We start from the raw sequence: 243,793 nt of genomic DNA, 5'->3' as shown, positions 1-243,793 counted from the left end.
AAGTGACCCATATACAACAACAACCACTAAAAGGAGCAAAATGATTAAAAGCAACTGCAAAACAAACACAGACTCCAACATCCACTGATCAAATCTGCATGGTTGTAGCTGTGTCTGGTTCTGTCTGGATGGTCCGCCACTGGACGGGTGGGGGCCCTTTTACACATTCGCACTGAATGTTTCTCAATCCCCTCTGTGGGTCACTGTGTCTTTTAAGTCCACTTGACAGCTACAGCAACAATAAAAAGTCAATCCAAATATAGTTTTAGGTGGATCGTTTCCAGTCAGTTCGAAAGTGTATAATTCTTGATTTTTTTTCCCCCCGGTGGCTCTCTTGGAGGAAGTCGTCGAAGCTGGCCCCAACGTGGCTCTGTGGCCCCCGGTTTGACCCCTCCCTGAGCTGTGTCTGGCGCGTGAGCGCTGGATCCAAACAGGGTGTCTTTAAGACCCAGCGGAGTTCGGCAGGGAAACCCCGCGGCTTTAGTTGTTTCTACTCTCCAGAGTGTCAGCTAGTTATTTGTGGGGAGGCGCTGTAGCCATTTCGCCACATGAAAGCCCGATGAGCTGAGCGACCAACATCCGAGTTGTTGGTGGAGAAGAGAAATCAGCTTTGAGGAGCTCCGCGCGCGCGCACACACACACACACGAACTCGCGCGCGACTACGCGCGGCTCACGGACACGCACACTTCCTTCTCGTCCTCCGTGGAAAAAAAAGAGGGAGAGAGGAGCAGAGAGAGGGCACACGAACTTCTAACTCTCCCATGTGGAAAGCAGAGGTTTGGAGATAAGGTGTATTTTTCCTCTTCGGGGCTTTATTCCTCACCTCTCTGTCCCTCTCGCCCCCCCTCCTCTCCCAGGGTTTTTTCTTTTCTTTTCTTTTCTTTTCTATTTTTCATTTTTTTTTCATTTTTTTCATTTTTTTTTTTTTTGGTTGCCCGGATATTTGTGTTTCTATGAGAGTCGTGCTCGGCGAGAAGAGAAGTTTGGTTGTTTGCCTGGTCGGCTGAGGAGGAGGAGAAGAAGAAGAGTCTGGTTAAAAGTGGGGGAAGATGGTCCACAACGCCGCTTGGAGGAGAAGCTTCCTCTGCGTCCTGGCGCTCAGTCTCGGCTTTGCGTCCCCGCCGTGCGAAGCTCGGATTTACACCAACCACTGGGCAGTCAGGATAGCCGGGGGACCCGAGGTGGCCGACCGGATAGCGGAAAAATATGGCTATAGGAACATGGGACAGGTAGGTCGCCTATTTCTCCAGTTAAAGTTGCTTCTATTACCTGTGCCTGTGTGCTATCGTGTTTTCATCAACTCTTGACGAGCGGGGGCATTGCACTGTGATTTGTTATCTTTCACCGGTCGACAAACCGTTGACCTCGCAGGTCTGAGCCGCCGAGCCCGAGCCACGAACCTTCTCGTAACTCCTTGAGCGGCTCTCTGACCCTCGGACGAGCAGAGAAAGAGCTGCAGGGAACAAAGCCGGAGGAGCAGGATGGCACAACAGGTGCCTTCCTCCCTGCATTTGCACAGATCTGTTTGACACACGGTGGACTCCGTTTGTTGAGCCTCACGGCCACAGCTGTCTGCTTTCCGTGGCCGCCTTGACCACAGAAGTGAGAGCAGCCAGTGCTGTTTGGTTTGGGATGTTGGAAGTGACATCTAAAGGTCTACAATATAACAGATTCTGCTTATATAACACGTGCCATTCTTCTGGTGTGTGAGAAGAGCGACGAGGAATGTTGTTCCCTCTTCAGTTCTGCAAATCTGCCATTAGTGGGACCATCTGATTCAGAAATACTCCCAGATAAGTCATGTTTTGCCTCGCAGTTTAGCACTTAACTGGAAACCAAGGCGACATATGTATGTTTTAATATTATAGGGACTAGACAATGTGTTGCACTTCTTCCTTTCATAGTAAGCAATATTTGTGTACATATGTTGTTTCTGTGCCTCAGTAGTCTCTACCATGCTCATTAGGCTTGACTCTCAGCCATGTTAAGCAGCCCAAACCATTTGTTTTTAAAAAAGAATCTGATGTAAAAAGGGGTAAAAGTATAAGATTTTTTTTTTTTTAAGTTTTTTTTCATCATCATCAGATTTTATGAATGAGTAGGAACCTGCACAGGTCAGCGAGGAGTAGTTTCCGGTTACTTGGACATTCGTTTTTTTTTTTTACAAAGTCTAAAAGCAACGTGTTCCGCGTGGACAAAAGAAACAGGCCACAGAAATATGGACCGCACACATACTCCAATACAACCGATACACACGGGCAGTTCGTGCCTGCACTTGCCAGCATTCGACGTGCAGACAGCAGGGAACAGAGGGGGGCATTCTGACAGGTTGTTGTGGGGTAGCCTAGTCAACAGCTATTGAACCCCCCACCCTGCCCCTCCTCTCCACCTTATCCAGCCTGCCCACCCACCATCCTCCCAAGAGAGCAGGCCTTAATGGCCTCGTTTATCCCCCCTCTTTGACAGCAACTAATGTGTGGAGTAACCCCCTTTCCATACTACACCCCCATAGGAATTCCCCAGTGGAGTGGAGTGTCGTCTCCAACCCCCACCATTCGCCCTAATTTCCATCTCAATATGGAGCGTTCATTGGACTTTGACACCTCCTGGACAAGAGTTTTACTTCACTTCCTGGTTGTGGGGTCAGCTGAAAGCCTCTCCCATGGGAGTGATAACAGCACACTCTGGTTTCCTAATGTGAACTCTGACATCCTCGTCATTAACCCCCCTCCCTCTTTATCATTGGAACCCTAATGTGTATGAAGAATGAAACTGAACTATCCAAGCAAGGCCACTTCGTGTTGTTGTTGTTGTCTTTTTTTTTTTTTTTTTTACACCTCGATGTATAAGTGTTAAACTTGTCTTGAGTGTTAAAGATTTGACTGATCGTGATAAATGATAAGTAAAAAAAAAAAAAAAAATGATATGAATGCCGAGCGTGGTTTTAATTCTTAAGGGAAAGCAAAGCAGTTAAAGAAGGAAAAAAGGGGGGGATGGGAAGGGAAAGAATGTGGCCGAGGGACAATATAGTCTTCTTGACAGTGTTGGGGAAAGGAAATCGGACAAAGATAAGCACACACTGAGAGATGGTAGAATGAAGGAGTGAAAGAAAGGATGGATGGACGGATGGATGAAAAGAGTTGGCATGGAGTAAGAGAGCACCTCGTTGGGGAATTCTGGGTAATCCTCTTAACCATAGAGCCCCCTTCCCAGACTAAGACAGTGGCCCAAATTGAGTCTGAATCAGCTGACAAGGCTCCAGATATCTGAGCAAATTGGTGAGATGGAGGAGGATGTGGGCCCACTGAAAGCTATGGAGGGAGGGGGGGGCCCGAGCGACAGGAGGCGCTTGGATCAATAACATTTCAAAAGATTATTTGTACTGTTTGTACTGTTGCTGCATCATTTGTTGAAGGCATCGACCCTGCTGGGTATTGTTATTGGAGAGTTTTCAAGGCGCGAGCACCAAGGAGTCCCGTTTTCCCCAAACGTCTCACTCATACTAATCATTTTCATCCCGTGTTTGAAAAGTTCTGCAAAACCTCCGTTTCACTTCATGCTTTTTGGTTTGGAGCTGAAACTTTTTATTTAGATTCTTTGCTTGTTGGGTTATTATGAGGTCCTGGAGGCAGAAGACAGAATCTGAAAAATGAACAGCTCTCAGTGATGTAACGAAGCGGAACAAAACCGTTTCTGTAGCTTTTTGGAGTTTTCTGAAATGTTGCGTTCTTTTTTTTTTTTTTTCTTTGCTGTGGGATGAAGTGATGTGGGCCAATACGTGAGAATGATACGTGAGAATGGATGATATTTTTGATGCTACAGAGATAGAGAAGTACACTTTCCAATAAATAAATGAAGGAACGGTTTAAAGGTATTCCAATCTGTCGTCATGCTGTATTTGAAGGAGCACAATTGAATTCCTACAGATGCATCAAAAGCCCTTCATCATATGATTTCGTAAGATAAGATTTGTCCTCTTTCAAATAGTACACCTTTAGCCTGTAAAACCGTAACAGACTCGTTGCTTTTTAGCGCTCACGTGGCTCAACGCATTTTTTGTGCCCAACAAAATCCAATATATATCAGGTCAGTTTCACGGGGAAGTCGATGCGACACAACGAGGGTGCATGATATAGATATCAGCCATCGGCATTGGTTTATGTTATCCTATTAGCTGATGTCCAAGCTGAATGTTGTCCGACACCGATGAGAGGCTGATATATCCGTGCGTCCTTTGTCTTGCTTCTGTGTTGCTGTTTTGTGAAATGTCACATTTTGCGATTAGATGTGCTTTGTTGTTGTGTTTTGCGCTTCCTTCATGTCATTTTAACCCAACAGCTGTTGCAGGGCTGTGGCATTTGGGCAGTATGACAAGATGTTGGAAAACATATTTTGCAATCCATTCACATTTCTGTTGACACATGGGATTTTTTTGCGTTGCATAGGCAGAATCCTGCAGGGTTTGTGTGTGTGTGTGTGTGTGTGTGTGTTTGATCACTCATCCTCTTGTGACATGTTTGTCTCTGTCCTGTTTTTTTTTTTTTTCATATGGGCAGAACTCAATAATCGGATTCCAACCTGAACCTGTAGTTTGTGTTCAGTTCTTCACATGATTGCGACACTGAAATCTAATTAATTCAGTGGAAAAGTCTATGAGACGACATGAATCGCTCATGTGAAAGTGGTGTTTTGTCGCAGTCAGTCACCACGTCATTCAGTCCAATCCAAAAAGCAAAGTTCATGCAGTAGTTGTGATTCAGTTTGGGGTTTATTGCATTAGGCTCACATACTGTTGCCTGTGATCGCATAGTGTCGTCAATGCAATTACAACTCAAGCTCCATTGGTCCTGTTGTCGAGGACAAAAATGAGGAGGTGAGAACATGCTGAACTGTGCTAAAGGTTGTAAATGTGAATTTATTAGCCCTTACTTGTTTCCCGTCATATCAGTCTGTCAGGAGCAGAATGTTTGTATGTACATGAGCTGAAAGCTGATCTAATGGGCCCTGTGGCGGTGGATTTCAGCCCCGGCTCAGTGACACGCCACAGGACCCTTGGCAGCCATGATAGTTTGATCATCAGAGGGCCCCTTATCAATTATTAAAAGTAATCAGCATCCAGCAGCTTACCGTCTGTCTATCATTGTCTGCCTGTGTATCTTTTGTCCTCATTCTGTGTCATTCAGCCTTTTTCTGATTGTGGGTCAATACATTTGTCTGAAAGCATTTTCAAGGTACTAGTCAAGTAGTTAACTTGTGGAGTTCACTCGCAAGAATTTCTTCATCTAGGAAACTCCAGGACCCCATGTTTGCTTATACAGGACTAAGAAAAGCTGCAGTAAAAGTTTCAGCACGGTGTTGCAGAAAAAGGTTTAAGTGATGATGGTGACATAAATAATTAAGTCTGCATGTGTGTTTTTCAGATTGGGGATCTCAAAGACCACTATCACTTCTTCCACAGTCGGACTATCAAGAGATCAACGTTGTCCAGCCGTGGTCGCCATAGTTTCATCTCCATGGAGCCCAAGGTGAGCCTGTTGCACCGCTTTGCGGAGATACGGTCCATTTATGTTTCATGGTATTCACGTGTAGATAGAGTGGCTCAGTTGTTGTGGAGATGACTCAGTGGCTATCACATGACCTCCATGTGATAATATCATGTCGCCAAGCTGCCATTCATTTAGACAATGAGCAAACTCTTATCTCTGTAAAGTAGCAGGTGGACCTTGAGTTAAGATGGTTTCATCAAACCAGAGATATGTGAAGATTCCTTTCAGAAACCATGTTTTTGGCAGACTGCAGGGCTTTTCTTACTAGAGCAATTTTTTTATGTCTCCATTGTGTATGCTTTCTGTTTTGTTAAGATAATTGGCTGCAAGTAGTTCTGTATACACAGAGGAGGATATTTCTGACAGTGTGCTGATAAGAAGCTGCCTGTTGATTATTTAATCAGGCACTCCTTGTAAATACAATCTAAACCTAGATATTCTGTGTATTGGCTACAGGCTTGGATATTGACTGGAATCGTGACGCACAGCAATATTCTGATATTAACCCAACTGAGGCTTCACCCTGATTAAAACAATGCCATGTAAACGGATTCTTCTGATTATATTAACCTGATTGTCATATTCAGCATAAACAATCATTGAATTAAGCAGTGTGGAATAGGCTGATCTTAGTAGCAATATATAGACATAAATACATGTAATTTGCATTATATATAACACACATTGGTTCTTTACAATGTATGGCCTAAGCTCCAGAGCCGCCAAGTCTGCTAATCATGAGCCACCCTAAGCTTGTTTTTTTCTAGGAACACTATCATTTCTGTTGGCCTTGATTTTATAGGTCGGGCTGCTTTTTTCTGTCCTAAGACCTGACGTCTCCTGCTCCAACTGAGCTCAGTGCAGAACAGTAAGGCTGCTGTAAAAAGAAGACACTTTTTGGGCAAGAGAGAGGCCCGAGTGCTCTAGACGCCTCGTTTCTTATGTTTGTATGCAAGTCAACCAAGAGTTAATTCATTCCTATGGAGCCATCATAATCTTTGATAGATGTGCAGATGTTGAAATATTTTAATTTTGTGGTGGATTTTTGAGGAGATGCCACACAATGTGCCAGGAAGTTTAGCAATAAGTTTAACAAAATACAAGCTTTACAGTCAAACTGAGCACAGTGTCAGCGTCCTTTAGCCAACATTGGTATTTAGATAACAGGAGCCTGTGTAACATATGCATGTATAATGGGCTCAGAGAACTTTTACCAATGATTTTTGTTGCTAAAAATGACTGCTGAGCCTCTTTCAACTTACCTCTCCCCTTGAATTATAACTGTCATTCTGTCATGGTAATTACATGCGCATATTCCAGAAAAATGAATGGGATGGGCCTCTCCATTGCTGAAGTAAAGATGGTCCATATACAGTATTATGTAAATACCAACGTTGGCTGAATAGGACGCTGAAGTTCTCAGAAAAAAGGAGGGCATTTCCTAATGTTGAACACTAAGGACATAATCCGTTTATTATGGACCGAACACACACATAAGTGGAAGCAGGGCGCTTGAGCTGTGTTGTACCTTCAGGGATGTAGCTGTCTGCGTTGCTCTCAGCCATCGCAAATGGCCCTTTTCTAATGCAGACGAACAGATGGGCAGTCAACCAAAAAGCCAACAATGCATAAAATCCCTCAATGAAGGTACACATTTTTTTGATTGGGTATTAGTTGAAAATCACCGTGATCCGGGAGGGGCTGAACACAGAAACACAGATGGAAAACAATGACATCAGCTGCATTAGAAAATCTTTATCTTAACAGTTGGTTTTGCTCAGTCACAAAGCAGGTCTTTCTCTGCTTTGAATTCTGTCCTTTTCACAGTAGAACAAAGCTAAAGGATCAACAACAATGCCAACAGAACTAAGAGACGCTCAGATTGCTCATTGTATTTATGAGACTGACACGAGTGGCAACACAACGCCCTGACTTGTAGACCTGTGCTTGTAATTCACCAACGCAGAGCATGTGGACATCTATGTTCAGACCTTAATGCTCTGTGTTTTTGATGGATATGAATATAACTGAGACTTTGGATGGATGCAAACATTACAAATGCAAAGGGAGACACAATGTTAACGTGAGTTATTCATCAGAGTATGCTAACAACAGGTAATAAGAGGGGGTAAATGATCAAAAGCTCTTTTTGCAGGATTAATTTTCAACTGTTAATGTATTGTTTTAGGTTTTCATGACCGGCCATTGGGTGTAATCAAAAACAGAATTTATCGATGTATACATATAGCTATTTAAAATGTTCCTTTGTAACTCCACATGTGCATGGTAGGGCAGGTACAATAGTGCTGTATTGTTCCAGAAAGAAACCGTTAAATAGACCTTTAAGATGACAATTCAGGAAAATCTTATATTGTTCTTTTCAAAGCCAGACATGGGATATGTAACATTAATAGCTTCATCTGTATGTTAAAACAACAAGTCATTGAGACATTAGTCGCTTCATTTAGAGCCATAAAAAATGTCAAAGTCCTCACCAAAGTGAACTTTCTTCCAAAAACAGACCACATTGCCATAACAATTCATAGTAGCCTGCTAAGTGCACTGTGGTCATCAAAAATATATCAGCGGTGGATGGGAGCAGTTGAAAATACAGCCCATATATATATGTTTGGACGGGCAAAGTTTTAAAGGATTCTCTATTGTGTTCTTTTTCACTAGTACTTTGTTACACTTACGGTAACCAGCGTAACCAAAAACAATACTTTTCACTTCATTGGACTTCTCTGCCTCCACCACCACTGTTTTGCTGTCAACTGTGTGTGTGTGTGTGTGTGTGTGTGTGTGCAGCCGGTAACATTCATCAAAGTTTATTCCTGTTCACAAAATGTATCTCACCCCACAGACTGCACAACATATCTGCATGTTGACAGACAGCGTGTATCTTAGTGATGCGTGGCTTAGGGTTTTATTCAATATCCATACCTTATACGCTCCACCCAACCTGCAAAAAGAAGATTAAACAACCACCCAAACCTGACTCAAATCAGAAGTACTGTTGCAGGACTCATTCAACATAACTGATATTTCTCATTTAACAATTTTAGTTCACAAGTGGGGCCATTTTTAAGTTGGGCTGTGTGACCTTGTATTTTCTAATTGAGGCAGATGAGCACAGCGGAGGCAGATTTAGGTGGAAGTCTCCACAGCCTATCACATGCAGTGGTTCTGTAAGGTATAAGGTTGTCAGAACTGCATTGTTAGTTTTTGACTTGACACGTCTGAACCTGCGATATTTTCTACAAGCCTTCACTAAACCAGCCAAACCCGCCAAGCCCCTGGGTTATGAATCAACCTCTGCATTATTACTGTTTGCGAGAAACTAATCTGCTATATGGCAAGTCAACATGAATCAGTCAGATCAGGCTGTTTTTCAGACTTGAGCCTCCTACTAATGAAGAGAATGGTTGCCACATTGTATTGAATTGTAACCTGTGCACCCTCTCCAATCCTCCCGGGGTCTTTTCTGTGTGATTATGCCTCAAATTCGAGTTTGACAAACAACTGTGTTTGGACATGGCCTCGAGAAGGCATAAAAAAATCGAGGACGGAAAAAAGAAGAGACAGTGAGACGGTGCTTGTGCATCGTTTGCAGGTAAGCCCACGTTTGAAATGTCAGTTGTTAAATAAGAGGAACTTTGTAACAGTTAGCCCTTCTATGCATGCCTATGCTCACTTAACCAGGTAACATTAGCTACCGTTAGCAAACTACAGAGTTTGTAATGTTAGCTCCTAGCCAAGTTAAGACTTGAGTATACTGTTATTAGTAAGTCATTAATGCTAGCTAGCTAGTTATTTTACTTTGTGTAGGTGTCGGGAATAGATAAATGAATGCAGTTCATCATGGTCACTGCGCTATTTTTCCGTATTAGTTAGCAATCGACGCATAAGACTGGTAATCCTTCCTACCTCAGACTACTAGCTGCTACTTCTGACAAAGCATAGTGTGCGGTTTGCCATTGATTCTAGCCATCAGAAGTCATCGGCAAAGCATTAATCAACTTTACTTAGCTTATAGTATTTCAGAGTGTTTATGTGGCGTTTGTGACATATATGATTATGTAGTGAGGAAACGCTAAAATATATATGCAAGGTGGAACTCAAGGCCAGGAGGAAGATTCAGATGAGCAACCATCAACCAGCAGGTCTATAGACTCAGTGTATCCAGCCCTAACCAACAATCATCAACCAGCAGGTCTATAGACTCAGTGTATCCAGCCCTGACCAACAACCATCAACCATTAGGTCTATAGACTGAGTGTATCCAGCCCTGACCAACAACCATCAACCAGCAGGTCTATAGACTCAGTGTATCCAGCCCTGACCAACAACCATCAACCATTAGGTCTATAGACTGAGTGTATCCAGCCCTGACCAACAACCATCAACCATTAGGTCTATAGACTGAGTGTATCCAGCCCTGACCAACAACCATCAACCAGCAGATATATAGACTGAGTGTATCCAGCCCTGACCAACAACCATCAACCAGCAGGTCTATAGACTCAGTGTATCCAGCCCTGACCAACAACCATCAACCAGCAGATATATAGACTGAGTGTATCCAGCCCTGACCAACAACCATCAACCAGCAGGTCTATAGACTCAGTGTATCCAGCCCTGACCAACAACCATCAACCAGCAGGTCTATAGACTCAGTGTATCCAGCCCTGACCAACAACCATCAACCAGCAGGTCTATAGACTCAGTGTATCCAGCCCTGACCAACAACCATCAACCAGCAGGTCTATAGACTCAGTGTATCCAGCCCTGACCAACAACCATCAACCATTAGGTCTATAGACTGAGTGTATCCAGCCCTGACCAACAACCATCAACCAGCAGGTCTATAGACTCAGTGTATCCAGCCCTGACCAACAACCATCAACCAGCAGGTCTATAGACTCAGTGTATCCAGCCCTGACCAACAACCATCAACCATTAGGTCTATAGACTCAGTGTATCCAGCCCTGACCAACAACCATCAACCATCAGGTCTATAGACTCAGTGTATCCAGCCCTGACCAACAACCATCAACCAGCAGGTCTATAGACTCAGTGTATCCAGCCCTGACCAACAACCATCAACCAGCAGGTCTATAGACTCAGTGTATCCAGCCCTGACCAACAACCATCAACCATTAGGTCTATAGACTCAGTGTATCCAGCCCTGACCAACAACCATCAACCATCAGGTCTATAGACTCAGTGTATCCAGCCCTGACCAACAACCATCAACCAGCAGGTCTATAGACTCAGTGTATCCAGCCCTGACCAACAACCATCAACCATTAGGTCTATAGACTCAGTGTATCCAGCCCAGACCAACAATCATCAACCAGCAGGTCTATAGACTCAGTGTATCCAGCCCTGACCAACAACCATCAACCAGCAGATATATAGACTCAGTGTATCCAGCCCTGACCAACAACCATCAACCAGCAGGTCTATAGACTCAGTGTATCCAGCCCTGACCAACAACCATCAACCAGCAGATATATAGACTCAGTGTATCCAGCCCTGACCAACAACCATCAACCAGCAGATATATAGACTCAGTGTATCCAGCCCTGACCAACAACCATCAACCATTAGGTCTATAGACTCAGTGTATCCAGCCCTGACCAACAACCATCAACCATCAGATCTATAGACTCAGTGTATCCAGCCCCGACCAACAACCATCAACCATCAGGTCTATAGACTCAGTGTATCCAGCCCAGACCAACAATCATCAACCAGCAGGTCTATAGACTCAGTGTATCCAGCCCTGACCAACAACCATCAACCAGCAGGTCTATAGACTCAGTGTATCCAGCCCTGACCAACAACCATCAGGTCAGGTACAGAAGCTCCTCAGCACACAACCACAACCTTTGATGGCACAGTGAGTCCCGTCAGTGAGAGGCCATCAGCAAGTGACACTGTGGAGACCTTCCAGCTGATCCTGCTCCATAGTAGCGCACAGTTTAGATGCTGCTTGTGCGAAAATTTGAGTGAATTCTATAGTTCTGTTTTTCTTATTCGTACTCATTTATGGCGATCTGCTGGAGAAGTTTGCACTTTGAAATACATGTATTACTTGAATAGACTGTTTATAAAGTTATTTATATAGGAGTCATTGTACAGTGTTTTTATTTATCAATTTAATCTATTGATTTAGTGTTTGGCGGCATTGTTAATGTGAAATCAGCTATTTTGGAAATAAAGACGGTTGCTCTTGGAAATATTGAATTCATCTACTTTTGGTTGGGTGGTCTACAAAGCAGTTGTGCTTTGGCCATTGAAATGGCTAGCAGTGGCCCTGGTTTATACTAACATGTGTTGTCTGTGCTTTTCTCATCACTCCACCAGGAATTATAATTAAATGAAGTCTGACTCACCAAAACCCAGTAGAGGTCTTGCTTTATCAAACTTCGTGGATGTTCAATGGAAACACATTTTGTATCCATTTTCAAAACACTTCTTCAGTCATGTCAGGGTTAAAGTTCTAAAGTAGATGGCTTCATATTCTTGATGTATGAAAACCTTTACCGTATTTTTCCGTCTTTGTTTTTGTCTTTCTTTTAAGAACCAATTTACGTCATCAAAAAAGACCTTGAGGGACACTTTGCAGGTGTAGGGTTTTCTTCAGGGTGCAGTGGCCTTGCCTGTGTGCTTTAAACTGTGGATGCAAGTTTGTATCTGTGCATGCACATGAATGAATGAATGAATGAATTAATGAAGGGTGAAGAATGGTAATGATGCACTGGTATGATTCTAAAGAAGGAGAGGATGAAACTGGTAGAAATTAGTTTGAAAAGAAAAAGATGGCACCTGCCACCTTGTGTTATCAACTTATTTTGATCTACACAAACTAATTGTTAATTTTTCTCTGATCCACTCGTGTTTTTTTTTTTTTTTTCACCTGTTGTCCCGAGCGGTCGTCTCCTCTCTTGTTTTCACCTCCTCTGATTTTCTTGCCCACTTTGTTCTCTGTCTTGCTTTCAGTACACTCATCTCCCTCCCTGTTTCTCTGGTTCTCTTACCGTCTTGGGCCTAACACTGTGCCGTGGTGGCGGAAGGTTTGTGTCCTGATGCCAGCTGGCGGAGAGGCTGAGAGATTTTAGAAGACTGGATCAGAGAGAGGAGGTTAAATGAGAGAAAACAGAAAATGAGCTGTTACGACAGAAGGAGGGTGAAGGAAGGGAGGAGATAGATTAGGGAAACCAAATCATATAAGAGTAAAACAGAGAAAAATTGAGCCGTCAGTTGCTATCGTTTCAGCATAATCTGCGGGTCAGTCTGTGGATTTGGACTCAACATGACCGTTAGTTTTGCATCGATACAGTTTGGCATAATGCTGATGATGTTTTGCAGTAAGGTTTTGTAATGACAGCCATGTATGTCTTGTGTGTGAGTGAGTCAGAGGGGTGTAGCGATGGCATGAAAGGCGCACCCTGCCATCCGCAGTGATTATTGGAACGGATGTTACCATGGTGATGCAGCATAGCACAGATTACCACTTTATGGCACCCGCCAAATTGCACTGTCACCTCCCCGTTGGGTCAAAGACCGCTTCTTTTTCCAGTCTGGGTTAAAGGTCACTCACCTGGAAAGAGTCTGTCTTCACTTTAACTCGTCTTTTTTTCAAGGAGAATTAGATTAACCTAAGAGAAACACATGCAAACTATGTCTATTTGGGCAAGTGTCAACACTTTATTAAACACTTTGTGCCTCACAAGTATAAGGAGAACACTTGTTAGGATGTAGACAGTAGTCGGTATAGCATTGAAAAGTTCCTAGTATAGAGCCTTCAGTTATGAGTATTTTTACTGCAATACTGTCGAGATGAGATATTTTATGGTCTCCGCACCAGCAAAGTTATTGTGTTTTTGTGTTTTAGCTTTTGATAGATCAGGAGCACCCACAGGGAATTCATTATGTCTTTGATTTAAAGACAAACTATTGGAATATGTTGGTAATCGATCAATGTAATTTAGACATCTTAAGACATCTTTTTTTTTACCTTCATTTGAAGAGTTGCAACACTACTGAGCTTCTGGGGTAGAAACATGATCTGGATCTCAGTCCTCCCCACAGATTTAGCTGAATTCATGTTATCACAAGCTTAGTTTTCCATACAGCATCAATGACACAAAGCCCACCACTTCAAATCATAGTGAAAGCAATGAATAAAATTAGATTCTGAATTTAAAACGACGAGAATTGTCTCCTTTCTGGAACTTTTTGATTAATAAAGATAAATTAAACTACTTTGAACTGTCTCGTACAGTCCTTTTAAACAAGGTCTTTTGTAGTGCCCAAAATAGTGACTAAAGACTGAATAAAACCAGACCTGGACCTTGCCTTTAACCTTTCTTTCTTCCCTCTTCCCTGTATAACAGCTTCTAAATTAATAGTACAACATTTTAAGGATCCTGATGATAATAATAAAAAGAAATAAGTAAAGTGCAATGCGCTGTAATAACTTCCAACAGATGGATGAGATTTAAGCTTTTCTTAATGTTTTTTTTGTTTTAAAGGAAAATATTAGCAAAATGAAAACGATGAGAAAAGTTGTGACACTTTGTTCTCCTCGCTCTTTCTCCCGGGGAACTGCTAGCTATACCCCGAGCTGGATTTGTGTCGGGTTTGGGGAGGCGAACGTATCTGCACACACCATCTCGCAGCTTCACCTTTAAGTCGGTTGTGTGGTCCTTTTTCGTCACAGTGGCTGGGCATGTTTGGCAGGGTTGGGGTTAGTTGTGTCTTTCCAAAAATCCATCTCTCTTGCGAGATAATGTAGCCAAACATTTGGTTTGAAAGAATTTGGAATGTGTAACTCTTCTGTGATGATGATCTTTGACCAACCCAGGCAGGAAAAACACATTGACCTCTGCTGCAGCCTGAATCACTAGACTTAACCAAAAGACCGGTTGAGGAATGGCTACTGACAGCAGTGATGAGAAACACGTTTAAAGAGGAAAAGTCAAACTAATTGCCAACTGTATAGCCGTAAATCTAAAGGATAAAGGTCTATGGTCACTGTTGATATGGCATTATTTCTCCCAAATTTGTCCTAAATTACATCCATTTCACTGAAACTAAAAACTTTTTACAAATCTATCTGTGTATCTAAATGGTCAGTCAACTGGATTCACATATTCTGAGTGGTGTGCGATTTGTCCTTTTGAAAGCTATGTAATTGCTTTCCAGATTTCAAATGCCACAGAATCCTATTTCTCTTCAGTATCACTCTGTGCTGCCACCATCTTGTCCAAATATAGTCACTTCTGGATTCAAAAAGAGCAAGATGGTGACAGCAAAATAGCCATAAAACGGGGCTGACCTATTGATGCATGCAGCCATCATTTATTTATGGTCTTTGATTTAAAATTAAAAAAAAAAATTAAAATCCAAAAACACATCAGATGTAGCATTAATGGCTCGTCACAGTTGTTACATAATCATATTATTACGAATATTTGAAATAATTATGATACTTGCCTTGGCTTATGCCTTATTTCTATGTAGTTTCCCACTGGTAGGATTGACTTGTGCCCTTTTGTGGCCATTTCTTCTCCTATTATTCAGTGGCTCGTAATGACACCAACGGGTTATCTTGAAGGGTTTTCGCTTCTTGTATTTGACTTGGATTTAACATCTATTGACATGAACATTGTGGATTTAGTTGCAAAGCCCAACTCCACAGCAGTACTGGGAATTTAGCTTTTAAGTCAAATGAAAAAGGAGAATCTGAAGGTGATTTTTGTTCGATTGACAGGGAAAAGTGGATGGTCAAAGATATGAGCTCCATAAATCATGACTGGTGTGTTACATTTTATATTAGTCTTAGTCCAAAATAACTTGACAATGGGAAAAGATTTCAGGACTTGGCTAAGCCTCCAATCTTTCAAAATCCTAACAATGCCTTTGAAATGAGCGGAGAAATCCAGGATCATCAATCACAATAATATGAACCTGTTCCTGTGTCCCAGGCAGCACTCAGCCTGCACCCTGCACATCTGTACTAATGTCTGACTGTAAGTGTTTGAACAGCCACAGTTTATTTTTATTTTTTTGGTGTTCTTACTTTGCTTTGTCTGAAATCTTTTTCCAACAGTTTTAAGTTGACTGTAAACGGTGATTACAGCACTGCAGTGGTTGTTTCTCCTTTTATGATGTCCTTTTGAAGTCGGTGCAGAGATTAGCAGAGGGATGCAACTGTTGAGCGCCTTTGCAGCTGTCTGTCTCTGATGCTCTGTTGTTTTGCCGCAGGAGCATGTTAATTCCAGTCTATTTCACATAGCTAGATACTAGTTTACTTGAACTTATTTATCTAGATGCGAAAAGGAAAACTGGCAGCCAAGTGTGCAGGGATGCGCTCATAAGTTTGCAGACATCACATTTGTGGCATCAAGAACAGCACACAGACGGAGCCATTGTACCTTTAAGGACATTTTAGATCATTTACATACATCGGGTTCCAGTGAGACTCCACACACAGTTCCAGGTATAGATTTCCATTAAGCCTGAATGCTTATGTAATATTATATGTTATTCCAATGACTTCAGGGTCTGTTTTTGCCATGAATTTGACTTTAAATAGTACAACCACCTACGTCTGATCAGCACAGCTCTACCGCTCACACAATCTTGGAAGATCGCATGCAGTTCTGTGCAGAGTTTCTCAAATGTACCTCAGAAAGCGCTAAAAGTGGCTTCCTCTGTCAGGCCAAAGGTTCATGTGAGTACTCAGCTCCCTGGTCTTTGGACCGTCTTTCAAACTGCCACATTACATTTTGTGCCTGCAGCTCAAACATCGTCACACAAACAGCAGTGAGAGTGGATCAATTTGTTCCCATTTGTTCTGATGAAGTGAACTCTTCCCCAGTTTTCCCTGGTTACTGACCCAGCCAGCAAGAGCCACCTGCAAACCCTTACACAGAGAGCGAATGTGAGAGAGAGGGGGGGGTGGAGGTCCAGGGTCGGAGTGGGATTGGGAGAGAAAGACAGGCCGTCCGAGAGAGAAATTGGCATCTGCAGATTACAATGTGCAAAAATGAGATGAAGGCGAGACGGTGTGAAAGTAGTAAATGAGGGAGAGAGATGAGAAAGGTTTGTGTTGAACTTGTAAGATAACAGAGGGAATTGTGCTGGGAGAAGAGAAGAAAAACAGAGGGCTGAAGAAGTACAGGTGCTTAACAGAGCATCGTTCTTCTCCACCAAGTTGGAGTTGAATTAATTGAATAGATCGTGATGCCTCAGAGCCCGGCTGAAACAATGGCAGTGATATATGGGCAAGTCTTACGGGCAATAATGAAAGGCAATATTGTCTTTGTTTGGATTGGCTCTGGCATATGTGATACAATTGGTGTGGATAACTACAGGCTGTTATCAGCGAGGGATTCTTAGCAGCAACAACAAAGGATCACACTGTCCCCGATGGCTATAGAAAAACGATTGAATACTATTGTCTTTGTCTGGTTGTCCTGCAAAGAGAGGATAAATGTGTGTGTGTGTGTGTTTTTAATTCCATTTAATCCAAGTAAAGAAATGCAGGACCAAGTGTGTAACCACAGGAGCGAAGGCGAAAAGCAGAGAATCGCTAAAAATGTGAGAATAATGTATACTTTGTGGTATTAACTCAGTAAACATTTTCCATAACTAAGAACAAGGTCGAATTAAACACATGGACATTTATTCAGTTCACTCTTACTTACAACCAAGAAAACATTTTCTTTGAAACGACCAACATTTCTGTGGAGCTTACTCTTGAATTCTGGTCTCCGCTTCATCGTAGTCACAAAGAGTTGTACTTTTCAGACCTGCTGAAAACTGTTATCGAACAAACCGACTAATCATTTACATTATAGGCTGGAAAATGTAAGTAAACATCTGTTTTAATGACTTCAAAAGCTGTTCGGAGACAGGCGTTTGAAATGATGAGCGGAGAGGCAAAGTGTGGGTTGCAGAGCTTAAACCTAGTTGTGGACCAGGTCGGAGAAATGATCATGGTTCGGGAGAACTTTGCTGTGTCAGTCATACAGGGAGCAACATGTGATGGTTAATAAGACCGAAGAGAGCCATGGCAGCCGTCCACAAAATGAAGCCTCGCAGAGGTGGGAAGATGCAACAAGATGATAAACCAAAGCACATAAAATCAGCTGCAGAGGGCTTGAAAATGAAGAAAATGAATGTTTTGGAACGGCCAAGTCGTCTGAACCCTAACTGAGAGATGGTGTGGTGCACGATACGAAGAGGACTGTTTAAGAAAGACATTCCAGAAACGCTAATGGACAAACAGTTTGGTTGGAAAGCCACGGTCCTGTATTCGTCTTCATCACGGTGTGTGTTTGCTTAAGTCCGTTGAGCAGTTACTGGAAGCAAATGTCATGTTATGATGCTCTTGAGTTTCTAAGAATAAACAAGTTAAGAGAACTATTTTTGATAGATTAGTTTAGAGTGTGTTTGTACGTGTTCCACAGTCACAGTAATTGGCACAGTTTTTTTTAATTGGCAGAATCTTTTCTTTGGATTAACTAGACTTTGGTGGACCTTGTCTCTTTGAAAAGGCCTCTGCTGCTGGGAAAATCAATACAAGTAAATCATCAGCTCCTCTTACTGTAAATTTGAAGTAGCTTTCTGTGTAAATGCCAGGAGAGAGTTACTATCGAAATAATGACGGTAACACCACCAATAGTCACCCAAATTTCCACCGAAACCCCTGGGCCTTTTTCCACCTTTTGCTCGAGTCATTTTCTTTTGGCCTCAGAACTCGATCAGCACATTGATGATCGCTGCTGACGTTGTTTCGGTTTGAAAATAAATCTTCAGGATTTCGGATGGTTTTTGTTTAATTTTTGGGTAACTCGCACTGCAAATCTTCCTCATCTGGACTAAACTGATGGTCACTTTGATGAGTTTGATCCCCCTCTTGTCTTCAACCACTAAAGCAAAAAATCTTATGAAATTCTTTACATTTGCTGCCATTTGTGAAGTCAGTCTGCTGGAAAATGAGTGGCAGTAGGAGAGGATTTGTGCCGATGGGAGAGCAGTACGTAATTTTCCATCGGACCACTTTGGAAGTGCCAAGTTGCGAAGAGGAGCAGATAAGTTACATTGCTTATCAGAGATTGTGGTTGTTGCTATGCTAATTTATGCAAATTGTAATGCCACACCAGTATTTTTGAGCAGATACATTCCTGATGACAGTGTTATTTTGAAGCTAATGGCGTGTGTAAACGGTCGCTTTGAAGCTGATAGTTGGAGTGAAATGAGCTGAGACCTTGGCAGACGAGAGGAGCATCAGGCTTTTACTGGCTTTCCATCTTTACATTTCTCCCTGCCCTGGATTTAGTTTTTCTCCCCTTCTTCTTTCAGTCTTACATGGGAGCTCCCAACAGTTACTAAATTACACCACCTATACAAGTGTTTTTTCTCTCTCTCTTTTCCTCCTTCATAATCAATATGAGTCCCCTTATCTATGTTATGAAGTGAATTCTATTTCTAAAATGAATTATCCTGCCTTCTCTTGCTGTCTTTTAGTTTCTCTCGCTGTTTGTTTTCACGTGCCTCCTCTTCCAGCTCAGCCTTCTTTTATCGACTCTCCTGGGACCCGTTCTCTTTAGCTCTTTATCGCCTCCCCTCCTCTCATCTTATCTTGTCTTGTTGCCTCGCGCTCCAACTCTCCGGAGATCTTGGCAGATTGTTTCAGTGCATGAGACCAGATAATCACTCCTCAGACATCATGTCAGCTATTCTCTTTTCCTCCACCCCCCTCTTCTCCTCTCAGTCCCGCTGAAGCTTTATTGATGTGGAAAAAAATGCTTTGTCTTTATCGAGGGACTTGGTTCAATAAGGTCTAGGCTTTTCTGGAGCTGGCAAACAAAAAGCACCACGCAGTGTGAAAATGATTTTATCGATTTTTCTTTTGAGTTTAGTCTCTTTGTCAGTACTTCATGTGTACGCTGGGGACTTTTAGTTCACACTAGATGATGCAGTGAGCATCTCAAAGGGATTTCACTCTTTCGAGGATACTGTATAAATAATCTGTAGCTACCAGAACATTACAGCTGAACTTGTGCTGCGCCTATAATAAAAGGATAAAATCCCATTAAAATTTGCACAAGCTGTTTCAACAGCAAAGTCCTGTTTTTGGTGCTCACTTAAATACTTTTTTACAGGAATGTGTGCGTCCCAAGCTGCTTCTCTCCTACTCGGGGTTGTGTGTCTGGTAATATTTCAGTTGCAGTGTGGTCATCATTTGTGCATGTGAGCTCATAATGGAGTCTTTTAAGACAGACGAAGTCTGCGAGACTAAACACACAGAAAGAGGCTTGAAAAAGAGTCGACCAGGGCCAAGCAAGTGGGTCCAGCTGTCTTGTTCAGATCCAGCGTTGCTGATTTTGAAATCGGAAAATTCCATCTAAAACTGGAGTGGGGTTCCTGCCAAGGAATGCATCGCACCTCGAAGCGAGACCATAACATCTGAGAGATTGATGTTACCTGGGAGACATTTAGGTCTTTGGTGCATGTATGCATGTGTGTGTTTGTCTGTCTGGAGATGGGGAGAAATGTGCTGATGAGTCCACAGCAAACCTTTGTTGGCTGAATGCATCAGGGGTCATTTTAACAGATTTTTAAAAAATAATAATAAAAAAAAGAAGATACATCTGTGAACATATTAGTTTAAGACGATAGGAAGGCTTCCACAACAGAACTTTGCGTTTCAGTTCCTCTTTAGTGTCAATAAAAGCCAGCTCTTTTCAGCCTTTCGGTCTTTTGCTTTTTTTAATTCTGTGTTGTTGCGTTTTCCCAGTTTCTGATGCATCCCGTCTACGTGTGTTTGTTTCAGGTGGAGTGGATACAACAGCAGGTGGTGAAGAGGAGGATCAAGAGAGATTACAAACCAGCACCACCTCTTTCCCTGACAAGCCCCGCCCTTAGCCAAAACAACATATTCTATAATGATGCCAAGTGGAGCAGTATGTGGTACATTGTGAGTATGCCATCAACTCTGGCTGTCCCTCCTCTCAGAGGATCGCATGCTGCCAACATTTATCCACCGTGTGGATCAAAGGTCTGCTGAGGTCATGACATGGTCCTGATTACTGCTCTGTCGGTGGAGCTGAAGGATTTGTTTGTGTTTTCTCTGAGTAAAAGAGCCAAGTTACCATAGTGATGAAACTTTTGCTGTCCGCTGCTTTGAAAGGCGTTAAGTTAAGGTCATTATTAGACGTTTTGTGTTTATTTGCAAGTCTTTGTGACTGAAAAGTCCACACAAGCGTGCATGTTCTTGCATTTTAGAAACCGCTCGCACACATAAAATCAGTGCTGGCATTTTAGAGCTTATCACAACTGTTTGCATACACCATCGGATCACTGCTCATTTAGTTTACGCTTTTCTGTGTGTGTGGTTGAGTGTCCTCAGCTCTGTCAATTGTTAACTTAATACAGATAACTCCTGATACTTTGGACTTTTTTTTTTCTAATCTAATCTAGAATTAGAGACTTATTTAAGAGCACGGATTTAATCTCTTTGCATTGATTGACGGACACGGTGATTACACACGAGTGAGTTTTAAAACGAATCACACTGACGTTTCATGGAAAATGTCAGAACTGACTGAGTGAAATGATTCTAGTTTAGGAAATAAAGCAGGTGAAGAAGTTCATCTTCAGCTGACAATTATGGAACTTAATATCACTTTGAAGTAGATACAAAACTTGTGGGACATACAATGCCTTTGAGTAACATTTGGAGAGAAAGATATTGAATTGCCAGCTCAGACTAAAGGTGCCGGTAAATTGTGCGACATCTGTTTTTTTTTTTTTGGATGATGTGTGCAACAACATAGCCAATGCTCTCTGCAGATTCACTCCATGACAAAACAGATCTTTGTCCTCTTTGACTTCTGTCTGTTTTTTAAATCAGAGCAAAGCTAAAGCACCAACAAGAGCAGCCAACACCTCAGATTGATCCACATATTTCCGAGGCTGCTCCCATTTTTTTGCGACGCCCCATTCAAAGAGGTAGAAGACGTATGTTGAGAGCATAAAGGTGGCATTTAATAACCCAACCGGATAAGCCGTGGGGCAACAAAAGTAACGTATCGTGAGTTAGAGATTATGACGAAGTGATAATGGATTTAAGGAGGTCACAGGGTAAAAAAGGAAAGTGTGTTAAACCTTTCGCCACTTGTTTTTCTCCCACTATGCTCCATAACTTGATGTATTTAGGATCACTCTTTTCTTTAAATCATGAAATGAAAAAAAAAAATAATCCACTTCTATGTTGACAAGAAAACAGCCTGACCTTACGGACAAGATCAGAAGAAACGATTTGAAAACAGTAGGATCCTCCACTCACGTCACAGGTGAGGTGAGAGATCCTTCGATGGACTGACGGCCCGTATTTCCCTCACTTATTTTTTCCTTTTCCAAAGTCAGCTGCGATTTTGTGAAAAAGGAAATTCAAATAGGCCTGACATGAACATGTTTGGGCTTGTTTATGTCAGATTGCCCAATGAAAGCTGTCAGCTAATGTGGGTACTGTGAGAAACTGTGCATCTGCAAAGCCCCTTTCCTCAAATGTTGTCCCCTCTCTTCTCTGCTTCTGCCTCTGCAGCACTGTAACGATGATGTCAATAACTGCCAGTCGGACATGAACATCATGGGGGCTTGGAAGAGAGGCTACACGGGTAAAGATGTGGTGGTGACCATACTCGATGACGGCATTGAGAGGAACCACCCAGACCTTTTTCAGAACTACGTGAGTGTGTATGTATGCGTGTGTCGGGCGGCTGTGTGTGTCAGTGAAATGCAAGTGGTAATCTTTGTCGGTACGGGTGTCTGTGTGTGAGATTTGGCTTGGAATATTAGTTCAAATAAAATCTCTGTATATGTTTGTTTGGGAGTGTCAGCAGAGGTGAGTAGCATTGATTCTGTATTCGCGGCATAAGGTCATATGTTTTCCACAATCACAGTCCGTCTAGAAATAAGTGGACACGTCATGCTTTATTTATTTATTTGTTTAGTCAAAAAAGGCGCCAAAATAATTGTTGAATTCCTGGATTAATAATGTTGAAAGTCTTGTCCACAAGAAATAAATTAAAGTCTTTATTTTATACATAGCTCAGTCATATTGGAGAAAGTCAGAGAGATATGTTACAGAAGTCCGTTAGTGAAGTCCATGATGACTGGTGGTTGTTTAGATCTGATAATCTTGCATCATGGATTTGATTTCTGTGGGAGGCTTCCTCAAACCTGTGTGAGTCCAGTGCGTACATGTTTGTGTGCATTCTGAGGGATTGCTACCTCTCAGGACAAGGTTAGATAGACAAAGTAACATTTTTGCCCTTTGGCAGCGGATAAAACGATTCACACCCTGTTTGTCAGCGCCTTTCTGCGGTTATCAGCAACTCCAAATGCCTCTAAAATTAAAAAATTTGTTTATGCCGAAGGCTGTGTGGAACGGCTGTGTGAAACCGTTGTGAGCAATGCTAATGCTTTTTGTTGGTCTCACAACAATCGGCCACAAAATTAAAATAACCTGCCTTGTATCGTGTAGGTCTTCTTCGTGCCACCAAAACAACTCTGACCCAGCAGCTCATTAGAATAAAACCACAGGAAGTTTCTAGCGGTCTCCCTCTGGGATGTTGGCAGCAGATTCCTTTGGTCCTCTTGGTTAGTGTGTGGGCCCGTGGATCCGGCTCATCCGGTTGGGGTGTAGAGAGTTTGGAGGCAGGATTAATGCCTCTGCCTCCTTGTTGTGCTCTTTGGACCATTTTTATTTATTTTTTAGCAGTTTTTGTAGTGTGATCGCACTGCTGGACGAGGACGGTGACATTACATGGGGGCCTGCTTGGTCTGAACCAGTGTTCAGGTGGATACTAGAACGTTAGTGTGTGAGTAACATCTGCATGAATGCCAGAACCCAAGCTTTCTCAGTGTCCAGTTGTAATCAGCCGATCCATGTCATTACCGTCACCTTTTAGTATTTTTAATTTGTAGCTGTTTGGTGTGTACACACAAGGAACATGTTAGACCTACTGTTCTTATGAATTTATCCGTTAACCTGCCATTTTCTCTCTCTGATCATTATTACGAGCTCTTTTGGATGCATTTGATTTAATCTCTATATCTCCTCTAGGACGCTCAAGCAAGCTATGATGTCAACAGCAACGACCCAGATCCCATGCCTCGATATGACGCAACCAATGAAAACAAGTAAGGGAAAAAACAAAAAAAGAAAGAAGGAAAATCTGTATAATTTTAACTGTTACGATGGGGTTTTCGGAAAATGTAATCTTTAAAATGTAAAGAATGTAGCTACTGCTTTTGTTGCATTCACCAAGAGATTCATGACAGTGTTTCTCGGATTGATTTTTGCCAGAAGCTCTGTGCCTCATGTTTCTGCTTGCTTCATGCTTGTATGTTTGTCCTGACTTTGTTGTGGGTGTGATGAGTTACATTAGTGAATTTGATTGTGACATTTGTGGCTAGGCTGTGGTTTTTCTGTTTGGAAGATCATGTATGCGTTTGCAAGAGAGAGGGGGGGGGGCAGAGCTTGTCCATGCACTTGTCTTGTGCCAGTATAGCTTTGGCTCAGTAAATGATTTTTGAGTGTGTGTTTGGCTGCAGCAACCCAAGTGCCGTGGCAGTGGCTCAGTCCCTGCTGGTAATGCATTGTCTTAAAGAGACATGAGGCACAGATGCAGCTTCATGAGCTAGTTGCCTTTTTAGGGTTGAATGCATAGTTTACTATGAGGTTATAGGCGTGGACACACATCTGGTGTACTTTTTAACTTCTTGGATTTCCATAACAAACACCAGATTTTTTTTCAGCGTAAGCCATCTTCTTCTGTGGTCACATCTTTAGTAGGAGCTAAATGATTGTGAAAAGTTTATGTGAGGTGACTGGCAAGTCAATACCTGCCATAATGCCTGAGAGGATGACGACAAGCACATAGTCACACAGATTTCTGAGGACTAAGCTGACTTCATCTGGCTAATTGCCAGTTTGTGTTGTATAGCAGCAGCGTAACTCTTCTGGGTGTAAATATGTTGACTGTCTATACGAGAGCTGTGATTTGAAAGGGAGCAGGAGGAAACTATCACTATTTCGATCTCCAATACAGCTCTCTGAAGGAAGACTTTTCGATGCACCATCTGTCTTTAATCTGTCTTCCTGTATCTTTTAACTTTAAAATAGTCTCAACAGATTGTCTGGCCTTCCCCAAAAAAAATTAACAAAAGCCTGTTTTGTGTGTCTGTGTACGTGCGTGTGTGTGTGTGTGTGTGTTTGTGTCCTATAGAGTTAGAAGGTAACAAAATCTTTTTATGTTCAAAGAGATCAATTTCCACTGTGACCTCTGTTGCGTTGAGGGACTCTTGGACTATGATTTTGAGTAGTGGACCTCAGATAGATCTAGGTGGCCATAGGTATTACTCAGTGCCTCGGCCAGTGAGTGCATGTCGGAGAAATCCAGACTTTTCTCTCCCAAAATTCATTCCACTACATATATTACAAACCATAATTTTTTAAAGTTCTGTAAAACCACTTTCACACATGAACACTGCAGATTTTCAGGACAAATTGCAGGCAATTTGTTGTTGGTGTGAGTACCAGGGGTGCCCATTTATGTTTATGCTTTATGTTTCTCACCGTGCTTGCATGAGTCGTTGCGGTTCTGACGCACATTCGTCTCACAGCATAAAACACATTAGATCAGCTAACTGCAGCGGTCGCAATGAACACACGTATGCTCTTTGCTACGCGCGTGCGCCCATGCTCTCTTTCACAAACACACAGTCTACACAGGTCATGCATACGGGGAGTTAATGCCAATGTAACCTAACGCAAAAGGCTGAAGATAAAGGAAAATCAAAATCCACAATCCAACAGTGCGAAACTCACAAAATACTTTGTTTGTCGCAGCATCGTAGTCTATCCATGGGTATTTACCTTTCCAGCTAGCTTTTCTGCAGAGTGGAGTGGTCATTAGCAAATCAATGACAAGTGTAGGCTGCCTGGAACACATGGGTACTCAGGAATATCTGTGGATGCTCTGGCCCCAAAGCACCCACAGAATCGGCACCTATGGTGAGTACTAAGTGTCTGTGTGTATCAACAATAGAGGCGAGCAAGCGGAAAACAGCTTACAGGTCAGCAAGAAAGACGAACCATAGCCAGGACACATGCGCTCACTCGCATGGTGTGAGCAAATGCTCCAGAATATTTGCTGACATGTTCACACATTTTCGAACCCACTGATGTTCGGAAGACTTTACTCAGGGGGCTGGGTGGAAACTCCTCGAGAAGTCCTGAGTGAATCTTTCCGACATTTGTGTTCTCACATGCCAAACGCTCCAGGAACATCTCTTGTACGTTTCAGGTGGTGTTCAGTGCACGTGTGAATGCAACTCAAGTCTTGCCAAAACATCCATCTGTCTATGTGGCAATGCCCAATAAGGCGAGAAAGAGTTGAAGTTTTAGCTTTGCTGCATTTGTGTGCGCAGAATTATAGATGCTGGAGCATCCAAAGTCCTCCCTGAGACGAGCTTTCTGTGTCATGATCTGATGATGTTCATTCATTTGAGATGTAGAAATCTATAGGAATGTAACATTTATAACAAATACCACAACAAAATGAATGAGTTCATGTGTATGTCGCCATTTCAAATTAAGTCAAATGAGGATTAATGGATAAATTAAAACTGAGATGGCTACGAAAAATACGAAGTTCGACAAAGGTGGGTTTCAGAAAAAAATTATAAAGGAGATAAAAAAAGACCAGGCACAGCGAGGGTCCACCAGCTGAACCTGAAGAATTGCACAGCAGAAAGCCTCGGGAGAAAACCTGTAATTTAAGTTGATCGGACAGCTGATCATTCACTCCTCACCTGCCGCTTAGAAGGATTTCAGTTGCTGTTGTGCTCCCACGCCAGATTTGGTTACACTTTGCATTGCAGCTTTGTTTTCTTAGGTCATTTCTTTAAGGCAACTGATGTGTGGAGCATTTTGCCGCAGCTGGTTGAAGCTGCATCTTCCTCACCCACTGCTGAAACTACCGACGTTAGCGTGTTGTTGTAAGCGTTTGTGCCTTGGCTTCTGTTGGCTAATATGCTTTAACTGATGTGTGCAGATGTTGAGATGCAGCTGGTTGGACAAAAGGCAAGAGGAAAACAGGCTGCAAACTACTAATAAAATGAATAAATTCAGAGATGAGCTTTGTCTTCCACAAGAATCCTCTCAGAATCCTCTTCAACTTCAACAACTACATATTAACAGCTGGGATTAAAAGGAAGGTTGATGTCACACAATGGCAAACGTAGTGTTCCCCTAACTTTTTTTAAAGATTCAATTAAAATTGGTCAGTTAATACACTGAAGTTAATTTCTTTTGTATTTGTAATGCAAATCAACATATTTAAGTTCTTGTTGCATTTAAGAAAACTTAAAAAAAAAAAAAGTTTTTATTTATTGTTCAAATCCATCCATTTTCTATACCCGCTTAATCCGTCGGTCGGTCGGGTCGCGGGGGGGCTGGAGCCTATCCCAGCGGCCATCGGGTGAGAGGCGGGGTTCATCATGGACATGTCGCCAGTCCATCACAGGGCCACACAGAGACAAACAACACACACGCCCACACTCACTCCTGAGGACAATTTTAGAGACACCAATTAACCTAAAATGCCTGTTTTTGGACGGTGGGAGAAAGCCGGAGTACCCGGAGAGAACCCACGCATACACAGGGAGAACATGCAAATTCCACACAGAAAGGGATATTATTCAAATCCATTTTGTTAAAAGAAATAAACATCTGAGACTACATCAAACCAGCTTGACAAAGAACCAACAAATAAATCTGACGCATGCCACAGAGTTAAACGGCAGTTTTATCTGACTGGATCTGTTGAATTTTTAGAAAGCTGAACTCTTCTCGCTGTTATCCAGCAGACAGATGCTATGTGGTTCTGGTTGTTCAGAGAGCTCCATGAGAGACTGTAACACAGATGTAAAGAAAATGGAAAATACAGGCAAATGCAAGACTGGAAAGATTGGCAAGACAGACGATTTTATGGATTACTGAAGTCAAGTGAATGGAGAGGTGGCTGTTGAAGCATTTTCAAAGAGGCAGCCAGCGGTTTGGCTCATTAACTTTGATAAAGGGGCCTATCACTGACTCTCAACATTTTAATGTTTTACTTCAACCTTCAAAGCTTCAGTTGTTTGATGGTATTTTTGGTTCAGGGTAAAGGAAGGTTTCTATATTTTTGCAAATAGATAGAAGTATTGCATTTGAAAGGATCAAATCTTCATTTTTTTGTTTTTTATAACAGAAAACTTGCATGATGGTGAAATAGAAATGACACTTTGGACATGATTATAGGGACCCCTCGCTTGTATTCAGCTACAGAACCTTTGGCAGCAATGATGGCCTCTGAATCGTTTTAATGCCGTCTAGAAGCTTGTTGCACATCTCCTCAACATCTAGGTGTTCAGGAACCTAAAAGATCACTGAATTCTCTTTGAAACGACAGGTTTCAAAGTTTTTCAGCAAGATTTGGGTCAGAACTCATTGCTGACCACAGGGAATTCTTTTCCTTAGGGGCTTCGTCTGGTGCCCTACAAACGAATCGATGCTCTACATTCTCAGTGAACTTCACTTTAGCCCCCGCTGTCCATTGAAAATGGAACTTGTCTATATGCAGCATGTGGTAGCTGAAACCACCCCTCCAAATGTCTCTAATTTGGCTTGAAGCTCTTTAGAGTCCTTTACACGGTGTTTCTTTTTTTTCTTCTCTTAACATGAGGCGGAAAAAAAAAAAAAGCATTGTGTAGTCGGATCAAAACCAGACTTTTAAAATGTTTGTTAGTCTGACCGCAAACATACAAAATAAGGTTTCTTTAAGCTGGACTAGTGCACTAGTAGGAGCGGTACAGCTGGGTTTGAACAGGTCTGCATGTATGCACACGACTAGAGTCAAATGGGTTAAGAGTCACAACCGAATTCCCAGTAAAGCTGCTCTTATTCATGTAATTTTCTGTTTCTTTTGTCAGACAACTAAGCGCATCAGTATTAGCGGTACTTTAGTCAATCACTCAGTTTCACTCCTGTGCATATATACAGAGACGAGGACGGTGGTCCTATCAAATGATCAAGTCAAACCCTAAACGTGTCCAGACTTTTATGACTTTTTTTTTCTCACACAAATGTCACAAACTGCTAAAACAAAGATTTCTAGATATTTGATCATTCTCTGACAGCTCTGTTGTCTTTACCTTTTGTGAAAAAGGCAATAATCAGCCTCTTTTCGATCCTTTATTGGTTAACTCGGGTCAAAGTGTCACAGTAAGCCCTGAAAGTAAAGCTGAGGCTCATTGGTTAGAAATAGTTCAGGGTCATCCAAAGGGTGGATTATTGTGGTGTATTAATGTTTACAGCATACATCTAATGCAGTCCCATTTTATTTGAAATGTTCTCATACCCTATATGTGTCAAAAATACTGTAAATTTGTCTATATATTAGCGTTAATTTCTGTAGAATATCTAAATAGATCATAATTCAGCTGCTACCTTTCCTGCATCCACATCTAAACCTGGACTACTCTGTATCTGAATTTGAAATCAATTTAAAGTGAGGGGAAAGAAAAATCTGGTTCAAATCTGGTGGTGCCTGTTTTTGTGCTTTCACTTCAGTGGACTGCTATGCTTGCTGTTTGAAGTGATTTGTTACAACATGTTGCTATGTGAAGTGTGTTTATTTTTTTTACCTTTTTATTGAAGCTGTTAAAATAATGTTATCTTCAGATAATCGGGTCACTGTGACACAGACTTTCTTTGGTCTCAGTGCTTCCCTGGACCGGGGGTTTCTATAGCTAGATGCTGGGTTTCCATGGCAGTGGTTATAGATGTTTCCGAGAAGGGGGGGGTTTGATACAGATGTTCTCTGCTGGAGGCGCATGTGTGTTTGAGGGTGTTTGTGCAGATCCAGAAGGTTGTGTTCTTGAGCAGGCGGCGGACACAAACATGCTATGTTTGTTTGCGCTGGTCGCTGACCTGGGCCGATTGTCACCACTGGTGGAATGTTACCCTGTCGCGTGTGTGTCTGTGTGTATTTTTAATTGTTTAGGAAATACTGGGCGTCTGACTCATTCCTTTTAGACACAGTATATTTTCTTGTTGTTGTTTTTTTGTTTTTTTTTGTGGCGGCACTTTGAACTTGTACAGTTTGCTTCACCCGTTACTCCTCGGCCATTTTGTTTACAACGGCTTTAACAGTAATGTACACATCTGTCGGAAAAATGTATTTATGTACGTGTGTCCAGAAACTGTATTTTACACGTAGCACGTTTATGTTTTGATTTGTCCGTGCACCTCTGCTTGTGTAACCTTATTTGTTACATTCTCCAACATACAGCCTGAGTGTGTTTAGATTTGTGTATTAAGCCCCTTCATTCCGGCTCTTTCCTCAGACACGGTACACGATGTGCGGGTGAAGTTGCTGCAGCTGCAAACAACTCCCACTGCATTGTGGGAATTGCCTATAATGCCAGAATAGGAGGTGAGTGATGATTTTATTTGTATTTGTTAACTATTTTTGACATATTGGTTCAGCTGAGGCTTGTTTACGTTAGCATGGTTAAACCTTTATAATATGGATGGATGGTAAAATGACTGTGACCTACAATTATTGAGCATAAAAGGGACTCCTGAACACCTGGCTCAAAAGCGGCTTCAGTGTGTCTCAACACTATTTCATTAAGTCTCTCAAACTGTCTAAAGTTGCTCCAAATTCTCTCTCAGATGTTCCTACTCAGCAAATTATTCCCCTATATCGCCTTGAATGCCCGCATTGTTATCCAAGTGGACATCACTGGCAGAGTAAAGCTGATCACTCAGGACAACTTATGATATAATGCCGCTTTCGCAGCCCGACAGAACCACACCGACAGAATGCCCTCACTGCAGGAGTTACTAGTTCAGTCGATTCCTTTAATTAGTCGGTCAGAAATGAGATTGAGAAGATTATCTGATTAGATTTGTTACACAAACATACATCTTTACAGAGAAATAACACATCTGTATACGTATATCTTCCGATTTTGTGTTTCTTGCATTGATATTGATGTTTTTCAGGGTAAGATTACTGACATGGAAATATCTGACAAGCCTGTCCATTTTGAATTTATTGTAGTAATTATGGTGAAGTTCCAGTGGCTGCATACTTTAGTGACAATACCTGGAAGATTTATTAAACTGGAGTTTGTGCGTGCCTTATTTCTGCGTTCAGGTGTGCGAATGCTGGATGGAGATGTAACAGACATGGTGGAGGCCAGGTCTCTGAGCCTCCACCCGCAGCACATCGACATCTACAGCGCCAGCTGGGGACCTGATGACGATGGAAAGACTGTTGATGGACCGGCATCTCTGGCCAGGCAGGCCTTTGAAAACGGCATCCGCACGGTGGGCACATTCACATGTACATGCAGAGATATGTGCAAATAAACTTGTGCTTCATTTCACAGCCAAGAACAGATATAAACACACACTCCAAGCAAATGTGTTTTGTGCCAGTGCTCTCACGGCAGATTCTTTTCTGGCTATTTCTACCTTTGAAGCTCATCCCAACATTAGAGAGCAGCCCTGCTGTATTAGCATATATTCATTTACATATTCATCACCTATTTCGCATAGCGATGAGCTGGTGTTGGGATGTTGGCTGAGTGGAGCGGAAAAGCCATAGCAAAGGTGGTGAAGGGGTGAAGTCATTTGCTGACTGCATCTCATAAACCTTGATCTACACATTCACAAAGTTTGCTACAGCTGGTTTCCCTTTGGTGAAACAAATGTAGAACTTTGGAGCAGTGAGACGCGGCAATCAAGGGTGGCGGTCAGGGCTAACACGGACCTCCAAATTGTCTGGCTTAAGAATGCAAGACAAAAAAAAGAAAAGGCACGATACGAAATGGAGAAAAGAGGAAAACAAAAACTGACACGGTCCTCATGTGTCCCTGTTTCCTCCTGATAGGCTGTTTTATTTAACTACGACATAGTTTAGGGAGACATCTGTCCAACTGAGTTGGGCAGCAGTATGTGCTCACGCCCCCCCCCACACTGCTGTGTCTGTGACGTTGAGTGGAGATGGCGTTCCTGGTAATGTGATGTGTGACACCATGAAGAGAGCTGAGGTGTTTGCGGTAAGGCTGTGGATTGAGCTGCTGCATGTTTTTTTTTTTTTTTTAAACAAGTTTACCTTGTTTGTGTGATAGCTTTCACACGTTTTCTTGCTATATGTGTTTAAAGACGGGTGTCTCAGTCTTTTGCATTTGGGCAAACCACCTCTATTCATGCAGCTTTAATCATAAGAGAAGAAAGGAAGAAGCATTAAGTCTAAATGTTGACTCGGCACAGTTTTTATTTTATTTTAAGAACTTAGGTTTGTTTTAATCATTGATTAATCAAACATTTTATTTTGTTCTTGAATCCTGAATATTGTTATGGAGTCTCTGAAAAAACAGTCGAGCAGTTGGTATTGTCGTGCATTTTTGTTTGCCGTCCTTTCAGTTTCATGTTGCGTTTCGTCTCTCTCCTTTTCTTTATTCTTCCTCCTCCAGTCTTTGTCCCCCTCTTTCTTTTCATAATTGCTCTTATAAGCACTCTTCCTCACTCCCGTTTGTCAGCATTTGCTCCTGTCTGATCCTCCTCTCACTCAGAGGGGCTCATGCGCCTATCACATCCTGACAGACGCCTTTCTTTTGAAAAGCTCAATCCTACCTTTCATTGCCCTGTACTTGCCTGTGTGCGTTGGGTCTGTGTGTCTTGACAAGCAGTGTGAATCAGTGTCAGTCGGCTTGTCAGGTGTCTTTTCCGCTGACTTCTGGTTAAATTTTACCTTCATGAGTCAGTAGGTCCTCACTAGAGCTGTGACACACACTGTTTTCCTCCTCTAGGTCCGGTGTTTAGATCATATTAAGTTTAGCCAGATCTGGTGGCACTGTTTCTACTTGAGCAAGTCCGTTAGAAATGGTGTTGAACGTCCAAAAATAATGGCGGCTGCATTTTATTTTATTCTGAGATCTTCTGAAAACCTACTGGATACTACACAATATCTGCACAATTCTTCTGTCTTTCTAGCAAACAAAGACTTTATTTGTCATTTTCAACTTTTAGATTTACAACAAATATAACAGAAAGGGTTTTTTGGGAAAGTTCAAGCTGAAGTCATATTAGGAAAGTATTTTAAACGGAAAGTATCCTTATCTTTAAGACTGAATGACTGAAATTCACCTCCCTTAACCCAACATGTAACAACAACAACAAAAAAAAAACACCTTGCTAACATCTCTTAGGAGTCTGTCACACTTTTTATGGATCTGTCAGCAAATGAACGCACAGAAATAATTTTAACATAAAATTTACATCGTTTTTTTTTTTTACATCGTGAGATTTACAGAGCTTTTTATCGGTCCGTAAAGGCAGCATGCGCTGCGTTCTCTGACACTTATATCACAGACTCCTAAGGGTTAAACGTGATTACTGAACCTGGATATTAGCGTAGCTGAAATCTTAACCTCTTTGCTTCTTTTCCTGTCAGGGGAGAAAGGGCCGTGGCTCTATCTTTGTATGGGCTTCAGGAAACGGCGGGCGCAGCAGAGATCACTGCTCCTGTGACGGCTACACCAATTCCATCTACACCATCTCCATCTCCAGCACAGCTGAGAGTGGACGCAAGCCCTGGTACCTGGAAGAATGCTCGTCCACACTGACCACTACGTACAGCAGCGGGGAGAACTACGACCGAAAGATTGTAAGAAGTGAATTGTCTTTGTGTGTGTGTGTGTGTGTGTGTGTGAGAACTGGCTCTTAATACACATGCATTGGACTTCTTCCACCAAGGTATTTTCAAAGTTGGTTTGGAGCCAGTGCCTAATTTAGAACCAATTCTTTCTGTTTTGACTTGCAAAGCTCTGGCTCCAGCACACAAACACACACAAAAAAAACCTGGGGCCACAAATGCAGCAAGTCGTTGCTGACCCAGAACAATGATCAGGGGTTGCGGGGTTAAGGGATTTCAGGGTTATGAACACCAATCAGATGAACACCATGTTTAAAGTTCAGCCTGCAGAGTGTCTTGTCTGCTTAACTCCATAAGAGAATTGAGTTTAAAGATGTATGTGAGGCCGAAGCAGCAGTGTAAGCACATGAACTCAGTGTTCCACTTATTTTCCTTTGCAGCAGCATAAAAAAACAGTGGTTTTCAATTTATAACCCATGTTTGCAGCCCTTTTTTAGATTTTAAATTTTAAATTTTTTGGGGGTGTAAATTGTAGGTGCTTTTTTTTTTGTCTTAAATATTACCAGCTAGTGTTTCTTGATCTTGCTTTAAACCGTGTGTGGAAATCTTGTTTACAGTGTGATCACGAATGCGGTTCAGCATTTGGAAAAGCTCGCCGGCTCTGCAAAGAACATTCACAGACACAAACATCATCTGTTGTTCATAAACTTAACTGATGAAGATAAGATATCGGTCTGTAAGAAAAATGAGACGGACACTTTGATCAGTGGAGATGAACTGTCCCCCTGTGCTGCAGTGCACCAGTGCAGTACAGAAGTTCACAATACACCAGAGGGAGGTTCAGACGTGTATTGGAAGAGACATTTAAAGTGACATAATGATGTAGCTCAGAATGGCTCTCTTTCTGTGGTAAGTGAACCGCTTCCTAGATCTAAAGTTGAACTGGCTCTAAACTGGCTCTTTTACCAGCCCGGCACCAGTACGTTGCGGAAGAGTAATAATTCAAAAGTATTCATTGCAGGTATGCAGCCGAGACGTGATTTCATTTAGATTGTAGCACAAAACACAACAGATACAGCTTTTCCAGTAACAAATGTGTGAGAAACGTGCTTGCAAACATGTGTCTTTGCACACACAGTGTGTAATTTTAGCTTAGAGTGCAGCGTGATACAACATGGCGTTAACTTGGCCTTTTGCGTGTTTGTTCTTGCTTGGGGGTCCAGCGGGGTGACCGTGTTTGACTCAAGTTGACCACATCTCTCCCATGACCTACTGGGATGAACAGGGATGGTTGATCACTTTGAGCTAGCTTGTCTGCCAATGTCTTGCTACATTCCTCATATTGATGCCACAGACTGACACACACACACACACACACACACACACACACTTTCTTTACAATTCACCCACAACTTAGCACAGTTGACAATAGAATGTCATATATCAGAATTTCAGGCTGTCTTCTGCAGCACATACTGGCCTGTTTACTTTGATTCTTTTGGACCAATTTAATTTCTTACAAAATCATTACAGATCCTCTGTGTGTGTGTGTGTGTGTGTGTCTTTAGATAATCCTTCAAACTTTTCTGTGCAGAAAAGGTCCTTTGATGAGGGTTCAGACTGGAAGTTGGCCAAGCTTTTCTTGGCAGACCGATTGTCAAGCTGTCCGACTCGTTGGGTGATTAAAGTCTGTACAATCAAAGCGAACATACACCTCTTTAATAACTTATTTTATTGCCCCTTATTGCCTAATACACTGTGCTCTTTGTTTCTCTTTTGGAATAAACTTGGAAATGCCTTGGAAAGAGCATTGTGCATTTTGTGTGTGTGGACATAACTGTGTGTTATCTCGTGCACAGCAGCATACCAAAGCTGGAATGTGTGTTTCAGGAGCTTCAGGTGTGTCTAAATCTTCCTGATCCTCATGACTTCAGTCTCTCTCCTCAGGTCCTGTAGTCACTACTGGCTCCCTGCACTTCTGATGTTATTGGACTTCTTCTTTTTCTCCTGTATCTGTGCGGCCTCCCCATCATTCCTGTGTTTCCTGTGCATCTCTCTGACCCTGTCCTTCCTCTCTGTTGACAGATAACAACAGATCTCAGACACCGGTGTACAGACAGTCACACGGGGACATCAGCCTCGGCTCCCATGGCTGCTGCCATCGTTGCTCTGGCCTTGGAGGCAAAGTAAGATCCACTTAACCCCATCCCGTCACTCATCCCTTTGCAACTCGCTTAACCTCTAATGCTCTTTTGGACTCTGCCCATGGGGGGGACACGTGAGAGTTTTTTTTTTTTCTTTTTTTTTTCTCATTGTCATAATTGACAGTTGCAGGAATGCCTTTATCTGTTTGGAGGAGTTGCAAAGTTTGTGCAGAGACGTACGAAGGATGCACAAGGTCTCAGAATGTGCAACTATTCAGCTTTAATACACAAGGGTTGAGTAGCACAAATACTGTTTGAATCTATATCTGCGTACAAGTGATGAAGGCAGAAAGTTAGCAGCTGTTAATATTTACCTTTTATTCTCACCCAGACCGACGCAGGCAGTGGGAATCTTTGGCTTTTAAACAGGTCTTTGGGTATGTTTTGAAGTAGAGGCAGATTATGCAGAGACCTTCCTGCAGTAAACAATGGCTGCTTCCCGGGTTCTGGGTTGTCATCACACCTGTTCAGTGGCAAAAACTCAATTTTGTTTCGATTCTGCTCTCTATTGTGTAGAGACAACCATGTTTAGCTGCTGTGTGTATGTATTGTAAGCAGAGTTAACTTGGACTGTGACGGACTGTCTGCTGTGGTATTATCCAGAGGCAGGTGTAAAATACATTTACATTTCTGTTGTTTACTGCACACACTTGATTGATGTGGTGTTCTGCCGTGTGGCCTTTATTTGGCACAAGGTTTCAGCTTTGAGAAACGCCTCGACTTCAATAAAACTAAAGGTAATCGATTGATTAGGAATATGAATAAATACTCATGAAACAAAAATTTCCAAGAGTAGTTTCATATTCAGGAACGCCCAGACTGTGATAAAATGCAGATGGTTGTCATTTTTATGCTCCATTGTTTCTGTGGGAAAGTAATGGAATATCATGAACATCATTTTTGCACTCTTTTGGACATAGCAGTTATCTTTTAAAGATGAAAAAAAAAAAAATTAAAACCTTGATTGATTTAGAAAGGGTGCTTTTGGGCGGGGAAGAAGTTCACTCTGGAAATGAGAGAAAAATGTATGAAATGTCTTGAAATGTTATTTTTCCACTTGCTTTTAGTGTCCTCATCCCTTCGAGATGCTGTTGTTGCCTCTTTTTTTTTTTATGGGGTGTGACAGTTGCTGGCTAGCTTTTCTGTGAAATCTGTAAAGTGTCTCGATTTTTTTCTTTTTTTTTTTTTTTAACAAAATCCAGGATTTCACTGCAGGTACAAAGACTGAATTAGGCCCATCACATGTTGAGCAGCTCAGATAGCTGAGGTCAGATCGATTAGCCTGGATAATCAAATCCAAATCCTCCCTACAGAAAATATTCTCGGTTTCCAGGCAGTACTGGGCACATAAGCCTGTTTCCTCAACAAGATTATCACACAAGCTTGCCTGCCTGCTTTCTAGTCATCTGCTGGCTCTCACTTCCGCTCACTCTGTCATTCTTGCTGTGCCTCCACCACTGTCACAGTGCTCCTTGCTTACTCCTCCAAGGCAAACTCTCCTCTTTCTTCTAGCTATTTCACTCAGTTTCTTGCATGCGTGCACGCACAGTCAAAGAGGACAGGATGAAAGAGGAAACAGGGTAACAGTTTAGACAAGCGGGCACGGTACTGATAACATCTGCTCTTATCAGGTGAATGAGGGTGAGCAAACTTTCTGTGATAAACATGTCACGATACCAGGAACTCTGGTGTACCGTGTTATTTATTTGCCAAGTTTAAGATTATGTCTTGTGTGTCCTTGTGTCTGTTGAAATGAAGAAATGGAAAAGTGAGAAATTTTGTAGAAATAAACAAGAAAGTGAGAGGAGTAAGCTGTCATATGAACTTTTCCTACTTATGAAGGCAAAACGGGCACAAATAAAAGCGATTTTCTTCTTTGTTTGTCTGCTTTCAAATTCAAACTGCACAGATTTTAGAGTAAAAATGTATACTCACAAATGACAGGTTAGAGGATAATCTGCTGTTACTGGATTGAAATTATGGGAAGTGGAGATGAAATCTCATTTTCTCCTCTCTGCTCTCTGCCTTCTCCCTCCAGATTACTCCTGGGTGTTTTCATCCATAATTACACTCGAGAGAGCGCCGAGAAACTTATATTAGCTTCTTATTTGCTTCTGGTTTTTCCCCTTTCTGTGAGCTTCTCCATTAATTAGTATTGGTTTGTTTATGGGAAGGCGGTCATGGCCTACATAACGATGCCAAAGTCACTTTTAATTAATGACCATAAAACTTTAATGGAGCCATAATTACACAGTGGCAGCTAAGCCTATTAATATTGATGTGAACATTAATTATTCTGACTTCTCAAAGGACTGATCTGCACTACTATGTTGATTTTTTTTAAATTTTTTTATTTTTATTTAAAAAAAATTTTTTTAAAGCTGTTTATGTTTGAAATGTTGCAGATAATAAGTGTGGGCTCACTGAGAGCTTTAGTGAATTTTGGACTGAGAAACAGCCTGTTCAGCTACTGGTGCATTCAGACCATTGTAGTGATACGATACATTGGGTTTTCTTTAAGTAACAGTCTTTGTTCATTTATTAGATTTCCCTTGTTTTGCACTACAGCTTTGAGCAGGAGCAAATCTCTGCATCAGAACAGTTGTGAAGTCTCTCTCATGACAAACATCTTTGCATCATGAGAGACTCATGGATGGCCTTTAACATATCAAATAAATTATGTCCAAGAAATAACCAGAAGTGCTGAACAACATCAAATAAAACTGACACATTTTCAGAACCACGGAGACCTTGCATCGATCTTTAACACATAGGACAGGTTAACAGCAGTTAACTCTAATCATGATTTGTGAACTGTACCACAAATGTCTTGTGGACTAATCAGAATGTGATCATGCAGCTTGACTGGGTAATGACTAAAACCCCACACTCTAAATATTGCTGGCCTCAAATATCCATATAATCAAGTGATTCTCAGCATCCAAACTTAAATCTCTCCCATACTGAACAAATCTTGAGTTGACATTACGAAGTATTTTTTCCACTGCTGCACATAAACCTGTCTGAATGTTACAGAATAGAGAGCATGCACAAAAGCTGCTTTTGACTACAATCTGTGAAAGTCTGCACACCACTCGTCCAGATGTTCACGATTTTAAACATACCTGCCCCCTTTGCACCCAACCCAAAAGTCAATGGCCTGTTGCTCCCTGTCTCCCCCTCATATTATACCTGTGTCATTTCTCCGGTTGTAAAACCCAGTTGTTGGATTACAAACCTAGAAAATAACTTTTTGTTCAAACGCTTTAGAGTATTGCTAATTCTAGAGGCAGTGGCACAAGGGGAGGGAACGGAGCATCTGGCCAACATATGAGATGGAAGGGAATCCCAGGAAACTTGGTGACCCACTTCTTCCTGGTTTTTCCTTTTAATGTAATGTTGGGACATCAAAAGACACATGGCTACCATCTTGAAATGGAACTCACGTGAGATCTGAGAAGCTAAGAGTGGATGAAGAAGCATCCATACTCTCTATCTTTGTCTTCTGTAATTTTCCTCTGAGTGATTTTCTACATTATTTTACATTTCATCCTTTGTCTCTGCCTTTGCTGTGTTTTCAATCCCCTGCCCCCTTTTATTTTGAACCCTCTGTTTTTCTCTTACCTGTCTAAATTTACCCCCATTAACAAAGCTACATCTACTAGTTAATGTCCCTACTGTCCTTATTACACTTTAGGTTTACATCTTCATGTTATTTGGCAAATGGACTGTATTTTTAGTCTCGTTTACCACTCAATGTGCTTTTACCCTACAAGCCACATTCACACACACACTCGTAAAGCTCATCTTAGAGAAAAAGCATAGCCTAAAATACTGTGTTGCCTATCGCACTCATCCACACACCGTGCTCTGCTCATTCTTTCACAACACAATGAATTATACATAACCTTCTCATCTGCATCATCCCCCTGCGCTACATTGTGCTGTATGAATGTGGATTTGTGCACAGTGTCAATCACCTGCCGAGTTCATACAACATTATTCATTCCTACACTTGCTAGATATTATAAATAAGATTATGATGTATGGTTGAGTAAACTTCTGTGTCTGTTTCCTCTTTTAGTTCTCTTCTAACTTGGAGAGATGTCCAACACATTATTGTAAAGACCTCTAGAGCTGGACACCTTAGTGCTCCTGACTGGAAGACCAATGCTGCTGGTTACAACGGTACACACACACACACACACACACACACACACACACACACACACACACACACACACACACACTACATGACACACCACAACACTCAACGATCTATTGTCAGTGGACGCAAATGTTCCTGCAAAGGCTGCAGGTGACGTAAACCTGGAAACAAAAGCAGAAAAATTCATGATGATGCATCCAAGTGTGTATATGCTCATGCCATAATTCCAGTGCTACACAACAGGACTAATCAGTTGGACGTGAAAAGTCATCACTTTTACTTCGTTTATGTGGACGGCATCACAAAAATGAACGTGTCGGTATTTAGTTATGTGTAGGACATGCCTGGGTAGAACGGCTTCAGATAAGTTTGGTTGCATCATTTTCTCTATGGAATCATAGGGTTGTCAGAAAAAAAAGGAACGAAGAAATCTATACAGAAATAAATGAGGAAATAAAAGACAAAGGAATAAATGGATGTGGAAATATGAAGAAAATTTAAAAGCATTTTCATGTATTTTCAGTTATTTGTTCATTTATTGGTGCATGTATTTGGTTTTCATTTTTAGATAAGAAATCTATTTCTTGTATGCGAGTTGCTCTAGTTTTTCCACGTTGTTTTTGGTTTTTAATTGTGTTTTCATTTATTTTTATTCCTTTAGTTTCCCTTTTCATTTCCATTTGGATTGTTTTTATTTGCTCATTGCTTCATTTCGAGTTAGTTTGAACTTTTTCCATCAAGCTTTCACTTTGAGCCAATCGGGTTTGAGCCGCAGTCGGCCTCCGCCTCATGTTGTGAGCCAATCGGGTTTGATCGAGAGCTAAACTCCTTTTCTTTATTTTAGGAGTTTTTGCATGAGAAGACTACTTAATCTCTCCTTTATTTATAGAACAAAATTTGTTTTTGGTGAATGTTTGAGGTGAGAAATAAACGTTAACTTTCACAGTAGAATTGACTGTTTTTGTCAAATAATCTGATGGCCGAATAATGTGGTAACTGTACTGTTGATTTCTCACTTCAAACGTGGTCATTAGTGGATTTTGATATACTGTCAAGGTGAAATGGTGACAGATTAATTAGTCCGATTCAACATGACTGAGCTCGTGCTCAAACCCTATTGGCTCAGTGGACGAGGCAACTGTGGCTCGAACCTGATTGGCCCAGAGCAAAAACCCTGATGGGGAAAAGGAAAGACTAACTGGAATTATTTAACGAAAAAGCAATGAGAAGTGTATATAAAGAAAAGAAAGAAAAACAAAGCAAAATGAAAAATAATGAGGAAATATAAAGGAATAGGTAAATGACATGTTTGAAAGTAAAGGGAAAAAAGGAAAATAGAGCAACTTTCATATGAGGGATAGAAATATTTATCTAAATAAAGTTGAAAAATTTGAATGTTAAAAAAAAAAAAGAACAAATAAATGTGAAAATGAAAATACTTTAGTTCATTCTTTTAAAATATATTTCCAAATTTATTCTTTTAGGGATTTGTCTTTATCTTTCCACATTTATTAATATATTTCTGTATATATTTCCTCATTTATTTTCTTATTCTTTTACAGATTTATTCTTTTTTGTGGCACTCCTATCATTCCATACAGAGGAGGGGTGATGAGCTGTTTCCAAAAATGTTTAGTTCTTGCTTGCTAACTACTGCGCCGCCAGCTGCCATCTGTCAGGGTCCATGTGGTGGGTGCTATTTTGTAACTTTGAGTGTGTTATAAATGCGTACCTGCATGTGTGTGTGTTGTGAGTGTGTGTTGGAGAGAAACCAAGAGAGTGAAAACTAAGGGTCAGCCAGGCTGCAGGCTCAGTGTACCTGGAGATCTTCCAAGTGACAAAGCAGAGAAAGGGGGTGGCGAAGTATGAAAAGAATCCATAGTTTATTAGCTGTACCCATAAGATAAGTTGTGTGGTTTCCAAACTACATTTTTCATTTTACGGAGTAATTTCATTGTACGCATCATAAAGAATCTGTTTAAGAAGAACGACTCAATCTGGAGTTTTCCTCATAAAGAAACCTTTCGAGCCTGGAATTGTGCTGGAATCGCTCGGATGCTTAACCTGACTTTTTCATTCACATGATCGATCGACGTGGGTTTAGTCAGCAAATTACACAATCTGTCCTAGAGCTCTAACAACGGTAAATCCTCATTGGTCTGCAAAACAGTTGAGTCAGCAAAGGAGTGGTCTGACCAGTTGTGACTTTCCACTGTTTGACCGTTTCTGCAGTCAGCCACCTGTACGGCTTTGGCTTGATGGATGCTGAGGCGATGGTGAAGGAGGCAGAGGGATGGAAGCAGGTCCCAGCTCAGCACATCTGCGTGGAGAGCGCTGACCGACAAATCAGGTACAACACGGGCACGAGCTCAAACAAGCGATCCAACTTTCTGACACTCGTTTTAGGATAGATCTGCTGACATCATGCCTCCATGTGAATGCTGCACATCTCAATACAAAAACGTTTGGCACTCATCTGCTACTGCACACTTCAAGGAAGACTTTGTTGGAGACTTTAGGATTTTTGCTCCCATTTAGGCACAAGACAAGTCTTGCAGTCTCTGTTCCCATCCATCCCAGAGATGACCAATAAAGCTGAGGTCAGGGCTCTGTTAGGGCCAGTTAAGTTCTTCCACACTAAATTTGGAGAATCATTGAGTTGGCCTCACTTTGCACACAGATAAATTGCCTTCTTTGAACTACTATTACATAGCTGGAAACAATTTCTTGCCTGAAAAAAATACAAACTGGTATGTCCTCATAGAATAATTGTGTCTAACTGTCGTATATGTTCTCTGATTCGCACAAATCTGCTGTATAAGTTGAACCAGTAAGTGTGGTTGCATTTTGAATGAGAAATGTCTGTTTCACGGGTCCTTGCTGCGAACCCATACCCATGTTTCTTTGTTTCAATCTGTTCCCCTGTCTTTCTTTTTTTTTTTTTTCTTTCTTTTTTCTGTCCCTGATGTTTTGCACTGGCATGTGTTTTAGAGTACGGTTGTGCAAGCTGTACCTTGATAGGGGCCAAGCATTAGTTCTGGCAGGGTGGCTCTCGTTCTCACATAAGACTTTTACTTTGCACGTACACACACACACACACACACACACACACACACACACACTCTTACACAGAGAGCCAGGGCTTCACAGCTTGTTGTTCTTGATGCAGCTGGAAGCCTTAGCGCTACTCTGTATTAGGCTGGCTGAACTTGGGCCCTGAACTGGTTTGCTTTCAGTCGAAGGCTCAGTGGCCAGCAACTGCAGCATTATCAGTGTCATTCTGTCTGTTCTGCTCCAGTGCACAAGTCAGTCCATATGAGGCTTATGTAAAGTCTGGCTTGTGTCAGAGGCAGCTGTCCTTAGGCCTCTGTGCTCGTGTAATGTATGATATGAATAAGACAACACTGACATTTTTCATTCTCGTTGTTTCTTTCCTAAGTACATTGTTTTTAAGTAGAATAAGACTTCTATCCATTTAAATAGAAGGCTCCAGGAAAAAAAAGGCTAAATTTTATTTAGGATGAGGACAAAATCGTCATGAAATGTAGAACAGTTTAAAATCAGTCTGCCCCAAAAAGTCTTAAACAATCTTTTACTGTCAACCAAACCTTAGTAGACCGTTCATTTGTGTATGTGATGTGCATCTGTGTTTTTACATTGAGCAGTTTTGGAGATAAGTGTGCATTTTTGCTGGCACATATCCTGGAAGCATGCACTGTAAACAAAGTACTCCGTGCTTCTGGAGTAACTTTTCACACACAGTTAATCTAGACATCACCTCACGGCTGTGTTCCTTCACCCCCTCTAGCTGGCCCTTCGAACTATGTTTGGTAATGCCTCTCTGCAGCTGATCTCTGCAGTCCACTTGGAGTATGAACCAGGAACAGTACATGAGCCGTGTGCAGTCAGGCTGGTGGAAATCAGCTGTGCATCTGCTCTGCTCGATCTCCTGCATATGGTTCAGTTATCTGACCTGTGTGACCGAGGCCAAAGCTGTTCTATTAACTTTAGTCTCCCAAGACAGTCATCCAGCAAGACTCCTTCCATCATGTCTCCTTGTGTTAACGTTTTCCCTTTTTCAGCTTTGATCCTAAATTACTTACTTTAACCCATTGTCCCTCAATTGGTTGGTCAGGTTTTAAATTGAAAGATGATCTGAGATGAAAGGCAGATGGATAAATTAGCATGGATTGTTTTAGTGTGGGCGCTCATGAAAAGAACAGGTCACTATGTGCTGCTTTGAATAATAAATCACTGTTGCTCCTTTCATACTAAATGGCTGACCTCGTAATTATGAGACCGACTTGATGATTTAAGCAACATTTGTAAGTGGACATTATTAGTTTCACTATAATAGCCTTTCACTAAACACATTCAGGTCATTACTTGTAATTGATCAACAGTGGACCTCTGGTACATGGTCAGAGTAACAAAAGAGAACATTTGTTGGGATTAAATAAGCCACCGTGTTGCTCTTTTGTTTCTAGTAATCTATGAAGCAAGTGTGAATACATATTGTCTTTATCCAGCTGAAGATGACAACTATTTCTCGTTACCGCAGCATAATTACTGCCTGAAAGATAAACATCTGTGTGGTGTCACTTTGTCACTAAAACATCATCACTGTGATTGTCACCTTGACAACAGGGAATTTCAGAGATTGTCTCTAATACATGATGAAATAGCACATCAGTGGCATAAATGATAATAGTAAGCATTTAAAAGTCAATTTGCCAGCTTGTGTAATACACCCACTCTGTTGTAGTTTCCACTGGGTAAACTTGGCATTCAATCCAGTTAATGCAGTGGGTTTGTGTGCAGTTGCTGTGCAGCAGCACCATGTGACTCGTTTTGCTGGCTAGATGATTTTCATTGTTTCCTTTTCTGGAACGGTCCCTGTTTTTTTGTGTTGTGTTGCTATTGTATTAGATCATTCCACAGATGTTATTCAAGGGGCCATTAGATGTTTGTGTTGGCCGTTCAGAGGTCTTTCTGCTGCTGAGCTGTGCATAGCAGACAGAGCAAATAATGATCTTTGTCTTTCTTATCAGCGTCTTTAGCAAGAAGTGGATAAGTTTTACCATGAACTTTTTTTTTTCTCTCTCCATGTCCTGTGGTTGAAAAGAAGTGCATGGGATTGCTTTAAGATGCATTGAGGATTGATGTCGAGTTGTATGTCAGTCACTAACAGCGTTTTTTTTCAAGAGGAGGGAGAGCTGACTGTCTCAGTGGAGTGAGACAGCCACAGCCCTCAGATCTCAGGTACAGGTCAGGTATATTCAATTCAATTCAATTCAGTTTTATTTATATCGCGCCAGATTACAACAATTGTCATCTCAAGGCACTTAAATAATATAGTTCAATTCAAGCCAATTGGAATTCAATTCATTGTAATCATAATCCAATTAATTCATATAGAGCCAATTCAAAAAATATTGTCCTAGCTAAGGAAACCAACAGATTGCACGAAACCTGTCTTCAGTCCAATCTCCCGTCCTGAGCGTGCCTGTGGCGACTGTGGAAAGGAACAAGTCCTTTTTAACAGGAAGAAACCTCTGGCAGAACCAGGAAGGGTGAGGTGAGATTAACCAGCTGAACCCTAATGATGGCCTAATTAAGTATCTTCAATAAATACCACAATGTCTGTACGTCTGGTCTTTCAACTCTTTGTAAGTGGAGTTGGTTGTGAGTGAACCTGAGTGAACAGTCGACGCTTTGAGTGGAGTCTCATAATAAACTGTCAGTCTTAAGGGAATTTCACTTCGAGAAAATGTGCTCCATCTTACGCATCGACTCATCGAGCTCTCTTGAATAAGAAACTGCGGCGAGATTTAGCTTTAGCATGTCTTTTCTCACAATCCTTAACCGCTTATTTTACCACTGTCCTGTTATGCAGAACCATCCGTCCGGAGCATGTGGTTCGGTCTGTGTACAAGGCAACCGGATGCACCGACAATTCCAACAACCATGTGATCTATCTGGAGCACGTGGTCGTGCGTATTACAATTACACACCCTCGGCGTGGAGACCTGTCAATCAACCTGACTTCACCCTCAGGGACCAAGTCTCAGCTGCTCGCCAACAGGTACAGAACTATAATTCTGTAATAAAACTCAGTTTCTACACTTAAGGTCAAAACATGTTAACAGAATGAAATAGATATTTTTTTTTCCTTTTTAAAGCTAATTGTTGTTTTATATATAACGACCGTATATTGCCACAGTCCAATCTGTGGAGTGTTATCAGTTGAGAGCAGAGGTCCTTACTGATTGAGAGATTACTGAGTAGTTAAATATTAAGCAAGAATGGTAAGAACATATATATTCTTATTAAAGCAACAACCCTTCAAAATTTCAAAAGCATGTGAAGACTGGATAGTGTATAATGTCAACTTAAATATGACATGTAACTGAGCCAAAATATTTACTAATTCTACTAATTCTGACCTATCTCTCCTGTCATAGACATTGAATATATCCATGTTCATAATATGAAGTGAGTCTGAGTTAAATCAGCGCTACCATGAAGGCATGAGCAAACACTAAATTGAAAATCGAATGAGTAATATTCCCTCTACATATTAATATATCTTAGTTTGACTAATTATTCTCCCTCTTGGTTTCTCATGCCCTGCGTACTCTGGCGCTGTGACCAGCCAGAGAGAACGACAAATCTAATGTGTAATCAAAGTGTGAAGGGCCTCCAAGGCGGGACCAGCTGTTTTAAACACTTGGAGAGAAATTTACACTGATAATTGTCGGCTTGAGGACAGCTTTTTCTTGGCAATTTTATGCCTTTTTCTGGTTTTCTGGCGCTTGGTGTTATTAAAATGATCTGTCCAGCAAAGACGACTTCAAAAGCGCTCTGTGGGCCACATCTCTCCTCTCCTCTCCGTCTCGCACACACCGACTCCATCATAGTGACCTGTGACCCTTGATTTTGCTATGATGCATGTTCAGAGTTGCCATCTACAATGGAGAGCCTATTTAATCTGGTCTTTGGTGGCTCAGTTTTTACGATCCTCATCGTCATTCCTGATAAATGAATGTAGTATTCTAAAAACCTACGTTGTTTATGTCCAGTAAAATTTTCTAACAATTAAATTTGCTCTTTCCGGTCTTTTATTTTCCCAAATAAAACTTCAAGTAAGTCCTGTACAGTCTACTATTCATTATAGACTGTAACGGTCTTTTACAGAGTGGCAATGATTAATTGTTCTGGTATTTACAGTACTAAAGTTTATCCCTAATCGGATATCAATCCGTGTGATTTGTGTGCGCGTGTGTGCATGTGTTTTTGTACATGGGTGTGTATTTGATGCACAGGTTGTTTGATCACTCCATGGAGGGCTTTAAGAACTGGGAGTTTATGACCACCCACTGCTGGGGGGAGAAGGCGACAGGCGACTGGGTCCTAGAGATCTACGACTCACCTTCTCAACTTCGCAGTCAAAAAGTGCCAGGTAATAATTCAGTAATTCTTCAGTGAAGAGTATCTATTAGACACCATACCCACTGGTATTTGATATACATGTTTTTTTTTTGGATGAAGATTTATTTGAATTAACAAAGAGCAGTTGAAAAGACTAAAGATTTTGGCAGACTGCAGTGTACTGCCAGCACAGGCAACACATGTGGCTCTGGAGGCAATCAACTTAACGACTAAAATAACCCACTAATTTAAAGTCTCAAATCAAGAGTAGCAGTTACATCAGTCACTTTAATTCCATGCAACTTGCTTAGTTTTCTGTTGGGTATCATTAAACCTGTCACATGATATAATCTGCTTTTAAATAGCAAATTCAGCTGTGATGGTCAGTTTGAAGAACTGTGCCTGAGTAAATATATGCCTGATAAAACTCGAGTGTCAGAGTAGCTCAACATGCAAATCAAATGGAAATGAACTGAAATATGTCTGCGTATGGGAGGATTTCTAAAAGGAGTCTGCTTTCTTAGGCAAACTGAAGGAGTGGTCCCTGGTTCTGTACGGCACCTCTGTCCACCCGTACTTGCCTCAGCACATTGATAAGCCCCGCTTCGTAGACATGCCCATTGATGAGGAGTTCACGGAGGAGTACAACGGTAAGTGTGCACAGTAGCAGCTTTCCAGACTATCGGCCCTACTGTGGCAGATAGGAGCATTGAAACTTGTGGTTTTGAGCTGCTTTTACTGTTGAGGCCACATTATAAAGTCCAGCTGTAATTTAGAGTTTTACCACTGAGGTGTTTCTTTCCGTGCGTCTCTCCAGGCCCCTGTGACTCTGAATGCAATGAGAACGGGTGTGAGGGCCCCGGACCCCACCACTGCATAAACTGCCTCCACTACTTCCTCAAGTTCAAAAACAACACTAGGTCAGATTTCCTTATGATATAATCGGTGACATTGTTTACTTTCTTTTCTAAGTAATTTTTACAAGGATTTTCACCTGCCATCTTTTACATATCTACAAGTTCTTTGAATGGAAATGGTGGAACAATAAAGAGTCACAGCTAAAACAAATAATGCATACGTAGACAGATGACTCAATATCAAGTGAATGTTTTAATCTATTTAACAACATTGTAACTGAAATTAAATGGACATTTCTGGATTTTGGGCGATTGTTTATAGATTAGTAAAGTACACGATGATGAATCTTTTAATCTTGAGTAGTAATGTTGTTCTGTTGACCTGTTTTTTTTCTTTTTTCTAATAACTGAATTTCACGTGTGATGTTCTTCTTCTTCTGAAAAAAAAAAAAAAAAACTGAGAAACTGTTCCCAAATCTTAATCAAAGAGAGTTCTTTTGTCAGCAGACTTGGAATTGCATCGGATGTCGTGTTTGCTTGCACAAATTGGAAGTGTTTGATTGAATCCACTTTTCCTTTTACCGTATCATTACCTGAGTCAGTGAAACGTTCTTTGCCCCATTGGCTGCACACAAGCCCAAAGCATGACTCATCCGCTCCCATGTTTAACGGCTGGAGAGGTTTTCTCGTGTTCTCTTGAAACATTCCTTCTCTCACTGGGGCCGGTGGATTTTTAACAAGATCCGATGGCAGGACTGATTGTATAGATACGTATTAGCAAACCTGTTGCAGAAGTTTGTGCTCGGGATAAAGGATATTGTAGGTCTGTTAAATCTTCCTGGAGGTGCCTTGTTGCTAAGGAGTAGTTTTCTTCGTTGAGAAGTTCTTTCAAAGTGTTTTCTTGGTTTTCTGGGCCTCGGCTTGATAGGAATGCCTGTTTCGTAATTACACTTAAAATCTAAAGAAACACGACTCTAAAGGACTTTGCATTCTTCTCCAAGCTTTGTCTGCTCTGTAGACTTTGATGTAATTCTCAACGTTTTACAAGAATTTTGAATTCCTACACCGATGTCAAAGAAAACACTCATTACGCCGTACTGTCTTCAACATGGTGGAGGGAAAAATAACAGAGGTATAGAATCTTTTTAATAAACGGTGCTCTCTGACTACCTTGAAAAAGTTGTAAACTTTTCCTGTACCAGTGAATATAATCAACCCTTTTCAGCGGCTTCATTGCAACACTTTGAATCTTGACTGCATTATTGATTAATTATAAGGTCTTGGACGATGTAAAAAAAAAAAAAAAAAGGACTGTTTTTTTGTTTTTGTTTTTTTAAAGGGAAAATTAGTTTTAGGCTACAACAGCAGCCAGATGTTAGCTGTGAACTCGGCAGCGTTCAGCTGCCTGTGAGGGGAGCTGCGTGCTGCGGGACTCTGAAGTTACGCTTGGGTTGTACGTGCATTCAGTCATCGCTGGACAAACATCCTGGTGGTTATATGGGGTTTAATTTATTCTTTAGATTTATCTTTGACCTGTCTACTGGCTGACTTACTTGCCAAATCAAACTTCTAAATGATTTCTTTTCACTATTGTTTTCAGCATCCTACTGAAAAATAACACATATTGGTTATTTCATATTTGCCCAGTGCCTGTTGTCGCTGCAGAGGTCCTACACACACACACACACACACACACACACACGTAGAAAAATGAACATTTCATAATGACAACGCCTAAATACCAATCTTTACAAAATTTTTTGTTTAGATGCATTTATTCTTACAGGTGTGAGACATGTTCCAAAACCTGAGCCCATCGTTTACCTGTCATTGTTTTTCACTGTGAAAAAAGTATTACAAACAAATCTTAATTTGTCATCTCATCAGTCTTGCATAATCCAGAGTTATCCAGCATTTTAAACACACTTTTTCTGTTTGGTTGGCTAGAATGCCGAGCGGATCACTTCCACCATGACTTTTGACAGAGATGATGTTTCCTCTCAGTCATATTGAATTCGTCTCTTTTCACTCTTTACTATAGAAGTCCCAGTTTGTGAGTGTGTGAATGGAAATGTGCATCTGCGCACACTTGTGTGCGCCCTTAGGATCCCATTAGGATCAAAGTCTGCAGTAATTGCCTTTGTGTCGGCTTGTCTCTGTGCTCATAAAAGGCAGACTGATGCAGGTGCATGAGAACGTGCAAGCTTAGCTGCAGCTTATCATTAGTCCACTTTAGAGGTGTGCTGCCCTTTTCTGCCTCCACAGGGAGCGATTGATGGATGAAGATTGTGGGAGTGGTGGGAGGAAGGGGGAGGGGTGGCGGTGGTGCGTAATGTTCAGATAATTACAACACTATGAGTTGTTTGATGGTCTGCACTCACCAAAAGGTGTGTGGGTCTTTGGAACTTCAAAGGTGTTTTTGTCATGGACTGTCAGTGTCTGTACAGTTGGAAACAAGACTGAAAACTCCCAACTCAATAGTTTTAACTTCCCATGTTTAAATAGTGTCTAATTCTGTGCATGGGTGGCGAATTTGCTTCCATGTGCATTTGAATAAGTTGGTTTCATGTGTGTACAAAACAAGTCAAGATCTTTTCCATTCCTGTCAGTGTCCAGTATGGCATGCAAGGAGGAGGTTTACATTTTCCAACCGTTTCCTTTTTGGGTACCCAGATTTTATTTCTGGAATCCTTTTTTCCCTCCTGTTTTTGTCTGACTGTGTTGCCCCTTCAAAGCTTGGTGATAATTTCAGTGACAAAGATCTGATGATGGCCAAAAAAAAATTTTGATTTGATTTAACCAACTTTGGTCATAAGAAATAGTGTCATGTTCCCATTTAGATATATTACCATACTGATGAATGAATCAATTCAGCATAGCAGAGAAAAGCAGGTGTTTAAGTTTCATGACAAACGCATGGTAATGTGTTCTTTCACACATGGATTATGTGTCTCACAAGTGCCATATGTGTTTCTTGGCAGAATCTCCTGTAGTGTGCGAATGAAGCTTAAAGAGTGTGTGTGTTTTGTGCTCTTGAGGATTTTGGAGGTCTTTTTTACCTTAGGAAGGGAGCCTCGGGGTGAAATGTGGAAGTGACGAGGGGTTGTGAAGTTATCGAGCAGATGTTTGCCTGCACGCAAACAGCTCAGGCCCGTCTACCTCTGCATCTGTGTATCTCAACTCATTAAGAGATATTGTTGTCACAACTATGGTTGTTTCTGCTTCCATTTAATGAGGCTAGGGCTTATGTGTACAACAGTATTCCATCCATAATACATACGGCTCAGTGTGAAACTTTAAACATGACATTAACTCGTGTGATGTCCGCAGTGAGGGGAAAAAAGCAATGGAAAACGCAATAATCAAGATTTCTTTTTTTGTTTTACTGTTTTTTTTTTTAAATAATTTTTTAACATATCAGTTTATGGTAAAAGTTTCTGGTACATGCCTTAACTAAGTAGAGGCAGACTTGCACATGTTTTTAATAAGATGCAGTTAATTCAGTGACAAACGTGCTCTATCAGTCAGTAGATCAGTGCATTAAAGGGTTCAAAATCATTAGAGGCCAGAACCCAACCAGAAAATACCTCTATGTATACTGTGTTTACACTTTTGTCTTTTCGATACGCTTTCTTACGCGCTCTTCCTCCTTTCCTTATCATCACCTCTCACTCCAGGATGTGTGTGTCTGAGTGCCCCAGCGGCTTTTTCCGTGACGATAAGAAGCGCTGTAAGAAGTGCTCCTCCTTGTGTGAGACCTGTGTTGGTAGTCGTAGCGATCAGTGCACCACGTGCAGGACCGGTTTTCACCTGAACGAGGGCTCCAACACATGCGTTGCCAACTGTGCTGATGGCTTCTACCTCGATCATGGTAAGTTTTCCTTCTGCCCGCGGTGCTCTGCGCTCTGCGCAGGCTTGACTGGCACATGATGCAGCCAAGAACTTCCAGACACTTGGTTTTCTTTCACTGCTTCTTGGGTCCCAGCTTTGGTTATTTTCTGACTCTTTGTTTGTTTGCTTCTTAAATTGCAGCAAACACCACTTCTCATCAAGCACAATTAAACTTAACATTTGTGGGGATGCTGCAGCAAATTGCTCCCATCGACCAACCCCATCAAAGAGATAATGGATAATGGCTGTGTCTCTGTCTTGATTGTCCCAGCAGGTCTTTTGTTACTTTGCTGTTCATCGATCAAATTATCAAGGCTTAGGTCCCTAAGATAAGAGTCTAGTGAAATCAACTCAAGGTGGAGAAGGTTATCCACAAATTGAGAGGCAGACTGAACTTTTGCGAACATCTGTCTGCCACCTGCTCTACAAAAAAAAAAGAAGAAGAAGAAGGGGAAAAAATCAGCAAAAGTGCTCTCACTCGCTGCCCCAGAATGATGCCATTGTATCCTTGATGTAATGTCTAGCCACTTGTTTATTTTCGTGCACTTGCTGAATTGAGTCCGTGCTGCTAAGCTGTTTTTTTTTTTTTTCCCCCTCCCTAAATTAAAGTGAAATGAAACCTGAGATAAAACAGCAAGAAGACTGTCTTTGGATTACGTTAAAGATAATTTGTCATATTTTCCCTTTGTTATCCACTGGGGCTTATAATAAACTGAGCTGTGCGGTGGTATCCACACACCATATACACTTGATGTGTGGACTTTTGTGTTTGACTTGTGTTCAACATATACTGCATGCAAGTCAGGGTGAAAGCAGATCGGGAATGAGAACTATAATAGGAACTATAATAACCAATTTAACTTGTGATATTTCAACTGGCCAAGATGTAGTGGATATTTATCCCCTTTGAAATGTCCACATGTGCACAGCTGAGCTGTGGGTGGTTTTTAAAATGAGCAAACTACTTTATTTTCTTTTTATCAGCAAAACAAGACAAATTTCAAGAGGATGAAACTGAGTCAACTTGACTGAATCAAGTGTTACGTTTGACCTTAAAGTAAAAAAAGAATGTAAACAGAGTTGATATTTCCTGAAATTCCCACAAAGATATTCTCCACTTGGATTCAGTTGATAGTTTTGGCATTTATTGGTTGATCTTTTTATTATTTCATGCTTGGTTTCCATCAGTTTCCCAGAGTCGAAGGTTTTCTTTTCATAATGGTTCTTTTCTGAAACTGATTGTCTGAAGTCCAAAAATGTTGATCATAGAATAGATAAAAGTAGAAACTTTGATTATAAATATCAGCTGATTTAAAATGGTTGCTGATTTTGACTTCCACTTGTCACTCACAAAGTACCTTTTCTGATCATGGATGTCGGTTCTTGGCCGGTCCATATTCTATACTCTACCTTCCATCTCCTCCTCTTTGTTCAGATTGTACCACCACTACCAAACAAAACCTCTAAGGTAGTTTTAATACAAAAGTAGTCCTTTTTGGAAATGTAGAAACAACATTATTCATTTCTAATCACCATCAACCCTTTGGCTTCCGAGGAACAATGCAAAAACAACGTGTAAATCCCATATTTTTGGCAGTCATTGTTGCTGCTCAGGGCAACGGTGTCCAAGCGCATCGTATAAAAGTGTGTCATTGCCTTTCGTCTGCCTTCTGAAATATTCATCTATAACCCAGTTTCCAAATGAAGTCGGGTCGCTGTGATGAATGTGATTTAAAAATACAACAATGTACAAATCATCGAAACCTTTTTATTAAACCGAAAACAAGCCAAAATATCGAATGTCGGAGGAACGAAATGTAATTTTTATTTATTTTTTAAAATCCTTCTCAGAATGCATGTTAACACTTTCTGTGCAGCATTACTCCATTCTCTCAGCCTTAATCACATTTGTTCATCTTTTTCTTTTTCTCTCCCTTTTCTCCACATATCTCTCCTGTCTTCCTCGCCCATCTTTCTTCTTCTCAGACATACTTGATCAACGCCTCTCGCCACCTTTCTTTCTGCTTCTGGTTCCCGTTAGCCGCCGTGTGTGACGAACTCTCTGTGTGTCTTTCAGATTCCAACATTTGCAGGAGATGTCAAGAGAACTGTAAGAAGTGTACAACCTCCAACATCTGCATAGAATGTAAACCTGGGATGAGGTAAGCTCGGAGCCATGTTGAGCAAACCAGAGTTTGAGTTTAAAGTATTGATGATTTTATTGTTTTGGTAGCAGCTGAGTTCAGTTTTGATGTACCTGCATATGGTTGACTGGCAGCACAATCCTGTTCACTTTTCTGACTGAAATCATCACATTTACGCCCACTCCATGCATTGTGGAGGTGAGATGGGTTAAAACTTTTCCTTCAGTCGTGGTTATTCCCCTTTTTGTGTGTACAAAGCCACTACAACAAGAAAGATTTCTAGATGACGGGATCATTGTGACGGCAGCCTTTTGGTTCCATTTCTAAATGTAATTATTTAGAACAGCCAGTTCAGACGTGAAAATCCTCAGACTGTTTTGTCCATGCATATACTCACATGTGCTCATGTTAAATGGATCTGTTGTTGGTTGTAATCCTTCCTTCCAGGAATCTCTGATCTATACCCTGAAATTTTGGCCACTACACTTTACCTGAGAAAGAATAGGGTGTTTTAAAAATGTGGAGATTCCTGATAGTTCTTGAAGGAAAATAGTTCTTTAAACACACAGCAGTCTTGAACTCAACTGTAAGCGTTCAGTTTAGCCAGAGGTGGAGGTGGGGACATTTGAAGGCCATAATTTCCTCTCAACGCCTTCAAGATCACAGTAAGACACATTTTCACTCACTAGTACACACAGACACTCACGCTCAGCCTTCCCTCTCACATTTAGTCTAGCATTAATGCTCAGTTAGGAGCCAGGGAGGAAGAGGGGACCAGATCGTTTCTGGGAAACTTAAGCTAACGCATACCAGCTGTTTTTCAGCTCAGCGCAGCATGCTCACCAACCTGTCCTCACTGTGACTTCATAGAACTGACTTTATAACCTTAAAACCAGCTTCCTAATTAACTTCTGTCCCCTACATCTGGCACCTCCAAAATCACTTGTACTGTTTCAAAACAACAGTAGGTTTTGCAGACTCTATTTCCTGCATATTAGTCAAAATATGAACCAAAAGGCAGTCTCTGTTATATACACCACCCGGGGGACAATATTACTAGTTCTGCAGGTGTTTTTGTTCTTTTCTTTTGTCGAAACCGTTGTTCAAAAACTGAAAAGCTTACTAGAATTCTGAAGGGAGAAGTATGGATGTGAATTTTGTCTCTCGCCACTTTCCAGTCTTCAAGGGAACAAGTGTCAGATGACCTGTGACCCAGGGACTTATTACAATGGCCACAGAAGGACTTGTGAGGCTTGTCATCGGGCCTGTGCCACCTGCGCAGGTATGATTTAACAACAAACTCCCACTCCCCAGGCATGACTAGATGTATTCAGTGCTCTGAGAACACTTTTTCTGATGATATTAAGCGCTCTCACAGAAGTATATTTTCATGTGTTTTTCAGGCACAGGCATAGAGGCGTGCAATAAGTGCGCAGAGAGCTACTTACTTGAGGACTGGCGATGTGTGTTAACATGCAGCCCTGGCTACTACCTGTCAGAGCAGACCTTCGACAGTGGGCAGGTCCAGAGGTCCTGTAAGAAGTGAGTCAGCATGCCTCCACACACCTCTGTACAACGCACTCAAAAGGGAAAACTACTTTGCCCAAGAGACTGAGGTTCAAGCAAAAAGCCCTGTTCAAACAAAACAGCTGGAGTTTGAAAGTGTGTAATCGCTATTCGGTCCCACGTTAAATGACTCCACAGTAGTAAAGGGTCTTTGTTGGCTCTGGCTCAATGGGAACACAACACCTGGATGTTCAGGCTACTTGTCACTGAGGATGCCGAGGCCCGGCCACAAGAATGGACACAGCTCACCTTTTCTTTACAGAAGCACATTTACTTACCGTAATGCTTCACACGGAGGCTCTGAAACTGACAGCAACAGCTTGTGGTGAAAAAGAAGAGATTGCTAGATTTATATCTGTCTGGAAGACAGCTGGCAGCTCACTCTCTGTCCCGCTGTGTAGGGCTGACGTCCGTCAAAAATAATAAACTGGCCTAATTATCTCAGAGAGTTGTGATTATCGGAAAGTATGATGCAGCACAGCCTGCATGATAAAGTGCCATAACTTCATGTTATCATAGTTGCAGGCTTGTTCCCTTGGAACGTAGTGGTATTAAGGAATGGTAAGTTATCGCTCTCAGAGCACCGAGGGTAAGCACACTTCTGCTGGAAGTAGGAAAGGATTTAACTGGTTTCTTTTAACAGGAATACCCATGTTTAAGAATAAAAAAACTGATTAAACACGCTACGTTTGGTGCAAAAAGGACACGATTGCACATCGCATCTCCCATCAAATCAAAAGTTTGTTGCGTGACGCTTGAATTTAGATTTTGGGGCTGAAACAGGAATAATTCAGCATTGTATAAGAATTAGTCACTTAGGACTGCACACACACAGAATATTACCTTGTCTGCCCTTATTCTGATAAAAGCAATATTTCTTTTGAGCTGTATACATGGCCAGTGAAAGCTAATACTCCTCTAGTACACCTGTTTGCATGCAGCCATGCATACTCGGATTAACTTCAAAGCCTCTCATGATGAGCACTTACCGGCAACACCCTTAAAGTAATTATAACAACTATCCTAGAACCAGATGATATCAAAGTCTTTTATAATGTTTGGAAGTAATTGTGTGTCTCCCTCCAAACAGAAATGTGGCCTTTTCTTACGAGTTCCCATCTCCTCCCCAGGTTTTCACAGAGAGCTGACTGAAAACAGACAATAGACTGTGTGTTGTAAATGAATGTAAAATCCCCCTAATGAGACGGATATTCTGAACTCCCTGTATTTCTATGTAAATATTTATTGTAGAACTCGGATAATGACCAAAATATACCTCATGTCTTCAACTGAAAATGCCACATTTGGAATGAGAAGAGAGACTATCCAAGCGATATATGCTGTTCTCCATAATCAGGGTCAGACTCTGATGGTCATTTCCAGAATATTCGTTGATTATTGGCGTGCATATAAAATGAGTCACTTTTGACTATCAGCCCAAAACCTACAACGTGCGTTTTCTGTGTCAGTTGAAGCTTTCATTGAATGCATGAAAGTTGAACACTGAACAACAACTGCTCTCATTGCTGTTGTTCTTGAGCTTTTCCCACAAACAGTTCTGTTGCCTCACTAATGCTAACCTGGATAAGAGGAAAAAGTGAAGAAAATGACATGTAAACATGTTAATTATACCAGTGCTCGATGATGGTTTGATGACTGGTTTGTCTTCCATCACAGTCGAACTCCTCCACAGAGTCGGACATCTTGTCTGTCTGTTTATTGCTCACTTGACCCTTTACTCTTCTCGATTCCTTCATTCGGGGTCAACTCCCAACCGGTCTCTGATATTAGATCAGTTTTTATGAAAACTTTTCCTTATTTTCCCACTGGCAGGAAGATGGATGCGATGCGTTACCCAGATATATTTTCTAATCTAGTTTTTGTTGAAAAAAAAAAGAAGAAAAGACTGGGTTCAAACATTCCCCTTTCTTCTTAACTTAAGAGTCTTTGTTGGTGATCAGTGTTTTACATATGACTGAGAGTCTAAGAAATTAACTATAATTTGAATAGAGTCTTTGCGAAATGCAAAACTTTGTTTCATGTAGATTTTTACTCATTTCTAACTGTGGTCTGAGTTATATTTACACACTTTCAGAGTTTCTGTGGTGCACACTACGGAGTAAAATAATCGATACACATATGCAGGTTCTATTAGTAAGAATGAAAAGATGATGATACCGTTGTTCTTGAATAGAAAGAGATATTACTGTAACGTATTGAAATCTGCTTTTTAACCCACAGACTAAATGTTGCAGTAGTTATAAAGTGTTTGTTACGCCCAAATACTATTTTCTTTGTTCATCTGTTTGTAGTTCTGTAGTTTGAGTGTATGTTGAGACTAAATGATGTCAGGCATCCACATGTGATCAGATGGTTGCTGCAGATAATTCTCCATACAACCTTTTGACAGGTGTGACGCGAGCTGCTCCGAGTGCTCGGGGCCCGGAGAAAGAAACTGCAGCAACTGTGTCAGTGGCTACAATCTGGAGGCAGGAGCCTGCGTGGTGAGCACCATCTGCAAAGATGGTGAGTTGTCAGCTTTCTTACATTTCTTTGATTGTTGTGATGATTAGCATCAGTGCAGGGAAGCGTGTTTTAGGATAAGAGGCTAAAAGGTTAGATGCTGGATGGTGCTGAGTGAAATCAGACTGCAGAGAACAATAAATGCAAAGGTACTTTTTTCAGTAAAGCAAAGAGTTACCTTGTGGCCTTTTTTTAAATTTTATTTTTATGAATTATTTCTAGCTTTGCACTAACACTCTGAATTAAACTGATCACTGTTGCTTTTAACCAGGATGGCAGTCGACCCTTGCTTTTGTGCTCCCTATCTACAGTGTAACACTTATTTGTGTTCTGCATATTACTAAAATACTAAATCTTTCTGGGAATACACACTAACGCATTCCTTGTGTGGAATTCTAACATGAAACCACTATTTCCCTGGTTTGTTTTCTCTCTTCTTTGCCACTCCACACAGGCCACATATCTCCTTTCTCTCGTTGCATTTATATTCTCTTAAAGCTATTTTCTGGTTTGTCCTTTGTCTTCAGTCACACGCTTCGTTTTTCTTTTGTCTGTGCTTCGTGTTCTGGTCTTTGTTTTTTTTTTTCTTCTCCAAAATTGTGCTTGTTTGCTGCTTTAGCTAAGACCTTGTAGTTTATATAAACCCATGGCCATGTGACAAGATAAAGCTGTGAGAAGATAACGTCTTTGCTGTGTGACCTTTCTGTTGATAATGACTTTGGTTAAAGTGCACCATCAGTCTGTCTCCTGTCTTTGCTGATGGTTATGTTGGCAATTCAAGTGAACTGCTGTTTTAAGTGCAAATGATAAATATAATAATTGGCTTATAGATTGTACAGACTGGTGGTCCACTATAATCTTTTTTTTATGTTACAAAATGATACCAAGTTAAGAATTGATTAAAAAAAGAAATCATACATTTACTAATTGTGTGACATTTGTTTTTTTCCTCTCTCTCTCTCTCTCTGTTTTTTCCTCCTGTTTTCCCCTTTTTCCTGACATGGATACAATCACTTCGCTGGACTACAATTACTTTCCACCACGATGAACATCACCTGTGATTGGATCAAAAAAACTCTCCCTGTTACCTGAACCTTCTCGTGACCAATCACGTGGCTCTACCTGTCATTCAAACATTGCTATTGGTTCCTCCTTGTATATGTGTATGCGTTTGTGTGCGGGTGTTTCCCTCCATCCCTTCTTTCAAACTCTCTTCTTCCTGGTCTGTGGAAAGCAAATGAAGAATCTTGGGCAGAAGGCAGTTTCTGCGTGCTTGTTAAAAAGAACAATCTTTGCCAGAGGAGAGTGCTGCAGCAACTGTGCTGCAGAACGTGCTCACAAAAAGGGTGACGGCATGCAGTCACTGGGCAAAAAGGGAGTGCGGGGGGAGACGTGGGGGGCACAGGGGGCACCCCTCCTTCTCCAACCCCCTGCCCGCGTATTCACAGTCACATAATTTATAAGAGAATCTGTGCCTCTTAAAAGGACTGCATCGGAGGTGCGATGACAGGACTACAACAAACCTACCTTTTTTCTGTACTGGGACACACACACGTGGTCAGGGTGTAAAATGACTGGGACTTACTTCAAGAACAAATGAGCAAATGAAAACAAACAAAAGAATAAAAGTGTCGATATTTTGTGACCAAAGCATTGATGCCAAAACAATTGAACCTTCTTTTTTGTTGCCAGTGTATGAAGCATAGCTAAAAACAGAAGCCACTCCGCCTGTGAATCTCTGAATAACGTCTGTGTGCATTTTTGTTTTGGCTCCTCTTCCTCCTCTCTTTCCAGTGTTAATCATAAACAGATGGAAAGTGAACATACAGTAGGAAAGGCCATGGATTTCCTCCTGTAAATATACGTCAAAGTAGGAAAAAAAAAAAAGAAGCTCACTCAGTAATGTGAAATTAATGCGTGTCTGGGCTGACTTTGGCGTGAGAGAGGACAAATTCACACTTTTATGTATACCACACATGCAGCACACAGATGCATATATATATATATATATATATACACACCACACACATGCACTTATAAAAATGAACGCACACACATAAATCAGGCACCATTTGAAGTTACAGATGCTACAATGTCACCATCTGCCAAGACTGATGCACGTTACTGACCAGAATCACCTCATTTCATTTCCTTAAAACATGAACCGGCCCTCTGAATAGTGTGTGTTTATCTTTATTCGTGTGTCTAGCAGAATGCCATTAATTCTTGATGTAAGCCCAGACAGCATTGATTCATTCAAGAGGTACTACAAGACAAGTCGATAGTCATTCCTCCCAGAGCTTTCTCCAGTGAGGGAAACTTTGCAGTAAGAGTGCAAATGAATTTGTGGTACTGGGGATGTGCCGATGTCAACATTTCACACATGATGAAGACTCTTGATATGAAACTTTGGCCCAAACCCGAGCATTGACTCGCTCTATTACAGTGACTCAACAGTTTAAAGCCTCTTTTTTTTAAAATTTTGTTGGATAAAGAAACTGAAGTATAACTCAGACTTGTTACAGGGATCAGAAATTCTTTTATTTGTTGGTTTGATTTTTCCACATGCCATGTATAACCTTGCAGAAGGGAACTTTGTCCAGTAATGGTATTTTATCTGTATCGGTGCATCCCTACATGTTACTGTGCTCAAATAAAATAGTTTTAGAAAGTTCTGCTCTTGTCATTCCATTGTAATGACAGCGCACATCAGCTAAGGTGCTCCTCTACATCTCGGACACAGAATGTCAACAGCTGGCACAGAAAATATTCTGTTGCGTTTCATCTGCCGGTAAAGATCGCTGACAAGCAGGCAGGCAGCAAACTGATGTCAGAGCTGTAACGATTAGATTTTATTTTGTTTTTATTATTATTTCAATAAGGGGGACTACGGTCAAAATTTAGATTTAGAAACACTCAAGCTAAATTGGAAAACGTACACGAGGTGATTGATTTCTATTTTATTTTTTTTCTTCTCATATTTACATTCTAGTCGTTAAAGCTGCAGGTGAACCGACAGCCTCGCTGTGGAAACAGGGGCTGCGTCAGAAAAAATTCAAATGGCGTTGAGCCAGAAAACAGTTTTGCGCAAACGGGCCAAGAGACTTGAGATGCATGCGTTCGCCTCCTGCACGTCTCTGAACTTTACCTGATGCGGCTCACACGTTACCCTCGAGGTGCTGGCTTCTGATAAAGAGCAGGGAAAAGGAAAGAAAAAAAGAAAATGTTTTAAACATATATTTTGTGGTGGGTTTTCATGCCTGCAGCTTAAGCATTTACAGTATTAGATACATTGTTGTACTGTCAACTGTTTATGGTTCATGATGATGATGATTTGTAATAAAGATGGATAAATCCCCTGTTTTGGTTAACAAAAACTTAATCTTGGTCATTGTTTAAGATGACTTGCATCTGTGTGCTGTAGTAGACACACGCACGCACGCACCCCCTCATATAAAAAGTGTTTTTTATTGTGTACTTGTGACATATCTGTGACAATACATCATTAATGTTACTCAAAGTCCTAGTTTTGAAAATCTTTTTTTTTTTTTTTTTTTTTTTTTTTTTTTTTACTTAAATGTTCTTATTAAAATGTTTAATCTGTTCATGTTTTTGTTGCATCTTTGGTTCTAATTGATCACATTCACGCTGTGTTAATTAGAACTGATTTAACCAATATCACTTTCTCACTTTCCATCATCAGGTTGGCTGTTTTCACCCTCAGTTCAGTTTTTTTGTTTGTTTTTTTTACGAATTCAGTTTTCAGCTCTTGGTCACATTTATTAAATGAAAGTCCCCTAAGGCAGAGCACTTTAAGGGGGTTACAGAGTGTGCACTCAGTGACAAGTAGGTAGCAGATAAAAGCAGATCAGTCATGCTAGTTGTTGCCGCCTCATTACAGCAGAACTTCTGTAACTTCTTTTATCCTAGTTCACATTCATGATGGGGAGTGGATGAAGGTGAATTTATAATTTATTACCTTCCTTAAGTTTTTTTATAGTTTACAAGTTTCATTGCCATAAGAAGCAGAAATAATGTAAATGGTATCAACAAATGTTGCTACAACATCATGCCTGAGGTGGGAACAGATGATATCATTTAAAGGTTTAAGCATTTTTTTAAATTTACTAAACGTTCAAGAAACTTTGGTAGAAATATTGAAAAATAACTATCCAGTGGGCAGTCCTCCTTTTTACCCTGTGCAATGATTTATTTTTTTGGGTTTGGTTCCGTTTGTGTTCTTTCTAACTTTGAAAGATGTGTAAAATCAGGACTTGGCATTGTGTTGCCAGTACAGGTCTGACCCGGGAGGGACATGGACACGCGACCCCAGAGATTGTGCTGCGGTAGATTCCAGAGAGTGAGCGGCACTTCCCATAAATTTGATCTTCATCCTCATTTTTGGGGAGTTTGAAGCCCAGGTCAGCGTTTTTGGTATTATGGCCACTGAGCTGTTCTTAAGTAGTTTTAGCATGAGGGCGAGCCACAACAATGTTTAGGGAGGGTGGATCATAAGAGAGCAGCATCCACATGAATGCAAAGAGCCAAAGTTTCTCAGCGGAACATTGCTTCAAAAGAAGATGATCAATATTCTTCATGTCACCTGTCGATTGTTTTAATGTGAAAAGATTTACACATTTATTTAGAAAGGCGTGGGGTGCAGTGTAGAAGCAAGGCCAAGGTAATGTATTAAGAAACCTTTAGTTTCGAACTGATCAACTTTTTTTCAAATTTATCAAGCAAGTTTTTTTTCAATGTTGAATCTAATCTTCCCTGTGCACACAAATGTTGATTTCAGTCCTCTTTACGTTCCATTAGGATGTTTCTTTTGTTGCTTGATCTGTCTCAGATGACATTTCCAGCTGTAATCAACCTCCACTTTTTTAGATCTACTTTCATTCAAATTGAGGGCAGCCAATGAGGAAACTCTCTGCACCTCCTGCACAGCGAGTACAGTAAAGCCGATGTATATCTGATGTCACTGAAGAGGTGCACAATAGTAGATAAACCAGGTGGATGATGTTATCCAGATGACCTGCAGGGCTGAATAAAGTTATTCTTTTTCTGCTTGGACCAGGGATGAGCAGGGTTCAGGAGGAGGAGGGTTCAGGAAACTGGGATTCGGAACTAAGAGTGGGTGGTGTCAGTGGGATACCTGGCAACACAATTATCTTCCTTGACAGAGACCGTCATATTGTCACAAGGTCAGGGAAGTCTATAACAGAAGAAAAGTTTTACTGCCCTGAGTGATAGCCTCTCTTTCTTTGCTCCACTCCTTTCCTGTCTGGCGGTGCGAGTCCAAAGTGTCTATTTCTGCTGAGTGAAGTTGTGTGGCTTTCCGTCCCCCTGAGAACTCGCCGTTTGTTTGTTAGCGTGAGAGGAGGGGAGACAATCTGTGTGTGTGAGGAAGAGTGACGACGTTTATTCGGGGGCTGTTTGTATGGTTTCAGCAGAGCTCGGCTGAATGGGAAGCCACTGCCTGTTGTGTTTGTACACAAAGAAGCTCTTTTGTTTTTCAAAAAAAACAATTGAGCTTTTCACAGAAAGCCAGAGAGCACAGACAACCTCGCCGCTGCCTTGAAGGATGCTCTCCCACACACACATCCTTAGACTTGAACCAGTGTCTGTCACCTTTGTCTAATACCAAAGTGGGATTGGAGACAATGTTTATGCCTCTTTTGTTATGGCTGTTTCAATGCAGCCAAGTGTGAAGCTGAAGGTTGAAGAGACTTTTGGAAACTTAATTCTCTATCCGCAATGGATAAGATGGGTCACATTTATTTTCTGTGGGAGCAGAGTTTACCCACTCCTGAAAGAGAAAACAAAACGATTTTGGCGTAACAGTATTGTTTATGATACACGAGCAATGAGTACATTTCACTGCTACATAGTGTGGAATGAAAAATTACAAATGCACCTGGAGTGTGATAATGTTTTCAATCAGCGCAGAGACTCAACAATTACTCCGCCAGGTGTGGAGATTTCTGGCATCCAAAAAAAAAAAAAAAAAACTCAATTTCCAGACTGCCTACGCACATTTTCAGCATTTTCAGCAGTGGAGGATGTGACCATGGAGCTAGGGGAAAGGTGGTGGATGATCCTGCCGATTTCTGCTCCAATTTGCTTCTCCTTCAGAGGCCTGCTGATGCCGCCATTATTTGTGTGTGTGTGTGGGGGGGGTGTTCTTAACCATTTGTCCTCTACCTGTCCTAAAACGACTCCAATGCCCTCGAGAAACAGCAAACCAAACATACATTTATGAGTAGCATAAAGTTTTTATCAACTGCATTTCTTTGTACAACGAAGGGAAACCACAGAAAGGTAAAGTGAAATGGCAAAAAACACAAAAGACCATGAATAACAAAAACTTTCAGCAGTGAGTTACCAAATTATAATCAATTTAAGTCTTTATTTTTTATTATTATTATTATTATTATTATTATTATTATTTTTTACTTTGTGCTTGTCAAAGATCATTTTTGGTCACAAAATGAAGATGATCTATTTCATCAACCTTTATCTTAGAACTCTATCTTAGAAAAAAAACCTCAGTAAGTACGTCTGAGTGATGGTTTCAAAAAGGTTTTTTTGATCTGTGAAATTGATTTGCACCTAACATGAAAACAAGACGGATGGAAGAAAAGATTTAGTTTTTATTTTGCAGGAGGTGTCAGAAACCAGAGGACAATGAGGTGAGCCTGTTAATAAAGTGAACATGGTAACTGTGTTGGCCGTTTGGTTCAACTGAGGAACATCATAGCATCCAATCAGATCACTCAAGTGGATGAAAAAAAATGAGCACAAAGAAAGTCAAGCGTGTAAACGAATTAAAAAGGCATGAAGCAACCAAAATGCTATCGCACAATAAGTATGCAGCAGGCATCATGCAGTGTTAATCAGTGTGGCTCTCTGTCGCCAGGAGAGTACCTGAGTCAACATGGAAAGTGCCACCTGTGTGATGCTACCTGTCAGCAGTGCACAGGTCCAGAGAGTGAGGACTGCACCAGCTGCCCTGCAACAAGGTGACGACCTCTGACATGCAAGCATCTACTGTGCAGATTGAACATTTTCCACATCAAATTGATTTTAATCATTTTTTTTTTGTACCCTGTCGATCTGGACACAGTACTCAGAGACAAAACAAGAGTCCATCAGTACTTAATTGAATTTGGTTTGATATGATCTGTTAATGTAAAAGTTGATGTTGTATTTCTGAGTGAAAACCAAACCATGAGATTGATAGATTTTGTCGACCAGATAAGTCAAGGCGACTTTTCTGGGAAGGATAAAGGGCAATTTCTTCAGTGTTTTAAGGAGCATTGAAGCACAGTGACCTAAATCGCCCTAAAACAGATTTCTTATGTCTGGGTTCCTAGCCAAGTTTTATCTGGTCAGACAGAAAACAAGCTAATGGTCACTACAAATGTGAGTTCTTTTGTGGAAACGGAGGAAGTCTTTATGGTGTGGTAGACAGAAGCTATTATTCACTGAAGGCTCATAAAAACCTGCTGGGAATTTGCCAAAAGACTTCTAAACGATTCTCAGGCGATGAGAAGCATTGCCCTGATGAAACAAAGATTGAACTACTTGGCCATAATTCTCAGACGAGAACAAGGAACTAGACACCTCCGTGACACCGTCCCTACACTCTACAACCAGGTCTGGAAGATTAGTGAGAAAAGAGAGCAATTCGAGCATCCCACCACGAAAACGCAGGAGAAGCTTCAGAAAAACTCTGTGAAAGTCCCTGAGTGACAGAGCCAGATTTTAAACCCAGCACAGCATTGTTGGGGAGACTTGAAGATGGTTGAGAACTAATGCTCCCCGTAGAACCTGATTGACCTTTAATGATTCTGCTAAGAGAAAGGTTTATCAAGCTTGTAGAATCATTTCCAAGAAGACTGTAAATAGCCCCTGCTGCCAAAGGGGCTTATCCAAGCACACAGAGAAGGGTGTAAAGATGTATGTAAAAGTTTTTCTATTTAAAGAATTTACAAAACACTCCAGAATCTGCTTTTGCTTTGTCTTTTTGCACTGTTGCGTGTAAATGAACGAGGGAGAAAAACAATCTGAATCCACTTTAGCCTCAAACATAAGAAAATGTGGAACTTTTAAGAGGGTTTGAAAGATTTCCATCTGCGCTGCACATTCAAAAGATGTAAAGTAATACTGCATCTGATTACATTTGGTATAAATTGGGCCCTTAATCCACGCAGAGGTCCAGCTTTTGCAAAATCTTGTTAATTTAGGTAGATAAATCCCACCTGTTGTTCTGTACAGTGATATGTACATCATGTGCAGCAGTTCAGTCTGATTGTGCTCAACGGTTGTGAATCGCACCCAACTGCAGGTTCTTTGATGAAGGACGCTGTGTTATCCGCTGCCAAACTGGTCGTTATGCTATGGGAGGGCGATGCAACCTCTGTCACCACACCTGCAAGGCGTGTACTGATGAGGGACCTGACCAGTGCACCAGCTGTGACACAGGTATGCCAGCCAGCTGCCAAAGTTAGAGAGCATGGAGTTTCCCTTTTTTTTTTCTCCCCTGGCACATTAAACTTGAACTCTCTGAGTGTTTGAACTGACACAGGTAGCTTTTTTGCAGAGGTTCACTGGTGTTCACTTAAAAATTCATTTATGTAACTGTAATGAAATGAAATCATGCTCTTGGATGAAGCTAAGGCTCATTTGTGTCAGACACCACCAATCCATCTTCTGAAAGTAAATGGATCTAATTAAGCAGTAATCCAGCTATGAACTGTTGATAGATGTGTTCAAAAGATGAATTATTCATTTGCATGTTGCACCCTGATGTAGAGATGACTGAACATCTCAAGATTTTAGCTCAGTTAAATACAAACTGTGTCTGTATGCAATGACCTCTTTTATCTTCTTAAACAAAGATGCACACCCTCATAAAACACCCTCGTATTATTATAAAGCTCTGACGTCATTACTGGATCACAGCTGAAGAAATATTGGCCTGTTAATGGCAAGAACAACTGTGTTTATCACACAGTTACAGCAAGTATTATGACTGTAGGAATGAGAGTATTTACACTGGGGATATACTGTTACACTTTTACCTAGACACACATTTGCAGATACCAGACAGCCAAGAGAAAATTAACACCAGATTTTCTCTTCACACACACCTTCATTTGTGCACACACACTTTCAATTAGCTGGAAAGTTTGTCAAACTCTGTTTGCAAATGTGGTTCCATTTAATTGCAGCTCTGTCTGAGGCTCAATGAGACATAACAATAATAGCGTGAACAGACTCTCTATCTATCTCTCTCTGTGCTGTTTCTTTCTCAAAACAACCTCTCTTATCTCAGCCCGTCTCTCTCACACACACATATACGTGCAGAAGGTGCCGCCACATACTGAGCAGACAATTCTTGATACTAACCTTTGATAGTAACACTTCGCTCTCCGTCTGTCACTCAAAAGGAAAAAGTGAAGAAGGGAGTATGACAGGGAACAAACTCAGATGAAATAACAAAAAAAAAGAGATGGTCAGTCAAAGAGCATCGCAGCATCAGAATACTGACACACACACACAACTCCAGGCAGGTATGAAATTAAAGTCACACAGTATTATAGATCTTTCTGTTTCATTTCTGTGGAAGCAACGATACACACGGAGGCCTGAATTTAATCAGAAACCGAATCCCCGGCTGTGAAATGCAATCACAACAGAGCATTTAATGCAACAAAACCATTCGTTCTGGAAAGCCGTTTATTTCAGTTTAAGCTGTCGAAGTTCTCTTTGGTTGAATTTCCAGTATGTATCGAAAAGTTTGTACAAACGAAAAAAGAAGCTTGTATTTGATTTAATTAAGGAGGAAAAAAAGTAATCGGAAATGTGGGCAGTTTTTTTAATTTAAAACTTGAAGTTATCAGAGGGCACATATTGACCTAGCTGGTTTCTTTCTTCTTTAACTATCCAGTGGTGTTTAAATTTCACAAATAAGTCCAAAATAGATCGATTGATACTATTTTTATGGCAATTCTTGGCTTCTACATTGACAAATTGTCTTAATTGTTGTTTCTGCTTTTAGATATTTCCCCACGATAGATATGTATCCTACAGTTCTTTTGTAAGTCACATTGCATTTGTGACAGCGCACACGTGAGTGATTGTGTCAGATGTTTTTGCTGTATGCCATCCAGACAGAGGCTTTTTAAAACCCATTATCACAATGTTTGGTCTTAAGCCTTCCATACGAGTCCCTGTCTGTCTGCATACCTGTGTTGTGCATCAGCACTCTCTCGTCTTCATTTGATAGCCCTCTTTTGTATTTTGTTTCCCCACCTAGATAGGTTTGGTGTGGCCAGATACCTCTTTCAGAATCAGTGTCGGGAAGTCTGTCCTGAGGGGTTCTTCCACTCTGCGAGGATGCGGTGTGAACGCTGTCCTACAGACTGCATCATCTGTGCTGCGGCTGATCGCTGTCTCCACTGCAGCCCACAGCACAAGCTCCGAAATGGCCACTGCATCCCACTGGAGTGCAAAAAAGGTGAGGGTTGCTGTTAAACTCACATTGCCAATTACTGAAGATGGTAGGAAATGACAAATGATATTTGTACTGCAGCAGCAGAGGGATGATTTCCACAGAGGTCACCAGTTTAAGTTTTAGTTTGTATAGATCAATATGCATCTCATCTACACGGTGTGCACAATTTTCCGGCACATCCTGTTCCTAAGAGTTAATTTTATCCAAAATGTTGAACTTTGAATATCAATCTTTAACCCTATATGCACAGATGGGTGAGAGAAATGTATTACCTACCAATAACCAAAATAGAAAATCAAAAGAAACTTTATCATACTGCATGCTGCAGTCCATCTGCTAGCACTGAGTGGGTCATTATATAAGGCTACTGCAGTGTGCCGTGACCACCTCTTATACCTGTCCTCACTGCAGCGGAGTCGAAGAAGCCACCTAAAGAAGATCACCACAACCTTATGGAAGAAACTGTTTGCAATATCTTTTTGCACAGACTTTCAAAAGATAAGCAGTATCTTGCTGAAAACACTGAAGGACCTAAGCTTTTTAAAATTCAGCTCTGTACCTACATATAAGGGTGAGCCTGGGTGTTGCATTTTCAGTCCAATCCACTGTCCAAGTGAGCGCCCACATATCTTTTGACCTCCACCAACTCCACTTCTTCTCCCAGAATGAAAATACTCCTCAGTGTATTCCCAGTTCTCCTAAAATCCACAATCATCCTTTATCTTGTTCAAGATGAGGTCAGCCAGTTCCCTGTACTCATTATCAATAATAATAATAATCTAATGTAATTATGAAGGAAGTAAATTACAAAAAGACAAAATCCCCACGATCAGTTGTTTAATCTCTTCCTTTAGAGTTAGGGTAACAATTATATAGGCACAATATTCAGTAACTCCTTCAGTTTCTTTAAGCTTTTGCTTATGCTTAAGCACCAACCACAGACAGGTGTTTTATGTATGAATTAACTTCTCAATGGGGTGTAACCCATCCAAGATGGCTTTAAAGTCTATTTAATATAGCAACAATAATACAATAAATTGGGCACTTGACTTGCACGGTGTCGGTTTTATTTTCAGAATAATGCAAGCAACGAAAAAAATGTGTTTTGAAAGGAAAATGATATTGAGCCAAATGAATGCAGTCAGGCATTTGGTTGACATCTACCTATCGCTGCCTGGTGCAGATGTCTTCTCACTCCTACTTTCTGTTTTTAATAGTTTATTTCTTCCTTGGAGACATCCTGAAAGATGAACACATTGCACTTTATCTCAAAGCACAAGCTCAAATTTGAATGTTGGCCAAAGAAGGATTGAGAGAGAAAGAGAGCTGGAATGTTTTGAGTGAGATGTTCTGATTTGAGACTGTGTGAGATAAAGCAGAGAGGTGGAGTTTCTTCTGCCTGTGATTATGAGACAGAGATGATGAGCAATGATGACAGTTTGCTCATGAGAAAAATAAAGCGTTCAGACTGTGGAATAAGACCAAATTTTTGTCATTTGTGGTGGGCAAGTTTCAACAGGTCCCACAGAGAGCTTGAAATCTGTGATGTGGAGGATGGAGGTCATCTGTTGTTCTCTTCTCTTATAACCCAAATTGTTACTCATTATAGAGAAGCTGTAGTTACTTATTTCTTTACTTCATTTTCTTTAATGCACTTTTAATTAAACAGCTGTCAGTGTTAATTAACCTTTACTCAAGAACGTTTCACTGAAAAGGCTTTTTTTTTGCATTTGATCCCCTATATGGCATTAACTAATCAACAGCTTTATCCTTCATTAGGTGAAGTTTCAGATAGAGAAAATGAAGACTGTCTCCCCTGTGATGAGGGCTGTGAGAAATGTGAACGCAGTAAGTGGAACACATCTCTGTTTTTATTGGATTTACCTCTGTCATTAACTAAGAAAAAGAAAAAAAAAACAACCTTCATATATGTATGTACACTCCTCGCTCAGAAGGCAATCACATACCACACCACGATCAATAAAATCTGTTCTGCTCAACTCTTCCGAGGCATTGAAGACTTTCATCATTTCAGTCTTGAGCAATAACTCACAACAGCTTGTAATCAAAATATGAGGATCAATTTCGTTAGCTGTGTTGGACAGTGTAGCTGTGAGATGCATTCACTAATGACGCTGCACCACATGCACGGTTACTGCAGACACATGTCCACACTCAAACTGAACTTCCTTTTGTGAAAATGCAAGGCTGTTGTTCTGCAGTTAGCAAAGACTGAGCTGTATACACAAAAACAAGCTTTGGCTTTTCCATTGTGAAATGTTAATAAACCACATAGCACAAGTCGCCCCTAAATCTGATTCTACGTGCTTTAACATCTCAGCCTCATTTCAAGCCACATGGAGACGAAAAGACTTCCTCCTCTCAGGGATGATTATTGCATACCATTGAAAGTTGTTATTGTGAACTGAACTAGTCTGAGGTTGAGATGGGCTGTTATTATGTCATTATGCATTCTGGCTGGAATATCTTTCTTCACTCTTGCTCAGAGCACAGCCTCCCTGCCACCCAGACACAATTCTGCACACTAAACAAGTCAGCAGATGAGAGATTTGAGGTGATTGGCCTTTTGACATGATGCTACAGGCTAAAATAAGGATGAAACCTTGGAGTGTCTGAGGCCAGCGTCTGATAGCGTTTGTTTGCATGCTTATACTAGGTGTCATCATGTGTCTGAAAACTTATATGTGAAAAAATTAGCAGGATTCTTGGCAGGTCCTCACTTTTCTTTTGATGTGTTTTAGAATATCGATCTTAAAACAGAATTGGGACCTTTTTTTTTTTTACGATTAAGACACGCTGGACCAAAAAAAACCGAAGAGGTTGCTTATCAGTTTCAAATAATTAATGCTCTGAAATCATTACATTTCCACAGTACAATTTAGATTAAGCCTGCAAGATCAGGAGCCTAGAAGTTATTAAATAGGCTGTGTGAGTCAAAGTGTAAGGAGCTGCTTTATGAGATCTTATCATTAAATTCAGCAGCCTGACAATCTGTGATAAAGTATGCCTGCTTCTTGTAAGTTCTATCATCTCCATCAAATTAAGATGAACACTTCTTTTAACTCACTATTAGTTGTTTGCCTTTTAATCCTACCAACATACTTTAGTATACTTCTTCATCACTGGCTAGACATTTGAAAACATTCCAACATTGCATGGATTAGTCATGTTCTGCGTAATTTCAGGAATGACAGTGATCTACAGGTCTTGCATAGCCCTCTGCTCCAGATGATGTATTTCACAAGGAATGTAATATCTTATCTGAGTCCTCTCATTGTTGGCTTGTGTGTTGTGTTTCAGGGCATACATAAGGATGCCATATAAAAAACCCAAATCTATGACCCCCTCGTAATGAGTTTCGGCAGCTCTGTAAGGGTCATCGGTTGGTTCTACTTTTTTTAAAGCAGAAATGAAGGTGTTCTGGCTGCATGTGGAAACCCAACACCTGACAAACGTGAAGAGTCTTTACTTTAGCTTTTTTTTCTTAAATTTTTAACCCATAAAAGGGTTGGTGATTGTTGCTGAATTCATGTACATAACCTTTTCTGTTAAAGAGCACACAAATGCAATTTTGATTTGTTTACTCTTTTATATAGAAGTTTGAGCAGATCTTTCTGAGATGTATGGCCCCTGATAAAAGCAGTACGAGTAGAGCTTCTTTACTTAGAAGCTGTTAAGCTCATCTCACCTGCGGTGCAGCAGGTCTGAGGGAGTGCAGCTCGTTTCTATTATTCATATCCACATAACTATTCTTTTTTCCCCATATCTGTGACCTATTTTGGAGGGAATTTCTGGACAAACAACTCGCTGGATGTCAATTTATTTATCTGAAGGGATGATTTTGAGTGATGAGTTCATCCATCGCCACTTTTGACTATGTTCAACTTTACTTTTAATGTAACCGAAGCCAGCTTAAAGTGTGATTACGTGTGAGCATATTATGTGTCTCGTAAATCTTGGCATGTCTAGCCATATTTAGGCACATTTTTTGCACAGTCCACGAGTGAATACTTTGGTATGTGTATGGCAGCTGAATTCCCCTTCCTCTGGCTTGCACAGTTAATATTTATGCGGGCACTATTTTCTCTCTCATAGACACAGCCTGGAGGCATGATTTCCGGCTCCTCACTTGAGCTCTCTTCTTCTATACCTCTGTTCCTCCCACCTTTCCTTTCATCCAGTCCCTCTCTGTATGAGTAATTGCTTTCACAGGTAGTGGCTTGTCGACTGCACTGAAGCGCAAACCAGTGCAGCGTTAAGTTGTGGGTGCTGGAAGGAGACAGCAAGAGGAATGAGGTGTGGGGGTCAGTGGAGGCTTTTCTGGAGGGGATGAATGTCCCAAAGGAAATCCTGCAGATGCGACTTTTTCAGCCATCTTTTACCTTCTCTCCCTCCTGTCTAATCCTTTATTCCTTTTTCTTTGCCACACTGCTTGCTTTCTCTGTCCTTGGAGATGTTTTGACATCGTTGGACAAGGGGATGACAGCATGGTTTTCCTCAGTTATCAGATGGATGGCTTTGATTGACAGCAGGAATTAATTAGTTTGAAGAAAATGAGCTTCCTTCTTTTGGTGTGTGTACAAAAACAGTCTAACACTCACCTGAATTAGTTATTAGTATCCACTGGGATTTCTAGTTGGTTAATGAGACGAAAAAATAGAAAAGAACAAAAAGAAATACCTTAAACTATCTCTCACATTTGACTTGTCTATGTATTGAGGAAAAGTAAGCCTGGAGGGCAATAAGAGCAAACAGCACACACACATGGAGCAGAACACAGCAGCATTTGACCTGTTTGAGAGAAGACAATCTAAAAGATGGTTCAGATTCTGTGAGGGCTTCTAGGGTTGATTTACTTTTTCTTTTCTTTTTTTTTTTTTACTGATTTTTACACATACAGCTGATTGGTCTCAGCCTGTGACAGTAAACTGAACACATTTTACATGTGTTGCTGGAGTGCCTCCTGCTGGTGTTAAAAGAAACTGGCTTCAGACAAAAATGAACGTGCTGCATACATATGGTGCCTAAAATCTGGTGATTATGTTATGGGGGGGGGGTGTCTATAAATCTATGCACAGGTGGTCTATAAATCATGATTCTTTAAGATATGGCTGAAGAACACAAGTAAAAGGCGTAACGTGGGCGACACGCAGCAAACAAAGATCTTAAACATAACAGAAGCCACTGACGATAACAGATGGCAGCAGTGGAATGATGATGGCTGCTCCGCCCCACAGGTTTATATATTAAAACTTGCAGCAATTAATATTAAAACAAAATTCACATGTGGTAATGTTTTTTTTTTTGTTTGTTTTTTACTCTTTGCTTGTCACCACAGAGGATTCAGAGGAACAGGAGCAGCGAACAGTTTGCTTAGAATGTGAAGATGGGTACTATCAGTAAGTCTCTTTAGATGACTGATTGGTTGAATCACAGCCCAAACTCCAACACTATGGCCTCATATTGACGCTACTCTTTCTGTTTCTCAGGTTAGACACTGACTGTCATAAGTCTTGTCCAGATCGGACCTACAGTATGAACCAAACCATGGTTTGTGCTCCATGTGAAGATAAACATTGTGAAATCTGTGACCAGTCCCAGTGCTACTGGTGTATTGATGGATTCTATGTCTCTGGTAACATTTTTACTATTTATGTGTAAACTGTCTTATGCTTGAAATATTAGATAGTTAACCCCGCGTATATAGGGATTCAGTATTCTTAAGACATGTTTGCAGGAATGTAGCGCTGTACCTTTAGGTGCTGTAACATTACCAGAAAGAGTAGTTTCACTGTGTTAGTATGGTTTTCAGATGGTATCTTTTAATGTCTTTTAAGTGCATCAGAGTGAAAGCCCCCACTTGTTGGTTTCAGAGAAGCAAAAATATATCTTTCATGAAAGAAAATATATATCATTTTTGAAGGCGTACGGAGGAAATAGTGGTACTTTTTTGTCTGCCCAGATGGAGAGTGTGTGGATCATTGTGACGAAGGTTTCTTTGTGGACAAGGAGAGTCAAGAGTGTGAGCCTTGTCACCACAACTGCCGCAGCTGCGGAGGGCCGCGATATGATGATTGTGACTCCTGCGAAGATGAGGTCACTCTGAGCAACGGGGAGTGTTTAGAGGGCAGACAACTCGCAGCTTGTCCTGAGAAACTCTTCAGAAACAGTATGGCACATGTTAATTTCACTTCGGTAATAAATGCTATCAACACTGACCTTCTGTTTTGGTTTGAACGCAAAGGCATATCTCTGATTTTGAAATTGTGGAGCTGACCCTGTGCTTTCTTCTCTTAACGATAAACTGAAATGAGAATGCGAATCCAGCTGTCCGTTCAGACACGTTGCCATGAAATATATATGTACACAATAACTCATTGTTGAGTCTGTATTCTGTTCCTCTCTGATGCTTCTCTTCTTGTTTCCTCCTTTCTGTTATGTAGTTCCTGACATAGTAGTTTGTGCTATTTTTCTGTTATTTTTTTCCTGTAGGTCAGGATGAATGTGAGCTGTGTCACTCATCCTGTGAGACGTGCTTTGCTGCAGGGAATGAGGACTGCAGCAGCTGCCACGCAGGTACACTTATTTCACCTATAGGTTGGGTTAGAGTGCCTTGGAAACCAGGAAAGGTTTAGTCTTGTCATAAGCTACTGGAAAAAATTCCATCACAGCACAAATATTTTTATCAGGTGGCGGTGTGTGTAAAGGTGATAAAGATCAGCATCTACCTTGATTGCATGTCATGACATGCTTCAAAGGAAAGACGAACATTCACACAACTGCAAAACTGCTGACAACCTTTTTATCCAGCTATTTTTTTTTTTCTTGTATAGCTGTTAATATTTTTTTTCTCCCCCCTCCCTTTAGGTCGATTTTTGACTGCTCATCAGACTTGTGTGTCTCACTGTCCATCTGGTACATTTGGCAGCAAGACATCTGGCAAGTGTGAGGACTGCTTGAAGGGGTGTATCACATGTCAGGAAGCCCAAGTCTGTCAGCACTGTGGCCAAGGACTTTATCTGCAAGAGGGAGTGTGTGTGACTGAATGTCAGAGGTGCCTCTCATGTTGTCTCATTTCTTAATTTGTACATAAACACACGCCACACATTAGCACTGACACCTCTCTCTTCCTCATTCAAAGAGGGTTTCCTCGAAATGATGCATGCCAACCGTGTGTCCCAGAGTGTGGATCCTGCAAGGAAAGTCCCTCCCACTGTCTGAGCTGTGAGAAACCGTTGCTGCTGCTGGACCACTCCTGCAAGTCCCAATGTCCAGAGGGCTATTATGCCAACAACACAGAATGCCATCACTGCTCAGATCACTGTAGCAAGTGCAATGAGGACGACCTGTGTAAGAGTAAGTGCGCTCAGATAGGTAGTGAAGGGTTGAATGATGGAGGATGTGAGGAGGAAGATTAAAGAGATGCAGACTGGAAATGTGATTTAATTTAGAATTGAAGTGGCTGAAGAGAGGTGGAACATGAAGAGGATGCACGAGAGAGATAATCAGCAAGGACAGAGAGATCCTTCTCTGCTCCCTCCTCTGCGAGTGGTTCAGCCTAAATTTAACAGCAGAAGGGGGGCCGGTAGTAGGAACCACAGCAAAAACATAGCAGAAATGATTAACATGAATACAGGATATACAAAACCATCATTTGTCAGGATTAGTTTCAGTGGTGATACCTTTGTGTGTATTTTAGACATATTGAATATCATTATGATTGGATTTCATATAATACACAAGGCTTTAGTGCTTAGCTTTTTGGGAATTGAAAGATTATTTGACTTGATAAAAAGTCAACTGATTATCTCAATGGACAGGATTGCTTTGACCAGGTTAGAAATGGTTAACACGAAGGACAAACTGAAATCGTTCTACTTGGCTGCATCGTGTTATAGAAGTGAATCCTGGATAAGAAAAACAAACCAGTAAAAGGTTAAGGGCTGTTTCTTGTTAGCTTAACCATACTCCCGCCTTAAACCGAACAAGGTGAGATCACTTTTAATCATTATACTGCCATCTCCTGGCATTAGCTCCTGCTGGACCTTTGTTGGCTCATGTCTCCACTTTTATATATTTTGTTTGAAAAATGTCTTTTTTCGATGCTATTTTGATTTGCTTTTGAATACGGAATTTAAAGCTTTTTGCAAAAACATTTATATTTATCCATGAAATTTGTTTCATAAATTTGTCTTGCTTGGAAAATATTAAGGGGAAAATATTCAGTTAATGTGAGACAAGGCTGTTGAATAGGGTAAAATTTTAACCTGACGGGGATCAGGAAATATACTCACAAAGTATGTGAACTCGGGGGAAAAAAAATCTTATTGACGGCGTTTCAATAGAAAATCCTCTTAACAGGTTTACGGACAATTGACAAAATGTTTTTTGAAGCATTTTTCCAGGCATCAATAGCAAGTTTCATGGCTTTAGGATAATATCTAACAAATTAGATATGCATTGATTTGCATATAGAGACAAAATGTAACAATATAAACATAAAAATGTGTATTTTAGACATTTTCTTTCCAAGTGCCTGAAAATGCTAAAAAATGTCTGGACAAAAAACTAAATGATTACATAGATTTTTCTGCATTTTGTCCCTTTATGTAGAAATGTTCATATTCAGTGGGATAACAGCTCCAATATCAGCTTTTGAGCAGTGGGACTTTAGAGTTTAAGAAAATGAGTGAGTTGCTTGTACATGACAATAGTCTCAATCATGTATGCCAAACTGGCCAGAGTCCTGGCGCCTGAGTACATGCATGTTATGAAAAGCAAGATGATAGGCATACATCATTTATAAATAGACTTTTTTTAACTTCTAAACCTGAATTCAACTTGTTGTATTTTCTCGACAGTAAAATAAACGAAACACAAATAAAAGCCCACACTGAATCAACTGTATAATATTTCATTTGCTTCTAAAGACTTCGGAGACTCAGTATAGGTTGATGATAAAACAGTTTAAGTTAATAAATTCTTGAAAAGTCCTGTTGTCCTATTGAAAATTTTGATTAAGAGCCTGGATTTCAGTACAAGCTCTCTGTTATTAACTTGCATATTCTTTTCTTCTGTCTCCCAGAGTGTTCACAATACTACTACCTCCATGAGGATAAATGTGTGAATGATTGTCCTACTGGATACTTTGCCAGTGAGAAGCAGCAGGAGTGCGTGCGGTGTCACGCTGATTGTGCCTCATGTGACGGACCGGACATTGATGACTGTGAAGTGTGTCGCAACCCGAAAGCTGTGCGTTACAATGGAGAGTGTCTGTCTGAGTGTCCAAACAATACGTTCTATGAAAAGAATACCAATGAATGCAGAGGTGTGGAACTTGAAAACTGATCTCACAGTAATACTCCTAATATTAATGCATCTGTAATGTGTGTAAAAAAGAAAAAAAAGGCTTCTTATTTTTTTCGCAGACTGTGACAAGTCATGTCTGACCTGCTCAGGACACGGGCCGTCGAACTGCCTCAGCTGTGATACCAACAGGCAGAAAGACGCCAGCGGACACTGTGTGTGGTACAGTCAGTGCGCCCCGGACACATACGTGAATCAGAACGGGGAATGCCAACAGTGCCACACACTGTGCAATCGCTGCTCCGGGCCAGGAAAAGACCACTGCCTCAGCTGCAACGAGCCACGCTTCCTGCTGAGTGAGTCTTCAAAATGCCAGAGTTGCAGTTTGTGTTCATTCAGGTGTGCTTCCAGTCTTTTTAACTTTAAAGATCTCGACTTTGTGTGTGTGTCCATCAGACAACACCTGTGTGAAAGAGTGCCCTGTGGGTTACTATGCTGAGGACAAGGATGAGCGTGTGTGTGAGCGCTGCCACCGAAGCTGTCAGTCCTGTGTTGGCCATCATAGTGTGCAGTGCGTCACCTGTAAACCTGGGTTTTTCAAGCAGGGCAGCAGCTGTGTTGAAACCTGCTCAGAGAGGTTAGAGGACACACAACAGAACTGAACGAAAGCCTTCCCACTAGTCTACTGACACCTATCAATTGTTCTTCCTCTTTTTTTAGTCACTTTGGCAACATGGCCACCATGGTTTGTGAGCGATGCGATCCCTCCTGCAGCCAGTGTTCAGGTAGTAGTAACAGAAACTGCCTGAGTTGCCGAGAGGGCTACGTCTACCTGGGGCAGTGGGGCCAGTGCCTGAAGAGCTGCCCTCCAGGCTACTACAAAGGCAGACAGTCTACCACCTGTCACAAGTGTCACCCTACCTGCAAGACCTGCAGCGGTAACGGAAGCCTGTTGGGGCTTTCTGTATTATCATTCTTATTATTTGCCCAGCTTGTTTGTATTTTTGGGATATGAGATGTGGTGAGAAGTTAACACGTGTCTATAAATCGAAACAAGAAAATTAGGTAAACTTTTTCTGTAGCAAAGCACTTCTTTATTAGGCCCGTTCTGAAATTGTAGCAAGAATGAATGTTGATTATAACGTTAGGGGGCAAAAACAGAGCAACATACCCATTAAATGATGTACTTCTGCTGGGCTTTTTGATTCAGTTGTTGTGCTTTTTTTATTTGGAAATTCCAGCTCAGTCATATGTTTACGCCTTCTTCTTTGTGTTATATCCCTCTCCTAACAGGTGAGGGCGCTCTCGCCTGCCTCTCCTGTTATGATGGCTTTGACTTCAAGAGAGGCATCTGTTACAACCCTTGTTTTGTAGGCTTCTATGCTGCCTCACAGGTGACAGACAGCTTTTGTGTTACTTTATGTACAAGAGGTGTTTCATCAACACAAACATTTGCTGCATAAAAAAATAAAAACAAGATTTGCGTCAAGATTTGGTGAAGTATCCGCAGGTCAAACACACTCACACGAGTCCGGAGCTGCAATCTAATCTGTATTCTGTTGTTGCTCCAGGATTCAGAGAGTGAGAAAGCAAATTGTAAAGCTTGCGACCCGTCTTGCGAGGGCTGCCATGGTCCCAGCATGAGGGACTGCACTCTGTGCCCTGCCAGCCAGATCTTGTCTGACGATGGCCGTTGCTTGAGCTGCTGTGGAAATGAGACACTGCAAAATGATAAACCGATACCCAGGGAGTGCTGCGATTGCAAGTCATCAACAGGTAAACAAGATGAACACTGTAACGCTGAAGGTGCAATGAGACCTCTGGTGACATTTATCAGTGCAAACTCCTGAGGAAGTTGCTGTATTTGTGCACAAAAACAGTACGCATGCTTAATCATGGAAACATGTTGAATATGTGAATAAGTGAATGTACAAAGAATTGAATCAGCTTTCTTTTTTCTTTTCTTTTGTCAGATAAGTTTACATTAATTAAATGTTTTGACATGTGTAACTGGGCGTCAAAATTCCCTACATAAAAGTGCAAAATTAATCATGGGTGTGAATCATAATTACATAAATACACAAAAAAAAGACAGATCGCATACATATTGGTCCATGTAATGTAATGTAACCTCTTCTTCTTTCTTCTTCTTCTTTCCAGTGGAGTGCATGCTCAGTGTCAACTTTGTGATGGTGATGGCTGACGATTTAGGCAGCACGGCTAAGCTCTTTGTCACTGTTTGTGTTGTGGTCATCGTGTCTTTGGGCGGAGGGATCTTCCTCTTCCTCAGTGCTCGATCTAAAACTGCCGCCATCACTCACAAAACCAGAGCTGGAGGGTATGAGAAACTGGACACCAGTGAACAACATGTGTCACAAGCCACCACCTCTTTGTTTGGGGAGTACAGTGACAAAACAATTGAGTGTGAAAATAAAGAGGAAGAAGATGATGATGAGGATATTGTGTACATGACAAAAGATGGCACGGTGTATCGTAAATTTAAGTATGGACTGTTGGATGAGGATGACATGGAGCTAGAGTATGACGATGAGAGCTACTCATTTAGGTGAAAAGAAAACAAAAAAGACCTTCAGTGGATGGACACGGCTTTTCTCCTATTTCTGCAGTTTAATTTGTTGTGAATGTATTACTTGGTTTGGAAACCAAACATCAATGTAATAAACTCCCTTGATCTTTAATGAATCCTTTTTTTAAGCTGTATTCCTTCCGACTTTTAGCACATTTCTAGGTTAAAGCAGGGTTATTTGTATTCAGCTAGGAACTATGGCCGGCACGCCATCATTTTTTCCCCCGCACCCTGGCTCTTAGTCACACTGTGAACTGAAAGTGTTCCATCATTCTGGTGGATATAAGATTGTGTAACATTTGTCTTACAACAAAGTAAAATGACAGTTGATTGTAAGACCTGTTAATCGCATCAAAATGAGCAGACACTGAATTTTCATCCTCAGATACAGTATGTAATGCCATTTCTCTCAGTAGAGAAATGACTTGTCTAAGTCTAGTCCAGGTCTAAAAAGGTTTAGTGTTCATTTTACATTTTTAAAAATCCAGGTGCGTTCCACATCACATCTTTGCTCAAATGTTGAAAATTTGATAGTATTCACAAAATTTTGAGCAACACTGTTGATGCATTGGACACAGACGGAAAAAAAAAAAGGTTTTACAGCCCAGACGATATCTGGCCCAGAAGTTAGAGTCTGCAAATAAAGTCATTGTGAAAGTCAGTGAGTCATCTCAGAAATCCGACATAACGCTGGGAGGTGAGCTTACCTCTGGCCTTCTGCCTCACAACAAACAATAAAAAGGTTTAGTGTTGGATTATGCAGACTGGTTCTTTGGTTGGGCTTCTTACTTACTTTGTAGATCACAAACATGATATCAAATGCAAGATTTAACTGCAGCTCAAAGTGTTGTAATGTCATAATTTTGCTCTGTACCTTTATTTAACGGGACTGCGTATCACACTTGAAGAAGATTCAACTATTAAGCTCTTAATTAAGGATCATTTGTGAAACGGTAAATGAACTTTTCCTTTAGAGTTTCATAAGAACGGAAAGTGATTTGTCATCACTTCATAATCCCTGCCTCACCCCATTCCCAAGTAAAACCCACCCCAACCTGTTTTTCGAGCACCGCTACTACATTTCCTGTCACAAAAGACAATTTCTCCATTCGTACTTACAGCTCAACAGTAAACTACGGCGTCAAAAAGTGCTGATACGAGAACTTTAAGGTTTTTTCACAATAGCATTTCAGATGTTCTCAGGTTGCTCTCCTGACTCTGCCACCGTGGTAAAGACGCTGGAAACAATTAGACCCTTTTTACATCATTTCTTTGTTCACTGAGGTTGTAGGAACTTAACTCTTATGGCTTTCTGTTTTATTTGAGGAAATGTTGCGATTAAAGCAAAGCAGACGGATCCAAGAAGCCTCTGGGCGGCCACATAAGTGTGTGAGGCTGTAATCAAATGTCAGTATTGGGTGTTAATAAATAGGTCTGAGATACTTTTATTTCTTCTTTTTTTTTAATTCCATTGTTCATTTGACAACATTTTAGCAGTGGTTGTTCAAAAACAATACATAAATATATTCAAATATATCATTTAAAGTTGTATGGCACTTGCACTTATTTGATCACTTTTTCAAACTAGCCTATAACCCTTTGAGATGGTTCATAATTTCGTAGTTTTTGTTATTTTCTTTCCGTTTGCATTTAATTTCTGCCTTCGTGAATGACTTTTTTTTTTTCCAACTCACTTTTTGTCAAGCCCTTTACTCACTTCTCTGTATGAAACATGCATCAATCTCGCTTTGCCAGATACAAATGGCTCATTCCGGTTGAACTTGTTATGTCTGGGTTATGTAAAGAGGCTGTCAGTTGATAAAAAATCAATCAAATTTGATGTAAAATGCACTTAATTGTTTAGGTTGTGTCGAGGACCACAATGGGATCTGTTTCGCTGACAGTATTCAACCTCACAGTTCCTTTAAGGAGCACCAAGGGAAGATGTGGATCATTGCAATTGTATAGCTTAAGAAAACAGAAGCTAACTGGAACAACCGCATTCACACAGTCTCAACTGTGGATGCAAAACAGCAAGGCCACAAATATTTTCTATATGGTTCATTTTTCCTGAAGCATGATTTGCATTTTTTCTTTTTAAACGTAAAAAGTATAGACAGTGTAGACAACTGTGCTCATATGGTCTGTGTGAGTGCTTGGACAAAGCGCTGCTCTCAGTGACCGTTCTTAATAGTCTGAGACGTGGAGGCAGTGGTGGAGGGTGTGACTGAAGTAGAGCTAGTGGATGTAAGATTGTGTAACATTTGTCTTACAACAAAGTACAATGACAGTTGATTGTAAGACATGTTAATCTCATCAGAATGAGCAGACATCTTTTTAGTGAACGAGCATGATCTTCTTGTTCTGAGAAACAAGTTAAATGTGTTCCTCACTGAATGTGACCTCTACCTTAATCCGATAATTACAAGTCTTTGTAATAGCTGTAGAGAACCCAATACCACAAAGAGACACCTTTATTGAGGAAAATGATTCAGTTTAACGAGTAGCAGAGTTCCTCAGCGGATGCAGATTGTGAGCCTTGACCGAGGAACTCTTGAGCAGTAGTAAATACAACTCTGGGATGTTGCTGAGTTTCCTCAAATGAATTCCCACTTTATGCCCTTCAACAACATGCCTTTTTGTATCAGAACTTTGACTTGGCCATATTATTACATTGACTTTATTCTTGGTAAGCTGATTAAGCTTTGGTAACACCTCTGCATCCGAACCTGTACGCAAACAACTAAAAATGCCTGAAGCATGACAGCACCACCACCGCCATGTTTCAGATATACGACAGGTTCTCATCCCCGAATGTGGTGCTACCTTTCTCCACCAACGTAATATACATCTAATTTAGATCAAATCTAATGGAACTTTTCTTTAAAGTGAACATTTTGGGAAGTTTTCAGTTCTTTGAATAAAAAAAAAAAACACACTGAATTTTCATCCTCAGATACAGTATGTAATGCCATTTCTCTCAGTAGAGAAATGACTTGTCTAAGTCTAGTCCAGGTCTAAAAAGGTTTAGTGTTCATTTTACTCTTTAAAAAGTGTGACAGGGATTTGTGTAAAAATCCAGGTGTGTTCCACATCACATCTTTACTCAAATGTATAAAATTTGATAGTATTCACAAAATTTTGAGCAACACTGTTGCATCAACAGTGTTGCTCAAAAAAATAAGACGAAAAAAATAAGTTTTTACAGCCCAGACGATATCTGGTGCAGAAGTTAGAGTCTGCAAATAAAGTCATTGTGAAAGTCAGTGAGTCATCTCAGAAATCCGACATAACGCTGGGAGGTGAGCTTACCTCTGGCCTTCTGCCTCACAACAAACAATAAAACAGAAAAAAAGTCCCAAAACAGCAAGGCCACAAATATTTTCCATATGGTTCATTTTTCCTGAAGCATGATTTACATTTTTTTCTTTTTTACACGTAAAAACACCAAAAATGTACTTTTAAATATATTTGATACATTTTTTTTTATTGAATAAACGGATGTAAAACAAATGGATGAAGACAGAGCTTTCAGTGAGTGTGCAGTGACCCTGATCCCCGTGTAAACTACAGCGAATTATTTCAACAAATGGGACCGGAGAACATGAGCCTCACCGCAGCGACGCAGTAAAGTGAAACATTTCAGGGTTCCGAGCGCTTCCCTCTTTAAATCTCAGAGGTTTTGACGAAGCGACGCATCCGATCACGCCACTTTCAGGTGGCCGTTGAGAAAGTGAAAGCAGAAGAAGAGAAGCCGTCAGTGGAAAAACAGGACATTCAATATTCATTCTACATAAAGGTGAAAGGAAGACTCAACATTCGTTCACTGCCTATTTAACACTTCAATAAACAAAAATAATGAATCTTAACAATCCAATAATCACATATGCAGATTTAAATATTTTATCACCTAAAACTATTTTTTACAGGGGGTTCAAATAACTGTTGAGACTTGTAGTTTTATCTTTGACAATTTCATGTCATCTCTGATGTACACACACACACACACACACACACACTATAAAGAAATACTCCTACTTCAGGGTTGTAGGAGTATTTCCAGCTGTTTTGGAATATATTTGCTCAGAACTTGGAAAGTACCACTGAATAAAACATACATGTAGTATATTTGCTGTAAAGAGAGTTATCAGGGGTTGTTGAATAATTTCCAGCTCAAAGCATCTTTCATTGTCTAACAGGATTGGTGAGTTGGTTTTTTTTTCAACCAATGTGTCACTAGAACCGGGACTGAATGAACCACGAGCAGAAGAAGCTGCACTTATATTCAACTTTAGTGTTCTGTAGATTATCAACGACCAAGCGTCAAGACACTTAAATCCAGCAAATAAATATATGCTGAAACAGTGCAAAAAAAAAAGCCTCCCCCCCAGCTTTCATTAAATAAATAACCATGCTGCAAGTTATTGAATTACTCTTGACTTTTTTTTTTTTTTTTTTTTTTTTTTAATGCTACGACATAAAATCTCTGGTCCATTGTAGAGAGACTTCGTGGCCACAGTATGTTAGAGATAATATTGCTGAAACCGTCTCTCAACCATCTTAACGTATGAGGGCAACATTCACAGAGTCGAATTTACAGTCTGTTTGGATCGTTGTTACAAAACAGTTTTTGTGTTCGACATCTTGCCAAAATCCGCAATTTACCAGTGTTCTCTCTTATAAAATGCTCAGCAGGACCAATGAGATGCAAAGAGGCAGTGAAGATAAACAACAACAACAAAAAAAAAAAAAAGATGAGGAAAAATAATCTAATAATTGACTGCAAAAAGAAAGAAGAAAATCCAACAAGCTCTTTCAGACAGGAACACTGACAAAGAAAACTGAAAAAAAATACATCAAAATAGATTGGCTGTTAATGATTATATGCATGTTGTGCCATGACGCCCGCTGGCAGGTTTCAGAATAAGGCTGTGCATATGAACAACCCGTCTGTGTGTGTAGATAACTGTGCTCATCTGGTCTGTGTGACTGCGTGCACAAAGCGCTGCTGTCAGTGACCGTTCTGAATAGTCTGAGACGTGGAGGCAGTGGTGGAGGGTGTGACTGAAGTCGAGCTGCTCGTGCTGGTGAAGAAGTTGTCCTCTTTCAGTTTGCGATGTTCTGGGAGCTCCAGCTTCATCTTGGCCTCCTCAATGTCGCTGTTGATCGCCGCAATGAGAGCCTCTGTTAGGACACATGCAAACATGTGCAGAAGAGAACAAATTTAAGAAAAAAGGAAAAAACATTTCCAAACAGCAACTAAAATACGAAGGTGTGAAAGATAGGAGCTTTAAGGCAAGGCGTACCGAGTGAGTCGTAGCTCCTCTCTGGACGGATGTAGCCCACCATGACAACACTGAGAATCTCCCCATAAAAGTCCTCTTTGAATTTGTGAATCACATGCGTCTCCTAGGGCCAAAAAAAAAAAAAGCATTCGCATCAACTTTCACGCAGAACAGCATTTCTCTGCATTTCTCTTGTTTTATGAAACCAGAGAGTACAAAGATTAGCTTTGGCATCTGAAGTTAGGGGCCAGGAAATTACAGGCTGAAAAATGTGAGCGTACCGACCACGAGAGAAAACTCATGTAATAATTCAAACAGATGGTTATAAAACTGATTAAACCAGGAGAGAAACCCTCGTTCTTTGTACACACACGGAACACAAGTGCTTTTCAACTTACCCTCAAGTTTGTGGTGTTGCTTCAAATGTGCCTCATCTATCTCAACCTGCGACTGTATTCTTTTGAAACAATGCTTTGGCACAAAGTGTGCTCCCATTTCTTATACAAGTTTGAAAGTAAGCCACCTCCAGGGCTCTTGTTTTGTCTGTCACAGGCGCTTTCTCATCCTTCAGCTGTGATAACGGCAAAGCTGCCGAGTGTGTTTTGTAACAAAAAAGGTTCAACAGTCTCCAAAAGAAAATTCCTCACGTTTCTTGATACGTGTCGCAAGTGGGAATTTGCAGAGGCCCTTCCCGCTAAAGAGACAAATGGTCCCAAACCGCACCAGCAAAAAAGACCCCAAACACATGACCACCATCACATTGCCTCGCTGCTTTCACCTCAGTAGTCGTCCCCCCCCCCCCCCCCCCCCCCCAGAACTTCACAAAAGGTGCTTAAATACAAACTCTGACAACGCACGCAGCTTACTTTGCTGACTTTTACTGACAAACTTTTAATATTTTATACATGTCTGTATGCTTTTCAGTTTGTTCTTTGAACAATTTTTAGCTGCACGTTTAGTGGAACGGGTTCGATAAAGGTGAGCCGAGATAAAACTTAACCGCAGTCCAACTTTACACGACGCATTCAATGAGCAATAAATGCAACCATTGACTCCATGTTGGTTCATTATGAGCTGATGACCAAAGTGCCCTCGGGCACACAAAAACAGCCATTTATAATGATTTGTGGGGTTTTCCTGGCCTTATTCTGATCAGTAGAGCTTTTTTATATAAATAATCTAATTAAAATGGTTTCAAAATCTTTCTACCCATTTAAGTCCAGAAAGACAAACCAGCTCAGTTAAACTGCCACATATAATCGGATGTGTAGTCATGTACTATATGGGTTCCAATAAGCTTGAGACCATGAACTATCGAACATATTTAAAATGTGCACATCTTATTTCAGACCGACTTGATTGTAATGAATACTTTCTTTTATCTTATACTTACCATGGATTTCTTGATATTTTTGTAGTAAGGGTTCCAGCCAATGCTCATCACCATTTTGTACAGATCACCGTTACCGACGCAAGCCCAGCCATAATAGATCCCTGTGCTGATATCTGATGGAAGATTGTCCACCACCGAGTCTGGGAAGTTGGCTGGAAAACAGAGACAAGAGTCAGAAGAAGTACGAATAAAAAATAAGAAGCAGGGGCATGTAACAAGGAGTAGCGGCCCACCAACAATGGTTTTCAATAGATTTCGTTGAACTCAAACAAATATTCAGTATCCGAGAGCACATTTTTGTCTACATATAACACATTTATGGCAACATCCATAGCAGAGATAGTGACTCAAGTCGCACAAACAAAGACTTGAGACTTGACCTCAGACTTGCTCTCAAAAGACTTGAGACTTGACTTGGACTCGAGGTTTGGGACTCGTAAACAATCTTCATTAATTCCGATGTATGACAAGGCTGATGGCAGACTGAGCGCAACATAGCCTCACGCATGCGTGCAGCCACTGATATCAGAACTACTGCAACCATGGCAACGTCAAGCTCATCTGGAACTGCGCCATATGTTGTCACGTTTGGTTATAAAGCGTTCATGCAGACAGCAAACAAGCGAACGGACACTTGCAAAGTGTGTGGTAGCAGGATAAATGTTGCCGGCTCAACTACGTCCAACTTCATCAGGCACCTGAAAAGGCACAAGGACAGGTCAGTGTCTTTGTACTGTGAAAGGGTGCCAACAGGTACCGCTAGCAAACTAATCAAAGTAAACAGGGTTGTAAACTATATGCAAATTACAGCTTCATTGTTCACTATGTGGCGCTGACGATTGATCTGCAGCAGCCTGTGCAATCTGGGAATGACTTTGGTTAAGTAGCCTAGGTTAACAGTTACCAAATTAATTAGAAGCCAACTACGTGCATGTAGTTTAACGTTGATCTAATTGTTGTTTTAAAATAGCCTACTTTCACAATTTCAGAGACACCTGATAAAATTCCAGGTTGACACTGTCAAATAAAAACTGAAAAATGCACTGAAATATGTTATGCATGAAAAGTTCTGGTTACACAGCCAGTTATTAATATGTCTGTTAATGTACTCTGTGGTGCAGAGCCAAATAAAAATACATTTATATATTTTAAACAAGCTTTCATGGCATTTCTTCACATTAGATTGAAGTAACCCTCTTAAGTGACCATGCTCTGATCAAGTTTGATCCTGCAGTGTATAAGGATATAACATTTATTGATGATACAGCACATGCTTTCAGTCCATAACATACAGCAATGCAGTCTTATCAAGACCAAATGGCACGTGTCTAATGAACGTTCATTCATACAACATTTGAGACTTGAGACTTGACTTGGGTCAAACGACTTGAGAGTTGACTTGGAAAAAATGTCTTGTGAACATATCTGATCCATAGGGACAAACAAGGTAGAAAACAGCGCTTTTAGCGTCGGGGAAGTTCCGTTACGCAACTCACATTTAGCTCAGTCAAATAACGGAGACTCGTTACGTGAAAAGGTGTCGTAACCAGTGTCGCTAACGCTCATGTATCCAGTGTGCACGAACAACCACGAAGTATCTGATAAATTACCTGAGAAGAAATGATTGCCGTGATAAGAATACCCACACGTGGTTTATTCTAAGTTTATTCATTGATTTTGCTCTGGTTCGGTAGAAAAACGACGTACACTGGGTTTACGTTGTCTGCGTAAGCACTGCGATATATATTAGCCAACTGAAAAGCCCAAAGAGATATAGACTAAACTATATTCTTACCGGTGGGAATCCCAAGTTCTTTGCTTCCTCTTCCAAAGCCTCGAATAACCTCTCCTCGACAGAAATACGGAAGGCTCTTCATGACTAGTTTCCAAGAGCAGCTGGCTTCGATGAAAGCGACAGAATGACCTCGAACACAAGGAAGTCGGACCCCGGCTATTCAACCAGAAATACTTTGCTAGCTAATAACGCAACGAACACTGCTACCGAGATTGAAGTCTGTCTCTTTTATTGCTCACTGATCTTTGATTCCAACGTTATCGTTTGCTTCACTTGCCCGGTTGGCTGGTTTGTTTAAGTTGGTTAAAGTTGAACCTCAGTCAGGTATGGTGAAAGTTCACTAGCTACGCTAGCAATGCTAACTAGCTGAATCAGAAGTACACTGTCCCTGAAACGGATTTAAATCCAGGAGAGCTGGATTGTACAATACTCTGTGAATGGTCGTATCCGTTTCAATTAAATCCACTCCACCATCCACTAGTATGGTGATAAAGATGAAGCTCAAAAAGAGCCGGTGATGTTTCATGTGTTTAACTCTTTACGTCAGTCCGAGCGTTGCTGACGTCATTGACCGTGTGACCACCATATGTTGCCTTCAGGGTTATAGGAAATGTAGCCGCCTATATGGCAAGCCATTTTAACATTTAATAGCTACGTTTGACTATCCAGAATTAACCGTGTAGATATCAGCAACGTCTTTCTGACTAGTCGTAATTACGAAGCGGATATCCGCAACTGAATTGTAGATAACTGTAATAAAAAAAGCCATACACATGAATGGCAAACGTGACGTGATTTGTCCTAGCAAGAACGTAGTTGCAGATATCTGAAATGTTCTTTTTGACTAGGCAAAACTGAATTACAGATATTTGCAACACATATCCAGTCTGGCAATTAAATGTTACAATGACTTGCCATAGTATCATAGTCCAGTCTTGCAGTTGTTTTTTTTCTATTTCTTTTTTTTTTTTTGGATGATATTCATAACATTGATCCTGGCTAATTATTATTCGCTGACACAGTGACTAATCGAATTAAAGGTGAAAGGAAGACTCCCTGGTTTGGTGGTTGTTAAATAATTAGTTTTGCTTTGTTGTATAAAACCACATGACTCCATACTCGTAATAATAATCGTCAATTGCTATATTTTACGGAACATGAATGAAGTCCTTTCAAAACAAGATACTTCCTTGTTCAGAGGAAATGTAAACAAAAGAGTAAACAACAACTTTCCACATTCAAATGCAACGAATTTAAAACATGTTTACATATACTTCTATATACTTTTATATATCCTTCATCCTTCAATTAAATCGTTAGACAGATGTTGATTAGTTAAAAGAAAACTATTACTTTGAAAATCACTAACACGAAGTGTATTAGTAATGTAAATTTCACAGCCCACTGTACCTTAAATCTGCACCGCGTATGAAATTGGATAGATAGAAGACTTCAGCTCTACCACAGGTAGGAACCGTTTGCAGTTCTGTTGTTTAATTGCTGCAGTTATTTACTGATTTATGCTTCAGTGTGTTTTCACAGATTTTAAAAGAGGGGATCTAGTTATGACATGATAAAACAAAATTTCCTTATGTTGTTTTATTGTTATTTTTTTTGGTTCAGACATCAAACAATTAGTCCGCAGTGGCATCCTCCATATAGAGAAATTACCCTTTTACAATGTAAATGAATCATAGTTCACATGTTCACACCACTTAAACTAACTAACAGAAACAGGTAGATATTCAAATGCGGGCTCTTTTTTCAGAACTGAGAGAATAATCATATTTCAGTTTCATTAACCACGAAAATTCAAGAAGGTGAAGTATGTTAAATTAAATCGCTTTTCACTTCGTCACCTTATAAACGCGTGCCTCATAGACACACGCTAATCTAATCTGAAACTGTGCGTCTGTGCTGTTAAACTATTCGACGATCTGTTCTCGGTTTAATTGGCTTTCCGTGAGGAAGTGAAAGGTGATGAACTGGGTTGATGGGCATCACTCCTGAAGGCAAATGTGCCAACACATTTCGTATATGGAAATTATGCCGACTTGCGGGACGCTCGAAAACAGTAAACATTTGTTTCTTTTAATTTTACTTTTGCATAATTTTTTTGTGAAAAACTGTTTTGCGGCCAAGCCAAAGTTGCACTCAAAGTGAATTATTTTAATTGAATCAGAAATCGAATGACAACCTTCTGAGTTGGAATTGAATTGATTCAGGAAATCAGTAGCCATCCCCACACTAGAATACATCAACTTTGTCAACCCTACAGCGGTCAGTGAAGTTTCAGTTGTAACACCTCTTTATTTGAAATTCTCGAAGCAGCTGCTGGCAGCGTCAGAAAGACCGATTTACATTCAGATTGCTTCAGATTGCACAATTCTGTCTTTTCTAGGGTAAAAAGGTGCATCTGTGTCTCAATTAAGAGCTCAAAGTGCTTTACACCTCAATATATTTTATACACAAGTTTATTTTCATACTTTAATGATTTAAATTTTATGATGACGTTGGTTGTTATGCCAATACTGAATAAATCAGTGGAGCAATGAAATCAGAGGTTGATCTAATTTAGTGCAAAGTATGTTATCCAGTCCAAGACACATTTCAAACATCCCAAAAGGAAAATAGAACCCACTGGATGTTTTAAACTGGCTAACAATTAACTAAAACCTCTGGAAAGAACCAAAATCTGGCTTTTTCAAACTTAAACAGACAGAAGACAGGAAAAAGCTTCTAACTTAAAGTTGCAAGAAGCTTCCGCTGTTGCCAAAAGTTTCTTTATTATTTCACTAGATGAAACCATTATTTGATGTTCAAAAACTATGTTAGTTGATTACTATTGAAAAAGATCTGAGCATTTAATACATGTCAGCAGGATCTAAATAGCAGCATGAAGGTGGTATGTATTTTTAATTGCTTCTCTTATCTTGTTTTTAGGAAAAAAAAATACTTCTGGAATAACTAGCCTGGCTCCATGATGAGTGGAATTATGGAAAAACCCTTCCACTAGTGCCCAAGAACAAAGCCTCCGTCTGACATGTATAAAACAAGTCAAAATGTGAACATGTGCCTTGATACAATTTTTCATTGGAAGATGAGAAATCAATCAAACCAGTCACTATAAGAGAAATATAAAGAATTACAGTAACTGCAGCTGGAGTACTTACAGAATTCACACTATTACACAATACAATATTATACAATGCGGTTTGCAAAAAATTGGCTGCAACAGTTGTTGAAGCTCACTGTTGCGCTGGGATCACTGTGGACGATTTTCCTTGTCAGTCAGCTGAACACTGACTGGACCCCCGTTTTTATCCACAAGTACAGCTGGTTGGACTATATGCATGATGATGGTGGCCTAGAGAAAGTGTGCAACTGCTCAGCAATCCTGCAGGGCAAGCACGAGGCACTGGAGCAGGCCAAATTACTCACCATTAGTAAGGACTTCCGTAAGAGTATCCAGATCCCCGATGCGTATTACAATAATGCAACCCAAGACTGCAGGTGTGTTGCTTCAATCCATATGTTCTTGTAATTTGATAACTTTGAACTATAAAAGCATTTATGTGCAACATTTTTACAGGAGTTTCAAGTTGAAGAAGTACTTAACAGTGCCACTAAGCAGGGAAGAGGAAGACTTTCCTCTGGCTTATTCTATAGTCGTGCATCACAAGGTATGCAGACTCTAAATTCTGAATTCAGTTGCAAAAAAACTGTGCTGTGGATTATAACAATTTACTCTTGTCAATAACAAAAGTACCACACGAGATTGTATGCATAAAGTTTAGTGTATCTTATCAGAATTAGGAAATATAACATGACACGTCTTGGCTTTTAAGTTTTAAAGCAGGCTCTTAGAGTCACAAGGATCTAATGAAATATTTTGTTGTGGATAAAAATATAGGATTTCTCACTGATTTTGTAACTTGTTTCACACGAAGGATTAAAAATCTGCAGCTTCTGTTGCGACTACTTTTTCGATTGGCAGTGAATTTGCGATACTTTACTGTTTCAGTGAATTTGCACAAAAGTAGAAATAAATAAATAACCATTTAAAATGTGCAGATGAAAAACACAATCATTGCATTCGCTTCTTTTTTTCCAAATCTTTCAGGTGCAGAACTTTGAACGACTACTGCGAGCGATCTATGCACCTCAAAATATTTATTGTGTCCATGTGGACAAAAAAGCAGAGGTCTCAGTGTACTCTGCCGTCAGTGCCATTACATCGTGTTTCCCCAATGTCTTCATGGTCAGCCACGCTGTCAGTGTGGTCTATGCTGCCTGGCCACGCGTCCAAGCTGACCTCAACTGTATGGCAGATCTCTACAATGCCAGCACAGAATGGAAATATTTCATCAACCTTTGTGGCCAGGACTTCCCTCTGAAAACCAACTTGGAGATAGTAAGGAGTCTGCGCTCACTGAAGGGCGGTAACAGTTTGGAGTCAGAGAGGATGCCTCCAGAAAAGCAGTGGAGAGTGTCATATGTTCATCAGATTGTTGATGGACAAATCCAGGTACATTTTTTTGAGAATAAACACATTTATATTGATGAAGTAGCAATAACAGTCATGATAAAACTCCATGTTCAGACTGCTGTGACCATCACCATCATACTTATTTACTGTTTGATGTTCTTAGAATACAGGAAAGCAAAAGGATCCGGCTCCCTTTAACCTGCCCATTATGTCCGGTAACGCCTACATCGTGGTTGGCCGAGGATATGTCCACAGTGTGATGAAAGACAGCCGAATACACACACTGATTGAGTGGTTCAAAGACTCCTACAGTCCTGATGAGAACATCTGGGCTACAATTCAACGAATGCCTGGGGTTCCTGGATCAAAGCGACCAAACCGTAAATATGACGTGTCGGATATCAATGCCATTGCACGGCTGGTGAAGTGGCAGTGGCATGAGGGATCACAGGATTCATTGGAGGCAGTTTACCCAGAGTGTCAAGGCCAACATGTCAGGGCAATATGTATATATGGTGCTGGAGACCTGCAATGGCTGCTTGAACATGACCACCTCTTTGCCAATAAGTTTGATGTAGACAGTGATCCCATTTCTGTCTACTGCTTAGAGAGATATCTCAGACAAAAAGCTCTGGATGAGACACCGTAGGTGAAGATTTATTTCGGCATAAAGTCAAAAAGAACAGTGGAAACGCATCCAGAATTACCCCAGTCAAAAACCATGGATGAGCACAGATGTCAGGGCACTCCTTAGAACCTGGAATTCTGCTTTCAATTCCGGTGACAGTATAGCATGGCTAGTGACTAGGAAACTCTTTAATTTATCCAGTAATGTGTTAAATTTTACATTAGAAAACTTCCAGTAAGTTTTATTTTTCATGTCCAGCAGACAGAGCTTCCATCCTTTTATATCAGCAATAAAAATAAATAAAACACGATGTGTGGGTGACTTATTTGGTAAACTATCATTCAAGTGAACTGTGTCAAAAACACATTTTATACTGGGAGCCCGCAGGTTCAAAGATAAAAACAACAACCGTGACAGGATAAATTATTGTTTTGTCGTTTTACCCACATGTTGTGCGCGCTCCTGACACCAGGGAGCGCAGGAAACAGTGGAGCATCCTTTATGAATAAAAGGGGATGCTACCTTCTTACAATTCCTTGTGGCCGCAGCTCGATGTTCTCTTCAGACTTCACTGCACCTGCCCGGTTGGCATCCACCTACAATCTAAAGGAGCTGCAGGAACAGGGGTGCTGCAGAGAAAGGCTCAAAGGCGTTTTGACATGCAACTCAAGTTAAGGAAGGGATTGGGGCAACAACGTTGGTAATGTGGCAGCACGAGGGTTGTTACTAGATTATATAATCAGACTTTTTTTCTTATTACCGACAACACCACCTTGGGTTAGGGCCCAAGGACCCGCTCCAAGGGTAAATTACCACCTATTACAGAAGGACACTCAGGTTCGTTCACTCAGGGAGGATAGGAGACGAGGTTCTATGATCACATTCACAATTTTATCATTTTAAAAACTGCACAAGGTTTGGCACAAACTTTAAGAGGAGAAGAGAAGCCCAAATTAATGAAAAACACAATTAATAGGGCTCACACTTAAAGGAAATGAACAATCTCTCTGGCCAGAGACATTAACTCAACGGTTGAACAAAAATTGAAGGAGAACTCAAGTTGTTTCCCTCCCAACTGAAGATTTAATTAAAACAAATGGCCTAAACAAAAAAAAAACAAACAAACTCTTAGTCCCAAAAAGAAATTATACAAAAGAAAAACGAAACTACACACCTTAGCAGAATACCTTTAAAACAAACGCACGCACGCACAGCAGTGGACAACAGGGTTAGTAGTAGCGATAGAGTAGACCAGAGACAGCTGACAGAATCCCAAACCAAGCCGGCCAAGCAGCAACGGCAGCGTAGCAGCAGCAGCGAGGAAAGCAGCGGTCACAGAGCAACAGGAGCAGACCGGCTGTGAAGAGGCGGTCACCAGGTAGCATCAGCTAAGTAGCCGCGGTTACTCCAGGCTCTCCTTACTTGCTTTAATGTTCATAAACTTCAGTTCAGTTGTGTCCCATCCAAAGAGGGAGAGGGGTGAAGAGAGTCGACGTAGCGGGCGAGTCAGCCGCCAAACACCATGCGACCAGCAGACTGTTGGAGGGAGAGGAGCGGTCAGGGGCTTAGCACCTGGCTACAAACACTTGAGCAAAAGGGCTCACCATGAATCACCTATGCTCCGGTTGGCGGTGGTCCGTGGCCAATACGATCGCCTCGACCACAATGAAAATGCCGAATCTATAAAGCATTAAATAAAACGGACGAATGTTCACAACAGCACCCTAAAGTGTGCCTTCCTGTGGTCCGAGATGAGCGACGAACACGATGACCCGGAAGCAGAAGGGACAAAGAGGCAGGAAGTGAGAGGTCAGAGGGAGTGACGCAGCCTACCTTCTTGTCTACTTGAATGGTGATTGGCTAATAAACCAGAGAGAAAGCATGGTGAAGCAGAGGCTGGTGTTCAATGTGGCAAATGTGCATCATGCCACTACAGTAAAATAGCTGCAGAAACTACAGTGGCATATCAAGAAACCGTCTTGGCCCACCCCTGGTCTGGGGTACAGGGAGGTCAAAGATGGCTTGGACAGTGAGTGTATGCGCCTGTCCTTGGTATACGTCTTTCTCAAGGTAAGTTACAGTGGCTCTGTAAGTCACAGTTGGCTATGTTCAGAATAAGGGAACCTTGTGTCAATCTAGTAAAAAAAAAAAAAAACTGCGTGCAAGGTGTTATTATGCTCAGGGCTCCAAGTAGCCAAGCTATAATAGACTATAATGTCACCAGGGTATACCTCACAGTTATTTACACTACTTACTACAGCCTGAAATGAAACAGCACATGCGTTTCTTAGACCAAATGGCATCCCTACATACTGCAGAAAGTCATCCTGTAGCTGGAAAAGTACACGTTTTAGCTGGATTCACAGTGAAGGTGCTTTTTAACAGGAGGTTCAGATACGAGAATTAAAGGGATGTGAATGACAGGCAACCTTACAGCTTTTTTTCGCATGTAGATCAGGCTAGATTGGCTTCTGTATAAAAACCATAATAGTTAGACTAGTTCAATCTGGATTTAGTTATTCTGCAGAGGGTATAGATTATTTAGAACACACTTGGTAATTTGTTAAACCTTTTCATGATTTGTGAAAATGCAGAAAGTTGTCATGTGACAAAACAGCCTCTGAGTGCTGGATTACAGCCAACACAACCAAGTTTATATATTAAGCCAAATGGAACATAGTAAATTGTTTTTGTCTGAGCTGTGACTTTTGGTTTACCCTATTCTGAGGATGACTAACAAGATAATTAGTTCTGCAAATCTAACCGTACTCCGAGTTCAGAGAAAGCGGATGTCTAGCAACTGAATTTGTGTGACCATATCCCTACTGTGCGGATGTCTAGCTAAAGGTTTCCATTTCTGCTTTTGAAAGCCACAGACGAGTTATAAACATGCAGTGCAAACCTCTGCAGATTAGAGCAGCTCTGTACTGTGTTGTTTTCTTGTACAAGATTAATAAACTGTGTCTTATCTCCTCAGAAAAAGACTTTGTCACTCACTGAAATTTCCACCAAAGGGGTAACAGATATGTTGTGGAGCACAGTCAGCCCAAACCTCCCTCTCAATGAATAAACAGACTGGTCTTTTAATCTCTGCTGTTGACAGACCTAAAACCACTTCCGCCTAGCAGAGAGTTTCCATTTTAAATATAGTGTTTCCTGCCAGCAGAACCATCCACAACATACCTCATCATAAAGAAGTTTCTTTATAAAACCGTGCTATGATCAGAGACTTTTATCTTTGTCTGTATTAAACATGTCATACTTCAACCATTAATATGCCCTGTTCTACACTGGATATTTTTATGAGATCTGCATTGTTGAGAAAGTGATCAATGTTCACTCATTAATCTTTCCGCTAACATGGGCCATCATTTCAGAGCCTGCTTGGCCTCTACGGCTCCTACCTATCACCTGACCTCTATTCTGTGTGCAGATAGGACCTTCTTCATCCCTTTCACAGTTTCGCTTGGAAGCACATGGTTGTTTACCTAGACTAAGCTTTGCAGTCGTTAGACTTGTCTGTAAATGTGATTACCTGCAATTGTCATGATAATATTGAAAATCCTTTTCGATCCAAGTTTGTTTCCAGGTGTTTTATTCCATCATTTGGTCAACTTCTAGGTGTCCTTAATAATAAAGTAAACTGATTTCTGTGCACATCGATCTGCTTGAAGTTTTAGTTAACATTTGGGTCAAATGTACTATTTCTCAGCCCTCCGTCCTGTAGTCACTCCATCGCAATTAAAGCAAATTATTATCAACAGAGAGATAATAAACACCCTTCGATTAAACTCATTTGACACCTCTCGAGTGACTTTTGACCTCTTTCCGATCATCACATTTTGACAGGTGACCTTTGACCTCTTTCCGATCCATCACATTTTGACAGGTGACTTTTTGATCTCTAAGAGGATGTTATGAGGGTTGAGAGAGGAGGGTTTAGGGTTAGGGGGGTTTACTGCTAAGGTCAAGCGGTTGTGAGAAATATATCCGTTGAATGCATAAATAAAGAATGGTTAATGGGAAAGGTTAAGTTTTAGAAAAGAAGCTGTCAACATTTGAGTCTCGTATGAGTTGGGGGCAGGGGTGCCGGACAATCCTTTGTTTTGATATCTTCAAAGACTCTCGCCCTTTAAGGTGACTTTGGTGGTGGTTGTATTATAAGAGTCCCGGGAATTCTCGATACTGTGAGGGAGGGGGAAAACAGACAGTTAATAATGAACATAAGAGTCCAAATAATTCTGCTTTGTTACTGTTTCAGTTAAGAAGCAGCATGACTGAATGATCTGTACCAGCACAGATATACAGATTCACAGATTCACAGTGAAGGTGCTTTTTAACAGGAGGTTCAGATACGAGAATTAAAGGGATGTGAATGACGGGCAACCTTACAGCTTTTTTTTCGCATGTAGATCAGGCTAGATTGGCTTCTGTATGAAAAGCATAATAGTTAGACTAGTTAAATCTGGATTTAGTTATTCTGCAGAGGGTATAGATTATTTAGAACACACTTTGTAATTTGTTAAACCTTTTCATGATTTGTGAAAATGCAGAAATTTGTTATGTGACAAAACAGCCTCTGAGTGCTGGATTACAGCCAACACAACCAAGTTTATATATTAAGCCAAATGGAACATAGTAAATTGTTTTTGTCTGAGCTGTGACTTTTGGTTTACCCTATTCTGAGGATGACTAACAAGATAATTAGTTCTGCAAATCTAACCGTACTCCGAGTTCAGAGAAAGCGGATGTCTAGCAACTGAATTTGTGTGACCATATCCCTACTGTGCGGATGTCTAGCTGAAGGTTTCCATTTCTGCTTTTGAAAGCCATATAAATAAACTGTGTCTTATCTCCTCAGAAAAAGACTTTGTCTCTCACTGAATTTTCCACCAAAGGGGTAACAGATATGTTGTGGAGCACAGTCAGCCCAAACCTCCCTCTCAATGAATAAACAGACTGGTCTTTTAATCTCTGCTGTTGACAGACCTAAAACCACTTCCGCCTAGCAGAGAGTTTCGATTTTAAATATAGTGTTTCCTGCCAGCAGAACCATCCACAACATACCTCATCATAAAGAAGTTTCTTTATAAAACCGTGCTATGATCAGAGACTTTTATTTTTGTCTGTATTAAACATGTCATACTTCAACCATTAACATGCCCTGTTCTACACTGGATATTTTTTATGAGATCTGCATTGTTGAGAAAGTGATCAATGTTCACTCATTAATCTTTCCGCTAACATGGGCCATCATTTCAGAGCCTGCTTGGCCTCTACGGCTCCTACCTATCACCTGACCTCTATTCTGTGTGCAGATAGGACCTTCTTCATCCTTTTCACAGTTTCGCTTGGAAGCACATGGTTGTTTACCTAGACTAAGCTTTGCAGTCGTTAGACTTGTCTGTAAATGTGATTAGCTGCAATTGTCATGATAATATTGAAAATCCTTTTTGATAATGAACATAAGTGTCCAAATAATTCTGCTTTGTTACTGTCACGGTTTATTCTCTGTTCCATGTCTTTTCTCGTCACTTCCTGTTTTATTTTGAAATTAACAACTCCTCTCGTTTCAGGTAACTTGCCCTTCCTCCCGTATCATACGTCTCATTGTCTTCCCTGATTCCCAAGTATTTCCACCTGTTCCCCTTGGTCCCTCATGTGTTCAAATAGTCTGCGTTTCCCTTGTCTTGTGCCAGTATGTTGTCTCTGTTCGAGCGTCATTACCAGCCACCTTGTCTTGTCTCCACAGATTCCACGAGCCTGCAGCGAGCGACTCTCCTGCAGTGCAATCTTGTTTTGTAAGTTATTCCATAGCCTTAGATATTTATTATAACGGTAAGTTTCATAGCCTTGTTTTTCCTCCATTTTCACGGAGAGATTTTTCGTTGTTTCTTGTCATAGTCGCCTCCGTTAAAGGAGAGCCTTAAAGTTTTATAGAGCCTCTGTTTTGAAAGAGTGCGCCTTTGTTTTATTCCGCCTCACTTTGAGAGCGTGACTTTGCTTTGTTAAGTTTTCATAGCTTTTGGTTTTCCTCCCGTTGTGGAGAGATTTTACCTTTGTTAATTTTCATAGCCGCGCTCCTCCTCCCTCGTAGATACGGAGGAGAGCGCTTAGGCGTTTTATCGCCCTTTTCGTTTGCGCTGCGGGAGATCGCCCTGCAGTGCCGTCATCTGTTGTCTTGAGTGATAGTAAAACCATCTTGAACCATAAGACCGTGCATCTGCGTCCTGAATCCCTCTCTGGTACGTGACAGTTACTGTTTCGGTTAAGAAGCAGCCTGACTGAATGATCTGTAACTAATTACTGGAGGGAAGTAAAGTGAAAAGATGAAAGTGACGGTTTCAATCGAGGTAAAAACAAAACGATTGGCTTGAATCTTTTTCTTTTTTCTTTGTACTATTCGGCCAGTTTCAGTCTTGATAGACTAGAATGAATGACGGCATTTGTGACCAGACCAGGGCACTGTAGAATAATAATAAGAAGCAGCAATGGGAGAGGTGATCATTACATAGAGCGATCTTTTGTAAAGTTTTTTTTTTTAATCATAGCCGTAGTTTAGAAGTTTCATAGTCTGGTTTGTTTCCTCCATTAAGGAGTGGTTTTCTTTTCTTGTTAATGTTTTCTAGAACCTCCGATAGTGGAGTGTTCCGTCTTTGATTTATTAACGTTTCAGAGGAAATAATTTCTTTTAAAGTTTCCAAACCATCTCACAACTAAATACAGTAAGTACAGTGTGTTTGCTTGTTAATGTTCAGCTTAATTTAGTTAAGTTGGGTGTTTACCCAAGTTGCGGTGGGGGAATTGGGTTGTGCGAACTCACAAGTGATTTGAATTGTAAAACGGGACACCTACGGTCCCCGAGAAAGGTGCGTTTTCTTTTGGAAACGTTAAATGATTTTTTTTAAACTACTGTTATTTGTTGTGTTTTTGTGAATGCTTTGTTTCCAGGTTTCTCCTAAAGACGAGTCCTGTCTTTCTGAGATTGTCTAATCGTATAAATATTGAATTACTAAATTAAAAACTTGGAATGGAATTGTTTCTTTTTGGGAGAAGGTAAGTGAAGTTCAAGTCAAATTGGAAAATAAATTATCCCCTCCCTGAAAGCTGCCATTTGCTTGAATTTTTTTTCTTCTCTTGTTTCATGGTCAACTTTATATTTCAACCAAAGTCACCAATATGGCTGTAGAATGAATTGATCCTTTTTACCTTTCCCTGTTAATTCTCCTCAACCACAAACTAACAAAACAATCAAACAAAAAAGACATATTTTAGTCATCCTCATAGTAGGAAGAGAAGTCCAATGGAGGACTTTTTAAGTTGTAGATCTAGCCATGTGAGCTACGTGCGATCGTGTCACTGTGTTCGAACCAAACAGCCTCTAAACGACGGATATTGGAGCGTTAAACTGCAATCTGTACAGGCTATATTTTTCAATTACAAATTGTATTGTATTGACACAAACCACAGCTCACCCTCCTGAGGTTTTGTGGAATTGAGAGGGTCAGAACATCAGCCAGAGGCAGTGATCATTTGAGAAACTGGCCCAAAGAGAGATGTACTGCATATACAATCAACACTATGATGCCAAATGGATGTAATGATGACGTCAGTCTTGGCTGTTTCTTGAGCTGAGGTTTTGTCAGAAGTGGCTATTGACAGTGCTGACTTTTGTTTTTGGGTAAAATGGTATGTAGCTTGGAATAGCGTGTAGAATTAACATTATGAAATGGATAAGATGATTGGATAATGACTAATTGGGTCAAGCTGACACCTGTGTAGCATCTAGAATTTCTTTATATACTGACCTTATTAGACTTTACTATGCTCTGATGTAGGCTTTATGCCAAAACATGTTTTAGCTGTGAAGTGAGCCCAATAAACAAGACAAATGTGAGTTCTTTTGCCCTACTTAAGGTGGATAGTGAGATGCGTGACCTTTGAAACCAATAAAAACCCTGACTGGTTACATTATTGGTACTTTACCTTTGCTTCCTTAAGCATTAAAGCAGTTACAGAGTTTTTTTTTTTTTTTTTTTTTCTTCTCTCTAAATCAAAATTTCTTTTTGCTTATGCTTTCAATTATGATTTTTGACTGAATCTTCTCTAACAAAGAACAGGTGCATTTCTATTCAACATATGTCAACATACTCTACCTGGCTGACTGAAGGTGTGGTAACTGAGTACACATTTCTCTTTTTTCCAGGAACAATACCTCATGGAACAAGCCCATATAATGAGAAGACCTTCGAACAATCGCCACCACAGTTTCCAACAGACATTTTACCCATAATTCTTACACACAAAAAGTTTGAGACATAAAACAGTTCAGGAGCTCATGTACCATGATATTGTAATGATTTATTCCTTCATTTTATACAAAAGTAAGTCAGTCTATAAAAGAAATGTAAAGGCAATACAAAGTATAGCTGGATCACTTACAGAATTCACTCAGTAAAAGTGTCTTTGTTGAGATTCTCCTACAATGGGGTTGCTGAGACAATGTCGGCTTAGACAGTTGTTGAAGCTCACCATTGGGCTGGGATCACTGTGGACGATTTTCCTTGTCAGTCAGCTGAACACTGGCTGGACCCCCGTTTTTATCCACAAATACAGCTTGTTGGACTATACGGATGAGGATGGTGGCCCAGAGAAAGTGTGCAACTGCTCAGCAATCCTGCAGGGCAAGCAGGAGGCACTGGAGCAGGCCAAATTACTCACCATCAGTAAGGACTTCCGTAAGAGTATTCAGATCTCCGATGCGTATTACAATAATGCAACCCAAGACTGCAGGTGTGTTATTTCAAACCATAAGTTTAAGTGTGTGTGTGTGTAACTTTCAACTATTGTGTATTGATAAGCAACATTATTTATTCAAAACTTTTATACTTACAGGAGTTTCAAATTAATCAGGAAATACTTAACAGTCCCATTAAGCAAGGAAGAGGAAGACTTTCCCCTGGCTTATTCTATGGTTGTGCATAACAAGGTATGCAGATTCTAAGGTCTCAATTTTAAATGCAAACAAACTTCTAAAACCGTGCAGGGGATCGTAACAATTTGCTCTTGTCATTAATTGAAGTGCTACATCAAAGACTTTACTCTCATTATATCAACGGGTGCATATCAGCCTTTGCACATGAACTGTCTGGAGAGAGCTTTTCAAAGTCTAAAAAAAAAAAAAGATAGAACTCATGGTGTCATCAAGGTATTTCTGTTTTGCTTTTAAAGTCTTAACTTTGGATTTTTTTGGCTGCTCCAAAATTTTATTCCGAGCAGAGGTTACGCACAGGAAGGCAGGCAGCACAGGAACGAACAAGCAAACCTCAAACAAAATGTTCAACCCAGTGTAACAGCTGAAAACTCACAACCATAGGGGACACGAGGAAGAAACAGTAGGAATGTTTTGAAAGAACTAGTTGATCATTTGTTTATTCCATTTTAAAGATCAAGAAAAATATCAGAAAACAGTTTAATTGTTTTTTTCAAATTATTTAAAACTGAGGTAAAAATTGTATCTCGTGTGTATATGCATCACTTGCACATAAGATGGTAACAGAGGGCATTGCGTTTTTATTTTTATTTTGAGCTGTACCTAGATTTTGTGCAAAAATAGATTTTGATTCTGTTTCTTTTTCATTCAATTTAGGTGCAGAACTTTGAACGACTACTGCGAGCGATCTATGCACCTCAAAATATTTATTGTGTCCATGTGGACAAAAAAGCAGAGGTCTCAGTGTACTCTGCCGTCAGTGCCATTACATCGTGTTTCCCCAATGTCTTCATGGTCAGCCACGCTGTCAGTGTGGTCTATGCTGCCTGGCCACGCGTCCAAGCTGATCTCAACTGTATGGCAGATCTCTACAATGCCAGCACAGAATGGAAATATTTCATCAACCTTTGTGGCCAGGACTTCCCTCTTAAAACCAACTTGGAGATAGTAAGGAGTCTGCGCTCACTGAAGGGCGGTAACAGTTTGGAGTCAGAGAGGATGCCTCCAGAAAAGCAGTGGAGAGTGTCATATGTTCATCAGATTGTTGATGGACAAATCCAGGTACATTTTTTTGAGAATATACACATTTATATTGATGAAGTAGCAATAACAGTCATGATAAAACTCCATGTTCAGACTGCTGTGACCATCACCATCATACTTATTTACTGTTTGATGTTCTTAGAAAACAGGAAAGCAAAAGGATCCGGCTCCCTTTAACCTGCCCATTATGTCCGGTAACGCCTACATCGTGGTTGGCCGAGGATATGTCCACAGTGTGATGAAAGACAGCCGAATACACACACTGATTGAGTGGTTCAAAGACTCCTACAGTCCTGATGAGAACATCTGGGCTACAATTCAACGAATGCATGGGGTTCCTGGATCAAAGCGACCAAACCGTAAATATGACGTGTCAGATATCAATGCCATTGCACGGCTGGTGAAGTGGCAGTGGCATGAGGGATCACAGGATTCATTGGAGGCAGTATACCCAGAGTGTCAAGGCCAACATGTCAGGGCAATATGTATATATGGTGCTGGAGACCTGCAATGGCTGCTTGAACATGACCACCTCTTTGCCAATAAGTTTGATGTAGACAGTGATCCCATTTCTGTCTACTGCTTAGAGAGATATCTCAGACAAAAAGCTCTGGATGAGACACCATAGATGAGTTAACATATTTTTCCTGTGACTACAGATTCTAATGCAGTTATAATCTATCAGTCCATTTTGATGGAGGCCATCCTTTATTCTGTTAGATTGTCTGCCTATAGATTTTGCAACACAATTGCTCAGACTGCTAAAGGATCACCTTAGTGGTAAACCTTTAAGAAGAAGACAACATTAATATTGTGAAAGAAAAACTTTAGTTTCTACAAAAAATGGCCCGGGACCTTCCAACAGGATAATGATCGCTACAGCGAATAACAGTTTTGGGGTGGTAGAGCCAGATATGATACAAGTTCGAATCCCATTGTTGAAAAATAATTTGAGGTACTTTCGGCACATTCTGTGACATAAGAAGAAGGAAAAAGACTGTTTGGGAGGAAACCATATTTAATGCCATTAATAATTTTATGTATTTTACAACAAATGAATACAGTGCCACATACAAACATGTTGACGTAAAGGTAAACCTGGCCGAACTTGGACTTTGAGCCGTTTTATCACTACCACACACAAAGCCAGTTCTCAGCTCACATGACTACCCTCCTCTGCATTTGGCTGTTAAAAATTATCTCAAACTGATACCACCAAATCATGCACCGCATTACTGCAGCTATTGCATAAGTGCTGAAAGACATGTGACACAATGATGAATCCTTCTTTACCAAAAATCACCTTCACCTCTGAATAATTCTAAAACCAGTTTGGCCGTTGTTTCATGCTACTTGTATAATACACCACAATATAATTGTGTAACATAATGTTTTACATTACAAAATAATATTGTGTTTGGATTATATTTTTGCGAACCTTGATTATCTATGATTACACACAAGTTCTACCTTTCAATACTCCTATTGTCCAATAAAAACTAATATTTTTTGGCAAGCAGATGGGATGTAATACAACTTTTTAAATTTTTTTTTTTTAAAGGCCTTATGTTATAGTTACAACTTTGGATTTAAAAAATACACCATTTTAATACTGTTGGATGATCATTATTACATGAAGGACTACCTGGAAGTACATCAAACACAGTAGAACTGAAACGGGTTTCATAGATAAAACAAAATAGCCAAGATAATCAAGTAATGTCTCAGTACTGTAAAACAGTACGAAGCGTCTCCCCTTCAGCACAGTGACAGTCTCTTCAGTACAAATACAGTATTACTGTACCGTACATCTAGCACCCTCAGATTTGAACCACAGCATACCTTTCTGACTCATTGCTAGTTGCTTTTGTAACAACCATAGGTCATATGCAACATGCTGCAGTTGGCTTTTATATTCAGACATGCTGTGGTAGAGAGAACAGCATAATGCAGGGAGACAATGGGCAGCAGCAAAGTGTCCTGTCAAACAGCTGAGTTCCCCTTGTCGATTCTATGTGAGAGGAGATAAAAAGGAAAAAAAACATTACTGCATATTGGCCATTTACGCATTAGAATAAGATATTTAAGCACAGAGAGCACAGACAGTAACTGCATTGTGTCGGGAAAATTCCAACGGCAGTCAAATTATAAAGTAAAATACAATCATAAAACACATGATGTCTTTTGAAGAAGTTGCTGTTTACACATTTATCTGATAACAGCTGAAATGGGACAAGTTATACCCCTGTGAACCCTTCCAACCAGCCATCAATATCTGGGGCAGCAGATCTCCAGACTTCCCTATGCCCAGCCACCACCTTCAGCTCTTCTGGAGGGACACCGAGGTGTTCTCAAGCCAACCTAGAGATGTAATCTTTACAGCAAGTCCTTGGTCTACCCCAAGGCCTCCTCGGAGCAAATTTTATACAGGCAAGCAGCACTGTACTCTGAGCCTCTTCCAATAAGTGACCTCCTTATTCTATCCCTAAGGGGGAGACCAGTCACACTTCAGAGGAAACAAATTTCTAACAGTTTGCCAGAATCTCTTTGAGGCTAACTGAAAGTCATGTTCAAGACCTACATCAGAATTTTTGCTTCTGCAACTGCCGAAGCATCCGCTTGGCCTGTCGATACCTGTTGGCTGCCTCTGGGGTACTTCAAGTTAACCAAGTTAACTCCTCCTTCTGTTTGGTCCGCTTTAAACGGACCAGAGTTTGTTTCCTCAGATAGTCTGCTTCGTTTGGGCAGGTGTGAAAGCTCATTCCAACTGTGGTACGGAACAAACAAGCAAACTCAGCTCCGCCTGAAAACGTGGGTCTCGATTTGCTTGCAGGTGAACCGTGATGCGGCTTGCTTACAGAGGGAAATGCAAATGCACTTTGTTGTGAACAAGCCAGCTGAAGGGGATGGATTTCCATTTTCAGTCCTGGCCAGTCGGTGGGTCGGGTTTTCTTCTTCCTGTTTCAGGCAATACCGCCCCAAGCGAGCAGCTGTTGTACCTGCATGATGTTCAGGCAGTTTGGTCCGCATCAAAAGTGCAGTGTGAAAGTCAACCAAACCAAATGAAGGTATGAAATTCTTCGGCATTCCCCGCCCAATCGAACCCAGTCTCCTGGACTATCCTGGTGTGCCAGTGCCCTTCGTCACATGAAGATGTAAATGGCTGTGAAACCTCTTGGGGAGAGGAGTCAAAGCTGCATTGTACGTCAGGTGATGCCTGAGGCCAGTTTTTTTTGTTTGATGCTGTTGTTCCCTAACTTACTTCACTCCTCTCAAACCATTTGTATTCTTCATCCAGAATTTGTACATTGCTGTCCTCAGAAGAGTGTCGCTTATCAGTAAGCTGTAGCTGGACCGCTGGGTTTACTGTGTTGAGCCATCTGCTTGTGAAGTGATTGTTTGTATATGGACCTGGTCATCTGCTCGCATGGCTTCTCATGTCACTGCTATTGCAAAAAAAATGCTCATCTGTACATACAATTACCACCAGATGATCCCACAATGTCAGCATGAATCTCAGCTTGGATATTTAACATATCCAGCACCTTCAGCTAAATCTCTCTTAATAGTGAGTTTCTGTCATCCCAGCCAATCAGTTTATTCAACACAACATCATAAATGCTGTCACTCCAACTACCACTTGCTTTAACTAACATTGCAAGAAACCTTGGTGTCTTGACTGATTACAAGCTCTGACCATGCTGCATCCATCCCTTAATCCTTGGACTTTGCACGCTACAGTGCAAGACTGTCCTGTGCAGCCGTGGTTGTTTTTCACCTGTGCCTCTTTGTTATGAATAGTTTTTAGCACTTCGTCCTCTTTGTTGTGAAATTGCTTCATGTTGACTTCTCCCAGCTCTAGTCTGTGTGAATTAACTTCCAACAAATCATGTTAGCTTTTTGGACGATTGCACATATGTTGTTGTGTCTTTAAAAAATGGTGCAGGAGCCGAGAGCGACACAGACAGATAACTTTATGTGGGTATAAAAGGGCTATAACCTGAGCTTACTTGCTTCTCTGTACTTGTTCTATTTATTTATTTTAGATTTATTTATATGTATAGACCACTGTTTCTTCCTGAACTGCAGCTTGAATGTTGTTTCCTCAGTTGTAAGTCACTTTGGACGGAAGTATCTGCTAAATAACTAAATGCAAATTTAAACAAACAGCCCAAGCTGAGAATTACTACATGAACAATACAGTTCAGTCAGGACTGGACAGACCTGCATTATATAGGGAAAACTAGATAACAACTTGTACCACAAGTGCATGGCACAACACAGGAGTGTAAGCTCCTCAGGCCCAGACTCTGCAGTCCATGTACAGATCAAGGACAACGGACACTCTTTTGTGGACCGTAATGTCCAAATTCTGGAAAGAGAGGATAAATGGTTTGGGGGAGAGGAGTGAAAGAATCTCTGATTAATTGGTGAGGAAGGTATGCAATGACCAAAACAAAAGGTTGTGGGGATGTGTGAGTCACCACAGTTACACATGCAGTTGAGACGAGCCACAGTAACAGCTCGACATTCAGCTGTGCCATTTAATTGGACCGCTGTCCTTGTCCCAGTATACATGCAGCAAATGGAGTCACTGACTGAAATACGTTTGATGCTACTACACTGTGGTCTGTGTGGAAAAACATTCAAAACATTCTGCCAATTCCATCTTTCTCTGTGGGAGATCACTGCACACACCGTCTTTCATTCTTAAACTGTGAGCTGACTCACGGTTGCTTAAAGCAAATCACTAGCCTTAACAGGCTAATTTTCTGTCACAATTTCTGAAGCGTTTGGCCATCTGACAAAAGAATTATAAAAAATGTGAGTGAGAGTAGCTTTATGGTGAATTTGGCTGTATTAATAGTCACTTATACTTTAAATGTTTGGGTTGTGGACAGACTAACACAATAATGAGTTTATTTCTACATGCTTAGTGATATGTCCCAGCAACATAGAATTAGAAAAGTTAGAAAAGAAGAAGCCCCTCCGATCAGAGGTGAAGTGTATTCAAGGACGAAGTCTAGTTGCTTTCTATTCCAGCATTTAGGATTACTGTGACCTGGATGACTGAGAATCTCCAGCAAGAGTTATTTCAGACTCAACCAAACATTTACCCAATAAATCCAGCTTTGTAAGAGCATGAAAATATTTAGAAAACCCTCTTTGAGATACTTAGACCAGCATGTGGATTTTAGTGAGACTTCCCTGCAGTGAAATTTGCACCAAATGTTAACTAGAAATTAAAAAAGTTGCATACTTTGAATGTCACAACAATCAAGAATATACAGTGGGGGTGAGATGACTCTCCTTCTGCTTTTCTTCAAATCAGAGTCTTTGTGTGTCCATACTTTCCCTTATGTGCAAATAATGCATACAAAGGGTCAGTCTGACACTTTCTATGGCCTTGAATAAGATAAGCTGTTGGAGCAGGCATAAAAAAGAAATTTGCATTGCTACATTATATGACCTATATGGCTGTTGTATATACTTTACAGAGACATGTAAACTTGTGAATGTTTACATATCCAATAACCGAGTCAAAGATCACCTGATTTCCAACAAGCTTATAGTTGGAATATATTTTTTAAATATATTTTTTTCTTTTGCAGTTACAAAACATGAAAAAAGTATTTAAATGAATACATTCTTCCTTCAATCTTCTTCCACCTTTTCTCATAGCAACCAAAACATTCTAATTCATCTTAATAAATGTGAATTCATCATGATTGTTAAAGTGCTCATTTGCAAAATTTTGTTGCTAATGAGGATAAAGAAAAGTTAGTTTTTCTTCTGACTATCGCATGTATGTCACAAGGTCATGTTGATATTAATCTTTGTAAGGCAGCTGATTTGAGAAGCCTGTGACTGATGATTGATGACAAAAAGAGGAGTCAATGTATTAACAAATCCATCACCCACCTTTCCCACCTAATGATAATTGTGAATAAGTTAAAGTTATCAAATATTATGGGCCTGATGAATATGTTCACTAACTAAAAAAACTGCTCACCACTTACTTAGCTGATGTCTCCTGTAACTCTGTATCCAGTCTGCTTCAGCATTGGGTTGAAAGGTAGAAAACAATAGTTAGTGGGAGTGGGGGGGGGGTTACCAAGAGATGGGGAGACTATGTCAGTATGCATGCAACTGATGAGGTTTAGTGGCTTGGCTGCCATATAAGGATGAACACAAGGAAAGGAAAACAAGCGTTGGTGCTCTTTGGTATGAAATGCATTTACATTTTGTCTAAAAATACTGACATCACTGAAATAGATTCCTGGTTTTTTGCCATACTGCACAGCCCTGCTGCCAATTTAAGCTGAATTCATTTGTGATGGTTGACCGGATATAAAAACATAAAGAAAGTTGTAGAAAGTTATCATATTCACTGAAATGATTACCTACTGTTAAAGTAACAAGACTGATGTTTTTTTGTACTATTGAATACATATTGTTTATTTTTCAGTTTCTGAAAACTAAAAAAACAGAGTATAATGTAAAAATATGCAATGTTTTAATGGTGCACGTGTAAAATCTTAGACTAACTGGTCAGAAATCAGAAATATCCAGCTCATTTGCACTTTTTTTTTTTTCCAAAAAAAGCACCTCTAAATGAGTACAGCCTGAGCTACAGTATAAAGTTAGTCAGCTGCAGTAACTATACGGTATCTTCCACAGAGAATCTTGATTTGGGATTGGCAGTGTAGATCTGGCTGTTAGTGAAGGTTACACCGGGGATTGTGCTGTGTGTTAGTCAAAGTTTAGAAGGTAAATGAACCAATTTACACAGAAAGTTGCATCACAGACTAAAATAAATAGAGAAATCAATATCCAGCTCATTTTATGTTGGATAAAAAGACAGCCACAAATGAGTCAAAAGTTAGTCCCAGCATGAGAGAATCCTTAGTGGCATTCAAGGATTTTTCAGGGTGCTTTTCACAAACTCAACTAATATTTCCAAGCAGGTTAGCTGGTTTACCTCATGCACGCAAATTTGTGTAAACGGCTCTCCTCGTCATACCTTGGGGTAGAGTGCGAGATAAGTAAATATGTCTCAACAAGGAAATTGAAATATAATATTGCACCGTTTGTTTTCCTTTTCTTAGGAAAGTCTGTGTGCTTTCCTTGTGTAGGTCTGCTGAAAAAATATTCATGAGTCCATTACAGCATTTATTATTGACCACAACCCTTAAAACCTAGCTATCAAGACAAAACAATCAAAAATGGGTGAACATACTGACAAGTTAAGAAAAAATAAGTTTTAATATTCTGTCAAGATTGGAAAATGTGTGGTTTGTGAAAGGGAGGAGGTGAATGATCTATTTATCTAAGTAATCAAGTACACATAAAATATTTACACATGACAATGACGAGGTTATTGCTGTTTCCAGCAAAGGGCAGAGTGAGCAAAGTCATTTTACTCAGTGTCGACACTGGATAAACTCACTTGATGATGGTGGATGGAATGTGGACGTACTCCATTGGAATGATTTCTCCAAGCTCCTTCAGGCTGTGCACATACTTGATCTTACTGCTGAACTTTGAGCTGTAAAGAGTAGAAGTCATTAAGATTTATAAGCGGGATGTATATTTAAATAATCTGCTGTATGTTGCTGTTCAAAGTTTATTTTCATTTCTGTCTACTATGTAGTAGCTCATGTGAAAATGTTGAGTGATTTTTTTTTTTTAACAAGTAAGATTATTTCCATGAATTACATGCTGTCCATATTAAATGTATTCAATGATTGTCATCTGTAAATAAGTTACAACAGTGAGACCTTATGAAGGGCCTGGTGATTCCTAACAAAGTTCGAATAAACCAGGAAGGATGAACAATGATGAACATTTTTAGGTTTTTCTTCAGTCTGTGGGACAAGAGAAGAAGAAGTGGATTAATTTATTTGTAGAAGATCATAATAACAATAATTCCTTATAATTTAATAATTTACTTACTTGCTGGCAGGTCTAATAGACTTCACAAGTGAATTAGAATAGCAGTAGGAGGAGAACATGGCTTTCCACTGTTAAAGCTCAGTGTGTGGAATTTAAAAAGTTTTGCAACTGCAGCTGAATACCTGAGCTCTAAAGTACTGTGGCTGTAGGGTGACCAGATTCCAATTCACCAGCTGTGGGACAAAGACTATGTTTGTGTGGGACAATGTGGTATACCAATGCATCGAGGTAGTCTAAAATAACTTAAAAAGAATAAACCCCTCTATTCTGCCCCTTAGCATATAACATTACTATGCTTTGCCATCTGGTTGATTCAGTAGGAAAATAAAACTTAACAAATATATCTTATCTAAATGCAACTTTCCCAAGTTCTCTCAAGTAAGAAAACATAGCAAGCATGGAGCTTTCATGCTATGTCACAGTGCCTCTCAAGTTAACACACCTGACTGAGTTTAACTAAAATAGTTTTCCCAGTCTTTGTTGTAGCTGCATTCCGTTTTCTTAGTTGTACGAGTCATACGAGGCCAACCATATCTTGCGCTGCATGCCAGTGCTGTTCTGACCTGATATGCATAGTTTTTTGTTGGTGGGTGCGCCCTTTACCTGCGTCTGTATTCCTGTTTGATTGACATGATAAGGAAGTGTTGAAGTGTCCTTTAATATCTCATCTAGCATAGAAACACTGGACATGCCTTTATGTTTATGTTTATGTTTCTATGCACAATTTGACCCTTTAATTTCCCAGCAAGGTGTGGCTTTCAAAGCGATGCTCAGGTATTTTCAACAGAAACAGTCAGGCGAGAGTGAGCAGCCGTCGAAAACCTCTTTTACTTTGTGGAATTTTCTTTACTAATTTTTTACACCTAATTATACTATCATGACATACATGGTATATAGTATAGTATAGTATAGTATATAGCTCTGTGAAGCAGCATGATATGAATGTACTGATCAAAGTATCTATTTTACTTTTAACTGTAGTATCACTACTACAAACACAGACTGCAGCCTAATGTAATTGCTGTCACATTCTAATTGTAGCAGGTTTGTCTTTTTATGAATTTTCACTGCGATCTTTCCTTAATGTCATGATATTTTTTAATCCAAGCAGAAGACTATGAGAAGTTTAGTGAATCCGTAAGTAACCCCATACTAAAGCCAGTGTTCGGTTAGTCCCTTCAAAGCTATTGTGACAACATGGCGATGGTGAGGAAGGGTTCCCGTGCAAATAAAATCATTCTAAACAAAACACAATAATTCCTATTCTCACAGAATCATACACCAGATAACTCATAATAGTGAATGATATACAGCATTTCTGACAAAAACTTGGAACTTGGAACTTTAAACAGTTTAGCATTTTCAAAAATTGGATGCCAGTAATGGCTGTGACATATTTAGGAAGAGCCCTATGATGGACCGGCAACCCATCTAGGGTGTACCCTGCCCCTTGTCCAATGACAGTTGGAGTAGGCTCCAGTCTCCCTACGAGACTGAATTGGATGAAGCAGATATAGAATATGGATGGATGGATGGATATTGGAGAAAAGAAGGGCAACGCACGTAAATACCTGAAAAAAATTCTGTCACTGTATCGAAAACGTCTCAATCATGTGTGACACTATATTTACTATGCACCAATTTGTTTGAGTGCAAAATGGATTAACTGAGACTTCCCTTAAACTGCTTGAGGCCTATATATGTTGATAGGTTAAAGTTGTTGGAAATTTGAATCTAATTCATCTAGTTCACTTTGGGATAAACTGCGGTCTTTTACTCTGTCTTTTACAGAGGAAGCTGCGACTGAGTAAATGTGTGACTGATTTCTGACATGGCCAGTGATCATCATTTAGTCTCAGAGAAAAACTATTTAATAAAATCCAAAATTAGGTAGAGAAAAAAAATATTAATGACAAAAATTACTCTCTTGGAGAATAAGTTGAAGCAAGATATCATGATTAAAAAGAAGGGAAAAAAACAATATGAGGTTGGCAATAACCTTCCTGTGGGATATCTGGTTCTCAGGGGAATGATCCTAAGCTTATAAATAGATTTTCAGTTGAAATTAATTGTATCATTAACATACAAGAAACATAGTAAAGTTAAAGAATGATAAATTAAAAGGGTGAAACTACTGGACTGTGGGGATTTTACCTTCGGTCGATCATTTGGTAGCACCTTTTCATCCAGGTAAAACCAGGCATTCTCCTGCGAGGAGTAGCGCCATTCAGGTACACAACCATGTAATCCTCTGCCACCATTAGTTCCAAAGTACTAATTACATACCTACATCCACAGAACAATGAAAAAAAAACATTTTTTAGGCATGTGTTTATAGCAAAAAAAAAAAGTAAATTCTTCCATCCTTTCTTGTTTCTATGAAATAATGTTTTTCTGAGTAGTGTGCTCAGGGCCTGCTTTTTAAACCAGATTCCAGCTCAAAATTCTTGTGATAAGCCTCCTTATAAAAGGAGTGTATACTTTTCAATGCAGCCAAATAAAGTCCTTGGTTCTAAAATGAGATTTGGATGTGATGGCCGTTGAGTTATTTGTGTCCACGTGCAGATGGGCATTTGGAGAAGCTTTACTTACAGAAAAAGATTTTCCATTACATAATTATAATTGTCACAGTCGCTGTCTGGTAGGAAACATGCAGCAAAAACGATGATGGCATTCTGTTCAGCATAATAACCTGAAAACATGAAAGACAAACAAAAAGACAGCGCTGTCACCAAGTCTCAGTTGCAGCAGATATTTTCATGAAAATGCTTTCTCGACAAATATCTCCTTCATTTTCTAAACCACGATTCTGATCTTATTTATCCAATACATAAAAAAGCGAATTATCAAAAACATAGAGAGATAGTTGCTTACTTGCCTACATATGGGTAACAGGTAAGTGTTTTACTGGGACTTTTGTCAACTTTGCCATTTTTACATAAACTACAAAACGAGGCCCATGTGGGGAAATGTGAGCACACCTCATGGTACAAATTTTCAGTTAAACCAGAGGGGAAGAAATTCTGAACACAGGAAGCCAATAGGGGAACTCTCCAATTCAGCAACAAGTTGCTTCAGTATTCAGCATGAGGAAATGGAACAAAAAGGGATGTTTGTTTAGCAAGACACTGGCCAAAAAAAATGCAAATGATGAGAAGTAACAACATAAAACATGAGAAAAAAAATAGCCACAAACACCAGACAACTAATCTAAGAATAACAGAACATGAATGAATGATCAAATATGGCTGTGATTAAAACCGATTACCAACATGTGTCTTTACCTCCCAAAAACATTTGGAAACAGATACGTAACATTTCTGTGTCCTTGTTTTCAAAATTGATCTTGTATTCATTTCATTAATGTTCTATTATTTAAATACATGATTTGAAGATGGCAACACCTCCACTTGTGTGTTGATGAAGATTCTCGGTCATCCAGATCATGGTCATCATAAGAGCTTGAATATGAGCTTGAATCTTGAAGATGTTTCACCTCTTATCTGAAAGGCTTCTTCAGTCATTATCACCTATGAATTGTCTACCTGTCTCAAGGGGCAATGAGGTTCTAGTCTGAACTTTCTTGGAGTGCTGATGTTCCTTTTGTTTTCCTTCAGCTTTAGTAGTTACACTCTCAGCTCGGTAATGTAGCGGTGTGACAGCCAGTTTGTGTTCTAGTGGATGATGTGAGTCGAAAAGCAGGCATTGGTCTGCATGTGTTGGTTTCCGGTAAAGTGTTAAGACTTCCGTCGTCTTCGATGTACAAAGCACACACCACAAAGGGCAGCAGCTTGTGGTCTCTTGCATCCTCCCTCGTGAACCTGACGTTGCTGTCCATCGAGTTGATGTGCTCCGTAAAAGCCTCCATCTAGTTTAGAACTGAAGAAGCCTTTCGGATGAGAGGTGATACATCTTCAAGATCCAAAAAGAAGTCCAGTTGCCCTTATGCAAGCTCTCATGATCTTCCACTGATAACTCCTTGAAAAAAAAGAAAAGAAAAAAAAGAGTTCCTCCTTTGGTGACAGTGGCATCTATATCCCTGTGACCATTTGAATTCCACTGGTCAAACCTTAATTCAAAAGGGCCAAGACAGAGTGTGAAAGCTAGCAATGTTCCGAAAGGCAAATAAATATTGATTAAATCAAAGCCGACTATGTAGAGTATTTTCTAGCACTACAAGTGCTTACTTTAAAATGTTTTAGAAGCTTCGAAACATATGGGAGAGGCTGACTTTAAGTGTTAGTATTTGCATACCTCCATGAGAAATTACTCTTTTGTATGGCTCAATGCTCTTCATATCAATGCGATGCTCCTGCTCTCCAATCACCACGCTCCTCCAGAGCCCGCCATCCCTGCTCTCTTCTGCCACTCGGTGGCCAGCGATAGCATCACTTGAGGCTGCTCCCGCACCCAAATCAGACCCGTCTGAGTCTGCTGTTTGTGATATCAACGACATTTGAGTTTAAGGAGACGCCATGGCAACAAATGAGATAGGTGGTACAATCAGGTTTCCGTTTGAAGGACAATGTACAGTGAAAAGAGCTGTCCACATATTAAATTGGAGAAGATGTTGATGCAAGAAGATTAGTTCGACTCCAGTATTCCCGGTTTTACTTTTTCCTCATAGGTCAGGTTCTGCACACTGTGTCATATGAGCAATGTGTTGAAAAGCATGTGTGCACTTAACAGTTTTTTTCCCTACCATGTGCCTTTTTTTTATTGTGTTAATGTGTCGGTCTTTTGTCTATCATATGCTTTTAGACATATTTGCTCTGTATATCCAGGTTTGTGTCTTACCATGTGTATTGAAATCCAGAGAGTCAGCCTCATCAGGTGTGTCCATGTCATCAATGTTCACATCCAGATCATCCCCAGTATCTAAGGCCTCGTCCTCTGTGTCCAGCGCGTCTTCGGACAGAAGGGACCCCTCACTGTGGTCCAGTGACACGTTCATTGGTGGAGCTGCCAGCTTTCTTCTCTGATTAGACCCACCCGATGTATCTGCTGAGGATGGTGGGTCTGTTAGAAAAAAAAAAAAGTAAGTTTAATTGTTCAAAAATTCCTAAAGTGTGTGTATATGTTTTTTTTCTTTCAAAACAATACTTATATACGAGTTGTGTAGCGGCCCCGAAATGCAAAACCAAACCAAAACAACATATCTGAAAACATAAAAAACCCCACAACAAATCAAATTTTTTATCAACATTTACTTCTGAAATATTGTGGTGTTTTGTGAAATTTTTGTTGAAAATTTTGTTGTTTTTCTTTTCTTTTGCAACTCAAAGCCACTTTAAGGAACGGTTATATTAGGGTTTTGCATATTTCCGTGAATCCAAATGCTTCTTCTTGAATAAGGCTACCTTTTTTATGTTACAATATGTGCTAAATGATAGATTTAGCACAATCGCCACACAACAACAAACGTGGAAAAAAAAACCCAATCACAACATGCAGAACTAAAATTTTGTCATTTTAAACTATAATTAGAAATGATAATAGGACTTCAAACCTTCTCTGTTTTCCAGCTCCTCAGCAGTTTCCTCACTGGAGGCCATCTTCATCATCATCCCTGCTGCACCAACTCCCTGCTGGGACTGTCTGCTCAGAGGAACAGAAATACAATAATGAGCCAAAACATAAATTATCATTGCTATAACCAGGGCCACCAGAGGCACAACTACACATAGGATTGGGGCAAACAAGCCAAAGACAATCATCTATGTACAAAGTAAAACAACCGAACTGTTCCCATGACAATGAATCAGGAAGAGTTCACAATCTGTTCATTTGACTCTGGACGTAAAAGAAGTGACACAGAAGATGGAGAGAAACTGACTCAATGCCTTATTCCCAGGCAGCAAGTGTGGGCTGAGGACACAATACTGTGCAGTGTTGTTGCCTCCCCCAACTAAAGCCCCTCAAACAGTCTCTGATTAGCATAAGGCCTGGTAACAATAGAGAAAAGCATTACAGAGACACCAGTAGACACGATTCCAGACATAAAGACAAATACAAGCTTTTTTTTTCTTCTTCTTTACTTTCTTTTTAAAAATCTGTTTTTGGGCACCTACCTTTCCCTCATCCTGTATTCTCCCGTCATGAGAGACAGACTCCGTCTCTCCACAATAAGTCACATGACCAGTTAATTATGGAAAGGTCTATTGTACATGCGTATGGACACACACACACACACACACACACGCAGACACACACACAGAGTAACAAAAAGGGGAGGGTCGTGTATTTCAAAGAGGAGGCGGGTCATCATGTCATCATAATTGCAAAGTGGGGCAAAAGGAGCACCATGCTGCAACTGCTAATGGGAATAATTAAAGTGCAGTGAAGCCACTCACTAATGCACAGACAAGGCACACGTATACTTACACAAAACAACTGAATAATGACTTCCGAACATGACTTTAATTTTTTACTTTTCATTTATGAAAAATTATTGATTTGGGGTCATTCATATCATCAAAAAAGTTCCTTTTTTTTTCTATTTTTCTTGTTGATCTCATCCATCAGAAGCTATGTTGGGAATGGATGCTTAAATATAGCCAATATAAACAGGAGTTACAGGAAAGAAAACTTGCTTTAGTGTACATGTGGACACAGGACTATTGCATGAAGACACAACAAAAAAACTGATCCATCTTGGAAGATCAACCCATGTTGAATAATTAGCAGGGGAACAAAAAAAGTTAAAGTTTTCCAATATGTTGTAATAATATACTAAATACTATTAACACCTGCTAAATTTGGGTTCATATGTTTTAAATTGATCTGTGTTGCCTCCTTGTGGTTAAAAAGGGAACTGCGGTTCTAAAACACTGGAAAACTTTAGCATACCCACAATTTATCTCCCTTTTTCTTTCATTTAGGAGTGGAGCGAAAAACCCTAGAAATCCTATTTTCTTTACAGATAGGAGAAATAAGTATTACTGGATCTCAGAGAGCATGTGTTAATCGGAGACCGGCTTACCTTCATGTGTGGCAAAATTGAGTTTGAATGAGTAAGAGCTCACCGTGACAGGAGAAAGTGAACATATCCCTCTGGCACATATTGTGCAGGGTCTTCTGTCGCAGGGTGGACATCTGATTGGTAGAACTGCTGACCATCGTACTGATAATGAGCATGCTCTGGCTCATAATGACTTTGGCCATCAGCTTGATGCTCGGAATACTGGAGTTCAGATGTGTGCGTAGAATCACCGAGATACTCAGTTTCTGCCATGTACTGATGCTGGAAAGGTGCATCATCCAGGCTGTATTGAGCATTAGCACCAGCTTCAAAATAGTCCTCAGTCTGCCTGGAACTATGCTGTATAGCTGAAGCATCAGTTGTAAACTCAGCATAGACATCTGTGGTATTCTGTTGACAGTTATTTGATTTGGTATCTGCACAGGCTGGGTGGGAGCACTGATTTTCAGTTCTTTGGTCAATGTGGTGGTAGTTGTACCCATATTTGGTTTGACCCTGAGTTGTGTTCTGACTTCCTGTCCACTGGTATGCAGCATTTTCATTGGTTAGCTGAGATGAAAGTTGCGACGTCCCATCTTGGTGTCTTCGGTAAAGGGAACAAAAAAGCAAGGATCAGTACAAGTAGATATGGAATGCACTTCTACACATCTATATTCATCTGTACTTAATCTAAATATAGAACACATAGAAACTACCAAAATACCCTCTTTGGGACAGTTTAGTGGCGTAAAAGATCAAATTGTCATGCAATTTTTTTCAGCATGCTCAACAGACCTTTTTCACAGCAGCTATTTTAACACATAATGGAAAAGGAAACACAGATGGCTGCATTCCACTAATGAAGGATCCTGCATCCATATATACTGTTTTGGTGCCATATCTTACTGAGACGCTAAATGGAAGTGAAAAAGCATAAATATTATAAATTCTACCAGCGCTTTTCTGCTTCAAGTCATAAAAAATATGAACACTCTGTATTTAAAGATTTGGGTTCATGTTTAATTGTACCATGAGGAGTTTTTGATCAGTATGTTCCATGTTTCCTGTATATATGCAAGGACACACATGCATGTGCATGGTATCTCAGGAGAGATAGTAGAAATTCCTGTCATTACTTCACAAATCCACAGGGGTCAGTAATTTGCCAGAGACAGCACTGCCCCAAAGAAAGTAGGGAGAAAGTACAGCGCCTAGATAGAAAAGCATGAGGCTTTTTTTTCCTCATTTCTCTATTGAGAGTCTCCTCCCTCTTTTGTTCCTTTGCCTGTGACCCCAAAACTGATCATGATAAAACCTCTTGTAGGATGTAGCTGAAGCTTTAAATGAGGATGCACATGAGCATAAACATAATCAAGAACACTGTGCTCATCTGACATACAGCATAAAGAGTTACAAGCTGTTGCAGAACAATGCATCTGGGACACATATCCTATTTAGGAAAGACTACTTCAAAGCAAGGATGTCTTATTTCTCTAAATGCCTGCTGTCGTCAATTCCTCTCCCTTTGTGTCTGTCTCTTCCTCATCTGTTCCGCTTGACATATAAGCAGAGGGACTAGAACCTGAGGAGAAGAGGCAAGGATGTACAAACTAGAATATTAGAAGCAGGGATGGGTATAAAAAAGTGAACAATGCTGTTTGTTTTGTTTTTTTTAGAAAGAAAATGCATATTTCACACAGGTTTATCAAGACTCAATGACACCCAAAACCCACAGTTTTCATGAGCAACACTGAATGTAAACATGAAGTATGCATAGATGAAGACTATACATGACTCTATCCGCAAAGTTTAAATCTGCACAAATGCATGAAATGAAATTCTGCCTTACAGCTGAACATCAAGTAGCATTTACTCAACCACAATGTATACATTCTTCGCTAATGTAAAGTTGAAGTTACACAGACAAGTTATTCTCTGTTGCACTTCATGTTACCTATAAAAGCGCTACTCACAGTTGCATACACGCACACACACACACACACACACACACACCATCACCTTATAAGAAAGCTGTGGGAGCTATTTCCATCAGCTGTGGAGGGGCTCCAGCTCTAATGAGGCAGGTAATGCATATTTAATGAGGCGTAAACAGATTTATAAACACACACAGAGCAGCAGATCAAGCTGCTGAACACATGAAATTCAGCCCAATGCACATGCTCCATTTGTACATATAATCTCATCCTATCACACCACAGATACACTGTTCATTCATTCTCTTTTCTTGTCTGTCAGTCTCAGTCCATCAGTCAATCATTCAACATGTACACACACACACACAAACAGATCACCAGACTCACATCCTCAGGAGGACCCTCCAGCTCAGTTTTTGACAGTCTGCTCAGAGATGCAAATACTTATTTGACATGTCACTAGTGGAGAAACTTTTGACACTCAAAAATCCCACAAGTGAACTAAGAGATTGGCAGGGGAGATGTGAAAGTTGTGTAAAATGGTGTGCGTGTTTATTAAAGGCAAATGTGTGGACTACCATGTTTGTTCATTGGCAGCCTGAGGATAAAAAAGTCTATCATAAACAAAAGCAAAAATGCTGGAAGTCTGCTTGTGGATCTTCCCATATAGCACAAACAAAAATGATTCCCATCAAGAAAATTGGGGAGATACATTTATGCAAAATATTTGACTTGTGGTGTGTTGCTTACCTTAAAGGAGGTGAATAAATGTCGTGAGAAGCTTCATGATCTCTTGTCTGTTGCTCGAAAGACCGTTTTTCACAATCATTTGTCGTCATAGGCTGTTGGTCGTAGTAGACCTCTCTGTTCAGCAGAAACTCATCCCGCTTTGGTTCAAGTGTTTGTAAATCTGTTTGCTGAAATGAGGAATCTCCAATCAGGTCCTCGGTAAAACTCAGCAAATCAGACGATCCAAATGCTTGTCCTTCCTCCCTGTCCCTTTTTACTTCTGGAGTCCATTTTGAGAGGCTAGTTCCCTCTATAACAGCTTCCTCTTCATGTTCATCTTCGTCAAGCTCCTCCTCCATTAAATCTCCAGAAAATGGTAAGCCAAGTCCTTTGTCAGTAGAGAAGCACATTTCATCTGCTGGGGTGCCAATAAGAGAGCTGGTGTGAGAGACTGAACTATTTGTAAGTACAGGAGATTGTGGTTCAGATGTTGTTTGAGAAGTGTCCTGTCTTACAAACTGTCCCCCCCAGATTTGGAAGTCACCCAAGGAAGTCGCACTCGGTGGAGGTGCAGATGGTGGCTGCTCACCCTCATCCGAGTCCTCCATTGAAATCTGTGAATGAACATAAACTTCCTCCCTGGTCTTCAGGAAGTGATCTGACGGTTGTCTTAATGATGGCGACACACTTCGGACCACAGTGCTTAAGTCATCTTCATAGTTTCCTTCTTCTGTTGGTCTTGAATCTGACTGAAGGAAAGCTTCAGAGTTGGTTTTTGATTGGCTAAGACTGATCATTTCTGGCAACATGTTGGCATCATCAGGGTCAGTTTGGTAATGGGGGGCTAAAACAGCATCATTCAGCTCTGTCTCTGCAGCAGATGTACTGTCACTTTCTCTAATTTGTTGCAGAGTACTTTGCAGTGTATTTTCCTGGTAATCTCGGTATGCAGGTTGGGCCTGAGTTTCCAGTACTGTGGCAGCACAGGACAGCATGCAGAATGTCTCCATGGGGTATTTTGTTCCCTTTGACTGCCTGTCACTCTGTTGAGGCCTATCAAGACACTCTTTATTAGCTTCTTTTACTGTGCCAGGGACCACAATGTACTCCATTTCTAAGCCTGAGAATGAGTCTCCATCAGAACTCGACCCAAGTTTATCACGGTTACTTGTGTGAAGGCTGTCAGGGCTATCCAGTGCATCTCTTCCCTCCCCTGGGCTGAAAAGTAGAGATACAGCCTCTGTTATTTTGCCCTGTACATTTTCATTGCTCCCTCTGTTAGCCTCCTTTTGGCTTTCAAGAGCAGGTCCACTGTGGACCCTTTTGATGGAAAGATGTGACAATGAAGCTGATTCTGAGCCATCATGTTTCTTTGAGAGACTGTCCCAATCCACACAGCTCGGGGATAATGGCTGAGCTGTCTGGTTTTTGCTTTCAGCAGTTTCCTCTGGACTTTTTGAAATTTGCTGAGTGACAGCTGTACTGTCCACCAGAACAAATGGGGAATTATTACTGGAAAACTCCATCCAATCAGTCTCCTCTGATCCATCTGCACTTGTGTTTTCATACTTACTCTCAACTAGACTTCCCCAGTTCATGGTCATATGACCTGGCTCTTCATCAAAAAGGAAGACTTGGTTGGACGTCTGGTCTTTATCTGAAATTACTGCTGTGTATTCTGTCTTTGTCAGAGGATCAGGAGTCTGGTATTGATTCTGCCTCTCATCTGTTTGAATAGGTTTGGTCACAGCTATAAAAGGGCTTGACTGACCCTCAAGTTGTATCAGATCTACTACAGGGCTGACATAGTTGTCAGGGGAGGGTGACTGGCTCCATGTTGCTGCTCCTACATTGTCATATTCAGATGTGGACGTGACCATACCATGTACTGGGAGGTCCCACAAGTCAGTGCTTTGGTGAGGAGAAATCTCATTTTCTGATGGATTAGATGCCAAGTTAATCAAGTCAGAGTCTGTACGCTGGATCTGAACCCTTGGCATGTCTTCATTGGCTGTTTCCTCATCTCGTGTTCCATCATCTGCAGCCTCTATGACTATTTTCACATTGTGTTCATTACTTCTCCACTCATCTTCTTCAGACATCTGACTTTTACCCACACTTTTTTCCTCTTCTGCCTGTTTGCTTGCATGTGTCTCAAGAGAATCCTTGGCATCCAGTGATCCCATGTGGCTAAGGTCTTTTCCATTTTCAGGTCCTTCTGGGGTTGTTATTGTGGATGAGCTGTCCTCCTGTATGGTGGTGTTCCACATCTCCATGCCACCATCAGAGTATCCTGTTGGACTTCCCATAGATGTGTCTTTCCTAAAATTTGTGTTCAGCCCATAGAAAGATCCTGAGTTTTCAGATAAGTTGTCTGGAGTAGTAAGAGGTGATAGACTGTCATCCCAGATAGTCATGTTCCACATATCCAGTGATTCAGGGTAAGAGGTCGTGGTTCCACTATCAGATTTGAGAAATCCCTTCTGAGCTGAGTATGTCCAGAAGTCTAGGAGCTCCACCTGTTGGTCTCTTTTTTTACTTGGGATCCCATCGTCTTCTTCTTTCGACGTGTCTGGTGTTAAAGTGTTTAAGATTGTTGTTCTTGATGACAAAGTGGATGTTCTGTCTTTTCCTGCAGTCAAAGCAGCTTTCCATTTTCCAGTTGCTTCATCCTCTGGTGGTGTCAACTGAAGATCAGCCAAAGTAACAGGGTTCCACTGATCCTGAAGTGCAGAGTCTCGGTTCCACTTTTCACCAAATTCAGTCTGCTCAGTGATCAAACTAAGCTGAGGTTCAAGACTCTTGGCCCTCTGATGGGCATTCTCTGCCTTTAAGATCTCTTCCCTGCTTTCACTTTCTGTCATATCACTTACTGAGAATTTATCTTTAACTTCATCCATAATATTCTGAGGGCTCTCGGAGTCTTTTAGCCTATTCCAGGCACTATTATCACTTGAGGACAATGCTCCCTGTGTGTCAAAGCTAAGTTCATCCCAGGTCTCTGATAAAGATGATGACACACTATCTTTATGCTGTAGGCCACTGATCCTTTCAACCACATCCTCTGGGAAGAATCTGACGCCACAACTGCTGGGCGGACGGCTACCTACAAGACTGTTGACTGGGGTTGGAGGAACCATAGTGTCTATCATCTCATTCCCATGGATCTGGCCATGATGATCAACTGAAGAGTTTCTACTTTCAAGCCCTCCAAATGAGTTGGGAGCAGAGAAATCTAGCAAGCTTAGCTCGTCAAGTTCTGATAAGCTAGAGCTTCCTGCTCTTCTTGAACCTTCATCTCCTCCTCCACCAGAATTGACCTGTTCTCCTCCTGTTGGCATAGGGTGGTCACTGCTATGAGGTGAGTCAAAACTAAACAGCTCAAAATTGTCACTTCTATTTCTTTTAGAGCGGTGCTTCCTTCGCTCAGGGGGAACAGGAGGGGAGAGAGATGACAACCCGAGGGGAGATGGGTTTCTTAGGAAGAGTCCTCCTGAACCTGTAGCTGGACCTCCACCTGCTACAGCCTCACCAACCGAACTGTCGTCACTAAGGAACACTGAGCTCTCTTTGGAGGACCGACTGCTACGAATGGTGGTCATACCGCTGTCAGGACTTAATAGCTCCCCACCAGCACTTATTCCCACAGCTCCTGTGTCCTCTTCACCATCTGCCATCACCCTATTTACAAAGATAAAAATACTGTTAGTAAATTGCATCAATGTTCATCTAAAATCATAAATAACTAACTCAGTCTAACTATCTCAGTTGACACTTGACGAGCCATTGTATACCTTGCCTCTGCCACCACATCTACATTTCCTCCTTCAGCTCTTTCTATGTCAGAACCGTCCATGTCATTGATGCCAGAAGATCCCTGGGAGAACTCCACACTGCCTGCTATCCCCTCCGTGGAAGAGGTCCTACTGCTTGGGTGGCAGGCTAATACAGAACTCCGCCGGTCGACAAAGTCTTTGAGGAGGCCCCAGATCTCGTCCTCAAGCAGAGGAGGAGTACCAGAAGATGAAAAGGTGTTTATAGGAATGTGGTAGACTTGGAGATTCTCCCTGTCCTCCAGTCCACCGGAAAGTGACCAGCTGGAGGATTCCTCCAACTCTGTGCAGATCTGTAATTAGAGACACTTGTTTTAATGTCCCACCTGTTTAAATGTCTTTAAAGAGCATGAAATTGTCAAGATAATCTATTGCCAAGAATATAAGTCTGAATGATGAGTCTGTGATTTTGAAGCTTAATCTTCCCAAAGGTGCATTACTAAAAGGCATCACTTCATCCAGCCTTCTTAAAAAACTTGGCAACTTTTGCTGCTTATCACAGAATATATCTTGGACAAATTTGAAACTGAAACAGACATTTCTACTTTAATTAAACAAGAGAGCCACTGATGCAGAGCTGCCAAAGGAATGCTTGTGTGTCATTCGTGATCTGTAAGCTGATTTTACCTGATTTAACATGTCTGTGTTGTTTGAGTAGACAGCCATCTGCTGGCGGGGATGGTGAACTGTATCACTGATGGACAAGAGAATGACAAGACCATCGTATCCATGGCAAAGACTGAACGTTTTCAGCCCATCCATATAACTATGCAAGTCCTGAAATGAATAAAGAATGCCAAACATTTTTTATCACAATAAGCGTACAAAGATCAGTTAATGTTTCCTAACATTTTGGTTGCAGCCACCTCTAACTTTGTTAGACCTTGTGCATTTCATTGCACATATGATTTAATCTAATTCAGTAAAATCGGTTTCAAGTGAGTCTGCCTTTGTAGAAATGAGAGACAAAGCTGTCATTGCTCACAGAGGGGTATAGAGACACTTTGTGATTTATTGTTTGGAAATTAACTGTTTGCTCTTAAAACAGCCACCATGCACAGATTATGGTAATTCAGTGACACACATAATGATTGATAGATGGAAAGTTGCATTAATTAATTGTTTTGTTTGTCAAGGGAACTTGTTTTTTCTTTCTCTCTGAAATGATTAACAACAATGTTATTGCAGCCATAATTTGCCACGCAGGGTTACGCATAAAGTGTGCAAAGTGATACTTCTGAAAACATATTTGCTTGATTAATCTAGATTTGCTGTACAACTGTTTGCTTTGGGAAGTTCTCGAAATTGTTGTTGTGCATAATTAAGTGGAACTTTTTTAGTTCAACTAACGGTAGAAGTTTGCCATTTTTGTGCCTGGCATTCATAAAATCACATCTGTTGTCGTGTCACCTGACATATTCAAATAGTACAAGGCTGTTTGTATGTTTGTGTGCGGGGTCCTTCTCACTGCTTGTGCGCAAGTGTATTTTCTTGGGTCCACTGAAAATGACTGATGAGCGCTTGAGGCGCCGTATCTGCCCAGGCTGTGTCAATATTAACCTGTGAGGATGAGGGGGCTACAACACTCCTCCTCCTGTTCCACCCCCTATCCCTCCATCCTTCTCTCTCCCCACAATATGGCTGCTGTCAGACTTTGGCCCATCAATCCTCGAACACACACACACAACTGTCACTTCACTGACACTGCCATTTCTCAACACTGATATCCTGATGAGTGCAATGAAGCCTCCTAAGATTCAATAAAACACACATATTCACTCACATGAGTAGAAATGCACAAGTAAAGACACATGTAGCTCTAACACATGCAGTTACACACATAAATCCACCTGCAGTTATCTACTATAATCTCAGTTTATCAGCAAACATGTGCTAGTATGTACACTACACATAAAAGATCTGGTAAAAATCTCCGCCATTTACGGTATATTAAAAAAAAAAAAGTTCAGATGGTGGTGGTTATGCACACAACATTGCATACAAAACTACACACACACACACACACACACACACAAACACACGAGCAAGCAGGGAAATAGAGTCAGAAAACGAGCAGAGTGCGAATCTCTGTGATAACACGCAGGGCGACAGTCTGTCTGCCATTTGGCTCTTAACTGAGTAAATTACTACTCATATTGTTTTCCCCCCTCTTCGCCCTCTGCCACCCCCAGACACACAGATTGCCTTTTCTTATAAATTATCAACATGTTAGATTTAAAATCCACTTGCTAACTGTTTCTAAGAATATTAAGATTCTTGCAGAGAAACCTGTATCTCATTTGTTGAGCTTTGCTGATTTGTCACAAACAAAGAGTATTCCTCTGAAGCCTCAACTTTACTTCATATCTATGAGCTGACAAGTTTGTTTGAGAGCTGACAGTCTCTGGAAACAGTTCTTAACATAACTAGAGCATCGGGTTTTATCATCCATACTACAGATGAGCAACAGAAAATCAAAAAGTAAGCATTTTTGTAATTGCATATCAGTCGGGAAACTGAAATTTCATATAATCGAGAAAAAATTGGTATGTAAAAAGAAAGTAGTTATCAAGACATGACATAGTGTATTCATGGGCAGTGATTCTACTATTTGATCTGTACTTCACTGTAGTTCATTCATTCATTTTGCGTACCTTAAAGTAATATTTTGCCAATAAATTCGTAAGTTCTGAAGTAAGAGAAAACGGTCATTACACTGCAGCTAAATAAAACACTGGGAAAGAAAACAGTTGAAGTTGAAGCTGTTTGTTGAAACCTTCAAATGATATGCTTAATTCAGATACTGCTTTGTTGGACTATTATGCAAAAGACACTGAAACACACTCAAATCTATGAAACATGGGCAAAATAAATACCCAATAAAATGTTGGTGCAGAGCCCTGTGATGGACTGTCGTCCTGTCCAGGGTGTACGCCGCCTCTCGCCCAATGACAGCTGGGATAGGCTCCAACCCCCCCACAGCCCTGAGCTGGATTAAGCGGGTAAAGAAAATGGATGGATGTTGGTGCAGATTGGACTTGATTTGGAAGAGAAGCAGCTAAATATGAGTGGTTTGGCTGCTGATACAAACGTCGCAGTAGGATAAAGTACTGGCTTTGATGTAGGTCTCCGATCCTCCAGTGCCCTCCTAGTCTCATGTACATCCCCTGGAGACTTTTTGTACTTTAATTTTCAACTTTAAAAACATTTTTAAGAGTTTGTGTTTTATACAGTTATATTCATTTTCACCGTAGAGAACTGACAAATCAACAAAAACATGACAGAGAATAATTTAAACAATATCTAAGCTGGAGGGAAGGAAATAAACTAAAGTGATGTAATATATGAAATAAAGTGATGGGGATATAGATAGATTCCTATTGGATCAATGGGTTTTGATTAAGGAACTCTGCTGGTCTGATCTTAAATGGAACAATGGACAAAAGCAGTTTTTAGTTTAAAGTTCATATTTTAAAGTTTGATTTGTTCTAATGCAAATGAGTGTCTTTATTAACTGTTCATTCAGTTAGAAAAAAAATAATTCAGATAATAATAATAATAATAATAATAATAATAATTTTTCAACTCCTGTTTTTTTTTTAGGTACACGAGAGAGCAACTTTCCTGCTGTACTTTTCAGATCCTTAAGGACAAGATGAATAGACAAAAGCAGGTTGAACCTTTGCTGAGGTTTACATTTAGTACATCTGGGAATATATATCCCTAATGTGTATTTTTGTTGTTGTGTTACACGGTTTTGTTTTCTCATCAACTTATCTATCTTTCCCTTACTTTGTGCACATCTTGATTTCTTTTTTCTCTCCCTCACCTGCCTCAATGTTTTTCTGTCACACTTTGCCTATTCATATCTTGCTCTCACAGTTTGCAGCTTCATCTTTCTCCCATACTGGGCGCCAATGCGCTCACACACACATAAACACACTCCCTCCCTCTCTCATTGGTTGTCTTGGCTCCACAGGTAGCAAGTCTTTAGCGGCTGCTTGCAGATCTCCCAACCTGCCGTCATTATGCACAATAGCCTTAGGTACAAAACTCAGGCCTCATAACTCACGCCCCGCGTGCGTAAATTCCCGTGCAAACACAGTCAAAGCAAAAACACATTTCCTGCTGTCGCCAACATCTCCGGCAAAGAATTAATCAAGCGTTCATCCATTTAGGCTCTTTGCATACCCTTTCTGTCAGAACACAAAACGCTAAGAGAGTTGCGAGTTCTTCTCAGGCGATCGTTTCGCCACCCTGATGAATCCATCAAGCGAGGTTTGATTTATACATCTGTCTGTGATCACAGCGGTACAGCTACAGTAAATGGGGTGGCAAGGAGCGAGCTGACACCACCCTGCTCAAACACATACACGCATGCAAATGCGCGCACACATGTGCAGCATATACCATTTGCCACACACACACGCTCTGCTGAATTCACACACACATGCATGTGCTCACATACCAACAGTCATCAGCTCCTGTTCACACTCCTGCTTACACACTTACAAAAGAGTATTACTGCTTATGAAGTTTTTGGAGAGAAAGAGGGCGAAAGGGGAGGGTGGTGTAAAAGTTTGCAGAGAGAAAAACCCAAATGTCTCTGTCTGTCTGTCTCCTATGGGCCCTCTCCACATGCTTCATTCAGTCAGCTCTAAGTGCAGGGATTTTGGGGCCAAGATGCAAGCACTGAGTCTATAAATGTTTTGCTTTGTTATTTGTTTGCCCTCAAAGCCAAAGGAAGCCACAGGGGGAGAAGGAAAATGGGGAAGAGAGAGTAGCAGAAGATTCTGTTTTTCCGCAGAAAAAAATGATGAAGATGAGACATCAGTGCAAGATACTGAGGATGAAGTAGAACAACTGCTGTGTGAAGCAGTTTTCCAAACTTGTTTAAATAAATGACATGTTTTTATAAAATGTTTGTTGCAGCCAAACAAATTTACATCTTAGAATGTGTCTTGGTATCATGTTAATGTGTTTTTACTGCAAGTTTATTACCATATGAGAAGCCTCACCAAACCATTAAAACGAGTTAGAAAGAAGTATTAACAAATCCGAGGCTATGGTAATATATTGTGAGTTTAGAATTGGGATATCTGAATCATCCCACCATGGCTACAGCTGTGTGGACTTCATGAACCACAGAGCAAAATCCCTCCACTATTAACAAGAAAAAAGCCCCAAAAACTAAGGAACTACTAAATGCAAAAAAACTAGAGATGGAGGGGAGGTACATCCTGGCTTCCTGGTCTTCCATCTTAGTCCCTGGGAGGCTTACCCTGCACCTGCTGTCTCCTAGTGCTTCTCATCAGAAAGGCATTTACCGAGTGCTGTGGCTGCGGGCCACTTCATTAGCAAGCATAATTATTTGTGCAAGTGGCGTAGGGCAAAACTGGCCCTGCATAAACAAACAGAGGGGCCAGAGGACTGTGAACAAACAACGCATTAGAGACAATCAACGTAGTCGAAATGACACCTAAAGCAAGGCTTAGATGCAGGGATGGACACAAGAATAAAACAAATTCAATAAACCAGTGAAAACAAAAACAAGTAAGCAACACTAAAGATTGTGTTCACTTGTGTGCAATGTCCTTCTGTAATAGCAAGTTTTGGACTCTATTAAGGTTGTCACTGATTATGTTATGTTGTCATGGAAAGGTTGCCCAGGCACATCTGGAGAGGAGGATGTCCAGTTTAAAGACCTACAAGTTGCCTTCATGCTCTTGTAGATGATGTGGCTCTGTTGGCTTCATTAGACAGAATCAGGAAACACTGAGGTGGTTGTCAGTGGCGTGTAAAAGTAGCAGGGATGAGAGTCAGCACTTCTAAATCAGAGACCACGGTTCTCTCTTGGATAACAGTGGACTACCCCCTAAGGAGTGGGAATGTGTTTTGCCACAAATGAGTTCACAGCAAAAAGGAGCACAACACTGACCAGCGCACTGGGGCATCATAAGCAGTAATGCAAAGCTTTTCATGTAGCACTCACTTATGGCCCTGTGACTTTACAAAAAAGCTCAGTTCGGTCACCATCACAGGAGATTTGTTTTTGTCAGGCTCAAAGCTACACATAAATGAGACATACAGGAGCCAGGAGTTTTTTTTGTTGTTGTAAGAAACAAAATGACAAACCGCTAAAGTGAGGGAAATGTTTTTTCAATCTTCTCCTGACTGGTTTCTGCAAAAGACGTGAGCTTTTCAACTGACTCTTCCCCATTCATCTGACTGGCTAACGCAAGGATGTGATTGATAGATGATTCATCACAACATGCCAAACCTTTTCCAAACAATTTCCAACAATAATTTCTCTCATGGTTCTGTATTGGAAACTATCTGGTAAATCGGGTAAATGGTAACAACCTTTGTGTGGTAATTGAAAGAATGAGAGCATGAACACTAGCAGCTAAAATAAAACCAGTCCCTCCGGAGCTTTTCAAGCAGTATTTAGCTAAAGGGGGGCCTGAAGTCGGGAGATTATGTCTTATGACATTATATATCTTCTGTGGTTTCTTCACAATTCTGGATACTTTTAGAAGAACTGAGACACTTTGCTAGAGAAGGTCTAAACTCCTTAACCTGGGACCTCTTTGGATAACTGGCAGAAAATGAATGGAGTTAAGATAAGTTAAGATATACATGACAAATGCACACAGTGGCCACACTCACACAGCACAAAATATGATAGATTTTGTTTACCATAATGAGAGAACAAACATCATTAAAATCATTATTGTGTCTTGCTGGAACAGTGGTTTATGAAGTGTGTTTATGTGAGTGGTCAAACAGAAATGCAAACTTTACCCTATTTCGAGAGTAGCGAAGGGAAGAAGCTGAAATAGCTTGAAAAAGAGAAAACAAAGAACTCTGAGAATAGACTCCAATACTTAGATGTCCATATTAACACATGCAAAAAACACATTATTCACATATTCATGGCTGTCTGTGCTTGTGTGTGGCTGTGGGCTCCTGTCCTTCTCACAGTTCATCAACTCCACAGCATGACAACTCTTCATCCGGCAGCAGCTTCATCTGCCAGCGCTAATTTTTTGAGCTGTGAAAAACTCGAGCACATACTCACTGGCATGAATACGTGAGTAATGTGCTTTTAGCGTGTTTTTCGTATGTTAATTTGAATTCTATGTAAAAGAGTTCAATAAAATTCGACTTAAGTCCCTAACTTTATCATTCTTTTAAATCTACAGATGATGCTTCCAAAATAGTGTTCCTTTAATCAAGGTACTTGACCTCTATATGCTCCTGTGGAGCCAACTAAATGATATAATGCTGCTTTAGCAGAATCTGTGAGTCTCAATGACTGGGACCACAAGGTCTTTATAATACGGTTGCCAGGCAGAAGCCATTCCTCACTAAGAGGTACATGACAAGGACATGGAGTTTGCAAAGAAGACACCTGAAAAACACCATTTATGCTTTAGAAAAGCTTGAACTTCTACAAAGTCCAACAACTGCTGGAGGATGCATCACCTCTCATTTTGTGTCTAACCAAAGTAATTGAGGACCATCGTAGATTGCAGAATATAGTTTAATGAGTTTTGTATCTATGATAGTATCTATGATACAAATGAATAGGTCCAGATAGCATATAAGTTTACAATTTGACAATTTCAATGAAACTGCAGCACTGGACACCACAATAACCAATTTCTATGTAAACGAAAAGAAAATGATAGTTGCTTAAATAGCTCCAATTTTTATTCTCACAATACAAGGCAGATATGACTCATTACCTGAAAAGTGACTAGCTACTGTGCTATGTCAACTCAGTACTCCTATCGGTGATGTAAATACAAAAAGGAAAATAAAAATCCCCAGGGAGTACTTGGTTCTCAGGGGAGTGTTCCCCAGTTATTGCCATTAAGTTCCTAGGACTGTTTGGTCTGAAAGTGTCCCAATTTGTAATGGTGAGATTTCAAAGAACCAGACACAGAGCCTGAGCATCATCTCATAAATACCATCCCCATAGTCGAACAAAGTGAAGGTAGCACTATGCTGAGGAGCTGCTAGTCAAGTTAGAGAGACAGGTGAATGCAGGAACTAAATGCAAACCTGAGCAAAAGGTTTTTCAGAAAGCACCAGAAATGTTTACATTTCAACACAACAGAAACATAAGCTTATATCCAAGAAAACAGAAAAGTGTCTTTGGGGAAACTCTGTGATAGTCCTAAAGTGTCAAAGCTAGAATCTGGACCTGCATCCAGCACTGTGTCTGCAAGTGGGGGTGCGCTGACACTAACGCACATGTTTCATGTTTCCCACACATGGTTCAGCTTCAACATTTCGACCCAGAACAGTGAAGAACACACACAAGGGAAAAGTGTGCCAAGCTTGTACGATCTTTACAAAGAAGACTAGAGGCTGCCATTGCTGCTCAGGGTTCTTTAACCTACCACTTACTAAAACATCTGAAAATGTTTCCAAATTGTATATTTAATTTTCTGATATGAATAATTAAAAAATATACTCCACTGCTTTGACATGGGAGAAAACAAGTGAATTAATTTCAAGATGAGTCTAAAAGATTGAAAAAAAAAACAGAAAACGTGAAGGTGGCATTTTCACAAAACACAAAAAAAAATGGTTTGTGAAAGTCGGACGTTTCAGCATCCACAAGTGATTCTGAGAGACGAAAACTTGTTTAATTTGTACTTCCATTATAGAGCAGCATTCAGACTGACTAATGCATGTTTGTACAGTAAACAAAAATACATTAGTCAGTGTAAATGTGGCCAACATGACTACCCCACACAATCTTTTTCTTCTCCTAACTAGGCAATCACTGCCATTTTTTTTCACTCAAAAACCCAAGTCAGTCCTCTTTAACTGCTATCAAAGACACACATACAGAGCACACTCTGACAAACACATAGCACATAAACCATTAAAGACTAATTGAATCTAATTTATTTAGTTTTCTGGAAAGAATCATTTAAGGCAGAACTTCCCTAAGCCCCCTCAATAAATGACTCTCATACCGTTTTACTCTCTTTTCAAACACAATTAAAAAATAATATATAAATATATACACACAGCAAATGACATGCATATAAGGAGTTCATTTTGGAGCCCGATCTCAGGTCATTAGTAACCCACCATGACGCTGTGGAGTTGGGGTCCGCTGGCGACACGCAGGCCCCTGGCCATTTATTCTATATTAAGTCTTTAATGGGCCCTCTCTCTCCTTCTTTCCTCCTCAGTCTCTATCTCTCCCTGTGACACGCAGCATGTAGGCACAGCGCTGGTAAAATATGCACAGAAAGTCCGGTGCGCACACACAAGCAAAGCCATTCAAATGAATGGTTATTTATTCGCTAAACGAGGATCTGGGTGTTTAATGTTCCTTGGACGTTAGGTAGTTTTCTGGGGGAGGCAGAGCCATGCCCCTACGGCTACAGACATAATTTATTTTACACATAGCCTAATACCACACGCTAGGCAGCCGCTGAGAAAAATGGGCTTTGGGAAGGAGATATAAAAGAAATAATGAATAATTTTTTTGGTTGGTTTTGGTTGGGGTATGGGTGGAGAGGGGGGCGAAGACATTAGAGAATGCAGCAGGAAGAAAAGCAAGGCATAGACTTAAGTCTTAAAGCCCCTGTATTTGTGTGTGTGCAACTGCAAATGTGAAGGAGAATAGCAAGCGAGTGACAGGGATGCAAGTGAACACTAACATTACTCAAATGAGTGTATGTTTCAGTGTGTGTGTGTGTGTTAGATTTTTGGATATCAGCAGGGAGGACGATGATACATGACTGCGCATGCAACTTTTGGGCCTCCATCTGCATCTCATCCAAATGCAGAACATCAGAGGGGCTCTGCCTCTACCCCCCAAAAAATAAAACTCTGAAAAGTAACACAGTGCAGGTGTGAAGTAAACAAAACATCGAGCCCTCAAAAGTAACTTTTCCAAAAGTGAAAAATGATTTTATTGTGAAAGTTTTTTCTCCTCCATCTGTCTTTCAGGAGACAGCAAGTCATCATATCTCATTATGATCTGCATAATGTAATAAAATGAAACGTTTGGACAAAAGGGTCCTAACTGAAGAAATGCATCTATTGTAAGTCAATTTTTCAGCCTGACTATGAACATTAACTGCGGGTCAGAAGCTTTAAGAATTGACATTTTTGCATAAAATGCAATAATAGAAATAATGACAGACACATTTTGAAAGGTTTCGATTTAACTTTGGCACAACACTGACACAGCGCACAGCACACAATGTTTTTCTTTAATGAAGATAAGAATCATATCTACCTCCTTATCTGTGGTCAGTGAGGTGAGTGCTATGGTCATCTCTCCATCAGAAAACTCCTTCAGTCCCATCGTCAGCAGCTGCATCAAGTCTACATACAGTTAGCACACACAAACAGACTAACAGTTACATGAAAACACACATAAGGATACAAAAGTTTCACAACAGACAGAAAAAAACACAAGCATGAATGCCTTCTACAAAAATGACAGGAATGTTGCAAATCATACACCAAAACTAACAAACTAACGTTAAAGTTATGTGACCTGACAATGCAGTAAAAAACCGAAGATGCTGAGAGCCCGAGTGAAGATGGTAAATGGGTTTGGTTTTTGGATAAAGACTTACCACTCCCTTGTCATTCAGTATAGGGGGGCCTGCAGAGCTGCAGCCACAGTTTCAGGAACAGAGTATCAGGACCCTCATTTTTCATCTAAATGGCTTTTTGTTGTGGAGGAGAAAGTTCATTTGTTCTTTTTAAAAAGGAAAAGCCCAAATAACGTGCAGCCAAAAGAGCTACGCAGAGCCCCATATTACTACTACTTGTTAATGTAGTTTAGTAAGTTGGACTGGTGTGATCCTACATTGGGGCTTTTCAAGTTAACTAGAAAAAAAGGAGCTTATTTCGGGATAAAATCAGATCTGTTCATGCTTCTGACAGCTACCATTAAGTTTGTGGTGCAAATAAAGACACTTTAAATGACTTTAACATCAACAGATAAAAGTTTATCATCAAGATGCCGTGTTGATTGAAATTAACTCTTTCTTAGTCTTGCTAATTCATACTCCTCCTAAGGAGCTGTAGCAAAAAATGCAAGTCCAAAACCGCTGCCTCCGGCACTGGAGGAACCCTCCACTTTTGTTTTTTTAGTTTTTTTGTTCACAGCTCCCACACTGATTTTTGGTGCTTTCCAAACAGCTCAAATTTCAGACAGCCTGGATATTAAATATCCCTGCCAAGTTCAGAGCTGTGACTGGGGAATGCTTCCAGTGCTGTTTGTTTGTGAGAAAAATAAGGTTGGAAAATTAATAAAATAAATAAATAAATAAAAGAAAATTAATTAAAAAAATGTAGCCAAACTTAATGAAACGCTGATTGTTATATAGAGCATTGGCCTTGGTAGGGGATGCACTCTCTGAGAGTTGCGCTAATCAGCCATAATGACTGTTCTGGTCCTTTAACAGTGCTCATATATACTACACTACCATAAATCTGCTTTATCATAGCAGGAAAAATATCAACAGTACCGTTCCATATGTGTTTGCCAGTTCAAGGAGACAAACTTCATACTTTGCAGTAGCATACAAGTAGCAGACAAGCACTTAGTTGAACAAGTCATTTTCACTAAATATCTTTACCTAGTTACATCTTAGCATTGCATAAAGGCTGGAACAAGAGCATGTTTATGACTCTGTTGCATTATCTCTTCTTTTAACAAAAGTTTATTTGTGCTTTTACAAGCTGGAGGGTCCTTCTCCTCCCACAGTCTTTACCAAGCTTTTGTTTTGCAAGCCACCATAACTGTCTCACTTTTCTTTTGACTTATTGTTGCATACTGTGTGTTCAGTTAAATCCCAGCTGCTCTCCATGCTCGGAAATGCACCTTGTTGCTTCACTTCATTGTGTTGATCAACTCTGGCATCACCCCATTGCTCCAGGGATCTCATGAGATCCTCCAGTTCCTCTGAATGACAGCCATGTTTAATCCACAATGCCTCTCTTTGCAGTTGCAAGGCCTCTGGAGACACACAAACACACACACACACGTACACGCACACACACACACACACAAAAAGTTTCAGTCAATATCTACATCCTTGCTCTAGTTTATACAGTTAGTTCAATGTAGGTTAAATAATGAGAACAACATGCAAATGACTATGTGCACTACTGGACCTTCTTGTGTACCGAAAGTAACCAGCTCTATAACATAATTTGGTCATAGGCCAGTCAGAGTCACTTAGTAGTATATTGTAAAGTCTGCTAAACACTGCAGTGCCTTGATAAATCAAATTTTAAAATATCGGTGCACTGCGGGAGTGAGTAACTCGGTTATGTCAAAAATACTCATAAACAGCCAATAGCCAAAAGGTCTCTATACTGCGGTGCAATGTTATTTTTTGCACAACTGTTATGTAGCTCAGGAATTGAATTGAGCCACTGCCCTTCCTAGGAATCAATGAACCAGAAAATGCACTGTACAAAGAACTCTCACCAAGCTATATGAGTGCTGGACTCCTCACAGTATATAATTCCCTGCTCTATTCATCTGTCTTAGTCTCTGAGCTTTACTTTGCTCCACTCATTCTATTCCTCTCCATCCCCTTTTATTCACTCTTCCTCTGTCTGTCTGTAAATAACAGTTATTGTGGTGGAAGCACAGAAGCAAAAGCAGCAGAGCATTCTGAGAGGAGATCAGTCATTTCTGTGGCCCTACCTTCAAACGATATGTAGCTCGGCACACAGACCTCTCTACTTCTTTACTATTCTCACTGCAAGTGGGTTTTCTTTTGTACCTTTCAACATTTATCAATACAACTGTCATTTCTTTAGACAACCTTTCTCCCTTTAATGGGAAAAACAAGTACCTGATAAAAGAGAAACAACTTAACAGACTAACTTAAATTCTAAAAAGTCACATTATGGGACTCTGTGCATCAGCCTGAGCTCTTCCTTACTCACATTCACCACCCCTCATCTCACTCTTTCTCCATTTCTCCTGGTGGGTGTTAAGCGAGTCACGTCAGGGGATTTGTGTGTGTCCTCCCTCATCGCCCCATTACTCCCCCTGGGGGGGATGCCTCACCTCTGAGAACCTCCCCCAGCGCTGCTCTGATGTGCTCTGCTGCCTCTTGAAGAATCTCTCTGGCGACCGTCGTCACCGCAGACAGCGCCCCATCACCCCCATCCTGCTGCCCATCACGATGGACCACTTGCAGGATGCTTGACTCCAGTGTGTTGTACTCAGAGCTAGGAGAGGGAGGAGATGGGATGAAGAGAATATAGATAGCTTCTGGGGAAGGAGTGATGATAGTGATACATTTGCATAAATACAACTTTCCTTTGGGTCATGAGAGATGAACACACACAAACCTGAAGTACACGCATAATCAAAATAAATCTCATTTTCACACAAAACACATTTGTCTTTTCAGACAGAACCCTGTTTGTGATTCACATGTGTGCTTAAGTATTAACATATACTAATCAGCATTGATCCACTAAGGCATAAAACATCCTTAGTTTAGTACAACTGCTTTCAGATAGACAATTGAAATGAGCTGAATTTACATAGCAACTAACTTGGGCCCAGAGGTCTGGACCTGATTTGCATATGTGAGTGTGTTCACCTGTCCAAAAGTCCATCTCTCAGCAGTGTGAGCGAGAGCTTTCCAGTCTGATAAAGCCTCACAAGGTCGACATCATCCCTCCACAGCAACGAACTCTCTCTAATTTTCACTCTCTCCAAATACCTCACAGTCTCTTCGGGTAACACAGTGTCACTTCGCCTGCTGCACAGCAACGGCAAACACACCCCACCAGCTGGTTCCTTCTGGAGCATCCAGAGACACAAAAGGTGCATAAAACCAAAACAAATATGGAATCGGATATTTCCACAGCACACGTAAACATACACATCATAATTTGACAGAAATGTGACATTTGAATGCAGTGTATCAGGACACTGTAACACTAAAGTGCACCAAAACTTGTCAAAATCAGAGAAATTCTGCTACTTTCTCAAAGACATAACAAAGTTCTGTCATTCTTTTGTCACATTCAAGATGCATCTTTAATTTGATCAAACTGAACAGATTCCTTCCACAGCAAACTAACAAAAAAGCATCCTCAAGTTAGACTACATTTTGCCATCTTAAGCACATTTTTTTGAGTACATGAGTGAAGCACAGAAATCTTCTGTCCTTCTCCCACTCCACTGTTTGCTGTGTTTAGGAAGTAAACAGGACAAACAGACAGAGGAAGCCTTAACAATTATCCTCATTTTTACAGGATGATTAGGGGTGATGGTGGAGTAATGTGAAACAAGAAAGATATTTACAAAAACAGAGCACTATATGGTACAGCAACACGTAAGAACAGATCTGTTTCCCAACTTGAAAGGCATAAAGGTATACTAAAACATGCAGTTTATGTACTGAATATGGCTGGGCTTTCTTTTATTTATTTATTTTGGTAAAAGGAAACAGAGGAATCATGTATGTAGTTTAAATTATTCTTAAAAAGCATGAATTAGGGACAGAGTTTGACAATACTTCTTTACTTTATATGAAACTCCAAGTTTCAGTACCTGCACACATTACTTCACCTTTAAACTTTCGGATACTTCAACTACAAAAACAAAAAAAAACACCTTAGTTTTAAAGAAAGAGCACATACAGACAGACTTAATGTTACCTGGCTGATGTGTAGTGCCAAGCACAGTGTTGCAGCCACAGTGTCAACATCAGGCTCTGGTCCACCTAAAACAGCATGGATCAAACCCTCTGATAGATCTGCCTGAAAACACACACATACACACAAAGAAACACGGTTAGTGTGTGTGTCTCTGTTTACAAAAATCAAACACAGGAAGCGGAGGACACAAGCCGACTATACATTACTGTTTGATCTGATAGCTGATACACGCAGTCTAATGTATCAGCCGAACCACACTGAACCAGCACAACTGTGTTAGATGACTGCAGCATTTTCAAAACCATAATATGAATTAATAATGAAACCATGGGGCTGCAAGGTTTAGCTCATGCTTGAAAGAGACTTCTTTTCAACATGCAAAATCCCTTGAAATGGCAAAGCAACAGTGTAAATCAGCAAATCTTTCACCTTTTACTCTGAGGAAGATGACGTATCAAAGAAGCGATGACTTCCACTTATCTAACTTACCAGTGAGGACAAACAACTCCCATTTTGGTTAAGTGGACATTAATGAGAGCTCCATTAAAGAGATTAAGCTCTCATCTGTGTGCTAAAAAGGCAGAAAATTATGTTTTTCCCTTCATGTGTTGACTGGCATTGTTTTTATTAGTTTTAAATTTGGCAGATAATTAATGAGCAGATAAAGGCAGATAATACAGCCTGATAATAGTATTGGTTTATAAAGGTGTGTACAGTACACATTGTGAGAATGTTAAAGACCTTCAACAAATACCAAAAAAATTAGCTAAAGCTTCCTAGATAGTTGCTGAAATCACACCATCCCATGCCTGCATCGGGGGTTCGTAAATCTCTCATGTTTTATCTGAAACCGATAAGCTGAACCACCACTCACACAAGCCTGGCCTGCAGCCTGCACCATCAATCATGGAGCAAAACGTGGATACAATGAATATCACATCTATCTGTTGCTCGACTTAATGGGCTTGTAAGATGCTACAATGGAGCAAGAAAGAAAAAAAATACGAGTTACGGGAGGTCTTTTCTTTTCATTATTTAGTGCTAGATTCTTCTATAGCAAACTCTCAATACCAGTGGTTTCTGTAAACCAGATTTTATGTGGAAAAAATGTATCTTAAGCAGTTTTATTGTCTCTGGTAGTCCTAACTGTAATAGAAAAAAAGAAACAAAATTATATATGTCTAAGACTTAGTAGTGTGTTGTATTTTAGAGTAGGGGCGAGTCTTCCTGCTTTCTTAAATATCACCCTGGAAACTTATATCAAACTAGTTAATTGTTAAGAAATATGTCATATGAAATCCCAGAGGCCTAATGCTACAGCTAGACTACGCATGTCCAGTGTCTTGTTTCTGGTCATAGGGCCTCACTGTTGAAACCTGATGGATAAATGATAAGAGGAGTGAAGAAATTAAAGACCAAAGGGAGGGCAGGAGAAAGGTTAGCGGCTGTTGATGAGGATGAGAGTGAGAAAGGCAGGACTGTGGTGAGACTGGAGGAACGAGGCCAGGGGGTTTAAAGAGGCTTAATAAAAAGGGGGATCTATGAGGGGTACGTTTGACATGCAGAAGAAGTGTTGAAAAGCAGAGTGTGGAAAATGGGAGATAGACAGGTGGAAAAAATGTGACCGTGAGAAAAAGGAGATAGTGGAAGGGTAGCTCTGGTGATAAGCAAAAGAGGAAATGCAAAGAGGGAGAGGCAAATGGGGAATAACGAGAGGAATAGAAAGAAAATTGTGTTTGAGATGGAGGAGTATAGTGTGGATTAGAGGAACCAGTTCCTTCACTGGAGGGAGAGAGGGGAGATAAATCAATACTAGAGAGCCAGAGAAGAGGAAGTGATGCATTAGCAGGAGAAAAGGCCAGTGTCTGTTCTACTGCAACGAGAGAACACTGGTGTGTGCATGAGCATGTATAAGCCATTTGATATCTTTCAGTCTGAGTGCTCTCCCTCCCTGTCTTATCACATTCAATTGTTATCTTCTCTCCTTTTGACCATGTTTTTTTTTTTTGGTCAAACTGAGAAAATTGACCAGTTTACAGTGAATGTTCAATTTGTGAAAGTGATGGCACTATTAAACCCTCTTACTCTACGTTTTACAAGTACGTTGAAGTCCGTGTTTCTGGAAGACACAGATGAAGCACCCAGATTTCCTCATAAAACAGGGAGGATATAAAAATGAAACAAAGAAAAGCCTACAACAGTATTGATATGTACATGGCATACTGTGCATGCAAACACTTCCAAACCATGTGTTAGTTTTATCTTTCATTACTTTTAAAGCATGTGTTGAACTATAATTCAGAACACATAGATGCTGTTCAAGAGCAAGTTGTCAAATCATCATGACTCTTTTCAGATTTCATTGATAAAACTTTGAAAGTGACTCTAATTTTGACTCTTTTGTTACCCAGCAGCTATGTGATAAGGTAAACATTTAAAGGGATGAAAAGTAAGAAATGTTGGTGCATCTTAGACATGTTTATGAAATGAATAACTGAAGCTTGTCAAAGTAAAATAAAAAGCCTTTCTATACATATGTATACGTGCGATAGTGTGCAGATTGAGAAGGACAGAGGCTCGAACTACACTCTGCACCTTGCTTCAGCTCCAAATGATGAAGAGCTATAGAGAAAATAACTGAGCGAGAGGACAGATAGGTTCAGTAAGCACTGAGAGCCAGGCCAATTAGGGGTATGGGTGTTCTGGATCATAGCCATCCAGAGAGTGGTGAGAAAGGCACACAATGAGAATGACAGAGACAGAGAGTGGTCAGCAAAAGAGTGAGTCATCAGACTTAGTACTAAAGAGTGAGAGGAGAGAGATAAAGTGTGAGTGCATGAAAGAAAATGGACATGTGTTGCAGTTTATCTGAAACATCCATGACACTCATCAGTTGCCCTCCTTATCACTCAATTACTCTGCTGTGCTCTGATCTGCAAACTTGCCTCTTTGATCTTTTCTTCTTTGCAGCTTTCACCGTGTTTATGCGAAGTACATTCACAATAAAAGCTTTTCAGTTTCTCTATAAAATTGAATTCCAGACAGGTTGTTCATAAGCAGCTTTGAATCTTAAACACATGCACTTGTTTGAAAGAAGAAAGTAAGTGTTCTGAATGCTTTAGCATGGTTATATAATGCAAACAAGCATCTTGGGCGAGCAACATATTCTGTGTACATATCAATATATTTTCCCCAGTATTCCCTTAAATTAAATCAGTTTGCTCGTAATGAAATTTTGTTGATTTTTTTTTAATATTCATTCATCAGACAACATATTCATGTTACCCTGTGCGAGTGATACATAATTATGACGAATACAAAATCTTCATCTATTACTGTGAAGGGTTGTTTTCTAAAAAATAGATCATGTATACAAGTGTCCATTGTCTTTATAAAATGGCAAATTGGCTCAAGAGAGTGTAAATTGGTGATAATAAAACACAAATCAATTGCATCCATTTGGCTGTACAGCAAAGCGCGTTTGTGAGTATCAATGTGCATGCACACATTTCTGATTTTGTGTTTTCCAACCAAAAATGAAAAACAGGACCACATCAAGTCAATAACAGAAAAAAAAAAACATTCCTGTGAAATCATAACAGTACTGTGTTTGTGTGTGTGTCCTAAGCTGTTCTTGGCGTTGTCAGCTTCCTGGGCATGTTCACTCGCTAGATGAAGCTGTGCCAATGCCAACTAGAAAACCCTTTTTTTGTGTGTGTGGGAGTGTATGATTACTGAAGAGACACTGTGCTCATGCAATAAAACTGTAGAACTGCATGGAGGAAGGGTAATCTTAAGGGCCCCACGTCCTCAAGCCAAGTGCAGAAACTGTGAGTGGCTCCACACTGTGAACGTCTGTGCAAGTTTTGGACTACTAACAGACAAACTGTGTAAAGACCAACAATGTCCACAGAAATCTAAAAAAATAATACCGCATATCAATAATGCGTGTGGTCAAATAGCAGAAAATGCGGCTCCAATGTGGTTATGTCATTTCGTCTATTAGGCTGTTAAGTATTTGCATTTGGACAGAGAGGCTAGCGCCCAGGATCAAATGCAAATTATTAGTCAGTGGGTTATCTGCAGAGCAGGAGGATAGCAGGGAAGGACAGCCTCTGGCTAAACTTGTTGATGTCACGCCTTCCTCTCATTAGAAATCAACTCCTCATTCAAATGCACACACTGATGTTCCTGTAAACATAACGTGCTTATTGTATTGGATCAAACGCTATTTTTTTTCCCCTGTAGTGTCTTATTGGAGATCTACAGGTGCTTGGGGGGAATCGAAGGTACGTGAGAAGCTTTTGCCGTGCGCTTTTCCAGCAACAGGAACGCAGCCTGTAGCACAGCAGAAGCAGCCTTCCTGTCATGATCTCATTCATTATACCCACAACCTGGTGTTAACGCCACTAAAGGCTCTTAACTCACCCCGAGTCTGCTCTGGACCTTCCGCAAATACTCTTCCATGTCGGCCTGCGTCGCTACGGTGCTGCTGCAGATCTCTCCATAGACCAAGTTTCGGTAGTAACGATGCTGATATGTGTATGTGTGTGTGTTTATCTTTCGTCGCTTCCGAGTCCCCTGCTGCGCTCGCACTGCAGCACTTGCTGCCGCTGTGTGAGCTGGCGGTCCTCCCCTTCTCAACGGGGCGAACCCACAACACCGAGCAGTGGGTGTGACGGTAGGAAGAGGAGATCCAACGGAGGCGCGCTCAGTGATTCAACCGCGCTCCCTGCGGTAGGAAGCCCCCCCAGTCACATAAAAACCCAGGCACCCACACACCCACGTTCTACCCTTACCGATAGCGCACAGACTGTAGGTACTGAATGATATATTGAAGCTTTCCAGCTGCACGTATCACACCCTTTCATTGCCAGAGGCTTTAGTGTTCATTTCAGCACCTTTACCTTTCTGGTGCTCGGAAAAATGCCGCAATATGATCTAGACCACAATCCCTGCAAGGCATCTGCAATACCTCTCAAAGGGGACGTTGTGTCAGGAAGCACTTTAATTAATCTGAAAGATGGCCCTGTGAATACTCGCGCGCGCCCACACGCGCGCACTCATCCACATGTGAGGGAAATGAGCCAATCCTGGAACTAATCTTTAAAATAGACGATTCATCATTGGTTCAGTGTCACTGCATCTATCTATCTATCTATCTATCTATCTATCTATCTATCTATCTATCTATCTATCTATCTATCTATCTATCTATCTATCTATCTATCTATCTATCTATCTATCTATCTATCTATCTATCTATCTATCTATCTATCTATCTATCTATCTATCTATCTATCTATCTATCTATCTATCTATCTATCTATGAATGTTTATACTGCATGATAATTTCACATTTAAGTATACATTAGATATTCCAGTCAGTTAACAGGAACTGGCAGCAGAGGTCTATCTTGCCCACCACAATAGCCTGATCAACTAATGACCTTCAATGACTACTTATTCTTCTTTTGTTCTTAATTTTAAAAAGTATTTTTTTCAGTATCATACACTGCAACAATATAATTCCCAATTGCCAATTATTAAACCACTGATAATCAAAATTAATTTAAAAAAAAAAGAAAAACAACTGAATCCCTCTCACCGAAATATTCAGTTGTATTATTTTTTACTTGGTGAGAGCATTTCTGGCAGTAATGACAACAAGCCACAAGTCTCAATGATCCTATATGTTTGGTACTCCTTGTCTTGGAAAGTTTTCTTTGTCTTCTTGGTAGTAAAGTTCAATCTCAACCAGGTTTCAAAGGAATTGTCAAAGGATGTGCAGACTGCTCTTCTGCTGCATCCATACCGAATGATGCTGCCATCACCATGTTTGACTGTGGGGCTGATAGTAATGAGGGGATGTTTATGTTCAAAATATTCAGGCAACCACTGGCAAATTCAAAGGGGAATCTTTTTTATGGCCCCTTGTGGCTAGATTAGAACAGGATGCTTGAGACAGAGATCAGATGCAGACTAATCAGCCACAGAGAACAAAGGGTCCTAAAATAGGAATGACCAAATACTGTCAGTCATTTGTTGAATCTCTTAAATGTGACCCTTAGAAGCATCCTCCAAGTTGCCCCTACAAGCAACAGTAGGAAAATTATACTGAAAGGAGTGTTGCCACATTGGAGTAAATGTCATTCTCAAGTGTTTCCTTTATCAAGCCTCCCTTAAGCCATCTTATGGGAAAGGGAAGAGGAGGAAGGATAGCACAATTACTTGTAATTCTTTCAATTGGGAGAAGTAATTTCAACAGCCAAATAAGACTGTTTTTCTCTGGTTTATGACAACAGTTATAACGCCTTAACAAAAAACTTTTATTACTTCCTAGTTGAGTTTAGGTAATACCATTACTTGGCCACATAATTTGTACACCAAAAGTCGCATGCTTAAATGGGTTTAATAAACTTGGATACACCTTATATTATAAAGCCCTAAACCTCAACCTGTAAATTTCCAAACTTCTAAGCAAGCCTGGGAGGGAGACTTAAGCTTTATCAGTGATGACTTGCTCTGGCAGGAAGTCTGGACCCACTCCATAACCCTTCCTCTTTGTAACCGAAAGAAATCAATTCACTCTTAAAATTCTGCATCGTTTGCATATACGTCTCTTAAGTATAGGATGGATGTTAGTGTATTGCCCCGCTGCTTTAAGTGCACATCTCAGGTGGATGTTCGCTGTCTGTAACCATGTATGAAGCTTCAACATTACTGATTGGACATTTGTTCCAATGGACTTGGATACTATGTCCCGTCGTTTGTCTTTTCCAGACCATCGTATTTCGGACACAAAACGATTCAAGCTGCTGACCTTTTGTTCTTAAAAAAACATTCTGCTCTTTTGGATAAAAGATGCTGCTCCAACTAAGAAGTCTTGGCATAATCTCATAATGGAGTTTTTTTTCTGAGTACATTTCTTGTTTAAGTCACTCATCAGTGGAGGCCTTCTCTAGAATCTGAGATGCTTATTTGATGGACCTATGTTCTCAGCCTCCAGATTTCCCCAACCCAGAGTTGTGTAGTTTTTTTTTTCTTCCTCTCTGTGATGGGGGTGGCAGATGACAGTGAAGGATAGGGAATATACTCATTATTCTTGTTCTGCCTGTTTTCTTTCCTATTTAGTTAGCTGTGATGTGCCTTGACTTGTGTTTGTTTTGCTCAGATGTTTTTTTAAAAAAGAAAAAACTTGAGTACATCCACCAAAACAAGAGAAAAAATCATTTTCCGTTGCCAGATGTAGCATGTTTATTCTCAGTCTCTGAGGGCTACAACTTGCCACTACCTCCCTTAGGACAACGTGAGTAGCATTAAACTGTATTCTGTGGCCTGCATTTCTTAAAATAACTTTTCTGAGATAATTAGGCTGGTTCATTATGTTTAACTACCTGTAGTACAAATTGTAAGATTGATCAATCTCTTCTGTTTTTGTGTGGGAGTTGTTGCTGTCGGTTCCAGAGTGTTTCCGTAAAGTGAGCTGTACCCGCTCTTGTAGCCAAAACTGCAGCAACCTCAGTGAAAAACAAGAAAATTCAGCTTCTGGTAGTAGTGAGAGTAACTGCATGTGAACCATGTCATAATGGTGTCGATTATAGTGAGCAAGTTAGTGCAAAAGTAATCTATTTTAGTTATTTAGTTTAGTAATCTTTAGTAATCTATTTAATTATTATTTTGTTTTGTTTTTTTTTTACCAAAAAAGTTTTATTTTTAATCCGAAAGCCCTTTTTACACAGTTCAAAACCTCTAATGCTAACATCTGGTTTCTAAGTGTAACGTGAAAGAGTTTATTCAGCATTCACTCCTGCACTCATCACGCAAGCCTTACAAAACGATAGAGAAATCTGATCCTCCAAAACCCATCTAACATACTCATTTTAATTATATAGTACGTCGAATATTTCAGTCAACGTATTTCCATACAAATCGGACACAATTAAAACAGTTTGGTTTATCAATCTAACGTCTAATGTCAGCAATCCAATACTCAAATATCAATTTACTTTGCTTCAATCGCACATTTCAATGACACATTTTGACACTGTTAAAACATTGAATCTTAACAAAGGCTTCCATCCAAATGTGCGCTTCTTTCACAGGATAGTCTTTCATCAGTGCCAGCTGAGGGGCAGCTTTCAAAGCATATCAAAACTCCAGTAATGGAATAAATAGATCCCTGCTCTGTGTTTTTGCGCAGTCATTATATTCTGTACTTCCTATAACGTTGATATTGTGCAATTTGGTGTATGCGATGTTGGTGTCCATTGGAGATTTCAGGTTATTTTGCAAAGGTAAAAGGATTGGAGAGATTGTGAGCATTTCCGATCATGCTGAAATTTGACTGCATTCTTCCCAAATTCTGTGCCTTAACACATTCTTGTTTCCCAAGTGTACAGATAATTCTCTTTCAAACTTGGAGTTTACCCTGACATACACCATCAACTGTGAGACACTATACACTGTAGATGGGCATGTACCTTCTTACTTATGACGACGGACTTCAGTGAGTTATTAATGGCCATTTCTTTTTGTTCTCTCTGTCTTTTTCTTTCACAAGTGTGAGGGGATTTTCATGTGGCTTTTCAGTGCAATGCTGGTGGAATCCATGGCTTGCCTATTTGCATCGGGGCAATATCCGCAACTCTATTAGCATCAAATCTAAGTGGAAGCTGTGTTTATTCCCAGTCACTACAAGTCAAAATGTCTCAAACTAAATTCAGACATAATAATAGTGTCACAATCTTTAAATCTCACTCAGCACGCTTGCTGAGACACATATGTCTCCACACATCTCAGGAAATGGATGCACCAAAACTCTTCGTGTTGCTACTTCTTCAAAACGTTACTTTGTTGCTTGCAGTTCGCTTTGCTTTTTTCAAGGATGCTTTCATCGATTATCAATACTTTATTGATAACAAAAACAATTGATTTTCTTAAAAGAAAAGAGAGAATACAAGGAAAATTAGCGGTAAAATGAAATAACTTTATTACTTTCTGCTCCTGTGCGGTTCTTATTGTTGACATCATGTAATTTAGAAACTAGGCCAAATCAAATGAACTTACAAAACAATCCGATGTTTTCTTTTATTTTCTTATGTCTCGACAAGGTATGATTGACATTAAGGAGAAGGCAAAAAGGAAAACAGTTTAACAAGAATTCTATCTTAAATGTTAAGGTTCCTGATGTTTTAATGATTTAAACTGAGAACAATTAACTTTTGTAAACAGCCAGGAATCTGAAAGCATGTGAGCTGAAAGACACCTCACAGTTTAATGAAGAAAACTACATTTATTAAGTGGAAGACATCTGCTTCGGGGTTGCTCTTGCGACAGTAGTCTCATCCAGAGAGGGGGGTCGGGGTGTTGATAAGGGATTTGTTAGTCAGACCTCTTTTTTGCATTGGCAACAAAAAATGTTTCTCTAAGGAGTTCCTGAATGACAAGAACTTTCAAACTAATAAACATAATTAAGTATTTTCATTGTCATCAAAACGAAGGGGTTCCACATGCTGTTCATAAAACTTATTTCAGTTCCAGGTTCATCTTTTGTTGGCAGATGTTCAGAAGCTGTACCCATTCAGGTTACAGTTGGAAACATTATCATGTGAAGCCCATTAAGTGAAAGAATAAATATGTTTGTGGTGTGTGTCATCATTCTGTCAGTATGAAACCGACTGAGGTGGATGATAAAAACAGTCCAACCAATTTGACCAAATTTAAGGATTACTTTTCAAATGACAAGAGTACCATAATAAACAGTCCTAAATTGGAAAGAAGATACATTTGTACATTTTATGACTTGAGATGATCAGGCTGATCCACTGGTTATGTACGTAGAACAGAAATATATCTTTACGTGAGTCATGGACAGAGAAAAACAAACCCCTTGATGCATGCACTGTAAGTTTGAAGAATGATGTCTGAAAGTTTTAATCTGCCTCTGTGAAGAGGAATGAAGACTATGCCACCTGAGATGACTGAGAATAAACCTCAGAGGCAACAGGCAGACACACTGCAGTTACATCCATTAACGTTCCCGCTTTGTCGCTCTTTTATGGACAAACTGAAAGATCTGTCGTATTTTGCCACAGAAAAATTCTCCATTACACAAGTAAGCCTTACAGCGTCTGCATTATGAAGTCCTAAACCAGCTTAATTTTCCATTGAAAACAATAGGCCTCGCTAATTGATTTTAATGGCTCTCTCCGCGACGATGCGCCCCTTATGACTTGGAGAGAGGTCTTTAAGATTATTATTATTAGTATAATTGCCATTACCCCCACACTTTCCCTTTGCGAATGGGAGACAGAGAAAGAATATCTTTGCCCTTAAGCTGAACAAATAATTATTAGAGACTGGAAACAAACAGACGACCGTCTCTCACGCGCGCGCATGCTTGCACGCACAGGAATACACACATATAAAACTCTCTACCTTTGAGAGGACCCCCTCCTGGCGACCCTCATTCCCTCCGCCGCCCTCTTAGTGCAGCGTGGCGCTTGTAATTTATGCAAAATTAATTGATACATCTTTTATAATTGATGTGCTGTAAACTTAATGAGTAATTTATGTAATTAGTCAATTAAGGATAATTCCAGCATATGTTCCATATGCCCAGAAGGTGTGCTTTACAACTAGTTATTTGTCCAGGAGTTTGGTGCACGCGAAGTCTTCCGTAGACTACCTAATTAATTTTGTTATGCAGATCAGCCGCAGTGTCTATTTAACGGCCCCCTTTGTGAAAACAGATTTAATATTGATCTTTCCCGGGCGTTTTAAGAGGATGCTTTTACCCGCATTGGCCTCTGAGGCCCAGGGAGTTTCAAATCTCATTTTTCACGCGCCTGGAAAACAGTAAAGAAAGCAAAACAATAACAACAAAAAAAGACACAGCAAAACAAAGCACGACTATATTTATCGGTTAATATATCAATGTTCATTCTCTGTGATGTGGCGTTAAGAGGTGATTTTCCTTGCAATTACATGATGTCTTTAAAATATGCTCTCAGTTGACACGGCTGACCTTTTGAGTGGGCTTTAAGGACCGAGGCATAACGGGAGAGATGCACCGGCTAATTAATTGACACAGTTTTGAATATTCATACCTAATACAGCGAGCTTGCCCTTAATTACATTGTTGGACTTCCCTCCAAGGAGGCTAAATCACGGAAGGCTTAATTATTTTAATGTATTCGAGGGCCCACCGGGGCACGGAGGAAGACAGGAGCCGTCAAGGACCCCGTCATGACACCTGGCCAGAGAGAGAAATATAGAGAAGGGGAGCTTTTGTTGTTCTCCGCTGAACAGAATTCAGAGCAGGGGATGAAGTTTGTTTACACCCTTGCAGGATTCACCAGAGAGTGTTTGAACAGACAGACAGCCGCCGGACTCCCCTCTCAGCAATTAATCAACAACAGCGCCTCTCTCACGCGTGTTGTGTTTTCGTGTGTTTTTGTGCGAACGCTCTCGTGTAATTGAGAGCAGAGGAGGAGCGCACTGATTATTGTGCGCAAAGGAAAACATGATTTATGGCTGGCAAAGTCTGAAAGTGCAATCGAGCAAATTTAACAAAGAGGCTGTATTTATATACTCCGCACTTTTTCTATTTATTTCCTCAAGTCAAAAGAGCGAGATTTCAATTTAAACCCATTTCTCTGTCACAGTTATTTCAAGCAGAGCGTACATTATTTCAGAAATAACCCTGCTGTCTTTATATGCAAATCAACGACAGCCTTCAGAAACAGACCATGACGACATGCGTATCGTTCAGCCTATTTTTGTCAATAGAGGTCAAAGGTCAGGGTCATATCGAAAAAAGTGAGGGAATTTTGGGGGGTTCAGCATCTTGGTATAACATGTATCTAAAAAAGCCACTTCAAACGCAGTTAAAATGTTTCACTCCGGTTTAATTCCGTCTGTACTTTACACAGGACTTTGATTGGCAAACAGCAGATTAGATCACCCCTCCTCTCTTGCTTTTTTTTTTTTTTACCCCATTTCTTCTCTGTGTGATACCCCCCACCACCGACACGACCACACACATACATACAGACACACGCACACACAACCCCGCTCTCTCTTGACGCGTCCCCTAAGTGTCTGGATAATAGATAATAGAGCCGGCGACCTGCGGGGGTCTTACAAAAACAGAGCTCGGCGAGTAGGAGCATCGCACAAGAAGAGAGGAGCCACGCCGCGCACGAACAGCAAATCAAACAACAGCCGTGGAAGCAAAGGGGAACTCAGAGGACCTCTCAACTTTTACGCACGGAGACTGAGTTTTACGCTCACCTTAAATGAGCAGCATTTGGCGAAGAGACAGTCAAAGACAGTTTTTTTTTTGGATGCGAGAACCTCTCCAGGATCTTACCTGTCATCCGTGGGCCTTTGGGTAACTCTCTGTTAATCGATATAACGCAGGTAATCTAATCTGATGGCTCAGAACTTTGGAACAGATCTGTCAGATGGAGACTGATGTGAGGGGTGTGAAATAGCTTCGTAAAAATAGCGTTCAGAATATAACTAAAGGTTCTTTTATTCAAACGTTCAAATTTCAAGAAATCAGTAACAGTTATGCCCCGTCCTGGGAAAAACTCTTACAGCGACCAGAAGCCTCCTTACTCCTATATATCACTGACAGCGATGGCCATACAGAACTCAACCGAGAAGATGCTGCCTTTGAGTGACATTTATAAGTTCATCATGGATCGATTTCCATACTATCGAGAGAACACCCAGAGGTGGCAGAATTCTCTGCGACATAATCTATCGTTTAACGACTGCTTCATAAAGATTCCTCGACGGCCTGATCAGCCAGGGAAAGGCAGCTTCTGGGCGCTGCACCCGGACTGCGGTGACATGTTCGAAAACGGCAGCTTCCTAAGGAGACGGAAGCGCTTCAAGGTTCTGCGTCCAGAGCATATGACCTGCAAGAGTTCCCCGATGATGCATTACTTCCACCATCACCACCACCCTAGCAAGCTGGGCACGACATCCGGTCATCACGACCCCTCTGCCGCCCCGGCAAGTGTGGGTCGGCTCCCTCACTTTCAGGGTTACGGGGGAGTCCCATGCGCACAGCCAGGTGGGTTTAAACACCCGTTCGCCATCGAGAACATTATAGGACGGGACTACAAGGGTGTGGTGGCCAGCGGGCTTCCCCTCACTTCGGTCATGCACCACCTCGGTTACCCGGTGCCCCCTCAGCTCAGCAGCGTGGTCAATTCTATGTGGCCGCACGTCGGTGTGCTGTCAGAGTCCATGAGTGGCGTGCCTGTGCCAACAGCATCATCCGAATATGCGCCCTTCAGCGTGTCAGCAAAAGGCCTCTACCACAATGCCAACGGGCAAACGTTGCCCGCCGTTCCGGTGCCAATAAAACCAACCCCGTCCTTGGGTCCGGTGCCTGGTTTGACGGGGCTGCAGTCGGGCCCGGTCCAGCTCTGCTCGCCGGCTTCAGTAATGGAGAAGAGCGATCTGCTTGAGGGGAAAGCAAACTCCCTACACCCGGCTCTCTTGCTGTCCTAACCGGGTAAATTGAAGGTTCTTCTTGGAAAAGTCCCACAAACAAGAGACAATGAGGTTTATACACGAAATGAAACAGAATAGGCCCCTTCAGAGACATCAAAGTTTAAGTTGAGTGCAGCTGTAAGAAAGTTGTAAAAACTATAACATTGTGCTGTGTAATGATTTTTTTCATTAGACCCATGTTGATGAAATCATATTTTATTTGCACTCTTTGTAAGGGCATTTACCACATACTGTAATGTGGTATTGATATATACAATCAGACAAGTAGAAACGCTAAACCCAAAGAAAGCTTTCATAGGGGACAAACAGTCTGACATTCCTTCCAAATGCAAACTAACACCTGTTTATATTTTTGACGTCATGCTATTTATTTTGTTGTAACCTATAGCAGGTCTGTCAGCTAAAGACAAGTAGGCCTTTTTGCTTATTGAAAAAAAATCATTTGAATTAGGCCTGTTGCACTTTGTGTGTGTGTGATTTAGCAGTGCATTGAACATGTCATGCTTGTATTATAGCACTATTTATCTGAAGATATTTATAAAGAAGTTGAAACCGAATCGTTGGTATTGTATTTATTCAAACATATGTTTCAATCGAAATTACTCGGGAATCCCGATTTACACAGTTAGAACCGAAGTGAAATTACATAAATACCTTTCCACATTAATGCACATTACTATGAGACCAAGTTACAACGCGAATGTCCTGGCTTGAAGGATATAATTGTCCAGATTTTATATGGTTTAAGATTTTTTTTCTGTGCGCACTGTTATAAAGACGCAGTTGTTTATATTATCATCCACAACAGGAAGTGACAATAACAGGCTTACACACCATCGGCTCCTCTCTTAAAGGCATATTTTAGATTTAGTTGATTTAAATGATCTTTCTACACAACATATCTCTAGTGTAATCAGATCTGTTATTTTATACTTGTGATTTTTAGCTGTAACTGTGGATCATCAAGTAAAAGAGGTAGGCAGGAAACCTCTGATTTCTTTACAGAAACCTCCATTTTTACAGAATCAGACATAAATGTAATTTGAGCTTTTAACCTAAGAAACATTTTAAACACCACCCAGACATCACAATTTGATAAGCCTATGAAAGGACTCTATACTAGATATCAAACAGCAGGAGAATTGTGTAAAGGTTTTTTTTTTTATAGTTTATTATCTGAATATGAAAGAAAGGATTGTGAAGAAATGCATTTCACAAAAAGAGAACTGTCAAAAAACTTTACTCACAGGGACGATTACATTGAAATCCTGCAGTCATCTTCCATTAAAGCAAGAGTGGGCTTTATAACGTGATCTGGAGCGTGTATGTGCGGATGCTTGCTGTGTCCAGGACAGGTCCATATGATCTTCATATGATGGATATAAGGAGCCAGCACTTTGGACCGCAGCTCCACATCTTCAAAAGCAAACAGGGAGAACGGATCAAGTTTGCTCTTTTGTTTGCTCTGCTTTAATTAGGCTTTGAAGCTTCTCCTCTCCAGCAGCACAAAGCCTCAGGTTCATCCCACTGAAAATGACTTATATTTAACCTCCTGTCCCCTGTTTAGCATCCCAAAGGCTCCCACAGCCGACACTATTGTCACACCAGCCTCTGAACAAATAATTGAGATGCACCAGTGGAGGGGATGTGTGGGAGTGGAAAATTAGAACATATTTGGGTGTCTTTGCTAACGAGCAAAGAACACATAAAAGTGATCAGCCCTTATTTTTTTCTTTCCTCATTCAATCTTCCTATAATTTTTGTGTTTTTTCTTAATCCCTTGCCAACCTGTTTGGTGGTTGCACTTAACTTTCTCTACCACACTACTTAATCTGCACTTTATGTTCAATCTACAGACACACACACACACACACGCACAAACACACACACACACACACACACACACACAAACGCTTTCTCTGCAGGGTGTTTCTAATTCCTAGTTAAAGGCAACTGAAATTTTACAGCACAGCAAATGTGTCTGTGTGAAAAGTGCGCATGTAGGTGTGTGTGTGTGTGTGTGTGTTTCTTTAATTCCCTGATCAGCAGGTCTCAGTGTCTTTAATAGCCCTCGCTGCATTAGTACATAATTAAATGCCACTAATTAAGGCACAATAAGAGGAGTAATAATGCAGCCATTACTACCCTCCATGATCCTTTGTCTTCACAACACTATATTTAGATGTCTCTGGAATCATAATATCACATGAGGTCTCCTAATGTGCATGCGTGATTATGCGCAGGGTAATAGGAGGTATATTTGCAGTTTAATTTGTAAGGGTAGGAACTGAGCTGATCACACCAAAGCATTGACAGGTGAATGTTAAATGATTTTCCAGCCTAAAAATCTTTGTTCTGTAGACATATAAATATCACATGTGATTATCTTCGTATCCTCTTGGTAAGAAGGTGTCCCATCATATATCTGGTAGTGTGTTTTTGTTTGATGTGCTAATAAGAAATATAATGCGGGCACTATTGAGAGCCATGTGTGTGTTTCTAGTCGATAGCTGGATTTACTTCATATCTTAATTTATTTAATAGAAACAAGTCAGAGAGCTACATACTTTTTTTCTCACTCTGCAGCAAAATGATAGCGCTTGGCTTATGTTTATTTACTTATTTTTTTGCAAGTATGAATCCGCTTAGAGAACTTATGACAAATGAAAACGTAAATGAGTAGCAAGTTAGTTTTGATCACTCCAAACTTTAAAAAACAACAACGAAAACACCAGCGTGTGACATATTCTGTGGTCAACACGTGCGGCAACTTTCTTAAAATAATAACAAGCTTTGTTAAATTAATGTGAACCGATGCTAAATAATACAGAAAACAGCATTAGAATTTCCAAAAGATAAGATAATGTGCTGAGGACTCAAAATAAATGAGATCAAGCCTGCGGGTTGCAGCCTTTTTCTTTACACTTTTAGTATCAATAAATCAGTGTTTCTAAAAGACTGATGTGTAAGCCATGTAAACAAGAAAAGAAAATGTCTGATGAAAACGTTCAGGTCTTATGGCCAAATAAAGCTCAGGAACTTAGTAGTTTGTGCAGAAGTTGACATATGCATTCCTTGCAATAACACTGCGTTTTGGAGGGTTGACGGTGAAAAGGCCATGCTAATTTTTCACCATATCAACACAAATTCATGTTGTATCCAAGGAAATCATTTTAGCACTGAGAAATGTGTGCCTGACCTTAATATGAAAGAACTCTTAATTCATGCAAAAACTGTTAATGATGTAAAATTTGAGTTTGAAATGAATAATAGCAGGATTATGAATGAATAAAACATTTATGTCAGAGGTGTTTCACTGTCCGCCCTTTGAAACGTAATGTTACGGTCATGCATAGACTATGATACATTAGCGGTAATTACCCACACTTCATAGGGGCCAGGGTGGCAAATTCTACATGCGTTTTTCTTAATAGTCAGCAAGAGCTGGCCATCATGATTAGCAGCTTAATACATCTGATCTGCCGCTCACACCAGCTCACACTGGCAAACCTTAAATATTATTCTTTGTTCCAGACAGTAATTTCATTCAATATATTGGGAATCTCAGATGTGAGAAATGTGTTCTAATTTCTTTAAACCGATAATTGGCATTCAAGGATTCTTTGTTCAGTCACAGCTTGACTGATCATTGAAAATATCAGCTTATCCACTCTAGACAGAGCCATAAAACTACATCATTAACTTCGTTAGACCGTTTCATCACAGAGAAAAGAAATCAAATAAACTCCATAAAGGCCTAATTATTAAATGTCAAAACAGATATAATTGTTTCATAATTTGCTGAATCTGGATGCGTTAACGGGTACATAGCATTAATTCATACAACTTCAAGTTTTTCTTTGGCTGACCCAGAATAAACCGAAATAGAAAAGAATGAAAAAGAAAAACGGCACAGTGTCAGACAGAGATTTATCATTTCACATATTACAAGATGTCCTCCAACAGTCTGAAGCTGTACCCGAAAAAGATGAAGCAGACAGAGAATTCCGCAAAAGACACAGAGGCTACATGTACATGCACTACATGTATGTAAATTACAATTTGACATACTTCATTCAGTACAGAAGAAAAATTATATCTAAATGTGGTACGAAAAAGATACCTTCCAAAAAGAAAGAAAAAACAACACACACTTTGAGAGAGGCGTTTTAATGTCTATTTGTAATACATGTAAAAAAATAAAGTTAGTATATTTCCTAATCATTTCCTAATTTATAAAAATGCTCATTGAATGTCCACATGCTGCACGGTGATTGGAAGGAACATCTCAGCAGGCTATTCCCCTTAATCAGGCCCTCACTACTGTAAATAAATAGATCATTTAATCATAAAAACACAATTCAGACTTTGTGATGACATAAAGATTAATAAAGATAAAGATTAATTGAGTGTGTATAACTCTTACTAACAGCAAAGTACTTCCGCAGGGATAATCAAATGTGCCAACAATACTTTTAAGCTTGGAAGTCTGAACTCCAACAGAAACCTATATATATATATATATATATACATATATATATATATATATATATACTGTCCCATACCTGCGAGTATCAAGTATCTCACCAAATCATAATTAGTATACTCAATTAATTTTGTAATTTTTACATGTATGACATCAGTTAGATTCAATTTATTTTGTATTTCAAATTATTTCAAATGAAGACAGAACTGTAATAAAATCTGCAAAGTTCTGACATTATTTTTTTTTCTCAAAGTGACACAGAGTCACATCTTAGTGACACCAGATCAGCTGGAGGGGTTGGAGCCGCTGACGGAAAATTATCCTGCTAGTTCTCATATCATTAATCATTTAATACTTTTTAGATATTCCCATCACCTTGTGCACAAACACCTTCTGCACCTTTTCAGTTTGTGTATTTGTGCTACAGTTATAGTTCATGTCATAATTTATTGTAACACATGATTCACTGCAAGACGGCAGCTGACATACGGCTTCATCTGCCCTTATCCTAATGTAATAGTTGCCTTGCAATATTCATGACTGCTCGTTACTTGGGGAATGAGACTACATCAGTCTATGAAAAGATCGTCCGAGGGGAATTAGTATACTGGCATCAGGCCTGGAGACAGACAAATCTGTCAGAGGACAGAGTCCCAACGACAGGTCACTCTGGACCGCCACACATTACTATAACTCTTCCTTCCTGTCCTCTCCGACTCTTGCCACACTTTTCTGTCTTTAAGGGCACCATATGTGTTCTGAGATCTCACTGTTCCTGATTTTCTTTCATTGTGGCTAGAAACCCAACTAAATAAAATGGAAAGTGAAAAAACAACAACAACAACAACAGTGATTATGAGGATTTTTTGTTTATATTTTTAAATGTTCATATTAGGTTAAAGTTATCCTGGTACCTTACTTCCTGTTTAATGCTTCTGGAGCCTGTTCTCTTGCTCTTTTCAGTTATCTTTCCTTCCTGTCTGTGTTTCACACCTTCATTTTCTTCTGATTGTCACACCTGCCTTTAACTCTTTATTACCGACCTCAGTATATCAGTATTTGTTTCCTTAGCTCAGTGCAAGATCCTTGTTGTTGTTTTGGTTGTGTCACACCTCGTTCCTAAGCCTGTTGATTCCCTGTCGTTGGTCTTAACTGGCTCGCTCCCTCTTGACATTTCCTTTCTGTTCTTGGATTCCCCTGCCTTTGGAGCATCCTTGGTTTTAATAAAGTTTCAGTTGTGACACACATCCCGTTTAGTTAGCTAGACGCATCTGGGATGGCCCATCACACACTTGTGTGTAGTGCTGCAATATCCAAAAGTATCAGTGTATCACTGCATTTAAGACCACACATTTCTTCCAAGACAATACAGAGGCATGTCTGTGGGCTAAGAGAGAGCTCTGGGACAGGACTGGCCTGCCTGAAGAGCTGACGTGTCCCCAAATAAGAATTTGTGGAAAATTTTGAAAGACAAATTTGAGAATGACATCCTGTACTGTTGTGTACTGTTACAAAACCTCAAAATAAAACCTGAAACACTTCATTGCTTGGCCTCCTGATATCCCAGAGTGACTGGTAGCATCACAAAGGTAAACTCTTTACTGTTTCAGTGCTGAATGGAAGGCACCCCAAGCCTGAAATGCAAAAATACATACATCTACATATATCTACATATATCATATTTATCTGTATATATCTAAACTGTACATTGTGTATCCCTGTTTCTTCCTCCAACCAGTTCTTTCTTTATCAGAGCCACTACCTCCCTTTTTATTGCACGGTGATTCACTGATATAAGGTCAAAATGTATCCATCCCTGTGGCTGAAGTGTATTGTCTCTGCTCTGTCCTCAGAGTAAGGTCCTCTGATGCACTGCATATCATCTTCAATCTGCCACCCATCTTTATTGGCTCAAATTACGACACTTTATTAGCCATTATTACACTTTATTATCAGTTCAGTACGGGTCAGTGGTTCAGCCATTCTGGCCTCCTTCCCATCGTTTCTCCTCTCCGACTGCTTCGCTTTCTTTGAGTTCTGTGACAAAGAAGTTCTTTGGCCAAAAAAAACTACAGCACTTTTATCAGCGGTTAAGTGCTTTTGGAGAGAATTAGATATGACATAACAGAGATTGTAGAGAAATTAAAAGTTTCTAATGAAAGTATGTCATCAGCACTATCCCTGCTGAGCATGAACTTGAAATTTCAAAGCTCATCACAAAATACCAAAACAGTTTCACTCTTATAACAAAGGTTTAAGTTGATAACCTGCTTTAGATTTAGTCAGGATTACCCACAGAAAGACTACAAATTAGCAATAAGAAAAAAACAAAAACATGCTGATATTGGATTGTGTCTCTACTACAGCTCATATTTTTTCGCATATTTTCTTTATATTTTTCTTGATACATTGTGGTGGACTCAACTAGAAGTCTCACAGCCTAAGAAACTAAACTGCTGCTTCTGCCTGTTCAGCAGTAGATAGTTAATACTCCCCAAACAGAAGCTTTGTCTGGGAAAGGTTTTGGCTTTCAGAGTCCTTAAGGCTCTGTGCTCTCTCCAAACTTTCATTTGCTGGCATCCAGTTCTGTTTTGGGAAATGGGCTGTACTTCTATTGCGCTTTTCTGCTCTAGCCGACCACTCAAAACACTTCACACTTACACTTCAAACCATATTTGTCCATTAACACAAACACTCATATATCGTGTCTGAGTCTATACGGTGTCACAGGCTACACAGTGTCACATTTCCTAGATCGGAGGAAATGTGGGATTCAGTGTCTTGCCCAAGGACACTTCCACATGTGGTTTGGGGGAAGCCGGGAATCAAACCGCCGACCTTCTGATTTGCACACGACTGCTCTTCCTCATTTCTTACATAAGGTTGAGTTGGTCAGAGAGGACACTAAAAATAATTTCCTTTGTTCTGTTGTTTGTCACATACAATTTGAAAACAAACCAAGAGATTTCGGGTTTTTGTTGCATTAAAAAAAGAGAAGCTTACCAACTGTTATGGAAATGGCATTTCTATACTCTAAAAACACTGCACAGCAACAAAATCATTGAGAGTTTCACTTCAGCAGTAATGACTGCCATCATGAAACAACAAGCATCAGCAAGAGCAACTGTTTTCTCACTGAGCAAGTTTGAACCTTCAGAAAAAAAGTTTCCTTTGTTCCTTCTTTGTGATAAAAGAAGGCTGAAAGGTCACATCTGACCCAGGGCGGATGGTTGCAGTCGCAGGATGAAGTTACAGCCTCCAGTATAGGAAGATGTGTTTTGTGTCAGTCATAAAGTACACGGACACTGAGTGACTTTAAACTAAGTGCCTGTTTTGTTTTGGGTCGTTACTGGGTTCATTTTTTTAAAATGATAATAAGAAGCTGGTTCATTCCTGCAATTGTCAATATTAAAAACTGAAAGCCAACTCTCTATAATTTGACAATGAATTTACATGTAAATAAATGTTTTTTTCATGCGTCGTGAACAAGGAAATTTGTGTTGAGTGTTACTCTAGTGGAAAATTTTGAAGAGCTTCACTGTTTATCAGTCGATATTTTGCCAGTGCTTCAGTGAAAGATATAATTCATTTTGAAGAACAAATCTCTCTTCCAACATTCAGGTTAGGTAGAATAAGAAAACTTTAAATCCTTTTGGTTGATTAATCAACATAATGTTCTAAAAACTGAATAAACAAAGCAAAGCCCACAAAATAAAAAAAAACTCTGAATTCATTTTCTAAAAACGAAGAACTCAGGAGCAAAAAAGGTTTTAACACTTGGCTACAGTGTTCTCTTGTTAGCGTTAATTGCAGCTATGACAGCGTGTAAAGGCAAGGTTCTCCTCTGACTCCCAATCATTTATCTCTCCATTACACAGAGCACTCCGAGTTTTTATTGGCATAATAAAGTTCATCTCCACCACCAGAAAAAGTCTCCTGACCCCTGGGTGCTCTGAAGAGTCCTGATTAAATGTGTTCATCATCTTCATATTCCTCCTTTGTCTTACACACACACGCACGCACACACCCACACACACACACACACACACAGGGTACGTGTGTCTGCCTCTGTGCATGTTTGTGTGTCCATATGAGTGTTTTCATGTGTGGAAAATTCTGACCGACCATTAGATTTTCATACCTCTTAAAATACGGGTTAAATTCTAAAAACAAAGCGCTGTTTCTCTACTTATATTTTGCTAATAGCTTAACTAAGATAAGCAGACGTTTGAGGCAATAATTAATGTAATCCATGTGTGCCCTCTTGTGGTTGAAATAACTCACTGGAAAGAAGGGCTTCCATTTTAGCAACTTACTCTGTACAAGATGCAACTGATACAGAATAACAAGACAAAGTTTATTAGGCATCGGGAGTCTTTAGTCCCTTTATTAGGCATCCAGGAAGTATGTGATCTAGACTCATGTTTGGTAATGAAGTGTGAATGTGGTGGTAATGATCAGAAACAAATTGTCAAATTACATTTGGAAATTTGAGGGCTGCATGGTGGTGGTTAGCAAAGTTGCCTCACACCGAGAGGGTTCCCTGTACGCTGGCTTCCTCTCCCAGTCCAGAAAACCTTCATTATGTGGCTGTTTGTCTCAACCTAATGGCAGCTGGGATAGGCTCTTTAGTTTTTCTACTCACAAAATTGCAAACTATTGTTTAATGTTAGTAACTTATGACTATTATGTCATTGTTTTAGAACAGCTATTAGTTGTGTTTGACATACCGACTCATAGCAGTCTACCAGACTTCAGGTCAGTTGTATGTATCTGGTGATGAGCAGTCTAAAGGTCACTGGCTCTTTGACGAGGCGAGTGCTGTCTGTAGACCTGGGGTGAGCTTGTCTTTGAATTGCCTTTGAACAAGAGGTCAGCTCTCTCAAAAGTCGATTATATCTATATCATCACGACCACCACAGCTCATCCCTCAGTAACTGTCAGTCTAAATGCCACGCCAGAGTGAGGTCACACATCATCCAAATCAGCATATATTCTCAGGTATAGAGCTACTTGATGTAGAATAATTTTGCCATTTTTCTAATCTTAATTATGTTTTAAATATGTATGTTACATGTTATGTTAGTATATTGCATTTAGTACCTTGTGGTTTCTTTCCTTACAGAAAATCTGCGGGGCAAAATTCAGTGCTGATGTAAAAAAGTCTCCTCCTGGAAAGCTGACACCACAGCTAAATGCGCTTCAGTGCACCTGATCTGATTTGTCAGTTTCTAAGAGACGCAGAGAGGTCTAATGCACTGCGCCAGATATGTTTATTCTTGCGTATGTATGTGTAAAGAATATTTTTTGGTGCATGCGGGGGTGGCAGACCGATGACGTGGAGTCTCGAGCTAACCTTTAAAATCTGTTACTGACACATGCATCACACACATGCACATCTCTCTTCAGAAGAGGGCACATCACAGGTGAGAGAAGAATATTTGTCCTTTCACTATATGAAAAAAGTTCTCTACAAAACGTTATTTGTTTGATTTCTGCTTAAAGTAATATGCTTCATTTATGTTGCAAAAGGAGCTTGGAGTTGTGTGACTACGCTGACATCATCAAACCATAAAATAACTATGTGGGTCCTTGGGAAGATCAGAGAGAGCGTGGAGAGCATTCCTCTGGAGCTGGATCGTTACATGGGGAAGAGTAAAGAGGATATCTATTTCCCCTCTAAGACCAGCTTCTCTCAGAATCTGCACAGCAACATCATAACCCCAGACAACATCCCGGAGTTCTGTCTGCCTCCACGACTTTGCAAGACAAGTTCACAGCCAGAAGTTGAGAAAACCCCACCGTATCTGCAAAGACAGAGTCAGATACCAAAGGGCAGCGCTTCTTTAAACACTACACAAACAAAGAAAAAGGATGCGAGGACAAAGAAAGATGAGACTGTGGTGTCTTGGAAGACTACAAAGAAACCTTTGCCATTCTCTGCAGAGGGTTACGGCCTGGCTGGGATATATGAGAGCCCCAACACTCGAAGGAAAGAGTCCTTATTCCATTCAGTTGGGTCTGGTTACATATTGAAAAGAGGTATTCCTACTGCAGCACCCACTCTGGCGAAAGAGTCAAACCTGCCCAAGAAAACTTTATCTGGGTTTCTCCCACTGTTTTTATGCAAAAGCCTGTCAGAAACAGGAAGCACAGAAAATGAAACACCTTCCTCCAGTGATTCCTCTCCTCTCTGGTCACCTTATGGTACCAAATCCTCAAACTATATCAAATCAAAAAGTGGCCGGCTTAAAGGGACAGTATCCTGTCCTTCGTTGATTGACAACAAAGATGTCAAAGGGAGGTGGAAGAAGGAAGGTTTAAGTTTAACAACTTTTCCCTCTACCCCTCCAAGCTTAGAGGAAAACTCATCCACCCTATCTCCACCTGTCCTTTTCCCACTGGATATTCTGCAGTGCCAGGAGAGACTTCAGTGCGAACACGTCCTCCCCTTGCAGGGCCGCGGCAGAGTCCGCCTCTCTGCTGAGCACGCCACGTTCTCCGACAACACTTTTTCAGCCCTTTCAACAGTCAGAGTGCGTGTGGTGTCTGTGGAAGGCCTGTGGGATCCAAATGACCGACACACCCTGAACTGTTCAGTGGTTCTTTGTCTGACACCGGGGAGGCTGCAGCAGCAGGAGAGCGCCACCATCAGGAACTGCTGCAGCCCTGTGTTCAATGAAGATTTCTTCTTCACAGAGCTAAGTTACAAAGATCTGCTGGAATTGCAGCTCAGATTAAAAGTTGTGGATAAACCTGCACATGGAATACTGAGGAGGGGAACACTAATTGGACTGATCAGTAAACCGCTGTCTCAGTTACTCCCCCTTAAGAAACAGATAGAGCAGTAGCTCTTTTTGTAGATTATCTGGGTTTAAAAACATGTTATAGGTACACATAGTAAAATCATGATCTCTTCAGGTAATCATTACATTTTCAAAAGAAAATAGTTGACACACACACACACAAAGCCATGCAAGCTCCCACTCACTCCTAGGATAAAATTAGAGACACCAGGCTGGACTGTGGGAGGAAGCCAGAGTACCCAGCAAGAAACAGCGAATACACGGGGAGAATATGCAAACTACCCCAGCTGGGATTTCGCCAAGGAATTCTCTTGCTGTGAGGCAACCCAGCAGCCCCATTCTACAGATACTTGAAGTGTATTGTAATGTCTTCTTCGGTACAGTGTGGTGTTTTCGTTGTATTAGATGGTCTAACAGTCTTAGGTTTCTCAAGTGATTATATGCTGTCTGTAAGATTGACTTGTTATGAGCTCTGACCATTTATTGTAACCTCCTGCCATAAAGTTTCAGAGCAGATGTTCTCAGAGGACAGGTTTTTCATGAAAACAGGGGGAAAATCTTTTCAGCTTTATATTTTGTCAAAGTGCATTTTTTTAGATAAATGTTTTGAATTTGTGGATATGGTATCTTTTGTTTGCCATAGAAATAAATAAAGGTAGTGAATGTGAAGTGCACTTTCTATCAAATGTATGCATAACGGTGCTATTACTTTTGATCTTACCCAGACCTCAGTTGTACCCCGCCCTCAGCAGCACGTGCACTGATGTGTTGATTTTCACCTGCCTGCGCCCTGCAGCAGCTACGCAACGTATTTACGACATGACGTAAGCATCGTCTAGCGCAAGACGTCCTTCTAATTCTGACATAGTGGCTACTTGCAAGAGTTCACGGGATGTAAACATGACGGACAGATGAAAGCGGCGTCAAAATGGTCTTCGAAAGCCTGGTGGTAGATGTCCTCAACCGATTTTTAGGGGACTATGTTGTCAACCTTGACAGCTCTCAGCTACAGCTTGGCATATGGGGAGGTAACTGAACTTGTGTTTGCCTTTCACCAGCTCGTTGGCGACACCACCTAGCTAAATGCTAATCAACGTTAGCCAGCAGGCTTGCGAGCAGATAGGTTCCCTTAGCTGTCATTGTCACTTTTTTTTCCTCTAAAATGTAACTAATATGTACAGCATTAGCGTAACAAAACAGCCGTATGTTAATTTGTAGATAAATACAGACTCATTTTTATTTAGTAACGGCTACAGATGTCTTTACATGTTACCATATGCAAGTGCGTGTGATCATTGAAGTTTATGAGAAGCAGAGTTTAGAGTCACACCCTACTACACACAACCAGGCCATGACTTGCCTTTTTTTGTTTCATTTTGAGTCCTTTCATACTTAGTACCTCTAACAAGAAGTCTTAAGTGCTCCAAACCAGTCGGGCAAATGCGAAAAGATTTTAGTGTCTCTTTTCTTTCCTCTAAATAATTCCCTTATCACAAGTGTGACAGTTAAAGAAACAGGTGCAGTGAATACGTCTCTATGTTTATCTTAATACTTTAACAACGCAAATGGCGACACACACGTTGAATGTGTGTGTAGATAATAGTGGCATGCCCCACGTGTTTCCTATTTCTAAGGTCTTATGGAAAATGCATCATGGACGGTTAATGTGCCCAGCTCTCTGTGTTGTACATCTGGTTTTGACATCAAGCTGCATCTCTTTGAGGCTTATCTCAAAACAGTACTAATCTTAATCACCAGTGTGCACTTGTTGTAAAAATCAGTAAACAAGATAAGTGTAGGTGTAGCTTTAGTTAAATCAGTTAACAAAGATTCCTGTCATTGCAGGCGACGCTGTTCTGACAAATCTCGAAATCAAGGAAAATGCCTTGGTAAGTTGATGTTAAATGAGTGGGTAAGCTATATCGGCACATTATTCTGCCGTTGATTTGTATCAAAATAGATATTTATTGTTCTGTTGTTGCAGAGTCAACTTGATATTCCCTTTAAAGTGAAAGCTGGTCACATAGGTAAGGTTGTAATTCTTTGCACCGCTTGACTCAGTTTGGTATGTTCTGTAGAGAAAAACACTTTCTTACTTTGAGCTTTTTTTAATAGGACGTCTGGAGTTAAAGATTCCTTGGAAGGACCTGTACAAACAATCAGTGGAGGCCACACTGGATGGTGTCTATCTGCTTATAGTCCCCACAGCAAGTAAGATCACCATCTACATCCACTATAATACAAGAACAAATAGATTTATTACCCAACGATAGATCTTAAAGGATTCATTAGTGTTTCACACTGTTTAGCTGAAGAAAATTAACCTGAATAGTGATATTTGTATGATTTGGGCTACTCATTTGGATTTTTGGGAAATTCCAAAACATGTTTGTATTTCAATTATTTTTATAATACATCAGAAAGTTGAGGTACTTAAAATAGCAGTAATGTCAACCCGCAGTATGATTTTAACCCTGTTTGTCAGCGAAGACAACTCTGAGTTACAAAGTAGCCAAACAAAGGAGTTTTTCTTAATTATTCGTGACCTAATATATTTTTTCCTGACAAGCAAGTCATGAATTGTAACGTACACTTTGAGTATCTCTTTGTTTTCTGTGGCACGGAGTCGGTACATTTTTTTTTTGTTGGCCCTATTTCTTTCAGGTATAAAGTACAATGCGGAAAAGGAAGAGAAGCAGCTGCAGGAGGCTCGTCAGAGGGAACTACAGCGAATAGAGGAGAAAAAGCTTAAAGCTGCCGAGCAAGGTCAGCTCTGATTTTGAAGCGTATCGCTGTGTGTGTTTATGTAAACAGATGAGTGTAGCAAATGTTTTCAGTGTGTTTAAAAAAAAAAACAAAAAAAACAAAGTAACAGGTTCACAGATTTTGAGTCATGTGGTTATGGTGCATCTGGCTGGGAGCTGTGCAGCCAGCAGCTTTCACACTTTACATGTGTGAAACCGGTGGTTTAGCAGTTCAGCTGTGGTGTGGTGACTAGAAGAAGGAGGTCGAATCCTTGTTCCCAAAGCAAAGCCTCAAGAAAGCTTCAGTATCAATGCGGGCCTCATGTTCACATTTGTGTTTGACAGAGAACCCTAAGCTCGAGAAGCAGGACACCTTTGTGGAAAAGCTTGTAACTCAGGTCATCAAAAACCTGCAGGTTAAGATCTCTAACATCCACATTCGTTATGAAGATGACGTGAGTATTCAAACTGAACTGCCATGGTGTTGAATTACACAAATATGAATATAACTCCTAACTCCACATGATTTCTGTCCTTTGTTTTCCACAGGTCACAAATCCACACTGCCCATTGTCATTTGGAGTATCTCTTAAGAACCTCAGTCTTCAGGTGATGTGTTCTTGATGTCTTTCCTGTCATATTATGCGCTATATTGCATTCAACAAATAAACAGCTCCTAATGATGTTTGGAATTTGTTCTAGATGTGTCTATAAGTTAGGTTGTCTCATACCTCTGTGCTTATTTGACCTTACAGACAGCTGATGAGAACTGGAACCCCAGTATTTTGGATGAGAATTCAAGGCTTTTCTTCAAGGTAAGAACTTGAACCCCTTTTTTTATGGTATGGTTCTATGAAACCTCTTTGTCAGTTTTAGTTTTAGGAACCCATTTTACTCCACTCTGAGCCCTAATTCAATTTTTTATTTGTTAGCTTTTTACATCAACACGATAACAACAACACAACGGCTTTGTCTTTTTCTTTTTCTTAGTTGGTTCAGCTGGACAACTTGTTTGCCTACTGGAATGTCAACTCGGTACTCTTCTCCAATCACAGTTCAGATGAGGCCTTGGTGAGTCGCTAATTATGAGTGTGTTGCAGCTCATCCACATCTGCCTGCATGTAGCCATGTTTTATCTTAAAATGAAGGCTAAACTTGTGTTCTGTACGCACACCGTGTGGACACCTGACTCATGTTGAGAGATAAAAAGGATTTCATGGAAAACAATATGAAATTTCCTTTCCATAAAACCTTGTAAGACTTTTTCAGTGGGCCTAATTGATAGAATGTTTAAAAATATGATGTTTGATTGATTAAAAGCATTTTGAGTGAAGAAAAAGTGGTATTTAAACAAAGTTTCTCTCCCTGTCCCTTTTTTTTTTTAGCGATGTCTTCAGAGCAGCATGGAAGTCCACAACTCTGTTACTGTTGGCCATGACTTCAGTGAGTGTCTATGTAACCCGTTTCTTTCATTTTTTTAAATTTTTTTTTGCTCTGACCATCTCTTCAAAGCTAAACCCACATATCACAGGATTAAAAAGATGGGAAACTTCTGTTTAGTGTGTCATCGTGCCTGGAGTCTGTGCCAGGAGATAAATTTGTGTGACTCGCACAGCTTTAATCGCCACCACATTTTTCACAGGTTTTTCTTTAGCGCTTCCCAACAGCTTTCTTTGAGATGTTCACACCAAAGCACCAGCGTAGATGTTCTTGGATTGCTTATTATGCAAAAGAAAAACGCTGTTTATTTTCATATAGTTAAAAATGCAGGTCAGTCGTTTGCCCGTGTAAACAAAAGGTAGTGGAAACTCCAAACTTCAAAGACAAAAATGAGAATTTTCTGTTGCTGGTCCACAGTTTTTCGTCCCATCTCAGCGGATGCTAAACTGCGGATGAATCCCCGGTCAGATGTGGATTTCTCTTCACCAAAGGTGGACTTGATGGTCAATCTTAGTGAGGTGGCCATAGAACTAAATAGACCTCAGGTAGGTGTGTGTATAAAAGTCTATAAGCTTGTGTGGGTTAAAGCCTGGTTAAAAACAGCCCTCTGGGAGATGATTACTGCTCTGCAGTACTCTGTACTGCTGCGTAATTGCTGACTTCCTGTCTTTACAGTACATTAGCATCTTGGAGCTGCTGGGCTCAGTCGATATGATGTCACGGAACCTGCCATACAGGAAGTACAGGCCTGAGGTCCTTTGTCACAAGAATGCTTGCTTATGGTCAGAAACGGCTTCAGAGTCATATGGCATCACGTGACATTTTGCCACCACTGTATGCGGTGCGCGTAGTATTACAGATTGTAAAGTTGATTGTGTGTGCGCTCTCATTTTTCTGAATTTCAGGTGGAGCTATGTGATCACAGGCGTCCTGGAGGTGGATGTGAAGCCACGTCTCCACATGTGGTCATGGCAACACATTCGGCGGCACCGACAGATGATAAAGTGTTACAGAGAGCTCTACAAGACCAAGATCACCAGCAAGAAGCCCAGTGACGAGCTTCTAAAGCAACTAGAGGTGGGAGGGGCTACATTTTCCTCTTTTTTAAGGCAAAATATTTGGTGGACACATTCATTTGATGTATTTGATCAGTTTCAAGCAGGAGTGCTTGCGCAGGTTGTTTTTGCTAATTTCTTTATCTTGTATATATGATACTCAGGTGGTTAGTTTTATAGATCCTACTTTTAAATAACTTTTAATTAATGTAGGATTATTATCCTAAAAAAATATTTATTAAAAGATTGTTCAATTTTGGAGAAATACCTGTAGGATTTCAGATCAGGTGTCTTCCTCTGTCTCTCTGTTGTTCTGCAAACAGCAAGTTTTCCTGACATTCATTAATTGCTCAGTCATTTCAATGATAACATCGACTAAAAGCCGTAATCAATTAGTCTTGTTTGTATTTGCAGGAGACTGAGAAGACCTTGGATATTTTTAACATCACATTGGCCAGACAACAAGCTGAAGTAGAGGTAAGCTTTCTGATCCGGTGGGTCGTTTACTCACCTTGTATCTGTGTGCAAGAATTTGATCAAACTGAAGTGGTTGTAACACATTTTCTGCTCTGCATTTGGCTTTGTTGGTCATGTAGCCCTGAAAATATCCTAAATCAAACTCTCCAAGGCTTAGATACATTTTTTTTCTTATTTATGTCTTTGGATCTAAGAAAGAAATGACACACAGTACAACATCCCTGCTGTCATTTGTAGCTAGTATCTGTTCCATTGGATGAGCCAGCTGTTGAGAAGGTCACTCAAGACAGAGCCCAAAACACACAATATACAGCATAAAGAAACAGATGTGTTATTTGAAGTCTTTTGCTTTTATGTTTGCAACTAGAAAATACTTAAAAAAATAAGTTTTTGACATCCTATTTCTTCACTAGGCAAGCAAGGCCGGGCTGCGTATTTATCGTCCAGGAGTGAAGATGGAGGAGGAAGAGTCTCAGGGTTGGTTAAGCTGGATGTGGAACTTGGGAGGAGAAGCTGATCCACAAACAAAGGAAATCAAGACGGGAGGCAAGATGTTGAAAATGGACATAACAGGATTTAGTATTTTAGTGTTAGCTCTCTTATGTTATGTTTATCTCTTTTTTCCCTCCCTTTCTTGCTCTTGTGTCCCTGCACCAGGTTTTGATGAGCTGTTCACCCCTGCTGAGAAAGCCAAATTCTACACTGCCATTGGATACAGTGACACTGCTGCTAATCCTAACATGCCAAAAGATGTGAGTCACTTTCCTGTCTCACACCCACTCGACAACTCTAAAACATTTTCTTTTCTCCATCCCAACCAAACAGTGTTTTTTTGTTTTGTTTTTTAGGCAAAAATACAAATATCACATTACATACCATGTACAAAACCCTTTTGTCATTTGCTTTTAGTTTGAGGACATGAAGGTCAATTTCCACATGGAAAGGCTGTCTGTATCGATCAAAGACAACAAGGACAGAAATGAGATCATCCGGCTGACTGTGGGAGAACTCAAGTCCACACTCACGCAGAGACCTGGAGCACAAGCCATCAAGTTTGTCAATGCTCTTTGCTTTCAGGCATTTTTTGTATTCCATAGCGTTTGTACTCTGTGTTTTCACATAGAGGATGTTTTTCTGTCTTTCCCTTGGTTTCATTCATTTGAAAACATGACCAAAATGTTTGATATTTAAAAAAAAAAAAAACCTAATTATCAAATTACCAAGCCTACTACAAAGTAATACCTGACAGCACGGCGTCACTCTGTTTGCATCGCAGTGGTAGCGTTATATCACCTTCTTTGGACTGATACTCAGTTTCTCTTCTATCAGAATCACAGCCCAGCTTAGTTTGTTTGAGGTCACTGGCCTGGCCAGTGACAGACCTGCACCGACCCTTCTTTCATCAAGGAAGGCAGCTACAGGAGCCGGGACACCGCTGCTTTGCATCCTGTTTGAGACCAACCCGCTGGATAAGAGTGCGAACCAGCGGCTTCACGTTGAATCGCAACCGCTGGAAATCATCTATGATGCCGTGAGTGTTGTCTGTCATGGTAACTGTGTAACTGAGTGTAAATAACAGTAAAGGACTGCGTGTTAAATGCATTCAGTCGGTGTGTCTGTGCAGATAACGGTGAACAGTATGTCAGCGTTCTTCCTGCCTCCTGACGACCTGCAGCTGGATGAACTCACCAACGCGACCCTCATGAAACTGGAGCAGTTTAGAGACCGCACAGCCACCGGTGAGTTGATCTTTTTGTACGAAATTTCTACTATATCCAGTATTTCGAGCTTGTTCTGAACTTTTCATTCCTTATTCTCACTGGGTGGATTTCTTCCTGTACAGTTCCTGTTTATTCTTTGGAAACCGATGGTTTCTGGCAGTTGTTTACAGACATTTCAAGCTCTTTTCATCTCAAAAAGGCGTGATTCGCATTCTCATTTAGTGGATTTAGCGATCGAAATGGTCTTGTGTTAATCATCTGTCAGAGTTGAGCAGATCAGAAGAGAAACTAACTAAATATTTAACCGAATTCCTTAAACTAAACTGTTATCTAAATCAGGATTTATTTTAGAACTGTGATAATCATCAGAGAGTTTTGATGGAATGAAGTTAACACAGTATGAAGTGTGCCAACGAGCTCTTTTGCTTCACTTTGCTTTCCCCTTAGATGACATGTGTAACTTTACCATTTAAAAAAACATTGATTAAAAGTGTAGTGGATTGGTGGCAATATTTTAGGGCATATTAATGTCAGAATCTAGATTAGATCAATTTCTGCTTACCTCCGTTGAACTAAGTTATGTATTATTGTACAACAAAGTTGTTAAATGTGTGGTTCATAACTTGATGTTTTTTTTTTTTCTTCGTATTTCAGGTTTAATGTATGTGATCGAAACACAGAAAGTTCTGGACCTGGACCTGAACTTAATGGCCTCTTACGTCATCATTCCTCAAAGCGGCTTTTACAACGGAACTCAGAACATCTTGCTGCTGGATCTCGGACATTTCAAGGTCAGAAAGTGTCAAGTGGAAAGCCATTAAGTGGGGGGTGAAACTGACCCGCTCATCTTTTACTGCCCTTAGATTTGTTTGAAGTCATTAGACGTACGTTCAAAGTGTGAAACTTTTCATTTGTAGAAAACCTCTCGTTGCATTTTCAGATGTCCAGTCAAAGCAGGAAGAATCTGCCGCAGCTGTCTGTGACCTCCAGCAACATTGAAGACATCATATCCAGAGCGTACGATAGCTTTGACATACAGCTTAGCAGCCTGCAGTTCCTTTACAGCAAACCAGGTACAGCAAATCATCTATGATGCATCAGTTCATGCATGAACTGATGAATGAACTTTGTTGAAGCTACCATTTGAAAATAAATGAGCTCAAATCCATTATGAAAATCTAGTTCACACCAAAACACTACATATTCACAGCACTTGTTTCCCTGATTGTTCTATTATATCTCAGCCAAGAACATACTTCCCAGACTTCAGAAAACGTCATCTCACAGCTTTACGGATGCTTCTCGTTGAAAGAAAGCTCTCATCACACAAAGACACTGCGCCCAACGGGAATATTTCTACTTTTGCTCGTGCTTGTGTGTCTGTGTGGTGATATTAAAAGTTGTTGTCATTCTTAGATGGAGACTGGAAAAAGGCCCGCAAACAGAAACGGTCACCGCACCACATCCTGGAGCCAGTGGATCTGAAAGTGGTTTTCAGCAGAGCGATGGTCGTCAAAGACTCCCGCATGGCAAAGTACGGATGTCGTTTTTTCAGTTACCCGGTCGACGGTTAGGGGCTGAATTTCTTTTGTGGGAAATAAAAGGATCAGTGAATACAGGCAAATCACACAATAAGCACTACTACTACTATTATATACTATACATTATGTTAATTATCATCATTATTTCATTTTAAAACATGTCTTCGCTCCACAGCACCTGTTCAGCTGTGTTGTTCTCCAGGATTATGTCCTTAAAAAAACAAAAAACTGTTTCAAATATGTACTTATTAGCAAGACTTTACACCAGTTCTGATATATCTTACAGGTATATAGGTATTGGTCTGGCCCTTATACGCAAATTAATCCGACCATCGTCTCTTTTGGGTCTTTTTGGTGTGTAACACACGTCTGTACTGTGAGACTTCGCTGAGCGTTGTCATCGCCACTCATGCAGCAAAGTTCCCTTTAGCAATATGACTGAACTCGACAGGAATTGGAGCAGAGAAGGTGGGCAGAGGGTTCTCGTCCTGAATATAGTGCCCCCTTCTTCTCTGGTTATATCCTCTTGCACAGACATAGATGGTGCGTTCTATCTGACAGCCAAACGTGATCTTTGAGGTGTCTTTGAATGCTGTTTTTTTTTTTTGGGCCCAGATGCTCTCAACACAAGGAGACCCATCAGTGTGGTGCTTCAGAGTTCGCGGTGTGGATCATTTTCTTTCTGTTTTTGATTGTGTTCTAGGTACAAGATGTCAGGGGAACTGCCTCTGTTGTCTCTCCGAATTTCTGATATCAAACTTCGAAGTGTTATGGAGCTGGTAGACAGTATTCCACTGCCTGAGAGCAGACCTGCTGCGCGCGGCACTGCTTCGTCAAATCCAAAGGTAAGAACTGCATGTGGCTTTCCATACGTTTTGTAAGGATCAGAGGAGTAATGGATCAGTCTGGGGAAAAATCCAGTTTGTTATGCTGTTCATTTTAGTTAACAGTCGCTTTGCTGCTTTATTTTTATTTCCTTGCATTAATCCATTTTTTTTTTTGTGGTTAATGTTTCGATATTATTACTCCTCAGTCAAAGCAGTCATTCACACCTCAGCTGACTCCCAGAAGACCTCTGAACTTAGCCGACCAGCGCTCCTCTCTCATTTTCGAGTCGTGTGAGACCATCAGCATCACCTCATTGGGTGAGACAGTTGTTCACATAAACACAACATTTTAACAATGACCTTCTTGCTTAATGTCTTGTGACGTCCCACATGCATTTCTATAGCTCTAGTTGCGTGTCACGTGTTGGAAACTTATTTCTGAAGATCTCGCTCCATTTTTTTTCTCTCTTACATTGACATAGTGGCCTATTTTGTCTGTGTCTTTTACTCAAGGTTTTGTTTTTTGTTAGCAAACAGTAGTTTTGTTTTTTTTTTACAGCCATGCACAGTACAGACTGTGTGTGCTTAGATGTATGCTGTGCAGTTCATTCACTCCCAACCAGTAAATGGACATTTTCCTTTTTTTTTTTTAATTAAAATTGCTTAAAATGAGCTAGACTGCTGGCTGGGAACATAAGTGTTTTCTCTGCGTTTCTCTCTTTGAAATCTCTCAGGATCAGAAGAAGATTTGTTTTATGATGCTCCCAGCTCTCCTATCGGAGACCAGCAGTTTTTCCCAGACAATCCCATGCCGCTCCGCTACGCAGATTTAAGCAAAAGAAAAAGCTTCATCAAAGAGGATTCTCAGAAGAACATGACTGACCTCATCTTGACATTTGAGATCAGTGAGGTACAGAAAGATCTTATTGCCCAAGGTTTTAATCTGTTGTCTGTATTAACCAAAGTTCTTGCCATTTGATATTAATGGAGGATATGTTGGATATATGCCATTTAATTTGGATTCTTTGAAAATGAAATGAAAATGTTATTAAGTAATATGTGCAGCTCAAATGTCATTTTCAGGCACTTAAATTCTGCGTTGGTAAAATGACAGAAAATTTTAGATTTTAGATCCAACCGTTTCACGCTATATAGTAAACCTGCTCATCTTTATCTTTATCTCTTTGGAGTTAGTTTTATTCTTACACATCATGGCAAGAGGAAACATTTTCTGTGACACCTGTTTGATTCTATTTAACTTTTTCTAACATGCTTTGTTTTTCCATGTGTGCGTGTTTGTTTTTTTTTTAATCTCTTTTTTCCTTTCCATAAAGTTTTCTGTTCAGTTGTGCCGTGTGTCTGGAGGTCAGGAGGTCACAGTGCTCCACCTGGACATAGAGGGTCTGGGTACCGAGCTGAAGCTGCACACCTTTGATATGACGTCTAACACCTACCTCCGGGAGATCTGCCTGAAGTGTCCCGAATACATGGGTGAGTAAGATGCCTGGAAGACGGTTTGTTGCCTTTGTTTTAGTTCAGCTTGTTCTTCACGTCACAGTTCTTATTATTGATAATGTTGAGTTGCATCCTGGCTCCAGTCTTTATTTTCAACGCTTCATCTGTTTCCTTGCTGTGTAGATTCTGAAGAGAAGCAAGTTCAGCTGATCACCACTCTGGACAACACAGAAGTTGATCTGCTTACCTTGGAGTACATCAAGGTACTAATACTGGTCCCCTACACTGATTTAGATCTGTTTCTCAATGTTTCCAGTGAATATTTTCAGAATGTTGGTAAATAGTCTTCTCGTGTCCTTTCTAGGCTGATAAGAATGGTCCTGAGTTCAAATCTCAACATAACAATACAGAACAGCTCATCAAGGTGAGAGAAAAATGAGTTACAGGTGTTTTCAGTTGTATCGCATTTTCTATGGTTCTCTTGTGAAGAATGACTTCTTCAGCGGGGTCATTTTTTCCGTCTTTACTAATATTTGTTTTCCTTTTCTCCTAATTAGGTGACCTTCTCATCCCTGGATGTGCATCTCCATACCGAGGCTCTCCTCAACACCATGAACTTCCTCAGTAACCTCCTTCCTCAATCCACCAAGAAGGAGGAAGGACAAGAGGAGCTCCCCCCCATCCCTGAGGAGGATGAGGCAGAGGCGGAGAAGGAGGGGGAGAAGAAGGAGGAAGTTGCCATAAACAAGAAAAAAAGTAAGTGATGCTAATCTTTATTTGATGCCTCATCAAATTGATCTGAAATGCTTAGTTGTGTTGAACGTTTTGAATATCTTATTTGCCACTCCCTTCATCATCTTTTCACAGCTTCAAAACGTTCAAAGTTCGCAGATGTGGTTAATCTGCATATCAGAGCTGATCTTCGAAGCTTGAAAGTGTTCATACGAGAACAGAAAGCCAGGATCTCAGAGATCAGTATTGAAGGTATGGAAAGAGAGTTGGTATTTGATTTGCTTCTGTCATAAAATATTTCTGTTTTTTTCTTTTCTTTTTTTTTTTTTTTCATACTTTGCTCAGTATGAGAGGTCTAACTAATAAGTAGACAACTCTCTGAATGTTTCTTTTAGCTCTTGTTGACTTCCAACGGGACCCAAGGTGGTGCAGTGATGTGTTTTGAAGTCACGTAGAAGCGCAGTTCTGATATTTTGGCTAAAAATTCTTTACACACCACTAAAACTGCATGATGATTTGATGCAAAATCATCAAGGTGTGCCTTAGAATAATGAACTAGTGGGGGGAAAAAATATGCCAAGTCAATTAATTATTAATTGAATAAATACTTGTTAGGCATAGCCCTCAAGTACATCATACCCAGGACCATACTGAGAGATACCAAGCAGTCGAGCTTTTCCAAAGAAGCACTTTAAGAGAATGTTTCACTACACTTTAAGAGAATTTTTCACTAGTGAAAAGAAATGTATTTTTTTAACACCACAGGGCTGGTTTCTGAGGTTCTAATGAGGAAAAAGGAGCTGGAGGTTCTAGCCAACCTGAAGAACATTGTCATCCTGGACTGCAATAAAGATGCCTTATACAAGAAGGTACATCCTGCAAGGGCCTGATTTACTATCGCCATTACTGTACTGGTTGTTTCTGGCAATGATAATTATATTCTTTTGTGAATCAAGTTTTGCCAGTACGTCTTGTGTTTTTATTTGATGAGTTTGATCCCATTTTTCCCTGGATAAGAGTCTTAGCTTCCTCACGGTTTACACTTTGCTTCCACACATCTTCCTTGACTTTAATTCTGTTCTCTTATTCCTTTCCCAGGCTGTGTCCATCGCAGACAAGGAAGTGTTTGCGTTCCGGATGGTAAACTATACAGATGCAACAGAAGGAGACGCTTATCTGGACATGTCTAAAGTTGACACCTCAGTCACACTAAATGTGGGATGCATTCAGGTCATCTTCCTCAACAAGTTTGTCTCCTCGATACTGGTAAGAGTTTTACCAGTTCTGCTTGTCAGCTGTTTTTGTAAAGGGGCGCATATTAATTACCATTACTCCTTTTTTACATCTGCATTTTAGGTAAGTTTGTATTAATTTCATTGCTGCTCTTGCCCCCCCCCAGGCATTTATCAATAATTTCCAGGAGGCTAAAGAGGCACTGGCTGAGGTGACGGTCCAGGCAGCAGAAAAGGCTGCATCAGGTGTGAAGGAACTGGCAGAGCGGAGCACGCGGATCGCTCTCAACGTCCACTTTAATGCCCCAGTCATCTTCCTCCCTCAGTCCTCCTCCTCTTCAAATGTCATTGGAGCCGATCTTGGCCTGTTGTCTGTCAAGAACCATTTTGCCAAGCACTCCTTTAACAGTGGTGCTACAATCCCGCCTGTGGTGGATATAATGACAGTGACACTGACTGATCTCAAGATGTACAGGTTAGAGACCAGCCTTCAGTAGCAATAACACCTCTAAATACTTGGGTTTTTACATCCATCCGATCTGACTATTTGGTTTATGTTGTTTCCAGAACCACGTACGTAAATGAGGGATTTCAGGGGGAGACTCAGCTGCTGAAGCCAGTCAGTCTTGACTTGGAAATCCAGAGAAATCTTTCCTCCAACTGGTACCACAACATCCCTGACATAGAGATTACTGCTCACCTAAAGCCCATGAGTGTAAGTATTGAAATGTGGCAGCACAGAATGATTTCCAGCAACTGTAATGTTTTTTTTTATTATCTCTTGTTGCTTGTTAAATTGTTTATCATTCATTAATAATGAGCATGCCTATGATCCATCCTCTTTTACTATTTCATCAATAACCACCAGTTGTTGTTATTAATCCTTTTCTGTTGTCTAAACCCTGACGGGATTAGGGAGATGCTTACAATATGATTATGATTTTAAAGATATTCTCATGTAGTGTAGCATTAATCGTGTTATGTGTCTGTTCCCAACAGCTGATCCTCTGCCAGGAGGACATGATCGTGGTCTTGAGGACTCTGTGTGAGAACCTGTCGGAGAAGTCGGATGCTGTTCCAACACCAGCCGCTCAGCCCCCTGCTGACCGCTCCTCTGATTCTGTATCCAACAAAGAGTCCCAGGACTCAGCTTCTGGACCTGCTAGCAGTAAGCAGTTGTGGTTCTACATATTTTGCGTTTGTGTGTGAATATTTGTTCCAAAAAACTTTCATAAGCTTAAAAAAAAGCTTAGGCTGATGACTTAGTTTTGTCCACAAATGAAAAAATCATCAACGTTTTAACACTATAGTTTGACTATTAAAATAATTTACCCCAAATTGCTCTGAAAATGTGAATATTTTGCTCTTTTGCAAAACCAAATAAACTCTTTAACCCTATGCTGTGATGACGCTGCTGCAGGTAACACAGTGGTGACGGCGGCTGTTGTGGAGACTCAGAAAGACCGCAAGCTGAAGACCACGCTCAAATTACACTTCAAGTTTGACTCCATGACGCTGGTCCTGCACAGCCCTAATGAGAATATGGTATGCAAAGACAAACCTACCTACAAGCAGAATAAGGCAAGCACTGTACCATTACATTGTCCTTTCTCATTGCCTGAGATCCGTGTGGGCATTATTGTCTGTATACTTGATTTTGTTTAATAGATCCAACTGTTAGACCCGCATGATGAGCAACTGAAGCTGGCAGAGTTTACTTTGGGCACCATCTCCACTTCCGTCCACATGTTCTCCGACAGCTCCATGAAAGCCTCGGTCCGACTCGCTGCGTGCCTTCTTGATGACAAGAGACCAAGCATCAAGATGGTCACCCCAAGGTTCAAGATGAATTTACAGAATAGCCTTATCTGTGCCAGTGTAGTGAGGTCATTTAAGTGTCATGGAGAAGAAACAAATAATGGCTTTAAATGGTGTTTGACAGCAGTTAGTTCCTCTCCTACTATTGTATTGAAAAAAAAAAAAAAAAAACCCACTTTATCTTCACACCAAGCTCTTTTATATGCTCTGGCAGGATGATGGCAATGCGTCCAGGGGCAGAGCAGAACATGATGGTGGAGGTGAATTACCGCCAGGGACGTGACGGCACCACCATTGACACAGTGGTGCAGGATGTGTACCTGTGTGCCAGTATGGAGTTCCTGCAGACGGTGGCAGAAATCTTTCTCAAGGCCATGCAGCAGGGATTTTCACAGGTGCCTCAAGCCAAGAACAGCGCTGGTGCCGGAGAAAGAAAGAACATGAACTCCTCAGTCGCGTCTAAAGACTCCAGTGAGTTGAACTGATTTGTTTTGATTATGGAAGCTCACAGTTAAACATTAACATTGTGTTCATCTATTCATTGATTTACAAATACTGTTTAGTGGTGAACTCTGAGCTGTAAGTGTGATTTGAGAATGAATGTCGTTCATTTGCCCGATCTAAACTAATATTTGAGCGATACCCTCTGCTGCTCTCAGGCACAGCTCCAGCTCCAGTGTCAAAGATGGAGATAAATGTTGTGGTGCGCAACCCAGAGATTGCATTTGTGGCTGACTTGACGCGTGCTGATGCCCCATCCCTGGTGATGACCACGCAGTGTGAACTAGTGATGAAAAGTGGTCCAGAAGGGTCTCTCATGACCGCTATCATTAATGACCTGAAGGTTTGCATTTTGATTCTAATGTAACATTTAAAAAAAACAAAAAACAACTGATCTTTTTTCCAAAGGATTAAAATACAGACACACGTCACTGCTTGCAGTATTAATGTTCATTAACACCATATCTGATTGCTTTTATTTTAGGTGATGGCATGTCCGTTCTTAAGAGAGAAGAGGAAAAACAATGTGACCACTGTACTGCAGCCGTGCCAGGTGTTCTTTCAGAGTTCTCAGGCCCCAGCCTCCCCTCAGGTTATGGAGGTCTCCATTAATGCTCTCTCACTGAAGGTATTAGTTTTATTAGTTTTATGACATATATACAAAGTACACATATGTCCTCAAATCCAAATTTCCTCCAGTTTCATTGTAATTGAGCATCGACCCATCTTCTGTTTCATCTCTGGACTTGTATGCATCCACTTGAATAAACAGAGAGTCAGCGTATCCTGTTACACTGCTTATCAGAAATAATTCTTCAGTATTTTTTATCTAAGAAGCATAGAGAGCTTCACAGTGGCTCAGATTCTAACAAGTTCCACAGTTAGGTAATTCTTTCGATCTTAGCTCTGATAGGTTCGTATCGGCTGTTTACGGTGGAAATTGTGGCATCAAGTGAATGTTTAAGTAAAGAAAGTTGGCCGAGGGGTAATATGTGTAACTCTCTGCTCAGGTATCTCCAATCATCATCAACACAGTAATTACGATCCAGTCAGCACTGACTCCCACAGCAGAGACCCCTGAAGAGCTGGACAGCCCCGTTCCGGTGGACTTGTGGCAGAAACGGAGCTGGAAGGAGCTCAAACACTGGTTCTTAGAAGAGGAGGGGGATGAAGACATAAAATCAATGGTCCCACTGATACCACAGGGGGAGTCATTAAAGGTATTTAGCTGCATTGCCATAATATTGTCTACTTCTTTTCTTTTTCTTTTGATTTATTGTTTTATTTATTAAAGTAGTATTTTTTCAAATGTGGCACAAAATAATAAAAAAAAGCATTTAGTTACAGTTACAACTTTTTGTCCTTGTAGGTGGTCATAAAATCAATCTGTGTGGCTCTGGAGGCTGGAGTGGGACACCGCACCGTCCCCATGCTCCTGGCCAAGTCCTCCTTCCACGGAGATGTGAAAAACTGGTCCACACTCATTAACTTGCGCAGTGAGCTTAACCTAGAGGTAACAAACAATAAGCAGAGATGTGTATCAATAAACCTGATTACATTTCAGACTCGTCTTGCACGTATTTGACCCACGTTTTTGCTCGTCAGATATGCAAAACTCATGTTACTATAGGATGCCAAACATCTGTTGTGCTTTGTAATGTGCTTTTTCTTTTAGGTTCACTATTACAACGAAATGATGGGAGTGTGGGAGCCACTGCTGGAGCCCTTAGAAGATGAGACAAAGGATGGATTCAGACCGTGGACACTGGAACTGAAGGTTCTGACACAAAGAAAAATGCACATAAACATTCCATAGTACTGCATGGACACCTAAAGACATATAATTAGTGTAACATTTCGCTTTCCTTTAAACAGATGAAGAAGAAGCCAGTGAAGCACACGGGTGTGTCAGATGAAGTGGATTTCAATATCCCAGACTATAAGACCGTCATTGTCATCAGCAGTAAAGACCAGCTCAACATCACACTCTCCAAATGCGGACTGGCCATGCTGAGCAACCTGGGCACAGTACGAAAAGGGGGGGGGGGTGAAAAGGGTTTGTCATCATTTTTATATGACACCGGAGTGCATTAACATATATAATCTGTGTGGTTATGTCTTTGCGCAGGCATTTGCAGAAGCTGCCAAAGAGACCGCAGAGTGTTTTCAAAAGGATGAAGCCCCGTTTGTTATGAAAAATAGGCTGGGCCTGCCTGTATCTGTCCGCTACAGCGAGATGTTTTCACCCATCGATAAGCACGGCGCCAACAACACAGTGAACCTGCAGGATGGGGAAACTCTCGGGATGGATTATTCGGCCACAACTGACTCCGATCAGTTCTCAGCCATGATCTCCCTGAGTGGAAAAGATTACTACATACAGCCTAGTAAGTTGCAGGTTCCATTTACAGTCATGCTGTGCGATCAGGTGCGATCAGCACTAGCAACAAGTGTATGAAAATGCAAAGACTGTGTTTTTTCTATTCATGTTTTATTTGATTAACACATATGTCTTTTGTCATCTTAAGAAGATTTAGTGCTTGTTCTTGAGCCATTAACACAGCTTTACAAGATATTTAAAGGACTTAAAGTCAGTCATTTTAGATTACTCCTTATTGTACCCATCTTAACCCCAGATTTCAACAGTGTCTAAGTTTAATAATAACGGCGTCTCTACCCTGGACCAAAAAATGTGTTTCTTGTCATTAAACTGTTGATATTTCTGCTCCTGTTTTCAGCTCCCGAGGGCCACACCTCAACCAGTGTGATCCCCCTGATCAAAGTCGGCAGGGGAATGTACAGCGTCATGCACAAAGACTCAGGAGTCACCCGTTTCCTGGTCTGTCAGATTAACTCTTTGAAGGGCAGCAAGTACATCAAGATCCGCTCTCCTTTTCAGGTACATCACTGAGCACACTGCATATGTTCTCATTGTCTTCATTTTTTAAAATATTTTTCCTGGGAAAATTATACAAAGTTAATCGTTATTATGTTTGTTTTTTTTTGTTTTTTTTTTACAGATCATCAATCATTTCTTAGTACCATTCAAAGTTTTTGAAGGATCAGATTGTCTGGGTACAGCTCTCCCTACTGAGGAGTTCTGTGTGCCTCTGGACTCATACAGGTGCTTGCACATTTCTGCAGACTTATTACGAGACTTTCTTTTTTCCACACCTCTCCCTTGCTGCCCAACACAAACGCCCAATTTATTTATGTCTACTCTCTGCTGCCCCCCTCAGGTCTGAACTGAGCCTTCAGCCAATAACGACGGGAGAAGGTCAGGCTGAGGAGTTTGAGTGTTCAGAGGGCTTTAGTTACGAGGATTTCAGCAACAACCAGCAACCTGAGGAGCATCTCCAGCAGACCTGCCGTCGCCGTGGGGATCAGGGTGGTGTCATGATGGTTAACATGGTGCCATTAAAGGATGCAGTAACATTCAAGCACACTGGAGGTGTTGGGGATAACTTTGATGTGCCCTTTGTGCTTCACCTGTGGCCTTCTGTCCTGCTACGCAACCTCCTACCTTACCCTGTCTCCTACAAACTGAAGGTAGTTCTGTTGATTTTCCTTCAAAGTTGCACTGAACTGTAGAAAAAATCCTGACAGTGCATCTAAACATCATTAAACACAACGCTTATCTTCTTTTGTCAGAATGCTTGTTTTTTTTCCTGGCTGATTCCTGTAAAGTAGTACAATACACCAGATTGAATGTTGTAACCATTGCTCCTTTCTTTCTGCCTGTTGGTGAGCAGGACAGTGGAGTTGCAGCCCCTGAGGCTACTCTGAAACCAGGTCACTCGGCTCAGCTCCACACTGCTGTTGTCAACCAATCAAGCCTCGATCTCTGTCTGCTGGACTACTTGGCTCAGGATTGGTCCTCTGAATACAGGTCTAATTAAATCTCATTTGTTGGAACTATTTAGATTTGTCATCATGTTATTCTTCCCACTTTAATCTATGTGTTGTGAGTATATTTGTTACAACTTGCAGGACAAAAAAATGGACTGTTTTATAGACAAAAAGAGACATTTAAGCACTACTTACTGTTCTCTAGCTCCTCCTGTAATTACATTTCAAATTAAAAAGATGAATAATCCTGTCTTATAGTCTCCGCAGCGACCAGGAGGAAATCACCTTCATTGTGTTCCAGTCCCTGCGAGAGGATGAAGAAGACGATGGAGAAGGGACAGAGAGGAAGAGGGCTGAGTTGGACATAGCAGTCCATGTTAAATATGATCCAGGACAGACTGTTATTGCTATTCACTCACCATACTGGTTGGTGAATAAGACGGGCAGGTTGCTGCAGTACAAGGCTGATGATATCCACCGTAAACACCCGCTGGACTACGACATGCCCCTGCTCTTCTCCTTTAAGCCTCGGTACTTCCTGAGAAACAACAAGGTAAGAAGAGAAAAGCTTTATCTGAAGTTAAAGTTGAATATGTGTCCCTGCTGTCCATCTGTGTAATGATTCTCGAGTTATTATTGATGAGTAAGAAGTTTTGAATGATCTGAGAGAATTCTTTGACATTTTCAATCTACTCGTCTATTCTAAAAGTTCCTGGAGAGCTGCTGCTTTCCTAGTTGTGCTTTTGGTGTTTCTTTTGTTGTTGACCGAGATACTGAGTCGGTTGAGCTGGTTGGTTGTGTACATGATGAATAACTTTGGATGATTTTTTCCTGTTTATGTGTGATTTTAATCCTCGTCTATTTTCAGGTCCGTCTAATGATCTCAGACAGCGAACTGTCAGATGATTTTTCTATGGACACAGTCGGTAGCCATGGAGATGTGAAATGTAAAGGCAGATACAAAGACTATTTGGTGAGATTTTGGACTATGAGCCGACCTTCAGGTATTATTTGTTGACTTCTTTATGGAGGAAGCGCGTTATTATAATCTGTTGTATGTTTGTGGGGTGTCTGTTTGCTCTCAGGTTGGTGTCAAGATCGATGCCAGCAGTTTCAGTCTGACCCGCATTGTGACCTTCGTGCCATTTTACATGCTGGTCAACAGAACCAAGCAGCGTGTCTTCATATGTGAGGAGGGGCAAGAAAACTGGACCGAGGCACAGCCAGAGCAGGTCAGAGCGAAACCAAGTAGAGTTTACTTGTGTGTTGTCTTGCAAATTTTTATTTTTTTCTAAATCTGCTATTTTCTTTTGTGCAGCCATTTACTGTATTTTCAAATCAGACAAGACGAGCGATTTCCCATACGTAGGCATTTTGTCAGTCTTACCCCGCTATTCAAGGCCGTTTTATTCCCCTGCATTTAGTCAGCCGTTCCATTCTGGCCTGAAAACGACGCCAAGCGGCTGAAGATCAAAGTAGACGGTTGTTTAGCACCTCCTCTGACTATTGACTTCACGCGACCGGAGAACTGCCTGTTGCTGCCTCTGGACAACTCTGTGAGTAGGACACGCGCATGCGGTCGATGCTGTGTCGTCATTTTTTTTGCTTTAAAGAGCTGCTTTCCGGAGCGTATTGGAAAGCTCCTCCAGACCGTTGTGCGTTTCTGTGGTTGCAGGTGGGCGGGATCATTGTAGATGTCAATCTGTCAGAACACTCAGCCACAATCCGATTCTCCGAATACCATGACGGAGCAGCCCCGTTCCTCATCATCAACCATACCAAAGACCAGATTCTTCAGTTCCATCAGAGGTGAGGAAACGTGGTTGAATAACCCTGGTTGGCCATGCAGTTTTATGTCGGCACTAAATTCTCAGACTATAAGATATAATTTGTTAATCACAAAAGAATTTGAATTAGCTGAGGGCACTGCACATATATTTTTAGTAAATTGACTAAAAACCAGCGTGAAATTCTGTTCTTTTAGGCGCCGACTGTCTTCATTTCTTTTCATATCTCCTGTTGTTTTGTGCGAAAACAAGTTTTTCCACTGCATCGTATCCCTTATTACTGTGCTTCCTTGGAGGAAGTTGTTTTACTTACTTAAATGTTTCATATTCTGGATCTGAACTGAGCCTTCACTATTAACGTTTTCACAAAAAAACAACCAAGTGCAGTGCTCTGTGCCTGGTTGCCTACCAATTTATTCAGCTTGTATTGTTCTTTAAGATTAAACTGTAAATATTTCCCACTAACATGGTCCCTTTTCCCCAGTTTCTGCACAGCATTTTATTCTGTGTCTCTGGTACATTCACTCACAAATGCAGTTGCTTGTTATTTTGGACTCGTGAACACTATCACACCAACACCGTTGGGCACCTGGTGAGCGGTGTGCTGTTAACTGTCTTCTCCGCGGAAACGTTGAAAGGCTGGAGATGAAACTGCTGACCTTCCGACTGATGGATGACTGCCCTACAACCGGAGCCATGGCCATCTGATTCCAGTGTTTCTGTGTTGTCTCTTACGTCAGTCTTGTCGCAGTTTTTGCTTTTTGCTGTTTCCACTTTGCGGAGGCCTTAAACCTTTCAGTTAAGACTAACTGTGTGTGTTTTTGCTGACAGCGACTTTTGTTTGTGTCGTGTGTGTCATGCAGTGCCCTGACGGAGCCCTCATGGGTGGCTAATGAGCTGCTAGACCTCTCCTTCTCAGGGGAGGAGGAAAGGTAGAAATATACATTAAGGAGAAATTCTTCTGACACACTCTGAACTCTGAAGACCAAAGTCCTTAAGCCCCAAAGTGCCAGATCAACAAGAAAATTGCGGTAAATACGCGGGTAGATGGAACTACACAACATTACATTAGCGGTTGTGTAGAGTTTACAGTGGATAACTTGGGGAGAATTTGGGATGGAAAAAGGATCAACGAAGAGCACATTTTATTTTAGCCAATCATGACGCAGGCCAAAAGCCCTGAGGTATGAACTGGTGAAACGGTGGCTTTGAAGCAACAACCCAGTTGACATTTGAGTGCAGAGTGTGGTCAGAGAAGAGTACAGGTAGAGACATGTAGGAGAAAGCTCCCTCAGCTGGGAGTGAGTGTGGATCGTCTGTGTAATCTGCTCCTTCTTGCAAAGTGACAACAGGTCACACAATGACGCGTCACTTTGTCACACCTCAGTTATTCATGTATGAAGAACCTTTTGGCGCTGATTCAGAAATGTTAAATGTTACAGGAATAAAGTAGAAGGAGCAGGTTAGACACTTAAAGCCTTTTACGCTGTTCCTGAGATCTCTGTTCTGTGTCATCTATACTTCTAGAAATGGTACTTTTGATTGCTGGGATTCTGCCAAAGGAGTCGTGCTTTCTGCTTCCTCCAGTTGTTCTGTGATGTTGACTGTTAGATTGCTTGTTTTCCCTTGTTTTCCCATTTCTCCTTTCTTTGTTTCATTGTCTCGTGTCTCCTATATTTGATCTGAATTGAGATGACTGATCAGGGACGTATATTTAAAACCGATCTTTCTCGGAGGACATTTGGGGGCTTCGGTCGTCTTGCCAGTGTTACTGTCGTGTTTCTCTCTGAGCTGCTTGTTTACTCTCACAGACGGAGCTTTTTGGTTTGGAGTCTTGTTTGATTTTCGGTGGAGGGGCTCTCTTAAATTGTCCTCTTGTGTTACTGTTACTCCGTCTTCCTTGCTTGTCTTCTCGTTTCAAATCAGTGCCGTATTTCTATTTTTTTTTTTATTGTTTTAAGTCATGTTACTGGAATAAACGCTTGTCTTTGTCTGGATGCATCTCATTTGCATGCAGCTCTCAGAAGGAGGCAGAGCAGGAGGAGCTGGAGGCTGGGAAAGCTGTGCACTACACCTGGACTGAACCCACTGGGTCTCGAGAGCTTTGCTGGAAGTGTGGCACTTACAGTGGGAAGCTGAGCACTGAGAAGGTAGTGCACCTGAATCAGATTGTTGTCAGGGCCTGAATGATGTAGTTCATCAGTTTCTCACTTTGCACCTAAAGTTCTTACATTAGTACTGGAGCCGTTGTCACACAGGCCCTGAAAGTTAAAAGCATCGGTGCTGGTATTTTAAAGCGAGTAACAGTAAAACGGTTTAGTGAGTGAACATGGCTAACTTCACTTTGCTGCATCCATTTTTGGTTGGTGAGAACAAAGTGGTGATAATGAAAGCTGTAGCAGGTAAAGTAATATCACAGAATACTTTTGGAACACATTGAAAAGTAGTTTAGGCTAGCAGATATCGTTATTGATAATATTAGCACACATTGATACTAATATTGTTCGTTTAATTTAAAAATCTAATGTGTTCCTGGAAGTAGTCCCTGTGGAGATCCATCCATTTTCTGGAAGGATTTAAAGTATTTTGGGACGGTGTTGTGGGTTAGATACGGTTTGAGATGTGAATGGTTATCTACAGTTTGTCTCTTGTTGCCTTTTTAGGATCTCCGTGACGACATGAACAATGAGGGAAAACTTTATGTCATTTCCTTTTATGAAGGTAAAGTTGGAGAATCTTTTCATTTACAGGCTTCTTGGATTCTGAAATTTGATATTCACATGAAAAGATTTTCACATTTAGCCCCTTTTTATTTGACTTGTTTTTCCTCAGTACATGTTTGTTGCTGTTTACCAAGACTACATTTGTTTAATGGTGGATGAAAAAACTTAACAAGGTGGCATATTAATCACCCATATTGGGTCTGAGGTTGTGTTCATCCTCAATCATTTTAATAACAAATCACTGAGTTTTTTTTTGCTCTTGTTAATGCGAAGGTCTTCAGCGTGTCGTGGTGTTCACTGAGGATCGGCGGATCTATAAGCTGCTCTGTGAGAACGAGAAGGTTCAGCTGGCTGAACAGGAAATCATCCTGGCTCTGCAGAACGTGGGCGTGTCTTTGGTTAACACCACCACCGGCCAAGAGGTTTCCTTTATTGGGATCACAAGGTACTTTTATCGCTTTGTGTGTGCCAGTAAATGATAGATTACAGTTTGAATTTGCTGGGCAGATGACCGAAAACATCCCGTCATTTGACCTCGCCGTGTTTCGTTAGACTTGGGTGATGATAAGTTTGCGTATTGTAGTTATTGTGTAACTGAGAGCATCGTATGTTTACATGCTGTCTCAGCTCAGTGTCTGTGAGCAAGCGATACAGGAGGAGGAGTTGCTTCCTGTGACATGACATAAATACAGGAAATATACAGGACGGAGGTGACAAGATAAGCAGAGGATCTATTCATACCGGGGGGGGGGTGCTGTGTTAAATGTTGGTTCAACTTCCGAACTGTGAATCATGTGGTTGTGAATTTGGCACTCTTTGGTGTTTTTCTTGCCTCAGCTCTGATGTGGTGTGGGAGATGAAGCCCAAGAAGAAGAAACGATGGAAGACTCTCAGCACTAAAGAAACTGAGTTGTTGGAGGCCAGCTTCAAAGAGTACATTGAATCGGGGCCCATAGACAATGCCATCGTCGGTCTGGAGAACAACTTCCAGGTTACAGTCTAAATATTGTACATTAAATAATCAATGATACAGTCCTTTTATGTGATCACACCTTTCAGAATGGTAAAATTTAAAATGGAGAGTTTTGTATTAGCCATGAAGGGTGTATATGAAAATGAGGTAGTTAAATGATGATGATGAGGACGACTTGCCAGATTCATCACGTAGTACATGTTATCTCTTTCGGGCCTAATTGTGAAAGTTCATGGTATTTTAATTGTCTCCCAGGTGTGCTTCACACCTAACGGCATGGATATGCGGATGTTTCAGCCTTGTGACGCTCCTCTCAGGAGGCACTTCCTGCCTGGGGTGAAGGTGGAGTACAGCGTCTCACCACGACAGAGCGCCTACCGTGTCCAAATCCACCGCATACAGGTGAAATGCGGCTGTCGTGACAGCAGATTTTTCACTACATTCACTACACGGCTGTCATGGCCAAAAGCGTTCACCCTCACAGCTTTGCGGCTGTATCAAAACATGAATGAAGGGAGGGAGGTCTTAAAGGGACAGGAGCTAAAACAAAGCTTTTAAGATGGGGTGACACGAGAATCTGTTGAAATGTACAATATGAGGACAGTCGTGTTTTTCTTTTTTTTAGATATAAATGACCTGAACCTGTTCTAGTAGATAAAACTGTAAATGCGATATAAGTCTGCCAAAGGTGCTTTACTGAACACATTTAGGGTCCAACCTCCTTTTTGTCCTTAATTCCTGCAGATCCAGAATCAGCTGCCAGGAGCCATCTTCCCCTATGTTTTTTACCCTGTAAAGCTGCCAAAGTCAGTCACTATGGACTCAGGTTTGTTAACCCACCATCTGTATTGTCTTTCATTTACTGTAATGTGCCCTTATATTTCTGACATTTGTACCTTTTCTTGGTGTGTAAAACGAGTTAATTTTGATTATTCCTGTAGAACCCAAACCACTAACGGACATCTGCATCATTACCAGAGCAGCAGGACACTCGGATATCTCTCGCATTAAGTAATTCTTTTCTCACCTCCTTCCCCAAAATGCAGTTTATTGTTTCTTTGATTCTTTTTTTTATTTTCATTTTTCTCTAATAATTTTAGCCACAAACTCTGATATTGTAATGTTTTTCCACTTTTGCTCCAAAGTGCTGATTGACATGTCTGCTCGCCTCAGGTACTTCAAAGTATTGATCCAAGAGATGAGTCTAAAGCTCGATCTGGGTTTCCTGTACGCCATCCTGGACTTGTTCTCCCCTGAGAACGCCAGCATCATGACTGCAGAACAAGAGGTCGGCTCTCCTGTTTACACACACAACTACCATCCCCTTCACTTTGTTCAGAATCTGTGAATATAATGTATAAACTCGGTATGCCTTGTACCTTCATTGTACAATACACCTCTTTTGTTGCTTTTCCTGCTCTTTTAGGTGGAACTGTTTGAGAAGGACATAGAGTACATCAAGACAGAACTAAACCATGTCACAGCTGCTGATACATCTCCTATCAGCCTCTATGAGTACTTCCACATTTCCCCCATCAAGGTCTGTAAATGCAGTAATTAAATGTCTCAAGCAACCACAACACTGACTCCAATGTAAAAAAAAAACAACACATTTTAGTATGAAAATAAAAGCCAGAAAACGTATAAAAGTTGATAAAGCAACATTGATATGAAGTTTCAGGACACAGCTTCCGGCACATATTGCCTTTGGTTAGTTGAACCTGTTTTTTGTGTCTGCAGCTGCACTTGAGTTTCTCCCTGAGCACAGGAGGAGAAGACGGCCTGAAGGAGAAAAGAGACACTGAGCTCATTCCCGTCCAGTCCCTCAATCTGTTGCTGAAGAGTATCGGAGCAACTCTCACCGATGTGCAGGATGTCGTCTTCAAGTATGAATGCAAAAAAAAAAAAAAAAGGGCCCAAATAGACACACACACGCATCACATTAAAGGATTCCTTTACTTTGGACTGAGTGAATCTATGCTTCTCTTCTTTTTTTCCAGACTGGCTTTCTTTGAGCTGACTTTCCAGTTTTGTACCACTCAGCAGCTACAGTGGGAGGTCGTCAGACATTACTCCAAACAGGTGACGTTCACGTGCCTTTGTGTAATCGTGGAATACAGGCGGTGACACTTAACTCCTCTATTTCTACGTATTCCAGGCTATTAAACAGATGTATGTGCTCGTGCTGGGCCTGGACGTGCTCGGAAACCCCTTTGGGCTGATCAGAGGATTGTCGGAGGGCGTGGAGGCTTTCTTCTATGAGCCCTATAAGGTGAGAGCGTTATACAAGGATTTGATCTGTTCACAGAACACCTCTTGAATGCCGTCTGTGCAGTGAAAGTGTTATTGCTTAATGTAACACTTGAATGGACAGGAGGTGCCGTTGCTTTCCTTATTGACACGCTTTATCTTTCAGAATGTATTTGGAATCCAAAGATTGTGAGCAGCGATTGAATATTAAATATGCCGATTAGGTCATGTCTGAACCTCTTCTTCATGTGGAATTGTTGTCTGGGTCTTTCAGGGAGCCATCCAGGGCCCTGAGGAGTTTGTCGAAGGAGTGGCTCTTGGTGTAAAGGCTCTTGTTGGAGGAGCTGTTGGTAAGCACAAAGCAATGTTCATATTACAGGGGATCAGAAGGGTTGCACTGTTGCATCAGGCCTCTTTGTTTCATCAACCAAATGGGATGATTCAACTAAATGTTGTCAAATGTTTTTAGAGTGGGGTTACTCTCCTATAAATGAGGAAAGATGTTCATAAAGTCGTAGAATCTCTTGTCTTTGACTTTATCTGCTGATCCGGTCGGGTGTATTTCTACTACACAGAAATAGTTTTACTACAGAATTGGATGCCTGTAAGGTAGAAATACATTTCTTTAATATATATTTTTATAACGTTTATTTACCTCAAACGGATGACTTGAAGTATATCTGATATCTGATCCCTTGCTTTTGCTGGAACATCCAAACTTTTTCAACATCAAGTCAGATGAATCTGAGCTTAAGGAGCTCTCACTGTGACTGTGGTAAAATGCTGTTTTAGACATTTATGGAAACTGCATTATTACATGACTGTGGCATAAGAAACCGACGGGTAACCTTCTCTTTGCTGTACAGGAGGTTTAGCGGGTGCAGCCTCCAGGATTACAGGCGCCATGGCAAAGGGTGTAGCGGCAATCACCATGGATGAGGAGTTTCAGCAGAAGAGACGAGAAGATATGAACAAACAACCCAGCGGGCTGAGAGAGGGCCTGACCAGGGGTGGGAAAGGACTGGTTTCTGTGCGTAAAACAGTGATCGTTTGCACTGTATTTTTTTGTTTATTCCGCTTTGTGGTTGTTGGCAGAAAGAGTCGCTTTTCATCCAGGCGTGTGAATTAATGACAGTCACCATAATGACTCTTTAAACTAACCATGAGTGTGAGAGACGCGGCTTCACCGGGAATTCTGACGGAATGAGTAAATCGTTGGTAACTTTGATCGTTTTTTTTTTTCTGTTGTTGTGTTTTAGGGGTTTGTCAGCGGAATCACGGGGATTGTTACCAAACCTATTAAAGGTGCGTTGAGATTGACTTTCTGTAAAAAAAATGTGTTGGTGCAATTAGAAAAAAAAAAAAGCAAAAGAAAAGACAACAGTGGTGTAAAAAATCAATTCACTTTCTCTTCTGTAATCATGGATTTTGTCTGATTTCCAAAACATTAGCCTTTCTATCAAAATGTTCGATTAATTTTCTGCGAGTGTGACGGCGTGCTTTTTTGCAGGAGCCCAGAAGGAGGGGGCAGCGGGCTTCTTTAAAGGCGTCGGCAAGGGTTTGGTTGGTGCTGTGGCTCGACCAACAGGAGGCATTATCGACATGGCCAGCAGCACTTTCCAAGGGATCAAGAGGTGTGGTTATTTCTGCATGTGCCATAAGATCACGTGCATGTGGGTGTGTGTGTGTGTGTGTGTGTTTGTGTGTGTGTGTGTTTGTGTGTGTGCACGCAGTTTGCAAACAGATTTGCTGGAAAAATTCTGGATCAGTGTTGGATCCCAGTGCAATGTTGTGTGAGCATTCACAACGAATCAGTGTCTTAAAATGCATTTGTCCATTATTTCTTTTTCTTTTAGGGCTGCAGAGACCTCACAAGATGTTGAATCTCTACGTCCTCCTCGCTTCATACACGAGGACGGGGTCATCCGCCCGTACAGGGAAAGGGAAGGTGTTGGGAGTCAGATGCTTCAGGTAAAACACGAATCGGTGCATCATGTGAAGAATTATCTTCACGTTTTGTTTTTACGATCTTTTTATTATTATTTTTTTTTTTTTCAAACTTTTGTTGTTTTAACAAAAATAATGGTTTGTTGATTTATTTTACATATTTTTTTAAATACACTAAGATGTGTAAATGAAGCTCCTGCGATAAACATCCCACTTCACTCACCTGTCAGCCCTTAATTGACTTAATTGACCTTAATTGAGCAAAATGTTTACTCTTGACATTTCCAAAGTTTGACTCTTCTGACTCTTAAAGTTCAAAGAAATGCTGAGAAACCTCCTTAAAGGATGTGATGATGATGGAAGCTTGAGGCACACAAAGCATAGGAAGGATAAAGCACCTCTAGCTTACAAATTCCACTGTCTGTTATGTTGTTTAGAAATGAGTCGACACAAAGCAATGATTTTGATGGTTTAGTGTCATTAGAAAATAAGATATCATGTTAGGAATATGTATCATCATGGTGGGCTTGTGTTACATTTAACGATAGTTACACAGATATTATACTGCACTTCAGTGCTGTAATGTCTCAGTTCTGAATGATTGACTCTTGATTTCTGGGCCATAATCTAGCTGTCGAGCTGGCTGGAGTGGTTGGAAGTTTCTGCTTATGAGTCTCAGGTCAGAGCTCCATTAGTTGGCTGATAGTAAAGATCCCCTGTGCAACGTTTTCCTGAAATTTACAGACGGGTGACAAATTAAAACGCCTCGCTACGGTTTCGAGCCACAGCATCATGAGGATTCTGCAGTTCCTAATATCTCAAAGCTGCATCTGGTTTCCACAAAGACTCTCACACGTCATTCTCATTCTCCTCGAATCGTTCATTGCAACTTTAGCCTGTCTCTTACCTCATGGTCCTGAGATTTTCCCTTTAATTTGTCACCCTTCTGTTTTTCCAGCTTTAGAGGTGGTAGGTTTGGATTCGATGTCGTATGTTTATGTGCTGCAGATTAAGCCCTTTAAGCTGAATTAGAACAACTAGTGTCATTAGAGTAGGTGTCACACTGTGGGCTCATGTTTCTTTTTGGCTTCAGATGTTTTTTTTCCCCTGAATTTCACACACTTTGGAGTCAGTTGGCTCCACCTTGTTCCTCACAGAAGATGGTTCAGTTATTCCACTGAAATGTTAAGCTTTGCGCAGCTGACATGCCTTTTAAGATTTAAAAAATCTTTGGAGTGGCTGCAAGAACTTACAATACTCTTAAGATTTATTTTTCATGTCAGACAGATCACATTTAAGTAGGTTGTTGGCGGTACTAAAAGCCGACTGATGCACTTGCATTAGATTAAAAACGATGGTTTTCTCAGCCCAGTTGACCAACACTCTGAGCTTTCTCGAGCTCCTACAACATCTGAGCTGCTGTCTCAGTAGAAACAAACTCTCTCCGCTCTGACCTTCCCTCTTCTCTCTTGTCATGTCCACAGAGGCGATTGGCTTACAGTGAATGGAGTAGATCTGACTCAAAGGATGAGGATGATGAGTAAAGCAGCTAGAAGCTACCTTAGACGTGACGTAGTGTAGCGACAGAGCTTTTCTCTGTAGTCTGTTAGCGTTTCTCGTCTTATTTAGTCTCTCTGTTCACATCTGAAGGATTTAAGCAAACCAAAGCGGCACCTTTGAGGAATGCCAAATGTGTTTCTGTGTATTTTATTTTTGTCATTTGTTAACCGTTTGAAGTGTTTATTTTATTCACCTCCATCATCGTTACTTTTATTCCACTCTTCTCTGCTCCTTCTTCCTTCTTTGTCATTACTATTCCTTCATTTAAAAAAAAAATTATTCATTTTCTTTGACTGTAAATGTTGGTTTCATTCACTGCCATTTTATTCATAATAAACTATATTTGAAACTTCCACCTTCCGTTGTCTGTTTCATCCCATCTTTTTCTCCTCACATTTCATTTTTGTGCACATATTCACTCACTCGCCTCTCACAGGACTCACTGGCAGGGTTCAGCCGTTTGAAAATGTTGTTTCTTTAGGAGTTGTTGCGACATTCTGTCCTCCCTGCTTTGTTTTTTTTTAGACTTCCGTTTCGATGCGTTTTGACTTTTCAACTTTCTTCTTTCAGAAAATCGAGAATGGACGTTTCGCCAAGTATCGATACTTTGCTCATGCCAAGGTCAATGAATCCGACTTCTTTATGATCACTAAGAGGTGAGTGACCGGGACGTCTTGGGTTGATGTTTCTTTCTGATAATCACGATAGCTTCATTTGAGATGAACGTTATCTGTTCTCCGGCCAGAAACATGTAAAGAAAATGTATGAAAAAGTTAGAAATTAGGCTAAGATGACAAATCCTTTTCTTTCTTGAAGTTGAACGTTGGGACTTTAGTGCCTTCAGAAAAGATGCCTCATAAGACATCCACAACTTTCTTTTTCTATTTGTTTAGTCTAGCGACAGGAAGAATTGCTTAGTTTCCATGACCTTAAAACAGTTCACTGTGCAGGTCATCTTCATCACCCACTGCTTTGTTGTGCTCTGCAGTTCCTCTTAAATGCTCGAAAAGGGAAGTTGAAATGGGCTGTAAGATACAGTTTTGCTGCTCGATGTAACTAAAACCTACACTCGGCATGTAATGTAATATCAGTGCCCACTACATTTAATATCTGCATATTCGTCTTCAAAGAAAATATACAAATAAGCTATAAAAGCAAGGCTGATGATGTGGTAAGTGCTCTTTTACTTAAACATACCAGAAGGTGATCTGGAACGTGCTGTAACCTGCCTCGTGGTGACAGTCTACACAGTGTTTCCCAGTAAAACCACTGTGTCGGGTCTTGGTAAGGCTTTGGAATACTTTGGAACACCTCTGTGGATTTCTTTATTGCTTCAGCTGCTGGTCCAAAACCTGCCATCCCTGTTATACCGAGTTGTTGTTCCCTCTTATATAATCCATTTATCCCGTGTGCCACTTCCTGTAAATATGGAGTCTCTCCACGTAACAGCCAGTCCTTTCACCGTCTCTTTTTCCAGGGGAATATTTTTTGTGACCAAAGGCACATTTGGCCAGCTGACCTGTGAGTGGCAGTATCTGTTTGAAGAATTCACCAAGGAACCAATGATCGTAGACAGCCGCCGACTGCGCATCGAGGCCAAGGTACAAAAGCCATAACCTGCTGTGTAAAAATGCATTATAGGCTTTAAGAAATTCTCTTTTAAGCGCTGCAACTCGTCTAATATACTGCAGGAGAGGGTGAAATCAGTCTTCCATGCCAAAGAGTTTGGGAAGATCATAAACTTCAGATCTCCTGAAATTGCCAAGGTAAGCCGGTCATTTGGATGTGAAGAGCTTGGACCAGTGATGTGTTTGACCTGCGGCTGCAGTAAATGCCTCTTGCCAAACTAATTGGTTCCAACTGTATTTTCAGTGGGTTCTCGACAAATTGGAGGACGCCAGAGAGAGTTTACCCAAATACTGACTCGTCGAGAAGAGCGCGATGTGCTTAAAACACACGCACACACACTGATCGGTGTGTGTCAGTGCCTTTTTATACTGCATGCTTGTTTAGTTTCCTCACGTGAGAACAGTGCACAAATGATGCCGTATGTTGACTGTTGGTGTGTGTTGGGGGTGAAAGATTGGGTGAGTGTATCTGTACATTAATCGAAGTCTCATTGGTGGGTTTCTATATTAACTGGGCTCAGAATGCAATGAAGTCTCGCCCTATTTGCTCTGATTGCACTCATCCTTTTGCACAAATATAAGAGTTCTACTGATTTATTTAATGAAAAATGACACTGAAGTCTTGAGTTTACAGACACGTTTTTGTAATATCGGCTTGCATCCAAAATGCTGGTTAATTCTGAGGATTTTGAAAGCCTTTACGTTGCCATAGTTACTACACACATGACTACACACATGTGGTCATTCACTTAAATCAATTTCCTTGCCACTGATTATATTTTAAGTTGCACATGAGGGAAGAAATGTCACTGCAGCAGCTATAAAGTCTCTTCATTGAACACGAGTCCAAATGAACCACAATTGTTGTAGCATAATTAATGTTGGACGCTTTTGATTTTACTCGATTATTTAAAAGGGACACAAACTTCGGTTGGTGTGAGCTTCACTTTTATTATTCTCATGATTCAACGTGTGTATTTTTTGTTTTCTTTGACCTTCTTTTGAACACTTGTGCAAAATTAAGACTGTTCGGTGTGTGATTTAGAGACGCATGCTATTTTTATACTGTGCTCACGCGTTTCGATCTGCTGTGTCCTCCTCTGATATTCTGACTGTATATAACCATCCTGACGGCAGCCTGTAAGATGCAGATTGTAATTTTGTGATTTTTTTTTTTTTTTTTTTGTTTGTTTTTAGGTTTTTATACCACACATATGCAAACGTTTCAGTGGATTATACGAAAACATATTTAAAAGAAAGGAATGTCAATTATTGTCAGCTGCTGTTAACGCTGATGTCCATGTCAAAGGCTGGCTTTCGGTTTGAGCTGTGTCAAAGTTGAACATGTGTTTATTTTGCCATTCATTTTTATTCTTGTTTGGGGGGGGGGGGGACATTACTTCTCATGCTATTTTCAAAAAATAAAACGTGTGCTTCAGGGTTCAGTGTCATCTTTATTTATCTTCTGTACAAAGAAAACCTCTGGTACACACACTGTTTAACTCTTCACAAGATATAACTGGTTGTTACCACTGACCGTGGACACAGTTTTTACTCATCCTTGGACAAACATTTCGGCCCCGATCCTTTCAGCACAGCTAAAATCTCATCCCCAGAAAAGCTGAGGGGTTTTCTAAAACAATCCATGCTTGAATCCGTAAGTCGCTTAAACTTTCAACCGACTCCATATCGATTAACTCGGTTGTATTTGGAGACAATAAGCAAAATCCAGAAATTGATGACAACTGAACATTCCGTAAAGTTGGTAGTCCAGAAAACCTAAATTTATAGTAAATACAAGGAACGTTGCTCTGGAGGATGGTACAATCGGCAGAATTATTTGGTGAAAGGTGAGGGTGTCAGGATTGGGTATAAAAGGAGCATCAACCGTAGGTTTAGAATGGGTTGTTGCTCACAACTTTGTGCAAAACTGTCAGAAAATGAGTTGTGAAAAAAAAATGTGTATTCCTCAGTCCAGAATGATAAAGAATTTTACATTTTGTGAAAAGATTCAAGCAGTTCGGGGGGGGAAATCTCAGTGCATAAAGGCAGACAAGCCCTCAGCCGGCATTTAATGAGAAACCGTCGTCTGACAGCGATCATTATGGCTACATGGGCTGGGGGGTTCCTTGGAAAAGCATCTTAACTCGACACAGTCTGCCGCTGCATCTACAAAAGTAACCCGAGATGACACATTTTAGCTGTTTGTAGTAAATATAATAATATTTTTTTTTTTTTTTTTAAAAACGACTGTTGGGTTATTTCAGCAGAATAATGCCAGACCTCATTCTGCTTGACTTAACAGACACGGAGCCTTTACTTGTCTGATTTGCCCGCAGTACATATTTGTCTCATACTGAAAATGCACGGAGCATCAGACAACAATAACCACGGAACTGCCGAGTCGCTCAAATCTTGTGTTCAGCAGGATTGGACTCGGATTCCTCTGAAAAACTGTGTCTCGGGTTCTCGAACAATAAAAAAAAAAAGTGCAACAGTAAGGGAAGGAAGGTTGATGTAACAAATTATAGAATTGTTTAAATACAGTGAAGTTGATCAGTGAAAGCACTGAAAATAACTTGAACTTGTGCAGTTAAATAAAGGGTCAAACTAATTGATCAATCACATTAAAGGAATTGTTGCATTTCTGGAAATGAGGTTTTCACATCACAACGTGAGTAACACGGTTCAGTAGATGAGAAAGGATATATGCGAGTATCTTATATAAATCTTACATACATATAAATCATAAATCTTACATCTTAAATAAATTAAAGCACTCAGATCATGGTTATGTGTACTTTCAAAGTAGCTCACACAATGAGTCAGTTACCAAACTGCTTCCTGCTATTTTTCACATTGTCACTGCTACTGTAATATATCTTTTACGTATCTGGATATCTGATTCCAGCAAACACTAGAATGACAACTACATCTATACAAAGTTACATTTTAAACACGGTAACCTACACAATCAGACGTTTGCTTTGGACTCGCCTTAACTGCATCTGTTCTGGCACGTCACAACCTACTGGTATAAATAGAGAATATTCTTTATCTGACGGCATTCAAGGTTTTTGCCAAATATTGCTACTAACTACGTTGCACTTGTGTGCTCGTCTTTCTACCCCTTTTCTTCTTCTTTCGTTTCTTTCTTTTTTCACACCAGGTTGAAGTCCTTGAGGTTGGCTGTGAGGATGGTGTCTTTGACGGCCACAAAAACAAAGCGGATGTTTTCCGTGTCTGTGGCGCAGGTGAAGTGAGCGTACAGCTTCTTGTCCTTGTTTGGGTTTTGTTCTTGGTACATTTTAAGGATGAATTCTTGAGCTGCTGTTTGATCCTGTTGAGGTCCTGCAATTCAGGATGAATATTACGTCACTGTGTTGTTGGTTTTTTTTTTAATCAATTTCAACATACAAATGATTTGTATTTGTTAAAGACAAATTCTACAGATTTACATTTTGATGGTCCTGCAGAAGGAATGTTTTCAGAAAAACCTGTTCCTCCACAACACATTGGAGGTTTACTTTACTCATTAACTTCCTCTTTAGATTCAAATTAGCAAACCCAAATTTCCTTGGTGGAATACTTGAAGAGTTTAAACACTCATTGCTGGGATTGCAGTCCTGGAACACAAACATTTCTTGCACCACGAGCAGCACCATTCGTCTATATCTCATGACCAAAATGCAAGTTTAATTAAAGCGTTCACATTCAAATGTACCCATTAGAGTAAACCTGCCAAAATATGCTGATCACAGAATTAAGGAGGGGTATTCACACAAACTAACCTGTGAATTCTGGAAAGTAAGTGGCTACGTGAGAGTACATAATCTTCTCCTTGAGGATGTCGGTCTTGTTGAGGAAAAGTATGACAGAGGACTTCTCAAACCAGGGGTAGGTGATGATGGTTTTGAACAGGGCTTTGCTCTCCTCCATTCGGTTCTAAGACAGATTCGCAGCACAGAAAGAGGCGACGTTTTAGGCGACCGCTTCTCAAGCTGGATCACGACTACCGAGTCGGATGCTCACCTCATTGTCGCACTCGGCCAGGACCTGGTCGTACTCGCTGAGCGCCACCAGGAAGATGATGGAGGTGACATTCTCGAAGCAGTGGATCCACTTCCTCCTCTCTGACCTCTGGCCCCCCACATCCACCATCCTGCCATGAAAACGGCCACAAGAATGAGGACAACGGGATGTCCGAGGCTGACGTATTGAAGCCTTTACAGTGTCTCGGGGTTGCATCTCACCTGAAAATGACATTCTCCATGTCAAAGGGGTACTCGATGATACCTGTGGTTGGTACTCGGACTCTGAGAATGTCCTGAAGGTCGGGTAAATAAGAAGGCTCCGCAATCCGATCTAGGTCAGTGAGATAGCTGAAATTATGAGCAAATTTGTATATTTTTAGTCCTGTAAAACTCAAAGTTTCAAAGAAGATTTGCAGGCTGACCTACATACAAATATACAAATGACTTTCCTATAAAACTTCAAAGGCAGACAAAGACACCCACTGACTACTGAATACTTTTGTACTTAGTAAATACTTTGAGAAGAGCCAAAGTTGCTAAAAGAGAGGTTGCAGTTTGACAACAGAGTCAGAACAGGTCTTAGCTCTGTTTTTGAATATGAAAGAATATTGATTTACAGCACTTGTGTGCAGCTCTTTGCTGTATAAGATTAGATGGCATTGATATCACATCTGTGACTGTGGGGCAAAATACAGACTTTTAAAGTCAGTACAAATCATAAAGTAATAGCTCTAATGTTGTGGAGGCACAACTACGCTGCATTTCATTTTGCATTTTCAAAAATTTTTAGCTTGATCATCATTTTTTTTAATTGTCATTTTCTGTTCCACTATGTATCTACTTATCTGTATGGTCAGAGAGGAGCTCCCTGTAGTATCTGCGACAACAAAACTGGAGAGAGTCCTTAGTTGTGTAATATGAAAGTGACGTCTTTACGCTCACTATTTAGTGGAGTCGGACAGCTGGTACTCTCTGCGCCGGTCGTAGCACGCCTGTATTCCTGCATCTTTCCACAGATTCCCGATAGCCTCTGCAAGGCTTTTGTCAAAATCCTCCACCTTATCCACTTCCACCTCCAGGACTGAGTCTGCATGGCTCTGTGGACGCATACCGACACGAGGACAGAGAATTACAGCATTTTAGCTCATCCCTCGAGTCCCCAACATCAGAAAGAGGGAGAAAGTTTCCTCTATTGAACATAATTAAGAAATCTTAACTGCAAGAAAATGTAACAACGTTGCTTTTATTAAAGCAAACCCAGTTGGACTTTGTACCTGGTTCTGGGCATCAGAGTATGATATACCAAGTGGCCCCATGGCTCGGACCATAGCCTGCATTGATGTGTAGATGTTCTGGTAGACCAGCTTAGCATAGCTCCTCTTGTCCTCATCTGAGTATCCTCCTCCATGGATGATCCTCATTTGTTTGATAAAGGTGCTCTTTCCGCTCTCACCAGTGCCTGGAAAACATGGCGACGGTAACGTCAACAGCATCTTTTAATATTGGCCAAACTCTGGGAATAATTACACCTCAGCATGCCGAAGGGAAATTTGGTTAACTTCTGTGTCATGGACCAGTTCATCCTCAGGAGCAGAACCTTCATTTACATCTCTGTTAAAACACGGATTATCATCGGTCAAGAGACGCAACCCTCTGCACTCATGATACTAAGTTATTGTGTGGGGACTTTTGGCCGAACAAACACTGTTTTAAGCCAGTAAATTCCAACTATTTACTGGAATTGGTTAATTGACTACAATGATTAACACCGAGGGGTGCAAATTCGCTTAGAATTATTCTGAATTGCAGTGAAACACTGAAGTAAATCCACCTTATGTTTATTTTTTGGGGGATAAAAAAAATGCATTTTGGTAGAGTTTACGGCTGAAACAGGATCATGACGACATAATGCTTTTTGTAAAATGTCCGACAAAGTTTGGAAAATACAGTGGTTTCATCGTCAACAATTTTATTGCATTTCAAAAACCTGTTGCATTTTTCCTGTAAAATTTCTTCGCAGTAAAAGTGCATCATAACTGTGGCTGTGGGGTAAATCTAGTGGAGTTCAGAATACAGTATTTCCATCTGAAATACAGGGGAGTGGAAGTATAAGCTAGTGTAAAATGTAAATACTCTGTAAAGTTTGTAAAGTATCTCAAATGTGTTGTTGAACGTGGAGCTAGACTTTAAACTACATATAGCGTGTAAAATGAAAGTTGCCCTGAAGCTTTATTAAAATATCTATCTGTCTGTCTCTGTACAGCTTGTTACCAAATGCCAAGATACAGTAAATAAACAGCAAACTTGCCAACTTGTTAATGCAAAGACACCAAGGCAAACTGAACTATTTGAATGTAGATTTGACTGCCAAAGAGACACCTGCATGTTCATTTTTGGGTACAGGAAGTGAGAACACACTTGTTTTGGTTTAAATCTCGAGTAGAAGAAGCTTCTGGATTTCATTAATCTTCTAACATGAGACAGTTTCACGTTAAGTTAGTTGGGAGAAGCAGCCACACTCACACTCACTCACATTAACTCACTCTATATGACATCGGTTTCACTTGACCTTTTTAGTTTTAAGTTCTCTTCGTCAACTTGTTGGCTGGTATTCCGTACATCTGATCAAATCAAGGCTTCTTGTGGCGAAAAACTGATGCAAGTACAATAGTTTTTTTTGTAAATTTGCTTCAGTCTCATTAGGTTTCCATGTATGAAACCAACAAATGTCAAGTACACACACACAGTCACACACAGTCTGTATCTAGATTTTCTTTATTAAGACCAAATAATGCCAAAAATATTTGTTGAACAAATGTATGTTTTGAGGAAGCTGCTGTGATCGTGGGTGAGGGGTTGTACCATGAGTCTCTATGTATACACTTGTGTCCCTGCCTCTCAGCTGTGATCTGTCTTAGTGCTGCTCGCAGTTTTCTGGAGTCTCTGACTGCTTTGCATGGCATCGTGAAAACTCAGGCGTTTACATCTTCACAAACAAGGTTTAAGCAAATTGTTCCCATTTGAATATACCTTGTTTACAAGTCAAGTTTCTTGGAGATGAGGTGGGGTGGGGCAAGAAATGCAGGGGAACCGTGAGATGAGGGAAATCGGGATCCTGCACCTCTGCTGTGCTGTATTTCAGTGAGAGAGTCAGTCTTTAATTAGCCCTGTTCTCACTGTCTGCAAATATCATTTATCAATCTCAAAATATGAAACCCGGTGAAACATCTCACAACTAACTGAGTTCATCGGCAGCAGGTGAGTAAAATGCTGTGTCAGTTCAATCAAGTTCTATTTCATACTTTGATTTTAGTGTCACATCACAGCAAATGTCATTACAAGACACTTGAAATGCAGTTCAGTTCAAGCCATTTTGTAATCCGATCAAAAACAATCAAAACGGATATGATTCTTAATCAACTTATTAACACAAAATGAACTAAATTTGTTATGACATCCAGAAATGCAATTTATCACATGGAACGAAACCTCTCCCCCTTTTTTTTTTTCCAGACTTCCTCTTATTCAGGATGACAGTGGGCTGGAGCCCATTCTCGCTGTCACAGAGCAAGAGGCGAGGTACATCCTGGACATGTCACCAGGTCATCACACAGCTAACACACACAGATGAACAATCCTGCACACTCACAGCTAAAGACCATTTAGAATCAGTTCTCTCTCTCTCTCCAATTAACCTAACATGCAAGATTTTGATGGAGGAAGGCAGAGAAAACTGATGCTACCAAGGTAATACCTCTACACAGAAAGGCCCCAGCAAAGATTACAACCAGGAACCAACCACCACAACACTAGTGCTGCCAGAAAGAAATCCAGCATTTGTGATAGCTCGGCAGTGCACTAGTTCACTGGTAACTTACACATCTGTGAAGGCACCATTAATGCTGCACAATGACTACAGGTCCATGAGTGACTAATGCTGCCACCAAGATGACTTCTTTTTCAGGGAACGTTTTGTCTATTTCAGCGAGACAAAGCCAAACCACATTCTGCATGAACTACTACAGAAAGGCTCTGTTGTATAATAATTCCAGGTGCAAAACCGGTTCCAGACCTGTCACCTGCAGAACGTATTTGATGCAATATGAACTCAAAAATACAACGAAGGAACTCATGAGCAGCTGGAATCCCATGAACCAAAAGTGTCAAAACATTTTAATTTTTTTTCCGTTTGTCAATCATTCTAAAGTTTAAAAAAAAGCAGGTTTATTTTTTTTGTACTACTTTATTTTGATCTGACATTTTAATCAAATCATTTACAAATAACTGCATTTAGTTTTTCACTTGGAGCATACACAACTTTTTTCCCCACTAAACTTTTCCCCGACCTTTGACTGGAGGCAGAGTGTACTGATCAAACTCATGTTGAGCGCAGCTTGAACCAGAAACTGGAATCTGTTGCACTTTTTCTATTGGCTCCAAAATCAAACGATTAGTCTTTTTTTAAATAGATCCATGTTGTTCATTTGTATCGAAACAAAACGGATCATAATTTATCATTTTTCTACAAATTTACTTAAGTTATTCTGAAGTTTTTACCCAACAAATGAGTAGAATTGAGTGATACTCAATTATAAAACTACAAAGAAAGAAGTGAAATGCTTCAGCTGTCCACTGATTTCACTTAGTAAATGCGTCTCTTATTGATAACTCTTGACCTGGCGCTCGCGAACTACATTATGGGATGCATGGGATCTGTTGTTTTTGGTGTTGGAGCCGTATAAGGGACACATCCTGACCTCAGTCAAATTACCCTTGATCTTCCCTCAGCGTCTTCCACCCTCATCAAAGTACAACATGAAATCAGTGGAGTTGTTGGGACTAGTCAAAGTGCAATAATTAGTTTATGATGCATACTGACGGTTTGTGGAAGTGTCTGCTAACATGTTTATGTGGCCACTCCTGTGTCTTTGTGCATATACCTGTGTGTGGGGGGGTAGCGTTTACTATTTCCTTGTGGGCAATAACACACGTGCAGATATGACCACAAACACAGCCTCACAACCGTATACGTCCGCTTGAGAAGAGAGGGTGGGGCAATGTAATGTGGCGCCGTCTGTGTGAATGGATTTGGTGATAGTGTCAGAGAGTTGAGAGCTACAGCTACGAGCACCTGTCACCTGTGTTAGTAGAACTGAAACTTGCTTGTCAGGTGGGACCTCACAGGCAAATCCAGGATGCAAAAAGAAGAAGTCACTTCAACAAATTGATTTTCTACAGTATGAGCTGTGTTTCAGTCATCTTTACTTCATTTACATAGATACCTCTGAAATAATGCGAGTTGCCAGTGACCTCTTGACACAACTGAAAAAACCCACAGATGAACACGCTTGTTTCTGCTTTTACTCAATTTTGCATCTCAGTTCTGCTGGAATGAAGTTCCGTCTGGTTGCTTTAAATCTTTAGCATTGAGCTTGTCCTGATAGTTGTTGTTATTTCGACGAGCCTCTGTGCAATTATTTCGAGACTCAGTTTAGTTGTTTTTAGGCATATTGTGCCTCTTTGTAGTGTCTCTTTCTAAAGTACTGACTGAGTTAAAGAAATATTAACAATCACTTTAACAAAGATATTAAACCAGGGCCCCCCTGCATTCTTTGAGCCCCAGTTTAAAACATTAAATATACATTTTAACCACTGTAAAAACTCAAAACTAGAGTAGTTATTTACAAGAAAAGGATTCATTTTTGCAAAGAGCAACATAGAAAAAAATCTCTGTCCTATTTGTTAGTTTCCCCTTCGTCATCCTATTTTACCAAATCTGATGATCTTTAGTGTAATACAGCAAGTCGAAGACAAGCAAAGGATGGAGGGGTGAACTTGTAACAAAGCTGTTCATTTCTTTTTTAAATGTTTAGTTTAATAGCTTGTAATACTGTCTTTTTTCATGTTTTGCATGCTTCACTTTTACAAGCTCCATTCGAGCTGAATCCAACAAAAACCTTGGTGTCCTGCAGCTTTACAGGGAGTAAGGCCAATGAAAAACGTCAAAATGTGAACGTGCTTGTTTTTTCTTTCTGCTTCACTCCACTCAGGCTCTCTGTAGGCCTGCCGTACAGCGACTGATCTTATTGAACACCACTGAGAAATGGGAGTCACTGAGTCTTACCAACAAGGTTCAGTCCTAGTGCTGAATATTACAGATTACTCAGTATCTGCTTGTAATCATTTATCATCCGTGTCATCTAATCGCTTGTGTTACTTTGTGTTACCTGCAAAATTTGACATAGCTTCAATGTTCTGGGTGTGCCTCGAAAAGCAAGTCGAAGACAAGCAAAGGATGGAGGGGTGAACTTGACATGGAACATAAGTTTACAAAACGACATGTCAGACTCAAGGATAAGATACGGCTCATAGATACTCTACTGTATTGTTTGGACTTCATTCAATGCGTGTTCAGTTTGTGAAAAAAACGCTCTTCTCTTTGTCAAAATTTGACTTTTGAGTTCCTCTTTTAAAAATGTCATCTAATTGTGACCTCTGACCTGCTCTTTTCTCTGGAAAGATGTTACACCTTTTCCTGTTCGCACAGCTTCTGTTTGGCCACTTCACCAGCTTTCCTTTGTCTTTCACTCTATATTTCCTCGGCTTTTACTGTCTCTCTGGAATCCTGTGCAGCGCAGCAGTGATGCAGCGCTGCTACAAGTGTCACCTCTTTCAGACCTTCTTTGTCTCTGAGTCGGTCAACGACAGGGAGCCGACAGAGGGAGAACACTAAAAAGGTTACCGAGGATTAAATGTTAATTTTGGTTTAGCCGTAATGGGCTGTACTCTGTTTTGATAGAAACGTCTTTGTAAGCAAACACTGGTTGCAAACTTGTGACTCATGTTCAGCTCTGTGGTGCGTTTGCATGTTTTTGCATGAGGCGCGTCCGCATCAGCTAATTATGGCTTTCAAACACACCACTGACCGAGGCGCTCCCACGCAACTACAGTAAAACGGGTCGTTGCCAGATATAAGTTCTTCAAATGCACTTGAAACACCCTGTTGTCTCTTTGAAAGTGAACACCAGCTGCTTCCAACGCGTCCACAAGAGCATACACGATATGTTTTAAGACATGGGTACTTGAGAAAGTCTATGAATGAAACGAGGAAGAGGGATGCGTGCCCTTCACTGTGGACTGAACAAAAATCGTGTGAATGTTAACGTGATCACCTCCCGATTCGGGCCCTCGAAAACGCAGAATCCCACAATGGTTATACAGAATCACTGTAAATAGCTTGCATATTGACAGTTCATTCCACCAACGTCAAGGAATATATCTGTTCACCGTGCGTAAAATCCATCTCGCAGCTGCGCGCAAACCTAAAGTTCTGAGAAAGCCAGCGCGCGACACCTCGATATGAGGCATCAATGTAAGAAGTGACACTATCAGTAATGCACACTAACCATGACGTGAATCATTGATACACTATCACACCTGTGAACCAATCGAATATCTTAAAATACACAACTTGTCAAATACACCACCCTGAAATGAAGCGTTAGGGCTTTATTTAGCTACATTAAATATTCTGTTTTAATTACACACAATTTTCGGCATTCGCTCCCTCTTGAAAACTGCCATCCTAGGTAGTGGGAGGCAGTGGAAAATTCCAAGTTTTGATATTTGTCGCTCCCTCCAGGATTTTTTCAAATAAATGCTCTCGTCAAATGACGAGAAATAATGATTCATTCAATGGAAATTTGATTTTTAACAATTTGAATGTTTTTCAAGGCTTTTTTTTAAAACAAAACGCATAGTTGAAACAAATTATATTTGATGAACCTTATTATTAAGACCAAACCCAGGAGAATGCTAATTTATCCCAGTGTTACCGACAAGTATTTACTTATTCTGGGGCAAGAGCCACCAGGCAGGTTAGTTTCCTGCTCTGTGATGCTCACCTAACAGCAGCAGCTTCAGCTCCCTGCGGGAGTCCTTCTTGTCTCTCCTCAGCTGCTCCTCGATCGCGTCGTTGATCCTCTTGGTCTCCCTGTCCTCCGCCGACGTACAACACCCACCCATCATCTAAACTTACCAGCTTGCCGAGCAAAGACCCCGCCGCAGACAAAGAGAAAACGTTTTTGAAGTCTTTAAAGAGGGAAACAAAACGACAGCTCAGCACCTCACAGTTTCATTGGGGAAGGACGCAGAGCATCTCCAGAACATATCCCTTATCTTCCTCAAAGTCAGAAAAAGCAGGGCAATGATTCAGATCAGCAGGTGGGACTAGATAAAAAAAATTAATTTAGGTACTCAGCAACTAAAAGAAAGAATACTTCTCTTAAAGGAGCTCTCTCATTCAGGAGACTTTAAGGCAAAGTGCGCCGGTTAGTCTGAACCCGAAATGCACTTGTTGAACTTTTTCCTGGGCAGTCGGGAGGGCGTGGCACAGGCTACAACTAGAGGAGGATAAAATGGAAAGTCGGCCTTCAGAGTGTGTAGGCTGTTCACATCCCAACCTGTGCCACCAATAACTGAAAGCTGAGGTTGGAGTGTTAAAGCAGGACGTCTGGTGCGTCCAGCTGCATAAAGCCATTAGAAACGCATCAAAAGAAGAAAAGGAGGGCAAACACACTTCATTGCTCCACGGTATTCATGGACAGCGTGGATGTGAAGTTTGGCATACTTCGGTTCTTCTTCTAACAGCCGCTAGGGGTCAGAAGGGCCAACTGTGAGAAAAAGGAGATCTGAGATGCACCCTTGACTCATGAGAAACTTTGAGTCCTTTGCACTTGAGGAAAGACTTTTTCAGCAGAATGACTGTGAGGTTTTCGCGGCACTGAGTCTTGCAAGGGCAAGTAATAATGTCACAGCATTATAATGAAACTGAGACGATAATATAAAGTTAAATGAGCTTGAGTTGTGCAGGTAAGTGCTCACAATCTTCATAAAACTCAAAAGAAAATGTGTAATTTACTTTAAAAAGGAACTATCTTCTCAAGTGTTAAACTCCAGTTTAGTTTCTAATTTCCTTCCACAGCCAGTATTCTTCAGTACAGATAGTGCTCAAAGGGAAGCTGTTGGCTGCTGTATTCACACCAGCCTCAGTTTTTGGGTGGAGGTCCATCAGCTCCTATTCAAAACCAAGACTGTGGATAGTGATGGTTTTCTTCCTTGTGATTTCTAGAACTTTCTGTGAGTCGCTGTCTCGGTTTTTAATTTAAAGAAAGCTGCCTGACGTTTTCAGAGAGATTTGTAGAGAAGGCCCACAGCTCTTTCTAATTTGCCACCATTAAATTTCTGGTCTCTTTTTTGTCTTTGAGTGGTTTCTTCTGCATGAACAAAACAGAAAAAAACAACTAATATCCTAAATTAAAGCTTAATCTTGTGTGTCTCTTGATAATATCTCTTAGCAAGAGTTACTTTTCTAAAATAAACAGACGCCTTTTACCTTTACCTAGACTTTCAGGACCTGTGGCGGTTTGCAATGCAAATGCAATATGTAATGGGTGTAGGAAAGCTCTGTGCTTTGATCTAAACTAAAGCTGTGAGTAAAAGAGTGTAGAAATGACAGCTGGGTTTTGAAAAATAAAAAATAAATCACAGAAAATAAAAAATGAGAGTCGACAAGAGTTGAAAAGAAACATGTTGCTTCATTCAGAAACATGTTCAAGGAGTGCGACTTTATGGATACAGGAAACATTTTACACAAGTATGATTGTAGATCATCATAACACTATTTCAAAATTAGTTAATAAACTTAATTTCGTCAGGATTTGGAGGCAAAAAAAACTCAAAAGTACACTAGCTGAAATCAATCAGATGATGTGGCTGAAACTTGAGAAAAAGAGCAGTTTATGGGAAGTTACATCTCCAAACCCTGCAGCTCTCCATATACTGCAAAAAACTGAACTGCTTTGGGACATACTGCATGAATCTCGAACAGCGGGGGTTGCTGGCGGCAATGTGTGCCACCAAATCCACATCAACTGGAGTCTTTGCTTGCTTAAAGGGAAAATCCAGCCTCGACATGACTCGGTAAACAGGAACAGATCACTTGCATAATCTTATTTGGCTCCTATTCATCACCAACTCCAGTCATACATTTTTGTATGTATTCAGTTGTGTTGCAATTCATCTATAATTGTACAAAAGACATCCATTTCAGATTTGGGAACCATTTCTTTTGACTCACATAGTCTCTGCTGTGAATAATTTACCTGTGGATTTTCCCTTTAAGGAAGAGGGCCAGCGGAACCAGCCTCTTTACAACAGCAGGGACACAACAAGCAATCATCTGCACCAATAGGTTGAAACTATAGTCCAGCTTCAAAACATCCCTCCTGGCAACGAGCAGAACCACACTGACAACACTTAAACATTTAGCAGAAGTGTGTGCGGTCTGTCCCACTGCCGTTGGTGAGTGGTGACTGTACAATCTTTATTTACTTCAAGCTCACTGTGGATTGGACTTGGAATTAACTGGTTGCACTGGTTGAAGCCTGCCAAAGTCAACCATCCTTGAGAGCTAATCCACCAGCCAGCTGAAATATCTGAAAACAACAGGACCTCCGAGTGCGGGCTGGTTACCTGCCAAAGTGGCCCCTGGGTGCCAAAACACAGCCAAATGTGGCCAAAACACTCAGCAGGTTGCTGCTAATGGTTTGGAGTCCAAATTGTGACACCTTGCGAGCACATTCTACACTTCCCCGTGTGCAGGAGCAGTCCTCGCCACGGCAGGCAGTTCAATGCATCGTAACGCACAGTGGTAAGGGTTTTAAGACGTGAATCTGACGTGACAACTTTACAAAATCAATAGAAAGTCAACTCCGATTACAATTCACTCGTGAGGCGCTTATAATGTCCTGTAATTATGTTAAAATGGCTACGTGAGGTACACTTTGAAGCTGTTCCCAGAGCTTCTTATAGCACAGAACAACAAAGCCAAAAGCAAACAGTCCTCCAGCTGCACAACGGGACATTATCAGCTGCACTAGCTTCTCTTCTCATTGAAACACTGGTGCCTTGCATGAGACTTCAGAGGCACAGCTTATAAGGCAATATGTACATGTGAACTGTTGTCTTTTCTCGTTTTTTTCCCCTTTCTTTTTCCCATAAATAAAAGCCATAACATAGTACTGTACATTCTAATGAAACCGTGGCAATAGAGAAGTTAAAGCAACGCAAAAGAAACTTCATCCTAAAGGGTCGAATATTAGAGTTGCTGCTTTGGACATCATTGTGTGTACCATCACCGCCTCTGACCGATGGGCTTTAACACTGAGTTTGTGTATGTAGCGTGAAGAATTACCAATAAGAAAAACTAATCTTATTAAGATTTTTTTTTTTTTTCTTTCTCCAAAGTCAACACTTACCCTGCCGTCACCCATGCTGGCCAAACAATACTTATGAACCAAAACATCCTGCCTACAGATGTAGTCGGCGGTGGGGTGGGGAGTATTCAGGACCACGAGGGGTGCAGTGTGGACAGAGGACTCTCAAAGTTGATCAATACTTATGGAGAAGCTGACGAGCGCTCGTTTCCTGAAGCCTGTAGAGAACTAAACCGTTACAATTAACCCTGGAGGTTGGATTCAGTCTGCGGTTATTCGCACAAAAGGCAACTCAACGACAAACCGCTGAAATATCACAACATTCCTCTTAATGCGGTTCTGAAGCCTAACGATGTTTCTTTGCTGAGAAATAAAAATGGCAAAACACGAAATTTACATTCTCCTCTTTGGAAAAAGGAAACAAAAACAAACATGTAAATAACATTTTTTTTCTTCTCTCTTCCAAAAAAAATTAATTAGCCATTAGACGTACAATACAATTACATAGATACATATTTTCAATACCGCACATTCAATCTGCCAAAAAAAGTAATGATTACAAAGCCAACAAAGATGCTGCCACACACACATATACATATATATATATATATATATATACACACACACACATATACATATATATATATATACACACACACACATATACATATATATATATATATGTGCATATGCCCCTGATATATATATATATATATATATATAGAGAGAGAGATGTATGTACAATGATTATAGCATTCATAATTGCACTATGCCTCAATAAATGTAAATTACAGGCTTATGTTCTAGGGAACTGTTACAAAAAAAATACTCAAAAGCAAGTTAAGAGGTGCCAATTATAAACAGGAAGGGCTTACTTTGGTACAAACTGAACATCAACACTCTGCCATTTTACACAGCAACTAACCAAATGTATTCTCCACTGCTATTCAACTACAACAGTCAAGACAGCCGGGCTGTGATTGGACAGTTGCAAAGAGACAGCTTAACTGTAACTAGTCAGTCGACAGGAAGGGGGGGGGGGGGCTTGTAGCCATGCGCAAGGTCGTGGTTGGACACTGTTTGAGCAGTTCAGTGCGCTGGAGTGGCTGCATCCTCTTGTAGCTTCAGTCAGTCCATGCTGAGTGGGTGAATACTGAATACTGAGCGCAGACTTTGGTGAATACTTCAGAATCTGGTTGGTTCATCAATAAGTCGGTCTGTTAAGTCAATCAGTCCGTTCGTTCTGCACTTGTCGCCCTGCCCTTTTCTTTCCGTAACACTCCTCAACTCATTGAAGTGCAAAGTGGAGTCTTGGGCTTGCGTTGTTTTGGCAACAAACACACATTTTGGCGTAATAAAAAGCGTTAATGTGGCACAGTCGAACAGAAGCGATCACCTCTGCTCCCTTCAGGCTGCGGAAAGTCACTGCCGCTTTCTTGACTCTGCTTTGAAACGGCAGAGCAGCCGTGAGCTTTCACATCTTGTTGCATGCTGAAAAAAGACAACATTCAAAGCCAATTTCTCTCACAGTCCTGAACTTCATGGTCGAGATCAACCACAAGCCCGTGGCTCAGGAAAAGATCATTAACCCCCGCGTGCAGGAAATGTTCCTCCAGTCGCACGGTCTACTGATTCAATGGTACCAAGGTCGATGCAACGCAATAATAATAATAATAATAATGATAACAACATTAATTATGAAATAAAGTCAATCAATATCAAATCAAACAGAAATAATTTAAGAATCACAGTTTATGCCTACTTAACAAGACACTTGCCAATTGGTCTGTTGTAGCAAAAAGGAAGCTGTCAATTACGGATCTCACACATCACTTCCTGTTTGGCAAATGCCCCTGATGAAGCTTCAGATTCAAACGACATGTGTCAAGGGAGGGTGACAAAAAAAAAGAAAAAAGAAAAAAAGAAAGGGAATGACAACCTTTTCTTCTTCTTGTCTCATAAAAAGGCAGGAGGGGGCGGAGCCCGCTGCATGCATTTCAGCTCCTTCCTCGACTCTTGTCAATATCCTGCCTCCTCTCCCCGTTTCCCATCAATGCCTTAAATAGCAAGAAAACTTTTACTTCATTCACCCCTTGGGAACCAGGAGGTCAACAAATGGCAAATAAATTAGTATTATGCAACCATTAGATTTTTGTTTTCCTCAGATTTCTTTTCTATGTGTGTGTGTGAGAGCGAGAGAGAGAGAAAGAGACAGAGACAGAGAGAGAGAGAGCGTGCGTGCGTGATCCATCCTTTCACAGATTTTGTCAGTCAGTGTGTGGAGGGCCTGCAGTCGGACGCCCCGCGGCGCTCTACACCAGGTTGTACTCCTTCAGGTTGAGCTGCAGGATGGTGTCTTTGACGGCAGCAAAGACAAATCGGATGTTCTCCGTGTCTGTGGCACAGGTGAAGTGAGAGTAGATGATCTTATCGCTGTCTGGATTCAGGTCCACGAACATCTTGAGGATAAACTCTCGAGCTGCTTGGGCATCCCTTTGTGGACCTGTTTGAGGGGGGGGGGGGGGAATGATGCCGCATCACTACAAATACAACGGGCTGTATTCAGCAGTTAAAACTACACCATGCTAAATAATCACAGTCACAATAATCCCATCAAGTCAGTGTCTCAGTGTTAGGATCCTATCCAGCTGTGTCGAAACTGTCCACTTTTCAGTTCAAATTCTCTCTTACGGTTGATGTATAGACTTGTTACTGACCCACGTGCTTTGCTGTGCGAGTGTGCGCTCTGGCGAGAGTTGTTGCCTCAGCCTAGGATGCCCACCCCCCCGCTCCAGTCTATTGCAGAGTCCAGATATCAACACAAGAAGCCCTGTCTGCTATTCTCATCTGTAAACCCCTGTAATAATACCACAGCCATTTCATTTCATTCCTGCCGCTCGATGCAGTGCATTTTCTGCATCACGTCCTGCCTCCCGTGCGCTCGAGACAGACTCGCCCCTTCGGTTTCCAGCTGCGAGGACGGATTTCCAGTGAAAAGCTGTGAAGCACACGTGTGAACAGCAGCTGGGGGAAACGTCTGGCTCAAACTGTCCGAACAGCTCCGATGGTTCAGGAAATTTCATTTCTTAAAGTGTGACCGCGATGAACATTTTCTGAATGAGTTTCAAGCTTACTTTAAAAAAAAAAAAAGAAGCACGATGTCCCTTTTGTGCACGTTTTTAAAAGTCTCGCACGATTACAACTTCCCAAGAGGATATGTCAAAAGAAAATGAATGCTTGGTCCGAAGCGATTACTACTCACCATCGTACTCTGGAAAGTAGTCGACCAGATGAGAGTACATGATCTTCTCCTCCAGCAGGTCCTTCTTGTTGAGGAACAGAATGACCGAGGAGTTCTGGAACCAGGGGTACGTGATTATCGTCCTAAACAGAGCTTTACTCTCCTCCATCCGGTTCTACACAGAGGGTGTGAGTGTATATGTGGGGGTGTAGTGAAGAAGTGATGAAAGAGAGAAAGACACAGAGAGAGAGAGATGGTTAACGGCTTAATTAAACCATAGTCTTTCAAACTCATTAAGTGGAGAGTTTAATAAAAGCTTAACAGCACCAGAGGGAGAGCAGTGAGGATGAGAGGAGAGAAGAGCAGCCATGTTGTTAATATCTCCCCCTGCACTCGAATTCGGTGTTTAACTGAACGAAACAACCATTCTGGAAGCGAGCCCAACTCGCAGCGCTGCAGTGTTTTAAGAGTTTCGAATCCAATTTTTTTTTTTCCCCGTGCATTATTAAAGCTATCCGGCATCAGAATAGAAAGGGCGGGCGCCGGTGTGCGCAGTTTGCAGGCTTGCAGGAACAACTGAAGGAGCACGTGAGCACAAACACAGACAGCACACGCACAGGAACGCAGGGACACCTGCTCGTTAACACACTTTTAGCAAACCCAACCACATACACTAGATTCTCTGAAGAGGAAGTCGTGGCCTGAGGCGGCGTTCAGAACAGCTGGGCTGATCATTTACAAATGCAAGCGGGAAAAGAGGCGGCGCACATCCAAGCAGGACGAGAATTTTCAATTTTCAATCAAAGCAAGCTTTTTATCTCTCAACTCATCTGCCGATTCCCCTGAAACAGTAAAAAGCATCCAAATAACAATGTAATCACTTAGAGTTTTATGTGACTGAACTGTTTCTGTTCGTTTTTTTTGGTCTCCCCCCTCCCCTACAGAAGAAGACAAATCACCTCGTTATCCGATTCCACCAAGACTTGGTCGTACTCGCTGAGCGCAACCAGGAACATGATAGATGTGACGTTCTCGAAGCAGTGAATCCACTTCCTCCTCTCTGACCTCTGGCCTCCAACATCCACCATCCTGTCAAGACAGCAGCATTCAAGAGAGAGAAAAAAAAAACAATCGCTGCGAGTTCCAGCAGAGCTCTTCGGACTCTTTTCGTTAATAGTTTTGGCCCATTTTGAGTTGGACGCAGTTGTTTTGTAGATCAAAGCCAAAGGGGGGGGGGGTCCAATGCAATGACACGTATTTAAGTGCAACTTCAAGTGACTGTGATATTACGCTGTGAGTCTCCTACAGTAATTCTATCACAAGTGAAGTAAAGACAAGACATTTGCTGTTGGGTAACTCTTTCACAATGCTTACATGACGCATTTTGACTTGCCAGATAGGAATCTAAAGTGAAACTTCAGTACCCACAGCACCGTCACGACCGCAACTACAAAAGCTGATTTTACAAGAAAAGTTCAAGTTAAGATTTTTTTTTTTTTCCTCAATAATTGGCTCTCAGAGCTCATCGTCTCTGAATTTTATGGCTTCCAGAGGATGTGCAGTCAAAACAAACAAAACTGCTAAAAACAAAAGATAAGAGCAACATCATAGCAATAAATATGGGATCTCACCTGAATATGACACTCTGAAGATCGAACGGATATTCGATAATGCCCGTGGTGGGGACTCGAACCCTCAACACATCTTGCTGGGTGGGAAGATAGGAAGGTTCGGCGATACGGTCCAGTGCATTCAGATAACTACAGAGAGAGGGATTAAAAATGATCCAGGATCTGTTGTCATGGAAACCACCCCCCCAAACATGGCTTCTCTGGTTTTGTTGGAATTCCGTTCTACTCACTATTTAGTGGAGTCTGAGAGCTGGTACTCCCTCCTCCGATCATAACACTCCTGGATGCCCGGGTCATTCCACAAGCTCTTGATGGCGTCTACGTAAGGATTCTGTAACGCGTTGACCTTTTCTACGTCCACCTCTCTCACAATGTTGGCGTTGCCCTGGTGGATAACAAACCCACAGGAAGTTCTGTGATTTTACAGTCAGAAACCCACTCCTTAACTAGGCGGCAGCACAAAGGAAGGAAAACTTGAGTCTCCAAACCAAAAAAACCACAAAACATAAGAAATCATTTTAAAAAAACAATCACCGTACAGGTTGTGGAGTCCTAATCCAGTGATTTAGTCTGTTACTGGTTCGCATTTTCTACATCCAGAAATTTCTTTGCACCTCCAGGCTCAGCGTGGACCTAATATCAGAAGCTCAAATCCCACTGGGGATTTGAACGGCACTAAGGGGAACATTTTGCTGCCCCAGATTCCCATTAAAAGTCTGTTAAAGAGATCAACACGCGCCTGGATGTCGAAGCCGCTTGTGCGCTGTGCACAAATGGAGCAGGCGTGATTTCCATTCAGCCAGACCGTAATAACGGGGGACACTTTACTCGAATGCCGTGCAGTTATTTTGACACGTCACTTTGAAATAAATAGCTGCGATGACACATTAGCATCAAGGCTTACAGCAATTACCGAACATGGCAACGCTCTCCACCCCTTACTTAGAAACCTTTCATTCAACACAGGATACTGACTGTATGTGGACCTGCAGTGCTCTATAATGTAGCACACGCTGTGCGTGGAACTGGTGGAATATCCCGAAAACCTATACGGAACACACTTCTAACGCTTTCCTGAAACTCGCATACATTTCTTTTATTTTTTCAATTTTTCCTGGAATTAATAATGCTAAGAATAAGATACGTTAATCAGCTTTAGTCACTGATGTGGATGGACGGCGTGATCCTTCTTTAACCCGCTAATACAGACCTTAAAACCCAACAGCAGAGTCTGAGCTTCGCTGAGACTCGAGGCCACGAGTGTTTTTCAGTGGAAAGGTTTGAGAAGCTTGGCAGCCTTGGATTGTGACATTTACTATAAATGACCAAGAAGACAGTAAAAGCATCATGGTCATGTTTCATTTTCACTTCCTTTATGATGTCAGTGACCTCCTTTGCCAGAGACAAACACTTCCCACTTCAACCATATGTTAACAGCGTGTTCAGGCTGCATGTTGGGTGCAAAGTATGACGTCTCATTGTACACATAACCTAATAATTAATTTTACTAAGTCGAGATCTTCTCAAACACTGAATGTGGGTGAATTTTTCCATTTGGCAGTTCGATCCCGGCAGGCTGAGCACCAAACGTCTTTTCTCAAACTGCCCTTCTGTAAAATCTCGCCGTCTGACGGGATCAAAATCCTGACATTTCTATCTCAAACCATTTAAAGCATCAAAAAGCGACAAAGAACAGCCAATCAGAGGCAAAGGAAGAGCAGGGCGACTGCAGTGGACTGTGATCAGTCTAAAGAATTTTTGAGTTTATCAAGCATCAAACTAAAAACGCAAACTCTTTGATCCTCATTTAAATCTTACAGCAGATATAGTCTAAACTTTGAGATCAAGAGCTGCTTTGCTTTTTAGGATCTAACTAAACACTGCAATAAAATGCAGTAACGTGAAGACGCTTCAAGCTTCAAACTGTGGTCTGTGTTTCTGTTTTCAAAGAGGGTGAAACGGTGTCTGGAAATTTAAAAAAAAAAAAAAAGAGACAGGAAGCGAAAGAGATTTTAGAGAATGGAGATCCACTGAAACCACGTTCAAGCCGAGCTCATTCTAAATCTCACCGTTTGCACACTTGGCGTTTGGTGATCCCGTGGCAACCTGCATCTCCAGCATAAAGCTTTACATTATCAATTACAAGCGATATTACAAGCTTCTCTTTTGGAGTGTTTCGAGGTTTCAGTGACTGTATTTTCTCTTTTGAGTGGAAGCTAAGCTGTTTGAAAACTGCCAACACGACGGCAGACAGAGTAGCTGGAGGTTTAGCCAACATCTTGTGGTGATATGATTGCTTGAGCCCTCTAACAGTCTCCAGAAATCTCCCCCGTGAGATTTGCCCTAAATATTCCAAAACACTCTAATGAATACTTAAAACCGAATGCCCACTTAAAAAGGAGAAGAAAAAAAAAAAAGATCAAATGAATGTTCTGTTCTTTTCAAACTAGTATAAATTATATAGCAGTCGCAGAGGCAAGTGTGAGCACTTTACAGCATCCAGTTTTAGGAGCTCTCTATTGCAGTTTATGGTAGTCAGGAACATCTTGTCTCAGCAGAAATGACAGCGCTGATAAAATGTTTATGCAGTAGAATATCATATAATATAATATGATAAAATGTGACTGACATAAACAGAATTCAAACAGAGTTACAATGTCAACAATATCCATATGTTATATAATAATTGAATCAGGGACATTCTGAATGCTTAGGAGATCTTAACATTTGAGATTATGGTTTCAATTCAGGATGTCAAAGTAACATTTGGAATCTATGAATCAGCCCTCTGAAGCAGATTTCTCCAAAAACTTATTTCTCTGTTTCTTCGACAGACAAAGAGAAACTGAAACATGTGGTTAGCTGACACCTGACATGGTCTGATAAAAAAAAAAAAAAAAAAAAAAAAAAAAATGTTGCCAGGGTGACCACTCCTACGCACCATTTCCTTTCATTTGTCACTCTCATCGGGCAAAAAAAAGTGCGAGTAAGAGGTCACGGCAGCAGCTACCAAAGCTAAGACTCCTATAGAGCAACTCCTATAAAAGAGGAAGGTGAAAAAAAAAAAAAACAGACAGACCGAAGAGATGATTGACAGTTGGGTGAATAGTGCAGGTCCTTCTCGTCCATTTACAGACGTCTAATTGTGCGCATGGTTTCGAATGCACCCAAAACATGCAAGCAAACACAAATATACAAAGTGTGATGGAGCACTCGAGTGCTTTAAGGACACAGGAAGTGTTAAAAAGGACAGGAAATGATTATGGATGGCTGTTCCCGAAAAGATAGACGGCACTCTAAAAATATGCAGGCATGCTCTGACCACTTTGTAGAGACTTACTTGCTCTCTACCAAACCATCTATCACTCTTAACTTCCATTGTCATAGCGGGGCGAGAGGATCTCGGATACCTTGTTGTGCTCATATTTGTAGGGGATTTTAAGAGTCTCCGCGGCTCGGATCATGGCCTGCATGGCTGTGAAGATGTTCTGATAGACCAGTTTGGTGAAACCCCTCTTGTCTTCGTCGGAGTAACCGGCGCCATGGATAATCCTCATCTGTTTGATGAATGTGCTCTTCCCACTTTCCCCAGTGCCTGAGAAAGTAGACAGGAAAAGAGGACAAAGAGTTTATTTATTTAGTAGATTTGTGCTGGGGTCTCATCCAGCCACACAACACATTTAATCTACAGTGTCAGCACTCGAGCTCCTCAAATCGACATTCGATCGCTTGGCATTTTCCTGAACCTCGTTGGGAAAAGCATAAGAAACGTTGGAATTTTTACGGGATTACAACAGCTTTGTGGATGTAAAATCCAACTGAGCCGCTTTCAACATTCTGAAGAATATCTACATTTATGTCCTTTACATATGACTTACAGTTACACAGTATTATCCTGCCTAAGAGTTGTTTTGCAATTCTTCTCAATTTTCCCTTAAATTTTGTATGGTTAAATAAAAAAAATAAGTATTTTGTGTACAGTTAAACAGTTTGTACACATTTCATGTCCCTCCTTCATGCCTGTGGATCTAACCAAAGTAGACTAAGCTATCCTCAAATGTGAATGCAAATGTGTTTTTCCTGTGGGAGAAAAGCATGTTTTTCTGTGACACCGCATCCAGTTGAGGGGGTCCAGTGCAAACCTGCTGCACGCGCTCACATGTAGAATATCACGAGAGGGCCACTTTTCCCTCAGCCTGTTTGCGTGGTCTGGTGAGAGACCAAGAACAACATCTCTCTCCCATCAGTGATGACAGGAACTACTGGGGCGTGAAGAATCGGGGGGGGGATGTACTTTCTCTTTGGTTCATTGAGAATCTTGGCAGAACAAATGCTCTGTCCGACTTTACCTCCACTTGAATAACTTTGTAAGAAAAGAGCCTATGCGTGTGTGTGTGTGTGTCAGCTGTCAGTTGTGTGGTGTGTGCTGGAGTCTCGTGTAACCAACAGTCTCTTGGATAAGTTGCTATTATTTGCACTGTATACCCATTTCATCAAAAGTTGCCTCTCTGCTGCTGGGCAATGACTAACTAAAGCCCAAACTGGTTGCTCAACTGTTAAAATGCCCAGAGAAACTGACTTTCTATTGCAGGGATCCTAATTTCTAGGTTCGACATGAGCAGAGAAAGCATTAATAATGAAACTGACCCTCATGCAGTGTCCCTCAGACAGACGCCTCAGCCTTAGGGCCAAAATCCTGCTGCTGAACAGCAGCCGCAAATTTACTGGATAACCCAATCAAAAACGAATGATCAAGAATACTTTTTAAAGTAACAGCAAAGGCAGAGACGGCGCGGAATCTCAAAACCTTCAACTTCTGTCAAGACATTAATTCAATGCCTAAAAGGAGATGCACAAAAGGTTTTACTCGTTGATGTTAGACGAACCTCGCGCCGGATTGCCAGCACTGACAAGTCTTACCTTGCAAGGTCGATACTTACGAAACCCTGGCTGTCTGAATCCGTGTTTAGCTGCAACAGCTGCAAGGCTGAAGCGCCCAGACACGGTTTGAACTGCTCGTTTTTGCCACCTTCCTCGTAATATATAAGCCGCCATATGTACATGTTAACATGTCTAAGAATGGCAGTGCACGGGGGTTTCTTAATTAGGTGGACGGATAGGTTTTAGATTGGCGGAAAGACACTGGATTTTGCCTTTGTTCCGATATCCTTCTGGACCAGACCACAGAACAAAGTGTGGTGAAAACCGTAGGCTGCAGAAAATTTAGATGCTTTCATATCAATGTTTGATCATTTCCTCAAAATAATTTGGGATTGCTAAGCCTACATCTGGGTCTTGATGGAAAATTAATGTACCGAAGTTGGCCATTAGGGGTTGATTGAAATCAGTTCAGTGACCCCAGATTAACCTGTGTTTGAGGTTGACTTTTATGGATGAGCATCATATCTGAGGTGACCATGCCAAGCCTCAGGACTTAAGAATGCAGTTGGACTCGGAGGGAGGGGGTGAAAAAGAAATTTAAAAGAAAGCACAAGCTGCTCTTTGTCTGTAAAAAAAAAATAAATAAATAATCTTCTCGCAGTCTTACTTTTGCGTTTCAACAGCCCCTAAAATCCACCACAGCATCAGCGTTAGTTACGCACAGTGATGCCTGCAGCTGACTTTCAAAAGCAAGTTCATGAGTCAGGAAAAAAAGGAACCCACTGCCAATATCTTAGCTGCAGTTCAAGGACAGAGTTAACACAAGAGAAAGGGTTTTTTTTTTTTTCCCAGTTGACTGGAACATGTTTTTCTGCCCCTCACGAAACACACGGTGGGGCCTTTGCTTTCAGCCCTGCTCCTGACTAAAGTTGAGCAAAGTTCAAACGACGCAGGGCTTTGACAGGCGACATAGCACTACTGTAGGCTCCCAGTAAACTTCGAACTGGAGGACTGCTAAACACGGCGACAGGAACCGCAAATCCTGCCCCTCGCTACTGCAGTTACCTGAACAGGAGTTCGGCACAAAATGTAATGTCACCGAATGCAGAAAAGCACAGTGCCAAAACAGGCCGTGGGCTCAGAGACGTACAACATTATACGACGGCAGTTACGGCTCTAGTTTCAGTGCATGTGGAGCTATATTTGCACCCAGCGGGAACTTAACAGGTTCCACTGAAAAACAGCAACTCTCATAGAATGAAATTCATCTTCTTTTGAGCAGCCGAGCTGCTTTTGTTTCTCGCTTTCATTAAGAAAGTCACTCCTGTGGGTGTTTAATCTACTCATTGTGTGAATGGCTGGCAGCTTCTAAACGGCAACACATTTCTTGGCAGGTGTTACGCATTAACTGCTCTACGGCGCTTCGGGACTCTTTGAAACTCTACACTTTCTATCGCTGCCCTCTTATCTTGGCTGGATTCATACACAAATCATAAACTACAGATGTGCAGCGCTTCCTCGCCCAATTACAGCCCCGTGTTTGTTGAGGGTTGAGGTGGACTTTGTTCAGTCGTGGCCTTGACAGAGTTCCCACAGCTTTCATCTGTCCGATAAACGGAGCCGACAGCGATTGTGCGGATCACCATTTAAACAAATGTTTTTGACGGATGACGTCAACAGCAACACAGTTTAACGGCCATCTTTAGTCACTGTCACAGGAATAGGTTCTTCAGAAGTGTTCTGGCCTCCTCTGACGCTTTAAATCGGACTCCTCTACACACCCAGTCATCCCACTTTTCTTATTTTGTGTATGTAAAAAGGGGGGCAGGTATCAAAACTAGGTCCACGGGTCTCTCGAGGATCGGAGACGGGCTGTGCCACTTTAGTAAATGAGCAGCCCATTCTAATGCCGCAATAAAAGTGCTGTACACGCGATCCACAGATACATCGGGATTATTTTGTGAACTGAACGCGTTCAGAAATCTTTCGTTACGGCTCAGAATATGACTTCGGGGTTTTTGTAAGCACAACAAAGCCTAACCACATCTGTCCTCACAGCTGCTTGTGATCGGTGAGCAGTTAGCAGTCGATTGATTTAGCTTTCTTTTCGCTTAAGAATGCAAAGTGCAAGGATTCGTAGTGGATGCTATCAAATATTCAAAAGCATTTCTGCCATAAAACATCTTCCAATCAAAGCAACACTTAAAGGCGCACATTGGTGGCAGCACAAAGTTGCATGGCATCATGGGAAGTGTCTTCATGACCACACACACAAGTCACTGACATATCTGGAAAAAAACACATCACTACCTAATGCTCACTGATAAGGCCAAGTATTAAATCTTTACTTATTCTCATATACTTGTGTTATGCTGCCATTTACCTTCACATTTTGCCATTTCATTCCAAAGAACAATCTGTAAATGATGTTGCTAACTTAGCAGAAGATTAGCTAACTTTATGTGGCTAATTGAGCCGAGGCATAGGCCTACTCTGAGTGTTTTGATCATAGATGGCAAACTGGAAATAACGAAAGGAGTGTGGTTAATGTTGCTGTAACGCTATCAAACACAGGAGCCTGGGTTGTGGGACTTCTCTGGGTTGGAGCATATTAACGACATTCATCAACACAACATAAAACACTCCTGTTATTTTTGTTGTTGGCGTGAGAATGTGGAAACGTTACAACTCAACTTGATTCTTCTTCAGTCCTCTACCCTTTTCTGGCCCTTTCCACGCCACGTTTGCGCCATAGCGACCCCCCAAAAAGTGTCCTTGTCGAACCACCGTGGTTAATCTTTTCTTGCTCTTACTGATTATACAGAACTGAGCAAAGTCAAAGTATAGAGCAGCTTATTCTCACCATGCTGGCCGTCCTTTACGCACACGTTGACTGAGCTTTGGGAACATCTCCATCACCAACTTTGACTCCCAATTGCATCTTACAACGGAAGGGGCACCAGCTTGTCTTTTTAGCCGACAAACTATGTTTGTACTGCTGCAAAACTCTTCCATCGTAATGTTAGCATCATTAGCATTATTAGTTTAAAGCCTAAATGGATCTCAGATACACCAGGTGGAGCGCCGACATGCTGCCTAAAAAGTCTAAAAACCAAGACGATTGATGAAGAAAAAAAACCAAACTTGTGATGGACTTTCTCAGGAAACCATCTAAACTGGACCGGGCAGTTCTGTGCCGAAGTCCCACAGGAGACGAGGCAATTAGTGAGTTTTAAAAACCCACAATGCACTTATGGAAAATGGGTTATTGGAACCAAATAGAGCACGCAGAACTTCCTCTGGTTAACTCGACCACTTGAAGTGTGAGCGGTGGAGTACAACAATACACACACACACACACACAGAATTTCACAGGGGGGGGGTCGTCGCTGATTTGTAGAGACATTAAACAGGCTCTTAAACAAAACTGGTAACTTGGCCCCGATTGTTTAAGCAGGTCAGACGTTTGTTTGCCAATTGCATGTCCGAATGTCCCTACTTAGTAGAGGGATAACTAAGGTCTATTGTCCTGATTTAGCCTTGACCATATTACATTTCCTTTTTAATATTCCTGAGCCTCTCCATACAGCTCCTTAAACATTTCAGGGTCACAGCACAGGAAACTGCTGTCCAAAACCTATACCCACGCTCACGGTTGAGAACATGTTTAACTCTAAATAGCTCCTTATGTGCATTTTCTACGACAGCAAATTTAATTGGGGACACCTCGTCATTAGAGGCACGCTTCCATGATGCTCTGCAATATGATAGCCTATAGACTTATAGAAGCAGGTGGTTAACTGATAGCACACAAAGCAGGCATTAAACATGAAACATGCTCCTTAATCACTTGGTATAGGTGCTCAGATTTTACATAGCATGAGGACAGAGACTAAATATGTTAAATAAATGCAATATATATCCTGAGGAACGTTAGATTCCAGTCTGACATGTTACCGTTTAGGTGGCTGGCTGTTTAAGTGCCAGAATAATGAGCAAATTGTTAGGTATTAAGAGAGATTAAGGGCCAACAATAACGCAATTATTTGTCCATACTTAACAAGGGCCAGTCAGCGCCTTCAAATCCTTTAAGGGGGGGGGTGGTTATTACATCAGTTAATGCTAACAGCTGGGCAAAGGAGAAAAGTCTCACGAGAAAAAAAAAATTCATCTACAGGCAAAACTTGGATGTACAGATCTCTTTTGTGTTACAGCCAAAGAACTGAGAGGAGAGCTCAGGACAGCCCTGGGTCAAGAGGAGGCTTCTGGCACCACTCTCCAGGACCACAGTCATCACCTCTAATGGGCTTTTCGCTGAAAATCTAATTAAAAACAGGATGGTAAGTAGATGACTTGTTTTCCTCACATTTCTTCAGTGTGACTAATACTCCAGAAAAATTTCCACCCTCTCCCCTTTCCTGACACCGCACTGAAAATACGCAGGTATCGAGATTCTGAGTCAAGTTTTTTTTTTTTGTTGCTGAAACTACAATCAGACCTCTACACACACGGCACGGCTGCTGCCCTGGCTCAGAGAAAGATTTACATGAATAGAACAATAAAAGCACGGCCACACGAAGCTTTCCACGCAGGATGGCGAGTTTCACATATAGAGCTGTGATATAATCATTGCTAGGGCTTGGCGTTAAGATGCAAAACTGTCTTGATTACGCCCAATAAAGAGCAGACTTTGGCCCTGGCAGCATTTGTCACACTCATAAGCACACCGCCCGGAGGGGCCCCTGTGGGCCTGGCTGCACAGGTTGTTAGACCTGTAAAAGCATGGGAAGTTACAAAGAAAGGAGCTTTGGGGAGAGCTGTGCATTTCTTACTTCGATACCAACTGGACATCAGGTGTTTTTTTTTTTAACAGTGGAAGCCATCTAGGCCTGGCTGGACAGCATCTCCTCCCAAAGCTGAGCTGACAAATCTGTGCACTCGACTCCCAACACAGACATGTTTCAAGCACCGACTCCCTAACTTCCCTCAGGTAGGAAGCCCCCATTAGTGGACCCTCACCCCCCTCCCGACAAAGGTATTTTTGATGAGGGAGGAATTTGTGGATTTGCATCGCTCACCCCCCTCTCCTCTCCCTCCCCTCCCCTCCCCTCCCCTCCTCTCCTCTGCCGAGCTTACCGAGAAGCAACAGTTTCAGCTCCCGGCGTGAGTCCCTCTTATCCCGGCGGAGCTGCCTCTCGATCTCGTCGTTGATCCGCCTGGCTTCTTTCGCCTCCTCGCTGAGGCAACACGCCATTATGGATTCCAGGGTCATTCTCGCTCCTTTTCAAACACGCACTTTTCCGCTTCCCTCCCTCCCCCCCCCCCCACCCCCCTCTTACTGAGTCATCCAGATTTCACATTCGTCGGGAGGGGGAAACCAGAGGCCTGCGAAAAGCCAAATAACGTCCTCATACAGGCCTGCTTGTGGTGAAAGAACGCGTGGACGCCCTTATAATGAGCCAAAGCAGCGTTCAGATTGTAGGACAGGAGCAAAAATCAGATGTTTGAAAAATTATTGAACCCCCCCCCTCCTCCCGCCATCCCCCTCCCACCCTCCCCCCGTTTCAGTTCGCTTTATGGCTCTTACAGACAGCTTCAAAACAGTTTGAGAGGAATATGTGAAATCTGCTTTTCCGTCTCAATATGATCAACAGATCCCTTTAAGACACATCCTCGGTGCTGCTCTGTGTGATCTCGTCCAGCATTGTCACCCGTGTCCGGTCGGCGTATCCAAAGTCCTCAATGTTGATATTTTTTCAATCACCAAAATCCCTTGTTTCCAAGTTACCGTCAGCGGCTGAGGGCGGCGAGAAAAACACATGAATAAGAAGCTGTCCGTTTGTTTTTCCAATGGCTCGACTCCCGGGCGTGGTGAGGCGGAATATGGCGGACTTTCACTCCAATCCGCTACGCTGGAATACAGTACAGTTATCTCTCTCTCTGTCTGCTCAAAAAAAAAAAAAACTAAGAAAGCCTGTCACAACACCAGCATTTCAACCGGAACTCTTGCTGCCGCGTCGGAAAATATATCCCAGTTTGATTTAAAAGGCGCACATGTCCGTGGCGACTCAGCGGAGTAAGAATACAAGGGATACACGCCGTGTTGCTGTCCGTCCCCGGCCAATCTTCTCTTTTTCCTCGATTCTCTTCATGTATTTTATTACTGAGGCCATCCACTCCTCCGCTGGCAGGGTGTGACGTCGACCTCCCATCGACCGAGGAGGGGGGGGGGGGGGGTGTCACGTCAGACACACGCCACACAAGTATATAAATCGCCAACCTGTGGAGTAGAAAATGCGTGTGAATGGGCACGATGAACCCACAACTCCGCGGAAAGGGGATGTAATAAAGGGCGACTCCGCTCGCGTTAACTTTATGTGCTGACTTTGTGGGTCACGGATTCACGATTAACCTCAGTAAATGTGAGGCACATATACGAAAACAAACTTAGCTTTTCAGCAGTGACGTGCACAGGGGCAGGGAGCCCCCCCCTCCTCCCTGTGGCCCAATTGTTAAAAAACGTATGCTAAAGTGTCCTCTTGGGAGCCAAAACACATGCTAAAATGCCCTCTTGGGAGCCAAGACTTGCACTAAACTGACCTAAAGTGTCCTGTCAGGCGTCGAAACACCTACTAAACTGCCCTAAAGTGTCCTCTTGGGAGCCAAAATGTGTACTAAACTGCCCTAAAGTGTCCTCTTGGGAGCCAAAATGTGTACTAAACTGCCCTAAAGTGACCTCTTGGGAGCCAAAATGTGTACTAAACTGCCCTAAAGTGTCCTCTTGGGAGCCAAAATGTGTATTAAACTGCCTTCAAGTGCTTTCTCGGGAGGCAAAACACATACTAAACTGTCTTAAAGTGTCTCCTTGGGAGCTGAAACGCGTGCTAAAGTGCCCTCTTGGGAGCCAAAACGTGTACTAAACTGGCCTAAAGTGTCCTCTCGGGAGCCAAAACGCGTGCTAAAGTGTCTCCTTGGGAGCCAAAACATGTGCTAAAGTGCCCTCTTGGGAGCCAAAACCCATACTAAACTGTCCTAAAGTGTCCCCTTGGGAGCCAAAACGTGTACTAAACTGCCCTAAAGTGCCTCTCGGGAGCCAAAACGCGTGCTAAAGTGTCTCCTTGGGAACCAAAACGCATGCTAAAGTGCCCTCTTGGGACCCAAAATGTGTACTAAACTGCCCTAAAGTGCCTCTCGGGAGCCAAAACGCATGCTAAAGTGTCTCCTTGGGAGCCAAAACATGTGCTAAAGTGTCCTATAGTGTCCCCTTGGGAACCAAAATGTGTACTAAACTGCCCTAAAGTGACCCCTTGGGAGCCAAAACGTGGGCTAAAGTGCCCTCTACAGTGGTGAGGACGCACTCTAGTGCCCTTTTTTTCTTTCCGCCCCTGCCCTTCAAAAAGTCTATGCACGCCACTGCTTTTCAGACACAGAGAGAGCGATAATTTCCTGGTGATATTGCATGTTGATGACTGTGCAGAGCTCTCAAGTTTTGAATGCAGGTACGAGTGACATCTCTCCTGCTAAAGCTAAATCTGCTCTGTTCAGACTCACGGGAGACGTGCTTGTTGCCTGCCGTTTCCATAGCGATAGCGGCGCTCCAGAGAAATTTTCATTATCATTTTTTTTCAGTGTGAGAAATACAAAGTGTGACGGGAATGCGTGACAAAAGACTTAAAAGGGTGAATACCACGCTCAATATGTGAGACTTGAGAGCACTAACAGTGGAAGCGAGGTTTAAAAAGTCCGTGCAGCGGAAACAACAAGTACATATTGTATGCAATCACACAGCACTGCAGTAAATTGTGAAGGTCATTATGTGCTATTTTTACTGAGACAGAGAGTTGTTCATTCAACTCCACAGCCAGTACAAGAGCCACAGATTGTTGTGCTATTAAAGTGCAGCTATGATTTACACCGATCTGAAACTAATGCCGTCTGATACACCGACTCTTTAAAAGCCTTCTCATGGGGTTGAGATTTTGTAGTTTCGGTGGTTGCCTTGTAGGGACGCCAAATCAATTGTCAGTTATGATGCTTTTATCTTTCAGCTTGTGTCGGATTAGCCAGTTTTAGCTAAATCTGAGCTACCGTATTAACTGGCATGTATCCCCCAAAGACAACCATCTACACATGCATGTTCATTTGTTGTGTTCACTGCCCTTTGTACCGCCGTGTTTCCTAAAGAGTTGTTTAAAAATTCTGTAAAAAAAGAGATTTGAATGCTTCTCAAATGATTTAATCCTTCACAACACATACGGTTAAATGTCAATGGGTAAATGACACTATGTATAAAAAAAGAGTATCCGAGAGGCTGAGACATGCAGAAATGAAAACATGACAAGGTTCTGGCTTCCAAATGTATATATATATATATATATATATATATATATATATATATATACATTTGTATATATATTTATATATAAATGTGTATATATATCTATATACAAATGTGTACATATATAAAGGGAAATAAGGTTGAACAAATTGTAAGGAATAATTAATAATAATAATAATAAGGATTTTGAAATTATTTCAAGCATAGACAATCAAAATCATTATCATCCATTAGTCATTGTTAAAAGTAATTGCACAGTTATTGTTCTGGGCAAGAATTATCTCCTGTAGCGTTCTTTGTTCACAAGCTGAAGAAGCCTCTGACTGAACAGACTTTGCCCTTTATCTTATCAGAAGATGTGCAGCATTGTCCATCAGCTTCAATGGATGCAAAGCCTCTCTCCACCACAGACTCATAGAAGATGTTCAACGTCTTAGTGCAGATATTGAAGAAACTAAGCTCTGTCAAGAAGTAAAGTCTGTTTAATCCTTGCGTCTATTGTCTGTTGTCCAGGTCAACTCCCAGGTATCTGTAGTCATCCATTTTGGTTAAGCCATTTGGCTTTTTCCTGGTCTTCCTAAAATTCCCAATGATCTGCTTTGTCTCGTTTACATTCAAGATGAGGTGGTTGCTCCCATACCATGTCACAAAGTCTCTGACCAGCTCCCTCCTGTCCATCACTGATCCGGCTCATGGCTGCCGTCGTCAGTGTTTCTGAAGATGACTCTGAGTTGTACGGGAAGTCTGAGGAATGTAAAGTGAAGACAAACAGAGAGAGTACAGTCCCTGTGGCGCTCCTGATATTGATATGATCCTCAATCAGTGTATCCAACCCTGTGTGCTTGTCTCAGGCACATAAAATATTCAGGTGTGGAAATGTTTGGACACAAACTCTGTTTGTATTTCAGCTGTTAACCAAACCATTTTCAAGCTACAGTTATATGAGGAATTTGTGCTCAAAGTCCAGAGGCTCATCTTGATCTGGGGGTAGTCACTTCCAAACTGAAGGATTTAACGTATTACGTATAACATCATTTTTAAAACTGTGTTAATAATTCTTTCCAGGCCTTGATAAGTTATTATTTGTGGGCCTTTCTGTTTTTAGTTTAGATCTTGGTAAAATCAATTGAAACTTGATTGAGATCATATAACTGATCAAGTGACTGCAGGACGTTTACTTCTTTGTCTTGGAAAAACTCCGGGTGATCTGGATCTTTGCCAGTCTGTACTGTGAAGCACTGTCCAATCAACTTTGCCACATTAGGCTGAAGCTGACAGTAAATTTTCCTGTAAACCTAGGAATGAATGCAACTGCTTCTGTCACATAACTGGTGAACACTAGTGACCCAGTGCCTTTGGAAGTCATGCATGCCCATGCAATCATATTTCCTCCACACACTACATTACATAATGTTGAGCTATTTGGATTTTGAAGCCACTTAAAGCCTTCGCCCATTTTTGATGCAGGTGACCTTGTTGTTATAGAAGTGCTCTGGCGTTTCCATTCTTCAGGCATACAGAGGATCTTGTGAGAAAATGAAAAGTGGATAGTTTTTAGAAGCCATATCACGCATTCACAATGGCAGTCATGGAGAAGCCTGACATTTTTCACATGGGTGGCAACTCTGGGATGAGAGGTATCTTTTCAACATCCCTGACAAGATAAAAGTCCCTATTCATTATGTTGTGATGGGCTGTCTTCCCTTTGAAGACGTACACTTCAAAACACTTACTCTGTGGTTAAAACATTCTTAAAAATGTAGTGATCACTGCAAAAAGTTATGGTAATAGAAAATACAGCAGAATTCTAAGTCCCCTGTTAGAGTAACACTAACCCAAGTGTTGATGGACTCCTTCAGATCTACATCTGGAAGTGTCCTAAAAAGGGAAACAAGAAAATTACATAGTTGTAGCTATCCAAAAAGTGCTATGTAAAAAAAAGTTGAGTTGAATTATCTGCCCTGCAAGTTTAGGTTAATTAGATTGTTGTGAGCAGCAAAACTAGAGGAATAAATTCATCTTTGCTGGATGGTTTACGTGGAAGACCTCTACGTTTATCCATTAAACACCTTTACAAAAATCCAAGTTTAGACAGGTTTTCTTGAAAACATTCAATACTTGATGGATCTGAGAATGACCTGGACAGCAGCTTAGTTAGGGGCTAAAGTTGCCATGAAGAAAGGCAAAATTATCATGAAAACAGAGTGACACAAAATTACTGTGCACAAAATTTAAATAAATTGATACAAACACATTCAACAACAACAAAAAGAAAACCAATCACCAAAAGGAGACATGCAAAATGACCAAAAAGGATATGAATTTAGACACAAAATGCCAAGAAGACATTAATCTACACAACCTTTCTTGATTGTTTTGAACTACGCTCGAGAATCTTAATGGATCATGTGTTTATCATTAACTTCTGCTCAGACCATACAGAACAGTGAACTTGGTTTCAAGCCAAATAGTGATAAAAATCCAGAGCCGTGGCTGTAAAACGTGTATTGACTTGCTCTGCTCCTGTGTTGACAGCCTGTCCAAAAAAGGTTCTTGCTTTGAGAGTCACACGCCGTGGTTCACCTGTAACAGTAACTCAAATCCAAATCACATCTCTCCACCATTCTGCTTTACCTCTTTTAAACTTCAAAAAAGAAAAACAAAACATGCATCCTCCCATTATCAAAAGGAAAATGCACTCTAAGTCTTCGGAAAAACAAGCAGATGGGAATTGGTGTTCTGTTTCTGACTTTTTAACTGCGTAATAAAAGGTCTGCTGTACCGTCAAACCTTTCAGGAAAGTGTGTGTAAATGTAGTACCGAGACAAACGGGTTCTACGCCATCAAGTCTGAATTTGGATTTACTGCAAAGGGTAGAAACTTTATGAACTACCTCTGTTTTATTGACATCACCAACTATAAAATTAGTGAAGTAATGCGCATGCAAGTTAAGCCATAATTTAAAATAGATGATACTTCAGCAGACAACCTTGAACCCATACTTGAAGAGCTATATGTGGGGGAAAGTGCTTGTTGCAGCATACACTGAAAATCGCACTTTGGAAAGCTATATAGTTGGAGCAGTCGTACATACTCATATATCTGAACAAAAAAGTTTTGTTAAAGTTTGATCGTAGAAACACACACTTAAACACTTTTGTACAAACAAGAAGTTTCAATTGAGGTCATCTCACATAGGTATTGAGCAGTGTCGATTATAACCTAACTAAGTGGCCCATTTCGATTATTGAAATGGGGACATCCCAGTAAGTCAGTGCTTAATTGCATTTGTTTGAATCCAGCTCATGAAGTCAAAGCGGTCTTTTCTTTACTGACTGTGTGTACCAGGCAGGCACAAGCTTCAGCAATACCGTTAGACCTGAATGAAAGAAAAAGAAGAAATATTTCCAATACAAATAATGTTAGCTGTCAAGAAAACCTGTTGGAATTGTCCCAGCTTTGGGAGTCATTCAGCCTTTAAGTGTAGTGAGGGTCAACTGACAAGCTCTCTGAAGGGACAGTCGGCCACAGGTCGGTAACATTTCAGCCTGTCTTATTCAGAATAATCGCGTTTAACAAAGGTTTTCTCCTCGGATAAATCATGCTGTTGGCTGAAACTATTGCAGCACTATTATGTTGGTTGCCTGCAGTCAAATGTGCTGTGCCAAGTTAAATGTGCTACATGTGAACTGTCTCTTTCTGGCTTTCTCTTTTTCATTCAGCAGTTATTGTGCTTAAATAAAATACAAATTAAAGTGTAGACTATGTCCGCAAGAAACGTATTTCTAGGGTCAAAGCATTTACATTTCTTTACCCGGTACCCCCCAGTAGCTGGCGTTTAATGTTTAGAAAATATCTAAACACGAATAAGCCCAATTGTGGCAAATAGTAAATCGAGGTTTTATTTTGTAAAACAAGGAGCTTCCGATAGCTTCCTGTCCGACGTCACGTGACACTGCCTCGCCTGGATACGAGAAGCGTCGCCCCGCGGTCGCTACGGAGAAAGTGATGGGTCTTCTGTAGTTTCAGAAATATACTTCTGTGCGCTTTCCCACGCAGTTGTGTGATCAAACTGTCATGGAAGTCTGCAGGAAACGCCTTGCTGTCGTTTCAACAACGACTCCGCCAACTTTTAACGTGTGTGCAGCCACATTCTAGTGCACTGGTCTTTCTTAGCATGACAGATAAAGATTAGTTAGCATGATAGCGAGCTAACGAACTGGCCTCGGCATCACCCAGCGAGCACACCTCCCAGGGACAGGTAAGGCATCTTTCTCCCGTCCTCTGAAGTAGCGCGAGCACCGGGACTCATTCAGCCACTACCGTTAAAGTCGCGCGGGAGTTGTTGTGTAACGACTGCCCGCACCGTTCATAGCAGGTGTTTTTGAGTGACTAATTCCCTGTGACGGTAATGATGCGGCGCTAATAGGATTTGAGGTCTCCCCTTCCTGTCGCTTGTTGGAGGAGTTCGCTAGTGTAACAAGGGTGGAGCTTAGCTGTTCATGTGAGAGAAAGTGGTATTTTGTGTGGTAGTGGTTTAATCTAACTTCGGGTATATGGTTGCGGTGATATTGTGAGCATCCAGTGCTCTACAGATTTATTTAGTTTCTATAGAATTTATTAAAACTCCGATTTTGATGGTGTGTGTGTCTCTCTCTGTGTGTCAGTAGGCTCCTAGGCAGACATGGGCAAACTACAGAGCAAGTTTCGTAAGAGGTCTACACTCTACAGGTGAGATTTGCTGAACTGAAATACTCTGTCCTCATCTCTGCCATGTCACTGCTTCAGCTCTGTTTCCAACAAGCATGGGTGCCCCCTTGAGCTAAAAAGTTGAGGTGCTTTCTTATTTGGCCTCTCTGCAGTTTGAGCAAGAAAATGGGGAGAATGTTTAATTTCCAAAATTACAACAGATGGACATCCTCAGTTCTGAAACGATACGATTGAGCATTACAGTTCCCCACAGAAACATGTCCATATCTCAGCTTACAAGCGTGGAGTTCAGAATGACCATATACATTAGGGGAGAAAAACCTTGCAACAAAATTTGCACTGCATACAGCTTCTGCCCTTTTTTTTTTTTTTTGGAAACGGAGTCGTAGAACCGTTGTTAAGTACAATCATAAGATGGAGAAAGATGATAAAGGCAGACTTTATGACTTTGGGTTAGAAAGTTTAAGCAGAAGTTACCTGAAAAAATTAGGTAACAAAGTAATTTGTCGTGGACTGTTTTAATCTGATGAATTCATCTCAAGGTTTACAAATGATGCCTGTGGATGAACTTATCTGGGGATTATACTATATAATCAAAGCTAAAATAACTTATTTGGTACAAAAATAAATCAAATGACAATGGTCATTGGAATATCTTTTTTCTTTTTAATCTGCATGATATCTGTATCTGTATGATATCAATGAGCATATTTTGAATGTGTTTGGGGCACGTCTTTTGCCTTCTCATTGATGTTTTGTACAGACCATCTCAGGGGGAGAAGGCTGATGGCACCTTTGACAGTCAGGTTCTGCAGTATGAACCCGCCCATAATGGATCCATTAACGCTGTGACCAATCTCAGCCCGGATCTGTGTGTTTCTGGCGGGAGTGACCAGGTAAATGAACAAAGGCTTTCATTAGATCATTATGAGTTAATTTCATTCAATTAAATCACGTTATTCTTTATTGATTGGCCCATATTTTTTATCTATCCTCCTCAGCAACTTTATCAGTCAAAAACTGAACTTGCAATGGTTTGGAAATGATTAGAGCTCGCAGAGTAAAACGCTAAATGCAAGTAAGACTCGCGGTAGGATGAACCATTTGATTAATAACATCCTTAATAAAGTATCATGTTATAGTGGCAGCCTGCTGCAGCAGCGGCTCTGGACGTATGATGTCTTTCTTTGTGTCCTCTTGAGATTTTCTGCTGAGCTTTTTTTTTTTTTTTGTGAAAACAGATTATTATTATTATTTTTTTTAGATATTTTTCTACGCTGGTTTGGATGTTATGCCGTTGGAAAGATTTCTGCACATAACTCTGGCACTTTTCTTTTTTTTGTTACATGCGTTATGCTGCATAATCATGGCATTGGTAAAGTTGTTTGCACAGCTGACTGAGCTTTCCAAAGCCCAAGTAATGCCTTCGAATGAGACCCCAAATCAAAGAGATGACTTGGATGCACAGGGGGGGCTTTCTTCCCTTGATCGTCATCGGTAGTGTGAGACCACAGGCAGATAGAATGAACAAGCTTGTAGCCCTGATGAGAAATATCAGGAAGGCAATATTGTTATTAATATTATTGCAGTCTGTCTCTACTCAGCTTTGTATGGGCAGACAGAGAGGTAACAGTAAAGGAGGCAGTGCTTACAGTGCTTGTTAACAGATGGAGTGTTATTGGACGTGTTTTTGAGGAGGCGTGTCTCTGCACCCCGGTTTTTGAACTGTTGGCTGTGAGTTCCTGTCCACGTTGTCTACTGAGAGAGTTCACCTGCGTTACCTTCCGACGCTGTATTTTATGCTCATCAGCCTACGCTGTTGCCAAGCTACAAAAACAAAACCCCAACCCCCTCGATGGCGATCGCTGAAGATTTCTAACACATCTCTTGTTGCTACACTCTATATGTTTTTCTAAATGTTTGTCAGCTGATTTTCATTCAGTTTTGCTTTGTTATTTATCCGAAACAATTCCATATTCTTCATGATAATTTATACTGCAGCTGCATCATTTCCCCTGCAGGGATCAATAAAGTTTGATTGAATTGTGGCGAATTGAATCACTGCGTCACATGTGCTTGTGTTTGTGTGTGTGTGTGTGTCTGTGTGTGTGTCCACCCCTGTAGGCTGTTGTGGTGTATGATTGGAAACAAGGCCGGATGTGTCAGTCCTTCCAGGGTCACAACAGAGAGGTTACCAAGGTAACGTCAATATTTTGTGTGTGTGTGTGTGTGTGTGCACAAACTGATTAAGGTGTGGAGCTGTTCAAAGCTCATATATACACATCCTCTGGTCTTATCTCCTCTAAACTCTGACTCCATCTATCCACCAGGTGCTTTGCTATCCAGGTAGTACGTGGATTTTTAGTGCCTCGCGGGACAAGACCGTTCTGATGTGGGACCTAAACCAGGGAGATGAACCTATTCAGGAATTTTGTGGGCATGAGTTGGTTGTCAATGGACTAGCTATCAGCCCTGGTACATACACAAGGACACTCACACAAAGGGTCTCCCTGACATTAGGAAATATTACAATTTTATCTGTTCATGTCAAGATAAAGTTGGCAGTTTGGGATTTCTAGCAGAGTGAACAATACATATCGAGTTGGACCAAGTGTTTCCTGTTCTATATCTGTGCAGGTAGCATCATATTTAACCCGATATGAAGCAATTTATTACCAATACGTTCATTTGGAGTTGCACTTCATCTCAGTTCCGTGTACTATAGTTATTTTACAACAACACAGCCATCGCCTCCCTCTGCAGAGTTAAATATCCCAGTTTCTGAGGGAATTCTACACACACCTCTACTGGGACCACTTCATCGACACGCATGGCTGCAGCACAGCTCATTCACTCCAGTAAGAATGTCCATCTTACTCAAAGTCGTCGTTCACTTCAAAGTCTGATAAATATCCTGCCATATTGCACAAAACTAGCAGTAGCAAACTCTGCGTGAAGTTAGCCGACTGTCACAGAGAAAGGAGTAAATAAACTGTGCTCCAGGGGGGCGTGTGAATGAAGTGGTCCCAGTAGAGTGCCTGTGTAGAAATCCCTCCTTTAGCTCTCCCATAGCCGCAAGTAGCCACATAACAGCACCTATGAGCTAACAGAGCTATAGTACACGTTCGTTCATTCATTCTTCTTAAAGTATTGGTGAAATAAAGACAGATAATGCCTTATTTAGAGGCTGCATCGTCCCTGCCCCATTAACTCCGTGATATGGATATACGCCGATCGCGAGTTATCTAAATAGCTTCCGAAGGACGCCGACTTTCACCAAACTGGTCTCGGTGAGTAGCTAAACGTATTTCATGCCAGAAATAAGGTCTAGGTTTTTAAAAAAAAACGGAGTTCTCCTTTAAGACTAAGATTACTTTATTGTCATCTTACAAGTGTTACAACTCACACGAAATTACTCTCCGTATCTGACCCATCCAGGTTGGCGCCTGTTGAACACGCATCTAATGTTTGTTATGTCAGTTTTAATGAGCAACACATTTGGCAGTACCTAGTACGCTCTCAGTTATCAATCTGATCCTGTAAACTGCATTCATTTCGGATTATTGAGTTGTTTGGTACTGTTTTTAATGTAGATGGGAGAAAGCTGTGTACTGGCTCTCGTGACAACTGGATGTGCCTGTGGGATATAGAATCTGCAAAATGTGAGCAGAGACACAACATCTCCAGAAACTTGGTAAGAGTTGTATTTTTTGTGCGCTTAACATCATACTAGACATGTCTTTTAGCATGTTGTTAGAAAAAAACAACCCAAGGCCTTGTGTCCATACCCTGCTTGGTGTTTTTTTTAATTGAGGTTTCCTCTCTTTCACTGTCTGCGTGTCTGTCTAGGTGACTCATGTATGCTGGGTTCCAGCCAGCTGCTCTGTGGTCCAGACCTCTGAGGATAAAACCATCAGGTACACAAAGACTTTCTAGCACACTTTTTCGTGTAATGCATACGTTGATACGCCCCTTTTCAAGATTTAATATGAAATAATACCTTATCGCTGTGGAATATGCTCAATAATTTCAACTTCATCACAAAAGTAGTAACTATTGCAAGTGTTATGGGACTGTGAGACTGATAATACAGTACAGTTAGAACCAGGGAAGGAGTAGTCAGGCTTTCCTATTTTTCTGGTTGTTAATCAGTCAAAGGTGAGTCAAGTTGAGTCATCTGTGTACACTTAATAGAACATTCTGACTATACAAAGACTGCGAATCAAACTTTAACCTACGCAAGCACTTTACTGTTGTCATCCAAATAAAGCCAGCATGATTTACGTGCTCTTATAGCTAATTAAAATACCAGACAAGACACAGTATTAAGCTTTGGGTTTGTGTCTAATCATTAAAATGAAATGGCTGTGCCCTATGCTTTTTACAGGTGGCACAAGAAGGAGATTGAACATAGATGTGATGTCATCATGAATGTGATAATTGTAGTTTAATGAATAAATGACTGAGTCAGCATAGTGACAGTCTGATTGGACAGCAGCTACAGTGTAAAAAAGCGTTTTTCCTGGTTTTTGTGTTACAGCCTGTAACGTAAATGGATTTTTGGGGGGGGGATTTCATATGAATTATCTCGAAGAAATAGTCCAAATTGGTGAAATGAAAACAAACATTTGAATATTTAAAACGAAGAAGAAAAGTGGTGTGTGTGTGTGTATATGTATTCAGACCCCCCCCCTAAAGTCAATACTTTGTAGAGTCACCTTTTGGTTGAAGGGGAACCTCTCTCTCTTGAAGACTGGAACAGGTTTTCCTCAGATATTCACCATCCATTATTCCCTCAGTTCTGACCAGTTTGCCAGTACCTGCCAATGAAAACCATCCCCACAGTGTGATGCTGCCACCACCATGCTTGGGATGGTGACAGGTGTTGGCAGATCTCATTTGGGGGCTTCAACGCAAAGGGGGTGACAACGTTTGCACTGCTTTTATTTCTTTCTTTCTTTCATTTTCATTTGTTGATTATTTTTTTCTTCCCTCAAAACAAATCTATTTAGATTACAGGTTGTAACATAAAAAGATAGGAAAAATTCCAAGGAGGATGACTATAGTTGAAAGCCACTGCACTTGTTGCTATCTAAGAGCGAAGTGATTACTCATGCCAACGCTTGGCTAACAGCTCCCTGAACCTTTGATCCAAGCCCTCTTATTTCCCTTCAGCCCTTGAGACACTCGTTATTTCAGGTAATCAAGACTCTTATAGAATGTTTTCTGGTAACTCATCACTAGATGGTGATACAGTGGCCATATGTTGGAGTTATTTCTCTAAAAATATTTGCGTATTTACTCCTTTTGCATACAAATAAATTAGCTGCGTGCGTTGAACTTTTCCTTTCCTCGTAGCGAACGCACGAATCGTCCTTGTTACATTATTAATGCTTTTCGTGCCTCGACTGCACAGACAGGGTTCTGTTGTGCACATTATTTGATGAAAACGTGTGTTTATGTTTATGTTTATGTATTTAGCATTTAGCTTTTATCCAAAGCGACTTACAAATGAAGATTTAACAAGCTATATAAAGCTAACAATAAACTACATAGAAGGAACCCACTAGTCTGACTATGTCAGAGGTGACAGAGTAGAGATAGGGTGCAGGCATAGAAAGAAGTACAGAAAGATAAAGTGCAGAGATAGAGGGGGTAGGGAAGTGCAAGGTAAGTGCTAGGATAGGAGATGCTCTCTGAAGAGCTGGGTTTTCAAGAGCTTCTTGAAGATAGACAGGGACGCCCCTGTTCTGGTGGTGCTCGGTAGGTCATTCCACCATCGTGGGACGACACATGAAAACAGTTTGAATTGTCTTAGGCGTGGTGTAGGAGCTGCTAGACGACAATCTTGGGACGAACGGAGGGGCCGAGTTGTGACATAAGTGTGTAACTGAGGACAGTATATTCTTATGTCTTACACATCCTTCTACGGTATGGCGTTTTTTTTTTTTGTGTGTGTGCAGGGTGTGGGACAGCCGTACATGGCAGGTAACCAACACTTTTCCAGCCAAGCAATACATCCAAACCCACTGTGACGTTTCTCCAAACGGCCACTACTTGGTGTCCAGCAGCAACGGCTTCGGAGGCCAGGGTTGTGAAGCTACGGTGAGACCAGGGGAGGCGTTGGGGCAGTTTTTGGCCGTAAAGGTTGTGAATGGGTTGAAGCTATCAGTAATGCTATTGCTATCAGCAATGGTCCTCATTTATACCATGATGTTTGAGTGGTGTCCACTTGTTTGTGCAGCGAGTTTTGATACATTTGACATCGGTGTTGCCCCCGTGTGTTGTTAGCTCTGGGACCTGCGTCAGCCCGGCTGTAAAGTGGTGGAGTACAGAGGCCATCTTCAGACCACAGCCTGCTGTATGTTTCTGCCCGTGTCTACTGGAGGAACCGCTCGCGTGGCAACGTCCTCCCACGATGGCTCAGTTAAAATCTGGGATCAGAATACAGCAGGTAACATTTCCAACATGTGGATGAAAGAAGCACACCCAGGGGGTATTTGGTGTCATTTTTAAAGCAATTAACATTCCTCCGTCTGGTCTTCTGCCGTAATCGTTTCAGTCTGTCTGGGAACGTTGCCTTTGGATGGCGCCGGTCCACTGATTTCTCTGGCTCCAACCGATTCGACCAGTTTGCTGTGTGCCAGTTTCAACAGCGGGCTCCACCATATCCAAGTGGACCAGGGATCCCACCAGGCTCAAGGTTCTGGTGCAGGTTCGGGTGGAACAGGAGACCTAGACATTCGAGTCGTGGCACGTTTCTGACAGTTTTCTGACGTTCCTGTGACTCGTACAGCTGAACTGTGAACGTCCTGTCATGCTTTGTTTTTTTAAAAACTTTTTTCTAGACTCCCATACTAAAACAAATGACAAAAGGAGGAGAAGTGTGTATGAGGGACTAATAACACCCAAACGATCATGCCTGGACCCCTTGTTGGATAAAGCCTCTGAGCAGGAATATCCTGTAGGTCACCCTATTGTAGTCGCCTGATATCAGGCATATTTATTTAAAAGTATATACCATGCGTAGCCACAAACCCAACAATGGTATTGCAGCTGGGTGGTTTAATTGTTTATACAGTTGGATGTGATGGATTTCTAAAAACCAACTGACACCCAATGAAAGTGGAGCTTTTGAAGCACTTGGTGGTTTGAGGCCCCTTTGCAGCAGCCTATTTGGTGATCCAGCCTTGCTTTCAGGGTTATTTTCTTTGAGCAATAGACGATAGGTGGGGGATATGATCAAATTTGAGTTCCCAGCTAGTTTGAACTAACCAGATGTGCTGAATACAGACTGTTGGGACAATCTTTGAACTTGTAGTATTCACTGTGTTATATGTTGAGCCCAGGACACTTCCTGGGCACCAGCTGCTAACTGGTCTTGGTTTTGGTAATTAATGTTACATGCATTTCAAGCACTGAATTATAATTTTAACTCCAAAAAAAAAAACCTCTTAACCAATTTGGAAGCATTCAAGGAGCAGGAAAATAAGCCATTTGGTGAGGTAGTACTTGTCATGGAAGCCAAGAGTATGTGACTGTTTTTGTTATGAACTTTGTTTTCCAGGCACCGTCAGACTTGGGGTTTAATTTGTCAAACAAGTCAATGAAATGAGATAATAGGAGTTGTGCTGGCTGATAAATTTAGTCTGTATTGTAGCTTTAACTGGTCAAGCGTTAGGCCAGATGAATATCAACGACACCAGACTGTATGAAGATCCTATTTTTCTTGTGTAGATTAAGGTTTTTTTTTTTTTTTGTTTCGTGCCGATAGCCACTGCATTTCAATTTTAAAATGACAATGCAAAAGTAAGCACTTTTTCCTCTTTTTTTTTTTTTTTTTTTACAAGATAAAACACTAAAAAGTAAACATGAGCAAAAAAAAAAAGTGCAAATACAAAATAAAGCCCAAAGCCGGCTGTTTATGTCTCGGCTTGAACTAAAACTTCAAAATTCAGACGCCGTAGTCGAGGCACGTTACATTAACTGCATATTGAACAAGGCATGACATCTCTTACGTGTAACCTTCGTGCTGATAATTATGTCATCCCAGACAACGGCAACAAAATGTGACTGGAAGTTCACCTGTGACGCACAGTTTTGTCAAAAGGTGGTGAGGAGACCAACCGCATTTATTATTTCTCTGGAATTTAAAGATCACTGCCAGCATTAGGAATCATAACGTCACCTACTAATCTAATTTGATCCCATTTGATGCTTGAGGACGAAGCAATAGATGATGCATTTTATAAAGTCTTAGGATTAAACCTTTTATTACTGCTCTTAGTGTT

The 243,793-nt window shown here is 40.9% G+C and overlaps 9 protein-coding genes across 17 annotated transcripts; 5 read left to right on the top strand and 4 right to left on the bottom strand.

The window, feature by feature from the left end:
• The first annotated feature begins 508 nt into the window (after positions 1–508).
• On the top strand, positions 509–80,685 carry pcsk5b (proprotein convertase subtilisin/kexin type 5b). 4 transcript variants are annotated; one of them, XM_072387866.1, is made up of 37 exons: positions 509–1,230; positions 5,422–5,526; positions 20,405–20,548; positions 22,178–22,321; positions 23,702–23,778; positions 30,031–30,119; positions 30,849–31,021; positions 33,153–33,365; positions 35,439–35,539; positions 39,642–39,745; positions 41,958–42,075; positions 45,622–45,810; positions 47,051–47,187; positions 47,681–47,806; positions 47,974–48,076; positions 51,691–51,884; positions 53,982–54,066; positions 55,227–55,330; positions 55,452–55,590; positions 58,025–58,140; positions 65,057–65,159; positions 66,488–66,624; positions 68,462–68,668; positions 70,445–70,507; positions 74,019–74,079; positions 74,170–74,315; positions 74,643–74,849; positions 75,173–75,256; positions 75,548–75,734; positions 75,822–76,036; positions 77,766–78,008; positions 78,109–78,342; positions 78,443–78,623; positions 78,707–78,924; positions 79,280–79,380; positions 79,558–79,762; positions 80,147–80,685. In XM_072387866.1, exons 1-37 carry the CDS (start codon positions 1,051–1,053, stop codon positions 80,554–80,556), a joined length of 5,643 nt encoding a protein of 1,880 aa, XP_072243967.1. In that variant the 5' UTR covers positions 509–1,050; the 3' UTR covers positions 80,557–80,685. The 4 variants fall into 4 exon arrangements, with proteins under 4 accessions (XP_072243967.1, XP_072243966.1, XP_072243965.1 ...); XM_072387864.1 differs by lacking the exons at positions 65,057–65,159; positions 66,488–66,624; positions 68,462–68,668; ... (12 more) ...; positions 79,558–79,762; positions 80,147–80,685 and adding an exon at positions 59,381–60,812 and having other exon boundaries at positions 513–1,230; XM_072387863.1 differs by lacking the exons at positions 65,057–65,159; positions 66,488–66,624; positions 68,462–68,668; ... (12 more) ...; positions 79,558–79,762; positions 80,147–80,685 and adding an exon at positions 59,372–60,812 and having other exon boundaries at positions 513–1,230.
• A 3,710-nt stretch (positions 80,686–84,395) lies between these two features.
• On the bottom strand, positions 84,396–89,570 carry rfk (riboflavin kinase). Its single transcript, XM_072387841.1, has 4 exons — positions 89,047–89,570; positions 87,252–87,403; positions 85,880–85,982; positions 84,396–85,757 (listed from the first exon to the last, which is right to left on the bottom strand). Exons 1-4 carry the CDS (start codon positions 89,126–89,128, stop codon positions 85,585–85,587), a joined length of 510 nt encoding a protein of 169 aa, XP_072243942.1. The 5' UTR covers positions 89,129–89,570; the 3' UTR covers positions 84,396–85,584.
• A 2,423-nt stretch (positions 89,571–91,993) lies between these two features.
• On the top strand, positions 91,994–105,899 carry LOC140309840 (beta-1,3-galactosyl-O-glycosyl-glycoprotein beta-1,6-N-acetylglucosaminyltransferase-like). 3 transcript variants are annotated; one of them, XM_072387868.1, is made up of 4 exons: positions 91,994–92,559; positions 103,059–103,152; positions 103,813–104,217; positions 104,342–105,899. In XM_072387868.1, exons 1-4 carry the CDS (start codon positions 92,255–92,257, stop codon positions 104,825–104,827), a joined length of 1,290 nt encoding a protein of 429 aa, XP_072243969.1. In that variant the 5' UTR covers positions 91,994–92,254; the 3' UTR covers positions 104,828–105,899. The 3 variants fall into 3 exon arrangements, with proteins under 3 accessions (XP_072243969.1, XP_072243970.1, XP_072243968.1); XM_072387869.1 differs by lacking the exons at positions 103,059–103,152; positions 103,813–104,217; positions 104,342–105,899 and adding exons at positions 92,639–92,729; positions 93,170–93,574; positions 93,699–94,395; XM_072387867.1 differs by lacking the exon at positions 91,994–92,559 and adding an exon at positions 102,340–102,956.
• On the bottom strand, positions 105,721–144,962 carry LOC140309838 (uncharacterized). Its single transcript, XM_072387862.1, has 18 exons — positions 144,732–144,962; positions 140,304–140,405; positions 139,238–139,440; positions 138,694–138,857; positions 137,491–137,625; positions 135,889–135,977; positions 126,240–126,389; positions 125,574–125,905; positions 121,801–125,460; positions 119,181–119,720; positions 117,665–117,753; positions 116,953–117,174; positions 116,410–116,586; positions 114,748–114,847; positions 114,310–114,441; positions 111,981–112,067; positions 111,650–111,748; positions 105,721–106,210 (listed from the first exon to the last, which is right to left on the bottom strand). Exons 1-18 carry the CDS (start codon positions 144,768–144,770, stop codon positions 106,183–106,185), a joined length of 6,348 nt encoding a protein of 2,115 aa, XP_072243963.1. The 5' UTR covers positions 144,771–144,962; the 3' UTR covers positions 105,721–106,182.
• A 7,621-nt stretch (positions 144,963–152,583) lies between these two features.
• On the top strand, positions 152,584–154,190 carry foxb2 (forkhead box B2). The gene has a single exon (XM_072386967.1). It carries the CDS (start codon positions 152,883–152,885, stop codon positions 153,834–153,836), a length of 954 nt encoding a protein of 317 aa, XP_072243068.1. The 5' UTR covers positions 152,584–152,882; the 3' UTR covers positions 153,837–154,190.
• An 11,781-nt stretch (positions 154,191–165,971) lies between these two features.
• vps13a (vacuolar protein sorting 13 homolog A) lies at positions 165,972–198,230 on the top strand. Of its 3 annotated transcripts, XM_072387859.1 has the most exons (76): positions 165,973–166,159; positions 166,977–167,020; positions 167,116–167,158; positions 167,247–167,342; positions 167,796–167,897; positions 168,221–168,330; positions 168,425–168,484; positions 168,631–168,690; positions 168,866–168,946; positions 169,261–169,318; positions 169,733–169,860; positions 169,991–170,097; positions 170,221–170,392; positions 170,785–170,847; positions 171,261–171,393; positions 171,505–171,599; positions 171,757–171,899; positions 172,177–172,378; positions 172,472–172,586; positions 173,223–173,359; positions 173,509–173,641; positions 173,985–174,102; positions 174,813–174,954; positions 175,143–175,254; positions 175,671–175,846; positions 176,271–176,427; positions 176,575–176,654; positions 176,756–176,815; positions 176,949–177,147; positions 177,259–177,375; positions 177,889–177,992; positions 178,222–178,389; positions 178,523–178,830; positions 178,923–179,070; positions 179,355–179,523; positions 179,776–179,900; positions 180,024–180,193; positions 180,388–180,644; positions 180,833–181,017; positions 181,159–181,302; positions 181,685–181,894; positions 182,044–182,187; positions 182,350–182,451; positions 182,550–182,702; positions 182,803–183,061; positions 183,413–183,573; positions 183,695–183,798; positions 183,914–184,223; positions 184,427–184,563; positions 184,782–185,076; positions 185,392–185,496; positions 185,609–185,755; positions 185,948–186,079; positions 186,199–186,332; positions 187,174–187,242; positions 188,328–188,460; positions 188,974–189,031; positions 189,307–189,478; positions 189,871–190,024; positions 190,262–190,408; positions 190,751–190,832; positions 190,948–191,017; positions 191,180–191,294; positions 191,433–191,546; positions 191,747–191,892; positions 192,007–192,088; positions 192,165–192,278; positions 192,531–192,606; positions 193,123–193,286; positions 193,516–193,561; positions 193,767–193,890; positions 194,113–194,227; positions 196,334–196,419; positions 197,241–197,364; positions 197,455–197,529; positions 197,636–198,230. In XM_072387859.1, exons 1-76 carry the CDS (start codon positions 166,060–166,062, stop codon positions 197,684–197,686), a joined length of 9,831 nt encoding a protein of 3,276 aa, XP_072243960.1. In that variant the 5' UTR covers positions 165,973–166,059; the 3' UTR covers positions 197,687–198,230. The 3 variants fall into 3 exon arrangements, with proteins under 3 accessions (XP_072243962.1, XP_072243960.1, XP_072243961.1); XM_072387860.1 differs by lacking the exon at positions 187,174–187,242; XM_072387861.1 differs by lacking the exons at positions 196,334–196,419; positions 197,241–197,364; positions 197,455–197,529; positions 197,636–198,230 and adding an exon at positions 195,688–196,022 and having other exon boundaries at positions 165,972–166,159.
• A 1,923-nt stretch (positions 198,231–200,153) lies between these two features.
• Positions 200,154–209,508, bottom strand: LOC140309823 (guanine nucleotide-binding protein subunit alpha-14-like). Of its 2 annotated transcripts, XR_011916402.1 has the most exons (8): positions 209,330–209,508; positions 202,700–202,884; positions 202,368–202,522; positions 201,645–201,773; positions 201,424–201,553; positions 201,183–201,336; positions 200,372–200,742; positions 200,154–200,273 (listed from the first exon to the last, which is right to left on the bottom strand). XR_011916402.1 is itself a non-coding variant. In XM_072387840.1 (7 exons), exons 1-7 carry the CDS (start codon positions 209,451–209,453, stop codon positions 200,552–200,554), a joined length of 1,068 nt encoding a protein of 355 aa, XP_072243941.1. In that variant the 5' UTR covers positions 209,454–209,508; the 3' UTR covers positions 200,154–200,551. The 2 variants fall into 2 exon arrangements, 1 of the variants encoding a protein (XP_072243941.1); XM_072387840.1 differs by having other exon boundaries at positions 200,154–200,742.
• Positions 209,509–213,405: 3,897 nt separating this feature from the next.
• On the bottom strand, positions 213,406–227,974 carry LOC140309822 (guanine nucleotide-binding protein G(q) subunit alpha). Its single transcript, XM_072387839.1, has 7 exons — positions 227,591–227,974; positions 220,984–221,168; positions 217,804–217,958; positions 217,574–217,702; positions 216,902–217,031; positions 215,964–216,117; positions 213,406–215,204 (listed from the first exon to the last, which is right to left on the bottom strand). The coding sequence occupies exons 1-7, from the start codon at positions 227,724–227,726 to the stop codon at positions 215,014–215,016; spliced, it is 1,080 nt and encodes a 359-aa protein (XP_072243940.1). The 5' UTR covers positions 227,727–227,974; the 3' UTR covers positions 213,406–215,013.
• A 7,475-nt stretch (positions 227,975–235,449) lies between these two features.
• Positions 235,450–243,296, top strand: wdr31 (WD repeat domain 31). Its single transcript, XM_072386966.1, has 9 exons — positions 235,450–235,523; positions 236,266–236,398; positions 237,627–237,701; positions 237,833–237,977; positions 239,096–239,196; positions 239,352–239,419; positions 241,466–241,607; positions 241,794–241,956; positions 242,065–243,296. The coding sequence occupies exons 1-9, from the start codon at positions 235,477–235,479 to the stop codon at positions 242,265–242,267; spliced, it is 1,077 nt and encodes a 358-aa protein (XP_072243067.1). The 5' UTR covers positions 235,450–235,476; the 3' UTR covers positions 242,268–243,296.
• The last annotated feature ends 497 nt before the right edge of the window (positions 243,297–243,793 follow it).

Source organism: Leuresthes tenuis, unplaced genomic scaffold, assembly GCF_036924035.1.
Source record: "Leuresthes tenuis unplaced genomic scaffold, fLeuTen1.0.hap1 SCAF_6, whole genome shotgun sequence".
NCBI classification, from domain to species: Eukaryota; Metazoa; Chordata; class Actinopteri; order Atheriniformes; family Atherinopsidae; genus Leuresthes; species Leuresthes tenuis.
The sequence above is the reverse complement of the archived record's forward strand: the minus strand, read 5'-3'. Positions and strand labels throughout refer to the sequence as shown.

Bases quoted from the DNA above. Each gene is read 5' to 3' on its own strand.
- pcsk5b (XM_072387866.1), top strand. From the start codon at position 1,051: ATGGTCCACAACGCCGCTTGGAGGAGAAGCTTCCTCTGCGTCCTGGCG. The intron at 45,811-47,050 runs GTACAGAACTAT...TTTGATGCACAG, and splicing joins TCTCAGCTGCTCGCCAACAG to GTTGTTTGATCACTCCATGG. The intron at 79,381-79,557 runs GTGACAGACAGC...TTGTTGCTCCAG, and splicing joins GCTTCTATGCTGCCTCACAG to GATTCAGAGAGTGAGAAAGC.
- rfk (XM_072387841.1), bottom strand. From the start codon at position 89,128: ATGAAGAGCCTTCCGTATTTCTGTCGAGGAGAGGTTATTCGAGGCTTT. The intron at 87,404-89,046 runs GTAAGAATATAG...TCTGTTTTCCAG, and splicing joins AGAACTTGGGATTCCCACCG to CCAACTTCCCAGACTCGGTG. The intron at 85,758-85,879 runs GTACGCCTTGCC...GTGTCCTAACAG, and splicing joins GAGGAGCTACGACTCACTCG to AGGCTCTCATTGCGGCGATC.
- LOC140309840 (XM_072387867.1), top strand. From the start codon at position 102,649: ATGGGGTTGCTGAGACAATGTCGGCTTAGACAGTTGTTGAAGCTCACC. The intron at 103,153-103,812 runs GTATGCAGATTC...CATTCAATTTAG, and splicing joins CTATGGTTGTGCATAACAAG to GTGCAGAACTTTGAACGACT. The intron at 104,218-104,341 runs GTACATTTTTTT...TGATGTTCTTAG, and splicing joins TTGTTGATGGACAAATCCAG to AAAACAGGAAAGCAAAAGGA.
- LOC140309838 (XM_072387862.1), bottom strand. From the start codon at position 144,770: ATGGAAGAGTATTTGCGGAAGGTCCAGAGCAGACTCGGG. The intron at 139,441-140,303 runs GTAACATTAAGT...TGGATGCTCCAG, and splicing joins TGGCACTACACATCAGCCAG to AAGGAACCAGCTGGTGGGGT. The intron at 106,211-111,649 runs GTGAGTTTATCC...CCTCTCACATAG, and splicing joins ATTCCATCCACCATCATCAA to AATCGACAAGGGGAACTCAG.
- foxb2 (XM_072386967.1), top strand. From the start codon at position 152,883: ATGCCCCGTCCTGGGAAAAACTCTTACAGCGACCAGAAGCCTCCTTAC.
- vps13a (XM_072387859.1), top strand. From the start codon at position 166,060: ATGGTCTTCGAAAGCCTGGTGGTAGATGTCCTCAACCGATTTTTAGGG. The intron at 176,655-176,755 runs GTACTAATACTG...TGTCCTTTCTAG, and splicing joins TTACCTTGGAGTACATCAAG to GCTGATAAGAATGGTCCTGA. The intron at 183,062-183,412 runs GTAAGTTGCAGG...TCCTGTTTTCAG, and splicing joins AGATTACTACATACAGCCTA to CTCCCGAGGGCCACACCTCA.
- LOC140309823 (XM_072387840.1), bottom strand. From the start codon at position 209,453: ATGATGGGTGGGTGTTGTACGTCGGCGGAGGACAGGGAGACCAAGAGG. The intron at 201,774-202,367 runs GTGAGCGTAAAG...TCATAATTTCAG, and splicing joins CTGTCCGACTCCACTAAATA to CTATCTCACTGACCTAGATC. The intron at 200,743-201,182 runs GTTAGTTTGTGT...CCTGAATTGCAG, and splicing joins TTACTTTCCAGAATTCACAG to GACCTCAACAGGATCAAACA.
- LOC140309822 (XM_072387839.1), bottom strand. From the start codon at position 227,726: ATGACCCTGGAATCCATAATGGCGTGTTGCCTCAGCGAGGAGGCGAAA. The intron at 216,118-216,901 runs GTGATTTGTCTT...CCCTCTGTGTAG, and splicing joins TGGTGGAATCGGATAACGAG to AACCGGATGGAGGAGAGTAA. The intron at 215,205-215,963 runs GTGAGTAGTAAT...CCCCTCAAACAG, and splicing joins CTACTTTCCAGAGTACGATG to GTCCACAAAGGGATGCCCAA.
- wdr31 (XM_072386966.1), top strand. From the start codon at position 235,477: ATGGGCAAACTACAGAGCAAGTTTCGTAAGAGGTCTACACTCTACAG. The intron at 237,702-237,832 runs GTAACGTCAATA...TCTATCCACCAG, and splicing joins ACAACAGAGAGGTTACCAAG to GTGCTTTGCTATCCAGGTAG. The intron at 239,197-239,351 runs GTAAGAGTTGTA...GTGTCTGTCTAG, and splicing joins ACAACATCTCCAGAAACTTG to GTGACTCATGTATGCTGGGT.